We start from the raw sequence: 264,466 nt of genomic DNA, 5'->3' as shown, positions 1-264,466 counted from the left end.
CTGCAGACACAGTCCCACCCTTCCCTCTCTGCAGGCAGCACCCCCACCTGCATCTCAGACCACCTTCCTGCCCTGAGCCTGACCCCTGCCCCTCCCTGGGCTTGGCTCCCTTTGAGGTCCTGAGTCTCTGCAGAGCAGAGGCCGCCCTGGGGCAGGATCAGAAAGGAGAAGCCCCTTTTCCTTTCACCCATTTTGCCCAGAGCCTTCCTCTCCCACGTCTGCACGTGCCCCCCGGCTCCTGGCTGCTGGTCACCGCCCTGCACAGGCACTGCTTATTCTTCTGTCTCCTGTGTGACCCTCCCCACTGCCCCCAGGGGCCCCCTGTGTCCCCTGCTCCCTCTCCCCCTCCTCTCTGGACTGATTCTTTGTCTCTCCTATTCTCTGTCATATTTTAGGAGGCGAGTTTCTCTGAGCCTCTGACCCCTTCTTTCTCACTCTGTCCTGGCCAGTTCCGCTTATTTCATTTAATGTGTGGTTTTGTGGCTTCTGTGCTGCTAAGAGCTACCCAGAGGTGAACAGGGCCCAGCTCCCCAGGCTTGGCAAGTGTGCTGAGTGCCCCTGTGCTGTGTGTGTGTGTGTGTGTGTGTGTGTGTGTAAGCCCCACGTTGAAAGACTCCTCCTCGGTCACCATGAGATTCCACCACCAGGATCTGTGCCTTGAGATCCACTCCCAGGTACGCCCTCTGGTCATGACGAAAGGAGCTCATTTTCTTTTCTGCAGCAGGGGAGCCACTGTCTTCTAACGGGTGTTCGGACCTCTTCTGCCCACCCTGAGGGTTCAAGCACCTGGGCAGGTGGTGAAGAGCTTAAGTGCACTGGTCTCAGGGACTGTTTCCCTCCAGGAAATGTGTGTCCTGAATCACTGGTTGTGGCTGAGGATTTAACCCTGGCTGAAATCCCACTTCTCTTAAAAGTAGGTCCCGGTCATTTCTCCAAAGAAGACATCCCAATGTTCTATGTAGGCACATGAGAAGATGCTCAGCATCACCAATAAGTAGAGAAAGGCAAATAAAAACTCAGTGCGATATCACCTCACACTGGTCAGAATGGCCATCATTAGAAGGTCTACATTTAACAAATGCTGGAGAGAGAGTGGGAAAAAGGGAACCATCCTACCCTGTTAGTGACAATATAAGTTGGTGCAGAAACTATGGAAATTGAGTGGAGGTTCCTCAGTAAACTAAAAATAGAATTACAATAGGATCCACCACTCCCACACCTGGGAATATACCTGGACAACACTGTTTCAAAAAGATGCACACACCCCTATGTCCATAGCAGCGCTGTTCACAATAGCCAAGACATGGAAACAAGCTAAATGTCCGTGAACAGGTGATGGATGAGGAAGAGCTGGCGTGTATATATCCACATACATAAACACACTGGAATACTACTCAGCCATAAAAAAGAATGAATAATGCCACTTTCTGGAGAAGGAAATGGTAACCTACTCTAGTATTCTTGCCTGGAGAGTCCTATGGACAGAAGAACCTAGTGGGCTACAGTCCATGGGGGTTGCAAGACTCAGACACGACTGACTGTTTTCATCAACATGGGTGCAACTAGCGACTACCCTACTAAGTGCAGTAACTCAGAAAGTCAAAGACGAACACCATATGATATCACTTATATGTGGAATCTCAAATATGGCATAAATGAACATATCCACCAGACAGAAACAGGCTCACGGATATAGAGAACTGACTTGTCGTTGCCAAGGGGGAGGGAGGGAAGGAAAAGGCTCGGAGTCTGGGGTTAGCTGACGTAAGCTGTTACATGTGGATAGATAAACAGCAAGATTCTACTATATACCACGGGGGAGTATCTTCAATATCCTGTGATAAATCACAATGGAAACGAATATTTTAAAAAAGAACGTTTCTATACGTATAGCTGAGTCACTCTGCTGCACAGGAGAGGTTGGCACAACATTGTCAATCAACTCTACTTCAATTAGAGAAATAAAATGAAAAGACCCATTATAAAAATTAGGTCCTGACCTGATCTATACACGATTGTTTCTTCCGATAAAGAAAACAGGGTCCCTTTAAATGCTAAGAAGAAGGTATATAGATGTTCACCAAAGGCATGGGCCACAATGTCAGGGCAACACTCCTCATAACAGTCAAAACTTGATACGACTCAGACCACCAACAGAAAGCATCGGGACTTCCTGGTGGCTCAATGGGTCAGAATCCACCTACCTATGCAGGGGACGTGAGTTTGACCCCTGGTCCGGGAAGGTTCCACATGCTGTGGAGCAAGCAAACCTGTGTGCCAGGGCTACTGAGGCCTAGAGCCTGAGAACCGCAGCTTCCAAAGCCCCCCGCCCCCCGGAGGGCCCCGCCCCCCGGAGGGCCCCGCCCCCCGGAGGGCCCCGCCCCCCGGAGGGCCCCGCCCCCCGGAGGGCCCCGCCCCCCGGAGGGCCCCGCCCCCCGGAGGGCCCCGCCCCCCGGAGGGCCCCGCCCCCCGGAGGGCCCCGCCCCCCGGAGGGCCCCGCCCCCCGGAGGGCCCCGCCCCCCGGAGGGCCCCGCCCAGAGACAAGAGAAGCCACCACAATGAGAAGCCTGCCCCCTGCAACTAGAGAGTAGGCCCTGCTCACCACAAGTAGAGAAAGCCTGGGTGCAGCAACGACTCAGCCAAGCCAAAAAATAAATAAATAAATCTTTAAAAAATATATATAAGAAGAAGCATGGGGGCGGCTGGGCAGGGAAGCCAGTGCGTGTTTCTTCTCATGCTCCCTCTGCCGGGCCCTGGAGGCTGGCCCAAGCCAACAGGGAAGACAAAAGCCTCAGCTTTCCAACCACAGGACCAGGAAGCCGGGGGAAGGGGTCAGGGAGTTGAAGAAGAGGAAGCAGCTCCAGAAAGGGACCCTGGGCAGTCAGCTCACCCTCCAAGCTGTGCGAGCTGGCAGGACCCTGAGACAGTACCCCAGACGGAGAACTGGGGAAAGGTCACCCCTGTGTCACGGACTAGCCGCTGGGTGGCGCACACGGGCCAGGTCCGAAAGCACCTCAAAGCCTCTGAAAGCTGAACTCCATTGGAACAGCAGTCCTGGGAAGCCTTCAGCGCGTGAAACTCTCGACGGCCTGACATTAAAGAAGTAGAATCCACACTTAAAGACCCTGGAGAAAAGTGATGCAATTGTGCTGTATGTTTGCGGCGGTGTTTGCAAGAAACGATGCCTGCGTAAAAAATTCATCAAAGTATACATCACAAAAGAGTGAGTCACTCTGTGCAAAATTTGAAAAATAATAAAAAAGAAAAACAAAAGGAAAACAGATTTCAACTCGGCACTTTCAATGTACACAGTTTATTTTATCCCAATTATACCTCAATAAGGGGCTTCTTATTGATAAGAATACTTACCACCTAGTCACCTGAGATGGCCACCCACTCCAGTATTCCTGCCTGGAGAATCCCATGGACAGAGGAGCCTGGCAGGCTACAGTCCACGGGGTCACAAAGAGTCGGGCATGAGTTAGTGACTGAACAGTAGTACACCTCGATAAAACCACTGAGAACTGAAGGGAGGGAGACAGGGAGCTGGTGTTCCCTGCAGTCTTGCCCACCCCCATCCCTTCATGAGTTCTTGGCTGCAGGCAGAAGCATCTGGGCTCACTGGACTCCCTGCCCTGCCCTTGCCTCCTCCCAGAAGAACCCTCAGTCCTGGGACATAAACGCACTCAGAAGCGGCTCAGCCTCTTCCTCCTCAGGGCTCCCTTCCCAGAACCGGCTCACCACCCCTCTCCTGCTCCTGCAGACATGCCACTGCACCTCCAAGCCCCCCTCCCCTGCAAGGCCCTCGGAGGGTACAGGAGGCAGGAAGAAGACTCGGGGGGCTATGTCTTTGGAAGGCTAGTCCAGAGAGGGAAGCCTTAGCCACAAAGAGATCAGTCTGAGGACTGGAGTCACAAGGACTTTCAAGGAATTTCCTTCTGAGCATATCTGAACTCTGCAGAAGTGCATTGGCTTTGAAAGCCAAGAGCCGAGTTGAAATGGGGGCGGAGATGTGCGTGTGACGGCCCTGTGCGTGGAGGGGACGCTGGAGAGAGCGCTGGGGATGCTGCTCAGAGACGAGGGCAACAAGGACAGAGTCCGGGAGACGCCGGGATGAGGGTCACGAGAGCGAGAAGAGGGACTCGGCCAAGAGAGAGGAGACTTCCCTTGTGGCTCAGCGGTTAGGAACCCGCCTCCCAATGCAGGAGACACGGGTTTGATCCCTGACCCGGGAAGATCCCATGTGCTGTGGAGCAGCTAAGCCCATGCGCCTCAACTACTGGGCCTGAGCCCTGGAGCCCGGGAGCCACAACTACTGAGGCCTTGAGCAGCCTAGAGCCTGTGCCCTGTGACAAAGAGAAGCCACCAGGACGAGAAGCCCGTGATTAACAACCAGAGAGCAGCCCCCTGCTCTCCACAGCTAGAGAAAAGCCCGCACAGCAGCAAAGAGCCAGCACAATCATAAATAAATAAATGCATTTTTTTAGATAAAGGAGAGGGGGCAGGGCACAGAGGAGCAGGGCACCCCGCAAGGAAGTGGGGAGGGGAGTGCAGAGTCAGTGAAATAAGCAGCTCAGTGGTCAGCAGCCCAGAGCCAGGAGAAATATGCGAAGAGGTGGGAGCGGCAGCAGAATGAGGGGTGGGGAAGGCACCTCTCCTTCCTTCTAACTCCCCCGTGGCAGCCTCTGCTTCCCAGTGACTCTGGACCTTAGGAGGCCAACCTAAAAGAGGGCAGGCATGAGGCTCAGGAAGGGACCCTGGCCCAGGGCAGGAAGGTGATCTGAGATGCACAGTGGGTGGGGGGCGGGGCTGCTTGCAAGGAGGCTAAGATGGGGCTGTTTGTCCAGCGAGGCTGGGCCTGAACCCCGAGCGCTACATTCTTTCCAATCACAGACCAACGTCTCTCCATCACTCGTCTCCCCGGCTCTGCAGCACTCTCCTCCCAGCCCCGAAGCACACATCATGCTGTTCGACTGGCGGCCACCTCCTCAGGCCCTCACACACACTTGCAGGGAGATCTTGGGCAACTGGGATGCTCTGTGTGTCCCCAGCCATGGAGGACACATTATCACATCCATCACATGTTCTAAAGGACAACAATTCATGAAATGGGGAAGTAAGAGCAGAAAAACATAAGGGAAGTAGATGAGAAATACTAAAAACTAATGATTTCAACGCATAGAGGGCGCTTTGCCTATGGGTTCAGTTTGAGTCCCTGGAGAGCAGCTGGCATTGATCATCCACAGGGAGGGGACCGGGGCAGGACCATGTGGCTGCTCCCAGTCCTCCAGATGAGAGGGGCTGGGCTTCGGGAACTCGGACCTGCCAGACTGGGCTGGGACACAGAGAGGGTCTGTGCATGGGGTAAACAGCTTTCCTGAATGAAAGTGACATGGCTCAAAATAGCCTGGAGTTAAAACTCCCCTCCAAGTCCCCCCCACCATTCTATACAGAGTAAAGAACTTTCTCCCCATGAAGAACAGAATGGACGCTATGATGGATTACGTTCAGCTCCCAGCCGATCCCAGTCTCTGGACGGTCTCAGGAATTCCTTGCCCCAGTTGTTGAAAGCTAACTAATCAAAAGTAATCTTGAGGAAAAACAGATCCCCTCAAAACAATGTATCTCTCCATATATATGTTTTCCATATATACCTACTCTCTCCTTGACTTAGCGCAGCAGCCCACTAATCTGACTGCTGCCCCTACTTGCCTCATTAAAGGTGATCTGTTCCTGTAAAGTGCCGGTCTCATTCTTTTTCTGAACCTCGCCTTCTCTAGTTCCCTTGTCTTACATTTTTGGTGCCAAAACCCAGGAGGTTGAGGTTCCTTCTCATTCTCCATGGCCGGCTCTTCGGAGCATGGAAGCCTGCCAAGCTCACTTTCCTGCCCAGGCCTTCCAGACCTCCTCAAGAGGACGCCCTGCACCTTCATGAGTGGTACAAGCCCTGAATAAGGGCTTTATTGGTTTTCCACGTACCCCAGGGAATATTGGCCTCTCTCTCTTTCTCTCTCTTCCTCTTTTCTCTACACTCTCTTTTTCATGAGACCGACCAACTCCAGAGCAGAGGCCTTTTGCCATTCGACCTCCCTCCATCCACCATGAATTCTTGCCTGACCCAGTAGCCCAGGGGAGTTCAGACGGTACTCTAGGACGCCATAGACTATTGATTTCCGGGTTCCCTGGGAACCCTCCGGCCAAAAGACCCTCTGGGGAGGCACTTGGGGGAAGCCCCTCCCTCCTTCAGAGTCTCTCTCCCTTTGCCAGGTCGAAGGATTAGGGGATGACATTTTCTCTTGACTGGACCGTCGTTAGCCATTTGTTATGGGGTCAAGCCAATCCATCCTGCGGGACTCTCTCTTGGCCTGTGTAAAATGAAGCCTCAAACCTCTACTCTTGACCGATCTTAAGGTTCATAAGCTCGAGTCACTTTGCACTCAAATTTGGCCTCAGTACAAATTGGATAACCAAAACCACTGGCCTGAGTTCAGGACTTCTGATTTCAATATTTTATCAGATCTCACTAACTTCCTCAAACGGAAGAGCAAACGGTCGGAGGCCCCCTATATTCAAACCTTCTGGAACCTTCGAAGCCGTCCTTCTCTCTGCAAGGACTGTTCTACCTATCAAATCCTCCTCTGCTCTCTCTCCCCCTCCACTACAAAAGAATCTGACTCTAAAGCCCCTAAAAGGCCCCCTAAACCCTCAGCCCCCAATTTGGACCTGGCAGATGGACCTCCTCCCTACCACTCCAGAGGTGAGGTTTCCGGAGATGAGACCCCACCCTCTAGCCCTTCCTCCTCCAAATCAGGAAGCGATGACTCCAAAACCCCAAAAGAGATTTCCACTCCCCTCCTCCATTGACCAGGACCTGAAGCAAACACAGATTTCCTCCCAGAGAGGAAGGGACTGGAGGGGCCTGCACGGGTCCATGTGCCTTTCAATTTCTGATATGAACCAAATTGAAGAAAAAGTGGGATCTTTTTCAGAAAACCCTACTAGATACAGGAAGAAATTCCTCCGTCTTACACAAGCATATCATTTAACCTGGAATGATCTCTATTACATCCTAAATGCCGCTTTAACCCCTGATGAAAAGGAAGGGATATAGCGGGCAGCCCGAGCTCATGCTGATCAGCTCCATAACCAAGACAGGGCTAATCTGGTGGCTGACGATGCAGTCCCTTTAACTGAGCTATGGTGGACATATCAAGCCGGCAATGCCGGCATCCGGTACCTGCATCATATGATCACCTGTTTACTAGAAGGAATGCTAAAAAGCTCTCACATTCATGTGAACTACAATAAGATTAGGGAAGTGACTCAAGAAAAGGATGAAAACTCTGTCTTTTTTCTTCCATGGCTTACTGAGGCATTCCAGAAATACACTAACCTAGATATTTCCACCCCCGCCGGACTCTTGTACCTACACGTCCAGTTCATAAGCCAGTCAGTCCCCGATATTTGCTGAAGACTACATCAGTTACAAAAGGGCCCCGAAACCCCTCAGCGAGAGCTCCTAGAAATAGCCTTTAAAGTTTTCAGTAATAGGGAGGTAGAAGCAAAAAAGGAAAAAGAAAAGGAAAGAAAGGCCAAATATGCTTTCTTCGCTGCAGCTATCCAAGAAAAAACTTCAACCCGTTTGGCACGCCAACCTCGGCCCAGCCGTATGGGACCTAACCCTCTAGGCCCCTGCTTCAGAAGTAACCAAACGGGACACTGGGCGAAGGCCTGCCCCAACCCCCGGCCACCCACCAAACCCTGCCCCACCTGCAAACAAGGGGGCCACTGGAAAATGGATTGTCCTCAGACACTACCCACCAAATCTCAGGGTCCACCTCAGGCCCACAGCAATGGGCTGGAACCAGACTCTGGGGGGCCCTGGCACCCCAGACCATGGCTCTTCAAATGATAAGGGAATTGACCCAGTTGTGCCTGAATTATTCCAGTGACGGACCCCAAGCTTCAGACACCAAGTGCAATCCGTACAGATGGACTCGGAGCTTCGGGTAATTGGCACGGTGGCTGGACACAAAGTCTTATTCCTAATAGACACTGGGGCAACCTTTTCACTTTTAACCTCCTTTCAGGGCCCTCTCCAACCTTCAGAAGTGGCTATCAAAAGGGTCTCAGGTGTCCCTTTTTATCCCAAAATAACCCCTCCTCTCCTTTGTTCCTTTGGCAAAACAACACTAACACATTCTTTCATGTAGCTCCCAACGCCCAGTGGCATTGGCGGGATGCGATCTTCTGGCTAAGCTACAAACTTCCATAAACCTCCCATTCTTAGATCCCGTATCAATTCTTTGCCTCCAAATGCCACCCGAACCCTTGGCCAGCCCTCACGCCCAAAACTTGCCCCCTGATCTTCCCCCGATAGAGCCTCGGGTTTGGGACACCGAAGCCCCATCAGTAGCTTGACATCATTCCCCGGACAGGTTTTTCTTAAAAATCCCTCTCAGGTCATAACCCAAACTCAGTATACCCTGACCACAGAATCCCGACAAGGACTTAAACCAATAATCTCTCCCGACTGCTCAAAGCCAGCCTTTTGCAGCCTATCTGTTCTCCTCATAATAATAATAATACTCCTATACTGGCAGTCGAAAAGGGACCCCACTCCTGGCATCTAGTCCAAGATCTTCACAAGATCAATGAGGCCATAATACCTGCACACCCCGTGGTCACTAATCCCTACCCCCTTCTCTCACGTAGTCCCCCGACACACTCTACTTCAAGGTATTGGACCTCAAAGATGCCTTCTTTACTATTCCTCTACACCACTCTTCACAGTCCCTATTTGCCTTCACCTGGAGGGACCCAGATACATAGCAATCTCAACAATTAACTCGGACCGTTTTACCACAAGGGTTTAAAGATAGCCCTCATTTTTTTGGGCAAGCCCTCCAAAGAGAGCTACAAACTTCAGACCTAGGCTGTACTACCTCACTCCAATACATAGACAATTTACTGTTAGGTAGTTTCTCTCACCTAGTCCTAGTCCACACCGCAACAGATTAAATCCCCTAGGCAACGGGGGCTGCAGCGTCTCGCTTTCCAAAGCGCCGATTGCTTCCATCACTGTCAGTGACATGGGATTGCTTCTCACTCCCACATCCAAAATAATCCCAGCTCAGAGACTTCAAGCCTTGACACAGACCCCCAGGCCCCAAACAAGGAGGGGACTTCTTTCTCTATTAGGTCTATTAAACTTCTTCCGAATGTGGGTCCCAAATTTTCCCCTCCATGCAAAACCTCTCTACCAAGCTACTCGAGGAAATTTAGATGAACCCTTATAGGCCCCCACCTCTCTCCACACCCCAATACAGACTCTTATCACACATTTCCCACAGGCCCCTTCTCTTTACTTGCCTGATTACACCAGGCCTTTTTTCCTTTTTGTACATTCTCAACAAGGACATGCCTTAGGGATTCTGTGCCAGAAATTGGGGGACATATGGGGCCCTCTAGCTTACTTATCCAAACAACTCGATCTCATCACGTCGGATGGCCACCTTGTCTCCAGGCCTTAGCTGAAACTACCCTCTTAATACCTGAAGCCCAAAAACTAACCCGAAAGACTCCTCTAAATGTATGCTCACCTCCTTCCTTCAAAGATTTACTCTCTCATCAGGCTTTCCTTTCTCTGCCCACTGCTTGACTACAGATCCTCCACACACACCTCCTCGACCCATCCCTTTCTTTTATGCTTTGTAAACCTCTTAATCCTGCTGGCTTACTCCCTACACCAGATCCAGAAGCAGAACGCCTATGTCATGACTGTGTTCAGACCTTAGATATGATACTTAATCCTTTTGAATATATAACTGGTCATCCCCTTACTGGCCCCAAAGTCCCAGAATACTGGTTCATAGATGGCAGTGCCCAGACATAAGCCCCATTTGGGGCTGGATACACTATAGTGCAGGAACAGCCTGACAAAGTTATCCCCCTCGCCTCATCAAGTCAGCCACACTCCCAGCTCACACATCCTCACAGCAGGCTGAACTGATAGCTCCTACACAAGCTTTGACCCCAGCCAACGACCAGAAGGTAAACATTTACACTGACTCCAAGTATGTCTATAACATATTACATTCTAACATTATAATCTGGAGGGAGGAGGGATTCCTGACTCAGAAGGGCACGCCTATTCTCAATGCTTCTTTTATTTCTGAATCTCCTCCACATGGCTCAGCTCCCAAAACAAGCTGCAGCAATACGTTACCAGGGACATCAGTGACATGGTCCTATCTCCTTTTATAACAACATAGCAGATCACGAAGCAAAGCGGCAGGCCGCCTCGGTTAGTCCTGTCTTTACTATAGTCCAGATTGACAAGCTTAACATCCGCACATTGCTTTCATATTTACACTCCCTTTTCCACCCCTCTGCAAGAGTATTTAAGACTTTCCTTCAGAACTTTACTGGGCTGACTAAGGATGATGTGACTTATTTAAATAATCTGACCCAAACTTGTACCACCTGTCAGCAGACAAACCATAATTCTAACATTCACCCCCCCTCCTTTCCCCATCCACCAAATTCGCGGACATCTTCCCTCACAAGTAGATTTCACCCACAAGCCACCCGTAAAAAGGGGTAAATTTCTCCTAGTCTTCGTAGATACATTTTCTGGGTGGATTGAAGCTTTCCCGACTACTAACAAATGAGTCCCTCCTGTGGCTCGCCTTATTCTTACTGAAATCCTCCCCAGGTTTGGAACGCTTTCCTCCCTCCAGTCTGACATCAGGCCGAGTTCACATCCCAGATCACCCAAAATACTGCACGAACCCTTCAAATTCCTCGGAGGTTTCATATTCCTTATCGCCCCTGGTCCTCTGGTAAGGTTAAGAGAGCCCACCGCGTCCTAAAAGAAACTCTGACCAAATCAACAATCGAACTTCATCAGGATTGGACTAAACTCCTTCCTTTAGCCCTCTTAAAGGTCTGGGCCTTACCAAAAAAACCTCTAAACATCAGTCCGTTCGAGGCCACGTATGGGAGGCCCATAATAGCTTTAGGACTCCCCCACTCCCATGACGGTCCCAAACTGCCATCCCACCTTCCTTTTCCCTTACTTGCCCAGATTTGAGATGCCCTTTGAAGACATATGGATAACCTACTCCCTCGACCGCATCCCTGTCTCCCATACCCATCCCTCCAAATAGGAGACAAAGTCTGTATGACAGTTCAGCCCCACTCAGATCTAACCCCCAAATGGCAAGGACCCTACACAGTAATACTGCTGACCCCTACTGCTGCAAAATTAAAAGAAATCACCCCTTGGGTGCACGTTACTCAACTGAAAAAGGTGATGCAGCCCAATGATGAGAATGCTTACCAGACTAATACTTATCAAGTTTCTCACCCAGGCCCTACAACTCTAGAGTTCTCATGGCTTAAACAGGCCCCAACTGATGATGAATGAGCCTATCGGTTTCATGGCTACAATTATTTCCGGAACAACTCCTAGCAGATATCTGGGTCTCGAGTCCTCAAGGATCCACGTTCGAACACGTTGAAGATTACATCTCCACCCTGTGGCTGCAGGGAACCTTTTATAACTTTTACCCTTTTGAAATCCAATTCTTCTCCATAGTAGTTTATCTTATATTCACTTCCCCAAATGTTGGTTAACATCTTCTTCTTATCTTCTTTCTTTCCTCTGACCCAAGAACTCTTTCAAAACCCTAAACTCAACTATCTACTCCGGACCCTTAATTTAACCCATACTCTCCCCAATGCTTCTAAACCACAGTTGGCTAAAGACTGCTGGATATGTCTATCCAGTCCTCCGGGAGATTCAGCCCTCCCCACATCCATCCTAGACTGGACCACTGGTAACATATCCCTACACCACGCATACCATGGAGAGCCTTTATTCGTCTCATATCTTAAATCTTCACACTAGTGATCAAATCTGGAATTCGGACAAACTCTTAGAATCTTTACTCACTGACCTTCCCTCCGACAATGGAAAACCTCCAATAGGAGGCCCTGTCGCCCAGAGAGTAACACTATTACAGAATAAGTGAAGTGAAGTGAAGTGAAGTGAAATCGCTCAGTCATATCCCACTCCTTGCGACCCCATGGACTGTGCAGCCCACCAGGCTCCTCCGTCCATGGGATTCTCCAGGCAAGAGCACTGGAGTGGGTTGCCATTTCCTTCTTCTGGGGATCTTCCCAATCCAGGGATCGAACCCAGGTCTCCTGCATTGCAGGCAGAAGTTTTCCTTCTTCTGAGCCACCAGGGAAGCCCCATTATTACACTGTTACAACCAGCTCCTTTTTGCATATCTAAAAACAGTTCATATGACCAAGCCGTGGGCATAATCCCTAAACCCATGTGTAGCCATCCCTCCACTTTGCTCTTTGCCACTGGAGAGGCTATATATAATGTTCCTGGTCCTGCAGGACACTTTGCCTTCACAGCACGGCTTCCCTCAGCACACTCATCCGCTTCTCCCCTCACTGGGGCCACCTTAGTGGAGTCCCTGACCGTTCTTGAATGAGCGATCAACCCTGCCCACCCCCCCCCAAGACTCCTCTTTGCCATCAACTTTAGCTGTTGTATGGTGACACCTGGCCTGTTTTTCTTGTGTGGGAAGTCTACATACCTCTGTTTACCTACTAATTGGACCAGAACCTGCACCCTGGTATACTCCAGTCCAAACATTTTTAGAGCCCCCAGTGATCAACCCCTAACTATTCCTCTCATTCACAAACAAATGAAACGAGCCATTCGTCTCATCCCCCTCTTAGTGGGACTAGGAATAGCGGCTGGAATTAGAACAGAAACCACCCGGCCTAACCACCTCCATCCAAAACTACCCATCAGACAGCCTCCAGGAAATAGCCCAAGGTCTAGTAACTATCCAAAATTGACTCGATTCATTGGCAGCAGAGGTGTTACAAAATAGAAGAGGATTAGATCTACTAACTGCAGAAAAGGGAGGTTTGTGTCTCTTTCTGGACGAATCCTGCTGCTTCTATGCCAACTAGTCGGGTATTGTTCAGGAAGCTGAAAGATGCCTTCCAGATCGAGCCTCTCAAATCCGCCAGAGATTAAGCAACTCCTGGCAGTCACGGTTGACGGATTGGAACTGGATGCCTTGGGTTTTGCCCTCAAATCCTTCATATTCATTATCACCCTATTCACATTTGGACATTGTTGGTTTAATCTTTTCCAGGGATTCCTCCAGGACCGAATCCAAGCCATTTCTCAACATCAAGTCAAGACTGTTCTTCTGCTCGAGACCCTGGCAGCTAGAATAGAAAATCAACACTACGGGCCTTAGACTTCCTTCCACCCAGACCACAAACCCCCGACCCTCATTTACCAGCACGAAGAAGCCCTGAACATTGGCAACGCCCACCTCTCTTTCTCTTTGTATGTATTCCTTAGGGTCTGGAATGAAGGGAAGCTGCACAGCGCAAAGTAACCTAGAGTTAAAACTCCCCCCAGGTTCTCCCCACCACACCTTATAGAATAAAGAAACTTCTCCCCCGAAGAAAGGAACGGACGCTAAAGACTGATCACGTTCAGCTCCCAGTCGATCCCAGTCTCTGGCGGGTCTCAGGAATTCCTTGCCCCAGTTGTTGAAAGCTAACTAATCAAAAGTAATCTTGAGGGATTACTCAAGAAACAATGTATCTTCGCATATATATGTTTTCTATATATACCTACTCTCTTCTTGATTTAGCGCTGCTGCTGCTGCTGCTGCTAAGTCACAGCAGTCGTGTCCAACTCTGTGCGACCCCATAGATGGCAGCCCACCAGGCTCCTCCATCCCTGGGATTCTCCAGGCAAGAACACTGGAGCGGGTTGCCATTTCCTTCTCCGGTACCTGAAAGTGAAAAGTGAAAGTAAAGTCACTCAGTCATGTCCAACTCTTGGAAACTCCATGGACTGTAGCCCACCAGGCTCCTCCATCCATGGGTGCAGCAGCCTACTAATATGACTGCTGCGCCTTCTCACCTCATTAAAGAAGATCTGTTCCTGTAAAGTGCCAGTCTCATTCTTTTTTCAAACCTCACCTTCTCTAGTTCCTTTACCTTACAGGGCCTATTCATTCATCCATGCACTTAAAAGAAAGGTTAATAAGTTTATGTTCTCTGACATGTTCGAAGTTAGGTGTTGGGGGGAAAAATGAAAATGAATAAAATAAAGATCTGCTTTCTAGGGTACCGTTTCTCAAGGCTGCCAGATAGATGAGAAGACAGAAATATGGGTGGACAAATAGATAGAGGGAGGCATGCGTGTATGGATGTGTGCATGAATGTGTGAATCTAAGGAGCTTTCTTTATTCATCTGGCTGCATCAGGTCTTAGCTGTAGCACAAAGGATCTTCACTGAGTCATGCGAGATCTTTCACTACAGCCCATGGACTTTCTAGTTACGGCTTTCCAGATGGCCATGATCTCCCTCCCTCCTAGGCTCTGACACTGATGCCACTTTTCTTTATGCAGGAGTGTTTTTCTTATAATAAAGAAGCATTTCACTGTACCCTGAACCTTCCAGAAGTGAGAAAGTGAAAGAAAGAACAAGAAGAATATATAAGAAAATACTGTTTAATTCTATAATACCTGCCTTACTGCAAAGGTATAGTATTCAAGATAGTATGGACTGGCATAAGCACAGACAAATTGATCAATGGAAAAGAATGGAGCATCCATAAGAACTCACGTGTTTGCTTTTTGACAAATCATCTAAAGAAATTCAATGGGAAGAAATGGGATCTGGGTAATAAGAATTCCAGAACATGGGGAGACCGATTGGCATCACTGCTTTGGTCAATTTCAAAGGTTCTTCTACCAGGCTGCTTTACTGTAGATCCAGTAGAAACAGAATCATGAGGAACAGTTTCTCCAGAGCTGGGTGATGGGGTGGTTTCCCCTGGGCCTTCTGAGGTCGTCAGTACAAAGTCATCTTCTGTGCAAATAGGTCCTCTGCTCGTTCCTCCCCATCAGACCAGTATAACACAGTCAGTTCAGTTGCTCAGTCACGTCCGACTCTTTGCAACCCCATGAATCGCAGCACGCCAGGCCTCCCTGTCCCTCACCAACTCCCAGAGTTCACTCAAACTCACGACCATCGAGTCAGTGATGCCATCCAGCAATCTCATCCACTGTCTTCCTTTCTCCTCCTGCCCCCAATCCCTCCCAGCATCAGAGTTTTTTCCAATGAGTCAACTCTTCACATGAGGTGACCAAAGTATTGGAGTTTCAGCTTCAGCATCAGTCCTTCCAAAGAATACCCAGGACTGATCTCCTTCAGAATGGACTGGTTGGATCTCCTTGCAGTCCAAGGGACTCTCAAGAGTCTTCTCCAACACCACAGTTCAAAAGCATCCATTCTGCTCTCAGCTTTCTTCACAGTCCAACTCTCACATTCATACATGACTACTGGAAAAACCGTAGCCTTGACTAGACGGACCTTTGTTGGCAAAGTAATGTCTCTGCTTTTCAATATGCTATCTAGGTTGGTCATAACTTTCCTTCCAAGGAGTAAGCGCCTTTTAATTTCATGGCTGCAGTCACCACCTGCAGTGATTTTGAGCCCCCCAAGATAAAGTCTGACACTGTTTTCACTGTTTCCCCATCTATTTCCCATGAAGTGATGGGACCAGATGCCATGATCTTAGTTTTCTGAATGTTGAGCTTTAAGCCAACTTTTTCACTCTCCTCTTTCACTTTCATCAAGAGGCTCTTTAGTTCTTCTTTGCTTTCTGGCAAAAGGGTGGTGTCATCTGCATATCTAGGTTATTGATATTGATATTTCTCCAGGCAATCTTGATTCCAGCTTGTGCTTCTTCCAGCCCAGCGTTTCTCATGATGTACTCTACATATAAGTTAAATAAGCAGGGTGACAATATACAACCTTGACATACTCCTTTTCCTATTTGGAACCAGTCTGTTGTTCCATGTCCAGGTCTGTGGCTTCCTGACCTGCATACAGATTTCTCAACAGGCAGGTCAGGTGGTCTGGTATTCCCATCTCTTTCAGAATTTTCCACAGTTTATTGTGATCCACACAGTCAAAGGCTTTGGCATAGTCAATAAAGCAGAAATAGATGTTTTTCTGGAACTCTCTTGCTTTTTAGATAATCCAGTGGATGTTGGCAATTTGATCTCTGGTTCCTCTGCCTTTTCTAAAACCAGCTTGAACATCTGGAAGGTCACGGTTCACATATTGCCTGGCTTGGAGATGACTGCAAATAGACATGACTGGAAATGGAAAGACTTACTGGCTACAGACAGGGGAAGATGGGGTGAATGACAGGAAGCTACTATTGCTCTGGGTCAATGTTTTTACTTCTTTGGTCTGTAGTTGTGCTTTTGTGGAATTTTCCTTTTCTATTGGCTTTGACCCAGTAGAATTTTGAAGGACAAAAGGTCTGTCTTAGGGAAGGTGTATTCCTTCCTTGACTGTTATTCAAGGAGGCCCTTGGGTCTGGTTGAACTCTTCACAGTGCAGGAGGCTGTGGCCCTGCCCTCAGGGCGGGAGGTGATAGGTACACGGATTTGGGTTTTCCAGGCTCATCTGCCATCTCCAGGCCCAAAGAAATGAGCAGCCTGGAGCAGGGCTCACCGACTGTGCGGTGTCGATACAGCCCTGGGTGGGAGACCTACGTGAAGTGGTGGTCCCAAGGGGCTGACTGGGACAGCTGCCAGTTCGTTGTTAAAACCCTGATCAAAGAAGGAAGTACAAAAGGACCGCGTGTCCATCAAGGACAACTGGGAAGACCACTCAATCACCACGACCATGGAGAAAAGTGAAATGAAGGTGAAAATTGCTCATTTGTGTCTGACTCTTTGCAACCCCATGTACTATATAATCCATGGAATTCTCCAGGCTACAATACTGGAGTGGGTAGTCTTCCCCTTCTCCAGGGGATCTTCCCAACCCAGGGTTCAAACCCAGGTCTCCTGCATTGCAGGTGGATTATTTACCAGCTGAGCCACAAGGGAAGCCCAAGAATACTGGGGAGGGTAGCCTTACCATTCTCCAGGGGATCCTCCCAACCTAGGAACTGAACAGGGGTCTCCTGCATTGAAGGCAAATTCTTTACCAACTGAGCTATCAGGGAAGACCCACCCATGGAGAAGCCCAGGCTGGACGATTCAGACACTTACTGGTGTGGGATTGAGAGACCCGGACCTGACCTGGGGGACCACGTTGACGTGACCATTGACCCAGGTAAGAGTATGTATGTGTGTGGACGTGTCTCTTCAGGGCCTCCTCTGTCCAGGGACCCAACTGTCCCTCAGAGGGAATGTCCCAGGGCTGGCGGAGTCCTGAGGGTTCACGGAGCCTCTGCTGACCACCTGGGCTGGGAGGGGCTGGACTTCCCTCGATGCTCTCCTGGCTCCAGGGCCACCTCCGGCTGGGATCATGCTTTCCCAGCACCCTGTTTCCCTGCGCACAGTCAGTGCCCGAGTCTGCTCCCAAGGAGATGAAGGTGGTGGGACCAGTGTCAGCCCGCGGGCCAAGGGACCCTTCTCTGTGGGACCTGGAGACCCTGATTCCTGCCAGTGCTTTCCTGGGACCCCTCCTGCCCTGGAGGTGTTCCTACTCTTTCTAGAGTTTAAGTCAGACTTCAGAGCTGCCATGCCCAACCCCTGTTCCATATCCCATCTCGGGGGAAAGACCCAGCATAGTAAGAGTGCTGTTTTTATTATTTGGTCTGAAAAGGCCTCCACACTCAAAGGGCATTGAAATCCACCAAATTCATTTATCTGACAATCATATGATATTCTCTTTACTTCACGAATACGGTATATCACACTTACTGATTTTCTAATGTTCAAACAGTTTTGCTTGCTTGGCATAAACCCAAATTGGTCATGAGGCATGTTTTTTCTATTTCTGGATTCAGTTTGCCAATGTTTTGTTTCAGACTCTTGCATTTACACTCATGAGTGATAACTGCCTATCATATTTCTTCCTTTCGCTGCCTTGTCAGGTTGGCATCAAACCTATGCCAGTCTTATGGAATGGATTAGGAATTACATCTTTCCTCTGTTCCAGAATTTTTTTCAATATATAAGATAGGCATTATTTCTTCCTTAAATGCTTAGTAAATATTGACATTGAACTTCAATAAATAATCTAGCATTTTCCTTGGGGGATATTTTTAATAATGGAGTTGATTCATTTAAATAGTTGTAAGATTATTTCAGCTTTTCTAATTCTTTTTGTGCTAACTTTTGTATATTATTTTTCAAAGAATTTGTTATTTCATCAAAAGTTTCCAATTTACTGGCATAACTTTGTTTAGTGTCATTTTATTATTGTAGCCGCATATCATCTTATCCTTGTATTCAGTCCAGTCGCTCAGTCGTGTCCGACTCTTTGCAGCCACGTGGGCTGCTGCACTCCAGGCCTCCCTGTCCATCACCAACTCCAGGAGTTTACTCAAACTTGTGTCCATCGAGTTGGTGATGCCATCCAACTATCTCATCCTCTGTCGTCCCCTTCTCCTCCTGCCTTCAATCTTTCCCAGCATTAGGGTCTTTTCCAGTGAGTCAGTTGTTCACATCAGGTGACCAGAGTACTGGGGCTTCGGCTTCAGCATCAGTCCTTCCAGTAAACATTTAGGACTGGTTTCCTTTAGGGTGGACTGGTTGGAGCACGACCACTTATGCCAGTTCAAAAACATCAATTCTTTGGCTTCAGCGCTCAGCTTTCTTTATGGTCCAACTCTCGCATCCATACATGACTACTGGGAGAACCATTGCTTTGACTAGACAGACTTTTGTTGGCAAAGTAATGTCTCTGCTTTTAATATGCTGTCTAGGTTAACTTTTTAATATGTGCAGGATATATAGTGATGTCTCCCATCTCACAATTGATTATTCAGACCCCCAATCTTTCTATTGTAAATATCTTTCACGAGCTTTTTAAAAAGCAATCATTGACTTTGAGGATCTTCTCTATTTTTATCTTATTTTCTACTTCATTAACTTTTGCTCTTTTTTTTTCCAGTATTTTCTTCCTCCTACTTTTTCCTGAGCAAGTGACCACTGACTGTCATTACAGCCCAGGGTGGGAAGAAACATGTGAAGAGGTGGTGTTGAGACGTTGATCAGCAGAACTGTATCATCCTGATTTAAACCATGTCATGCAAGCAGAAGGAGACGGCGAGCCATGTGTGCTGCAATCAGAACAAACGCGTGATCACCATGACCACGTCTTTTGAGAAAAACACTTGTTTTTCTGACTTGCTACCTAGGCATGTTATAGATTATCTTCCTATAACCTACAGAGCTTGGATATTCAGATAAAGATCTGAGTTTAAGATTCCCACCAGAAGTTCCTGCTTTACTGCTCCCAGGGCACCTTTAAAAATAACCACTTAGGGACTTCCCTGGTGGTCCAGGGAAGACTCTGCACTCCCAAGGCAGGGGGCCCAGGTTTGATCCCTGGTCAGGGAACTAGATCCCACATGGTGCAACTAAGACCCAGAGCACCAAACACATTTTGAAAAATAACCGCTTCGAGTTAAGCCTGCTAAAAATTAGCGACCTCTGCTCTAACCACCTACTAAGTAACAGGTGCTTGCTACCGTGCTCTCTGTCTTCTCCTCTCTCATGACCTGGGACTGAGAAGCACCCCTTCCTTGGCTCATTGCCACCCCATCTCACCTCCCCAACCCTTCTTCTGAGATCTGTCAGTAATAAATCTTTTGACTCGACTTCCCTCGTGCAGGTGCAGTGACCCTTTGCCTTCAATCAAAGGCTTCCCTGGTGGCTCAGCGGTTAAGAATCCGCCTGCAATGCAGGAGATGCAGGTTCAATCCATGGATTGGGAAGATCGGCTGAAGAAGGAAATGGCAACCTACTCCAGTGTTCTTGCCTGGGAAAGCCCAAGGACAGAGGAGCCTGGTGGGCCACAGTTCATGGTGTCGCAAAGAGTTGGACACTATTTAGGGACTAAACACTTCAACCAAAAGGACCTCCTGGGTTTCACTTCCAAAGTGGGATATTTGGGTGCTGACAGTCAGCTACCTGCCGACCCTGGGTGAGTTGCTTGTACCTCTGCATTCAATGGGTTATCATCTGCATATTCTTTTTTTTATTTTATTTTGGGGATTTCAAACTCTTTTTTAAATGAATTTTTTATTGAAGTGTAGTTGATTTACAATGACGTGTTAATTTCAGGTGTATGGCAAAGTGATTCAGTTGTACATAATACGTATCTTTTCTCAGAATCTTTTCCCTTATAGATTATTAGTAATACAAAGCATGAGTTGAGTTCCCTGTGTTATAAGTAGGTCCTTGCTGGTTATCTATTTTATATATAGTAGTGCGTATGTTCATCACAAACTCTTAATTTATCCCTCCCCTTTCTTTCCCCTCTAGTAGCTATAAGTTTGTTTTTTTAGTCTCTTCGTCAGTTTCTGTTTTTTATATGTTCATTTGTATCATCTTTAGATTCCACATATGAGTGATGTCATATGATATTTGTCTTTCTCTGACTTACTTCACTTAGTATCATCATCTCTAGAGGTCCAGCCACGTTGCTGCAAAGGGCACCATTTCCTTCTATGATCTGCATGGTTTTCTTTCGACACCCTAGCTCCAGCTTCTCAACACAGCTGCAGGAGCTCAGGGCAAACAATGCAGACACTTACTGATGTGGGGCTGAGAGAACCAAAGCGGACCCTGGGGTCTAAGCTAAAGTGACCACTGACCCAGATAAGGAGTCTTCCTCCCTGTATCATGTTGCTGGGATTGAGGTTTCAGGATCCCCTCCATTCTTATTCAGGCTATAAAAATGAATTCCCGAACGCTTCCCTGAGACCGCGTGTGCGAGTGTGAGTGAGGGAAGGAGTGAGTGTGTGACATCAGAAGATGACTGTCTTAGCCTCTCAGAGCAGGTCATGCTCAGCTCAGGTAGGAGAATTTGAAAAAGAACTGTCCCCATTTTGATCACTGATGGCACCCACTCTGCCTTCCTTGGAGCTGGGCAAGCCTGACAGTCCTACTGCAATGGAACCTCCAATTTTTATTGTAAGGATTTTCCCAATATTTCATGGGATGTACTTATATTTTCAAAGTATTTGCTGTTTAGTCAAACTTCAATTATAATTGAGTGTCCTGTGGAGCTTTTTCCAAGACTTTTTTTTTAAATGTATACCACTTTAAAGTTTTATCAGTTTAAATTATTGCATCTGTTTTTTATATTTCTTGCTTTGTGGGCCACAAGGCATGTGTGATCTTAGCTCCCCAATCAGGGATCCAACCCACACCCCCTACACTGAAAAGTGCAGTCTTAACCACGAGGGAAGCCAGGGGAGCCCCACATATGCTACAATTTTATTTGTTAAACCTGATAACTCTATCCTCTGGGGTACTCAGGCTGGGGCCCCCACACATGGTCCCTCTGATGTTTCCTTGTGTCAGCAGAGTCTTTGGGAAGTCTGAGGTGGGCCTCCCCAACCTCATTTTGCCTTTGAATACAGTCAATTTCCCACCTGAGCTTTAGGTACATGGAGGCAAAAATCATCAGCTGGATGGCAGGACAGGAGGCTGAAACATTGATCTCTCTCCTACATGCCCCTCACCTCTCAGAGGGTAAGAGAATGTCTCAAGGTTTGGCCTCTAGCTTTAGAAGAAAACAGTTGACCTTTTCTAAACTAGCTCCCTGAGGCCCTGCCCACTTCCTTCCCAATGAACCAACAGGAAGAGCTTAATTCATATCCCAGGACTCTTAGTCTAGGGAATCTTCCTGAGAATGAAGAGTCTTCTCCAAGCCCCACCCTCCACAGCCCACCCTAGCTCATAGCTGCAGATCTGTGCTAACTCCAGGGTCTGACTGATGGATTACTCCACAGTCCCCAAAATGCATGGAGGATCTCCTTGCAGACCCCAAGTGAGAGTCACAGCCAGACTGAATACATTCAAGACAGGGAAGAAAATGGAGATATTAACGGGGCGGGAACTTATGGTGACAAGGAGAGGCTGTGAGGTCGTTCTCATCTTCAGGTGTGCCTAGGAGGTGAGGGATGGTGCTGGTACTAGAATCTCATTTCAAACACACAAAATACATCAGGGCAGGGATGCCAGAGTCTTCTGACCACTTTTTAAGAAAATATTTTCTTTATTTATTTGGCTGCATCACCTCCCCCCCCTCCCCCGCCCCCGGGATCTTCATGAGTCATGCAGAATCTTTGGTTGCACTGCACAGTCGTGGTTCCCCAACCAGGGATTGAACCCACAGCCCCTGCATTGCAAGCCAGATTCTTACCCACTGGACCACCAGCAAAGTCCCTCTGTCCACTTATACTTTCATATCTTCACATGCAGTTGGCATATTATCATCGTTTTGCACATTTTTCTACTTTCATGGGGTCTAGAATTTCCCAGGTGGCTCAGTCGTCCAGCTGCAAATGCGGAAGATGCAGGAGACACGGGATCAACACCTGGGTCGGGAAGATTCCCTGCAGGAGGAAATGGCAACCCACTCCAGTATTCGTGTCTGGGAAATCCCATGGAGAGAGGAGCCTTTCGGGCTACAGTCCACGGGGTCACAAAGAGTCGGACACGATCGAGCACACACACACAGAATCTCAAGCCCACGATTGGCTGACCCCTGCCCCGCACACAATGCAAGAATAAGTGCATTACGTTGTGTGTGACACAGACTTGAGATCATATATGTCCTCCAAGGAACTGGGCCCAGAAGAAGGCATCCGCTCTTCCATTCCTTCCTGTAGTTTCTCCTGTGTTGGAGGCCTCAGGATGAAGAAGGCCAGAGGCTGTGCAGGGAAGGGCGAAACTAGAGCCAGACTGGAGCATCAGAGCAGCAGGTTTCCAGGGACTAGGGGACTGATTCTTGAAGTGGGGGGCCATGCTGCCTCGAGAACCACAGTCGCCACTGACCACTGTCATTGCCTGAGAAAAATGCCTTTTTCTTCTGTTCGAGGGTCTTTTGCTCGGGGAATGTTGAAGAGCATGGGGGCTGCTGGTGTTCCTGGGGCTTCCCCCCAGAGCTCCTCAGAGGCCTGTTGACCCAGAGGACAGCACCGAGCATGCCCAGGAACAGGGGCACCTTCAGGAAGACCAGGAGCAGGAAGTGGACGCTGCCCAGCAGGGGCCTGTGGAGAACACGGGGACAGGAAGTGAGATGCCCGCCAGGCCCCCTCCTCCCAGCTCTCCCGGGTCCCAGGTTCCAATACCCTACACGAGGGCCAGCCTGGGACCCCAGGGTGACAACAGCCTTCTCCCCCCAGACTCTCCTTCTTCATGTCTCCCTGTTCTGACCCTTGCTGCTCTCCTGGGCAGGAAAGGATTAGTGTCCTCATCAGAAGGAGAAGAGCTTAGAACATAGACACACACAAAGGGGAAACCACGAGATGCACAGCGAGGAAGACGGCCGTCTACACAGCTAAGGAGGGAGCCCTTGGGAGAAAGGAGATACGCTGACACCTTGACCGCAGACTCTGGCCTCCAGAGCTGTGAAAAATGAACGTTGTCTAAGCTGCCTGGCCTGTGTTACTTTGCCATGGCAGCCAAACTAATACAAGAATCATCCCTTATTCTTCACTCTTCACAGAAATTTGTCAAATGAAGTCATTTATCAATTAATCACTTAACTCTGTTTGGAACGTTACTTATGTAATGTAAGTACCTGGAAGGCAGACAGCTGGATATTTGGATAGTCATCATATCCCCTCATATTTCTAAAACAGGGATGGGCAGGCTTCCCTGGTGGTCCAGTGATAAAGAATCCACGGCCAACGCAGGAATCATTAGAAAGCCCGTGCACAGCCATGAAGACCGAGCACATCCCCCCAAAAAATAAAATAAATAAAAAATTTTTTTGAAAAAAGGGATGGGCAGGAGTGGGTACCCACCCAGCGCTTATTTGTTGGATAAATGAATGTATCAGCCATCTCATGAAGATCAAAAGCCCTAATTGTTACTTACAGGTGTCCTTCCGGGGCAACTGGTGCCGTGAACATGTTGGCATTGGTGGTGGGGCGGGTGAAGATCGACCCTGCAGTTGCAAGACACACAGACCAGGTTACACAGCACTCTATCTGTTCACCCACCTGCAGACCGAAAAGTGCCTCTGAGTCTGGGGGATCTGGGTTTGGGAAGCATGGGCCTCCCTATCTTGAGTGTCTGGAGGAGGGCCAAGAGGCCAGACTGCTCATATCTCCCTGGCCTCCAGGAGACTCAAAGCCTCAAAGGCAGTGGGGCTGGCACAGGTCCAGGAAGGGTAAAGGGGCCCAGGGTCGCCTCAGGCCAAGGGCAGCTGGAGGACAGCGGAATTCAAATGCTCCAGCTGCTCGTGACAGGGCCACGGCCAGTGCCTCCTCCATCTACTTATCCACGAGGACAGGAGTAGAACGGGGGCTGCCAGGCAGCTGACACAGCCAAAATCTGCAACTTCAAAGGTCAGGGCCAGCCCTGACCTCAGTAAAATCCCGAGGTTCAGGAAGAGCCTGCACTTGGAGGATGTTATTAAGCTCCCGCGATGGGGATAGTTACTCTCAGGAGTGTTGTCAGGATTGACTGAGATGAACCTGCTCTGCTTTGCAAGTATAATGGGCCTCCAGGTTCAGGGTGTATGTGTAAGGGAGCCATTGACTGTGTGCCCACCCCTCTCTGCCAGAGGTGCCCAGTGAGCTGGGTCACCAGGTCCGAGGGTCAACAGAAGCAGAGACCAACAGACAAAATTGGTCAAACCAAGGTGCCTCCGCTAACATGCCCAGGAGTGTTTGCCTTCTAGAAGGATTGAGGAAGAGAGTGTTCTTCAACTCAGATGTATAAATGGCTCATGATGGGGTTTCATGCACCAGAAATGCAGCCTTCTGACTGTGGAGCCCTGTCCAGACCCCGAAATTAAGCACAGCATCCCCCACTGGGCTGGGACTTCCCCCTGAGATGGGATATGGAACACACGGTGGGCATGGCAGCTCTGAAGTCCCAACCCCGAATTCCAGAAAGAGCAGGAGCACCCCCAGGGCAGCAGGGGTCCCAGGAAAGTGCTGGCAGGAATCGGGGTCTCCAGGTCCCATAGAGGAGGGTCCTTTGGCCCACAGGCTGACCCTGGTCCCACCACCTTTATCTCCTTGGGAGCAGACTTGGGCACTGACTGTGCACAGGGAAACAGGGTGTTGGGAAAGCCTGATTCCAGCCTGGAGGCGGCCCTGGAGCCAGGAGAGTGTCGAGGGGAAGTCGGGCCCCTCCCAGCCCAGGTGGTCAGCAGAGGCTCCGTGAGCCCTCAGGACTCCCCCACCCCTGGGACATTCCCTCTGAGGGACAGTTGGGTCCTTGGACAGAGCAGGCCCTGAAGAGACACGTCCACACACACACATACTCTTACCTGGGCCAATGGTCACTTCTACTGGGTTCCCCAGGTCAGTTCCAGTTCTCTCAATCCCACACCAGTAAGTGTCTGAATCGTCCAGCCTGAGCTCCTCCATGGTCACGGTGAACGAGCGGTCTTTCTGGTTGTCCCTGATGGACACTCGGCCCTTCTTCACCTCCTTCTCTGATCCAGTGGTTTTAATAACGAAGGGACAGTTTTCCCAGGCAGCCCCCCGGCACCACCACTTCACGTAGCGCTCATACCCAGGGTCGTATCGACACCGCACAGTCAGTGAGCCCCGCTCCACACCTCTCACTGCTCTGGGACCCGAGATGGCAGATGAGCCTGGAAACACAAATCCACGTACCTGTTACCTCCCGTCCTGGGGGCAGGGCCACAGCCTCCTGCACTGTGAATAATTCAACCAGACCCAAGGGCCTCCTGAGCGGAGTAACAGTCAAGGAAGGGATACACTTTTGCCCTTCAAAATCCTAGTCAAAGCCACCAGGAAAATCCCATAAAAGCACAACTGCAGATCTCGAAGAAACACAAACACTGACACAGAGCAAGAGCAACTTCCTGAGATCATCCCCACTTCCCCTGTCTGCGGCCAGTGAGTCTTTCCATTCCAGCCACGTCCGTTTGCAGCCATCCCTGTGTTATTCTGCTCTGATGGGGAGGAAAGACCAGAGGACCCATTTCCACAGAAGACGACTCTGCACTGACGACCTCAGGAGGTCCAGCTGAAACACCCCCTTAACACGTCTGCGGGGAGGCTGTTCCCACTGGCTACGATGTAGTAAAGCGGTAAACTGGGTATGGTGGAGTGAATGTGCTGCAGGGGCCTCCTTGAAGCTGACCAAGGCAGTGGTTGCTACTGGGGCTCCATGTGCTGTGGACTCCATACAGGACACGTCCCATTATGTTCACTGAACTGTAAACTCCACTCCCAAATTCCTGGGAGAAGTGCTTTTGTAGGACAAAGGCAAGGACAGGTTAGGTATGGAACAGAGCAACACCTATGTGTGTCTTCAGGTGTCTTGTAAGGTTTTTATTAAATCTAATGGAAATGATTCTATTAAGAGATCAACACTGAGTAAACCAGAAAAAAAAAACTACTTCTCTCTGCTCTGCAACCACCTGCTCTAGGTCAGCGATCACTTGCTCATTATTTTCAGTCTAGGTCTGTCTAATCAAAGGTATGGTTTTTCCACTAGTCATGTATGGATGTGAGAGATGGCCTATAAAGAAAGCTCAGTGCTGAACAATTGATACTTTTGAACTGTGTTGTTGAAGAAGACTCTTGAGAGTCCCTTGGACTGCAAGGAGATCCAACCAGTCCATCCTAAAGGAGATCAGTCCTGGGTGTTCATCGGAAGGACTGATGTTGAAGCTGAAACTCCAATACTTTGGCCACCTGATGTGAGGAACTGACTCATTGGAAAAGACCCTGATGCTGGAAAAGATGCTGGGAGGACAATGGGATGACAGAGGATGAGATGGTTGGATGGCATCACCAACTCAATGGACATGAGTTTGAGTAAACTCCAGGAGTTGGTGATGGACAGGGAGGCCTGCCGCGCTGCAGTCCACGGGGTCACAAAGAATCAGACGTGACTGAGTGACTGAACTGAACTGAACTGAAACTTGCCTAAAGGCACTCAGAGCACTGGAAATCACTTAAATCAAATCTCCATTAAAAATTATTTAAATTTACTGAAGTCAACGCAAACCCGGAGCCCCCCAGTGGCTCAGGGGTAAAGAATCCGTCTGCAATTCAGGAGCCACAGGAAACAAGTTCCATCCCTGGGTCAAGAACATCCCCTGGAGGAGGGCTTGGAAACCCACTCCAGTATTCTTGCCTGGAGAATTCAATGGACAGAGGAGTCTGGCAGACTACAGTCCATGGAGTCACAAAGAGTCGGACACGATTTAGCAACTTAGCATGCATGCATGCAAATGTAAACCCACTCACAGAAACTCTGACCACTTCTTTAGAGTCAATAAACATTCAGCGTGATTGTTCAGCATGAGTTTGGGATGGAACTAGAAGCATGCGCAACATGATCTAACAACTTCAAACAACACGTTTTTTTAAATCACGTAGAGAACATTTACAAAAATTGACCATTAAAGAGACCTGCTGCAAAATAAGGAAATGGCAATCCACTACAGTGTTCTTGCCTGGAGAATCCCAGAGATGGGGGAGCCTCATGGGCTGCTGTCTATGGGGTCACACAGAGTCAGACACGACTGAAGTGACTTAGCAGCAGCAGCAGCAGCAGCAGCAGCTGCAAAATAGGCTATGAGAAGCCCACGCACCGCACCTAGAGAAAGATCCTGAGCACCCCGATGACCCAGTGCAACCAGAAATAAAGCTTTAAAAAGCTCTTCAGGAGTGGATTCCTTCATCACCCCCTGCAGCTGCACCCCCGTTTTCATTCATTCATCTGTGTGTCTAGAATGGCCAAGGTTGAAAAACACTGTCCTATGGTGGGGACACTTGGGTTTGGTTTGGTTTCTTGTTTCCCAGCACCTAACATAGAAGCTGTGAGGTGTTAACAGTAAACATGATATTTGATTCACAAATCAGTGTCTGGATGAACGAATGGACCCTGCCACGTTCCCCCAGGACAGACCCTCAGGATCTCCTGCCTCAGTCACTCCAGGGTCAGAAGCCCCACCCCACTCACCTGGGATGACAAGAAGAAACAGAGCCGGGAGCAGACACGTGGTCCTGCCTCCCATCCTCGGAGCTAACGAGCTCTCGGTCCCTTCAAGGACCGGCGCCAAGGTCAGAAGTGGACACGCCAGATGTCCCTCAAGCCTCGAGAGATGTTTCCTGAATCTCCTTTGCACTTGTCTCTGGTTCACTTCCCACGGTCAGCACCTACTTCTGCATTTTACAGATTAGGGGAAAAGGCTGTCACTCATTGAGAGGATGAATTGCAGCACGTGATGAGAGCTGTGTCCAGACCTCTGTGCCTCTGGGGAGAACAAGTGGTCCGGGTCCGGGCGGGTTGCCCATGAGGAGCCGAGACATCGCTGCTGGGGGAAGGGGGCAGAGCTGGTGGTGGGTGAATAGAGAGGACCCCAGAGCAGGGGTTGGACACAGGAATGGACTCAACTGGGTCTGCACTTGGGGAGAAGGCGGAGCTCGGAGCTCAGGTCCAGCCTCACTGCAGACACAGTCCCACCCTTCCCTCTCTGCAGGCAGCACCCCCACCTGCATCTCAGACCACCTTCCTGCCCTGAGCCTGACCCCTGCCCCTCCCTGGGCTTGGCTCCCTTTGAGGTCCTGAGTCTCTGCAGAGCAGAGGCCGCCCTGGGGCAGGATCAGAAAGGAGAAGCCCCTTTTCCTTTCACCCATTTTGCCCAGAGCCTTCCTCTCCCACGTCTGCACGTGCACCACCCCCCCCCGCCCCCCCCCCCCCCCCCCCCCCGGCTCCTGGCTGCTGGTCACCACCCTGCACAGGCACTGCTTATTCTTCTGTCTCCTGTGTGACCCTCCCCACTGCCCCCAGGGGCCCCCTGTGTCCCCTGCTCCCTCCCCCCCTCCTCTCTGGACTGATTCTTTGTCTCTCCTATTCTCTGTCATATTTTAGGAGGCGAGTTTCTCTGAGCTTCTGACCCCTTCTTTCTCACTCTGTCCTGGCCAGTTCCGCTTATTTCATTTAATGTGTGGTTTTGTGGCTTCTGTGCTGCTAAGAGCTACCCAGAGGTGAACAGGGCCCAGCTCCCCAGGCTTGGCAAGTGTGCTGAGTGCCCCATGCTGTATGTGTGTGTGTGTGTGTGTGTGTAAGCCCCAGATCGAAAGACTCCTCCTCGGTCACCATGAGATTCCACCACCAGGATCTGTGCCTTGAGATCCACTCCCAGGTACGCCCTCTGGTCATGATGAAAGGAGCTCATTTTCTTATCTGCAGCAGGGGAGCCACTGTCTTCTAACGGGTGTTTGGACCTCTTCTGCCCACCCTGAGGGTTCAAGCACCTGGGCAGGTGGTGAAGAGCTTAAGTGCACTGGTCTCAGGGACTCAGTTTCCCTCCAGGAAATGTGTGTCCTGAATCACTGGTTGTGGCTGAGGATTTAACCCTGGCTAAAATCCCACTTCTCTTAAAAGTAGGTCCCGGTCATTTCTCCAAAGAAGACATCCCAATGTTCTATGTAGGCACATGAGAAGATGCTCAGCATCACCAATAAGTAGAGAAATGCAAATAAAAACTCAGTGCGATATCACCTCACACTGGTCAGAATGGCCATCATTAGAAAGTCTAGATTTACCCAACGCTAGCGAGAGGGTGGAGAAAAGGGAACTGTCCTACCCTGTTAGTGAGAATATAAGTTGGTGCAGAAACTATGGAAATTGTGTGGAGGTTCCTCAGAAAACTAAAAATAGAATTATGATATAATCCAGCATTCCCACACCTGGGAATATACATGGACAAATCTCTAGTTCAAAAAGATGCATGTACCCCGATGTTCATAGCAGCGCTGTTCACAACAGCTGAGACATGGAAACAAGCTAAATGTCCATGAACAGATCATGGATGAGAGAAAGGTGATGTGTATATATGTACACATATATACACACACTGGAATACTGCTGCTGCTACTGCTGCTAAGTCACTTCAGTCGTGTCTGACTCTGTGCAACCCCATAGACGGCAGCCCACCAGGCTCCCCTGTCCCTGGGATTCTCCAGGCAAGAACACTGGAGTGGGTTGCCATTTCCTTCTCCAATGCATGAAAGTGAAAAGTGAAAAGTGAAAGTGAAGTCGCTCAGTCGTGTCCGACTCTTAGCAACCCTATGGACTGCAGCCTACCAGGCTCCTCCATCTATGGGATTTTCCAAGCAAGAGTAATGGAGTGGGGAGCCATTGCCTTCTCCACACTGGAATATTACTAAGCCATAAGATTAGATCTCAATTACAGGAGAAAAACTATTTAAAATTCCAACATATGGAGGCTGAACAACACGCTGCTGAATAACCAACAAATCACAGAAGAAATCAAAAAAGATATCAAAATATTTCATAGTAACGAATGAAAATGAAAACACAACAACCCAAAATCTGTCAGACACTGTAAAAGCAGTGCTAAGGGGAAGGTTCATAGCAATACAGGCATACCTCAAGAAACAAGAAAAAAGTCAAGCAAATAACCTAACTCTACACATAAAGCAACTAGAAAAGGAAGAAATGAAGAACCCCAGGGTTAGCAGAAGGAAAGAAATCTTTAAAATTAGGGTAGAAATAAATGCAAAAGAAACAAAAGAGACCATAGCAAAAATCAACAAAGCAAAAAAAGCTGGTTATTTGAGAGGATAAATAAAATTGACAAACCATTAGCCAAACTCATCAAGAAAAAAAGGGAGAAGAATCAAATCAATAAAATTAGAAATGAAAATGGAGAGATCACAACAGACAACACAGAAATACAAAGGATCATAAGAGACTTCTATTAACAAGTATATGCCAATAAAATGGACAATTTGGAAGAAATGGACAAATTCTTAGAAAAGTACAACTATCCAAAACTGAACCAGGAAGAAATGGAAAATCTTAACAGACCCATCACAAGCACGGAAATTGAAACTGTAATCAGAAATCTTCCAGCAAACAAAAGCCCAGGTCCAGACAGCTTCACAGCTGAATTCTACCAAAATTTTAGAGAATAGCTAACACCTATCCTACTCAAACTCTTCCAGAAAATTGCAGAGGAAGGTAAACTTCCAAACTCATTCTATGAGGCCACCATCACCCTAATACCAAAACCAGACAAAGATGCCACAAAAAAAGAAAACTACAGGCCAATATCACTGATGAACATAGATGCAAAAATCCTTAACAAAATTCTAGCAATCAGAATTCAACAACACATTAAAAAGATCATACATCATGACCAAGTGGGCTTTATCCCAGGGATGCAAGGATTCTTCAATATCTGCAAATCAATCAATGTAATACACCACATTAACAAATTGAAAAATAAAAGCCATATGATTATCTCAATAGATGCAGAGAAAGCCTTTGACAAAATTCAACATCCATTTATGATAAAAACCCTGCAGAAAGCAGGAATAGAAGGAACATACCTCAACATAATAAAAGCTATATATGACAAACCCACAGCAAACATTATCCTCAATGGTGAAAAATTGAAAGCATTTCCCCTAAAGTCAGGAACAAGACAAAGGTGCCCACTCTTACCACTACTATTCAACATAGTTTTGGAAGTTTTGGCCACAGCAATCAGAGCAGAAAAAAAAGTAAAAGGAATCCAAATTGGAAGAGAAGAAGTAAAACTCTCACTGTTTGCAGATGACATTATCCTCTACATAGAAAATCCTAAAGACTCTACCAGGAAATTACTAGAGCTAATCAATGAATATAGTAAAGTTGAAGGATATAAAAACAACACACAGAAATCCCTTGCATTCCTATACACTAATAATGAGAAAATAGAAAGAGAAATTAAGGAAACAATTCCATTCATCATTGCAACAAAAAGAATAAAATACTTAGGAATATATCTACCTAAAGAAACAAAAGACCTATATATAGAAAACTATAAAACACTGGTGAAAGAGATCAAAGAGGACACTAATAGATGGAGAAATATACCATGTTCATGGATCAGAAGAATCAATATAGTGAAAATGAGTATACTACCCAAAGCAATCTATAGATTCAATGCAATCCCTATTAAGCTACCAATGGTATTTTTCACAGAGCTAGAACAAATAATTTCACAATTTGTATGGAAATACAAAAAATCTTGAATAGCCAAAGCAATCTTGAGAAAGAAGAATGGAACTGGAGGAATTAACCTGCCTGACTTCAAGCTCTATTACAAAGCCACAGTCATCAAGACAGTATGGTACTGGCACAAAGACAGAAATATAAATCAATGGAACAAAATAGAAAGCCCAGAAATAAGTCCACGCATCTATGGACACCTTATCTTTGACAAAGGAGGCAAGAATATATAATGGAGAAAAGAAAATCTCTTTAATAAGTGGTGCTGGGAAAACTGGTCAACCACTTGTTAAAGAATGAAACTAGAACACTTTCTAACACCATACACAAAAATAAACTCAAAATGGATTAAAGATCTAAACATAAGACCAGAAACTATAAAACTCCTAGAGGAGAACATAGGCAAAACACTCTCCGACATACATCACAGCAGGATCCTCTATGACCCACCTCCCAGAATATTGGAAATAAAATAAAAAATAAACAAATGGGACCTAATTAAAATTAAAAGCTTCTGCACAACAAAGGAAACTATAAGCAAGGTGAAAAGACAGCCTTCAGAATGGGAGAAAATAATGGCAAATGAAGCAACTGACAAAGAATTAATCTCAAAAATATACAAGCAACTCCTGCAGCTCAATTCCAGAAAAATAAACGACCCAATCAAAAATGGGCCAAAGAACTAAACAGATATTTCTACAAAGAAGACAAACAGATGGCTAACAAACACATGAAAAGATGCTCAACATCACTCATTATCAGAGAAATGCAAATCAAAACCACTATGAGGTACCACTTCATGCCAGTCAGAATGGCTGCTATCCAAAAGTCTACAAGCAATAAATGCTGGAGAGGGTGTGGAGAAAAGGGAACCCTCTTACACTGTTGGTGGGAATGCAAACTAGTACAGCCACTATGGAGAACAGTGTGGAGATTCCTTTAAAAGCTGGAACTAGAACTGCCATATGACCCAGCAATCCCACTGCTGGGCATACACACCGAGGAAACCAGAATTGAAAGAGACACATGTACCCCAATGTTCATCACAGCACTGTTTATAATAGCCAGGACATGGAAGCAACCTAGATGTCCATCAGCAGATGAATGGATAAGAAAGCTGTGGTACATATACACAATGGAGTATTGCTCAGCCATTAAAAATAATACATTTGAATCAGTTCTAATGAGGTGGATGAAACTGGAGCCCTTATACAGAGTGAAGTAAGCCAGAAAGAAAAAACACCAATACAGTATAATATCACATATATATGGAATTTAGAAAGATGGTAATGATAACCCTGTATGTGAGACAGCATAAGAGACACAGATGTATAGAACAGTCTTTTGGACTCTGTGGGAGAGGGAGAGGGTGGGATGATTTGAGAGAATGCATTGAAACATGTATATTATCACATGTGAAAAAAAAAACGAATAATGCCATTTTCTGGGGAAGGAAATGGCAACCTACTCTAGTATTCTTGCCTAGAGAGTCCTATGGACTGAAGAACCTGGTGGGGTACAGTCCATGGGGCCACAAGAGTCAGACACAACTGAGCAACTAACACAATGCCATTTTCATCAACATGGGTGTAACTAGAGATTACCCTACTAAGTGCAGTAACTCAGAAAGTCAAAGATGAACACCATATGATATCACTTATATGTGGAATCTCAAATATGGCATAAATGAACATATCCACCATACAGAAACAGACTCACAGACGTAGAGAACTGACTTGTCGTTGCCAAGGAGGAGGGAGGGAAGGAAAAGGCTTGGAGTCTGGGATTAGCAGATGTAAGCTGTTACATGTGGATGGACAAGCAGCAAGATTCTACTGTATACCACGGGAGACAGTCTGCAATACCTGTGATAAATCACAATGGAGACGAATATTTTTAAAAAGAACGTTTCTATACGTATAGCTGAGTCACTCTGCTGTACAGGAGAGGTTGGTACAACATTGTCAATCAACTATACTTCAATTAGATAAATAAAATGAAAAGACCCATTATAAAAATTGGGTCCTGACCTGACCTATACATGATTGTTTCTTCCAATAAAGAAAACAAGAAAGTGAAGTTGCTCAGTCGTGTCCGACTCTTTGCGACCCCGTGGACTGTATCCCACCAGGCTCCTCCATCCATGGGATTCTCTAGGCAAGAGTACTGGAATGGATTGCCATTTCCTTCTCCAGGGGATCTTCCCGACCCAGGGATCGAACCCAGGTCTCCTGCATTGCAGGCAGATGCTTTGCTAAGAAGAAGGTATATAGATGTTCACCAAAGGCATGTGCCACAATATCAGGGCAACACTCCTCATAACAGTCAAAACTTGACACAACTCAGACACCCTCCACCAGAAAGGATCGGGACTTCCCTGGTGGCTCAGTGGGTAAGAATCCACCCACCCATCCAGGGGACAAGAGTTTGACCCCTGATCCGGGAAGGTTCCTCGTGCTGTCATAATCAGCCATCACGCAGTCACAATCATTCAGAGGCTATCATGATGCCTCCCTTCCTCTGGAGTCCCCAGATCTCCCTATCTGATGCTCCCTTCCTGGGAGCCCAAGGAGGTGATCAGTCTCCTCTTCTACCCATTGGGGTAGGTTCCTGCCTGGGGACCGGTCCCAGAGCCTTGCCTTATCCTGTGACCAGGATAAACCAGCCTATTAACAGCTAGTGTTGCCCACTACAGTCTGTCTATAAAAACTCTGTAATCCCTTTGTTCGGGGCTCAGGGCTTGGACTGTTAACTCTTCTGGGCCCGCCGGCATAATAAACCTGATTCTCCCACTCTCCGAATGTGGTGCTTGGTCTCTCGAGTACTGGTTCAGCAAGCAAACCTGTGTGCCAGAGCTACTGAAGCCTAGGGCCTGAGACCTGCAGCTGCCAAAGGTCCTTCCCCTGGAGATCCCAGCTCCTGGAGGCCCCGCTCCTGGAGCCCCCGCTCCTAGTGAAAAGGAAAAGTTAAAATTTTACATCACCTCCTTCTCCTTCTGCCTCTGTAACTCAGCTTGCCTCTTGCAAAATCTAGATCACATAGGTCATGTTGTCTCAGAAAGTGGGGACTTGCAATACTAGGAACTGGAGTTTATCTCACTCACCCTTGTCCTGCTGTTTGCAATCGCCCAGCCCCTGCAAACCTGCTTCATCATGCCTGTCCAGGCCAGGCATCCCCCTCCCCATCTTGACCGCTGTTCCTGCACATGCAAAACCCCTTAGTTTAAAACAGCCTATTAACAGCTAGTGTTGCCACTACAGTCTATTAAAACTCTGTAATCCCTTTGTTCGGGGATCAGAGCTTGGACTGTCAATTCCTCTGGGCCCGCCGGCATAATAAACCTGATTCTCCAACTCTCCAGGTGTGGTGCTTGGTTTCTCGAGTACTGGTTTCTGCAACATTTCTGGAGGCCCCAGCAAGATTCCAACCACACCAGTCCCTTGAGCCGCCAGACTGCGGGCTCTGCCATGCTGGAGTGAAGGAACCCGAAGATGAGCGAGGAGGCATGCCACCTGACAGTATTCCAGGTTCTCTTTTGGACCAGTGTTCCAGCACTCTGGACAGCCGAGCCCCAACTGGACTCATTGGAGTGACAGACCAACTCACCAGGAATGGTCACAGGATAAGGCAAGGCTCCGGGACCGGTCCCCAGGCAGGAGCTTACCCCAACAGGTAGAAGAGGAGACTGATCACCTCCTTGGGCTCCCCAGAAAGGAGCATCAGATGGGGAGAACTGGGGACTCCGGAGGAAGGGAGGCATCGTGATAGCCTCTGAATGATTGTGACTGCGTGATGGCTGATTATGACCAACCTATCTTGAGAAACCTATATGCAGGTCAGGAAGCAACAGTTAGAACTGGACATGGAACAACAGACTGGTTCCAAATAGGAAAAGGAGTACGTCAAGCCTGTATATTGTCACCCTGCTTATTTAACTTATGTGTAGAGTACATCGTGAGAAACGCTGGGCTGGAAGACGCACAAGCTGGAATCAAGATTGCCGGGAGAAATATCAATAACCTCAGATACGCAGATGACACCACCCTTATGGCAAAAAGTGAAGAGGAACTAAAAAGCCAGTTGGCTTAAAGCTCAACATTCAGAAAACTAAGATCATGGCACCTGGTCCCATCACTTAATGGCAAATAGATGGGGAAACAGTGGAAACAGTGTCAGACTTTATTTTGGGGGGCTCCAAAATCACTGCAGATGGTGACTGCAGCCATGAAATTAAAAGATGCTTACTCCTTGGAAGGAAAGTTATGACCAACCTAGATGGCATATTGAAAAGCAGAGACATTACTTTGCCAACGAAGGTCCATCTAGTCAAGGTTATGGTTTTTCCAGTGGTCATGTATGGATGTGAGAGTTGGACTGCAAAGAAGGCTGAGCGCCAAAAAATTGATGTTTTTGAACTGTGGTGTTGGAGAAGACTCTTGAGAGTCCCTTGGACTTCAAGGAGATCCAACCAGTCCATCCCAAAGGAGATCAGTTCTGGGTGTTCATTGGAAGGACTGATGCTGAAGCTGGAACTCCAGTACTTTGGCCACCTCATGTGAAGAGTTGACTCACTGGAAAAGACCCTGATGCTGGAAGGGACTGGGGGCAGGAGGAGAAGTGGACGACAGAGGATGAGATGGCTGGATGGCATCACCAACTCAATGAACATGAGTTTGAGTAAACTCCGGGAGTTGGTGATGAACAGGGAAGCCTGGTGTGCTGCGATTCATGGGATCGCAAAGAGTCAGACACAACTGAGCAACTGAACTGAAACAGCATATTAAAAAGCAGAGACATTAGTTTGTCAACAAAGGTCCATCTAGTCAAGGCTATGGTTTTTCCAGTAGTCATGTATGGGTGTGAGATTTGGACTATAAAGAAAGCTTACCACAGAAGAATTGATGCTTTTGAACTGTGGTGTTGGAGAAGACTCTTGAGAGTCCCTTGGACTGCAAGGAGATCCAACCAGTCTATCCTACAGGAGATCAGTCCTGGGTGTTCATTGGAAGGACTGATGTTGAAGCTGAAACTCCAATACTTTGGCCACCTGATGCGAAGAGCTGACTCACTTGAAAAGACCCTGATGCTGGGAAAGATTGAGGGCAAGAAGAGAAGGGGACGACAGAGGATGAGATGGTTAGATGGCATCACCAACTCAAAAGACATGAGTTTGAGTAAACTCCGGGAGTTGGTGATGGACAGGGAGGCCTGGCATGCTGCAGTTCATGGGGTCACAAACAGTCGGACATGACTGAGCGACTGAACTGAACTGATTGCTGATTGAACAGAGTGAGATAAATTTTTCTTTTTGGAAACTACAAAACCAATTCTTTTTGCACATACAATTAAAAACAACTAGCTTGTTAAAAAGAACTGCCCAGGGAAAAGCTTGAAGTTAACCCTTTCCATGTCCTTGAAATACAGCCAGCTTTGCCTGAGACCTCAGCCTTGGGCAAATTAGAATGTCAAGCAAAGAAAAAAAGGGGGTTGAAGAGATATTTTAAATCTCAAACAAAAAACTATAATATCTCTTCTGTCAGTCTGTCTGTCTGGATTTATGTATGTCTCAATATATGTCTTTTTTCTGATAATATTGTTGAAGTTGTAAATGAATTCTAATTTAATTGGCCTAAAGAAAAGTAATGGAGAAGGCAATGGCACCCCACTCCAGTACTCTTGCCTGGAAAATCCCATGGATGGAGGAGCCTGGAAGGCTGCAGTCCATGGGGTCGCTGAGGGTCGGACACAACTGAGCTACTTCACTTTCACTTTTCACTTTCATGCATTGGAGAAGGAAATGGCAACCCACTCCAGTGTTCTTGCCTGGAGAATCCCTGCTGTCTATGGGGTCGCACAGAATCGGACATGACTGAAGTGACTTAGCAGCAAAGAAAAGTAAGTACTTAAAATCAAACATTCTAAATACAAGAAAAATTAACCTCAATAAATTTCAGATTCAAGTGAAATATTCAATAGTAAATGTCTAGTATCAATGTTTGTTTGCTAATCTAATAAGAAAGTAGGGTATGTGTTTTTAATAAAGAAGATATAAAAAAATAAAATTGCATTTTATAAAGGGAAAGAAAGTATGTCTGACTTACAGACCTACAGACTGTTACAGAAAGTGATTAAAGGTTTGTGGAAGGTGGACCATGAAAAAGTTTTGTGCATGGTTAAGACTAAGTTGAAAATAAATTTAATTAAGTTTACCTAAATAAGTTTAAAGTAAGCTGGTGCAAAAACTTAAATTCAGCCTTTCTCTCTGTTAAGAGGACATACTTTCTTCAGATATTGAACTGCTTTTAATAATAGATTTAAGGTTTTTTTTTTTAACCTCTTAATTGATCTGTTCTATATTTACCTTTAAAATCTTTTGTTAACTTTGGCTAAGTGAATAACTATTATTTCGCAGTAACTTATGTGATCCTACCTGACTGAGTGTTATAAACCCTTTTAATATTTATCAATAAAACTTCCTAAATAACTTGACTTCTAGCTAACTTTGGGTTGCTTCAGAGGGCCCCTGAGACATCCCAAAGAGCTATTAAGCTACCTGGGTTCACTGGACATGTTAAATGACATGGGAAGTACCATTAAAGAGGTAAAAAATCTTTTCAGGTTATACTGTATGGTTGATGTTGCTAATATAGATATTCTAAAATTATGTGAAATTCATATAGATCTGATATGCCCTGATAAAATATAGTCAATTATAATTCTAGTTATCATACTAAAGTGTTATGACCAGGTTTCTTTGTCAATTGCAATAGAGTCAGATTTTAAACATGCCTTCTATGGTTTTATTCTCATGCCTTTAGAAGAATACTGCTAGTTCTTCAAGATTTATGTAAAAGACTTTCTACGATTAAACAGATAAACAAGTTTTGTTATTAACAGTAAGTTGGTATCAGGCTGGAATTTGGTCTTTTCTCTGTTTAGAGAACAAAGTTCTCTTAAAATGCAGTTTTCAATAATAGATTATGAATTTCTTTGCCTTTAAATGATTTATATTTGTTTTTAAAATCTTTTTGTTACTTTGGTAAAGTAAATAAACCTTATTTAAGATTATGCTACATGTAAACAAAGCTCATTCTGCTTCTACAAAAAAACCCTCATGGTTAGACTTTTGCTATCTTCATGTCCTTAAAACATGGCAATAGTCTGCTCTTAAATCAGGAAATTAAAAATGGATAAACAACAGCTGAAAATCAAAGAGCCAGGACTATGGGAAATCTAAGACGGCCGCTTGGCTTTTCCCGGCTCCCTGACAGACTGCATTTTTATTTGATGGGTTAAAGCCTTCCCTGGCTACAGTGTTAATGCCCTCACAGTGAGTTCTCAAATAAATAAATATGTTTCACTAAATATTAAGTTCTAGTTTTGTTAATTAAGGTCTGTGCTTACTAAGACTCACTTCTGAGATAGTTCCTTGTTATGTTATATTGCTAAAAGTTTTAATTAAGTTATTAAAAAGGACATTCTAAGATTGTTCTAAAGCTTATCTCAATAACCAGTCTTTGGATAAAGGTCAGATGCTCCATGATGTACAACCAGATTAACACTTGGTTATAATCATTTAACTGAGTCAGATGACCCGGGGTATACCGGGCTGTACCCAATGAAAGTTCTTGACTTAAATTCTTGTTTGTGACCTTACTAATAACTGGTAGCTATATTATTTTCTATGTAGCTTGCTTCAGAAGATTATTTCTTACGTTACCAAATGTGTGACTGAGCCTGTGATAAAATGCTGGTATGCAGTTCCATATGAGATCAATAATTGTAATAACATAACTCTAGGTATGGGAAGGCAATGGCACCCCACTCCAGTACTCTTGCCTGGAAAATCCCGTGGACAGAGGAGCCTGGTAGGCTGCAGTCCATGGGGTCGCTGAGTCAGACGTGACTGAGCGACTTCACTTTCACTTTTCACTTTCATGCATTGGAGGAGGAAATGGCAACCCACTCCAGTGTTCTTGCCTGGAGAATCCCAGGGATGCGGGAGCCTGGTGGGCTGCCGTCTATGGGGTCGCACAGAGTCGGACACGACTGAAGCAATGCAGCAGTAGCAGCAGCAGATATGGGAAGAAGCAACAAGAGGAAATATTTTCCTGGACCAAGAGGCTAGTAAGACAGGTATGGTCCAGAGACTTTTGCTCCTTACAAGGCCTGGTCTAGTGACTGTCAATGGAATCTTTGTTAGACCTGGGAATGAGCCTTCCCAGCACCGCGGGACACAATGACCGTGAAATGCCCCCAAAACATGGTCAAATATGGCTATGAAGGGGCCCTGCTGACTGGAAGCTGGCCCATGCCAGCTGCCTCTACACAGATTAAATCATGATCACTATAAGATGCTGACCTTCAACACCTTCCTTGAAAGGAGTGCAGGGTGGAGACAAAAAATAAGGCACTCTGTTCTGGGAAAACCCAGAAAAACAGGTCTTCAGATAGTTAGATGTTTTCGGGTAAAGATTTTTATGAGTCCAAATTCTTGCATCTTCTCATATCTAGAGAAGCACTAATGTCACGAACCAATGTCTGGACCTGGTAATCCTAGCTAGCACCTCAGCAGCTTTCCTACTTCTGTTAATCTTTGGACCGTATATCTCTAACTTTCTTGCGAAGTTTGTTTCTCCAAGTAGTAGTATGACAAGAATATCCCCCGGCTAATGCCCAGACGATGCTAGAACAAGCTGCCTTATTCTGCGGACTCTCATCGCCCTCCGTAAATGCACCCTGAGGTCCTCAGGCTATTCTCTCTTTGAGATCTTATACGGGAGACCATCAACAGTGATAGGAAAAAAAAAAGCTCAAGGGAGACCACCAACTAGCTGACCTGGAGATGTCCCGACACCTCCAGGCCCTGGGAAAGTCTTCTGCCATGTCGCCCGAGAAACCTGATAAAGGACAGGCATTCCACTGGGCAACTGGGTTCACCCCTATCAGCCAGGAGATGAGTTATAGGTGTTATCCCTTGGATCCACCCCACCAGACTCAAGAAGGCAGTGGCTTTCTGTAATGAAGACACCTGGAAAGCAGTTCGGGACACCAAACACCCACTCAAGGTCTGGTTCCAAAAACAACGACCCTCATCCACGAAGGAAGCTGAGCCCTGCTCTAGTCACTCTGGGAGCTGACTAGTCAACGCACAGCAGAAGCTTGAGGGTTCTTCAGCCTTGCTTCAGCCACAATCCGGTGGCTGGCTGGTCAATGCAAGGTGGAAGCTGGAGATCCGGCTATCAAAATATCAATGGATTTTCACTGTCAACCCTGGACTCTCTCCCTGATTGCTGTTATTTCTGTGCTCTTCACCACAGGACTAGCTTCAGTTGCACCCCAGGACTGGGATTTGGATCAGAAGCTGCCTTTCGCTGTCTGTTATATCACTTCTGATGCTTTTGAACTGTGGTATTGGAGAGTCCCTTGGACTGCAAGGAGATCCAACCAGTCCATCCTAAAGGAGATCAGTCCTGGGTGTTCATTGGAAGGACTGATGCTGAAGCTGAAACTCCAATACTTTGGCCACCTGATGTGAAGAGCTGACTCATTTGAAAAGACCCTGATACTAGGAAAGATTAACAGCAAGAAGAGAAGGGGACGACAGAAGATGAGATGGTTGGATGGTATCACCGACTTGATGGACATGGGTTTGGGTGGACTCCGGGAGTTGGTGATGGACAGGGAGGCCTGGCGTGCTGCAGTTCATGGGGTCATAAAGAGTCGGACATGACTGAGCAACGGAACTGAATTGAACTATCTCACTGTAGTGGGAAGCCTCATTCTTATTAAAAGTCTTTTATGATCGATTCTCCCTACTAACTACACTGCTGCATAGGATAGCTGACCCCCCCCTTAACGATAGGCTCAGCTGCTATAGCTGTGACAACCCAAATATGGGGAGGAACTTTTTGCCAGTGTTCAGTTATCTGTTACATGCAGTTTGCTTTGCAGCCTTTTGGGGTCCCTTGCCGTAACAGATGGTGCCGCCCCCATCGAGGCCTTTTCTTTCTTTGTGGGACAGATGCTTACTTATGTCTACCTGTCAATTAGATGGGTATCTTCACCTTAGCTTTCCTCACTCCCCAGATGAATATTGTCCCTAACAACCAGACTCTCACAGTACCTCTGGCAGCACATACATGGTCAAAAAGAGCGATCCAGTTTATACCCCTACTAGTTGGTCTGGGAATCACAGCTGGGATAGGTATGGGAATAGGAGGAATTGCTTCATCAACCACCTTCTGCCACACCCTATCCAAAGACTTCACTGATGACACTGAGAGAGTGGCCAAATCTTGAGTGGCCTTACAGGACAAACTTGACTCCCTGGCTGAGGTGGTTTTGCAGAATAGGAGAGGGCTAGACCTAGTGACAGCTGAAAAGGGAGGACTCTGCCTCTTCTTGAATGAAAAATGCTGCTTTTATGTAAACTAATCAGGAATAGTCAGGGACATGGCCCAACAGTGCCGGGGTCCAGCCCCGGTGGATCCAGGGAATTCGAAGCGGGGACGGCGTCGGCGAGGATCAGGAAACAATTGCTTAATTAAACGTTAATTAAGGATATAAAGAGTAATAGAATGAGGATAGCTCAGTGAGGAAATTTAGTGGAGAAAAGCGGCTGAAATAAGGATAGCTCAGTGAGGAAATTCAGTGGAGAAAAGAGGCTGAATAATTCAGCCAGAAGGTAAGAGAAAGAACGACATGGTGAGACCAAGTTTCGGTGAACAAGGCCCGCACTTTATTTTCCAAAGTAGTTTTTATACCTTAAGTTATGCATAGAGGATAATGGGGGAAGGGGTAGAGTCATGCAGTAAGCCAGGCTTTCTTCCTGCAAACTTATCATATGCAAAAGTTTAGGTGATTTGCATCATCTTCTGGCCTGGAGGCCTTTTTCTCTAAAGGTGATTATTCTAAAGTCAGGCACCAGCCTCCAAAAAGCATTAGATAAAGTTGCATTCCTACAGAGCAAAGGTGTGGTGGGCTATAACAAGAAAAAGAATTAACTCAAGGGTCCCAGGTTACAAACATTAAAGCTACTACTTACACCAATTATATTAATCAATACACTGCCAGGGACACAGCAGGTAAGGGATATGGAAACTTAGCAGCAAATATTGGCCCAACAAGTGAAATCCCTTCACCAATACAATTTCTAATCAATCTTTTGACTGCTCAAAGGAATCTGTATTTAGACAGTTTAGAACATCTCATGCCTCTCACAGTTTGGAGGCTCTGAGCAATCACATGTGGCCGGAAAAACCTATTCAGGCAGGCTAGAGGATTTCCAAAGGAGTTTGTAGGTTGAAACACTGTCACACCCAAGAATTATTAACTGGAGCTGTAAGCTAACTCTTTTTTCAGAGAAAGGTAGTGGGGGACAGCCCCCAGTAAAGTCAGAGGTGTAGGTGAAAGCACAAAGCAGAAAGTAGGCAGACTCTGGTTTTGGGGGTAGATTGCTCGAGAATTTCCAGGGAGACTCCTGAGGCTTGATCCCGCCTTTGCGTATGCCAAGCCTCCTTCCTCATGACCTTTGCCAGGGGCAGAGCTCGCTCCCCACACAACAGCTAAGGGGAAAAATCATAAACTGGAGAGAAAAACTAGCTAATTCCTGGGGTAATTGGAGCAATATCTGGAGGTGGGCATCGTGGCTTCTCCCTTTAACAGGTCCTCTCATCATGCTCTTTGCAGGGCTCTTGTTTGGCTCTTGTATTCTCAATGCTATTACCCAGTTCATAGACTCTTGGATTGAATCCATAAAGTTACAAATGGTAAAAACTCAGTATAGCCCCCTAAACGATGGGGAGCTCTGAATGTCCTACCGAAACATGAGATGATGCTTTCTACAATGAGAGATAGAAGCATCAAGGGGGAGAATGAAGAGGAAAAGTTAAAATTTTACATCACCTCCTTCTCCTTCTGCCTCTGTAACTCAGTTTGCCCCTTGCAAAATCTAGATCGAGTAGGTAATGTAGTCTCAGAAAGTGGGGACTTGCAATACTAGGAACTGGAGTTTATCTCACTCCCCCTTGTACTGCTCTTTGCAATCACCCAGCCACTGCAAACCTGCTTAATCATGCCTGTCTGGGTCAGACATCCTCCTCCCGATCTTGACCACTGTTCCCGCATGCGCAAAACCCCTTAGTTTAAACCAGCTTATTAACATCTAGAGTTGCCCACTACAGTCTGTCTAGAAAACTGTAATCCCTTTGTTCGGGTCTCAGAGCTTGGAGTGTTAACTCCTCTGGGCCCGCCGGCGTAATAAACCTGATTCTCCAGCTCTGCGAGTGTGGTGCTTGGTTTCTCGAGTACTGGTTTTTGCAATGCTAGAGCCCCCGCTCCGCAACAAGAGAAGCCACCACAGTGAGAAGCCTGCCCCCATAACCAGAGAGTGCCCCTGCTCACCGCCACTAGAGAAAGCCTGAGTGCAGCACTGAAGACCCAGCCAAGCCAAAAAATAAATAGGTAAATCTTTTTAAAAAATAGAAGAAGAAGCATGGGGGCGACTAGGCAGGGAAGCCAGGGTGTGTTTCTCCTCAGGCTCCCTCTGTCTGGCCCTGGAGGCTGACCCAAGCCAACAGGGAAGACAAAAGCCTCAGCTTTCCAACCACAGGACCAGGAAGCAGGGGGAAGGGGTCATGGAGTTGAAAATGGGAAGCAGCTCCAGAAAGGGACCCTGGGCAGTCAGCTCACCCTCCAAGCTGTGCGAGCTGGTGGGACCCTCAGACAGTACCCCAGACTGAGAACTAGGGAAAGGTCACCCCTGTGTCACGGACTAGCCGCTGGGTGGCGCACACGGTCCGGGTCCGAAAGCACCGCAAAGCCTCTGAAAGCTGAACTCCATTGGAACAGCAGTCCTGGGAAGCCTTCAGCAGTGAAGCTCTTGACGGCCTGACATTAAAGAAGCAGAATCCACAGTTGAAGACCCTGGAGGAAAGTGATGGAATTGTGCTGTATGTTTGCGGTGGTGTTTGCAAGAAATGATGCCTGCGTAAAAAATTCATCAAAGTATACATCACAAAAGAGTGAGTCTTACTCTATGCAAAATTTGAAAAATAATAAAAAAGAAAACAGTTTTCAACTTGGCACTTTCAATGTACACAGCTTATTTTATTGCAATTATAGCTCAATAAGGGGCTTCCCAGGTGACTAGATGGTAAGAATCGCATGTCAGTGCAGGACATGCAGTCCCCATCCTTGGGTCAGGAAAACCCCCTGGAGAAAGAAATGGCAACCCACTCCAGTATTCTGTACATGGGACTCTCCAGGCAAGAATACTTAACACCTAGTCACCTGAGATGGCCACCCACTCCAGCATTCCTGCCTGGAGAATCCCATGGACAGAGGAGCCTGGCGGGCTACAGTCCATGGGGTCACAAAGAGTCGGGCATGAGTTAGTGACTGAACAGTAGCACACCTCGATAAAACCGTTGAGAACTGAAGGGAGGGAGACAGGGAGCTGGTGTTCCCTGCGGGTCCTGCCCATCCCCATCCTTCATGAGTTCTTGGCTGCACGCAGAAGCATCTGGGCTCACTGGACTCCCTTCACCACCCCTGCCTCCTCCCAGGAGAACCCTCAGTCCTGGGACATAAACGCACACAGAAGCGGCTCAGCTTCCTCCTCCTCAGGGCTCCCTCCCCAGAACCGGCTCACCACCCCTCTCCTGCTCCTGCAGATTTGCCACTGCACCTCCAAGCCCCCTCCCCTGCGAGGCCCTTGGAGGGTGACAGGAGGCAGGAAGAAGACTCAGGGGGGCTATGTCTTTGGAAGGCTAATCCGGAGGGAGAAGCCTTAGCTGCAAAAAGATCAGTCTGAGGACTGGAGTCACAAGGACTTTCAAGGAATTTCATTCTGGGCATATCTGAACACCGAATGGGGCAGGTAACTCTGCAAAAGTGCATTGGCTTTGAAAGCCAAAAGCCGAGTTGAGATGGGGGCGGAGATGTGCGTGTGACGGCCTTGTTCGTGGAGGGGACACTGGAGAGAGTGCTGGGGATGCTGCTCAGAGATGAGGGCAACAAGGACAGAGTCCAGGAGACGCCGGGGTGAGGGGCATGAGAGCGAGAAGAGGAACTCGGCCAAGTGAGAGGAGACTTCCCTTGTGGCTCAGCGGTTAAGAACCTGCCTCCCAGTGCAGGAGACACGGGTTTGATCCCCGACCCGGGAAGATCCCACGTGCTGCGGAGCAGCTAAGCCCATGCACCTCAACTACTGGGCCTGAGCCCTGAGCGCTACATTCTTCCTGATCACAGACCACCATTGCTCCATCACTCGTCTCCCCGGCTCTGCAGCGCTCTCCTCCCAGCCCCGCCACACACATCATGCTGTTCAACTGGCCACCTCCTCAGACCCTCACACACACACTTGCAGGGAGATCTTGGGCAACTGGGATGCTCTGTGTCTCCCCAGCCACGGAGGACATGTAATCACACCCATCACACACTCTAAAGGACAGCAATTCATGAAATTGGGAAATAAGAGCAGAGAAACATGAGGGAAGTAAATGAGAGAAACTAAAAACTAATGATTTGGACACATAGAGGGCAGTTTGCCTGTGGGCTCAGGTCAAGTCTCTGGAGAGCAGCTGGTATTGATGATCCACAGGGCGGGGACCCAGGGGCAGGACATGTGGCTGCTCCCAGTCCTCCAGATGACAGGGGCTGGGCTTCAGGAACTGGGACCTGCCAGGCTGGGCTAGGACACAGAGAGGGTCTGTGCTGGGGTAAAGAGCAGGGCCTATCCATTCATCCATGCACTTATTTTTTTAAAGAAAGGTTAATACGTTTGTGTTCTCTGACAAGTTCTAAGGTAGGTGTTGGGGAAAAAGTGAAAATGAATAACATGAAGATCTGTTTTCTAGGGTACCGTTTCTCAATGCCGGCAGATAGATGGGTAAGAAGACAGAAGGGTGGGTGGACAGATAGGTAGATAGACAGAGGCATACGTGCATGCGTGTGTGCTTGAATGTGTACATCTCTGAGCTTTATTTTTTAATATTTATTTATTAATCTGGCTGCATCGGGTCTTAGCTGCAGCACAAAGGCTCTTCACTGCATCATCAGGATCTTTCTCGCGGCACAGGGGCTCCAGGGCACGCAGGCTCTGTAGTTGTGGCTCACGGGCTTAGTTGTCCCTCTGCATGTGAGATCTTAGTCCCCACCAGGGATCGAACTCTCATCCCCTGCATTGACAGGCGGATTCTTAACCACTGGACCACCAGGGAAGTCCTGAGGTGCTTTTAAAGAGCACAGATGCTCAGACTCGAGTAGTCAAGGTAAGGCTCAGCATCTGGGTCATTTCAAAGCCTCCACCGCTGGTCTGGACTTGGAGCCAGAGCTGAGAACCCTTCCTCTAAAAAGAGCTCGGAGGGCGGGGAGGAAGACAGGCAGCAAAACCAGGGCGGGGCCGGGTCTCGGGGTGTCCCTCAACCCCGCTCGTCAGCTGCCTGAGTTTCTGCTCCGGACGAGCCAAAGACCAGCCCATGGTCCAGAGGGGCGAGTGTGACAGACAAGACAGAACGAAGACGCCTGGCAGCCCCTGGAAGAGACCCAGTCGACTTCGGAACCAGAGAACCCTCAGAAGGGATGCTATCTGAGCCAAGCCTGGGGGGATGGGTGTTAGGGTCTGACTCCTTCAATTGGAGAAGAGAGAACGTTCCAGGTGTGGGAAACAGCTTGTGCAGAGATGTGGAGACACAAAAGAGCAGTGTTTAGTGTGGGGGTGTGTGTGTGTGTCTCGTTCATCAGAGGGTGTGTGTGGGTGTCGTGTGTCGGGGAGGCAGAGCTCTGGGAACTCAGCAGAACAACCTCCCCAGCTCTGGGCTTCAGGACTGAGCCTGTGGACTGCGGGCTGGAGGGGAAGGCGGTGTTGCCTGAGAGCGAAGGGTGGGAGAGTTTCTGAAACGAGGCTGTGGCTAGTGGTCTGTGGGATGAGGAGTCTGCAGATGCTTCTGTATTTGGGCAATTAGGACCCCAGAGCGGAGCTTGACGAGAGAGGTGACAGCAAAGGTAACACTGCAGGGGAGGAGGAAACAGGCAGGACGTGGGATCTGAGCACCCCGGGGGCAGAGGGCAGAGGCTCCTGGTCAGTCCCTGAGGAAGGTGCCGAAGCCTGGAGCAGCGCCCAGGCCCACCCTGGGCTGCAGGAAGGAGGAGATGCGAGTTGGGTTCCTGTTTTCCAGGCTGCTTCTGCATCCATGGTGTCGGTGAGCAGCCCCAAAGGTGGTCTGGTGACCATCGAGTGTCACTATGACCCTGGGTGGGAGATCTACATGAAGTGGGGATGCCGCGGAGAGAACTGGGGCTCCTGCCAGATCCTTGTGAAGACCACCGGCTCAGAGAAACCAGTGTGGAAGGGCCAAGTGTCCATCTGGGATGATCATAGCAGGCCCATGCCCACCATGACCATGGAAGGGCTCAGGAGAGATGACACTGACCCTACTGGTGCGCGATCCAGAGAACCAGGCCTGACCTGGGGCACCAAGTCTATGCGGCCGTCCACCCAGGTAGGAACTACGCTCCTGTCCTCCGAGGCCCTGGTACTGACCCGTGGAGGGTGCAGAGCTCTTCCTCTGTCTGCCTGAGGGGGTGGGGGGAGCCTTGAAACTCACCTGAGACTACATGTGTGCCCGTGGTGGTTTCGCGTGCCCGTGTGTGCACACACGTGCATGGAAGGGGGTGTGTAGATTTTCTGGAAAGCCTGAAAGAAAGTGTGAACCTGGCATCTCTGCACGTCTCCATCTGTTGTCATCAGGGGGAGGAGACTCAGACAGGCTTGTCCCGGGAAGGCAGGGGCTCTTTACCAGGTCATCAAGCAACGTGTCCACCCTCAGAGTAGCCCCAGCCTAATCGGGGGCCTTGTCATTGTGCAGAGAGGGGTGGGGGCCAGAAAGCCATAATCCTGGGTGTCTCAGCTGAACAAGTGAGCCCCACCCCCTCCTTCTCTGGCAACACGAGGGCGGGGAGGATGAGGGACTCTGAACGAGGACAAGGAAAGGCAGGACCCACCGTAATCTAGGAGCCTCCACCGGCCTCCTCTAGCTGCCTCCAATCCCTGGAGGAGATTCTCAACTCAGCCGTACGTGCCCCAGAGGCACGAGGGTCTCCTTCAGACAGAGGCCTGGAAAGACAGTCAGACTCAGCTCCCACCCTGAGCTCCTCCTCTAGAACCTTCACACCAAGGTCTTATCTCCACTTCCACACCAGGGTAACCCTTCCACAGCATCCACACAGACACACAGATACCAGGTAGGTAATATCTCTGTTATTCTTTTTTTTTAATGGCCAGTTTCTTTTTTTATATATATTTATTTATTTGGCTGTGCCAGGTCTTTGACTGTGTGGATCACAACAAACTCTGGGAAATTCTTAAAGAGATGGGAACACCTGACCACCTGACCTGCCTCCTAAGAAATCTACATGCAGGTCAGGAAGCAACAGTTAGAACTGGACATGGAACAACAGACTGGTTCCAAATCAGGAAAGGAGTTCGTCAAGCCTGTATATTGTCACCCTGCTTATTTAACTTATATGCAGAGTACATCATGAGAAACCCTGGGCTGGAAGAAGCACAAGCTGGAAACAAGATTGCCGGGAGAAATATCGATAACCTTAGATATGCAGATGACACCACTCTTATGGCAGAAAGCAAAGAAGAACTAAAGAGCCTCTTCATGAAAGTGAAAGAGGAGAGTGAAAAAGTTGGCTTAAAGCTCAACATTCAGAAAACTAAGATCATGGCACCGGGTCCCATTATTTCATGGCAAATAGATGGGGAAACAGTGGCAGACTTTATTTTTTGGGCTCCAAAATCACTGCAGACAGTGACTGCAGCCATGAAATTAAAAGACGTTTGCTCCTTGGAAGAAAAGTTATGACCAACCTAGACAGCATATTAAAAAGCAGAGACATTATTTTGCCAACAAAGGTCCATCTAGTCAAGGCTATGGTTTTTCCAGTGGTCATGTATGGATGTGAGAGTTGGACTATAAGCAAAGTTGCTGCTGCTGCTGCTAAGTCGCGTCAGTCGTGTCCGACTCTGTGCAACCCCATAGACGGCAGCCCACCAGGCTCCCCCGTCCCTGGGATCCTCCAGGCAAGAACACTGGAGTGGGTTGCCATTTCCTTCTCCAATGCATGAAAGTGAAAAGTGAAAGTGAAGTTCCTTAGTCGTGTCCGACTCTTCGTGACCCCTTGGACGGCAGCCTACCAGGCTCCTCCATCCATGGGATTTTCCAGGCAAGAGTACTAGAGTAGGGTGCCATCGCTTTCTCCTAAAGAAAGCTGAGTGCTGAAGAATTGATGCTTTTGAACTGTGGTGTTGGAGAAGACTCTTGAGAGTAGCTTGGACTGTAAGGAGATCCAACCAGTCCATCCTAAAGGAGATCAGTCCTAGGTGTTCATTGGAAGGACTGATGAAGCTGAAACTCCAATACTTTGGCCACCTGATGTGAAGAACTGACTCATTGGAACAGACCCTGATGCTGGGAAAGTTTGAAGGCGGGAGAAGGGGACAACAGAGGATGAGGTGGTTGGATGGCATCACCGACTCAATGGACATGAGTTTGAGTAAACTCTGGGAGTTGGCGATGGACAGGTAGGCCTGGAGTGGTGCGATCCATGGGGTCTCGAAGAGTCGGACACGACTGAGCGACTGAACTGAACTGAACTGAACTGTGCCAGGTCTTAGGTGCGGCATGCAGGATCTTCAGTCTTTGTTGCCGCACGCGAACTCTTGGTTGCAGCATGTGAGATCTAGCTCCCTGACCAGGGCTCAAACCCAGGCGGCTGCATTGGGAGCTTGGAGTCTTAGTCACTGGACCACCAGGAAAGTCCCTATCTGTGATTCTTGAGCCCACTTAGAAAGCAGAGAAGTCTTTCCAATTTTGGTAATATATGCAAATATGGTATATAGAGTGGGGAAGTATGCCGGTTCTAGAATGTTCCAGAAGTTAGCTGAAAAAAGGCAGCCAAGCTGGGGTGGATATGTGGAAGAGGAGTTGGCACTGGGACAATCGGAGGCTGAGACCCTCCAAGCCCAACAGTCCTCACGGGCAGGGTGGTGACATGGGAAGCCACTGGAGATGGAAAGACTCCAGGGGGACGAAGAGGCCACTGGTGCTCAGTCGGGTGCAGGGGAGGGATCTTGGGGTCACATGGCATCAGGGCAGGAGGCCCAGAGCCCGCTGCAGCCAAGGCCGAGACTCAGAGAAAAGCTGTCTTGGCCTGATTTAAAACCCCAAGGAGGGACTTCCCTGGTGATTGTGGTTAAGAATCAGCCTTCCCATGCAGAGGATGCAGGTTCCATCCCTGGTCAGGGAGCCAAGATCCCACGTGCTGTGGGGCAGCTAAGCCCCCATGCCACAACCTGAGACCTGCCTGCTGCAACTGCAACCTGATGCAGCCAAAGAAAAAAAGGAAAACAATCCCACGGGGGGGGAACTTGGTTCTGACACACTCAGCTATGTCAACAGGTCTCTGCGATGACTCGGAATATTTGTAAAATGCCCACCTGGCCCACCACCCTCAAATCCCTCACACGGTGGTAAATGGATTCTCTGTAAATGAAGGAAGGTCATGTTTTGAATAAAAATCAAAAAGATGCAGGAGAAGGCCAAGGTGGCTGATCAGTGGTGCTCAGACAGAAAGGTTCTTAATCCCCGGGGGCAGGGGGCAGGGGGCAGGGGTGGAGAAGGCCAAGGGGAGCCGCCTGGGTCACCCTGGGAGCCACGCTCTGCTCTGTGTGTTCAGCAGGAAAAGCAACACCCTCCCCGTCAACAACATTCACGACTGGACCTGTGACCACAGACACGGCTGAATCCATGACAACAGACTTGACTGAGCCTGTGACAGCAGACACCTCCAGCCCCCCAGAGTGTCAGCAGCAGCCAACCCACGGCCCTGAGCAGCGTCCCCACCAGGCAAGCAGAGACAGCCTCCTTCAGACCTTCCCCACGGCTGCCCAGTGGCTGCTTCCCAGGAGGCACTCAGTCAGGGACCCCCATGTGGCCCTTCTGATGTCTCCTATGCAGAGAGAAGAAACAGCCGTCTGTCCTGGGCTTCCCCTTCCCCGTTTATGCCTCCAAGGACTGACAGAGCTGCCCACTCCCTACGAGGAACCAGAACAAACCTCTCCAGCTGGGCTGCAGGAGGCAAGGCCGTGGTCTCCCTCTGACCTGCCCCCGCAAGCCCAGAGAAGCAAAAGGAGGTGTACTGGGGTTCAGCCTCAAGTGCGCCAGAAGGGAAGCACTCCGTGAGTTTCCTGTGGCTGCTGTAACATCGCCACAACATTGGTGGCTTCAGTTCAGTTCAGTTCAGTCACTCAGTCGTGTCCAACTCTTTGCGACCCCATGGACTGCAGCACGCCAGGCCTCCCTGTCCATCACCAACTCCCGGAGTTTACTCAAGCTCATGTCCATTGGTGGCTTAAAGTATCACAATTTTATTATCTCCTAGCTCTGGAGACCAGAAATCTGAAATAAGTCTCACTGGGCTACAATCAAGGGGCTGGCGGGACTGAGTTCCTTCAGGGGCTCTGGTGTAGCATCCACCTCCTTGCCTTTTCCAGCTTCTAGAGGCCACTGCGGGCTTGCCAAGGGGCTCAGCGGCAAAGAAGCCGCCTGCCAATGCAGGAGACACAGGTTCGATCCCTGGGTCGAGAAGATCCCCTAAAGGAAGAAATGGGCAACCCACTCCAGTATTCTTGGCGGGAGAACCCCGTGGACAGAGGAGCCTGCGGGCTATGGTCTATGGGGTTACAAAGAGTTGGACACAGCAAGGAGACTAAACAGCAGGAGGCCTCTGCATTCCTTGGCGTTTGGCCCCCTCCAGCTTCAAGGCCAGCTGTAGTGCCTCAAGTCTTCCCTGCATTGTGCTGCTTCCCTCTCAGAGTCAGTGGCTCACCAATCTTAAACCTGTCTGCACGATGAAGCCCCCCTTGCTGTGTAAAACAGCACATTCGCAGGTTCTGGGGGTCAGGACGTTTTGTGTGTGTGCGCGTGCTGAGTCGTGTCCCAGTCTCTGTGGCCCCATGGACTGTAGCCTGCCAGGGTCCTCTGTCCTTGGGATTTCCCAGGCAAGAATACTGGACTGGGTAGCCCTTTCCTGACCCAGGGAATCTTCCTGACCCAGCAATGGAGCCCTAGTCTGCTGCACTGGAAGGTGGATTGTGTACCACTGAGCCACCTGGGAAGGGGAGGGTCATTAATCTGCTCAGGACAGTCACAGGCATACGCTCTGGCCCTCCTCTCCCCAGGTGTTAGGACGTTCCAGGAGGGAGTGGGGAGCTAGGGTCCCTGCTTTCTCACATTCACAACATGGGAAAGAGGCATGACAGCAGCCTGAAGCCCACCCCCTTCAGAGGTCAGCTCTCTCATCAAAGGGGAGCCTCCCCCCCAACAGGCTGCCCCAGTTTCCTCCCAGCGCAGCCTGGTGCCCTCCAGCTCCCACGGTCAAGGTCCAGTTTCTCCCTGGGTCCTGCCTCCCAGAATCACCCTCCCTCATCTTCCTCCCCTGCTGTGGTCCAGCTTCCTTTCTCGAGGGTCCTGTTGCTTGGAACCTGGGCCCCTGGCTCTCATTTGTGCAGTAATGAGTCTGAACAGGACGAGATTATGGGAGATGCTTCACGCCCCACTTCTGCTTTGCTCGCTGCTGTGGGGGAGTTGTCCCTTGCAGCCACAGAACACAGGACTTTGAGAGAAGCTGGAGAAGCCAGGGGCAGTGGGCAGGGGGTGGAGGGAGAGGAGGGTGGGGCAGTCTCTGTGCTGGGACTGGTGAGAAGAGCGCAGTGGGTGAAGGGCTATTTTAAGGCTGGCATCGCAGCGTGCCCGCTCTCTCTCTCAGGAAAGCGGGTAGTGACAACATGACTCACCACGCTCAGGGCAGATGGAGGCAGAGACCAAGGCTGGCGTGCCCTGGGGTGGGTGGGTGGGGGGTGTTGCGGGGAGAGGGGGGTCCTTGCCCTGCTTGTGGGGGAGGGGATCAGACTCTCTTCTGTACCGGGAGGGGCTATCCGAGGAGCAGAGACAACCACAGGCCCAGCAGTGTGACTAGACCAAAGTGTCAAATATGTGTTATGCGTATATATGTAACACAAATATATTATTGTGTTAAATATTGTATATTATGCATATATATTGGAGAAGGCAATGGCACCCCACTCCAGTACTCTTGCTTGGAAAATCCCATGGATGGAAGAGCCTGGTAGGCTGCAGTCCATGGGGTTGCTAGGAATCGGACACGACTGAGCGACTTCACTTTATTTTTTCACTTTCATGCATTGGAGAAGGAAATGGCAACCCACTCCAGTGTTCTTGCCTGGAGAATCCCAGGGACGGGGGAGCCTGGTGGGCTGCCGTCTATGGGGTCGCACAGAGTCCGACACAACTGAAGCAACTTAGCAGCAGCAGTAGCAGCAGCATGCATATATATAGAATCTAGAAAAATGGTACAGCTGAACCTATTTGCAGGGCAGCAGTAGAGACACAGATACAGACAACAGACTTGTGGACACAGCAGGGGAAGCAGAGGGACAAACCGAGAGAGCAGCATGGGAACATTGTGCGTGTCAGTCGCTCAGTCGCGTCCAACTCTTTGCGACCCCGTGGACTGTAGCCCACCAGGCTCCTCTGTCCATGGGATATCCCAGGCAAGAATACTGGAGTGGGTTGCCATTTCCTTCTGCAGGGGATCTTCTTGACCCAGGGATCTAACCAGAACCCAGGTCTCCCACATTGCAGGCAGATTCTTTACCACCATCTGAGCCACAAGGGAAGCCCATTACCATATGTGAAACAGATAGCCAGTGAGCTCAGCCCAGTGCTCTGTGACAACCTAAGAGGGGCAGGATGGGGTGGGGGGTGGGAGGAAGGCTCAAGCGGGAGGGGACATATGTATATCTATGGCTGATTCAAGTTGCTGTATGGCAGAAACCAACACAACATTGTAAAGCAATTACCCTCCAATTTAAAAATTACATATGTGTTATGTGAGATATTCCTTCTTATACGCACTATCTGATGGGGGTCAGAGCAGGGACAGACCCCTCCCCAGGAGAACCGAACAGGTAAATAGCCAGGTTGATGGGGTTGAGGAAGCTTTCTCTGCTTCTAAGAGGCGATATTAGATCTGAGCTTGAAAGACAGGCAGAGTTTACCAAAGGCAGCACAAGGTGGCCGGGCAAGCTGAGGCCGAATCAGAAAGACAGGAGAGGGTCTAGACTGCGGGGGGTTTGAGGAGGATCGTGGGGGAGCAGTCACAAGGCAGGACGGTAACAGATGGCAAAGGGTGCCGTCCCCGGGCCGGGTCTGTAGGGAGGCTCTGAAGGCTTAGCCCTTGAGCAGAATGGCTGTGCCCCTTGAGGAGACTTCCCCAGCAGGGACGCAGGCTTGCCCCTCTGTCACCCAGGTCTGAGCTCAGGGAGGGGGCAGAGAGGCAGGGCCAGGGGCTCCCCTAAAGACACAGCTCACTCCTGTTACCTGTGCCTCGTAAGTGTCCTCCTCTGCAACATCCACATGGTGCTCTTGACCTTTGTGGAGGTGGCCTGCTGTGTGCTGCACCGTGGCTGAGCAGGAGTCTGGGGCAGCCCAGGGGGCGATGAGCTGGGCTGAGCGGGAGAACCACAGCGCACTCACCACCAACACCCTCCCGCCCTCCCGCCTGCCGAGCGGATGGAGAAGAAGCTCCCGACTTCTTATCAGAGAAGGAGCAGTGATTTCAGTCCCAAAGGAGATGAGCGTCCCTGCTGCGGTGAAGATTCCTTTCATCCTGGCCTCGGAAACCTGATGGGGCCTCTCTGCCTCCTGCAGCCTCCACCGCAGGCTCAAAGAGAGGAGAGGAGATGGCGTTCCCCTTATACACGGGGTCCTCGGAGGCCCCTGTGATCTCACCTGGAGTTGGGAGTGTCCTTCCAATGCCTCCGTCCCTGTGACTCTGGAGGGAGGGTGGCTCTTCCGAAGATAATTGACTAAGACCTTGTTCAGGGCTCCCGCCCAACAATGGGTTTCAAAATTCTAGACCCATCGGTTTACATAAAACTGGAATTAAACTAAAAAGATTTAGGACTTCCCTGGTGGTCCAGTAGTTGGGAATCCGCCTGCCAATGCAGGAGGACACAGGTTCAATCCCTGGCCCGAGAAGATCCCACATGCCTCAGGGATGTTAGGCCCGTGCACCACAACTCCTGAGCTCCAGAGCCTGAGCCCCACAGCAAGGCAAGCCACTGTGATGAGAAGCCCATGAGCTGCAACGGAGAGCAGCCCCCTTGCTCGCCACAACTAGAGAAAGCCCACACCCAGCAACAGAGACGTGTGCGGCCAAAAATAAATAAACAAATAAAAAATATTTTTTAAAAAGCTTTAAGGTGTGTCTAGATGGGCAAAGACCCCCCCACCATGGGCCGGGCGTCCAGGGGTCCACCAAGCCCACCTTCTGTTGCATCCATACCTCCTCGAGGAAGAGTGGCCTGAACACAGAGAATGAAGATGGGCTCGGTGCAGAGCCCAGCTCCTGTGTTTGTGAGCTGTGCATTTGTGCTGTATGTTTCCTATTAAAGTCTATGGATTTCCTGCGCTCCTCTGAGACTGTTTCATTGGGACACTAGTTTCATTTTTTATGTGTGAGAGGATGACCCATATATTCCAGAGGGTGTGAAGTGACCCTAAATCAAACACAAGAGTTAGACTATATCTGGCAGTGGTGAGTTGGCAGCAAATAGAGCGGGGAGACCTGGAAGATACCTTTTTATCCCCTCACAGAGGTCATGATCGGACTCCCTACATGTAGACGCCAACTGAAAGCGATGGTTGTACTGGTGGTTCAGTTGCTCAGTTGTGGCCGACTCTTTGCAGCCCCATGGACTATAGCCTGCCACGCTCCCCTGTCCATGGGATTTCCTAGGCAAGGATACTGGAGTGGGCTGCCATTTCCTCCCCCAGGGGATCTTTGGGAGGATGATAATGGGAGAAGCATTGAGAAACATTGCTCCAGTCTGTGACTGAGGCAGTCCTAGTGCCCCCAGACTCAAGGAGGGGAAGTAAGGCCCAAGCCTTGATAGGAGGAGCGTCAAGGAACTTTGAAGTCACACTTTAAAGCTGCCACACACAAGTCTTGATCCAGCATCTTCACATCACATATAAGAACAAGGAGATGTGAAGGGTGAAGGGTAAAGGCCCTGGGTGCCCAGTCACAGAGCCAAATAGCAGAGTCAAATCTGCCCTGGACCAGCATGCGTCTGGCTCACCCACTGTCCCCACAAATCCATCTGTGCTCTTGAGAAGGTCAGTTCCTAAGCCTGCTGAGGGCACCATATGGCCCCAGGCATAAATACCAGGCAGATACACAGTGTTCTGAAATTCTCTGCTTTTCTCAGAAATCAGACTGTATCCATAACTTGCATGGATTTACGGACATGTTTCGTTTTGATCATGGTATTTTATTAATGGAATCTCTTGCCCATACGTAAACATGAGAGATTTCACCTCCAGCTTCTCTCTCTTTATTTGCCATGCCATGCAGCCTGTGGGATCTTAATTCCCTGACCAGGGATCGAACGCACACCCCCTGCTTTGGAAGCATGGAGTCTCAACCACAGGACCCCAGGGAAGTCCCCCAGCTTCTCTTTTAAAAGTAGCAATGGCTGAAAGCAGTGGACCCACGATGCCACATCCTCTACATGGCATCAGAGTGTTTTAAACCTTCCCTGGGCTCCCCCGGGCCTCCAGGACACCACTAAAACTTAAAGATTGGAAAGGAAACATAAAAGTGTTCCTTTTCTCAGATGACATAATTGTCTATGTAGAAAATCCCGTGGAATCTACCAAAAAAACAAACAAACTGCTCAACCAATAAATGAGTTCAACCAGATCGCAGGATACAAGATCAATACACACACAAAAGAATCATATTTCTAGATATTAGCAACAAGTTGGTAGAAAATAAAACACTATTCGTAACTGCTTCCCCCCAAAGAAGAAATACCTGGGTAAAGATCTAATGGAACCTGCATAGCATCTGTGTGCTAAAAGTTGCAAAATGCTGATGACAGAGGTCAAAGAATATTTAAATTAATTGAGAGCTACACCTGATTTGTGGATGGAAGACTCAACGTGGTAAAAATGTCAATTTCCCCAATATTGATCTATGTAATTGCTTGTTTATTGTCTTGCATGTGTGCATGCTCAGTCAATTCATTGATGTCCGACTCTTTGCATCCCTGTGGATTGTAGCCTACCAGGCTCCCCTGTCCATGGGATTCTCCAGGCAAAAATACTGAAGTGGGTTGCCAGGCCCTTCCTCAGGGGATCTTCTCTGACCTGGGGATCTAACCTGCCTCTCTTACTGTCTCCTGCATTGGCAAGGAGGTTCTTTACCACTAGCACTTCCTGGGAAGCTCCCAGTCCCTCCTAACTGCAGGTGCTTCAAAGACCCTGTCCTTGGTCCTGAACTCTTCCCTTAACGATTCTCCCTCTCCCTGGGCTCCAGTTTACCACCCCACACATCTTCCCTGCAGCATGAATACCCTGCTAACCCACGTCTCTAGCTTCTGACTGTTTCTCTATGCCTGGTAATCCCAGTCTCATGGAGAAAACCAAGCTCTGTATCCCTCTAGCCTGCTCCCGACTTCCCTATTTCTCTCAATGATGCCCTACCCTTCTGGTCTTTCAGGCTTGACATCTCTGTACTTCCAGACTCTTCCTATCAGACTATCTTACTCATCAGCTGGGTAAACCTTCCTAAAACATATCCATGACTCCATGTTGATCTGCTCAAATTCATCCAAGCGTCTCAGTCAAAGCCTGAGTAGAAGTTGGAGTCCAAACCCCTTCAGCACACCCCCACCTTAGTTTTCCTGGGCCTTCCCAGGTTTTGCAGTTAAAACTGCACTGCCACAACTTCATCCCACCGGAATCTTAAACACACCTCCACCATGCAAAACTGTGTGTGAACCTCACACTCTGCTGATTGGTCTTCTCTGACTGACTATTACAATGAGTATTTTCTGCCTCCCTGTTTTCACTTCTGCTCTTGCTGCTCTGGATATGTTCCTTCTCCCGGCTCCCCAACCCCACCTTACCACCCCACTCAACTGAAAGTATATACCTTCTTGAAGGTCAGTCTCAAATATCACCTCCTCCCACTGATCCAGCCGGTGTGACATAATATTTTCCCCTCTGACATCATGGAGCATTTTGCCTATGACTACCCCGTGGAGCTTGCTAGCCCTGTCTGTGCTCTACTGACGTGTGAGTTTATCTTCCTTATGAGGTGCATTGCAAGCTCTTCTCTTGCCCATTATTATGCTTCCTATACCACCCTGTGTATATTTTACGGTCATGATTAATATGTGCCTCTTTAGAACGAGGTTTTCCTTCAGCCGAGTCTGGGGCCAGCCCCAGCTCTCCCTGAGATGCCACGAATGTACACACCCTTATGGGAGCCACATCAGAGCTCAGGTTCAGAGAACAGCAGCCCTGCCTGAGAACTCAGTGCTCGGAGGAGCTCTCAGAGGAAAAGGGTCACTATGGATGCAGAAAGGTGAGTGGAAATGTTGACAGACTGTGCAACTCTTGCCTGCATACTTCAGGGAGGGAGTATGGATATGCATCCAAGAACCAACTGAGCACTCCCCTGGGCTAAGGGTGCCTGTGGTTATGGTGGCGTCATACGATCCCAACGTGGTGAAGCATCTCCTTTCCTCTGGGTCCTGTACCCTGTATTTGAAGCTATGTCTGCCTCTTCTGCAAAAATGGTTGATTGTTGATGGATGGTCTCAACCAGACTTCCCCTAAACTGGATAAACCTGGACTCTCCATTGACTCTATGCACGGGAGACCCTCCAAGTTAGGGAATTCCCAGAGTGATATTAGAGGTACCCACTGCCTCCTTCTACCATTACTGCTCCAAAGAGAATTTTAACTCGAAGCTGCTCAGTTGTGGCTGAGCTAGACAGAGATGCACTCAGCCAAGTCACACACCGGTCACAAGGACACAAGAAGGTTTGAAGCCCAAGAGGCGTTGGAAAAGAGGAAATAACCCTGAGCTCACAGGACAGCTGCATGAGCAAACTCTGTCAGGACTAAACTCCCTTGGAATTGTCCCAGAGAAGCAGATGGAGCCCTGTGAGCCCAAGACTGAAGCTGGGAGGGGTGTGTCCCCAGGGAGCCTCCTGTCTGCAGGGAGGAGGTGGGCATTTCCCTGGCTATGCTGAACCCAGAAGCTTTTGTGCCAAGGAGAAGAGTAAAATGTCAGGCCCCTGAGCACGCAACTTCCAGAGAATTCTGGCCCTTGGGAGGTGGGTGTGAAGTCCAGGAATCAGGAGATCTGGGGAGGAGAAAAGAGAACCCCCAAGCAAGGGCAGGGGTGGCTGAGCCCTTCCTCACCTGAGGACTCAGAACAAGTGTCTTCTAAGATCCAGGACCCTCCCTGGACCAGCGCCCCCAGAAGACCTAAGTCCTTCCAGAATCTAGCAACTGCTGTCCCCCTGCCCTGGAGCCCAGAATCTGAAGGTCTCTCTTGTCCAGTCTGAAGAGCTGTATTCCTGGGCAGGGCATTCCTGGGGACAGCACACTGCACGGTGGACCTCCCTGGTCAAGCTGTCTCTTTCTTCCTCCAGGGCGCCTCTGAGGTCTGTTCACCCAGAGGACAGCCCCAACCATGCCCAGGAACAGGGGCAGCTTCAGGAAGACCAGGAGCAGGAAGTGGACATTGCTGAGCTCGGACCTGTGGGAGACACAGTGACTGGAAATGAGCTGCCTCCCCTGGAGGAGGTCCCAGGACCCTTCCCGTCCCACCTCTCTCTGCGCCCCAACACTAAAGCCTAGATAAAGTGAAGTCACTCAGTTGTCTCCAACTCTTTGCAACCCTGTGGACTGTAGCCCACCAGGCTTCTCCATCCACGGGATTTTCCAGGCAAGAGTACTAGAGTGGGTTGCCATTTCCTTCTCCAGGGGATCTTCCTGACCCAGGGATCAAACTTGTATCTCCTGGATTGTAGGCAGATGCTTTACCATCTGAGCCACAGGGAAGTTCCTAGATAACTCAGGATCAAACCCAGAAGAGACCCAAGTCAGGGCAGCCCCTCTCTGGGACTCCTGTCATCATTCCTGCCTCAGGAACTGCCCTTGGGACTCTCCTTAAGGGGAGGGGAGGGAGCAGAGGGAGGAGAGGGACCAGGCAGTCCCCCTTCCAGAAGCATGTGTCCAAACTCATCCTCTCCATCCCTTTCCTGCACACGTAGTCTTCCCTGTTATTGGCTGGCTTCTTAAAACCAGTCCTCACCCACACTTTAAAGCTCTCGCCCCCCATTCCCTTCAGGGTCTGACGGCAGCATCACAGCCCTTCTGGGTATCTTTGGAAGGAGGAGACAGACCCAAGTGTCAGCCTGGAACCAGCGCACCTCCCACAGACCCCACAGGCAGCTCCTGGAAGCAGAATCTCTGGTAGAGTAAAGAACTTTAGATGCGAGCCTGGGTTAGGGACGGCAGAATCAGGCCCCTGCATCCAGAGCCTGGTGAGAAGGGAGACGGGGAGGGTGGGGATGGGAGGAGGGGCTTCAAGTCCTCCAGAGGAGGAAACCAGCCTCCATCTGTGTCCCTGCAGCTGCCCCTCAGGGGAGAGGGTTCACAGAACGGGTGCTATCTTCCACTCTGCATGCAGCTTTGGAGAATATAAACATCAGAACCAGAGCTGGAGGGAAACCCAGCAGAGGGTGAGGTACAAAGGTCATGGAGTGCTGCCAGGCCCAGCCCCAGGCCCCGCCCCAGGGCCCCTAAGGCTGCTGACCCTCCTCCCCCATGGTCTCCAGGCCTGCGGCCCTTACCCTGGGCAGCCAGTCGATATCTCCTTGGCGCTGAGGTTCTGTCCGTCATTCACTGTCGGGGGGCTGGCCGGTACAGCCAGACAGGCGGTGCTCCCTGGGGTGGTACTTGGTGCTGGAGATCAAAGCATGGCTCAGGCATCACTCTTTCCCCAGTCCCACACTAAACACCCATGTGGCTCTGATGTCACGTAGAATCATCCAGTGACCACCACTTTGTACTGAAGCGAGTCATTGTGTTCAGGGGTCTCTGCCTCTCTGTAAGGACAAGGATGATGCCCTGTGTGGGGTACCTATGGCCTCCAGCGCATGCTAAAGCTGAAGAGTCAGCTGCCTTTCTCCCTGACCATACCCTAGGCTCCTCCCAACACTACTGAGACAGAGGACAAGACAAGACCCAGGACACTGTCCGTCCTTGTCCCCCATCCTTGTCCCCAAGCCCACTCTTTTCCCAGCAGCTCTACTGCTGGACCGAAGGCAGCTCTTACCTGGGGAAACAGACACCTCAACCTGGACCGAGGGGTCCCAGGACAACACGTCCAGGATCCAGACAGTCTGAATTCGACACCAGTAGGACCCAGCGTCGTTCGTGCTGAGGTTCTCCATGATCACTGTGAAGGTCAGGTTGTCCGCCTGGTCTCTGATGGACACGCGGCCGTTCCTCCTTTCTTTCTCTTCTCCTTTGGTCTCCACAATCTTGCGACACACTGTGCCATACTTTCCTCGGCACCAGTATTTGTTATGCCCCTTGTACGCCTTCTCATACTGACACCGGACATGCAGAGAGCTCCCCATGGTGCCCGCCACAGAGCTGGGGCCCGTCAGCGACCAACAGCCTGGAAAACACAAGTCAGATCCCAGGACTTGTCCCGAGAGGCCCCATCAGCAGCTGTGTGCTTGAAGCCCCAGGGGAAAGTTACTAGGGAGGCGTGGGCCATCCCAGGCTCAGGGCTGGGGACCTGGAGAGACACCTGGATTTAAGACCTAAGCCAGAGGGTCTGGAGACGGCGGTCAGCAGGGCCAGCTCAGACCCGTGCCCCACGAGCCCAGACACGCTGCCTGGCTGCACGGGCACCCTGTCCCTGGGAACAAGGGGAGTCAGGCCACGGTTGGAGGTGGGAGTAGAGAGGGCTGGCAGTCCTGCCCTGTTCTTTTTTGTTGTTTGCTTGATTTGTTTTAATTTAAACTTTTTATTTTCTACTGGGGTATAGCCGATTAACAACATCACGATAGGTGAACAGGAACAATTTGTTTCAGGTGAACAGGAAAGGGACCCAACTGTAAATACACAGGTATCCATTCTCCCCCAGACCCCCCTCCCATCCAGGCTGAGGTATCCATTCTCCCCCAAACTCCCCTCCCATCCAAGCTGAGGTATCCATTCTCCCCCAGACTCCCCTCCCATCCAGGCTGCCCCATAACGTTGAGCAGAGTTCCATGTGCTACACAGTGGGTCCTTGTTGGTTCTCCATTTTAAATACAGCAGTGTGTACATGTCCATCCCAAACTCCCCAAGTATCCTCTCCTCCCATCCGTCCCCTCCGGCAACCATAAGTTTGTTCTCGAAGCCTGTGAGTCTCTTTCTATTTTGTAAGTTTATTTGCATCATTTCTTTTTAGATTCCACATATAAGGGTTGTCATACAATATTTCTCCTTCTCTGACTTACCTCACTCAGGATGACACTCTTTAGATCCATCCATGCTGCTGCAAATGGCATTATTTCATTCTTTTTAATATCCCGCCCTGTCCTTAACCCTGCAACCTCTGCCAGGCATGAGGTTTGGGCGTGTAACCAAAACACTTTCCTTTGGAGTAAGATTTCTACATCCTGGGTGTTTTGTAATTCAAACTATTTCTTTAAGAGTATAATTTCTTGGGCTTTCCCTGGTCGTCCACTGGTTAAGAATCTGCCTTGTCATGCAGGGAACATGGGTTTGATCCTTGGTCAGGGAACTAATATCCCAAATGCTTTTAGCATTAGCATTGAAGAACCCACGCACTGCAACGAGAGACACATGAGACACAACAAAAGACACCACCTGACAACCAGAGACTTCACGCGCCACAACGAAGCCTGATGAAGAAATCAATGTTGTTAAGAGTATAACTTCTTGTTTACTCTGCTCTCCACATGTTCTCAAGGGAGAAAAGATAAATCTCTGGCTCTCATCACAGACCCTCAGATTTAGAAGGTGGATTATAATATCTCAGCCCAATTTTCTACCTCACCCACAAATATATCAAAAATGTTCGTGAAATATGTTGACAAACGCTACCAGGTTACTGGTGTTTGAATGAGGAAGCCGGATTGGATTGGGAAGGAGCTGGTAGGTCTAAGTTATAGGTAGCATCCCAATTCTTGGGTTGGCCAGTGAGCTCACAGAGGTTTGCTAAATTATATACGATTAACATAAAAGAGGGCCTTGTATGGACCAATGATGAGAAGGCATCTAGCCAAGACCAACCCAGTCTGGACACTGGAAGTTAAGGAAAAAAAAAAAGAAGATTCTAATTCCAAGAGAGTACTCTCCTCTGTCCTGCTAGAATGTGCCTGGATGCAAGATTAGCAGGTCTTACATGGGACCATATAAATTCGTGTGTGCATTTTTTAAGGAAAGTGTTTGCTGGTGGCTTGAAGTTCACAGGAGCTCAAGTCGGAGAGCAATGAGTTCATAATGGAAACACTAGGTGGTCAGCAGAGCAATCTGCAGGATGCACCTTGAGTGGTTTTGTGAATATCACAGGCTTTGCTTTGTTCTAGATACCCCTTGGGCGTCAGAAAGAGCCCTGGGGAGGAGGCTCATCTGGATTTAATTTTCAGTAATTTCACTTACTAGATATGTCACTAACCCCTTCACGGTCTTATCTGCAAAGTGAGGATGATACTAACTGCCCTGCATGAAGTTACTCAGAGGGGAACAGTAGGAAGTTTCCTTAAAAAACTAAAAATAGAGCTACCATGTGACCCAGCCATCCCACTGCTGGACATATGTCCAGAGGAAACCATAATTCATGCTGCTGTTGCTGCTGCTAAGTCGCTTCAGTCATGTCCAACTCTGTGCGACCCCAGATGCCAGTGTCCATTCCCCAATGCATGAAAGTGAAAAGTGAAAGTGAAGTCGCTCAGTTGTGTCCAACTCTCAGCGACCCCATGGACGGCAGCCCACCAGGCTCCTCCGTCCATGGGATTTTCCAGGCAAGAGTACTGGAGTGGGTTGCCATTGCCTTCTACTGTATATAAAATAGATAGCTAATAAGAACCTACTGTATAGCACAGGGAACCCTACTCAATACTCTGTAATGGCCTATATGGAAAAGAACCTAAAAAAAGGGGGATACCTGTATGTGTGTTGCAGGCAGATTCTTTACTGCTGACCACCAGGGAAGCAGCCTGCAAAGCAAGAGACCCAGGCTCGATCCCTAGGTTGGGAAGGTTCCTTGGAGAAGGGAAAGGCTACCCACGCCAATATTCTCGCCTAGAGAATTCCATTGACAGAGAAGCCTGGTGGGCTACAGTCCATGGGGTCGCAAAGAGTCACACACGACTGAGCGACTTTGACTTATATCCGTATGGCTGATTCACTTTGTTATACACCTGAATGCTGTACACAACATTGTCAACCAACTGCAATCCAATAAATTTTTTTGAAAAGTTGCTCAGGGGGCTGAATTGTGCCATAGATTTGAAAGTGTTTGTAGGTTGTAAAGGGCTTAATAAAGATAAGTTCTGTTCTTGCTCATTTTATATCGGAATCCACTTCCTCCGCCTTCTTTCTTTTCCTCTCTGCTCTGGAATCACCCTTGCCCTCTTTCTTTATATCCCTTACAACCCTCTTGGGTACCCTCCTTAAATTTAAAGTAATCACTTTTTTCCAGACCGTGGTTGTAACCCCAGACGGGTGCACAGGGTGGAGGAGGGAGCTGGGATGAAAAAGAAGAACTGAAATTTAAATCTTTACAAGTGACTTCAAAGTTCCAATCTGAGCCCACATGAAACATCAGCTGCAAATGTTCTTAAGATGGAAAAATGAGGCTGTGGGTCTGGAGGGTTCAGCCAGTTTCACAGAAAGGGGTGAGAAGAAGTTTCCATCTTCAGTTTAACTGCACTTAGGCTGGGGCACTTAGACATTTTATTAGATTTAAGTAAGAAGATTTAAACAAGCACTGATATGCTGGTAAACAAGCTCCCTAGGGGAGAAGCCTGATTTGTGGTGTTTGCCAGTTTCCAAGGTGTGAATACTCTAGCCCGTGACTGGTTTCTTTCTCCTTTTTTATTTTTTTTTAAACTTTTTATTTTATTTTGGAGCACAGTTGATGAACAATGTTGCATTCGTTTCAGGCTGTACAACAAAGTGATTTAGTTATACATGTGTAATACATTCTACACATATAGTATTTTCCTAATTACATTGTTACATATTGAACAGAACATTGAACAGAGTTCCCTGTGCTGTACAATCAGATCAGATCAGATCAGTCGCTCAGTCGTGTCCGATTCGTTGTGACCCCATGGACTGCAACATGCCAGGCCTCCCTGTCCATCACCAACTCCCAGAGTTCACTCAGACTCACGTCCATCGAGTCAGTGATGCCATCCAGCCATCTCATCCTTTGTCATCCCCTTCTCCTCTTGCCCCCAATTCTTCCCAGCATCAGAGTCTTTTCCAATGAGTCAACTCTTCCCATGAGGTGGACAAAGTACTGGAGTTTCAGCTTTAGCATCATTCCTTCCAAAGAAATCCCAGGGCTGATTTCCTTCAGAATGGACTGGTTGGATCTCCTTGCAGTCCAAGGGACTCTCAAGAGTCTCCTCCAACACCACAGTTCAACAGCATCAATTCTTCGGCGCTCAGCCTTCTTCACAGTCCAACTCTCACATCCATACATGACCACTGGAAAAACCATAGCCTTAACTAGACAGACCTTTGTTGGCAAAGTAATGTCTCTGCTTTTGAATATGCTATCTAGGTTGGTCATAACTTTCCTTCCAAGGAGTAAGTGCCTTTTAATTTCATGGCTGCAGTCACCATCTGCAGTGATTTTGGAGCCCAGAAAAATAAAGTCTGACACTGTTTCCCCTGTTTCCCCGTCTATTTCCCATGAAGTGATGGGACCGGATGCCATGATCTTCATTTTCTGAATGTTGAGCTTTAAGCCAACTTTTTCACTCTCATCTTTCACTTTCATCAAGAGGCTTTTGAGTTCCTCTTCACTTTCTGCCATAAGGGTGGTGTCATCTGCATATCTGAGGTTATTGATATTTCTCCCGGCAATCTTGATTCCAGCTTGTGTTTCTTCCAGTCCAGCATTTCTCACGATGTACTCTGCATATAAGTTAAATAAACAGGGTGACAATATACAGCCTTGACGAACTCCTTTTCCTATTTGGAACCAGTCTGTTGTTCCATGTCCAGTTCTAACTGTTGCTTCCTGACCTGCATACAAATTTCTCAAGAGGCAGATCAGGTGGTCTGGTATTCCCATCTCTTTCAGAATGTTCCACAGTTTATTGTGATCCACACAGTCAAAGGCTTTGGCATAGTCAATAAAGCAGAAATAGATGTTTTTCTGGAACTCTCTTGCTTTTTCCATGATCCAGCGGATATTGGTAATTTGATCTCTGGTTCCTCTGCCTTTTCTAAAACCAGCTTGAACATCAGGAAGTTCACGGTTCACGTATTGCTGAAGCCTGGCTTGGAGAATTTTGAGCATTACTTTACTAGCGTGTGAGATGAGTGCAATTGTGCGGTAGTTTGAGCATTCTTTGGCATTGCCTTTCTTTGGCATTGGAATGAAAACTGACCTTTTCCAGTCCTATGGCCACTGCTGAGTCTTCCAAATTTGCTGGTATATTGAGTGCAGCACTTTCACAGCATCATCTTTCAGGATTTGGAAGAGCTCAATAGATCCTTTAAATCTCCCCCTTTTCCACCCACTTTTCCAGAAGAGTCTGTCATTACATTGGGCAGGCTCTACATTTTGTGAGGGAACCTAACAAAAAAATTACTCTAAAAGCATGAAGAAAGCCCTCTAATTTTTATCCTAAACTTACAAATATCATATATTAATGTATATATTATGGAATCTAGGGAAAATGGTATAGACGATCTTATTTGCAAAGCAGAGCCGAAGATGCAAGGAACAAACATACGGACACCAAAGGTGGAAAGTGGGGAGAACGGGGCGAGTGGGGAGATGAGACAGTCGTGTTCACATCACTATGTGTAAAGTAGATGTGAGAACCTGCTGTGTGGCCAAGGAACTCTATTCAGGGCTCCATGGTGACCTGAATGGGAAGGAAACCCACAAAAGAGGGGGTATATGTGCACATACGCATGACTCACTCGACTGCACTGCAGAAGCTGACCGTCACTGTGAATCAGCTCTGCTCCAATAAAAATTAATGTTAAAATGTGTTCTCATGCACTTTGAATGTCTCTTTAAAGATTTTCTCTTCTGAAAGTTCAACCTTTAAGAAACAATTTGATCATGTTCTTCCAGGAGGGAGTTAACGTGGAAGCTGAGGTTGCCCTTCTAGACTCTTCGTTCATCCCTCCTGACAAATCTTTTGTACCCCTTTCAACTGAGCCCTGACCAAACAGAGCGGCTGTTCCTTCCTGAGCTTTCTATGGTCTCTAGTATCTCCATGCTTTTGCATCAGCTACTCCGATTTTCCACTCAGCTGACTCATTCATCCTTCCAGACTAACTCCCAGTGATGCTTTAGGGAGACCTGTATCCTTCCAGGAGCAGAACTAGGGGCCCTGTGTGCACGCTCATCACCATATGAGCAAACCTCTTCTATAGCAAGTTCCACACATGTCTGACTCTTTGCAACCCCATTGACTGTAGCCCTCCAGGCTCCTTGGTCCAGGGAATTCTCCAGGCAAGAATACTGGAGCGGGGGACTCCCCTGGTGGTCCAGTGGTTAAGAATCTGCCTGCTAAGACAGGGGACATGGATTCAGTCCTGGGCGGGGAAGATCCTACATGCTGCAGGGCAAGTACTGAGGCTGCACACCTCAAGCCTGTGCTCTGCACGAGAGAAGCCGCCGAAATGAGAAGCCATGCACCACACAGAGCAGCCCCTGCTCGCCACAACTAGAGAAAGTGGCAAAGACCCAGTGCAGCCATAAACAAATTCTTTTTTTAAAATTAAAAAGAATACTGGAGTAGGTTGCCATTCCCTTCTCTGGGGGAATCTTCCTAACCCAGGGATCGAATCCACATCTCCTGCATTATAGGCAGATTCTTTACTGTCTGAGCCACCAGGGAAGCCCGAGTTTCATGCAGCAGCATAGTAACTTGACACCTTCATTCAATCATGAGTCCCTGAGTGCAGAAATTGCTCTGAATTACCGCATCCAGAACAGTCCTGGCACATAGTTGGTGCTCAATAAGTGTGTGTAGGCACACAGTTGGTGCTCAACAAGTGTGTGTAGGATCATAAGATGAATGTTTGAATGTATCAGAGGATATACAGACAGATGAATTGATGTGTCCCTCCCATTTCTGCTGATGCTCTGCCCCTGGCTTGAACCCAGGACAGACCTTCTACCCTTCCAGGGTCCTGCCCTCTGCAGTACCAAGTTCCCAAAGGCCCCAGCCCCACTTACCTGGGAGGCAGAGAAGGAGAAGAGCTGAGGGCAGCCACATGATCCTATCTCCCTGGCAGGTGGCCCCAGAGGATCCAGGTCCCGGCCGAAGTCTAGGCGCCGACAACGGCGCCTGGGTCACCGGCCTTCCACTTGTTCAACATTCCTTTGTGTTACTTGCTCATCTACTTCCTTTATAATTTCTTAGCTACTTCCTAATTTGAAGCCTTACTTAGAAAAAGGGGAAGGGTGGCAAGAGACACTTCAGAGAACAGACAAATCAACGAGAGAAATCTACCAATTTTTTTGTCCATTCAGTGACACTATAAGGTTTGAGTCACACCTTGAGCCTTCATGATCTCTATCCCTAGATATAAAGCAACAGAGAAGCCCCCTGGTCCCTCGCCTCCCCCTTCTTCCCTCCTCTCTGGCTGCCTACTTTTGTTGTTGCTGTCGTTTTGTTTTGTTTCTGGACACACCACATCACATGTGGGATCTTAGTTCCCCGACCAGGGATCGATCCTGGGCCCCCCGCACTGGGAGTGCAGAGCCTTACCTGCTGGACCATCAGGGAAGGCCCTTCTCCCGTGTCATCCCTTCAACACTGATAACAGCGGGAGGGAGGCTATGGGTCTCACGTTATTTGATCCACCAAGAGGATCAAACAAATGTCCAGTCCCTTCAGTCTTGCTTTTCTGTTGTTTTCTTCTGCTTTCTTTTTTTTAATTCCTCAATATGATCCTGGAGTTGTTTATAAAGTAAAAGAAATTCGAGTAAGCAAAATCAAGGGCTGATGCCTTAAACTATATATAAAATATGACTAATGTGGTCACATTTCACTAAAATCCAATATGAAAGCGCACCCACTGTGATAGATGAGTCAATACAGAGACTTCCTCCTAGACCCAAATAGGAATTCTGTATAAAACACAACCCTGAAAGTTGTAATATATAACTGAGGTCAAAATCATGCAAAGAACATCCTCAAGTGCCAGAAATGTAAAGGGAATTGAAGGCCAAGACCAGGAGTGGGACCTGATACCGAACAGCTAATGGAAACTATTAGAAATGGATAGCTCTCTTTCAGGTGGAGAGAGGCTGGCATTTAAACAGCCCCTCGGGACCTGGACATCCAGTAGCATTCCCAGCGCAGGGGGTCTGGGTTCGACCACATGCCACAGCTAAGACACACACAGCCAAATAAATCAATAAATATCCAAATAAATGAAGAAACAGCCACTCAGGGCCAGAAGCCGATGTCTCAGGTCTATATTAGGCAGGAGCTGGAGCTCCCTGCCAAAATCTGGGATCCGTAAAGAGACCCTACAGCCTCAAATCAGAGTGAAGGGAAGCCTCGTGGAATCATGACACCATCCTGACCCCTTACAGCCACGTATTAAAGAGTCTCCCATAGAAACGGGGACCTAGGTTGGACCACATACAAATGTGAGCTTCAAAGTCCCAGTTTCTCATGACACGACACGTATAGACGTAATATAGATAAACCTCCCGGCGATCCGGTGGTTAGGACTCCATGGTTTTACTGCTGAGGGCCCAGGTTCAATTGCAGGTCAGGGAACTAAGATCCCACAAGCCACACAGTGCAACACCTACCCCCTCCCAAAAAAAATAAAAGAAAAAGAAAGAAATATAAAAGCACGCTGGCAATCGATGAGGCTTGTAGGGTTGTAAGAGATGAACACAAACCCACAGCCACACCTCCAGCCCTCCCTTTTTTTGCACAGCCCATGGGCTAAAGACAGTTTGACATTTACAAAGAGTTGAGGGGAAGATAGAAAGCAAAAATATTTCATGACGTGAAAATTTCATGGAAGTCAAATTTTAGCCTGCATAAATAAGTTGTGTGGGAACACAGCTACCCTGCTTCATTTACATGTTCTCTATGTGGCTTTTCGGCTCCAACAGCAGAGTGGAGTGGCTGTGGCAGAGACCACATGTCCACAAAGTCTAAGATGTGTACTGCCTGGTCCTGACAAAAAGAGCTTGCCGTCCTCTGCTCTCAGGATGGAACCCTCCCCACGTGTGCCTTAAGAATGACATAAGCAGTCATTCTTACCCGTAATTATCATAGAAGCGGAACTCTGGGAGCAGAACACCCTTGGGATAGTCGTCACGTGGGTAATAGGAGCTACATTAGGTGGTGCGATGGTTTTTCAGGGTCCAAACAACCCAGAAAGTGACCTCAGGCCAGAGAGAGGGTTCAGGCCAAGTCCAGGCCAGCTCAGTCCAGGCCAGTTAGAGACCTGGGTGCTTCTTCCTGGCCCCCACCGTCTTCCTTCGATGGCCCGAGATGTGGGCACTCTCTTCTGGGTTCCATTCACTTGGTACAACCCCACGTGGCTCTGGAGGAAGCAGGTGGTCTTAATCTACGGACAGCACCTGGCCCCCTAAGCAGCTGTAGTCACACCTGGCATTCCTGCCTGGTGTCTCGAGCCCCTCGCCCCAAGGGCCTAGCTGAGCCCCGTGACCTTGGGACGGCTCCATCCTGACTGCACTGGCATCTCCAGCTCAACACAACCAAAGTCTAGCCCTTCTCCCTCGCTCGCCCACCGCCACCACCACCAGCATCCTGTGTTTCCTCCTCCACCCCCTGGGGTCCCCTCTCCCGACCTTTCACTTCCTGTTTTTACATTTGTCGTTAAGTGCTGCTGCCCCAAACTGCCCTGAGCCCAGGAGACACCCTCTTTGATAGAAAAGGGAAATCAGCCAATGGAAAAAACCACTCTTACTAGCTTGAAGTTTACTTCTGATACAGATAGACTAATTGCAGGTAATCAAAAGAAAGAACATATAATGAGATGTAAAATATGCTTAGGGCTTCCCTGGTGGCTCAGAGGGTAAAGAATCCACCTGCAATGCAGGAGACACAGGTTCCATCCCTGGGTCCGAAAGATCCCCAGAAGGAAGGCATGGCAACCCATTCCAGTATTCTTGCCTGGAGAATCTCACGGACAAAGGAGACTGGCAGGCTACAATCCATAGGGTTGCAAAGAGTCGGACACGACTGAAGCGACTGAGCATATAATTATAAATACATTTAATATTAAAAGTAGTCTCCTTAATATATTTCATGCAAAAAATGTTGTGTATAATTAATGTTTTTAAAAGCTCCTGAATAGGCCAATTTATGGAGATTTAGAGTGTATTTCTGCCAAGAGTGGGGAAAGGACTCTATTTCCCAGGCACAGAGCTGGAGGAGCTGGTCCCCTCCAGGCCCCTCTGCCTGCAGGAAGGAGACTACTGTGTCCTGCAAGAATTACCCAGAGAAGCCGACGCCTGTGGGTGAGGAGAGGAGCAGGGGGTCAGGCGGGCAGGCAACAAGGAGCCTGGACATCCAAGGAGGAGGAGAAGGGACAAAGTCAAGGACGGGGTGGGCCCTGGGAACTCAAGGTTAGTGTCCCCTGGGCAGAGGGGACGTCCACCTGTGGAGTGAGAATTCCTAATAACGTGCTTTCACAGCCTTGAGAAATTTCACAGGAACAGCACTTGGAAGAACAGCATATGTTAAGAAACTGTGTTATGATTATTCTTCATGTTTTTCTTAGAATAGGAGCCTTGTTACAAACCCCAAGGCCAGACCCAGAAAAGAGTATGACTGGGATCCTGAAAGCATGGACCTTGGAACACCGGGTCAGCGTCAGGTATGAACACCGCCCACACACTTGCTGACTGTTCCCGAGACAATCAGGAACGGCCTGCGGCAAAAAACCAGGAGATCTGGACTATGTCAATGCAGTGTCTTGGGAAAGACAGATCAAAGAAAGTTTGGTAGTCTGCAATCAGGAATAAAAGCTGGACTCAGAATGGATGCTACACCTTCAGTCCAATAAAGGCTGAAGGTGCCCTGACCCATTGCACCAGATTTCATGTTCTGTTTGCATTCTCTTCGCTCCTGGACCTTTAAGGCAACACACCTGCTTGGCCCTAGAACAGTAAACAGCACCATGTGTGGCGAAGGAGCAGGTCCCGAGCTGGGTGTCCAGAGCTGCAGAGCCGAGCAGGAACCAAGCCAGACTCGAGTCAGGGCTTTGCTTCCTCAAAACCAGCAGCTCTGCCACCGCCCTGTGAAGCCCGTGCACCTCCACCAAGGGCACCCCGCCCCCGCGCTCTGCACCCAGAGGAAGCCTGCTCACAGCAACCAAAATACAATTTAAAACTAAATGAAAAATAAAGAGCTATGGTAGTGGGTTTCAGCGGAGGGATTTCTGCCCCCAGGGGACATTTGGCAAAGCCTGGAGACAGTGGTGGTTGTCACAGTCGGGGTGGGGGGCGTGTTACCCCCACCCCGTGGGCAGGGGTCAAGGATGCTGTGTTCACAGCAGTGTGCGGGATGGCCCCACCACCAGGAGGTACCCAGCCCAGAGTGTAGGCGGGGCCAGGGCTAAGGGAGAAGCATTCCAGGCTGAGGGAAGAGCAGACGCGAAGGGCCTGAGATGAGAAACCACTGGATGAATTCAAAGAACAGGAAGGAAACCAGGAGAGCCTGGCACAGCATGGGGAAGAGAGACGCAAGGGTCTGAGAGGGGCCCTTGTCAAGCGCGGTAAAGAGCTGGAATGTTCAGGGACAGCCATGGGAAACCTCCGCAGGGCTCGGGGCAGTGTGGGCTCTGGTTTATGTATTAAAACAACCACTCTGCTGTGCAGACGTGGGAAAAGGAGAAGCAGGGAGGAGTCAGGCTCTGCTGTCACCCGGGAGGGCAGTGACGGCGGCCTGACGCAGTGATGCACCCAAGTCTGCGGTCCCGGGGGTTCCGGGAAGCAGAAGCATCAGGATTTGTGACGAACTAGGTGCAAACTGAGGGGGCGGGGTAGGAGGAATCCAGAGTGACTCCCAGGTTTGCTCCGGCGAAACTGGGTCACGGTCAGTGTTCTTCGTTTGCTGGACCTGCCATAACAAAGGTCTTTATCTTCTCCTAATTCTGGAGGCTGGAAGTCCAAGAGCAAGGTGCGGCCAGGCTGTTTTCTCCGAAGGCCTCAGTTTGTAGATGACCATCTTCTCTCTGTGTCCACATGGTCTTCCCTCTACACGCGTCTGTGTCCGAATTTCTTCTTATAAAGACGCCAGTCATGTTGGGTGAGGACCCACAACAACAACCCCATTTCAACTTACTTCTTTAAGGACCTGATCACCAGATTCAGTCACATTCTGAGTCGCGGGGAGTTAGGACTTATTTCTTTTCATTTATTTTTTTTGGCTGCACGGGGTCTTTGTTGCTGCGCAGGGGCTTTCTCTGGTTGCAGCGAGCAGAGGCTCCTCTTCACTGGAGGGTGTGAGCCTCTCATTGCAGTGGCTTCTCCTGCCCTGGAGCACAAGTAGCTGTGGCTCGCAGGCTTAGTTGCTCCACGGCATGTAGGATTTTCCTGGACCAGGGACCAAAACCGTGTCCACGCACTGGCAGGCAGATGCTTAACCCTTGGACCGCCAAGGAAGTCCGGGGGTTAGGACTTTAATGTAAGTTTTCGGGGGACACAACTCAGCCCATTAAACTGGTGACACTTCCTAAGATGGGAGAAGGGCTTTGATGGTGAGGATGGATCTAGAACCCCACAAGGACGTAGTAAGCTCCCAAAGTCCATTAGACGTCAGGTGGAGATGTTAAGCGGGGAACTGAATATGCAGTGAGGGATCTGGGTGAAAGACACCCATTTGGAAGACCACAGTAGTTACTGGTACTTCAAACCGTGAGACTGCGTGAGGTACCCAAAGGACTGCGTGAGGTACCCAAAAGATGAGCAGTCCAAGAGCTGAGTCCAAGGGCTGAGCCGCCAAGCTCGCAAATATCTTCTAAATCAAGAAGGGGAGAAAGTGATAAAGTAAATTAAGGAGGAGGAAAGCAAAGCAGGAGGTAAACCAGGGGAGTCTGAAAGCTAAGAAAGGAGCCAGTTTCCTCCAGGGAAAAGTGATTAACTGAGTCAAATGTTGCTGAGGAGCCAAGGACGATGCGAACAGAGATGGTGCCTTTGGGCTGGTCAAGAGCATCTCTATAGACTGCTGGGAAGACAGATGAAAAGCACAGCAGACTGAATAAGCAAAGAGGAGACCAACAGCTGGAGAGGCTGGGGGCTAAGGGGCGTGTCCTTCTCAAAAGGAGGAAGCTTTCCCTGTGCTGCTCGGCTGTAAATTACCAAAATGTGACGCTGAACCTTCAATTTATTAAAAACCCACACTATCTGTGAAGGGCAATAAAATAAGGTGTGCCAGTAGATGACAGATGGGTGGGTAGACAGCGAGATGAAGGCCAAGGAGAGGACCGAAGGACGGACAGGCAAGTGACTGATAACCTGTTCTTCTTCTTAACCTCATTGGAGTTATTTAAACATCACTTTAAGGGCTTCCCTGGTGGCCCAGGGGTCAGGACTCTGAGTTTCCACTGCAGGGGGCACAGGTTCGATGCCTGTTTGAAGAAATAAGATCCCGCATGCCACAAGGCACAGCCAAAAAAATAAATAAACATTGCTTTAAAATTATTCTGCAAACTACACATATATGTTTTATACAGGCTTCTCTAAGCATGATATACATTTAAATGTACACGTATGACTACATATATATATAATTAAATATACATATATACGTAATGAAGCGATTTCCATGGATTTTGAGAGAGAAAATCAATGCTAGACTTCATAGAGAAAAACAAAAACCAAAAAACATGGTTTTGAAATACAAGGACTCCACATGTATTTGTAGTCTTTAAAAGTAAGAAACAGAAAAAAGAATTCAAAGCACTCCACCCAACCAAGAAATGAACCCAAATAATTTTAGTTTGAGGAAGAAGCGATACAAAGGAAATAACAGTGGAAAACAAGTTAAGCTTTAGAATTTAGGTCTAAATCATCATTATTAATATGGTTATATTTATTGAAAATGCTAAAGTTAATTCTTGGAAAAAGATATATCATTTTTTTAAATTAATAAACATTAAGCAGCCAGGTCTCAGAGCTCCTATCACCACAGACACCTCTCACTTCCTTCGAAGATTCCGGGGAAAAGAAGGGTACCTAGGTCAGTGGGTCCTGCTCAGCCATGGACGGGGGTGTGGGCCTTTCTTCCTGGGCAGCACTCTGTGGTGGAAAATCAAATGTTCTGGTGGAAAGCTGAGTGGGAAGCTGGCTATAGGGTGATGGGAGCCAGAGTTTCTGGAAAAGACCAAGAGCATCTCAGGGGAGCAGTAAGTGGAGGTGCAGCCGTCGGAGGAGGCCAGACAGGGCTCCTAGTTACAGCAACTGCTGTCCTGCCTCGAGCCCAGTGCTGGGGGCTTTGCTCAAATTATTTCTAAGACGTGCATGCATGTCTGCTCAGTCATGTCCAACTCTTTGAGACTCCAAGGATTGTAGCCAGCAGGCTCCTCTGTCCGTGAAATTCTCCAGGTAAGACTACTGGAGTGGGTTGCCATTTCCTGCTCCAGGAGATCTTCCCGACCCAGGGATCCAATCCAGGTCTCCCGCATTGCAGGTGGATTCTTTACCACCTGAGCCACCAGGGAAGTCCAGTTATTTCTAAAGCTCACAACAAAGCTGTCAGATGGGTACCATCATCCCCAGGTTACAGATAAGAAGACGGAAGCCCAGAAAGGCCCTGAAACCAGGCATCATCTCATCAGGCTCACAAGTCCCAGTTCCGCTTGGTGTCCTTTGGGATGGTTGGGGAAAGCCAGGCGAGGGAGCAGGAGACATACTTGTAGAGGAGACCGAGGGCTCGGTGGCCAGGAAGTAGGCAGATTCCTTTCCCAAGGAATCACAGCCTCGTCCCCAGCCCTGCTGGCCCCCTGCCCCCCTGAGCTGGGTGTCGCAGGCTGCATAGAACACAGGAGACAGGAGAGCTGCCGTCTGGGCCTCTCCCCACTGCCCGACCTGCACCCGCCGTAACCGCCCAGAACATGTGCATTTGGGGGAAGCCGCCACACGGAAGAGGCTAAGAATCCAGAAGAGAAGCTTCTCTTCTCTTCACCAAAATCACATATATCCTCACCTGCCCCCTCACCTCTCCTGAGCAGGTGCTCAGAGTTCTCTGAGAGGCTGTGTCCCAGGAGCTAGCCTTTTGCTGTTCAGTCACTAGGTCATGTCTAACTCTTTGCGACCCCACGGACCGCAGCACGCCAGGCTTCCCTGTCCTTCACTCCCTCCTGGAGTTTACTCAATCTCATGTCCATCGTGTCCATGATGCCATCCCACCATTTCATCCTCTGTTGCCCCTTCTCCTCCTGCCCTCAACTTTTCCCAGCATCGGGGGAAAAAATTAAAATGAGTATTTTCTGTTCATCAAAGGACACAGTGTAGAAAATGAAACGGCAGGACAGAGACTGAGGGAAAGTGTCTTCAGTGCATCGTGGACATCTGAACACTGGACAGCTAGAATATATAAAGGACTCATAAATCAGCAATAAAAAGGGGGAGCAACTGAAGTTTTTAAATAAGCCTAGGATGTATTTGAATGGAAACTTCACTGAGGAAGATACGTGAAGAGCTAATGCACACATGAAAAGGTATTCAGTCACATCAGTTTTCAGAGAAACACACCTTAAAACCACAGTGAGAACTGGGTGGATGGTTGGGCAAAAGAAGTGAATATATACTTAACGCCACTGAACCATGCACTTTGAAATGGTTTAACTGGCCAGTTTTATGGTATCAATATGTATATCTCACCACAATTTTTTTTTTTTTAAAAGAACAGGAAATGGGCCTTCCCTGGAGGTCCCTGGTGGTTAAGACTTCGCCTTTCAAAGCAGGGAGTGCAGTTTCAATGCCGAGGTTCAATCCACCAGGTTCAATCCCACGTGCCTGGTGGCCAAAAAACCAACACATGAAAAAAAAAAAAAAAAAAGAACAAATTCAATAAAGATGATAAAATGGTCCACATCAAAAAAAACTTTTAAAGAAGCACATTAAAAAAATCATAAACCTGAGCTTGTGACCTTTAGGTCCCCACGTGTGCCCTGTTCATCTTTTATTGTAGTTTTGCTTGTCATCTTCTAACTCCTCACCCATCCCTTGCACCCACCCAAACACCGTCTCTTGAGTATTTCTATTACACAACATTTGAGCTGAGCAGCATCTCCTTCATCTGCTTTCTCATCTGAACATCTAAGTTCTGAGATGCATCCGGGAAGCTGCTGGTTGTCCCTCCTGATGGATGGAGACTCTCCCACCCCTTCCAGCTGCCATACTGCATCGGCTCTTTATCTGTACACATTTCTGACCAGGTGCCTTCACAGTGCATCCTGGGGTCACCCTCACGCTCATCTCCTGTGTGTCTGTGGCCAAGGGCACCCCAGGGAACTTCCCTGGGCAGAGCCTCAGTCCCCAGGAAGAAGAAAAAAAACAGAGGGTAAGTGTCTGCCTGAGTTGTAATGCTAATTAATGCTTGGTAGGGTCGGGATTCAGAGAAGGCAATGGTACCCCACTCCAGTACTTTTGCCTGGAGGATCCCATGGATGGAGGAGCCTGGTGGGCTGCAGTCCATGGGGTCGATAGAGTCGGACACGACTGAGCGACTTCACTCTCACTTTTCACTTTCATGCATTGGAGAAGGAAATGGCAACCCACTCCAGTGTTCTTGCCTGGAGAATCCCAGGGACCGGGGAGCCTGATGGGCTGCCGTCTATGGGGTCGCACAGAGTCAGCCACGACTGAAGCAACTTAGCAGCAGCAGCAGCAGCAGAGTCGGGATTAAAATGCCAGCCACCAGATTCCAGAACCCATGTGTGTCTCTGGGCCAGGAGGCTGGAGTTGGCAGGACACACGTGTCTGACAACCAGGAAAGAACCAAACGAATAAATAGCTGAGCATCACAACGTGTTGGGTCTTTCCAACAGCGGCTAACAGCCTGTCTCTGAGAGAAGCATTGTCATTGTTCAATTGCTCGGTCGTGTCCGACTCTTTGTGACCCATAGACAGCAGCACGCCAGGCTTCCCTGTCATTCACCATTTCCCAGAGTTGGCTCAAACACATGTCCATTGAGCCAGTGATGCCATCCAACCATCTCATCCTCTGTCACCCCCTTCTCCTTCCACCCTCAGTCTTTCCCACCTTTAGAGTCTTTTCCAAGGAGTCGGCACTTCACATCAGGTGGTCAAAGTTTTAGAGCTTCAGCATCAGAACTTCCAATGAATATTCAGGGTTGATGTCTTTTAGGATTGACTGGTTGGATCTCCTTGCTCTCCAAAGGACTCTCAAGAATCTTCTCCAGCGCCACAGTTTGAGAGAAGCATAACACACAATTAAAAATAAAAACAAAACAGCAATCTGGATCAGCTCAACATAGGTGACCTCCGACAATACTCATTCCGGATGACTGATTCTTATTTTCATCAAGCAACGTTCAGACCGGTCATTTGGTCTCCAGAACAAACCTCGACACAACCCCGCCATTCTGAACTCTACCTGAGCCCATCCGGCGGAGAGTAAGGATTACACTCTCCTACTTCCGTTTTCATGTCTGTCTCGTCACTGTGGCTTTCATTCACAATCACAGCCATTGTTTATTCTGCTGCTTTTTTTTTTTTTTAAGGAAGAAACTGAAAAGAAAACCTATAAGTGTCTGGCAGACAAGCACTAGAGAAAACAGCAGTGTCACCTCCTCCTGTGCTCACAGCCTGGAAACCCCAGCGGTACTGCGGCCATGGAGAGAAAGTCCACGCACCGAAGGCCTCGAGTGTTCGTGGGAGGGTCTCCTCGGAGTGTCAGCAGAGAGCCTTGGACACAGATGCTCCTGAAGGCTTTATTCACAACTGTCAAATCTTGAGGCAACAGAGCTGTCCTTCCAAACATGTCCTTCCAAGATGTTTGGTGACTGGCCAAACAAACTGTGCTACATCCCACAAAGGAAGGTTATTCAGTGCTAAAAAGAAATGAGCTGGGACTTCCCTAGTGATTCAGTGGTTAAGACTCGGAGCTCCCAGTGCTGGGGGCCAGGGTCTGACCCTTGGACAGGAACTAGCTCCTACATGCCACAACTAAAGTTCCTGCATGCTGTAACTAAGACCCGGGACAGCCAAATAAATAAATAAATATATATATATTATTTTTTAAAGGAGACACAGACATAGGGAACAAACTTGTGGACACAGTGCATGAAGAAGAAGGTGGAATGAATAAAGAGAGTAACATTGAAACATATACATTACCATGTGTAAAACAGGTAGCTGATGGGCGTTTGCTGTATGACTCACGAGCTCAAACCCGGTGCTCTGTGACAACCTAGAGAGGAGGGATGGGGTGGCAGGTGGGAGGCAAATTCAAGAGGGAGGGGACATATGTATGCCTATGACTGATTCATGTTGAATAATGCAGAAACCAATGCAATACTGTAAAACAATTCTCCTCCAATTAAAAATAAATAAACTTTATTTTTTTAGAAAAGAAAAATTACAGGTTGATATAATACATAAGGCAAAATTACAAATGAAAACCAGTAAGTGTCTGGCAGACAAGTACTAAAGACAAGGACTTTATTGAATTAAAAATTCAGTAAAATACTTACAAGAAAGAAAAGAAACGAGCTAAAGCATCACAGTGGCAAAACACATCCCTGTTTTTCAGTCAGTTCAGCCACTCAGTCGTGTCCGACTCTTTGAGACCCCATGGACTGCAGCACACCAGGCTTCCCTGTCCATCACCAACTCCTGGAGTTCATTCAAACATGTCCATCAAGTCGGGGATGCCATCCAACCATCTCATCCTCTATCATTCCTTTCTCCTTTTGCTTTCAATCTTTCCCAGCATCAGGGTCTTGTCCAGTGAGTCAGTTCTTCACATCAGCTGGCCAAAGTATTGGAGTTTCAGCTTCAACATCAGTCCTTCCAATGAACACCCAGGACTGATCTCCTTTAGGATGGACTGGTTGGATCTCCTTGCAGTCCAAGGGACTCTCAAGAGTCTTCTCCAACACCACAGTTCAAAAGCATTCAATTCTTCCGTGCTCAGCTTTTTTTATAGTCCAACTCTCACTTCCATACATGACCACTGGAAAAAACATAGCTTTGACTAGACGGACCTTGGTTGGCAAAGTAATGTCTCTGCTTTTTAATATGCTGTCTACATTCGTTGGTCATAACTTTTCTTCCAAGGAGCAAGCATCACAGTGGCAAAACACATCCCTCCTTTTTAAGCCCCCTTTTAGGAACTAAAAGTCAGCATTCGCAAGCAAAGATGCCTCTGTGGGAGCTATGGGATCCAGCACCATACACCAAGGGACCCGGGAGGGGTCTCACTCACTTGTGCATTGAGTAACAGACACAGATCTTGCAAGGGGCTGCAGAACCAGCGGAAGCCAGGGGACTGGTCCCAGCCCTTCTCAGCCACAGCTGGGGAAACCTGGTGAAGCCTGACCTGGGCAGACACACCCATACAAGAGAGTCTCTGAAGAAGCCCAGGCTTCCCAGGGCAGATGCCAGCACTGCCCTGGACCAAAATGCACTGGAGAAGGGAATGGCAACCCAGTCCAGTATTCCCTGGAGAATCCCATGGACAGAGGAGCCTGGGGGGCTACAGTCCATGGGGTCACAAAGGGTCAGACAGGGCTGAGCCACTGAGCGAGGAGGGAAGACAGTCATGCAGGATGATGCTGGAGGATCCTGTTTCTCTCCTGCAGAATCCAAAGTACTGAGGCGAGACCACCGTGTGACTCAGGGGAGGGAGGCGCTGCGAAAGAAGCAGATCAGAACGTCAGAGGGCACCTAAGGGATGTGGTCCGCACTGGCTGCGCTCAGGAGCCCGGCAGGAAGCATGCCCAACAGCCACTGGGAAAACGTCACCGGAGGATCGATCGCCCCCCGGGGCCCCCAGGCACGCCCAGCTCGCTGAGGGTTAAACCCACTCTTCCTCTACTCTGCAGAGAGTACCTCCGAGCCCCGGGAGACAGGGAGGGAGGGCACTCGGAAAACAGGCTGGGCTCTGCGGGGAACGAAAAACAAACTTGAGCGGTAGCGCCACCTGCTGGAAAATAAGAGTTTTCCAACAGCCAGCCTGGTGAGTTGTAGTCTAGAGAAGACATAGCAGCCTAAGAATACTGCCACAAGGGACTTCTCTGGTGGTTCAGTGGTTAGGAATCTGCCCTTCAATACAGGGGACCTGGGTTCAATCCTTGGTTGGGAAGATCCCCTGTAGGAGGAAATGGCAACTCACTCCAGGATTCTCGCCTGGAAAACCCCCTGGAGAGAGGAGCCTGGCGGGCTACAATCCATGGGGTCGCACAATTGCACACAACTGAGAACACACACGTGGCTCACGCACTAGAGCATCGAGAGTCTTAAGGGGGGATAAAAAACAAACTGGAAGGAAACTGGAAGGAAAAGACAGTATATGGGGGCGGGGGACCGGTAAGAAGTGGCAAGTGCAGAGTCTATTCCGTTTCTGCCATTCCCCCCAGGCCTAAGGGTTCCCAGCTGCAGAAGGAGGAAACCAGACCCATGAGGGCACCGGACCCCAGAGCGCCCTCCTGAGGTCCTGGCCCGCCTCCGCCGTGTCTAGGTCTTGGAGGGCAGGACAGAAGGAGCCAGCCCCCAGGGAGCTTCCTGCTCCAATTGAGGTATCTTACAGATGAAATTTTATTTAAATAAGAGGTTCTGCAACCTACAAAAATATTTGTGTTGTGTGTTCCCCACACAGCTTAAGAAAATTTCTTTAGTGTGTTTTTTTTTCTATTTTTAATTTTTGTTCCCTGATTTAAATGTAATATACTCACTATAGGAATTTTATAAGATGCAGAATACTGAGAAAATAAAAATCACCAATATCTCATTATCTTACTGCTAATGGTCTGGTAACAATGTTGCTGTTTAGCTGCTCAGTTGTGTCCAATTCTTTGTGAGCCCATGAACTATAATCTGCCTGGCTCCTCTATCCATGGGACTTCCCAGGCAAGAATACAGGAGTGAGTTGCCATTTCCTTCTCCAGGGGATCTTCCTGACCCAGGGATGGAGCCTGTGTCTCTTGGGTTGACAGGTGGGCTCTTTACCCTGAGCCACCAGGAAAGTCGTTTCTGGTAACAGGACTTCCCTGTTCAGTCTGAATGTACTATTTTTCTGAACTTGAGATCTTTTTATACAAATTGTCCCTTTTATACATCATGACCACTTTCCTTTGACAGCTAATTTTGTATCCCTTCATCTCCAAAATTCCAAGAAAATGACCCCCAAATACCCTTATTTTTTTCTTTGACTGCTTGTTTGGCTTTTTTTTTTTTTTTTTTACATTTTATTTTTTTAATTTTATTTTATTTTTAAACTTTACAATATTGTGTTAGTTTTGCCAAATATCAAAATGAATCCGCCACAGGTATACATGTGTTCCCCATCCTGAACCCTCCTCTCTCCTCCCTCCCCATTTTTGAACAGAGAGTTGGTTTTCCAAAAAGCAGCAGAAGCAGGAACTAGTGGATAGGGAAAATCTTTCTTGTTGGGCTTCCACCTGACACAGAAACTAAATTGAGAGGTTGATAAAGTGGCTTCTGTCGCCCGGCACAGGGCAGTGTCTGATGAGTAAATGTTGATTGATGATTGCTTCTCACGTGCCTGAAAGCATCTCGAGATAAGAGGGAAAACAGAAGCCAGTGCTTTCGTGATAAACAAAGATGCCCAAAACGCCTTCTCTTAAACCCAAGCCAATTTCTGAGTCCAGGGTGGAGTCTCCACACAGACCAAGCGTGCTTATTGTCTGTGCTTTGTCATTGCATGTTTATTTAATCACTATTTGTCCAGGGAGTAGGACACAGCATTGGGTGCTTTGAAGGAGGCAATGAAGAAGCCAACACGGGCGTATGGAGTGGATATCCTTTGATGCTAAACCCTTTGCGTGCAGCTTCCCATTAAGCAGTCAGCCATTGCATCAAACACCTATGCTGTGCAATATAATAAATTATTTCTAATAATAATAGCTAATATATATTGTCACAAATTGCACAGATCTGACCCAAAGCTCATATTCTCACCCATTCTTTCTACTACCTTCCCACTAGCGGACGCAGTATAAAGATGTCAATTACCCAGAAGGAGATAATAGGTGACAGAGACCAGCCCCCCTCAGCCAGCCCCTTTCTTAGGACCTTCCACAAAGAAAATCTCTGCTTCTGCGTCTACCACCATCTGCCTCCATTCCCACCGAGACTCTTCCCCACTTCTCCTAAGGAAACAAAGTCCTAATTGAATCGTGTTTTCAGGCGCAGCCATTGCTTGGATCAAGCATCAGTTCCAGACAGCTGCAACATTCAGTTGGCTGCCCCCTTGTCCCCAGGACTCCTCCCTGAAATCTGGATTGCTCCTTCAATGGGAAAAGCACAGGGCTGGCAATGAGGTCATGTAATGACTTGATATATAACAGAAAGAGACGGTGCCAGACTCTGGGAAATTATTCAGAGTGACTTTATTTAGTGTGTCTCACAGCCAGTGATCACCTGGCAGACTGCGATGCAGCAGCTGGTAAGACAGGACAAGACAGCTCTGACACCTACCCTGACCTCCCGGAGATGAGATGAGCCTGAGACCAAAGTCCCACCCTCAGAGCTCGTCTTGCATGTAGGTGGCACCTCGAGTCTAGCCACAGGCAGTGCTGTGACCTCACTTCTCATGTGGCCGGGAGGTGTCAGGCCGCTGACATGCACCTGACTGTCCTGCCCTGTGTCATGAGCTCCCCGTTGAGGGAAGTATTTTTGTCCCTGTCCCTGCCTGGATTTTAGAGCAAGTAGTTGAAATAAGACCTCCCATCTGTTCCCACTTCTGAAATATCAGGTGGAAAGGCATAGTCTCTCTGAATCAAGGACTTTCCACGTTGAACCATTAATTTGAGAGTTACTCTTTACTCTCCTTTTCCCTTTCCTCTCTTCCTTTCTTCTCCCTTAATTTCTCTCTACCCAACTCTATTCAGTAGCTCCTAAACTTGTCCTCATGTATGAGTCATCTTTTTTTGTTGTTTGGTTTGTTTAGTCTCTAAGTTGTGTCCAGCTCTCTGCAACTCCGTGAACTGCAGCCTGTCAGGTTTTTCCATCCATGGGATTTCCCAGGCAAGAATACTGGAGTGGGTTGCCGTTTCCTTCTCCATAGAGTCATCATAGAACTTTATAATAACAAATTCCCAAGCCTTACTTCCAAGAGATCCTGATTCAGAAAGTCTGGGGAAATCTGCATTTTTGATAAGGGCACCCAATCCGCCCCCCCAATTCTAAGGAAACTCACCTGAAGTCTGTATGAAAACTATTAGTAGACACCCTCCTTCCAAATCCAGAATTTGAAACTCAGTCTATGTAAGGAGCTAACACTACAGCCCAGGTTAATAATAGCAGTGCCTACTGTGCGCCAAAAACCAGCACTGGGATTTATGGATTATCTCAACCACACAAAAGCCTCAGAGCTCAGTATGATTACCAGAGCCCACAGGGAAACTGAGACCTCAAGAGCCAAGTCAGTTTGTTGATGTTGTTCAGTCGTGTCCAATTCTTTGCAACCCCATGGACTGCCGCACACCCGTCTTCCCTGTCCTTCACTATCTCCCAGAGTTTGCTCAAATTCATGTCCATTGAGTCTGTGATGCCATCCAACCATCTCATCCTCTGTCGCCCCCTTCTCCTCCTGCCCTCAGTCTTTCCCAGCATCAGGGTCTTTTCCAGTGAGTCAGTTCTTCACATCAGGTGGCCAAAGTACTGGAGTTTCGGCTTCAGCCTCAGTCCTTCCAGTGAATATTCAGGACTCATTTCCTTTCTGGTTGACTGGTTTGATCTCCTTACAGTCCAGGGGGCTCTCAAGAGTCTTCTCCAGCACCACAGTTCGAAAGCATCAATTCTTTGGTGCTTACCCTTCTGTATGGTCCAACTCTCACACCCGTGCCTGCTACTGGAAAAACCATAGCTTTGACTATACAGATGTGATGTCTCTGCTTTTTAATCACTTCCTTCAATGGAAGGGATGAAAAAAACATGTGGGCTCTTCATTCAATCAAACACACAGAGCAATCAAAACAATGAACCACAGCAACAAGCAAAATATAGAAGAATCTTAGCAATATAATCTTAAGTCAAAAGAAACTAAAATTTTAACAATGTACTTTGAGAAATGCATATAGATACAATGGGACTGTCTGAAAAAGGAAAGAAGGGAGTGATGGACACAGGAATCAGGATCATCATAACCTCAGATGCAGGAGACGAAATTATGGGTGGGCTGGGGGAAAGGGAATATGATTGCATATAGATCATTGTCAAGGTCCTAGCCTTTGGTTTGGGTTTGCATGTTCTTATTGCATTATAATAAAAGAAGGAAAGAGGGAAGGAAGAGAGGGTGGGAATCATTCATGGATGAATGTGCTAGAACACATTGCTTTGATTATCCCAATTCTGTGCAGCCTGAAGTTCAACTGAAAGGAAAAATAGGTTACTAGATGAATAAATAGTTGGAGATCCTTGCATCATCAGCTCTTGGAAGGGGGGGCTGAATTTTCCTCTTCCCAGTTCTGATGTTCAGTTTTGTGCCTTGAGGAGAAAAATCACAAAGGAGAGACAGCACCTAGGGGCCCAGAGTACCTTCTGCCTCTTCTGAAAAATACCTGAAATTGAATCTGCTGATCCCTGCAAGCAGGTGGCAGACTGCATAAGAGGGCCTGCTGGCATAGGATCGTGGCCAGGTGGTGTGTGATTTCAGCAAAGAAAGACCCTCAAAATATTATGCCTCCTACAAAGAGGTGTACAACACACACCTGCTACTAACTATGGATAAGACCACTTGTTAATCCTCACAGCCAAGTTGTTGTTTGTTGCTAAGTTGTGTCCGACTCTTTGGCAAACCCGTGGACTATATAGCACACCAGGCTCCTCTGTCCATAGGATTTTCCAGGCAAGACTACTGGAGTGGGTTGCCTTTCCATTCTCCTGGGGATCTTCCTGAACCAGGGATCAAACCCAGGTCTCCTGCATTGCAGGTGGATTCTTCACCATCTAAGCCACTGATGGGTAAGGACACTGCAGGTCTGACATCTGTTCCTGCTCTGCAAGAATGTCCCCAGAATGTGTTTCCACCTGTGAGTGTTGCCAGAGTAATGAGACCCAGATATGAGGCTAGAGTCGTAAGGGGGCCCATCGACTTCGTCAGGGGTCCTTACCTTCCTGGCTGTCCCCGCTAGGGACAAATGTCCACAAGGAGGAGACAGTGAGTTAGAGAGCTTTGAGCTCAGTAGAGGAGCCTGCCCAGATGCTCCTTGAGTCTCTTGGTCTGTGCAGCTGGCCTGTGCACGAGACAGAAGAGCGCTCCAGTGTGGATGACTGATAGAAAGACCCCCAGCTTATGGATCCTGGCCATAGGGGCTGTCACACTTACCCAGATTCCAGGGAACAGAGGCACTGGGACTCTACCCAGCGCTTGGCGGCAGTCCCCTGTATGTGCCCGGAATGGGGGTGCTGGAACAGAAGTGGCAAGACCACCAGCTGTCTGTAGCCCCGGAAGGGCAAACCCTCTTAGCTTTTCCTCCCTGAACCCGACGGAGTGGCAGGAAAGGTTGGAACTTAGAAAAAGCCCTGCATGTCAGAGAGTTTTTACAGCAAAGGAGCTTAAAGTGCTGAGTGAGTCACCCGCTCCCTTTCTGAACCACAACTCTTGACTGATGATTCTATGCAAATGAGGCAGCTGCAGGATGTGGGATGCATATCAGCTTGGGGCCACTCTGCAGGACTGAATCTGGTTCTGTCCGCTATCTGCAAGATCTCAGTGATTAAGTTAACATCCCTGAACCAGCTCACTCCCACCATCTATAAAACCAGAAGAAGAGCCTCCTCCAAAGGATTATTGGGTTAGATTAAATTAGACAGTACCTGCAAAGGAGACTGACAGATGGTGGCCATAAGACAGACGCATTCATTATTCATCCCTGTATCTCCCAGAGAACATCCAGTAGAGAAGCTAAGAGAAGCCAAGGCAGCAAAACTATGGTTTTGAGATAAGTTACCGCGATGGCTTTAGAGTGAATTTCCCTTATTGGAAGCTCTTGTCAGTTGTCAAAGGTGTGATTCCTTGGTGTGCTGGGAGAGGGGAAGATACCAGTTGGGGGCCTTTCTCAGAAAGGAAGAGTCGATGCTTGGAGATCCCTTCCTGGGTGAAATCCTTCCCGCCTCCCTCATCTCCAGGCAGAGAGAATTGATCACCATCTTCTCCAGACCTGCAGCACTCATTCTCAGTATTATTATTCTCAATATATATCAGGTCATGGGATGAGCATTTCCTGTGCCTTATTTCATTTCATCCTCATGACAATCGCATGAAGGAGGGAAGTGAAGTTTAGCAAAAGTGAAATATGGGTTGGCTAAAAAGTTTGTTTCAGGTTTTCCATACCAGCTTACAGGAAAACCCAAACAAACTTTTTTTTGGCCAACCCAATAATAGTGTCATCCAGATTTTAAAAAAAAAAAAAAAATGGCAGAGCTGGGATTCAGCTCCGGGTCTGCCGGTTCCAGCGCTACACTACCTCCCTGACAGCCCATCATGGCCCTTCTCACCTGCTGTGCTATCTCTGCATCTGTTAGTCACTAGTAGACTGTCAACTCTTCACAGGCAGGAAGCCAGAGGGTCTTCAATCTATTTATCTCCAGCACTTGGTACAGCACCTGGCCAAGAATGAATGAATGAGAGATATTCTCCAAAGCCCCAAGGGAGGAGACAGCCCCATTGTTCCTCCCAGGTCGGTATGATTCATAACCTCCATCCTCACCCAGCTTGCTGGGGGGAGGGGGAGATTTGGGGGGAAGGACAGGTGGCTGTGTATACCATATACAGGGAGATTTGGGGGGAAGGACAGGTGGCTGCGTATACCATATACAGGGAGATTTGGGGGGAAGGACAGATGGCTGCGTATACCATATACAGGGAGATTTGGGGGGAAGAACAGGTGGCTGCGTACACCATACACAAGGAGATTTGGGGGGAAGGACAGGTGGCTGCGTACACCATACACAGGTGGCTCTTTCCTATAGTGAATTTCTCACTCGCTCCAAGAGCCCAGAGCTTGATCACGGGAGCTGTGCCAAGCGCTTCACGAGAGGACCGGTGTTGCTGCATCCTTTATGCTAGAAAGGCCATCCTGTCTCCTCCTTTCACAACTTTATGCAACATTAAATCATCATGGAGTTTTATTGGGAATGTTTCTTTCAAATCCACCTGTCTCAGAATCCTCCTGTTTCACTTTTATTACTGTGGCTTATAGATTATTTCCTTCGAGACCCAAAATGGAGCTGCCATTTAATCCCCACCTGAGGTTCAGCTCAGCCAAATAAATAAATAAATATATAAAAAAAAAGAAAGATCCTAAGAGTTGCCAAAGAAAAACAAGTAATAAAACAGGCCATTTCCATAGCTGAGGAATTAGTCTGGCAACACTTGCAGTTAGCAATACTAACTCCCATTAGTGAACTGGAAAACGATGTAGTAATGTCTTCAAACTTGGGGGAAATAGACCTCACCTGGAATTCCAAATTGAGCTGAGATTGAGTAAGGTTAGAACAAACACTTTTTCAGATACGTCAAGACTCAGGAAGTTCACCTCCCATGCCCCCTTTCTTAAGAAGTTATTTGAGTACATTCTCAAGAAACTTCCTCAAGAAAAGCAAACCAAGTTCTCGAAGGAGTAAGCTGACAAAGAGGAAAGTATGACTCATGGGAAATACTGAGTCCACATAGAAATAAAACTAAAACACCAGAGTTACAGCTACGCAGCAGGCCCAGAAAGCAACCAGCTCAGCTTGGAACGGGAAAATAAAGTCCTAAAGCACAGACGTTATGAGATAACACAGAAGAGAACTCGGAAAACAAGCCTTGAGCCCACGATGAAGGCCTGGAATTCCGCCAATTTATTTCTGGGCTGCGCTGTGTCTTCGCCGCGCACGTGGGCTTTCCCTAGCTGCAGAGCGGGGTTACACTAGTTGCGGCGAGCTGGCCTCCCTGTCCGTGGAGCACAGGTTCCAGGTGTGAAGGCTTCAGTAGTTGCGGCTCAGGGCTTAGCTGCCCCAAGGCATGTGGAATCTTTCCAGACGAGGTATCAAACCCATGTCCCCTGCGTTGGCAGGCAGATTCCTAACGGCTGGACCACCAGGGAAGTCCCAGAATCCAATTTTTAAAAGCAATTAGACACACTCAAGGAAAAGGAAATATGAGAAAGTCGTTATCTAAATACAAAGGAAGCAGCACGTATCAGACCAGGAAGTCACTGAGATTCAAGAAAGAAATGGAATGAATACCACAGAAAAAGAGAAGTAAAAAGATGGAAGATCTGGGAGGTATAATAAAGATAGTGAAAGTCGCTCGGTCAGGTCCAACTCTTTGAGACCCCATAAACTATACAGTCCATGGAATTCTCCAGGCCAGAATACTGCAGTGGGTAGCCTTTCCCTTCTCCAGGGGATCTTCCCAACCCAGGGATTGAACTCAGATCTCCCACCTTGCAGCAGGATTCTTTACCAGCTGAGCCACAAGGGCCCCTCTTTCAAAAAGCAAAAAGAAAAGCAATCACAAACATCAGAGAAAATAACAAATACACAAAGAGACAAGGGACAGATTAAAACAATGCACGATTTTGAGCAATGGGGGTATATAAGAACAATCTTTCTGAGCGTGGTGATGTAAACCTTTGGAAATGAAATGAAAACATAATAGTAATATATTATCTGGCTCTGCAAGTAAACTGTATTGCCTAAATATAGCAGTTTAAATGGGCTTCCTTGGTGGCTAAGTGGTAAAAAAATCCACGGTTTGGAAAAGGATTCAAATTTCAGAATAAGTCTATAAAGAGTCAAAAACATTATAATATATTTACATATTATATAAGTATGATTACATAAAATACATTCCTTCTGTCAGTTGAGAAACTTTACAAGCAACAGTACATCTGATAATATCCCAGTAGCAATGAACATATCAAGCACCCAAATCTTGGTCCAAATATTTTCTCCAACAAAATGGACCAGGGGTTCTTGGAGAAATGACTGATTCTAAGTCTGGGCAGAAATGTATATGATAACCGTAATTAATAAACACACACTGCTGACTATAAAATAGATGAACAACAAGGTCCTACTGTATAGCACAGAGAACTATATTTAATATCTTGTAATAATAATGTACAATGGAGAAGACTCTGACTTTGATTGTGTGTGTGTGTGTGTGTGTGTGTGTGTAATCACTTTGCTGTACACTTGAAACAAGCGTAGCTTTGTAAATCAACTATACTTCAATAAAAAGAGGGGGAAAGAAATACACAAGACAACTCTAGAGCTAGGATACTTGAATCCTAGGAATTTCCAGAAAGAAGGAAGTGCTCCAAAAAGAAGAAGAAGAATGTCAAAGAGGAGATAAACATCAGTGGGTAAAGCTGTCAAAGACAACCTCAGTCGGATGATCCGGGTTTACGCCATCAATAAGTCATACTGATAATACATTCTTTGGATGTGATGCATTGATAATGACATAATCCCATTCGAACCATGAGAAAAATGTCAGACAAATCCAAATTGAAAGACATTTCACCAAATACCTGACCAATAACTCCTCAAAAGGTCATCAAAAATAAAGCAAGTTTGAGAAACTCTCACAGTCCGAAGAAGCCTAAGGAAGCACAACGGTTCAGTGCAATGAAATGTCCTGGATTGGATACTAGAACAGAATGAGGACTTTAGGTTAAAAAAAAACAAAAACAAAAAAGGATATACAAATAAAGTATGCTGCTAAGCTGCTAAGTCGCTTCAGTCGTCTCTGACTCTGTGCGACCCCATAGACGGCAGGCAGCCCACCAGGCTCTGCCATCCCTGGGATTCTCCAGGCAAGAACACTGGAGTGGGTTGCCATTTCCTTCTCCAATGCATGAAAGTGAAAAGTGAAAGTGAAGTCACTCAGTCGTGTCTGACTCTTCGAGACCCCATGGACTACAGCCTACCAGGCTCCTCTGTCCATGGGATTTTTCAGGCAAGAGAACTGGAGTGGGGTGCCATTGCCTTCTCCAAAATAAAGTATGCGTTGTAGTTAAAGACAATACATCAATGAGAGACAGAGACAGTGCACTAAGTCGTGTCCGACTCTTTGTGACCCCATGGGCTGTAGCCTGCTAGGCTCCTCTGTCCATGGGATTCTCCAGGCAAGAAGACTGGAGTGGGCTGCCATACTGGTTCATAATTGTGACAGATATGCAACTGTGAATAGTAAAGGAAACTGGGCATGGCATATACAAGAACTCTACACTCTGTGCAAGCTCCTATCAGCATAAAATAATCTAAAATAAAGGGATTTATAAAAGTATATCTGATACAGTTTGGGAAATGTAAGGGGAAGCAAGGCAAAAGGAAAGATAGGGGTGCTAATTCTTCATCTTACATCTTGGGGACTAAAAAGATACAATCTATGGCTAATGAGGCAAGAAATGGAGGTTTCGGTCTGTTGTACGAAACGGTAGCGAAAGAACGGAAGACAGTGACATAACTATATGAAGAAGGATGAGCAGAGGAAATATCGGGGCACAAGCCAACACAAAGTGTTTGTGGTTGATAAACATAAAATTGGCATCGAAGGAGCTAAAATGGGAAAGAGCTAAAAATAAGGTTTGCCTGAGAGGAGAGAGATTGGAAGTTGAGAGAAGAGCCCTTTCATACCATTATATTTTCCTTTTTATTTTTTTAATTGAATATATCATTCTGTATTTTGAGTTACAGGCATTTATTGCTTTGTTTACAATTTTTGAGATGAAATGAAAAAAATAAAAATTCTTAAACTTCGTTCGGTCATGATAGACATGGAAAGGGAACCCACCAAAAGTAATTGCTGTTCCCAGACAAAGGACCAAAAGTTCCCTATTAAAATGTAAATGAGGGAGTTCCCCGGTTGTCCAGTGGTCAGGAGTCTTGCCTTCACTACTGTGAACCCAGGTTCTATCCCTGGTCAGGGAAGAAGATCCCACAAGCCATGAGGCACAGCCAAAACAAAAAAAATTTTAATAAAATAGATAAAATGTAAATGAGTGTTCTTAAGAATCCCATCTAACAGGGAGATGCTGATAGAGACAAATTTCTCAGAGTGGGCATAACCTGCCATTGATATAAAAATGTGGATTGTAAACCGTGAAAGCAAAGGGGAAGCTGACCACTGAACTCACATATCTCAGCACTGCTGATCACTGAAGTTTTGCACAGATAAAGCAAGAGAACTGAGCATAGAGAATGCAACAGATCCTGAAATCAAGGGCTGAAAGAAGAAACTCGGAACCACATGCCCTAGCAGAATTCAAACACCATTTCCCAGCAGAGGGGGTCTGGACCAAGAGGCAAACCCCAGAAAGGGGAATAAGCAGTTGGCTGGATGTGTACGGCAGTTGCCCCTCTGGCCTCAGAGTCCCTGAGCAAATAAATACTTCCTCAGCATATGGAGACAGCTGTCCGCAAAAAACCTAATAGTTGATCTAAGAAAGAAACAGATATTTGTATTTATTTATTTACTGAAGGATAATTGCTTTACAGAATTTTGTTGTTTTCTGTCTAGCATCAACAAGAATCAGCCATAGGTACATCCATGTCCCCTCCCTCCCATTTCCCTCCCCATTTCACCCTTCTAGATTGCTACAGAGCCCCTGTTTGAGATACTTTTATTCAAGACAATCTAAGGGGATTTCCTGGGTGGTCCAGTAGGCTAAGACTCTATGTTCCCAATGGAGGACGCCTGGGTTCAATCCCTGGTTGGGGAACTAGATCCCACATGCTGTAACTAAGACTCAATGCAACCAAATAAAATAAATGAAATATGTATTTTTTTTTTAAAAAGACAATCTAAGGATTTAAACCCAGGAGTCAGTCTTTCAGAAAGCTCTAAGAACTGATATATATGTTTTTGAGACAAAGGGCTGTACCTCAGATTATGTATTTGATGGCTCAGACAATCCAGATTTGCACGCACGAAGCAAGCTGTGGGTCATCATGACCCCTTACAAAATTACAAGGAATGCTATCTTCTAAGGAGGTCGTTGCAAATGCGTGACACACACTGAAGGGGAGGGAGGAGACCAAACAAGCGGACAAATATGTCATTTTTTTTCCTTACCTCATCATAAAGTGAGTTTTATTTCATTGCAGTGTAAGAAAATGTCACCTCTAAAAAATTTAGACCAGAGAGCCCCATAAAATGGATCACTCTTCTGAGATAGGTCTGCAGATATGTAAGCAGATAGGATTGGTGGGGGTCCCCAGAGGAAGAGAACCAGACAAAGCTTTCTTGATATAAAAAGAAATCATTTTGAAAAAGACACATGTACCCCAATGTTCATTGCAGCACTGTTTACAATAGCTAGGACGTGGAAGCAACCTAGATGTCCATCGGCAGACGAATGGATAAGAAAGTTGTAGTACATATACACAATGGAATACTACTCAGCTATTAAAAAGAATGCATTTGAATCAGTTCTAATGAGGTGGCTGAAACTGGAGCCTATTATACAGAGTGAAGTAAGTCAGAAAGAAAAGCACCAATATAGTATATGAATGCATATATATGGAATTTAGAAAGATGGCAATGATGACACTATATGTGAGACAGCAAAAGAGACACAGATATAAAGAACAGTCTTTTGGATTCTGTGGGAGAGGGCGAGGGTGCGATGTTTGAGAGAAAAGCATTGAAACTTGTATATTACCATATGTGAAACAGATCGCCAGTCCAAGTTCGAAGTATGAAACAGGGCACTCAAAGCCGGTGCACTGGGACAACCCAGAAGGATGGGATGGGGAGGAAGGCGGGAGGAGGGTTCGGGATGGGGGAAGCATGTACACCCGTGGCTTATTCATGTCAGTGTATGGCAAAAACCACCACAACATTGTAAAGTAATTAGCCTCTAATTAAAATAAATTAATTAATTTTTTAAGAAATAAAAAAAAGGCATTCTAATCCTAAGCCATTTTGTGATCTAAGCCTGGCCACAGTCAGTACCCTAGCAGAATGAGTCTCATTAGTAGGTAGTGATTTCAAGGGGAAAAAAGAATGTAAGAAACATTAGCTAATACCAGCCCAGGGAGATAACTTAACTGTATCAGAGACACTATCAGTTACGAAGACCCGCCAGTTCTGTTTTGAAGGTAAGGTTAGCCTAAAGCATGTTCTTGAGCTATTTTGCAAGATCCAAACCCCCTAAAGCAATCAACCACCAGACCAACCGGAACCTAAGGAATAATGATGCTGATCTTTGCTGACCATTATGTCTTCAGTCAGCTAGAGCCTGGCCAGTACTCTTGCCTGGAAAATCCCATGGACAGAGGAGCCTGGTGGGCTGCCGTCTATGGAGTCACACAGAGTCAGACATGACTGAAGTGACTTAGCAGCAGCAGCAGCAGAGCTTGGACCCTGTCTATGCCCCAATTCTATGCTGCATTCTCCTCTACTCAAGCCCCTTCATGAATATAAATGTACCCTTGCTGTGCTGTGCTGTGCTGTGCTGTGCTCAGTTGCTAAGTCATGTCTGACTCTTTTATGACCCCATGGATTGTAGCCTGCCAGGCTCCTCTGTCCATGGGATTTCCCAGACAAGAATACTGGAGTGGGTTGCCATTTCCTCTTCCAGGGCAGTTTCCCAACCCAGAGATAGAACCCAACCCAGAAATCCAACTCACATCTCCTATGTCTCCTGCATCAGCAAGTAGATTCTTGACCACTGAGCCATCTGGGAAGCCCAAGCACCCTTAGCTTAAAACTCCCAATTTTGCTGTTTGGGGAGACACTGCTTTGGGAAAGACCCCTGGTGTTCTCCTTACTTACTGCAAGTAATTAACCCTTCTTTCTCCCACCCTTTGGCTTGGTTGTGTCTTTGGTTAGACACTCCCCCAAGAGGTAAACCCAGTTTTCAGGTAACAAAGGTACTTGCCAATGGCATTTGAGCAGCTCCAAATATTAAAAACATACCAATCCAAAATGTAATTTCTGTGAGAACAAGATGTTTTCAAAAATTATTATGTTAATGTTACAAAAAGGTCCAGAAGGCATGAAGCCCAGAAAAATAGGTCGGAAATCAAATTTCTGTTTCTTTGGTTGGTTTTACAGTTTACAAAGAAAGAAATATTTTCACGTAGTTGTCTCATTTACTCCTCACAAAAGCCCAATGAGATAGATACAAACTGTTCCACCTATTTTACAGATGAGAAAACATAAGCTATCCCAGAAGACTTGTGTGGTTTGGTTAAAGCCACCTAGCCAAAAAAGGAATTGAAACCTAGAAGTAAAATGCACCCTTTTAATCTTAGGCCTGGCCCTTTCCTTCCATATTATATTGACTCTAGAAGCTGGTGGTGATAGAATTTGTGTCTAATGAAGTAGTTGCTTGCTGAATGCCCAAGTCATCATATGAGGATAACCTCTGAGACCACATCTCAGCTCCCAGTACCCATAGGGGTCAACTTCATGTTCACTTTTTCAGGTGGTAACAAAAGTCTGCAAATTGCTGGTCCCAGCAGCAGGACTTTCCCAGTGTTTAGGAGAGGTAGACAGAGTTCTCATCCCCTTGTCCTGAAAACACAATAGCTAACATTTTTTGAGTTCCTAATACATGTCAGGCACCGTTCTAGGCTCTTTATTTGAATAAACTTATTAAAACCTCAGAACAACACCATGACGTAGGTACAATTATTATTTCCACTTCATGGATGCTTAGGGGAAGTTAAGTAACTTGCCGAGGTTATACAGCTTATCGTTTTCAGAGTTATGATTTGAACTCTGGAGCCCATACCCTTAACCAAACAACCCTTCTGCCTTACCCAAGCCAATTGTTCTAAAGTCGGTCAGCCATGTCTAACTCTTTTCGACCCCATGGACTATATGGAATTCTCCAGGCCTGAATGAATACTGGAGTGGGGAGACTTTCCCTTCTCCAGGGGATCTTCCCAACCCAGGGATCGAACCCAGGTCTCCTCCATTGCAGACGGGTTCTTTACCAGCTGAGCCACCAGGGAAGCCCATCATTTTCAGAGTTATGATTCGAATTCTGGAGCCCGACTCCAAAAAACCCTTCTGCCTTCCCCAAGCCAAGTGTTCTTAAGTTTGGGGGAGGGGGACATATGCATCCTAGAGAGTGTAATTTAAGCTCTGGACCCTCTCTGTAGGGAAATGCAGGTAAGCAGAATTGTGCAAATTATTTCAGAAACTTCAGGGACCCCTCTGGGCCCTCATCTGTCGACCTCATACATTCTGTAGGGAACTGTCTAGAGATCAAAGAGAAGTGGCTCCAGCGCCGCTGGGCTTCGCCTCTGCAACCACAGGAGGAGAGCTGAGCTGCGTGGTGTGACAGGGATGCTCCGTCACTAAAAATCAGGAACGGTGAGCTCCCGGGACCACAATGCCCTGAGAACGCAGCCGGGACGCTGGGACCCGGGGATCCGGTAGCTGAATGAGATTCGCACGGACTGCCGGCTAGTCTGAAATCTTGCATCCCTCCCAACAGCCTGGAGTCACGAGACAGGGGACGGGATCTCAGAACTCTGGCCCTGGGCGCGCAGGGACGGTATCGCTGTTCCTGGTGCTGAAACGCTGCGGTCCTGGAAGGGAGAGGCCGCCTCCTCCCAGGGTACCGCGCCGCAGCGGCTGCGGGAGCTGTCCAGTGCTGAACCGGATGCGGCCGGCCCGCGGGGGTTAGACCCGAGCCTGCTGCACCCCTAGGAGACCGGACGGAGCTGACGCAGAGCGCTGGGAGAGCGGGGAACAGCGGGCTCCAAGCCGGGCATGGACCTGCAGAGACTCGACTCCTACCAAGGGGGAGCCGGCCCTGACTTCCATGAGCACGTCCTGCATAAGGTAAGGATCTCCTCGGGTCACCCCCACCCCCCACCCCGGCTCCCATCTCAATCCTGGGCGAGGGCGCCGTCATCAGTTCTCTCTTCCCTTCGCTTGGCTTTGGAACTTAAAGAGAAACTAGACCGTTTCTGTGAGCCTGGGGAATCCTTTCTGCTTGATGCTGTTTGTTACTTAAAACAGATGCGTGTACACGGGGGAGGGGCCGCCGCGAGAGGTTCAGATCGTCAGGGGCTACATTCATTCATTTAAATCACTTGGGTCCCTTTCTCACATCCTCTCTCCTGACTCTCAACCCTGTGACCCTCAAGAACTTTTGCCTTCCATAACCCTTGTGGAAGGATACATTTGTTCTTCCACCCTTGCCTCCCAAACTCCAGTTCCATTAAGTCTGGTAGTTGCAGTCAAATACCCGAATTCCTGGCCAGCTTGGCTGAAATTAAACTTCGAAGTGGTCTGCAGCAAAAATAAACTGTTTTTTTCAAACCAGACTCCCTTGCACCTCCGGAAACCTGCCCTCCAGCCAGGACTCACTCATGGCTTCCTGAAAGTGCTTATTTCATAGCTCACACTCACCCCTTGCTTCTCTCATTCAAGATTTTTTATAACTAAGTTATCAGTAACATAACTAAATTATCAGTAATGTAAATTATCAATAACATCCTCTTGAAGTGGATTGTTGGGGAAAAGTAGCAGCCTCTCTCTAGGCAACACTTTTCAATTCAAACCCATCAGTCAGGACTTCCCTGGTGGTCCAGTGGCTAATACTCTACACTTCCAATGCAGGGGGCCTGGCTTCGATCCCTGGTCAGGGAACTAGATCCCACAAGCTGTAACTAAAGTTCCCTGCATCCCCAACTAAGACCCGATGCAGCCAAATAAATAAATATTTGTTTAAATCACTGTACATAAGCAGAATATGTATTTTGCCATAAGAAGTCACCATTGCTCCTCATCTCTTTCTCTGCCTTCTTCGTTCAGCCCTTTTATTTCCTGCTTTGTTAACACCAGTTTATCTATTAGTCCCTGAAAGGCAGTACATAGTCCTATACATGGAGATTTTTTTTACTCAAGGTATCACTCTGAAAATTCCATGAATGTAAGCTTTGAAGTAATCTCGTCCACTTTTGTCCCCTACTATACATTTGTTGGCCTTCCCAGGTGGTGTTCGTGGTAAAGAACCCACCTGCCAATGCAGGAAACATAAGAGATGCGGGTTTGATCCCTGGGTCAGGAAGATCCCCTGGAAGAGGGCATGGCAACCCACTCCAGTATTCTTGCCTGGAGAATCCCGTGGACAGGAGCCTGGTGGGCTACAGTCCTTAGGGTCACACAGAGTTAAACACGACTGAAGCTACTAGCATCCATGCACGCCTACAGTTGATATTTGAGGAAACGCAAACCTGGAGCGGTAAAGTGACTTGTCCAAGAAAACAAGGTAATGAATGAAAAAGTGCTAAAAGCCAGGAATTATGATTCAAAGTCTAATATTCTTTTCTCTCTATAAGTGTAGTTCACGGACCTGCAGCATTGACGTTACCTTAGAGCTTGTTAGAAATGTGACATCTCAGGCTCCACCCCAGACCTGCTGAATCTGAATATGTATTTTAACATGATCTCTAGAAAATAAACATGCACATTAAACTTTCAGAAACTGCCGGTGCCACACTGGCTATTTCTGACCAAATTGTAGAAAGCCAACTACAAAGAGAAGAGGGCCTATAGATTTGATGAGCCCAGTGACTTCTCCCTTTAGGCCCCTGAACCTCTAGGGTATAGAGAAGAAGAAAAATGCTTAACTTCCCGAGTCAGGAAGTTTAAAAACCACCACTGTTTGAAATAAACTAGAATAAGGTCTGTGTTCTTAGAGGTGGTGAATCTAGCCTCAGTCAAAAATGCAAGCAAACAAAAGGGAACATAATTACAAATCAATTACAAAAGCATCCTAGTGACTAGATATATGGGTCTCTCCAAGTTTAAACCCTCCTATAAAGATATAAATATCCATTTAAAAAGCTTTAAGACTTGGTGATCCAAGTTTCTAAATTATTGATCACGTATGGTCTTTCCCACCTCAGTTACCCACACAGGAAATCTAGGCTATAGCCCATGAGAACGTTCACTTCCTTTGGGTTTATTGATTACCAAATTGGAAGGGAGCCTATTCCTACAAGTTCTAATACATTTGAAGAGAGGTGTGTACTTACCACTAGTAAATGCTCAGTATCTTCAACTTGGTTGTGAGCATCTTGAGGGTAGAAGCCAACCTTCTGTGATAGCAAACAGGGTAACATATGTGGGTAGCAATTTTCCTTTTCCTATAATACTGGTCACCTCCTCCTAGTATCATTTCATTATTGTACATGACTTTTTATTGTGATCCACTTAGAAACCTTTTTGTAAAGGGACAGGGTATCAACATACTTGTATTATTTTAAACTTGACTATGTAACAGAGTCCGAGGAATTCCTGTTGGTTCATTATAACAAATTGACCATAGGAGGGAGGGCTCCCTTCCAACATTAATTGCTATGGAGGATTCTTTTTAAATAAACATTTTATTGAAGAATAACACATACAAGAAAAGCTCAAATCATATGTCTGTACCCTGATGGGTGAGCACTTCTGTGCAACCACTACCAAAATGAAGACAGAACATTACTGGGACTTCCTTGGAGATCCAGTGGTTAAGAATCTGCACTTCCTGGTTTCCCTGGTGGCTCAGGAGTAGGGAATCTGCCTGCCAGGGCAGGAGACAAGGGTTTGATCCCTGATCCAGGAAAATCCCACATGCCTTGGAGTAACTAAGCCTGTGCACCGCAACCACTAAGCCTGTGCTCTAGAGCCCTCCAGCCACAACTACCGAGCCCACACACCACAGCGAGTGCAGCCCATACACCACAGAGCCTGTGCTCTAGCAGGAGAAGCCACCGCGTGAGAAGCCTGAACACCGCAACTAGACAGTAGCCCCCACTCACAGCAACAGGAGAAAAGCCTGCACAGCAGCGAAGACCTGGCACAGTCAAAAAGAAATAAATAAGTTTTAAGAAAAAGGAGTCTGCACTTCCATTGCAGGGGCACGCGTTCAATCCCTCGGCAGGGAGCTAAGATTTCACATGTCATGCGATGCAGCCAAAAAACAAATTAAAAACAAAAAGAACCTTACCAGCTTCCCAGAAACCACCCCCAACATTTTTCCCACACACTGCCCCCGTCCTCCTCCCCAGAGATCACCTTTTCAGAGGGTGCAGTATTATTTAATGTTTTGACAGAGCTGCTAAATTTCATGTAGGATAGTCCTAGAAACCTGCCAGAGAAAAGATACTGCTGTTTGGTGGAAAGAAACCCCAGACTTGGAATCAGACCGGACCTTGATTTGATTCTGAAAGACATCTGTGAGCCTTATTTTTCTTATCTATAAAACAGAGATAATCATACCTGGCTTGCTGAGGGTTTTTTTGTGTTTTTTGTTTTTTTGAGTGAAAATGTTAGATAACATAATGTAATATCTTTATTTATTTATCAGGTGTATAAGAAACATTCAATAAATGGTTGTTATTAGGACACCCATCTTGAGGTCCAGAACAACTTCAGTAGGTGTCACGTTGGGTCTCACCTAACATGATGAAGCTTCATGAGAAAAGCAGCAGCCTCGTACACAGAAACACACACACACACATTTCACAGACACGATCCCAAGGGACTGAGCTCCCACAGCCACCTACACAAAGCTCCTGACTTCTGTGTGAATATCGCAACCCTGATTTCCTAAGGCGAGCATCTCTTTTCTCTGGGAGGTGAGGTATGGGGCACTGTTTCACCAAAAGTTTTACTTTCACTTTTAGGTTTGAAGGATTTGTTAACAAAAGAAACTGCTTGTTACACACACATAAACAATTCCAATATTTAATAGAGCGTCATTTGACTTAATTTCAATATGCTGTCATTAAAAGAAAAGAAATAGAAACAACAGACAAAGGTAACAGTCTATTCATCCCCAAATCAGGCCCACAGCCTTCAACCAGACGTGAACAGCACTGGCAAGTCCCTCACTGACAGCAACCTGGAATCCCAGCTGGGAAAGGGGCTTCCCAGGTGGCGCTCGTGGATGAACCTGCCTGCCAATGCGGGAGACATAAGAGATGCGGATTCCATCCCCGGGTCCCTGGAGGAGGGCATGGCAACCCACTCCAGTACTCTTGCCTGGAGAACCCTGTGGACAGAGGAGCCTGGCGGGCTACAGTCCACGGGGTCACAAAGCGCTGGACACGACTGAAGCGACTTAGCACGCACAGCACCCAGGTGCTGCGTCCAGCCCATGGGTAAGACATCAAACTGCAGTTTGGGGGGCTCTTGTTTATAATCCCAGATCCCAAACTGATCTCATCATCAGTTTGTATGCAAAAATGCATCTCTGGTTTAACTTTAACTTTTACAATGCTGTTTATTTCACCTGGCGAGTCATAAGACTTCTTAGATAGGGGGAGAAGTGGGGGAGTTCTGGCCAGGTCCTCAGGGACTTAAGAGATTCCAAGACTCACTCCCTTTCTTATCTAAAGTGTCACCTGACTTGCTGTGCCCGCAGGCGGGCCAGGAATCTAGGTAGTGTGTCCAGGTGGGTCAGAGGCCTGCTCCCCTGCTTCTGAAGCCTGAAGTCCTCCATTTTAATTTCCCTAACAGATGCAATGAGACCTCTCATTAAAATTCACTTATCTGAAACACATTCGCCAAGGATCATCAGCCTTGGATGGCCCCCACACTCAACTCATCCCAAGAGGTGAAGGCTGAACCAAATGAGCCTGAGAAACTCTCAGAATATTCCTTGAGTCTGGGCTGGAAGCTGGGAACTGCCTGGAAGCAGAGTTCATCCATCATATGCTTGGAGATTTTAAATAGAGTTGCTGTTGTTCTCACAAATCTGAATACTTGATGCAGCTAAATAATTTAAAACATGTAAACAACCCTGCTGCCCTTTCCATCAGAGAACTCTCAGCCCTCTCTTGCTACCAGTACAATCTCAGGAGCCACCAAAGGCAGCAATGTGAGTTAGGGGCTCAGAAACCCTCCACGCTGGGTTCTTGCTGTGCCAGGGCCTGACTGTGAAGTCTGGGGAAAGAGTAGGGGGCAGCTTTTGCCCCAGATGCTGGTGAATCAGGACAAAGAGACTTCAGTTCAAGAGCTCGCTTCCTAACTCGCCATCCCCAGTGCTACGATGAACACCTGCAAGCCAGTTTTGTTTCAAGAGGAGCAAATATTTAACACGCTAAAGTCAGTCTCCTCTATAGCACCTCAGCAAAACCAGCAACCAGGGAGGGGGAGGTGGGGCATAAAGACATAGACTGTCCATCCATTCATGCAGGGCTGGTCCTCATCGGGGAAAAATGGAATTACTAGGGAAATAAAATCAAAAGGTCCCTGTCCTACAGGATCCCCATTCCTTCTAACTCTGCCCCCGACACCTCTCCTTCGTGAGTGGGACACGGAAGCAGGTCACCTCTCCTCCTCTCCCTCCTCTCTCGGCTGAACTTTCACATCCCTCTTGTACGTTCATCTCCCTCAGCAGTCCACGTGCCTCATCTAGTCATTCAGCAAACATTTATGGATCGTTTCCAAAGGGTAAGAAACTATGACGCGCGTGATAAAGGATGCACACACACAGGCACACACACACAGGCACACACGCGCCACAACTAGTCCCCACCTTCAGTGAGCCCCTGGCCTGTGAAACGTGCGCACAGATTGCTAGAAGAGCCTCAGAGGTGCCCCAGTAAAGGTCTGGGAAGAGAACAGGGAGGTAACTCAGAAAGAAATGTTCACTTCTAATCTCAATGTGCGGCGTCTCGCTCATGGCCTCTGCTTGAGAATTAATATCTAAGAAAGGCAGAGCTCTATACACCAGCCAGCCTCCCTCCCACAGGCCGCCACCCATTCACCCTAGACAGCAGTCTGGGTTCAGTGGTATTTTCCTTCCCTATCAGAAAATTTTATCAGAGGAAGACAAATCAATCAGCAAAAAAAACCATACCAGCTAATCTGTCTCCTTCTAACCATTCCTTATCCCTTGGGGACATTTTTTTCCCATCAAACAAAGTTAGTGAAACACAAATTGGTGGTCAAAGAATCTGATTTCACAGAAAAATCCATGCCCTGTAGGTGAAGAGATTTCACTTTTAAAGTTCCTCATCTCAATAAAGTGGTTTTAAGAAAAGAGAGGGGAAAGGAGAAGGAAGAGAAGGGAGGAAGAGATGGAAAAGGAAAACGCAAAAGAAAAAAATATATAAAAAAACGAAAGCGCAAGAAGACTAGGTCCAGCTCTTGACTGATTTCCAGTCTCAGCTCGGAAACAAACAAGAAAGCCTAGAAAGATCAGCTGTTCCGCTCCTTGTAGAATATTTCCATTTGCTTGTTTTCCTCTCTTGCTCACTCTGGAGACCTTCCAATAAACAAATGATGTGTGTGTTACATCATTAACAATCTCTGACCATCTGGGACTCCTTGGGCTAATCTGTCAGTCCCACCCAGATCCCAGCCCAGCCAGCTGGCTTGGGGAGGGATGCTGGCTGGTTCTCCTGGATAAGCTTAGCAGGAAATGATCATGACTCTGCCCAACCTCTCCAAGTCATTTTCCAAAGTCTCAGGCTTCCCACTCCAAACACTTCTCCCCTCTAATTTAGAGTTCCTGGCACTGTTTGTGAGGAAACATCTGAAACTCACTAGTGTTGCTCTGCTAGTGATCCTCTCGTGAGCTGCTCTGGGAAAGGACTGCCCTTCATCTTCAGGGCAGGAAATCCAGCTTTGCTGAAAGTAAACAGCCAGAGGTGAGCAGCAGGGTAGAGGATTGTGGAACTAGACATGTGAAGTGGCTCTAAGTGTCTCCCAGAATGCTCCTTGTTTCCAGCCTCCTCCCAGACAAGAGGAACAATGCCCGGAGATTGCAAGCAGGATGGAGATCACAGCTTCTTTGCTACCTGGCAGAGAGCTCAGGTAATGCACCTCCCCAACTAGAACAGCCCTGGACCACCCTCCCATCTGCCAGGAGAGGAAGCTTTCTGGGGGACAGCTAAGAGAGCTCCAAGACAGCAGCAAACAACAGATCTGGACACCTTAACCCCTGACTGCACCCGTCAAGGCCTTCCAGACCTTGTGCCACTCATGACATTATCGAGGTCCTGAGTGCTGCTTGCTCAGTCCCTTCAGTTGTATCTGACTCTTTGCAACCCTATGGACTGTAACCTGCCAGACTCCTCTGTCCATGGGATTCTCTGGGCAAGAATACTGGAGTGGGTTGCCATGACCTCCTGCAGGGGATCTTCCTGACCCTGGAATCGAACCTGTGTCCCCTGCATCTCCTGCATTGCAGGCGGATTCTTTACCCACTGGGCCACCTGGGAAGCCCCTAAGTGATGCCATGAAAATAATGTAACTGTTGAAACAAGCAGAGCTCAGACTTCCCCAAGCAAATGATCCTTGTTTCCCTGACCTTGATGCCAAAGTCTATGCCCTCCCTTCTTATTTGCATTTCTGCTTTTAGCAATGTTTACCCATTAACATAAAGGTATCTTTTTGATAACTGGTGCTTATGTAAGCCCCGTAGATATGCTTTTCTGTGTCTTGAACCAAGTTCTGCTTACGTTCATGTTTCCTTTGGCTTTCTAGCCGTCTACCTACCCCCAGTTACCACCAGCAGAGACACCCACCCTACACACACACTCACAAGGCTCGGGCAGGACCAGTGACGAGGCGTTCTTATTTTTTGTTCTTATCTTTTATTGCCTCTCAAAGGCAAAGCAAACCTTTCCCCTCCTCCTCCCTCTGCCATTTGAATTTGCAACCTCATCACTAACAGCAACTCTGCTTTTTAAAAAGCAGCTCTGCCCTGTATCAGAGCAACACCCTCAGGGGACAGTCAGGAACTGGCACCAACTTCTTCCAGCCTCTCCCAGCTTCACACAGAGAAGCCTCTTAACCTCTGGGAGGGAGTGAAGCTGCTGGTACAGACTCAGAGCCTCCTGCAGCCCCTGAGGTACCCCCCTCTTCTGTGGGGAGCGGTACCAAAGCTCCTCTTTACGCACGTTCTTCCCTCCTCTCTGGTCCCCTTCTCAGGTTTCACTAGGCTAGGAACTAAGTATTAAAATCATCTGCACTGTCAACTTAAAAAGCACAACATGACTGTTACGAGTTAAGTTTATTGGGGACAAAATGAGGACTCCACCCAGGAGACAGCACCTCAGATAGCTCTGAGAAGCTGCTCCAAAGAGGCAGGAGAGGAAAGGTCAGTGTATATGTGATTTTTGGGGAAGCGACTGTTCAGTCACTCAGTCATGTCTGACTCTTTGCAATCCCATGGACTGCAGCATGCCAGGCTTCCCAGTCCTTCACTGTCTTCAAACTCGTGCCCATTAAGTTGGTGATGCCACCCAAACATCTTATCCTCTATCGCCCCCTTCTCTGCTTGTCCTCAATATTTCCCAGCATCAGGGTCTTTTCCAATGAGTCGACTCTTTGAATCAGGTGACCAAAGCAGCTTCGGCTTCAGCATCAGTCCTTGCAAAGAATATTCAGGATTGATTTCCTTTAGGATTGACTGGTTTGATCTCCTTGCTGTCTTCTCTGACACCACATTTCGAAAGCATCAATTCTTCGGCGCTCAGCCTTCTTTATGTCACATCCATACATGACTACTGGAAAAACAGTAGCTTTGACAATATGGGCCTTTGTTGGCAAAGGGGGAACACATGAAATCAAGCACATATTTTTCCAAAAGGTTTCTACTAGTCTCATGAGGCCTTCACTAGTCACGAGGAACAGTCATCACGATGAAGGATTTTAGTGCTTTTCTGGATATGAGGACATACAAGAATTGGGCTCATAAAATCGGCTTCTGATAATATCTGAAGACCTGTCTAGCCAGTTTTCGCAGAGCACAGAGTGCCTCATTCCTGCTCTCCACCCTGAACTCCTTCAGGGGATGTTAAAGGTCAGCAGCTGCAGCAGCTCTTGATTTCATCTTTGTGGAGGTAGACGGCAAGCAGGCATGGCAAGGGCCAGTCTGTAGCTGACAGCGTATAGTCCAGAGGGACCCCATGAGACTAATAATTGTTCATTATAAATGATAAACATAAACCCCCGGTTCATTTGTGGAGCATGGTAGTTAAAAAAAAAAAACTTATAATACATTCTATGACACTTTACTTTGCCCCACGCTTTTTCCAGTAGGTTGTATTATTAGTTCCATGTGATAAATAAGGAAACAAAAGCCAGATGAAAAAAAAAGTTACTTGTTCAAGGTCACAGCAGGTAGGCATTACGGAAATTCAAACAGCAACAGCAGAGCCTTACAAAGCACAGATGAACCAGGCCCTGTGCTAAGCTCTTAACAGCCTTCAACCCTAAACAAACCTATTTTAATCTCATTTTACAGATGAGGAAACTGAAGCACAGAGACATTAAGGAACTTGCCTAAGGTCACACAGCTAATCAGTAGCAAAGCCTAGATTCAAACCCCAGCAAGCTGGAAATGCAAATGGATGGATTCAGCAGAGGGCAAAGGACTCCACCGAGGGGATCACAGATTGTCATCACTTTCGGGTGCTGACAGGGTCCCCCGTGTATGGCCCCAGCTCTGTAGGATCAGAGACCCAGTTTTGCTCACTCAGTCAAGAGTGGATCCATCTCAAAAAAAAAAAAAAAAAAAAGCATTAAAAATAAAAGCCAAAACATGCACACACACAAACAAAAAAACCCAATGGATCCATCTCTCCAGGCAGGCTTGTGTTAATCAAACTCACGAAACTGATGTATTGTCCTGGATGTCAAGCCATCTTATAATCAGGGGATGGTTTGCTAAGCATGAAATTCAGGGAAGATAAGAGAGAGGGCGACTTGGAGAACTCAGATGCTGAACGATGTCAGGATGATGCGGTTTGCTGGCTGAAAGGATGGCCTCAATCTACGCTCCCTCGGCCCTTTCTACCCTCAGGCCCTCTCCTCTCTGATCTCTCCCTCCCTCGGCTGTGTTTAACTGTTACCTAGGCCAGGCAGGCACTCTATTCTCCCCAGATACCCAGTTTCCTGCACCCCCTTAGGGACCACGTGCCTCTGAGCTGGAGCATGCCCTGCACTGGAGCTGGTTGTGGGGAGAGAGGAAGGTGGCCAGGGCGGGGGTGCGGGATGCTTCCTCTTCAGGAGTCTTCATCATCCCCATGACACTCACAGGTGTGGACCACAGCTCTGCCTCCGTCCTGCTCAGGGCTCATGTCAGGGCCTTAGGGATCTGGGTTTTAAGGGTGAGACCAAGAAAGAGACAAAAGGGGATTGGGGTCATTTCCTTATACCCCACCACTGTCCCATTCCACATGCCCCCCTTGAAACTGGATATGCTTGATTAAGAATCTTGAGAAGCGATTCAGCGAACATTTGCTGGGTGCCACTTGTGCCCGAGAGCCCAGGAACAAGATCCATTCCCCACCCCAAGGAGCTGAGTCAGGCAGGCTGGGTGGCTCAGCGGGCTGGCTTAGAAGACTCAGGCCATATCTGACTTCAGCCCAACATGGACACACTGATATTGGTGCCCATGAAGACATCCTGAATTTGGGGACCTCTCGTCTCACATGATGGGAAAATCAGAGGACCAGGTCAAATGCTTGTGGCAATCTCGGGGTGCCAAGTTTGGGGTCCTGATTCAGTGACTGATCTGAGGGGCTGTAATATCCACAGCTCCAGGAACGAGCCCACCTGTGAAGCTCAGAATGGCTTCAGGCACGCAAGACAGGAATCTCTTCAAGTCCAATATCCAAGAAAGGAGGTGGTTTCTTCCAAGATGTGCCCAGAGCAAAGATGCATGGTCCAAGCACAGCAGAGTCAGACTCAGAGAAGCAAAACTGGTGCCCCTCCGTCAGCATCTCTAAAGATCCAAGTCAAAAAAACATCCAAACTCAGAAGTGCCAAGGCCCTGGACTTCCCTGGTGGCTCAGTGGTTAGGAATCCGCCTGCCAGTGCGGGGCACGTGGGTCCAGCCCCTGGTCCAGAAGTTCAGATGCTGCAGAGCAACTAAGCCTGGAGCCAAACCATGGAGCACTCGCTCCAGAGTCCACGAGCCACAACTACGGAAGCCCGCGAGCAACTCCTGAGCCAGCGCGGGAGCCTGGAGCCTGTGCTCGGCAACAAGAGAAGCCACTTGTTACAGTGAGAAGCCCGGGCACCGCAATGAAGTGCAGCCCCTGCTGGCTGCAACTAGAGAAAGCCCATGCAAAAACAACGAAGACAGTGCAGGCAAAAGTAAATAAGTGAAAAGTCCTAGAGCTAACGCTCATTGGGCTGAGATGGGTCGATGTCACCCATGAGGTGGGGTCAGTCCCACCCAAGCCCTAGGGATGGAGGGTGGAAGAGAGCATTTTCCCGGGAGAGTGGGGGTGACATTAGCTGTGGGCTTGTCAAGCAACGACAGATGCCCCTATGGTAATCCCAGCTGGACCACAGGAGCTTTTCAGTGTTTTAGCAAGAAGGGACTGAAAAAGAAATGAGCTGAACTTGTCACTCTCCCACCTAACTGGGCTAGTTGTGTCTCATCCTTGCTGTTGCTGAAGACTAAATAGTCCAGCTCAGTTTCTTAATGACCAGACTCAGGAAATGAACTGACGTCACCCTCTAAAGGGACTGGTTTATTGGGGCTGTGGAGCCAGACCTCACCCTGGGGGTGGGAGTAGGTTTTCCAGTGGAGGAGGATGACCCAACTTCCAACCTTCCAGGAAGGAGGCTGATAGAGGGGTGCGGGGGCAGGGGGAGGCAGGGGATGAGGATGCAGGAGGTGACGCTCAGGCTGGAATGGAGGGAAGCTCTTCCTTCTCATTTTGGAGTCAGAGTCAGGTGGTGTGAAGAAGCCTGGATTTTTCAGGGGGGAGGAGGTGCGGCGGGGTAAGCTGTGAACAGCCTATGGATTCACAAAACAGGTGAAAAGTGAGCCAAATGAGGCCAGCTTCACGGGCATGCCACCTGGGCCATCACACCAGCCCCACCTGGAAGGGCCCTATGATGGGCTCAATACTCTGCTGGTTTAGTATTGGTTTAATACTCTCCCCATCTCGAGACTCAATTTTTGTACAAGGAGCCCCATATTCTTATTTTGTGCTGAGACCCACAACATCCGTAACCATTGCTGCTGTCAAATAGGGCCGCCTGCAGGGTCTGAGCCTAGGTCTCTGCAGTAGTCCTGAGCTGTTCTCTGGATGTGCCCTCCTTTCTTTTGGCCTCACCCCATGCCTGGCTTCAGATGAGCTGTGAGGAGCCAGAGAAAGGTGACCTTACGCTCTGGGCAAAGTGGCCAGGAGGTGAGCCCTATTCCTCCCCAGGGCCAGCTTTTTAAAGAAATAAAAAGCCTTGAAGGAGCCTTCCACTGGGCCTGTGCAGCAGCTCCTGGGGGACCTCTCAGAGAGAGCTGGGGTTGGCTGGACAGACGTCAGCGAGGCCCAAGCTATCACACACTGGGAACCAGAAGGTCACTTCGGCCGCTCTGAGATCACAGGCTAGAGGGCCTGTGGCCCTTTGGTTAAAAACCATCTGGCAGAGGGATGAACAGACCCCAGGAGACATTCTGTGATTGTGCAAGGCCACCCCGCAAAGAAGTAAGAAACAGACAGAACCCTGGGGCTTCCCTGGTGGTCCAGTGGTTCAGTAAGACTCTGTGCTCCCACCACATGGGGTGATCTCTGCCTGGGGAGTTAAGATCCCACATGCCACGTGGTACAGCCACAAAAAGAAAGAAAAAGACAGAACCCCAACGTCGGGGCTACCCGGACACCATTGAAAAGTAGGCCTGGTGCAATGAGTCCTCTTCACTGGGACCCAGGAGCAACGATATCCCCTGGGGATTTGCCTCCATAAAAACACAACTGCGAAAGATAAACAGGTCCTACCATACAGCGCAGGGAACTATATTCAATATCTTGTAATAATCCATAAAGGCTTCCCTGGTGGCTCAGACTGTAAAGAATCTACCTGCAATGCAGGAGACCCAGGTTCAATCCCTGGGTCAGGAAGATCCCCTGGGGAAGGAAATGGCAACCCACTCCACTATTCTTGCCTGGAGAATTCCATGGACAGAGAAGGAGCCTGGTGGGCTACAGTCCATGGAGTCGCAAAGAGTCAGAATAATCTATAATGATAAAGAACCTGAAAAAGAATATATATATATAACTAAATCACACCTGAAAGTAACACAGCACTGTAAGCCAACTGTACTTCAACAATTTTTTTTTTCAATTTAAATAGCCAGCTGGAGGATAATAGCCACAGGAAAGCACACCAAGATTTACTGACACCAGGATGGCTCCAGGGAAGCAGCTCCTTCACTCGCCTTCACTTTCACTTCTGTTCTCACGTCTCAGCTATTTTTCGGTGGGTTATCTCTCCGCTGGCCCTACTTTCGTTTGCCATGCGACAAGCATCAGGGTGTTTCAGTGGGAGGACAAGGGCCTCTGGCGTTCAGTCCTTCTGCTTTCGTGGCCTATTACTAATCTTGCAAAGGCAATGCGAAATTTTGAAATGACTACATCGTCTGAACTTTGCAACTCCTTCCAGTGACCAGTGGGCTGGCACCGGGCACCGTGGGTGAGACCTGGGGTTGTGACCTGCTGCTTCTTTGTCACAGAAACCCTCACCGTCTCTGACAGAGGGCAGCATTCTGCATGGGGATGCTGGAAGGAAACGATGAGGCTGCCCTCCCAGCATCACCAGATCCTTAAAGAGGATAAAGGCACAGTCAGGCGTTGGCTTGCAGCTTTATTGAGGGAGAAAAGTCGTATTAAGATAGGAAGGGTTGTGCGTAGATTTGTTAATTTAGTACAGAATGCTGCATAATGAAGACCAGCTCCTCCGATGGCTTTGGTAATTAACATGAAGGCACGGAGAGTGGGTCAGGGGCTGTGACAGAAGCTTACAGCCACCTCAGGCAAGCACAGTCTTCCTTGGAAGAAGCAAAAGACAATGAGCTGGGTGGTTTCAGTGGGAACACTCCATTTCTTCCCTAGGATGGTGAATAGGGAGTATTTGCTTCCCTATCCTTTAAAACAAATACACGTCTTATGTAGACATATAGTCTGCACCAAATCTGTCATTAAAACTTGTTGTTCAGTCACTAAGTTGTGTCCAACTTTGCAACGCCATGGACTGCAGCACGCCAGGCTTCTCTTTCCTTCACTATCTCCCGGAGTTTGCTCAAATTCATGTCCACTGAGTCGGTGATGCCATCCAATCATCTCATCCTCTGCCCAATAAAACTTAAACAATTGATGGAGGTAAGGATTTCCCTGGCAGTCCAGTGGTTAAGATTCCAAGCTCTGATCGCAGGGGGCACAGGTGTGATCTCTGGCTGGGGACATAAGATCCCACATGCTCTGTGTCATGGCCAAAGATAATGATAATAATAAGGTAATAAACAGTGGAACTGGGGGTATCTGGGTTTGTGACTGAAGATGGAAAGGGTGATGGGGAGGAAGTGGGAGGTTTCAGAAAGTGCCCAGGGTGGAGTTTTTATTTTGGAACATAAGATAAGACATCCCTCCTTTCTGCTAAGAGCAGCTTTTCTATCATACAAGAGTTCAGAATGTCTCTTCTCTATTTCTGATCCTTAGGAACAATCTTGAAAGTGAAAGCGTTAGTCATTTCAGTCGTATCCAACTCTTTGTGACCCCAAAGACCGTAGCCCACCAGGCTCCTCTGTCCATGGGATTCTCCAGGCAAGAATACTGGAGTGGTTAGCCATTGCCTTCTCCAGGGGATCTTCCTGACCCAGGGATCAAACCCAGATCTCCCGCATTGCAGGTAGATTCTTTACAGTCTGAGCCATCAGAGAAGCCCCAGGAACAGTCTTAGCCCGTCCCTAACTCTGAACCCGTCCTTAGAGGTTCTTCAGTAAAACCAGTGAGCCGGTCACCTTTCATTGGTGCTGGCACTGCACGCACTCAGGAAGTTTGTTATCCCAGTGGATTATTCAGGGAAGGGCTTATGCTGGGCAGGGGAATCTGAGGGACTGGAGCGGCCCTTTTCCCTACTGATGTAAGGTCACAGGGCCCTCATGAGTGACAACCTTAGTGTTCAGATAAATAAGTTACTAGGAGGTTTTAGGGGGATGCTGAGCTCCCCAGGTGGCGCTAGTGGTAAAGAGCCCGCCTGCCAGTGCCGGAGACATAAGAGACGCAGGTTTGATCCCTGGGTCGGGAAGATCCCCTGGAGAAGGGCATGGCAACACACTGCCTGGAGTGTTCTTGCCTGGAGAACCCCATGGACAGAGGAGCATTGTGGACTACAGTCCACGGGGACGCAGAGAGTCAGACACGACTGAAGCGATTTAGCACACTGCACAGACCACACTAGAACCTGAAGGAGAGAATCCGTGTCTAGAGAATAACATGGACAAAATCAGTGGCTGACAATTCTTAGTCCATATGTGAGCACCAGCCCTTGACAAAGCATTAGTCCATTCATCGGAGATTATATACAGACAGAGCATAAATCCATGTTGGCCCAAAGTCACCAATTGTCCTCGTGGGAAGCACCGCCTACTGTTCTGATTTGGGGCATTCACATGTCCTTTCTTTTATGAAACTATGGTCATAACAGATGGTTTAATAGAAACTGTCTTAACTAATTCTTTTTTTTTTTTTTGGCCGTGCCCTAAGGCATGTGAATATTAGTTCCCCTCCCAGGGACTGAATCCTGCAGTGGAAGTGCAAAGTCTTAACCACTAGACCACTAGGGAAGTTCCAAACCAATCCCTTTCTTAACCAACTTGTTACAGCAACCAACACCTTTCAATCTCCTGGTGAAAATACTGTCTTTGTGCCTGTGGCAACGGGTAGATTCTCTTGAAGGCTCTCTTGCTTCTGCTCGTCACGCATCACCCATTGAGATACGTGTTTAACAAGAGTCAGCTGCATCCAGCCCAAACCTGTTTAGGCCGGTCATACCTGTGAATTATAATTATGCAATTTGATGAATTCATCCATGAACAAACAAATTAAGAGTATAAACAGAAACAATATTGACCAATGGCAGGGAGTGTAAACAAAAAAAGTTATTTCTACAAAATTGAGGGGACTTCCCTGGCAATCCAGTGGTTAAGACCCCAAGCTTCCACTGCAGTGGCGTGGTTGGTTCAATAACCCTGCAGGCTGTGTGGTGCGACCAAAAAAGTTTTTTTTAATTTTATAAATAAATAAACAATAGAGTGTTTTAGAAAGACTCAATTAAAGCATATCACTTTTTAACAGCAAATTAGAAATGAGGGAGAAGACTGTAAAATATTCATAATGAAAGCATAAAAATGAAAAAGGATTTTGCAATCAGATTGCTTCATCAGTATCCACAATGTCTTGCTCCATGTCCGGGAAACTGAAACTCGAAACGCCAGGACCAGACAACGTGTGTAGTTTGTGCAGAAAAGGCGATGAATCCCTTTTTCTTTTTCAGGAGATTCATCAGCAAAGAAAAGGCTTAGATCTACATCCTGATACTGTTAATAGCCAATGATGACACATTTAGATATTTTGAGCCAAAGAAAGCATTTAGAGAAAGAATATATCTTTTGTGTGATTCCTTGATAGAACCAACTTTTCTAGTAAACAGACCGTTAACAATTCCAGTTACACTGGGTAAGAATACACCTACTTGGTAAGATAAAAGCCTGACTGCTATATCAGTGCCTCCTGGTCTAAAAAGTTCTTATATGTGAGGGACCACCCTGGTGGCCCAGTGTTTAATTCTTCCCCTTCCAAGGCAGGGGGTGGGGGTTCCATCCCTGGTCAGGAAGCTAAGATCCCACAGGGCCCATGGCCAAAAAACATAGAAAACAGAAGAAAAGAGAAGACATAACAAAGAACAAAACATAGAAAAGAGAAGCAATATCGTAACAAAGTCAATAAAGACATTAAAAATATAGTATGCTTCTTAACAAGTCTTGCCCTTCTTTAAAAAATAAAATTAAATAAAAAATCACTGATGCATGAAATCAACTGATTTTAGCTGCCTGGTCCTTCCAAGATCCAGTGGCTATGAACTCTGTTTTCAAAGTATCCAACAAAGGTAGTCTTCAGCATCACTTCAGTCTAACATATATATATATATTTTTAACTTTTTTTTTCGTTTCCCTCAGCTTTATTGAGGCATAACTGACATGTAGCATTAAGTTTAAGGTGTACAATGTGATGATTTGATTCAGATTATCTGTTTATTCAGTGATTAACAGGATAGGTTTAGTTAACAACTCCATTGCCTCACATATTCATCTGTTGTTTTAAAGTGAGAGTACTTAAGACCGAACTGAACTGATTTAAGATCTTAAATGAGCAGCTTTCAAGTGTACAATACAATATTAACTATGCTGTACATTGAATCCCCAGAACTTATTCCTCTTATAACTGGCAGTTTATACCCTTTGACCAACATCTTCCCATTTCCCCCACTGCCCAGCCCCAGGCAGCCACCAGTCTACAACTGCATTATCTGTTTAGATCATGCACTATTTGTCTTTCTCTGTTTTACTTATTTCACTTAGCATAATGCTCTCAAGGTCCATTCGTGTTCTTGTAAATGACAGGATTTCCTTCTTTCTTATGGGTGAATTTATATATATATATATATATTTTTTTTTTTTTTTCATATCTTCTTTATCCATTCATCCAGTGGTGGACACTTAAGTTGTTTCCATGTCTTGGCCATTGTGAACAATGCCATGAATTTCAGAGTGTAGACATCTCTTCAGTGTCCTATTTTCATTTCCTTTGGATATCTACCCAGAAGTTAAATTGCTGAATCATATGTCAGCTCCATTTTTAATATATTGAGCCTCCATACTGTTTTCCATTGTGGCCATACCAATTTACTTCCCCACCCACAGTGCACAAGGATTCCCTTTTCTTCATATCCCCACCAACACTTGTAATTTGTTGTCTTTTTGATAACAGCCATTCCTTTTTTTTTTAATTATGAAAGTATGATAACACATTTACAGGAGACTTGGGAAATAGAGAACAAGGTTACATATAGTTCCACTATCTATATATACAATTATTTTTTAAGTAGGTAAGATTTTTAGTTAGAGTTTCAATATCAACCATTCAAAAATTAATAGAATGAATATACAGGGAGGTAGAAGGATATAGTAGACCTGAACAACACAGTGAACCAATTTAACATAATTAAGGTTTATACAATGTGTTTAAAATGTATAAAATGCATTTATACATGCATTTCACACAGTGCGTGCATGCATGCTAAGTCGCTTCAGTCGTGTCTGACTCTGTGCGACCCTATGGACAGCAGCCCACCAGGCTCCTCTGTCTATGGGATTCTCCAGGCAAGAATACTGGAGTGGGTTGCCATTTCCTTCTCCAGTGCATGCAAGCATGCTAAGTCGCTTCAGTCGTGTCTGACTCTGTGAGACCCTATGGACAGCAGCCCACCAGGCTCCTCTGTCCATGGAATTCTCTAGGCAAGAATACTGGAGTGGGTTGCCATTTCCTTCTCCATTTCACACAATACTGCTGCTGCTGCTGCTGCTGCTGCTGCTAAGTCGTTTCAGTCGTGTCCGACTCTGTGTGACCCCATAGACGGCAGCCCACGAGGCTCCCCCGTCCCTGGGATTCTCCAGGCAAGAACACTGGAGTGGGTTGCCATTTCCTTCTCCAGTTTTTTTTAACTTTTTGAACATGCTATACAGCATGTGAGGTCTTAATTCCCCAACCAGAGATCAAACCTGCATTGGAAGCACAGAGTCAGACCGCTGGGCAAGTCCCAATCCAATGTATATATATTAATGGTATATGACTCTCAGTTGACCCTCAGAAGGGCTCGGTCCATTCAGAACAGACCTGTGGTTGCCAAGGAGGACGGAGGGCAGGAGAGGGATGGACTGGGGTCTGGGGTTAATGCAAACTCCCACAGGATGGGCACACAATGAGGTCGTGCTGAACGGTGCAGGGAGCTGCATTCACTATCCTGCAATAAACCATAGAGAAAAGGATATTTTAAAAGAATATATATGTATAACTGAATCGCTTTGTTGTACAATGGAAATTAACATAACATTGTAAATCAGCTATACTTCACCTTAAAAAAAACAGTGGGGGGAGGGGCTCTGTCTTCTGAAAGCCAGAAATACACACGTATTCTCAAAAGGAGACTATCCAAACCCTCCAATGTTTTATAAAGTGGAATCTTTAAATATTAATGATTCAAAAACCAAAGGAGGGAAACTCTGGCTCCGTTGTCAGGCTATAAATAACTGGGCACTCAACCGGAATTGAGTGGTTAAACATCTTGGAGTTTGTCCTAACAGACTGTGTTTTCCTGGGAAATGGTAACTGCCACCCTCACTCAGGCCAAATGAACCTTATCTGAATTTTCTCTCCCTTGCAACCAAGGTGCTAGTCCAGAACCCAAAGTCTACCATAGCAAAGTCTCTATGGAGAAGCTGAATATGGCTGAGACAACACCAAGATGGTAATCTCTAAACATTAAGAAACAGTTTCCTTCGGCCCTCTTGCATATGTTTGCCTCCCTTCCCCCACCCTGACCATTTGCCCAGCGCTCTCAGGCTTGAACAAATTAGGCTGGATTCAAGAGAGATTCCTGCAGTCATGACCCAACACCGGAAGAACTTAAGTGCCTCCTGTGAGGACCACCACTCAGAAGTCCTCTACCTGGCTAGCTATAGAATGGACTGGACAAAGTTTACAAATACCAGGGCCTAGTCAACTCCATCTCTAAGGACATGAAAAGGTCGCTTTTCAGAATGCCATCCATCCAGATGACTGGAATCTGGGATTAAAAAAACTTTATATCCAGCGAAACATCTGGTAGGTGCCTATTTTAAAGGCTGACTGAGGTAAATAAAAGTTAGATGGACAGGAGAAAGGCCAGCATGGACAGAGCAGGGCAAGTCAGGGGAAGAGTAGCCAGAAAGAAGGTCCTGGGGCAAACAGGGAGCCGTGGCTGCTGGGAGGAGAATGGACTCAGGGGCAGAGAACAAGAGGGACTCCCGGCCAGGGACTGGACTAATTTGGCAACCATGGAGATGACAAGCTAAAGCAGGAGTCAGAATTCCAGAGAGAGTGGGGTCGGGACCCTAGGAAAAAGTCAGTAAGTCCAGCATCTATAATATACATTTTTTTAATTTGGCTGTGCTGGGTCTTAGTTACGGCATGCAGATCTTTGCTGTTTAACTGTGGTGTCTGAACTCCTAGCTGTGGCATGTGGGATTTCATTCACTGACCGGGGACCAAACCCAGACCCCCCCGCACTGGGAGCTCAGAATCTTAGCTACCAGACCACCAGGGAAGTCCCAGTCCAGCATCTATAGATACTCACTGACTATCCCTGTGTGAGTAAATGTGTAAGCGTGCGCACACACACACACACACAAACACACACACACTGTCCTCCTATACAGAGTCCAGGTGGTGGCCCAGACTCTGGACTCTGGACTCTGGAGCCAAATGCCCAAGTTCAAATTTCAGTTCATCCACTTGCTAGGGGTAAAACTTGGTAAGTCACTGACCGTCTCTGTGCCCAGATTCCTCATCTGTAAGGTGGAGACAGTAATGAAGGCATCTTCTTAGGGTTGTAACAAGGAGTAAATTAGTTACTGCAGGTAAAGCATTTCGGGACGAGTGCCTGTCACAATAGTATATTTTTCCTATTGCTCCTGTAACAAATGACCACAAACACAGTGGCTTCGTGAAAATAATAATTTATTCTCCTGTAATTGTGGAGGCCAGAAGTAGGAAATCAGTCTCACTGGGCTAAAGTCAAGGTGTCGGACGGGCTGACTCTTCTGGGCGCCCCAGGGAAGGCTCTGTTCCTGCCTTTTCCAGCTCCTGGAGGCTGTGGCATTCCCTGGGTCCTGCCCATATCGTGCTGACCTCTGCTCCTACCACCATCACCGTCTTCTTCTCTGTGACCCTCTCACTTCCCTCTTATAAGGACCCTTGGGCTTATATTTAGGGTCCAGCTGGATAACCCAGAATAATCTCCCCATCCCCAGATCCTTGACTCCATTACATCTACACAGTCCCCTTTGCCGCAGAAGGTAATGTTCCCAGGTTCTGGGGATTTGGATGCAAATAACTTCAAGGACCATTATTCAGTCCACCATTCATGATAAAGTGAAAGTGTGAGTCACTCAGTCGTGTCCACCTCTTTGTGACCCTGTGGACTGTAGCCTGTCCACGGGACTCTTCAGGCAAGAGTACTGAAGTGGGTTGCCATTCCTTTCTCCAAGGGATCTTCCCAATCCAGGGATCAAACCAGAGTCTCCCACATTGCGGGCAGATTCTTTACCGTCTGAGCTACCAGGGAAGCCCACCACCCGTGATAAGCAATAAATAGAGCTGAATTACTGTTATTACCATTATCATCCTGCTTACTCCCTCAGCAGCTCCAGATTGTATCCTCAACCCTGTCTCAAGCTGTGTGGGAGAGAACGGGATGTGGAAAGACCCCTGTCTAACTCTCAGAAGCTCCCTGAGACCAGACCCCATGCCATCAGACCAGAGCTGGCCATGATGCCAGCTTCATCAGTCAGAGACCTCAGTCACTGGCTGGTCCCCTGAGGGGACAGAGGGGGCAGAAAGCAGACAAATGGAGCAGGAAGGTACTCAGAGGTCTCGAGGGGGCTCAGAGAGGGGCCTCTGGGGCTGAGGCTAAGGCTTTCTGATGGTGCTGTACACTGTGGACTTCTCAAGGATCCTGCTGGGAGGGGGGTTGTTGAGATGCTCCCTGTTGCTGTAGGTTGGCTGTTCATCCGAGGTGTCCAAAGACAGAGCTGCGTAGGTGATGCTGTCCCTGGAAACCTCAGCCTGCAGTGAAGATGTCTTCGGGGTTAGAGGGGTGTAGGGGATGTTGTCCCTGAAAACGTCAGCCTGCAGTGAAGATGTCCTCGGGGTTAGAGGTGCTGGCCAGAGGCTGCCCACATGTGGAGGAGGCCTTGGAGGACCCCAGGGAGACAGACCCTCCAGGACTTCTGGAGGCTTCTCCCAGGCCCTCCAGCCCCTCCTCCCTCCATTCAGCCAGGCACCCTGAGCTCCAGTTGTAGCAGAAGGTGCTCTCCCTCAATTCTGTGCCAGGGCAGCACATTTTGCACAGAATACCAGGTCACTCGGCCGCACCCAGCATATGGACCGTGTCTGACCGGACTCTGAGTCTCCAGTGCTGAGGTCTGGTACGGAGGTGATGCCAAAGGCCAAAAGCCCGCAAGGGCTCTGCCAGCCAGTCTTTCGACGGCTGCATCTTTGCTCAGCGCCCACCTTCCCACGTGGGCGAGAGAAAACCCAGCCTCAAAGGAGGAGGCAAAAGTGGGTCTGGTCCGAGCCCCACAGCAGCCCCAGCGAGCACATACCGTGTTGGCATAGTCCCCGTCCCCTGAGTAGGCCTGCGGGGAGGAGGGGGCCCTCCCAGAGGCCTTCTTCCGGGAGGAGTCAGAGGGCTTTTCAATCTGCTGCAGGTTCAGGTCTGCGTAGCAGATGTCGCTCCCCAGGGGCTGAAGCACCTAGGAGACGAGACTCAGGTTCCTCTTCCATGGAGGGACATGTGGCTCCCAGCTTCCTCTGCAACCTCCACTTCCTCTCAGCCTCCCACGCCTGCCCCCTCCCAAGCCCCCTCCCTTCTTGCTGATTCCAGCATCTTCCCGGGCCCCTTCCCAGCCCTTGCAGCTGGGTCGTGAGCATACGGGCACTTAGACACAGGGATTGTCTGAGGCACTTGGGCCTCGGTGCTCCTGGGAGATGGAAAACAAGATGGGCAAGGTGTCCAGTGTTTCTGCTCTGACCTCAGGGACTCTCTTACCTGCACTGGGGATGTCCCAGAAGCTAAAAGACAAAAACAAGCAGAGTTAGAAAGCCCATTCAGAGATTCCCCCGTGCCCCCAGGTCTGGGGAAGAAATGAAGTGAATTAGGCTTCAGGCTCAGAGAAGAGAGTGAGTGAGTGAGTGAGTGCGTGTGTGTGTGTGTGTGCGCGCACGCGTGCGTGCACGCGTGCGTGCAAACTCAGTCTCTCAGTTGCATCCAACTCCTTGCAATCTCGTGAACTGTCGCCCCACCAGGGCCCTCAGTCCATGGAACTCCCCAGGCAAGGATACTGGAGCGGTTTGCCATTTCCTACTCCAGAGGATCTTCCTGACTCAGGGATCAAACCCGCATCTCCCGAATTGCAGGCAGATTCTTTACTGCTGAGCCACCTGAGAAGACACCTGGTTCTAATTCTCATCGTTCAGATGACAAATAAGGAGACCTCGGTCCATCTGTTCCCCACATCACAGAACTGTGTGATCAGTCAGCTATCAACTCCTCTGGGATTAGGCTCAGCCTAAAACTTCTGGAATTCTGCCCGTAACTCCACCATTTCTTGACCTGCCTGTCATCTTTCAGGGGTCAACTCAAGTCACACATACTTTCCACATCTACACAGGCTGTCAAATCCCTCCCTTGCCAGCTCCCAGGGTATTTGATTTATGTCTGTCTCATCACCCTTCTGTGGTTAAAGAACCCACCTGCCAGTGCAGAAGACCCAGGTTCGATCCCTGGGTCGGGAAGACCCCTTGGAGAAGGAAATGCCAACCCACTCCAGTACTCTTGCCTGGAAAATCCCATGCACTGAGGAGGCTGGTGGGCTACAGTCCCTGGGGTCACACAAGAGTCAGACACGACTGAGCGACTAAACAATGAAACAACAACACCCTTGTCCCATTGAGTTCTGGTTAGCCTTCAGGTGGGATGTGGGCTGCTAGGTGGCCGAGCCTGTTCTGTGCTTTCCCGGTGCTGGCTGGACCAGGCACACAAGGGCTCTGGCAGCACAGCTTGCTCATGAGACAGGATTGTTCTAAGCTGCTCTCCAAGTGAAGCACTTGAGCTGAGTCAACACTCTATGGACCAGCGTTCAGCTGGTTCTTATTTCTTTATCTCCCTGCCATCTCCTGCACCTAGTTTTGGAGACTACAAAGAAATAATATAACCCCCACCCCCACCCCGGTTTTTAGGTGGGACAGAATGTATTTAGGTCACAGACAATACATTTGGGAGAAAATATGATGAGCCAAGAGTCAGGGCCCCGTGAGAGCTCGGGTCCCGCTGGATTCTGAGAAGGAGAAGGCGCAATCATTGTAAGAATGTGGAAGTGGAGCCAGACAGGAAAAGGGTTGGTTGAGCCCAAACCTCATGACTGACAAGTGCAGACTCGTGAGCAGGGGCCCTTCCCTAAAGGGTAAATTTACATAGAACAGGAGGATAGCTTGAGAAAAGGCTGGAGAAGAGGAAGAGCAAAAATAGGCCTGGGGTCGTCCCTGGTAGCTCAGTGATAAAGAATCCGCCTGCCAATGCAAAGCCACATGAGTTCGATCCCTGGTCCCGGAAGATCCCACATGCCTTGGGGCAACTAAGCCCATGCATGACAACTCTTGAGCCTATTCTCTGGAGCCCAGGAGCCACAACTACTGAAGTCCTCATGCCCTGGAGCCCGTTCTCTGCAACAGGAGAAGCCACTGCAATAAGAAGCCTGCAGCTAGAGAGTAGCCTCTGCTCGCCGCAACTAGAGAAAAGCCTGAGCAGCAACAAAGACCCAGCATGGCCAAAAATAAATAAAAATGGGAGTGGCCACCAACCTTTCTGAGGAAACCCAGAGGACTGTATGTGTGTGTCCGAGCACGCGTGTGCATTCACGTGTGGGCGGTGTTTGCACATGCATGCGTGTCCATGGGTTCGTGCACCTGTGTGTCCATTCGCTCATGTGTGCACACCTTCCTGTGGGTATCTCCCCTGCCCCCACGTCAACTCAGTCCCTCACGTCAAAACTCTAAAGGGTGTGGGTACCCTACAAGGGCTGCCTGCCTAAGGCCATCGTCACCTCTGCCATCGAGAGCCAAATCAGGAAAGGGACAGGGAGGCAGAGCCAAGAGGCAAGAAGAACAAGGAGGGACGTTCAAGGCAGACTGACGCTGAAAGCTCCTGGGCTCACCTCCAAGCTCCAGCCCCTCAAACCACCAGCTGCTGAGGCCTTCGGGACAGCGACCCTTCCGGAATCTGCAGGCCATCCGTGGGTCCGAAGGCTCCGGGATGACCACGTGGGCCATCAACTCCACGCGCTGCTACTCAGCCCAGCCCAGCCCAGCCCAGCATCAGCCCGATCCCCTCACCTTTCTTCGGTCGCTTCGCCATTCTCCAAGCCACGAGCGAGGCCACCATGAAGAGAAGCAGCAACACGGCAAAGATGAGAGGAAGGAGGACGCTGAGCTTCAGGCCGTCGCTGATGGAAACGACAGAGGAGGCCCCCGTGGCTGACCTCCCCCCTTGACCTTATCCCACCCACCCGGGGACAGAGATGGCCACACACCTTTAGACCTTCTGACTGCAGGGCTGTGGTTTCCAGCCTAGGAAACCCCTACTCCTGGGGGCCCTCAAAGATTTTTTTTTTCCCCTTTTCTTGGCCGCACCGCAGGGCTTATGGGATTATAGTCCCCTGACCAGGGATTGAACCTGCTCCCTCCACAGTGAAATCATGGAATCCTAACCACTGAACCATCAGGGAGTTCTCCAAAGATGTTTTTTTAATATTTCATTTATTCGCGCTGAGTCTTAGCTGCAGCAGGCAAACTCTTAATTGCAGCACATGGGATCTAGCTGGGATCAAACCCAAGCCCTCCGCATTGGGAGCACAATGTTCTAGCCACTGGACCACCAGGGAAGTCCTGGTTTTAAAAAAAAAAAGAAAAGATGGAGAGGCGTGTTCCACACAGGGCTGTGGGTCTGCAGGCCGAACAGAAATTGCGTGGCAAAGGCTCTGGGAAGGCTTTCCTATTTCTCTGCTCGCCCCCTGTGCAGGCTGAACAGCATCCTTCACCCAGTAGTTCACTCAGAACCTGAGATCCGTTTGGAAGCAAGATCTTTGCAGAGGTCGTCAAGTTAAGACGAGGTCACGCTGGATCAGGATGGGCCCAAGGCAAGTGACTGGTGTCCTTATAAAGGATAAATTAGTGGTCCAGTGGCTAAGACTCCTCGCTCCCAATACAGGGGGGCCAGGTTCAATTCCTGGTCAGGGAACTAGATCCCACAGCTGGCAACTAAGAGTTTACATACCACAACTAAGACTCAGTGCAGTCAAATAAATAAATTTAAAAAGGGGAGGGGCGGAAATTGGGGCACACAGACACACAGGGAGAAGGCCATGTGATATCAGAGGCCAAGGTTGGCGTGATGCTGCCACAAGCCAAGGAATGCTCAGCTTACCGGCAGCCCCCAAAAGTGAGGAGACTGGCCTGGGACAGACTCTTTACTTTAGAGTCCCAAGAAGGAGCCAACCTGCCCACACCTTGGTTTCATTTCTGGCCTCCTGAGCTGTGAGAGCAAGTGAGAGGGGGCGCTAGCATCCTTGAGCCCAAGAGTGCAGAGACAAGCTCTGGCTGGGACCTGGGACTACGAAGGGTGCCCCCTTCCGCGGAGTTTGGGCCCCATGGTCCATGAGGAATGGCAGCCTCGGAGCTGGCTTACCTGTCGTTGGAGTGGTGGCCGGTCGCAGCTGAGAAGCGAATATTATCTTTTGTGTTGACGGTGGAGGCGGTGGGAGGGGTGGTCGGCACTGTAGTTGGTGCTTGGCACAGAGACCAGGTTACACACCACTTTGCCTGCTCACCCGCCCGCGACCCTACACGTGGCTCTGAGTCTGGGGGATGGGGGTTTGGGGAGCATGGGCCTCCCTAACCTGAGTGTCTGGAGCAGGGCCAAGGGAGGGGCCGACAGCTCAGACTGCTCATATCTCCCTGGCCTCCAGGAGACTCAGAGCCTCAGAGGCAGTGAGGCTGGCACAGGTCCAGGGAGGTTAGACGGGGCCAGGGTCGCCTCAGGCCAAGGGCAGCTGGAGGGCAGCAGAATTCAAATGCTCCAGCTGCTCGGGACGGGAACGCGGCCAGTGCCTCCCCCATCTACTTATCCACGAGGACAGGAGTAGAATGGGGGCTCCCAGGCAGCTGACACAGCCAAGATCTGTGACTTCAAAGGTCAGGACAAGCCCTGAGCAAAATCCCGAAGTTCAGGAAGAGCCTGCACTTGGAGGACGTTATTAAGCTCCCACTATGGGGACAGTTCTTAGGAATGTTGTCAGGATTGAATGAGATGATGTACATGTTGTACTTTACAAGTATAATGAGCCTCACAGGTTCCAGGTGTGAGCGTGGGGGGGCAGGGCAGGGCGGTGACTGTTGACTGTGTACCCAGCCCCCCTGCCACACAGGTGCCCCGTGAGCTGGTGCCGTCTATCTGAGGATCAGCAGAAGCAGAGCCCAATAGATAAATTATGTCAAACCAAGATTGCTGAGCTAACATGCCCAGGAGTGTTTGCCTTCTAGAAGGCTTGAGGAAGAGAGTGTTCTTCAACTCAGATGTATAAATGGCTCATGATGGGGTTTCATGCACCAGAAATGCAGCCTTCTGACTGTGAAGCCCTTTCCAGACCCCAGAATTAAGCACAGCATCCCCACTGGGCTAGGACTTCCCCCTGAGATGGGATATGGAACATGCGGTGGGCATGGCAGCTCTGAAGTCCCAACCCTGAATTCCAGAAAGAGCATGAACACCCCCAGGGCAGCAGGGGTCCCAGGAAAGCACTGGCAGGAATCGGAGTCTCCAGGTCCCACAGAGGAGGGTCCCTTGGCCCACAGACTGACATGGGGACCACCACCTTCATCTCCTTGGGAGGAGACTCGGGCACTGACTGTGCACAGGGAAACAGGGTGTTGGGAAAGCCTGATCCCGGCCCGGAGGCGGCCCTGGAGCCAGGAGAGCGTCGAGGGGAAGCCCGGCCCCTCCCAGCCCAGGTGGTCAGTGGGGGCTCCGTGAGCCCTCAGGACTCCCCCACCCCTGGGACATTCCCTCTGGGGGACAGTTGGGTCCCTGGACAGAGCAGGCCCTGAAGAGACACGTCCACACACACACATACTCTTACCTGGGTCAATGGTCACTTCTACTTTGTTCCCCAGGTCAATTCCAGTTCTCTCAATCCCACACCAGTAAGTGTCTGAATCGTCCAGCCTGAGCTCCTCCATGGTCACGGTGAAAGAGCGGTCTTTTTGGTTGTCCCTGATGGACACGCGGCCCTCCTTCACCTCCTTCTCTGATCCAGTGGTTTTAACAACGAAGCGACAGTTGTTCCAGGCAGCCCCCCGGCACCACCACTTCACGTAGCGCTCATACCCAGGGTCATATTGACACTGCACAGTCAGTGAGCCCTGCTCCACACCTCTCACTGCTCTGGGACCCGAGATGGCAGATGAGCCTGGAAACACAAATCCATGTACCTGTCACCTCCCACCCTGGGGCAGGGCCACAGCCTCCTGTACTGTGAATAATTTAACCAGACCCAAGGGCCTCCTGAGCGGAGTAACAGTCAAGGAAAACAGATCAAGACAGACTTTTTGTCCTTCAAAATTCTAGCCAAAGTCACCAAGAAAATCCCATGAAAGCAGAACTACAGATCTCAATGAAACAAAAACATTGACACAGAGCAAGAGTACTTTCCTATAATTAACCCCTCTTCCCCTGTCTGGTGGGCTGCCATCTATGGGGTCGCACAGAGTCGGACACGACTGAAGCAACTTAGCAGCAGCAGCCCCTGTCTGTAGCCAGTAAGTCTTTCCATTTCCAGCAACGTCCGTTTGCAGCCATCCCTGTGTTATTCTGGTCTGATGGGGAGGAAAGAACAAAGGACCTATTTGCACAGAAGATGACTCTGTACTGTCGACCTCAGGAGCCCCAGGGGAAACATCCCCATCACCCAGCTCTGGAGAAACTGTTCCTAATGGTTCTAATTATGTCTACTGGTTCTGTAGTAAACCAGCCTGGTAGGAAAGTGAAAAAGCGAAAGTGAAGTCGTTCAGTCCTGTCCAACTCTTTGCGACCCCATGGACTGTAGCCTACGGGATCCTCCATCCATGGGATCTTCCAGGCAAGAATACCCTTGTGGGTTGCCATTTCCTTCTCCAGGGGATCTTCCCAACCCACCTTTGAAATTGACCAAAAGAGTAATGCCGATCAGTTTCCCAGTGCTCTGGAATTTTTATTACCCAGATCCCATTTCTTCCCACTGAATTGCTTTGGCTGCTTTGTCAAAAAGCAAATATGTGAGTTCTTTATGGATGTTCCATTCTGTTCCATTGATCTATCCTTATGAAGTTCCAATACTCTGGCTCCTTGATGTGAAGAGCTACCTCATTAGAAAACACTCTGATGCGGGGAAAGTTTGAAGGCAAACAGAGAAGGTATCAGCATAGGTTAGATAGCATCACCAACTCAATGGACATGAATTTGAGTGAATTCCAGGAGATGGTGGAGGACCAAGGAGCCTGGTGTGCTGCAGTCCATGGGGTCACAAAGAGTTGGACACGATTTAGCCACTGAACAAAAACAACAGCAATGCGAATCCATACTGTCGTGAACACTACAGCCCTGAGGGAAGGCAAGTATTATAGAGAAAAGCAGAAGCATTTTCTGATATATATGATTTTCTTGCTCTTTCTTCCGTTTCCTCCTCTTTGAAAGATTGGAGATACAGGGAAATATTTCTTTACTGTAAGGAAACAACACGTCAAGCGCCATGAAGCACGGCAGCCGTCACTAGCACTCCGTGTCCGAAGCTGGGAAGTGGTGAGGAGCTCGCAGTCTGGAGAGCAGACGCCCCTGGGTGGGGTTGGGGGCAACTTGTCCCATTGTCCTCATGCAAGAAGCAGGCGATGGGATTTCAGATCTTTATACTTTTGAGGAGTAGCTCAAATCTGGGTGAAATCTCTCTTTGAAACACCAGCTTAAATAGAAACAATAGCAATCTAGCCTGGGCCTCCCAGACCCATCTGCTGGCAGACCAGTTGTGTTCTGCTTAGGGATATTTTAGAGCACTAAATGCATGTATTAGAAAAGTAAAGAGGACTTGAATATATCAAACATTTATTTAAAAAGTTAAAACAAAACACAGAAGGAGGAGTAGAAAGAAAGAAAAAACTAGAAGAAAGGAAATAATGAAGGTAATAAAAATTAACGAAGTAGAGAGGCTTCCCTGGTGGCTCAGTGGTAAAGAATCTGCCTGCCAAAGCAGGGGACCCAGGTTCGATCCCTGACCACATGCCACATGGTCAACACACATTTGATTTTCTAAAAACTCTTAGCAAATTAAGAGTAGAACTTCCTATATCTGATAAAGATTATCGAGTAAAAGCCTCAGCAAATACCACAATGATTGTGAGATATTGGTGTATACTTTATAATCGTCAACCTGGACACTGATTCTGTACCCACTTTTCTGTATGTGTTTTCCATCTGTACATGTTATTTTCTGAAATTCTGACCAACGAAGTGAGACACAGAAAAATATAAAATATATCATTTTGAGGGAAAATAATAACATTTAGGGAAAATATTTAAATCTTCAATTTAAAAGGATTTTCATTTTTAATGGAATTCAGTAGAGTGGCTAAAAACACAATAAATGTATTAAAAATCAGTGGCTTTCCTGTAAACCACTAACAAGTAATTGGAAAACAAAATGGAAAAGTGCTCATTTACAATAGCAATAAAAGTGTACTAAACACCAAGGAATAGCTTGAACAGAAACAATTAGGACTTATAGAAAAAAATCATATACAAACACTTTGAAATTTTCTTGACTGACATAAAGGTTTACGCATAAAAGAGCTATATTATAATTCTGAATGAAAATGCTACATATTGCAAAAATTTTCTTCCTTCCCAAATACATTTAAAGATTTAACTCAAAAACCCCCAGAACATTTTTAGAACATGTACATTTTTTTCTGATAATCTCTGTCTATACATAGGTGTAGTATATATGTGTGTGTGTGTATATATGTCTATGCATGCATGTGTAATAAATATTATATGTAATGTATGCTAGAGGTTATCTGAATAAATGAAGAGACAAGAATTTTTAACATCTGAAAGTTGAGCAATGAGTAAGGACTTGCCTGCCAAATATTAAAATGGTACCAGGCCTAATAAAGAAGCCAGCTTGGAAATCTAACAAGACTAGATGAGCACCTCAATCGAACACAGTTAAGAGACTAAAAACAGACCTAGTCTATTTAAGAATTTTATATGCCATAGAAAACTATGGCGAAAGTGAAGAAAAAATTAAGAATCTCTTGATAAGGGTGAAAAAGGAGAGTGAAAAAGCTGGCTTAAAACTCAACATTCAAAAAACTAAGATCATGATATCCGGTCCCATCATTTCATGGCAAGTAGATGGGGAAACAGTGAAATCAGTGGCAGATCTTATTTTCTTGGGCTCCAAAATACTGCAGACAGTGACTGCAGCCACAAAGTTAAAAGATGCTTGCTCCTTGAAAGAAAAGCTTTGACAGTGTATTAAAAAGCAGAGACATCACTTTGCTGACAAAGGTCCAGATAGTCAAAGCTATGGCTTTTCCAGTAGTCATGTACAGATGTGAGAGCTGGACCTTTAAGAAGGCTGAGTGCCAAAGAATTGATGCTTTTGAATTTTGGTGCTGGAGAAGACTCTTGAGAGTCCCTTGGATAGCAAGAAGATCAAACCAGTCAATCCTAAAGGAAATCAGTCCTGAATATTCATTGGAAGGACTGACGCTGAGGCTTCGATACTTGGACCACCTGATGCAAAGAGCAGACTCATTGTAAAAGACCCTGATGCTGGGAAAGATTGAAGGCAGGAGGAGAGGGGAATGGCAGAGGATGAGATGGTTGGATAGCATCATCGACACAATGGACATGAGTCTGAGCAAACTCCAGGAGAGAGTGAAGGACAGGGAAGCCTGGGCATGCTGCAGTCCATGGGGTCGCAAAGAGTCGGACACGACTGAGCAACTAAACAGAAACAATATAGAAAACTAAAACAGGGAAAACTAAAACGGTAAACAGGAAAGGGAAGGGTGAGGGCATAACCCTCTCCTGCAGCCTCTCGGTGCACTCCATTAGGTAAATACAGAGAGATTAAGGAGGTCAGCCTGTTGATGAAAGCGAAAGAGGAGAGTGAAAAAGTTGGCTTAAAGCTCAACCTTCAGAAAACGAAGATCATGGCATCTGTTCCCATCACTTAATGGAAAATAAATGGGGAAATAGTGGAAACAGTGTCAGACTTTATTTTTGGGGGGCTCCAAAATCACTGCAGAGGGTGACTGCAGCCATGAAATTAAAAGACGCTTATTCCTTGGAAGGAAAGTTATGACCAACCTAGATAGCATATTCAAAAGCAGAGATATTACTTTGCCAACCAAAGTCCATCTAGTCAAGGCTATGGTTTTTCCAGTGGTCATGTATGGATGTGAGAGTTGGACTGTGAAGAAAGCTGAGCGCTGAAGGATTGATGCTTTTGAACTGTGGTGTTGGAGAAGACTCTTGAGAGTCCCTTGGACTGCAAGGAGATCCAACCAGTCCATTCTAAAGGAAATCAGTCCTGGGTGTTCTATGGAAGGAATGATGCTAAAGCTGAAACTCCAATACTTTGTCCACCTCATGCGAAGAGTTGACTCATTGGAAAAGACTCTGATGTTGGGAGGGATTGGGGGCAGGAGGAGAAGGGGACGACAGAGGATGAGATGGCTGGATGGCATCACCGACTCGAGGGACGTGAGTTGGAGTGAACTCCGGGAGTTGGTGATGGACAGGGAGGCCTGGCGTGCTGCGATTCATGTGGTTGCTAAGAGTCAGACACGACTGAGTGACTGAACTGAACTGAACTGAACTGAAGGAGGTCAGCATAAAACAGGAAAGCATTTTTAAAACTGGAAGAAAATAGAAATGAATATTTATAAAATTTCTAGATGACAGGGAGCAGTTTTGAAAATTAAAATTAACGAATGACAGGAAACAAAGAGTCAGTAGGGAATCTGACTACATGCAAAGACAGCACTTGGACAAACCAATTAAAAAAGACTGAAAAGACAAAGAACAGACTGAGAGACGTATTTAGAACAACTAACCTAGAAAAGGATTAATAGTGTTTCTCTCTTTTTTAAGATTTTTTTATGTGGACCATTTTTAAAGTCTTTATTGCATTTGTTACAATATTGCTTCTGTTTTATGTTTTGACTTTTTGACCAAGGGGCATGCTCCCCAGCCAGGGATCGAACCTGCACTTGCTGCCTTGGAAGTCAGAGTCTTAACCACTGGGTCCCCAGGGAAGATACTATTCCCAATAGTGTCTCTCTTGATTAAGAATGTATAGAAGAAAAACATTTAAGACTCCATTTGGAAAACTGATGAGACGTAAGAGGCAAGTCACAAAGAAGACATTTAGTGGCTAATAAAATTCAAGTGTTCAATTTAAACAACATAACAAACAAGAAATGTGGAAGACAACACCGCTTGTCATATATCAATTCAACCAAGTCTTGATGACTCACGTTTTGCTGACCAAGGCCAAGTGGTCCAGGCACTAGGAAAAGATGCTGGAAGGACGGTAACTGGTTCAAACACACAGAAAGCCATAAGGCAGTTTCATGTGTCAAACACAGGCATGCCCTTTGGTCCAGTAATGATACTTCTAGGATTTAGTCCTCAGGAAACAATCAGAGAGGCACACAAAAAGGATGTGCACAAAGATTCATTACATAGTTAGCAAAAATAAAGGAAACAAAACCCACTTCCATCAATTGGGGAAATACGTACATAATGAAATAATGCAAACACTGATAATGAGGCTTAGAAATATTTTTAATTATGTGGAAAATTCTCATATGAAGTGAAAATTAGGGTTTTTTTAAATCATATACAGTATAATATCAACTAACTTTTTAAAATGCATAAAAAAGATCAAAAATAAGCTAGAATGTTAACAACTGGTTGCCTTGAGCATGAAGACAGACATGAGGTTTTTTATTTTTCCTAATTCTTCATTTTTTTTCTGTACTTCACTTTTTTTTTTCCTGTACTTTTCCAAGTATCAATAATAAGAACTTATTACTTTCAAAATCATAGAAAAACAAATGTCTGGACAGGGCTGTTTAATAGTGTGGTGGGCCGAGTAACAGCCCCTAAAGATGTCCTAACCTCCAAAACCTGTGAACACAATCAGCCTTACATGGCAAAAAAGGTCTGTGCAGATATGATTGAATTAAGGAAAGTCCTTATCAGAGGGAGGCAGGAGAGTCAGGGTCAGAGAAGGAGAGATAACCATGGAGCCGGGGCTGCGGTGATGTAGGGCCACATCCCAAGGAGATCGGGCAGCTTCTGGAAGTTAGAAGACTCAAGGGGTTGAATTCTCCCCCTAGAGCCACCAGGAGAAATGTTGTCCTGTTGACTCATTTTAGACTTCTGATCTCTAGACTGTAATATAAATTTGCGTTCTTCTAATCCCCTATGTTTGTGGTTGTTTGTCCCAGAGCCCTAGGACTCTAACATAGACGGCCACCTCATCTTTAGTTGCCACGACTCTAATGGCTTGTAGAGCATTTAGTTTTGGGCTTCCTTGGTAGCGCAGTGGTAAAGAACCCGCCTTCCAATGCAGGAGACGTGGGTTCAATTCCTCGGTCAGGAAGATCCTCTGGAGTAGGAAATGGCAACCTGCTCCAGTATCCTAGCCTGCAGAATTCCATGAACAGAGGAGCCTGGTGGGCTACAGTCCATGGGGTCCCAGAGAGTCAGACACAACTGAGAGACTGAGCATGCCCGCACTGACCCTTGAACCATCTGTCCACTCCCTTCTCAGACCCCTCTTCGGGGTGCCCACTCCCCATCAACCTTGGCAGAGCACTGGCTCTGCTTTGGGGAACCGTCCTGGCCCAGAGGCAGCCCGGAGCTCCAAGAAGCAGCACCTTCCCTGGGCATGGCTACTCACAGCCTGGATGATGGAGAATAATCCTAGATCAGGTGGAAAGTGAGCCACAGGAGGGAGGTGACTGACTCAGTGTCAGTAAGCAACAGGCGGGACTAGAGCCTCCAGCTCAACAGGGGACATCAGCTAGTCTCCGCTCTGGGTCAACACATCTGGGGTCTGGCCCACCTCTGCCACCACTTACGGTGAGGCCAAGTGGGACAAGGCAGCTAATTTTTCTCTGAAAAAAAAGTTTATTATTGCTGCTTAGTCGCTAAGCCGTGTCCAACATTTTTGCGACCCCATGGACTGTAGCCCAATAGGCTCCTTGGTCCGTGGGATTTCCCAGGCAAGAATATCGCAGTGGGTTGCCATTTCCTTCTCCAGGGGATCTTCCCGACTCAGGGATCCAACCTGCGTCTCCTGCATTGGCAGGCAGATTCTTTATCACTGAGCCACAAAAGAGAGTTATTAAAAGTCTTGCTTCTCACAGAAAATGAATTGCTATAAAGCCCCGTGGAAAGTTCTGGGTTGTTTTCTGCGTACTTTTGCAACAGTGAGCTCTCGAGAAGAAGGAAGCAGTGTTGGTTAAATGTGTTGCTTGTGATCGGAAGTCCTATGGTTAAGGCTGATCACAGGTTGGCCCCAAGGTCCACGCTGGCGACTAGGTTCTTATCAGCACACAGCTGTGCCGGTTCTGCTTCAGACAAACATTCCTGCTCTGTCCTAATCCCTCCCAAACCGTGGACATACACGCAGGCACTACTCTCACATCTGCTAGCCATCAAGTTCCCCTGTTCCAGATGTCAGGGGGAAGAACAAAACCCTCTATGTGCCTTCCCCACCTTGCTTGTCAATTTGTCCCCTAACTTCTCACCCCAGATCTACCTCCTCTGTTTCCACACTGAAACTCAAGGCTGAGCATCCACAAGCCATCTCCAGCCGCCCACGAGCCACACGTCTCTCTCCTCCTCTAAGACCTTTTCCCCTAACAGATAAAAGCAACCTCCCCACCAGTGGCTCAGTGGGTAAAGAATCAGCCTGTAACGCAGGAGACAGAGGACGTGGGTTCAATCCCTGGGTCAGGAAGATCCCTTGGAGGAAAAAATGGCAACCCACTCCAGTATTCTTGCCTGGAGAATTCCCTGGACAGAGGAGCCTGGTGGGCTACAGTCCATGGGGTCGAAAAGAGCACACAGCAGAGAACCTCCCAATCAGCCCCAACAGGAGCATATAGGGCCTTAACAAAGGCCTTCTGTTCCTCAGACGTACAAAGGTCAAGCTCATTTCCATATGAGAGCCTTGCTGTCCCCTGTGCCTGAGAAACTTCCTCCATCTGAAGTACCTGCTCCTTCTTGTCCTCCAGGTCTCAGCGAAGGTGGCTCCCCTCAGAGGGCTCCTTCTAAGCCCACCTCATCGAAAGCACTCCCCCCGCCCCCTGAGTCGGGGCATGGCGCTTAGCTTTGCTCACAGCATGCATCGTTTTCATTTCTACGCCCGATGGACTGAATGATCAAAGCAGACCATGGGAGACAGTCACAGGTCACCAAGGGCTGTCCAGGTGTCGTGCCTTCTGGAGCCTCAGATCCAAAGGTGACCACAGAAAGTTTTCTCAGGAGACCATAACTGCTCCTAACTGTTCTCTCTGCTCTTTGATTATTTTCTTATTGAGATATAATTCACACATCACACAATTCACTGTCTTAAGTTGTACAGTTCAGCGGTTTTGTGAGATGCTCACGAAGCTGTACAAATATCACCACTAATTCCAGAACGTAGTCATCTAAGAGAGAGGGGTCTCTCTCAGAGACCCCGTATGAAGGAGTCCCTCCCCCTGACTCGCTCCCCAGCCCCTGGGGACGACTAATCTGTCTCTATGAAGTTACATATTCTAAACATTTCGTATGCATGGAATACAACATATACCCTTTTGTGTTTGGATTCTTTACCAAGCTTAACGTTTTCCAGATTTATCCAGATTGTAGCACGTGTCAGTACCTCCTTCATTTTTATGACTAGTGTACCATGGTATGAGTACACCAAGTTTTAATTTATCTATCCATCAGTTGACAAGCACTTAGACTGTTTCCGCTATTTACCTCCCATGAACTACGTTGCCGTGAACATTTGCATACACATTTTTTACATGAACGTATGTCCTTCATTGTCTTGGATATATACCTAGGAGTGGAATTGCTGGCTCATGTGGTAACCACATGTTTAATATTTTCATGAATGTCAAATTGCTTTCCAAAGTGGCTGCACCATTTCAGAATCCCATGAGCAATGTCCTCTCCAGGTAATGTTAACAGCCTCAATTGTTTGATTCTATAAAGTAGAAGGACAAAGATTCGGGGGGGGGGGGGGTGGGTGGGATGGGCATTATAGCAATCGCTGTTCCCTGTCCATTAGATGCATTCACTCATTCAACCAATACTCACTATTTGTCTCAACTGCACCTGCCGTGGTTGTAGGCACAAAAATCCTGGCCCTCCTGAAGTTTATATTCTATCAAAGTGAGGGAAGGGAGAGGATAAAGCATGGAGAAACATAATGCAAGGGAATTGCTTTTTCTTCTTCTTCTTCTTTTTGGCCACATCGCGTGGCATGTGGAACTTCCCCAACCAGGAGTCAAACACAAGCCCCCTGCAGTGGAAGTGCAAAATCTTAACCACTGGACCATCAGGGAAGTCCAGAGAATGGCTATTTTCATTAGGGTCATCAATGATGGCTTCAATGAGAAGCAAAGATGGGAAGGAAGTGAGGACCAGAGCCTTGGCTCTCTGAAGAAGAGCACTGTGCAGACTGAACATCAAGGGCCGAGGGCCTGTGGTGAGACCATGCCTGGCATGGTCAAAGAACATCGAAGAGGCTGGGATGGCTGGCGTGGGTTGAGCCAGAGGGAGCAGAGTGCAAGAGGAGACCGGGAAATGGTGTGGAGACCCAGATGGTATCACCTGGTAGCCTCTGTAAGGACTTTGGATTTGTACTCTAGGAGGGAGGTCATTGGACAGTTTTGACCAGAGAAGAGACAGGATCTGGCTTACATTTCAAAGGCTCACTATGAGATATGAGAGAAGTGATGGATGCCCCTGGGGTTCTGCCTGAGCACCTGAAAAGATGGAATTGCCAAACACAAAGATGGGAGAGAAAGGAATTTGACGGAGGAGATGTGGTCAGGCCACATTTGAAATGTCAACATCTGGGACTTCCCTGGCGATCCAGTGGTTGAGGTTCTGCGGGGACCCAGGTTCCTTCCCTGGTCCAGGAACTGAGACCCCACAGCTCAGGGCGTGGACAAAAAAAAAAAAAAACAAAGAAGTGTCAACATCTGAGTGAAGAAGTCGAATGGAGAGCTGGATAGAAGATTCTTGAGCGCAGGGAGATGTCCAGGCTAGGGATACAAAAACAGGAGCCATCTCAGAGAGGAGGTGAGATCAACAAGAGGCTGATTCTAGAGACAGAAGGTGCTCAGACACTGAGCTCTGCGGTCCCCCAACCTGTCCAAGCCAAGAAGACCCCCTTGACTTTTAATCACAATGAGATCCATGGGACTTCCCTGGATGTCCAGTGGTTAAGACTCACACTTCTAACAAGTCTTAACCATGGGATCAATCCTAGGTTGGGTGACTAAGATCCCTTGTCCTGCGTGGCATGGCCAAAAAAACAAAAAGGTCTCCATCAACTTCAAGCTGACTTCAACCCTCTGTCTCTGCTCACATCCTAGCCCCCTTTTCCTCCTCATCCTACCATGCTTAGCTTCTCTCGACCTTTCCATTCTATTTCCTTCTTCCCCGAAAGCCTAGAACCATCTCTTCCTCTCCATCAGGCAAATCCCCTGCTTCCCTTCCTTCCAGGTCCCCTTCACCCTCACCCCTTCTCCAGAGGCTTCCCTTGCTCATAACACTTTCTGGAAGGTGAGAGCAGGGGTGCGTACTCCCCACTTCTCCTGAGCACCCAGGGCGCCTCTGCTTCTCCCCCACCAGTGGTGGCCACCAGTCTGTCCATTCTGAAGGATCAGCCCCCAGAGGTCAGGAGTTATGCCTGGTGCTGGCTTCATCGTGAAGACCACGCTCCACCTTCCGCGTTGGCCGTGTGGGCCCTGAAACACTGAGCGCAGGGTTGAGTGGATGAAACACACACGCTCACAACTGGAGGAACTGCTTAGAAACAGAGCTGGTGCCTCAGCAGGACGCCTTGCTGAGCCCACTCTCTCCTCTGCCAGGCACTTCCTCCCGCCCCCATCAACTTTCCCTGGGCGAACAGACCCGCAGCCCGCTCACCTGAAAGCCGGAGGAAGAGGCAGAAGAGCAGCGGCAGGTGCATCTTATCTTCGCACGGCTTCAGGTGCAGCGTGTCAGGGAGAACCAGCTGCAGCCTCTGCTTCCAGCCCTTCTGCTTTCGCTTACTCTCACTCTCGCACTTCCTCCTTTGGTCCTTTCCCACTGGCAAATGAGATGAAAAGCGGAAGGAGGCAGGATGGGTGAAATTTCAAGGCCATGCAAGAAGCGATCATGAATAAGCTTTTGAGAAATACCTCCCTGGCCGGAGCCTCGATGGGTTCTCTAAAAGGAGAACTCTGCTCCTTCTCAGCCTTGAAGGTTGCAGACCCGCTGGGTCTGAGCAGCTTTTACTCAGTCCTTCTCCCCTGGTGGGAGGATTGGGATAGGGGGAGCCTGGTACCACTGGAGAAGTTGTGGAGAGCTGAGACTGATGGACACAATGGCCTACACGTGGGATTTCAAGCATAGCTGAATCTCAGGAGCCCGGAAGCTCAGGAATTCTACTTAATCACAGTGGCACTTGGGCCAAAGTCACAGGAGAGATTCTAGATTCCAGGCTAGCCCAGAGATGGGAAGCAGAGGATGAGGAAGTATCAAAACCCACATGACTGGGACTTCCCTGGTGGTGCAGGCTCCAGTACAGGGGGCAAGGCTTCAATCTCTGGTTAGGAAACTAAGATCCCAGGCGGCTCATGGGGCAGCCGAAAAAAATTTTTAATAAATACATTAATTCATTAAAAAAAAAAAAACCAGAGTACCTACTAAAAGAAAAGGGCTCAAAGAGTAGGAATATGTGATCAGGGAACTCCTGGTCCAGTGGGCAAGAGGGGCCTCTGTCCTGAGAACATACCAGAAACTCTTATCACTGTGCCCAGCTTACAAGGTGAGCATCTGTGAATATCGATTCTAGCCTGAATCCTCCAGAAACGTGTCAGTTATACCTTCCTGAAGAAACCAGCTCACTGTTCATGGCTATTCCCCCCCAGCACCTCACCCCTCAACACACACTGCAATAGCTGCTTCTTACAGTGGACATAAAGGATGCACCCATCAGCGTCCCCCGTCTGACTCCCTTTCTGTGTTGTCAGAGTTGTCATCCTTCCCTCCCCTTCCGCTATCAGAGTCCCAGCAAGACCTGGGATGAAGCCCAGAAATTAGGAAAGGACCAGACCTTTCTCAGCTTTTGTTCCTGGAGGCATGTTTGCCGTGTGCCCCGCATACCTGGTGATGTCTCGGGGAGCGAGCGAGTCCCAAGGAGAGATCTGAGCCCCTCGTGTCCTTATCAGGAGTGACTAGGTGTCAGAAGGTTATTTGCACAGGAAAATGCAGCAGCTGATAAGCAAGGGTTTTCCAGGATGTGGCCAGAATTGGCTTCTCACATTACATCCTTCCAGGCGGTCAAGTCAGGTCAATGATACAGAGTGAGAACTCAGTCAGCCCTCCGTCCCTACCCTGCTGCTCGGCAGAACCATCCTCGGCCTGTGACCCTGAATAGCTATCATGAGAGACATCTGGCCTCAGCAAACAGAGACATCATTTGGCTTCCAGGGGAAATGACCAATGAGTTAAGTAAGATGGGGCACCCTGGAAAGCAAGGGGCACATGTTTTGAGGGGTGTGGGATGATCTTTCCTTTCTCAGGCACAGTCAGTAAGAAGCGAACAGTCTCTGAGCTGCTCCAAATTTCAGCCTGTGTCCTGACCCTCTGATCCTGGGCTTTCCTGGGTCAAAAACAGAGATTCTGCTTGGAATCAACCAAAGAGAATTCTCTGGGGACATCCCTGGTGATCCAGAGGTTAAGACACCTTGCACACTTCCAGGGAAAATGCCAATTTCTTTGTATCTTGATTGGGGTAGTGATTACATTGGTATATACATTTGTTAAAACTCTTTCACTTATACCCGACAATGTGCGGCTTTTATTGTACATAAATTATACCTCGGTAAAGTTTATTAAAAAGAAAGAAAGACTTCACCTTCCAATGCAGCCTGTGCTGGCTTAATCCCTGCTCAAGGAGCTAAGACCCCACATACCTCGTGGCTATAAAACAGAAACAAAATTATAACAAATTCAATAAAGACTTTAAAAGTGGTCCACATCAAAAAAAGAATTCTCTGAATGTCTCTAAGTGACAGCGAGTCTATTCCTCTACACAAATGCCTCTGGGGACTAGAGGAATGTCAGGCTCTTCTGGGAGCCCTGTGTCTTCAATGACCCTTTTGAGGCTCTCCTCCTGGCTCGGCCATCGACATCTGCACGAGTCTGTTACCTCGCTGGGCTCCCACATCTCCATGTGTGAAGGAGGGGATTGGACGGATCATCTGAGATTCCCCTGCTCTGAAGCACCTGTGTGTGTGACTGTGTCACACGTGCATGTATGTATGAGCACATGTGTGGTGTGTCCATGTTTGTGCCTGGGCCCGTGTGTGGGAGCTGTGTTACGAGTGTGTATTGTTCTGTGTGTGCTAGTGCTGTGTGTGCACAGGCGTTGTGGTTCAGTTGCTATGACTCTCTGCAACCCCAGGGACTGCGGTACACCAGGCTCCTCTGCCCTCCACTATCTCCCAGAGTTTGCTCAAATAATTCATGTCCACATGTGCAGCGTGTGTGTGTTGATGCAATCGTTGGGTTGTCCTGATGACTAGGAACAGAAACGCACTCAAGCTGCCTCTCTAGGTCACATCGGGCTTACAAACTACAATCTTTTTTTGGACTCAATCTTTTCAGGAGCTTCCCAGGTGGCGCTAGTGGTAAAGAACCCACCTGCCAGGTAGGAGACCTCAGAGATACAGGTTTGATCCCTGGGTCAGAAAGATCCCCTGGAGGAGGGCACGGCAACCCACTGCAGTATTCTTGCCTGGAGAATCCCATGGACAGAGGAGCCTGGCGGGCCCTAGTCCATGGGTCGCAGAGAGACATGACTGAAGTGACGGCATGCAGGCAGGGGGAGGAGCCCCTGTATGGAAAAGGCCGGTTTCACTGGGTCTCTCCCACTCTAGAATGGAAGGTCCACGAGATGGCAGTTGCCAGGCCCACTGGGGAATTACAAAACCAAAGTCTAAACCAGGTGGACCTGAAGGAACTAATACTCTCAGTGGAGGAGCAAATGCAAACAGTGCTTAGCCAGACATCATGGGACCAGAGCAGACAGCTGCCCAGAATCCAGGTGCCAACGCTGGGCTGAACCGGTCTCCCTCTGGGCTCTGCCACCAGCAAGACGACGGCTCCCCTCACTGGGGCTTCGAGCTTCTTTGTGAAAGTGAGGAAGAGGCCACGGATCTGATGGAACTTAAATGTCAGCACCCCTCACTTGCCCAGGCCCCTATATCAAATTCTGTATTCATATTTAAGGATTCTTTTCCCCCCCTTTTGTGTGTGTGTGTGTGTGTTATTTATTTATTTGTCTGTGCCGGGTCTTGGTTATTGCACCTGAGATCTTTAGTTATGGCAGGGATGTGGGATCTAGTTCCCTGACCTGGGATCGAACCCTGGGCCCCTGGGTTGGGAGCGCAGACCCTTAGCCACTGGACCAGCAGGAAGTCCCAGGATTCTTTTAAAAAGGGCCTCCAACGTTATATGAGCTTCAGGCCTGGGATAAATGGTCCCACCCTGGGTATCCACCCCTTGACCCCAGAGCTCTTCTCACAAAAAGGAAGAGTCTCTTGCCCTCTGTTTGAGTCTGGACCAGACTCGGGACTTACTTTGCCCAAGAAAATGCAGCAGAAGCGATGGTGTGCCATTTCCCAGCCCCAGCCCACGGGCCCTCCTGCATTTGCTTTCTTCTCCTGCTTCTCTACTTCCTCCTTGAGAATGCACCAGGCTAACCAGCAGATCAAGAGCCACGCTGCTCTGGCCAACAGCCTGCTGACTCCCAGACACGCAAGGGAGCCCAGCTGAGACCACAAAGACCACCCAGACTAAACCGCCCATTCACAAACTTGCTACACGCCACTGAGCTTCGGACAGCTCACTGCAGCATTATTGTAATCGAAAACTAAAAGACGACCCCACGAAATCCAGGCCCACCCACCAGCGGCTGCCTCATTCTCCACTCCGCGGCTTTAGCTGCCCCGTGGTTTCTGTTCACCCCAGTCCCCTCTGCCCTCTGACTTTTCCATGCAGCTCTTCACAGATGGCCTGTACTGCCCCTGCTATCTCAACACCTCACCTCACCTCTCCCTCTAATGTGGTTCAGATCAGAAGGGTCCTTGGACCGCTAGTCATCCGTGGCTTGTGATTCAAAACTAGAAGTTGCTCTAAGCTAAGAAAGCAATACATGTTCATTTCAAGAAAATAAATTGTGAAATACAGATAAGGTTGAAAAAAAAAAAAAACAAGGATATAATTGCCTTCATCTCATCACCCTGAGATAATCACTTTTAACTTTCAGGTTTATACTTCACCTGTCTTTGATCTCTTCCTGCAGAAAAGCAAAGTTATTCCAGAAATCAGGAGGAGACACTAATGTGTGAGTTCATATCACTCACTTCTCAACAGATTTCCATCACAAACAACACCATCTTCTTTGAGAAAAGACGTCCTATAAAACAAATACCATCAAGAAGTTTGGTTTTAGGGAATTCCCTTGCAGTCCAGTGGTTAGGACTTGGAGCTTTCACTTCCAAAAGCCTGGGTTCAAATCCTGGTCAGGGAACTAAGATCCGGCAAGATACGTGGCACAGCGGAAAAAAAAAAAAGGACGGTTTTAAAGCTTTGGAGAGCAGAACCAACTCATGTTTCTTTTTGGTAGAAATGCCTCCAGGGACTAAAATCAAAAACTCCTCTTGGTCACATTGGACTTGCAGACTACAGTCTTCTTCAGATTCCAAAATAATGTGTATTCATTGTTGAAGAATAATGAAATACAGAGGAACCCAAACAGTGCATGGTAAATCAGTTCTAATCCCACCCCAGAGACAACCACTGTTGAATATAAGTATATGTTTCTATTACCAATTTTGTGTTCTTTTCTTTAGAAAAGCAGTTTATTTCAGGTTAAGTAAAGGATCACTCCTGTATGACTTTACTTCCTCAATTAGTTTATTACATTTATTAGGGATCTTTAATACAGAAAAATTCAAAAAGTAAACAAAGCCAATAATGCCCTCTTTGAAATAATCCCAGTTAACATTTCTTTAAAAGGTAATGCAAACAGAGTTTTTTTAAGTGTGGGAGAGATAAAAGGAAAAAGAAAATTCTCCTTTCCGACCCCACTTCACTATGTCCAGAAACTCAAAAGTAACCATTGTCAGACTCTATTGCCTCTTTTTAAAAAAGCTTATGCCCGGACTTCCCTGGTGGCCCAGTAGTTAAGACTCCAAGCTTCCAGTGCAGGAGGCATAGGTCCGATCCTTCACTGGGGAATTAAGATCCCATATGTCACTTGGTGTGGCCAAAAAAATTTAAGAAGTAGACTTTAAAGCTTATGCATAACTAGAATATGCATCTCAGTGAAGCACATGTAAGTCATCATACAAGCAGACCTCTCTGCACCTTCATCTTTTGGTTAATAATCAAGTTTTTTCCAAATAGCACATACAGATTTTCCTCATTCTTTTATCATTCACAATATTGCATTACATGTAAATTCTAGAGTTCACTTCACCAGTCCCAACTACTGGATTATCTGCCCCTACAAACACTACAGTGAGCAGTCCTGTACATATATCTTGGTGCACTTTTGCAAGCAAAGCCCTAGAACTGCTGAGTGGAAAAAAATTTGCATTTGTAACTTTGATCAGTTCAGTTCACCTCAATTGCTCAGTCATGTCTGACTCTTTGCAACCCCATTGACTGCAGCACACCAGGCTTTCCTGTCCATCACCAACTCCCGGAGCTTGCTCAAACTCATGTCCACCGTGTGAGTGATGCCATCCAACCATCTCATCCTCTGTCATCCCCTTCTCCTGCCCTCAATCATTCCCAGCATCAGGGTCTTTTCCAATGAGTCAGTTCTTCACATCAGGTGGCCAAAATACTGGAGCTTCAGCATCAGTCCTTCCAATGAATATTCAGTACTGATTTCCTTTAGGATGGACTGGTTGGATCTCCTTGCATTCCAAGGGACTCTCAAGAGTATTCTTCAACACCACAGTTCAAAAGCATCAGTTCTTCGGTGCTCAGCTTTCTTTATAGTCCAACCCTCACATCAATACGTGACTACTGGAAAAACCATAGCTTTGACTACACAGACCTTTGTCGGCAAAGTAATGCCTCTGCTTTTTAGTATGCTGTGGTGATGGACAGGGAGGCCTGGCGTGCTGCGATTCATGGGGTCGCAAAGAGTTGGACACGACTGAGCGACTGATCTGATCTGATGGGTTTGTCATAGCTTTTCTTTCCAAGAGCAAACATCTTTTAATTTCACGGCTGCAGTCACCATCTACAGTGTAACTTTGATAGTTGTTGTCAATTGTTCTCCAAAAGGCCCTAGTGTAGACTCCCACCAATGCTATATGTATATGTGCCTGCTTCCCCAAGTCTCACCCAATGTTGACCATAATCAAAGTTTTAACAAAGCATTCCATATTATATTTCATCAGTCAGGGTTCCCCAGAACAACAGGACTAGTAGGAGATCTATCTATAAAGACAGATTTCGTCTAAGGAATTGGCTTATGCAACAGTGGGAACCAGCAAGTCCAACATCTGTCGGGCGGGCCAGCAGATTGGAAATTCTCGGGCAGGAGCTGATGCTACAATCTTGAGACAGAACTTCTTTCTCAGGGAAAGCTCGACGTTGCTCTTAAGATCTTTCAATTAACTGGATAAGGCAAATGTGGATTATTGAAGACTTACAAGTCACCAGTCCCAACTGCAGAATTACTTGCTCCTACAAATGCTACAATGAGTGGCCTTGTACACCTATCTTGGTGTACCTCTGCAAGCGGAAGTTGGTTGTAGATGTTAGTCACATCTAAAATATGCCTTCATAGCAATATCTAGATTAGTGTTTAATTGAATAACAGGAACTATAGCCTAGCCATTTTGACACCTGGAACAAACATACCTACCCAAGAGAAATGAAAACATATGTTCACACAGAAATGTGTAATAGATGTTCATAGCAGCATTATTTATTAGTAGCCAAAAGAGTGGGAACATCCCAAATACCCACCAACTGATAAATGGAAAAACAAAATGTGGTATAGCCATATAATGGAATATTATTCTATAATAGAAAGGAATTAATTACTGGTACAAGCTGTAACCTACTGCTGCATGCTCTCACCCTGATGAACCTTAAAAACAGGACGCTAAGTAAAAGAACCAGTCACAAAACATCATATATGGCATGTTTCTGTTTATATGAAATGCTCATCAAGTCTCTCTATCCATAACCCTTGCCCATTTTTCTATTGAGAGCTTCTTTTGAGAGCTCTTGATATTACTCGGTGTTTAACCCTTTACCTGGCACGGGCTGTGCGGTGTTAGTCGCTTCAGTCGTGTCCGACTCCTTGCGACCCCCAAGACCTCAGCCCACCAGGCTCCTCTGTCCATCTGGCCAATATTTTCCCCCTGTCATTTCTCATTTGATTTTCTTGCTGTATCTTCTAATGACCAGAGTATTTTTTTTTCTATACAATCGGATCTATCGATCTTTTTCTTTATGGCATCTGTATTTCCTGTCTTGTTAAAAAAAAAAAAAAGGGTTGCTAAGAACCACTGTAAGAGTCACAGTAACCACTCCATTCATCTTGGTTTTCTAAATGTTCCCCTGAATCATGAAATCACAGGAAAGCAATGTATTTAGACACCATTAGCCCGGCTCCATTGAGAGGCCTCTACGGAAGTGCGAGGAGATGTCAGGCCCCGGCTTTTAGCAAAGATCGATACAAAAGCTGGAGGAAAAGCTTTGCATCTTCTGCAAAATTACAAAAGCCCATCTTGTCATTCAGGCCTCTTGTGTGAGGATCCATACAAGAGATTCCTCTCAGCAGCTCATGCCAAGAGAAAAAATACTCGCTGATTGAAAGGACTCAGGCATTTTTCCTGGCAATAAAGTACCACACACTCCATCTGGCTTCCCATTTCATCTTGACTGCCAGGAAATCCAGAATCAAATGTAAGCTCAGACGCAGGAAAAACCCAACCTCACTTTGGGGAATTTTTGCCAGGCATAATCAGGCAGCATCGTTAACTGCCCTTTGGTATAGAGGTGTGCGTGCCCACATGCTTAGTCGTGTCCAACTCTTTGTGATCCCGTGGACTGAAGCCCACGAGGCTTCTCCATCCATGGGATGAATGGGTTGCCATGTTCGCCTCCAGGGCATCTTCTCGATCCAGGGATTGAACCCACATCTCCTGCACTGGCTGGCGGGTTCTTTACCCCCTCTGGTGGGTTTTGCTGTAAATCACTTCAGATCGCTTTTGGATGAGACACAAACAGGGACATAAACAAAATGACAAGAAGAGAGAACAAAGACACTTGTCTAAATGGTGGCGACGCTGACGCAGAGGTTTCTGTCACAACCACGATTAATTAACCTTTCCATACGTGCTCCCAAAAGTGGAGGTGCCCTGGAAAATCTAGATCTGAGGCTTCTCTGAGCAGTGAAATTTGGAGCACACCCAGCGTAACTTCAGGAAAATCCTGGCAGCTGTTGCGTGGAGACACTCCTTTGTGCTTCTAAGATAATAGATTAGCCAGACCCCTCCCTAACATTTGGGAGACCAGGGCTAGCATACAAACGGTGGCCCATATACCACGTGTCTCGTTTTTAACAGGCTAAAGCAAGCTAAGAAGAGAATCTATCAAATCAGGGTTTCCCTGATGGTTTAGTGGTTAAGAATCCACCTTATAATGCGGGGGACTCGAGTTCAATCCCTGATAGGGGAACTAAAGATCCCACATGCCTCGGAGCTACTAAATTTGTGGGCTACAATTACTGAGCCTGTAAGCCACAGCTAGAGAGTCCCTGTACCGCAAGGAAAGATCCCGGGAGCCACAACTAAGACCCAGGGTAGCCAAATAAATAAACACATATTTTCTTTAAATCTATCTAATCAAATGCATCTGGACTTCCCTGGTGGCCCAGCGGTTAAGACTCCATGCTTCCACTGCAGGGGACACAGGTTCGATCCCTGATCTGGTAACGAAGGGGCTTCCCAGGTGGCACTAGAATCCACCTGCCAGTGCAAGAGATGCAGGAGATGTGGGTTCAGTCCCTGGGTTGGGAAGATCCCCTGGAGGAGGGCATGGCAGCCCACTCCAGTATTCTTGCCCGGGAAATCCCATGGACAGAGCTGCCTGGCAGACTACGGTCCATAGGGTCACAAAGAGTCAGACACGACTGAAGCGACTTAGCACACATGCATGCTGGTAACTGAGATCCCACAGGCCACATAGTATGGCAAAAAAAAAAAAAAAATGCATCTGACCTTCCTACCTTGACAAAAATACCTGCCTACCAACGCAGAAGCCAGAGTTAAATGTATCATTCTCAGAAGTTCTGCACCGAGACATAGCAGCCTAGTGACAGACGTCTTCCTGTCCTCAGCCTGCAGTCCACAGACGTTCCCCTGCCGTCCCCAATCCCACACACTCTACACGCCAAGGTCCTCAGGAGAGTGTGTGCGTGAACACCCAGCCTTCACACCCAAGCTCTGTCCACATCCCAGCAAACAGCCACACCTTGGCCACTACTCAGGCAACACTAGCAGTTAGCTTGGAGCAAACTATAGTCTAAGCAGGGACACAAGTCTTTGAGCTCCATGGACCACTTATTTCAAAGGGAGGGGCACAGGCAGATAAAGACCAGGCATAAAGGTGGCCCTGGATTTCAGGGGCAATCATTCAATTTCTAAATTGATCAGCTCTGAGCTCTCCATGGTGACCCAGAAAAAAAGTTTGCCCCCATCATCAACTGACACCTGACGTGATCATCTTCACAGAGTTGCTGTTTTTAAAAAGACCAGCCCAAGCGCATCATCCCGCCCTTGCCTCCGGACAGAATTCTGCTGGATCTGAAATACTGAACCCCATCACCCTGGACTGTGTCCTCACTGAATCAGAAAAGGGAAGAGGGAACTGTTTTCACAGGAGAGAAGAAGGTGATGGTAACTCTTCATCCTGGAGAGGACAAGGATAAGGGCAGAAAGAACGAGAATCTGTCCTATCTTTTAGTAAAAGTGGTGGATGCAGATGGACAGACTGACCCCTCACATTCTGGAATATTCTCTCTAGGAAGCACTTCTTCCAGTTTGAGGAAGTTAGATTTGAGATGTAAATTATTACAGCCACTGCATACAACAAACAATGGAGACTTTTCACCAGGAGGAAATAAAGGAAAAGAAAGAGAAGCCGCTCAGCCGTGTCCGACTCTCTGTGACCCCATGGACGGTAGCCCAGCAGGCTGCTCCATCCATGGGATTTTCCAGGCAAGAGTACTGGAGTGGGTTGCCATTTCCTTCTCCAGGAGGAAATAGGAACTGAATAGAATTTGGTTCGGGAAGTGGGACTGAGGGACCGTGGTCAAAGAGCATCCAAAGGCTACATCGTGTGTGACCCCTGCTAGTGATTCATGCCATGGTCAGAGCAAACAGTGTGGGCGCCACGGTCTGACCCAAGGAGGCCCTGTCAGTCTTTACGGTTTTTCACGTTTGTTTTTTTGTATTTTTACGGTTTTGTAAGTTGAGCTAAAGCTGGCATCTCCCAAGTCTTTCCAGTGACCCTGAATGCTTGCCTTTGGACAGTGGCTACTGTCCACTTTGAAACGAATGCATTTACCCAGCCATTCATGCATCGAGGATCCACTGGCTATGAGCCTCTGAGCACATGTTGATTTCCTCCCTATCGCTTGTGATTTTCTTTCAGGCATTGCACCTGAACTTCCAGGTGGTTCTCCCCACTACTTCCTGCAAGTAGAAAGTAACCAGACCCTTCTTTCCCAGACTCTTTCCCTTTAATATGTTATCCTCTCCAAGGCCAAGTGCAAATTCTTCCCAATGTATAGATCCAGACATCCTCATTTTTTTCATTCTACAGACTTTCCCATAAGGGAGACGCCCAGACACAGGTATTCCAAGAAGCAGATGCCAGAAGGGTTAGGAAATGTTCAGGGATTTTGGACTTCCCTACTAGTCTAGCGGTTAAGACTCCGAGCCTCCAATGAGAGTTTGATCCCTGGTAGGGGAAGTAAGATCCCCTGTGCCCCGTAGTGTGGTCACAAAAAAAACAGCGCAAGGATATTATTGAGGGAAACACCTATGAGAGCAATGGGGTGGGAGAGGCAGGGAAAGCGGCCAGACTGTGATGAAGGCGTTGACTCTAAAAAGATGCACAATGTGAGAGTTGTGAGTTAAGTTTTATTTGGGGCAAAATGGCTGCAGCCCGGGAGACAGCACCCCAGCTAGCTCTGAGAGACTGCTCCGAGGAGGTAGTGGAGGAGGTCAATATGTGTGATTTTGGTGAAGGGGGAGTTCATGCAATTGAGCACCTATTTTACAAAAGGTATTTTTCTGCTAGTTACGAGCAGCCGATGTCACCATGAAGAGATTTAGTGCTTTCCTAGATATGAAGAGATGCGAGGATTGGGGTCATGAAATCAAGTTCTGAAAGTATCTAACTATCTACAGACCTGTTCCACCAGTTTTTCTGGAGCACATAGTGCCCCATTCTTCACCCCGAACTCCCTTCCAGGCATCTCGAAGGTCAACAGCTGCAGCAACACCGGATTCAGTTTCTGCAGAAGCAGATGTCAGATGCCCTTGCACGCGTGCGTGCTAAGTCGCTCCAGTGGTGTCTGACTCTATGCGGCTCTACGGATTGTAGCCTATGTCCATAGGATTCTCCAGGCAACAATACTGGAGTGGGTCGCCATGCCGTCCATCAGGGGCTCTTCCTGATCCAGGGATCGAACCCAAGACTCTAATGTCTCCTGCATTGGCAGGTGGATTCTTTACCACTGGCGGTAAAGAATCCACCTGCAACATGGGATCCCTGAGTCAGGAAGATCCCCTGATGGAAGGCATGGCGATCCACTCCAGTATTCTTGCCTGGAGAATCCCATGGACAGAGGAGTCTGGCGGGCTGCAGTCCATGGGCTCGAAAAGAGTCGGACATGACTGAGTGACTGAGCCCAGCATAGCACCACCTGGGAACCCAGCAGATGCCCTTGGCAATCACCAACTCGTAGTTGACCCAGGTCTGTCCCCAGGTGAAGGAGAAAGAGCAGGAAGGTGGGGTAGACATGTGTGAGGCTGCTGTGAAGTCTCTGGAAGTTTCTGCAAAACTGCAAGAGACTCCAGGAGCCAGAGTTGGCTTTTAGGGAAGTCTTGCTTCTCCCAGGAACAGACCAATGATGGTCTGCAGAGCGCAGCAGCGGGACCTCAGTCAGCGATGCCCCGGGGGCTGGAAGTCTGAGAGGCACATTCTCAAGGTCACCCGAGAGACTGATTAACTTGGGTTGAAACAAGATTTCCTTCATGTTTTCATGCCATGTTCAGTGGTTTCACTAAGAAATCCAGAGCTTGGGGTGTGTGTGTGTGTGTGTGTGTGTGTGTGAACATGTGTATGTGTGTTTAGAAGGAGCCCACTCCCACAGCTCCAGAACCTCTCAGCCCCCTTTGTTGCTCCCTTTCAGACCATCCTGGTGGGGGACAGCGGCGTGGGGAAGACCTCCCTGCTGGTTCAGTTCGACCAGGGCAAGTTCGTCCCGGGCTCCTTCTCGGCCACCGTGGGCATCGGATTCACAGTAAGCACTCCTGGGCTTGGGGGCCCTGCTGGGCCTCTGACAGGGTCCTGGCAGGAGACAGGTGGACTCTCACACTGGGTCATTCAGGAGGTTTAATAAAACAGCTATTGGCTGAGGTGCAGGCAGGGGGTGGGGAAACCAGGAGGGATGTGGCAGGGCCCTTGGGCAGTTTCAGGGCGTCCATCCCACCCGAGGTCTGAAGAAAGAGAAGAGGGAACTGTCAGCAGAACCAGGAACAAAGAGGGCTGTGTGCAGAGGGCTGCCCTGACCCCAGCGGTGGAACACAGCCACCATCGGAGCCCACCCAGGAGGCAGCCAGGGCAGGAAACTGTCCCCTGTTCCACACTGCTCCCCTCCTGCTCCCCGTCCACCTCCCTCTGGGGCTCCCCATGACCGAAGACAGCTAGAAGGCAAGGGAGCATCCTGACGTAGATACAGGGAAAGAAGCAGCCCAGAGAGGCAAAGAGGTAGCTTAAAAGTTGCACGTAAGTCCATGGGACTTCCCTGGCGGCCCAGTGGTTAAGACTTCGCCTTCCCATGCAGGGGGTGTGGGTTCGATCCCTGGTCTGGGAGCTAGGGTCCCGCGTGCCTTGCGCCAAGAAACCAGAACAAAACAGAAGCAATATTGTATAAAATTCTTTATGTTGCTGTTCAGTCGCCCAGGTGTATCCAGCTCTTCATCACGTTATGGACTGTAGCCCACCAGGCTCCTCTGTCCGTGGGATTCTTCAGGCAGGAATACTGGAGTGGGTTGCCATTTCCTCCTCCAGGGGATCTTCCTGACCCAGGGATCGAATCTGCATCTCTTAATCTCCTGCATTGGCAGGCGGGTTCTTTACCACTAGCGCCACCTGAGAAGCTCTTTATAAGACTTTAAACTATTTATAAAACTTTTAAAAATGGTCCACATCAAAAAAAAAAATGTTATACACATGTGCAAACTTGGCATTGTCTTGTGGGTCTTAGGGCACCTGCAAGTCAAGGGTTAAAGTTCAGGTTTCTCACACTCTGTCTCTCCCTGGATACACCATGGGGGAGAAGCTCAGATTAAGGAAGCATCCTCAGGTTTTGTCTATTCTTAGCACCGCTGCAGGCCACAAAGCGCTTCCTCTAGCCCACATCCTTATTTCTCTCCACTTCCACTATGCCTGCCAGCGGCTGGCAGCGACCTTGAATCCTGGGGAAGCCTTTGGAAAGCTTTTTGGCCCTCTCTTGGATGGTGGCAGGCACAAAAGGGCCTTCTTCAGGGGTCCCCAGAATTCTAGTATCTGGAGATGCGGAAGGACAAATGTCATTTCTTGGGCAGCACAGGTGTTTGAAAGACCAGCCTCCCGGACCAAACAAAGCACCAGGCCTGGGAGGTGCTGGGACACAGCAGAATCATGCTGGTGGGACCCCCCAGAATCTGGACTTGACCACTGGGTCACCGTGCAGAAGGCAAGGGAGCATGATGGAGCAGAAACGAGAGACTGGCCAGGGTATGCGCCAGGGCCCGAAGTTCAGCCTGAAAAACCAGCACCCAAGGCTCCTAGTGCTGCGAGCGGCGAGGCTGAGTCCAGGAGGGGCGGGGCCACACTGGCAGTCCCAGGCTTCGGACCGGGGTGCCAGGAAGCCGACCAGGATGGGGGTGCCAGGCGTCCTCCACCGCGGGCCCGCGTCACCTGCCCCTCAGCATGCAGGGCACACGTGTGCCCACAGTCACCCTCCTCACTCACTCCATCCCCATCCTCCCGTGTGACAGAGGGTGAGCGGCAGAGAGGGGGTGAGGGTGGGGGAAACTGAGTCACGCTCCTCAGAGGCACAGGGGTGGGACCTCCAACGTTTGCCACCAGCCTGGTGAGAAAAGCGAGGCGACTGCCCGTGTGAGAAGGAAGAAAGCGAGTGGCCAGCAGCGCATGGGCCGGGCCCGCCCTCCCTCCTGGGCCTTGGCTGTGTGCTTGGCCCCGGTTCGCACCTCAGGACAAACCCACGGGCAGCTTATGCTGCGTGAGGGCCTGGGGGCCCGACTCAGCCCTGAGTCTGGGGTCTCCTGGGTCCAGTAGGTGGCCTGGGAGCAGACCGGGCACACACCCTACCCCTCAGCCCACACTGGCCATAGAAGGTGGTGACGACAGCCTATGATAGGAGCCGCAGTGAGGACACGTGACTAACCCTGGGCCAGGCACCACGGCCCAGCTCCACACAAAGAGGCCTGCAGCGGTCACTGGGAAAACATCGGTCTCCTCCACAAGCCCCCTCCCCACTCCTCCGGCTAGCTCCAGGGACCTTCCACTCGTTTCCTTCCCAGAGACGGGTCTCCTTCCAACCCTCTGCTCAGACCAGCTGGACTTTTGCCCAGCAGCTGAAGTCTCCCATGTCCTCTGACACAGGGGCTGGAGGACACAGGCATCTCCTCCCAATATCAGTGGTCTGGGGGGCCCCAGAGAGCTGGGCTGCCGGACACTTGCTTGTCCACCTGTCGTTTGCACATTAACTTGAAACACTGCTGACAGCTCATTGTTGTTAAGTCATTAAGTCATGTCTGAGTCTTTGGGACCCCATGGACTGCAGCACGCCAGGCTTCCCTGTTCTTCACTGTCTCCCTGAGTTTGCTCAAACTTGTATCCATTGAGTCAGTGATACCATCTGACCGTCTCATCCTCTGTTGCTCCCTTCTCCTCTTGCCCTCAATCTTTCCCAGCATCAAGATCTTTTCCAATGAGCTGGCCATGTGCAAATGTCCTGTGGCCAGCCCTGGCTATGGTCAGAATTCCTGGTAGCCAGTGGGGGTGGGAGGGTGTCCTGTTGACCCAGCTCATTAGGCTGAGTGGAGCCTGGGCAGCAGGAGAGAGGAGGAGTCCTTGACCTTCACTTTAAAGGAGACAGAGGTAGGGAATTCCCTGGTGGTCCAGTGATTGGATACTGTACTTCCACTGTGGGAGACATGAATTCAATCCCCGGTTGGGGAAATAAGATCCCACTTGCCACGTGGCCAAAAAAAAAGTAATAATAACAATAAATACAGGAGACAGAGGTGAGTGGGGGGACCACTGGGATCTGCCCCCAGACCCCCTCCAGAACCTCTGAGCTCATTGCTTCCAGAAGGGGGATCTGCCCATGTCCTGGGTAGATGGCTCTCAAAGCAAGGTCTTCGCCAACTCCTCTGTCATCAACTCCACCAAACTGGCGGCATAGTCCCGTGGATGAGTTTACTGGAGTGCTGACACCCATAGGGTTCACACAGCAGTCTCCCTCCCCCCGAGTCAGGTCCTCCTGGCTCTGTCTTGTCTCAGTGTCCCCTAAACTCTCCAGTCTTGCCTGAACACAGCTGTAACGTTCATCTTCCTAAAGCCTCGTCCCTGGTCCCCACCACCTAGCACCATCAGTGGCTCATCTACCGCCTTCCAATAAAGTTGGAATCCGTCCTCTGCCTGCCAAGGTCTGGCGCAGTTCAGCCGGGTGGTTTCCAAACACGCAGGTAATGCACGTAAAAACCTCCAGTTTGCCTGCAGTCATGGATCCCGAGATCACCCACGCACACGTGGGGACCTGTGGTCAGGCACTTAGACTCTGATGTAGGTATTCCCCCAGCTCTGGGGGTTTCTTGCCGCCCCCTCTGCTCACTCCCCCATCTCCTGACTGCACACAAAGGCCCTCCTCTGAACAACCATGAGGCTTCACGCAGCATCATCACTTCCGTACTGGGAGGTTGTGTGGGGGTGTGGGGTGTGACTTGTGTACTGGAGGAGGGCAGGGAGATCGGTTAGGGGTGAAGTGTGGGGTGTGTGCCTTCTGCAATTGGGGGTGATGAGAGGGACTGGGGTCATTGAGAGACACTGCATTCAGAGGGTAATCTCTACCTCTAGGGAAGGTGTGAGATGCGGGGGTCAGTGAGGAGGGTGTTTGTGCAGTGATGTGGTGTGTGTGTTGGGGAGTGGTGTTGAGTCATGTCTGTGACCGTGAAGTGGTGACACATGTTTGGGGGATGTGAAATGTGTGTGTTTGCAGAGGGGGTAAGGCATTGTGTGTTTATGGTATGATATGAAGTGCACCTGTGCTCACTGATAAAAACGGTGCATGTGGAATGATTTGAGGTACTTACGTGACTTGAATTGAGGTGTGTGTGCATGACGTGAGTGGTGTGTGTTTCTGTGGCCTGGGTGGTATGTATGATTTGAGGTGTGTGCGTGAGGTGTGTGCATGATGTAAGGTGTGTATTTGTGGTGTGAGCCGTTGTGTGTCTGTGCTGTGAGTTGTCTGGTGTCTGTGATGGGGTGTGAGGTATGTGTGTGCCTGGGTGTGAGGTGTCTGTGTGTGTGTGTCACGTGAGGTGTGCATGCATGGGTGTGAGGTGTCTGTGATGGGGTGCGACGTGTCTCTGTGTCTGTGTCATGTGAGGTGTATGTGTGTGTGTCCATGGTAAGGTACTAGGAGTGGGTGGGGTGACGTGTGCCCAGTGTGAGTACTTGGGGAGATGCAGGCTGCCCCGGCGTGCACACAACACTAGAGAGGCCGTCAGGAAGTCTGGACTCCCCAGAGGCTGTGTCCTCCGTCCACTCTCTCCGCCACCCCTCCTGTCTAAAGACACTCCCCATCTCTGAGTGGGCCCTGCGTCCCCCCTTTGGGGCAACACCTGCCTCCCTGGCACCCCCCAGCTCTGAACATCCCTGACCCCCTCTCACTTTCGACTCCCTGAAGGCTGCCCTTGAACACCCCGCCTGACGCTGCAGTGTCCCAGAGGACAGCGTGTAACATACTCTGCTCATGACACCGCCCATGGGCCCCAGACCCGGCAGGCCAGACAGACATGGCCCAGAGGGGTCCAGCCGGGCCTCTCTGCCATGTTAGTGGGCTCCATGCCCCCCTGCTTCCAGCCCGCCCAGAGTGGAGATGCAGCAACACAGCACTTGAATTTCTCCACCATTTCTAGAGCATCCACACCAATGGGCAACTTTCTCCATCCCAAACCTGTCACAGGACAAAGACAGTCTTACGGAAGGCGACACAAACCACAGCTGGAGGCCAGAAATCAAGGCATGGGCAGGGCCACACTCCCTCTGAAGGCTCAAGGGAAGGACCCTTCCTTGCCTCTTCCAGCTTCCGGTGGCTCCCGGAAACTCTTGGCATTCCTTGACTGGTAGCTGCAACACTCCCAGTTTTACATCTGTCTCCACATGGCCGTTTTCTCCTTGCGTCCTCTTCTTAAAAGGACACCATTCACATTTGATTGAGGTCCCACCCCCTCCTCCCTAGACAGCGAATAAAAAAACAGAGACATGACTTTGCCAACAAAGGTTCGTCTAGTCAAAGCTATGGTTTTTCCAGTGGTCATGTATGGATGTGAGAATTGGACCATAAAGAAGGCTGAGCACTGAAGAATGGATGCTTTTGAACTGTGTTGTTGGAGAAGACTCTTGAGAGTCCCTTGGACTGCAAGGAGAGCAAACCAGTCAATCCTAAAGGAAATCAACCCTGAATATTCATTGGAAGGACTGCTGCTGAAGCTGAAGCTCCAATACTTTGGCCACCTGATGCAAAGAACTGAGTCATCAGAAAAGACCCTGATACTGGGAAAGATTGAAGGCAGGAGGAGAACGGGAAGACAAGAGGATGAGATAACTGGATGGCATCACTGACTCAACGGACACGAGTTTGAGCAGACTCCGGGTGATAGTGAAAGATAAGGAAGCCTGGCGTGCTGCAGTCCACAGGGTTGCAAAGAATCGGACACGACTTAGCAACCGAACAACAACAACCTCTCCTCTAAGGCCTCATCTTAAATAATTATACCCGCAACGACCCTACTTCCAAATAAGGTCACATTCTGAGTTACTAGAGCTTAGGACTTGAGTTTCTCTCTGGGGAGGGGGAACCACAATGCAACCCACATCAGCCTGGTTGGCAGAGGAAAGCCAGAGAGGACCAGACCACATCCCCTCTCCTTCCTCCTCAGTCATCACCCTCTCGCCTGCAGGGTTCCTGTGTGAGCCCTCGGGACACTGAATGGACTGGGGCATTATTTGCGACCAGAGCCTGTGACGCCCAAATAGCAGGCAAGAGGGGACTTCGGCAGGGCTCTGTGTCCTCCCTTTTCGCGCCCCTCCCTATGTGGCACGAGGTTGTGGCACACCCACTTCTGGAAAACGGCTCCTGAGGCTTCCCTGGTGGTGCAGTGGTTAAAGCTCCGCACTTCTAAAGCAAGGGGCATGGGTTCGATCCCTGGTCAGGGAACTAAGATCCCACATGCCGCACTTTGAGGCCAAAAAAATAAGTAAATAAATAACAATGCTCCATGGAAAATAGCTCCAAGTGATGCCTAAAGTTTCAGGGCAGGAGGCAGGTGTACATGTACAAGTACATGTATAGTCCCCATGAGGCTTATGGTCGCCCATAAGCCAGGCCTGCCCCTTGCCCCTCACCCCCAATACCTCGGTAAAGAGGTGCAGGGCCCCTGCCCCTCTACGTGCCCCTCACCCAGTCCCTCTGTAAAGTACCCAACCTGTTCCCGTGGGAATCTGACTGCACTTATGTAGGATTGGGGATCAAGTACTGAATGGTGGGATGGCATCACCGACTTGATGGACATGAGTTTGAGTAAGCTCCGGGAGTTGATGATGGACAGGGAAGCCTGGCGTGCTGCAGTCCATGGGGTTGCAAAGAGCTGGACACGACTGAGTGACTGAACTGAACTGAATTGAATGGTTAGCCCAGGCCAGGGCCCCTGAACTCTGCTCTGGACCACCCCTAGACACACTCTTCGTCTCTGTCAACAGGAGCAGTGGGGTTCCTGGGAGGTCCTAGAGACTCAGCTCAAACTGATTCACAACTTCATGAATTCATTTGGTACCAGATTTTAAGACCTACTAGGTGCCAGAGGGGAGGGCCACACGTGGATAAGGCTAGACCTGCCTTGAGGAGCACCTGGATTGGGAAGTGTGCGGGGAAGCCCGCCTGGGAAAGCTCTCCCGGTAGGGGACACCTCTGGGCACACCCCAAGAGGTCAGGGGGGAACAGGGGAAGTGTCAGAGTCCAAACACCGGCAGGGGGGCCCAAGCAAGTGTGGTGAAGAGTGAATACCCATCGGTCGGTAAACACAATTACATTCGGATGACGTCGAGCTAGGGCGCACTGCTGCTGCTGCTGAATCACTACAGCCGCGTCCGACTCTGTGTGACTCCATAGAGGGCAGCCCACCAGGCTCCCCCGTCCCTGGGATTGTCCAGGCAAGAACACTGGAGTAGGTTGCCATTTCCTTCTCCAATGCATGAAAGTGAAAAGTGAAAGTGAAGCCGCTCAGTCGTGTCCGACTCTTCGCGACCCCGTGGGCGCACTAGCAAAAGCGAAACTGGCTGTGAGCTGCGCTCAGAACGCAGGCGTGCTCTCGAGCCCCGCGCCGCGCGGCCCAGGGGCGTTTCCATGCTCCCGGACCCGCCCCCAGCCCCCTCACCCCAGCCACCTGTGGACCGCAGCCCGAATGGAGCTTGGGCGTCGCCTGCTGGCCGCACTGGGCAGCCGCAACCCCGGCGCCAGCCCGCGGGTCCCAGTGATGCCAGACCTTCCCCAGAAGGCGGGGTCCCCAGGGACAGCTCCCCGTGGAACCCTAACCCCGGCAGCTGGCGGCCTTGGGGAGCTGTCCTAGGCTGGATTTGGCTTACGCCCTCCGATCGGTGCGGCTCTAGGGGCCTGCCTGCCCCCTCGAGAGCTGACTCTGCGGTCCTGCGCGCCCCCGCGGGACAGCCAGCTCCCCGCCAGCGTCGGCGGTTCAGGTGGCGAAACGGAGGGAGGAGCCTGTCGGGGTCCCGGCCCGGGGCGGTGGAGGGGAGAAGGAGCGGGCGGAGCTTCAGGCGAGGCGGTTCCTGCCTGTCCCTCGGCCGCCGCGGGCCCCAGCTCACCTCTGGTCCAGGGACATGACGGGAACGCCTGGCACCGCGGCCACCCGGGATGGCGAGGCCCCCGAGCGCTCCCCACCCTGCGGGCCGAGCCACGATCTCACGGGCAAGGTGGGTGGGCTCCGCGCCCAGCGCTGGGGACTCTGGTGCCAGCTCTGGGGGCCACCCCTTCCCCCCCCCCCCCCAGCCCCTCTCTGGCTGCCTCTGCGCTGGACTCATCCCATCCCCCCCAGGCAGCCAGGTCTTCCCAGAGTAAGTGGGGGAGGGTCGAGACAGCCCCCGGAGCCCATACCAACGGCCAGGGATCTGGGAGAGGAGAGAGGAGCGTAGGAAGTACTGAATGACTCCCCACCCCCTGAGGACCCCAGCCCCATTTCCCTCTGCCTCACTTCGGCCAGTGCGAACCCCGGGGAACCCCGGGCTTCTCGCTAGCCCCTGAGCCCACAACTCTCCCAGGGCACAGGCTTCCCAAGCGCTGGGAAAGGCACTCCGAAGGGATGCCCCCTGAGGCGGGGGAATTTGCTCTTTAATGCCCTTCTCCCAGGGTGGACTAGGATCCCAGCTGCCCCCAGGTGCGACCCCTTCCCCTCCCACCCCTGCAGCCAGCTGCCCACACCTTCTTCTGGGAGGATGTTGCTAGCCAGAACAGTAGACTCACCTGGGAATTTTTTAGACCCTGAGAATGATGGGAGCGGTTAGGCACTAGTACCCCACCTGGGAGAGTTTAAGTCAGCTCTCTGGGCCTGGTTCCCGATGCGGGTGGCCCTGATTGAAGGAGGTGAGGTTGCTGGTGGACACTGAGCAGTCTGCCCTTCCTCTGCACCCTGGGAGCTGACAGGAACTGGGATCTCTGAAAGAGGGAGCCCAGAGCCTCCACTCTTCCTCCAGGTCGGGGAGAGATGAGGAGGAGGCTGGCCCAGTCTCCTGCGGCATGACCTTGAAGGAGACCTGCCTTTCTCGGTGCCTTGCTTTCCTCCCTCCACGGCCCCCACCACCTTCTTTTAGGGGAAGCTAGTCTGCAAGTCACCCGCCCAGAGCCGTTGTTGAGATAGGCGTCCCGGTGTGGGCTGCAGGCAGGAAATGGGCCCCCAGTGTGTTCAGGGGAGGGGGAGCCACTGAGAACCAGTCCTGGGCCATGGGGCACTGCCTGACCTCCTTGCTTGACAAGCCAGCTGGGTGTTTGCCTAGGAGGTGGCGAGGCTGGGCAACTGTTTGTGTTTGGTGGACTTGCCTGGCTGGGTGGGTGGCTGGCATCGCTTGCTCAAGGCAGCTGTGATCTCTAAAGTACACAGCTGCTTGCCTTCCCTCCCTCTCTCCCTCCTGCCCCATCGGGTACTGGTACCCAGGAACCAGGGAGCCATGCAGGCTCCAGAGAGCTCCCCAGCCCCCAGCCCACCATCTGTCCAAGAAGTCATCCATCCTTCCTTCTAACCCTGTGGGAACTGCCACAGAAAGGTTAAGGAATCTTCCCAAAGTCCCCCAGTCACCCACGTAGAAGCCAGGACCCCAGCCTTCACGCACCTTTTGCTCAACTGCCCATCTAATCCCATGCCCCATGGTCACAGCAGGAAAGCCTTTGGGCTCCATGGTCAAGGTCAAGGCCCCCAAAAGAACTCAAACCTTAGTCCCTGCTCCACCCATTAAGCATCTATTCAGCCAGTTGGAAAAAATTCCAACTTTAGGTCTCAACCCCTATTCTCTGATAGTTTGAGGAATGTCAGGACAGAGGGGTCCCCTCCCCAGCCCCACCCTATCCCATCCCCAGAGGAGAGGAGCAGAGACTGGCCAGACAGTAAAGGGACAAACACATGCCCACACACACTCCCTCCCCCCACCCCCCTACCCCCCCATGCCAGTTTGCAAGCCATTTTGTCCCACTTGGGAGGTTACTGCGGAAAGCATTTCAGGCTAAATGTCTCTCTGCTTTAGTATAAATTTCAGCCTTCCCTAATTCACGCAAGGCTTTTACAAACATAAGATGTCATTAGGAAATTCCAAATAAAGGTGACCAAAAATAAAACACCGGAACACGAGCAATTTTAGAACATGCCTTGGCAACTGACAGAGGCCTACCCGCCTCAGATCCTGATACCCTCCCTTGGGTGGGAATCCCTGGCTGAAATATTAATGCTTCTCTTTCTGGTGCGGCGGCCCCACCCGTGTGTGCACACAGGCGTGGAACACACAGCAAAGAACACACAGCATGGCGTGGCGGGGGGCCAAGGGGGCCAGAGTCTAGACGCATGAAAAGTGGTTGTTCTCGGGGCCACAGAGCACATTTGGGGACCTCTTGGCTCTGGGGTCTCAACTCGGGCGTCCCGGAAGCCAGATGAGGACAGGAGGGCCCAAGGGAGCGGCTGGGAGGCCAGCGGCAGCCCGGGAGAGTGGAGAAGAGCAGGAGGCGGCAGGTTTTCCAGAAGCAGGTGCCCGCTTGGGGCTCAGCATCCTTTCCCGGCCCTCCCTGAGAGCCCAGAGTCTCGCCCCAGCGCCCCATTAACTGCCTCTGCCCCCATCTCCTAGGTGATGCTTCTGGGAGACTCGGGCGTCGGCAAAACCTGTTTCCTCATCCGATTCAGAGACGGGGCCTTCCTGTCCGGGACCTTCATAGCCACCGTCGGCATAGACTTCAGGGTGAGGTGGCTGCAGGCTCCTCCTCCCAGCGGTGAACCAGGGGTCACGGCTTCAGGCACGGGGGGCTGTCCTCTGCTCAGACCTGCACTGACCCCTCACATCTACAGTGGCTCACCCTAGAGGTGGCCAGCTTAGAGGAGTCTGGGCTTGTGGGGCTCCCTGCCCCCCTACAGAATGAGAAATAAGAGACTACATCTTAAAATCCTGCCACTGAGCAGGGCAGACACACCCCCACGGTGTGAGCCGGCCCCTCGGGCAAGACGTGAGGTCAGCCGGTCTTTCTGGAACTCAGGGAAGCACCGCAGGGCATGAGGCTGAGGAGCTGGACAGGGCACGAGGTTGAGGAGCTGGACTGATCCTGTGGGGAGAGAGCAGCAGCCAGCATCCCGCCCCCTCACCGGGATGAACCCATCTTGGGTTGGCATCAACAGATTGGCATCGGGGTTGCTGAGCACTCTGAGCACCACACAGCCCCAGGGGCCAGGAGGATTCAGGCCTAACCCTGGCAGCGGGGCTCTCAGAGGCCGAGTGCCTCCTCCCAGTAGAAGGGGAAGCTTCACCTAACGGTAGAACCAGTGGGCGACCAGGGCAAAGACAGCCCTGCAGATCCGCCCACTGAGGTCTCCGAGATGCTGGTGGGCACCTCATCTCGAAGAGCTACTTTGCAGTGCTGAGACTGAGCCCCAGGAGAGGCAGACAGAAGCAGGGAAGAGGCAGGACTCCCCCCAGCCCGGTCCCCCAGGGCTCGGCCTGTGTGCCCTGCTGAGCCCTGGGGGGCGGGGGCAGGCACGTTCTCAGGCTCCCTTGCCTTGGTGTGTTGTGAGGAGAGATGGCGTCCACAGAAGAGAGGACTCTGAAGTCAGGCTGCCTGGGGACGGAGTCCCCCCAAACCCTGATGGGGCGATCTGGCTGGAGATATCTCCGGGGCTCGTCAGACGCCCTGGCACCCACCCTGGGGGAGCGGCCAGACAGGATGCCTGCTGTTGTGCAGGATTCAGCAGGATGCAGAAGCCAAGCCACCTCCCCCGCCCTGCACACCCACCTCTCCCTCTGCCCTTCTCTCTTTCAGAACAAAGTGGTGACCGTGGATGGTGTGAGAGTGAAACTGCAGGTGAGATCAGCGGCTGGGAGGGCTGGGGTGGAGGGGGGCGGCGGTTCAAGGATAGGGGCGCCTGCCCAGGCTCTTCACCCACTCACACGAGGCCTGCGGCCCTGCCCTCAGCCTGGGGTAATTTCCTGTGGGGCCCAGGAGAGGAAACGGCTTTTGTTTGTTTGATGTCTGCAGAGAAAGCCGTTCCCAGGCCCTCTCTTCTGTCAAAGGCAGCAGCTCCAAGTGCCTTCAGACAAGCTTAGGCTTGCTGCAAATCCTCCCCAGTGTCACGGGCCTCACATGCTCTAGGAGGCTAGACACCCCTAATCCCTGGACTTCACCACTTAGGGCAACAGCACCAGATGAGAACAGAACTCATTAACTCGTTAACTACCACCATCTGGCACGTCACCAGGCCCTCACAGGCCCAGGCCCCTGAGAAACCAAAGAAAGAAGCCTCTCACTTCCCACCCCTCGTACCACAAGGATTTTCTCTGCCCAGCACAGTGCCTGCCCGCTTCTGACTGTCTGTCCTCCCCTCCCTAGATCTGGGACACGGCAGGGCAGGAGCGGTTCCGCAGTGTGACCCATGCTTATTACCGAGACGCCCAGGGTAAGGGCCTCCGGCACGGCGCCGCTCCCCCAGCCCACCTGTAACAGTCACCCTACTGCCCCAAGTCCCCCCGCCCCGTGTGACCTCTCTCTCCCCCTCCAGCCTTGCTCCTGCTGTACGACATCACCAACAAATCTTCCTTTGACAACATCCGGGTAGGTTCTCCCTGACCCACCACTCGCCACTCTCGGGATCCAGCAGGGCAGGACCGCTTCCTGCTTTGTGGGAATGGGTGGAGCCTGGAATACTGCTGCCTCGCTAAAAACACCCGAGCTGTGACTCAGAAGTAATAAACTCCTCGTGGGCAGCTGATTGGCATGTGGGCAGGAAGGCCAAGCAGGCTGTGTGCCACTTGCTCGCCCCTGCCTGTGATTTATAAGTGCACTTCATGACAGAGTGTTCAGAAGGTCCCCAGCTCCACCCTGGACAAGAGCTCACGGGGAGAGCCCAAGCAGAAAACGTCTACCATATATGCAGCCCAAGTTTCTAGAAAGTGACTTAGGCAGACAAAATGAGTGGCTCTGTCCTCACAAGCAAACTATCCAGTAGTCGAGGCAATAATTCAATACATATAAGCACCGACTCTGTGCACAAGTACGGTGAAGGTTGCACATGCTCCCCGACCTCAAGAGGCTGGCAAGCAAACCAGGGAAACCAGACACATAGAGATAAAACAGCTTACCAACTGGATGGAACCCATGGCATCCCTACTGCCTCCCCCAACCCCACGGGCATGTCAGACATCTCTAATCGATCACAGTATTTTTGATCACCGAGCCCTTACGTGGCCTTAGAACCCTCTACGGGGTTCAAGGAGAGTGCTGGTGACTAGAGCCGATCTAGAACATAAAGCCTGTGCCTCCTCTAACTTCCATAAAACTGAGAGTTACACTGTAAGGGGTTTAGAGCTATTCAGGACTGGAGAGAGGCCTGAGCGAAGATGCAGGAGAGAGAAGGCCCAAGGTGTTCAGTGATCGGGGGCAGTGAGTAGCCCAGGAGGATCCAGAGGGGAGAAGCAGGGAAGGCCGGGGGAAGGAGGAGAATGGCTGGGGCTCAGGGCGCCCTCTCCCACAGGCTTGGCTCACTGAGATTCACGAGTACGCCCAGAGGGATGTGGTGATCATGCTTCTGGGCAACAAGGTGAGTGGCTCCAGGGCAGGGTCAGCCCACCCTCCCCCACAGCCACCAGAGTAATTGCTGGACATCCTGCCACTAAAGAACCCTTTCCAGCCTCCAGTTCAGAGGTCAGACCTATCTGCAAGCTTCTGCCCATCTCATCTGCCCTCTTAAAGCTTTGGAATTGGCCCCCTGCAGGGAAAGGTCAGGCTGTTTCCTGAGAAGTCCAGGAATGCCCAGCTACTCTGTTAGATCCTAGGGACTAGGTACATGGATGAAGATCTGCGATGGGAGAGGGTTAACCTCAACTACCGCCATCCCTTCGAGGCTGGTCACCACCCCTTTGCCAAGCGGAGTTACCCACCATCTCCCTAAGTTGGGGTGAGATCCTCCTGCTGGGAGCTAAGAACCTGAGGAGGTGGTCCTGGCCTCGGGTGGATCAGACCACCTGCAGTCCTGCAGGCCACCAGCAGAGGGCGGGAGGTCCTGCTCCCAGGGCAGAGAGAGAGGCCTTGGGGGTCAAGGCATCCTTCCCCCAGAGTGACCCACCTGGCTTGACAGGCAGATGTGAGCACTGAAAGGGTGATCCGCTCAGAGGACGGAGAGATGCTGGCCAGGGTAAGTGACTGGCCTGGGGGTGGGAGGGGAGGGATGGGGGCAGCCCGAGACTGGCCATGGAGCACGCTCTCACCCTGGCAGGAATATGGAGTTCCCTTCATGGAGACCAGCGCCAAGACGGGCATGAATGTGGAGCTAGCCTTTCTGGCCATTGCCAAGTGAGTACTGAGCTGGGAAGGGAGCGTGCAGGGCAGAGTGGCGCCATCTGGGACCCAGTGGGGCCTGGCCCCTCGCCCAGTCCCAGGGCCCATCTACAGCCTGCGTTCGGAGGCCGTGGGACTGGGGCAAGGCTCAGCTCCCCACCGACTGCCCAGCCCACTTCTCCTTCTTCTTCAAGGGAGCTGAAATACAGAGCCAGGCGGCAGGCCGATGAGCCCAGCTTCCAGATCCGAGACTACGTGGAATCCCAGAAGAAGCGGCCCAGCTGCTGCTCCTTCCTGTGAATCCCAAGGGTCTGAGAGGAAGCTCCAGAGGCCCCCGAGGATGCAGCCGTCCTCCCCCCACTCCCCCAGACCTGGCTTCTTCTGAGCGGCTGAACCAGCAGGGAGAGAGCTTGGGGACCCACTGCACAGCCCCTTCGGACTCCTGCCCCTCCCCTAACTCCTGGAGCTTCCCTGCGTCCGCAGGGGAGGGCAAAATATTTATCTTTCATTTTAATGATACATAACTTAATCAAAATGGGACCAGAAAAACCGAGCCAGAGAGCTGGTGGTGGTCCTTTGGCCTTCTATTACTAGGACTTAGGAGCCCTCCTGACCACCATGAGGGTGGTATTGCTCCAGCTCAGCACCAGGGGGCACTGATGCACTTCTGGGGCATAAGAGCAAGTAGTGACACCCCCACCCCACCCCAATCCTTCAGCTGGCAAGCGGCTGAGCAAACCCAGGCCTTCATTTCCTCCAGCTCCCCAGAGAGCAATCTTCTCCAATAAAACAGAGCCCTTGTGCTGGGAGTCAGACCAAAGCCTCTGGAAGATAAGAGATGTGGAGATTAGGCCAGGGACCTGGCTCCCTGTGGGGAGATCGGAGAGGAGCAGCAGAGATTACGTCTATCTGTTTGGCTATCTCTGGGCTTACTGGCCCCCCTTCTGGGAGGTGTACCCCTTTTCCTCCAGCCCACAAATACATGAAAGCACCTGGAAACACCTGGTTCCTGTTCTCTGAACTTCAGATCCCAGAGGAGCCCCTCCTCCCTGAATGCCTGGCCTTATCTTTCTACCTTTCCATCTGTGTCTCCAGACACCTAAGGTTATAGACAGGAAAAGGTTATTCTGGTCCCAACTCTTTGGCAGGTAGGCAGCCCACAGGCTACTTCTTCAAGCAGCTCTGGTGCTTCTACTGGACAAAAGAGAAAACTCTGATCCTGGCGTAGGCAGCAGGCAGAAGTGAGCAAACCTCAGGCCATTGTGTAACCCCCAAACCCAAGTGCTGCCTCCTCCCTGACCTCCCTCATTCCCTCTCAGACAGACAGACTAACCGACCGACCTTAGAGCCCAAACTGCTTTATCTCCCTTCTCTCTGACCCTGGTTAGGGAGTGAGAGGTCATCCATTTCTGGGTAAATCAACACATTGTATGCAAAACAATGTCTGCCTGGTAAGAGCTGGGTGGGGAAAGGGGCCCGCAAGGAGTTTCTGTGTAGCCAAGGTCACAGGTCTCCCCAAGCCCTGACCTCAGCCCTAGGAAGAGGTCAGGAGCTGTGCAGATTATGATCTAGAGACACCTTTACTCTGGCTCTGTACACTCGGGGCCAGGAGAGGGGTATGTAAGGTATGCACTGCCCATTTCTCAGGCTGCTGCATTTGCTTTCAAAGCAGAAATCTTGCTCTTTGAGCAGAGTCAGCAGCTCCAACTCAGGCCGATAAGGAAGCTCTCCAGGCAGAGCAGGGAGGAGCCTGACCTTGCAGGGTTCTTCTGGTGCCCAAGGCAGGTTGCAGGCGATCCAGTCACATGGGCTGCTCTGGGCCTCTAGCTTTTGTGTTTTTCAGCATTAAATGGCAGTATTTTGGAAAGTACACCCTGTCCACTGTTTCTTTGAGGTGGACCTGATGCGGGGGTGGGGGAAAGGCGGGGGCAGTTCATGCTGAAAAGATCGTTGTTGCTTGTCACTGACTGCCAAAATCATTTGATCCTCATCCTTCAATGCCCAACCCCCCCACCCCCAAACTGGTCACCTCACCCTTAACAGACTGCCCCCAGCCTCTGTGACCAGCCTCTCATCTGAAAGTAGGAGCTGAAAGGTTTATTATCTCACGGTCCTAATCATTTTAACTTTCTCTGTTGAAACACGCCAGGGCTCCTTTTCCCCAGAGATCGGCTACCTGACTGTGACCTGCCTCTCCCCTCCCCCACCTCCCTAGCTAAAGGCTGACGCCGATACACAGTTGCCCCTGGGTGGCCTGTCTTCGCTGGGCAGTCCCGCTGAAGCCTTGGGCGCTCCAATGGACCTTCACATTGTCCCAGCGAAGATCGGAGCCCGCACCCCTATTAACAGGTCCTGCGCCAAGCGCCCCGCAGACACGAAAAGACTGTTATTTGAACCACTCTCTTAGGTCCGAGGTGTGCCTGGACCACAATAAAACCGCGGGGACCTCGCAGCCCCGGAGCCGGATTGGTTTTCCTAGCAACAGTCGCCCCCACCGTCACCCCCCAACTGGAGATGCACACTGGTTGAAGGCTGTTAAAGCCTCAAGGTCCTTTACCCGAGGGTTGGCGCGCTCAATCCTTGACGCAGGTGGTGGTGGTGGCGCGGGTGTGGGGGTGGGAGGGAATCAGAACCGATCTTGCGAGCCACTCAGCCCGGTACCAGGAACCCGCCCCGCACCCAGCGCCCCTCCCCGGGCCTGCACTCCGGCCACTCAGTAACAAACACTTCCACTTCCTGAGCGCTCTTTCTTCTCCCGCCGCGGGGCGCCGAGCGGTGCCCGGGGCCCCGCCCCCGAGTGTTCCCATTGGCCAGCGTCCTTCACCCGGCCAGAGCGCCTCCCGGGAAAGACCTCTGATTGGCCTGCGGCGGTCCACACCCTCCGCGCGGCCCCGCCCCCGGGGTATGCGGCCCGGGCGGTTTCTGGAACGCTCAGTCGCCGCGCGGGGCGGGGATCGGTGTTTGAGCCCCGGCTTCGGCTCCTCGCTGTTCGCCGCCGCGGCTCCCGGGACACCTGCTCGCTTGTTGGCCCGTCCGGCCTCGCTGGGCTGCCCTGCCGCTCTCGCCCTCGTCTCCCGGCTCGCAGGGTGGGACGCGGAGCTGGACCGGCCCGTCTCCGGACCCCGACCGGACACCGCTGAGCGCCACTGAGCCGTTGCCAGGCGAGATGAGCGCGGACGCGGGGGCCGGGGCACCACTGCCCCGGCTCTGCTGCCTGGAGAAGGGTCCGAACGGCTACGGCTTCCACCTGCACGGGGAAAAGGGCAAAGTAGGCCAGTACATCCGGCTGGTGGAGCCCGGCTCGCCGGCCGAGAAGTCAGGACTGCTGGCCGGAGACCGGCTAGTGGAGGTGAACGGCGAGAACGTAGAGAAGGAGACCCACCAGCAGGTGGTGAACCGCATCCGTGCCGCCCTCAACTCCGTGCGCCTGCTGGTGGTCGACCCGGAGACCGACGAGCGGCTGCAGAAGTTGGGCGTCCAGGTCCGGGAGGAGATGCTGCGTGCCCAGGAAGGGCCCGGGCAGGCCGAACCGCCGGCCGCCGCCGCCGAGGAGCGAGGGGCTGGCGGCGAAAATGAGCCGCCGGCCGCCGCGCCAGAGCCTCGCGAGGCCGAGCAGAGCCCTCAAGAGCGGGTAAGTGCGGGCCCGGGCCTCGCGGCGAGGCTGGATGGAACCGGGTGGGAAGGATAAGAGTAGTGGGGAGACCCAGGCGCCCCGGATGCCCAGCCCTGCTCCCCGCCTTGTCTTTCTGAAACTCGATCTTCGGAGGCGAGACTGCTTCCGCCCGCCGACTGGGCCAACTGGCAGTTACAGGCTTGAGGCTGCGTCCCACGACCCCTACGTCCCATCCCCAGGCTGGGCTGGGACCCTGAGCGCCTTAGGGAGTGAGGGTGAAGGAGGGCGGCTCAAGGAAGCCCAGTCTCCCTTTCCTCCACTCTGTTGGTGGCTGTCTGCTCCGATCCTTTGGGACCCCTAATTCCACGCCTCCTCCGAGTGGCCAGCTCCCTCCACAGGCCCCTGGGGGTGGCAAATGAAGCGGCCGGACTTCGAAAAGCCGGAGGAATAACCACCCTCTTTCTGTGTGGAGCTGCGGCGGTGGGAGGAGAGGGGAGGGGAGGGGGCCCTTTCCCCCCTTCCCCACAGCCCGCTGGCCTGTGTATCATTAACTTCAGCCTGGTGGACTTCATCCTCCTGAAGTCCAGCGTGACTTCTAAGAAAGAAGCTCCACCATCTGCCGGAGATGTGTGGGGGCGGGGCTGAGGGAGGAGGTGCAGGGGCGTCTGGTCCCGGGGTGGTGGCAGCTCTGCCCCCAGGAGGATTTATGATTCTCAGGAATGTGAGGAGTAAGCTAGCTCGTATCTGGGAGCAGGAGGGAAGACCTTGAAGAAGTGGCTGGCTGTGGGGGTGGGGGGCGGGACAGCAGCCAGGAGGTCACCACGGGCAGGTGGTCTTGCCTGGCACCGGCTGTCCCACTCCAGGCCCTGGACAGCAAGCAGGCTGGTTGCTTTCTGCCCACGCTGGGTGTTTATAACCCCAGTCTGGATCAGCTGCAGGAAGGACTTGTACTGAGCCTTCCTTGCCCAGAGAGTGGGGGAGGCCTTAAGGTGAGACTGGAGGGAGGAGGGCCGGGGCCTCCCCTGGGCCTCTTCGGCTTCACCAGCTCTCCACCTGCTGTCAGGGGTGTCCGTGGTACCGGTAGGAGCCTCCTGTGACACAGAAAGGGCACACTTTAGCCTTTCAGTTTGAAGGTGGAGCCTGAGAGGACCAACTGGTTTGGTAGAAGTGAGGTCACCAGGAGCCCTGTCCAGCCGGAGCTGGGTGCTGGGAATGCCAGGGCCACTGGTTGCCCACTTCCTGCCGCTGCCAAGCTGGCCTTGGCAAGGGTGGGGGTGGGGTCAGAGCACCCCGGCAGGGGGTTGACCCCAGGGAGTTGGAACTCACGATCTCTGGTCCCAGACAAATCCAGTTTGAACTTTGTGCCAAGGGCACCTACTTAGCATTCCCGTTTTTTTTTTTGTTTGTTTGTTTTTTAATGGACTTTAGCACTTGCACAAGTAACCCACACCCCCCCCTCCCCCAAGTTGCAGTCATGTTCGGCTCCTCCCACTGCCCTTCCGGTTTTGCTGCTAGGGGTGGGGGACGCGGAGGCCAGGATGGAGGCTTGACCTTCCATGTGCGCTCCCCTGCCAGGCCGTCTGAGAAGCAGCAGAGGTTGACTCCCGCTCTCTGGGAGACCACAGAATGGGGTTTCCCCCAGGTGGGGGTGTGACCCCTGCCTCCGTGTGTATGCTTCATCCGGCCAGTTCCTCCAGCCATTCCCTGGGACAGCATCACCAGGCCTCTTGGGATTTTGGGTCAACAAGCAAGTCAGAACTTCTCTGAGCCTTGGTTCTGCCATCGATAAAATGGGAGCACTGGATTCCAGTGACACCTGCCTTCTCTAGGATTTTACGAATCATAATACGCTTGAGCCCCTAGTGGGTGCTGGACTGAGCTCCTTGTGCGCCCAGGCATTTGAATCCCAGCCACGAGCTGGGATCTCCCTTAGCCTCTGTGTAGCCACTCAGCAGTGTTAATCCCCTCTGGTAGGAAATTCCTGTGAAATTGGTATGGTGGGCATGCAGGTGACTCACCCTGTCTTCAAAAAAAAAAAAGCTAATAGACACAAGAGTTCATTGTTCCCCAAGAAGACAAGGGGCAGGGTCTGTATAAGGGATACATACAGCGTTCGCATGTTATTGATTACTTTGAATCTGAATTTATTTGTGGGGGCTGTCATGACATCTCCGTTAGTTCTCAGAAGTGGAAAAGGTTTTGGTGGGGAGTTGTCAAGCAGAGAGGGTGGCAGGTGACATCTCATTGGGAGGAGCGGCCTGGGTCAACAACAGTTCAGGACAGAAGGCAAAGGGGTGCTCGTAGCACTGGTCTCGGAGAAAGGAGTGGGGTGCTTCCAGCCCAGCCCACATCCACCCCAGGGAGGGAGGAGCCGCAGCACCTCTGCTCAGCTGTACTCACTGGGCCACCTTGAGCCAAGTTTCTCTGAGCTTCCATTTCCTCTCGTTTAATTCAGGAGTGACAGCAGCGGCCTCGTGGGGTTGGTGGGTTACATGAGGATGTCTGTTAAGCCAGTAGCTCAGAGCCTCCACTAAGTAAGCACTCAGTGAACATTGGTGGCCAGGCTCTGGGTTAATAAACATTTCACAGTGATGATTACACGCTCACCCAAGGGGGCAGCCGGGCCTGGATCTGCCCCTCCCGTTGGGCACGGGCAGCTGTGGCCAAGCCTGGCATCCCTAGATGCTCAGTCTGGGATCACTACTGTTGAATAATCAGCCCTTCACAATCTGGTCGCCTCCCTCCCGCATTGCCCCTCTCGGACACCCCCAGCCCACGGAGCCACACCAAGGCCGGATTCCCTCCCAGAGTGCCATGCGCTTTGAGCCTCTGCACCTGGTATTCGCACTCGCGGAGCCACCTCGGGCCAAGTTTCTCTGAGCTTCCATTTCCTCTTGTTTAATCTGGGGGTGACAGCAAACCCTTGGGAACCCTCGGCTCCCCAAGACCACTCAGCTCCCAGGTGGCCTTTCCTCTACCCCGCAGGCAACATGAGCCATCTTGCCTCACCTCTGCCTGCTCCCTGTCCTTCCACTTTTCTCACCCTCCAACGCCCAGTATCTGAATCATCTGTTCACCTCTCCCCCCACCTCGTTCAGAGTCCCAAGGGCAACAGCTGTAGCTTATTTATGTTTATCGCCCCCAAGCTGTCCAGGCTCAGGGCAGGGAGGGACTCAATAAATAATTTTTGCATGAATGAATGAGTGCTAAACAGCCTTGGGGGACCTTTGTCCTAGGTCATCTCAGCCCAGCCCACCTGGGCCTGCTTGTGCCTAGAGAGCACACCCAGAAATCGGAATTCCAGATAGAACTTATTGGCTTTTTCTTGTCTACTAGCAGCTTCCATTTTAAAGCCAGAAGTCTGGGAATGCCAGCCCTGCTGGCATCGTTCCCTGCAAGCCTCAGCTTCTTCCTCTGTGAAATGGGGAGAGAGGCTCCCAGCCTGCAGGGTTGTGGGGGAGATTTGATGAAATGATGGGGAGGAAGGGGAGTGTAAGTGCCCAGCTGGGGGGTGGGTTCCCGCCACACCTGACGCTGATCCCAGAGGCAGAGACCGGGTAGGCACCCTGGGTGGCACAGTGCGGGGTGGGCACAATTCCCTGGCAGCCTCCAACCTTTTCCCAGGTTTCATCTCACACAGAGTTGGAGCCAGCGAGGGCAGAGGGGGATTTGAGCTGCAGGGTGTTTGGATTTGAAAGGGACAGGGTGGGACGGTTCCTGTGTCCATTGGTTCCTCTTCTTAAACTGTTCCTCTTCTTAAACCGCATACTTGGGATTTCTCACTCCCCAGGGATCACCGCCCCCCGCCCCCCCTTATCTTTGGTTCCTGTTCAATCCTGGAGACATTCTCCTGGAGAGAGGAAAGGGGCTTCCTTCTCAAGGAACCCTGTCATGTCTCCATGGGGGCTCTTCTCTGCCTTCGTAGGCTTCCCATCCACCAGCCCCCAAGAAAGTGGAGGGGTTAGGAATTAGGAGAAGAAGGGGCCTCACCAAGGTTATGTGGACGCTGCAAGCCTCTTAGAGAAAGCAGAGCTCTGGTAATGGGAGCTCAAGGCAGAGAAGGAAACCCACATTTCTCCTGAGTCTGCTAATTGCCCGGCCCTGTGCCCTAAAGATAATGATACAAATTCCATTGTTCTTTTTTTTTCCCCCCACTACAACCCTGCAAATTAGGTATTATTTTCTCCATTTGTAAACTGATAAATAATAAATGGTAGCTATTATCTGTGTCTGGCACTGCTCTGTACTAAACACGCCTTACTTATCTCAGTGAATCCCCACGACCACCCTGTGAGACAGAGATTGGCCCTATTGTCTGCTTGTGGAGGCTGAGGCCCCATCAGTTCATGGGGTGGCCCCTGGCTTCTGAGCTAGTGAGCCCTCACCTTGCAGCAGGGCGGTGTCTGAGAACCCCTCTCACTCCGACTCTGCCCATCACATTCTGAGCCACACCAGGGCCATCACATAGGCATAAGTTCAGGCTGCTGGAACCAGCTCCCTGTAAGGGTTCAGGGTTCCCAGGTGCTTCTGTCTCCAGGGGACATGGTCAGGAAAGGTGTCAGCCCTGATGGAAGGTGTTGGCCCAGAAGGGGCAGGCTCCATGGCCCACCCATCCTTCTCATGTGATGGGCCTGGATGAGAGTGACCCAGTCTGTACCTTCATCTCCAGGGCCTGAGAGCTGCCCTTGCTGGCTCTGGGGCTCCCCTGTAGCACAAAGGACCCCCCCGCCTCCCACCCGCGTAGGCCTACCTTGACTGTTGGGTTAGATCTGGGTTCTAGTATCACTCACGGCCGTGGGACTGAGGGCAGAGCTCTGACTTCCCAGGGACAAAGGCTCCAGCCTCTCTCTCTGCTTGTTATAAGGCCGTGATGCCCAAATGAAATAGCAAAGGCCGTAGGGACGTAGAAATAGTTGAGAGTGAGACCTCTGGGGTCTGTAGAATGGGCCTTTCGGCAGCCACTGGCCACACGTGGCTCCTAGCGCTTGGAATGTGCTAGTCGAAATTGAGATGTGCAGTAAAGGATGTACAGACCAAAGGATGTAAAATATCCCGTTACTAACTTTTCACTAGATTACCTGTTGGGATGATATTTTGGATATGTTGTGTTAAATAAGGTTAAAATTGATTACTTGTGTTTCTGTTTTACTCTTTAATATGGCTGCTGGAACCTTCTAAGTTACCAACATGACTGGCTTCTGTTTCTGTGAGACAAGCTGCTTTAGTTGTTAAGTTGTGCCCAGCTCTTTGCAACCCCGTGGACTGTACCCGCCAGGCTCCTCTGTCCAGGGGATTCTCCAGGCAAGAATACTGGAGTGGGTCGCCATTCCCTTCTCCAGGGATTGAAGGCTTGTCTCCTGCTTGGCAGGAAGATTCTTTACCTTGCCGCTCTAGATCTGAGCTCAGAGTCTACCCTCTTCTCCCATCAGCTGCGTGTACTTGAGCAATTTATGCCGTCTATTTGAACCCAGCTTTCCTCCACTGTGAAGTGAGGGTGGTAATACCTTCCTCGAAGAGTTATAGTTGGGTCTTAGTGAGAAAATACACTTAAAAGCCCCAGTGTGGCGCTTGGCACGTAGCAAGTGCTCATTAAAGGCCAGCTGCTCTTTGTTATTTCAGTAGAGTCCCAATTTCACAATCTCCAAGAAGGTCCTTATAGAGCCTCTTGGGACCGCCCACGGGAGTTAAATCCAGTGACTTCTGGGAGGAGGGAGAGGGATGAGAAGGGTGACGGGCAGGCAGGCATGGGGCGGCCAGCCTGGACGGTGTCCAGCCAGGCAGAAGCCCAGGTACCAGCCTGCTCCATCCCAGGCTTGCCCAGCCCTGGGGAGACCTGAGCCAAACACTCCATCGCGTGTCTCTGGCCAGCACCAGGAGGGAAGAGCCAGGGAGGACCTGGCTCAGGGCCCTTGGGGGGCAGTGTCAGAGCGGTAGCCAGCCCCCTGCCCCTTATCATCTGGATCCCACCCTGCGAGGCTCCAGAAAGAGGCCTTCCTGCTGAGAAGCAGCGGGATCAAGGGCCAGAGTCCCTTCTTTTTCCACAGAGGGAGGTTGTCTGGGATGCCTCAGTGTGTGCAGACCCTGGGTGGGGGTCTTCTAGGGTGAAATACATGAAGGCACATTGGGGTCAGAGGTCATGGCTCAGTGGCAGCCAAGCCCTTGGTCATCCCTCCCTTTGGGTGAGGAGAGGATGCTTTCAGCCCAGAGCCCTGGACCCTGGCCTGCGATCTGAGCTCCCGGTCACTCCACAGCCTGCCCTAAAAGACAGTGCCCGCACGCTGCCCGGTTACACACACCCCCCAGGCAGAGCCGCCTCCTCCACCCTGGTTTCCTTGAAGAGCTGGCGCCAGACGCAGACCTGTCTCCAGAGCAGCCCTGGCCCCTTCCCCCCAGTATCCCCACCCCTCCCCCCACCAGAAGGACCGGGTCTCCCTGTCTCTACCACCCACTCCCCCCGCGCCCCCCCCCCCCCCCCCCCCGAACCCCGACCAATCCCCCCTTGCTGAGGCTGATTCCCTGGCTGGGGGCAGGAGGTACCATTCTTATCTTATTTGCATAAAGCCTGGGCTGGGGGAGGGGCAGTGACCAGTCACCTCTGTCCATTCTCCTGGCCACCCTGGTGGTCTTCTGCTCCTCCAGCCCCACCTTTTGGGACCCAGAGCCGGCAAGCCTGTGGGATGTTTTCTATAAGGCTCATCACCATGGCATTGGCCAGGGAGGGGATGGCCCAGTGGGGCGTTGGCCCCCAGCCTCCCCTCGCCGGGGAGGAGCAGGGAGCGGCCCTGGCCTGCTCGCTCCCCAGAGACGGTCACCAGGATTAGGTATCGACTTTCCCCAGCCTCCCAGGTGGCTGCTGATGGTGCCTATTGAATTCCGTGCCCGACGCCCGCTCCCTGGGCCGTGTGGGTGGAGGTGACTGGGCGGCCACTCAGGGGTGGGGCTGGGCTCCCTGGGAGTGGTGAGGAGGTGGTGGAGGAGCAGCCACCAGGCCTGTGCAGGGTTTGGGACCTCCTGAGACCTGGAGAGTGGGAGAAGCCCGCAGGAGAAGAATCTGGAGGCAGCGTTCCTGGAGGGGTCTTTTCCAGAAATCGCTTCTGGTATTGTCCCGGGAGTGAGAGATTCGTCCAGCCCCAGCCGCCCCAGCCCATTTGCACAGCCCCTCAGTCACCACTGCCTCACGGACCCTCTTCTAACTTCTCTGCCAGCCTCCTCACTGAGCAGATCCTGATTTTTTACTTCCAAGCTGCCATTGTCACCCACCTGAGTCTCTGAACACTCTGTGGCCATATTCCCCTCGAAGTCACCCCACCTCCAGTGCAGACCCCTCTGGAGCTGCAACCACAGCTCAAGGCCACTTGTGAGCTCCTGGGGGCCCCATACCAGGCCCAGGATATCCTGGAGGGCTCAGGTATCCCCTTGCCCCAGCTCCAGGGGCCCAGGCCCAGAGCAGCGGTGGCCAAACTCTGGCCAGCGCCTGAGTTCTCCGCATCTTCTCAGTGCGGGGCCTCAGGGAGCTGCCCCAGGACTCCAGACAGCACCAGCCTCCGCCAGGCCGGGCTAGGTTCCTTTGATGACTGACTCAGCAGCTGGCAATGACAGTTCTGGAGGCAGCTGGAGGAGGGGTGGAGAGAGACACGAGAAGGAAGGGGACCCCCCCCTGCCCAGTCTGGGGGGGGCAGGTTGGGAAGGTAGGAGCTGGGTGGGGTTCTATAGTAGCCTGAGTGCCTCAGAAAATGCCTGGGGTTTCCTGGGCCCCTGGAGGGGGATCTACCACTTCCTGAGATCCTTATGGCCTGGCAGAGGGGCGTGAGGTGCAAAGGACGGGTCCCCAGGCAAGGGTCCCCAGGGTGCCAGGTGCTCCGGATCAGTAAGGGAAGCCACCGGGCCTGCCTGCTCCCAGCTGAGCCGCCCTCCCCGGAAGGAAGCCTGTGGTTTCATCATCTCCCCGCCCCTCGCAGCAGAGGCTGCAGCCTGAGTTTGCAGCTCTTGCCCAAGTGGGCCTCCTCCTGGTCTAGGCTTTGGGTCCTGCTGTGGATGGTGGCAGGGCACACGGGTTTCCAAGTCAGAGCCCAGGGTGGAGTCCTGGTTCCTCTGCCGTGGCACTCGGGCTATGGGCTTCACGTCTGGGGTCTCACTTTTACCATATCCAGGATGGGGGTTAGGGTTAGGGTCCTAACCCATGGGAGAGAGGCTCTTTGGAGTCAGGGGCGGCGGGAGGGGCAGGAGACAGCAGGCCACCCTCTGGCTTCCCGTGATTCACCCTCCCCGCTTTCTCAGGGTGACAGAGGAGTGCTGCCCACAGAAAGCCGAGCCTCCCCGTGGTGGCAACTGGTCGGACCTGTTCCTGCTCCCCCCAGGCCTGGGGGAGGGCTTAGCTTGAGGGGAGAAGAGCCTCACTTACTCCCGGAACTAGATGGGGGGGTGGCAACCAGCAGGGGGTGGGCATGGGGAGTCCCTGGGGAGTGGGCCCCCCTCCCCTTTTTCATGCTCACGTAAGTGCCTTTGCCCCTGTCTGGGATGCCCAGATCGGGTAAAGCCAAGCCTAACTGTCACCTCGCCCTCCTTCCGGTCTGGGCCTCTCTACACCCCCAATCAACATCCTGAAGCTGAAAGGCCCGCCCAGGCCTCTGAAGGAAAGCAGAGTCACCCTCCCCACCCCACACTCCCCCATCCTCCGGGGAGCTGAGGGGTGGGGACTGAGTCCACCGCAGGTGGCAGCTGCCCCTGGGCCCGGCAGGTTGGGGCAGGAGGCCTGTGGGTCCTCCCCGCCCTGCCCCTCCCTTGCCTTCTCTCCCAGCTGGGCAGTGAGGTTTCAGAGCGACCAGCACCCCACCCTCGGAATCTCACCTCTCCGCTTCCTGTGACTGTCCGTATTAGCAACGACAGGGCGTCCCCACGTGCACAGGGGCTCCCACGTATGTTAACTGGACCTCCTAGCACCCCTGGGAGGCAGGTGGCACAAAGAACGGTCTATAAACAAGGAACCCAAGGCTCTAAGAAGGAAATGACTTGCTCCGGGTCACCGAGCCGGGAAGCTGGAAGCTGGGCCAGGGCCCTGACTTTGGCTTTTGCTCTTTGCCTGGCATCCGGGTGATAATCCCAAACTGGCAGGCCTGGGGGCTGGGGGAGAGAGAACCCATGTCCGTCTGTGGGCTCCGAGCTCAGGCCGCCTCAGCTCCCTCCACCATGTAAACGTGCCCTTGGGCCGCAGGTGCTTAAGCTGGGCCGAGGATGGTGGGAGCTGAGGGTCTCAGTGTTTGTGCACAGCCTGTCTGTGGGCTCTCGGCAGGTCCTCCCCAGGTCACAGCCGCACGGGGCTCCCCACAGTCCAGCCCTGCTCTCCACCGCCCCCTCCCCATTCAGGCTCCCTGGGATCCAGCAGGCTCTTTGGGGTCTGTCACTATCTTTGTCCTCGGCCTTGCTTCTGCTGGTGGGACGTCCGGGACCCCTGGCTGTACCTCCCTCAGCCCCGTGGTCATCTGGCTCCCAGCTCCCTTTAGGTGGGCCGTTTGGCTTGGTGGGGGCAAGCTGGGAGTCCATGTAGGCGAGGGAAGGCTTTACTGTAAATATGTAAACCAGCTTTGAGTAACCACCTGCCCTTGCTTCCCCCTGCAGAGAGGAGGGTACAAAAGGGCAGGGGGTCCCCAGTCACTGTCCCGGGTACTCAGGCTGGCGGGGATGCTACCAGGGGAGAAGCAGACCAAGCCATTATCTGGGAGGGATGAGGTAGCCATCAAAACACCATGACAAAGGGACTTCCCTAGCGCTCCAGTGGTTGACTTGACACGTCTCATGCAGGGGGCATATGTTCCATCCCTGGTTGGGTAACTCAGATTTCACGTGCCTCTTGGTGTGGCCAAAAAAATAACATGATTAACCTTAGAATGTCAGAAAGGCAGAGACCTGAGCTAGTCTGCTCCCACCCCTCACTTGCCGAAAGAGGGAACAGTGGCATGGACTCAGGGGCAGCTCTGTGCCCAGGGGCACCCAGGCAGGTTGTAGCAGGGCAGGGTCCCTGGCCAGCATTCTCTCTGGCTGCTGGAGGATCTGAGGAGCCTCCCTCGGTCAGAGGGGATGGGGTCAGGCACAGAGCGGGGAGGGCGGCACCCCAGGCCGGTGTGGAAGGACCACGGCCCCTCCTTTCTCTCCACAGCGCGAGCTTCGGCCTCGGCTCTGTGCCATGAAGAAGGGCCCCAATGGTTACGGCTTCAACCTGCACAGCGACAAGTCCAAGCCAGGCCAGTTCATCCGGGCCGTGGACCCAGACTCTCCTGCCGAGGCCTCGGGGCTCCGGGCCCAAGACCGCATCGTGGAGGTAATGTGAGGCTTCCTGCCCCCTTCCCAGGCTCCTCCTTCCTAACAGCCTCCTCCACGGCAGCCAACATACCACCTGCTCCTTGGTTAGCCCGTGAGGCCTGGACAGCCCATAGATGCTAGAGAAAGGGCAGGAGGGAAAGGGAGAATGGTGGGTGAGTGGGCAAGAGGGAAGGAAGGAAAGATGGGGGATTCCCTGGTGTTCCAGTGGTTAGGATGCCACACTTCCACTCCTGGGTCCTTGGTCAGGGAACTAAGATCTCACGAGCTGCGAGGTGTGGCCAAGAAAAAGATTTTTAAAGAAGGAAGGAGTGCTCGCTTCGGCAGCACATATACTAAAATTGGAACGATACAGAGAAGATTAGCATGGCCCCTGCGCAAGGATGACACGCAAAGTCGTGAAGCGTTCCATATTTTTTTCCAACTTAAAAAAAAAAAAAAAAATAAGAAGGAAGGAAAGATGGGTGAACGGATGGATGGACAGATAGAGAGGTGAATTGACTTCTTTCCTGCTTGCACCTCCTGTGGGCTCTTCTTCGCCGAGCAGACACGCTCAGCGGCCCACGGATCCCGCATCCGTCCAGGGAGCTGCCTGGGCCATGGCCAGTTGCCCGCTCTCTGAGGCCTCCATGCCAGCACGGGGACGGGGCGGGGCTGGGGGCCATGAAATCCGTCCCCCGAGTGAGGCTGGCAGGCACGCTCTTGCACCCTTGCGCTCTGCCGGTCAGAAGAGGAAACGTGAACCCAGGGCCTGGGGCAGGGCCCAGAATCTCAGCCTTAGAGCCTCAGAGCTGGAAGATCAGCTCTCCCAAGACGTCTCAGTTTACAGGCAAGCAAACCAAGGCCCAGGCAGGGAAGTACCTAGAAACGCTGGGGCCCAACCCAGGCCTCCCAGACCCTTCCCAAACCGTCCTTCACAGCTGTGTTTGTTCAGCCTCGGCCGGGTATTTTCTTTGGCTTTTCCCACGTGTCCTGCCTCCCCATCCGACCGTCAAGTGGGAGGACCACTCGGCCTGCTTCAGGGCTCTACAGGCGGGGGTAGGGGGCTGGGGTGGGCATTGTGTGTTCCCCGATTGCCAACCAGCTCAGCCTTCACCTGCCCCCCGCCCAGAGCTGAGACCTATGCGGGTAACCTCTGCCCCCACCCACAGGTGAACGGGGTCTGCGTGGAGGGCAAGCCGCACGGGGAGGTGGTGTCCGCCATCAAGGCTGGCGGGGACGAGGCCAAGCTGCTGGTGGTGGACAGGGAGACGGACGAGTTCTTCAAGAAATGCAAAGTGATCCCTTCGCAGGAGCACCTGCAAGGTGAGCTGGGCTTGGCAGCCTGAGGCCCCCCCAGGTCAGGAATGTGCTCTGGACTTTATTGGGTCCCACGTGAGGGGAGGCAGGCAGTGTGGGTTGGGGGAGAGGGTAAGGGAGAGAAAGCCGGCGTAGGCAGTGGGTTTCTGCGGATGGAGTATGGCTGGGGGGTGGGGGGTGGGGACCCACACAAGGGATGGTGAGATGGAATGCGCTACTGATTCCGCAGAGGGAGGGGACCCCGCCCACCCAACTCTACCCGCGGTAAGCGCTCAGGGCAGGGCCGATGCAAGGAAACAGTTAACTCTGGGGCGGCTTCCAGCCTTGGCTTGGTCAGATCAGAGTCCAGTGACAGGGGCCCAGTGCCTCCCCTTCCCTTCTCTCAGGTTGTCTTGGAAACCCAGGCTTGCTGGCTCCAGAGAGCGGTGGGTCCCTGGGCCCCTGCCCTCCCCCTCCCCTCCATCACCCTGCCAAGCCTGGCACCTCCCCCGTCCTGGCCCGAGCCAGGACAAGGAGGAGCTGAGCCGCGCTGTGCTGCCTGGTCTGGACCTTCTCCCTGGGAAGATGAAGATAGCTCCCGGGGGGAGGGGGGGGCGGCGCTGGGTGGAACTTCTTTGGACTGTGCAGTGGGTGGGGCTTCCTTGAGGGTCAGATGTGGAGCACAGGGGTCCACACAGAGGTCTTGCCACAAATTCAGATCGCCAGCTTGGAGGGGCCCAGTGGGTCCTGGGGGTATCCTGGAGGTCACTAGCAGACTCCGGTCATGGGAGGTGGGGACCACTGTGCCCTTGTCTCCCAAGTTCATGGAAAGCAGGTAGGTCCGATAATCCCCACCCTCATTAGGGGGAGAGCTGAGGCCCTGCGAAGCCCCCAGCCTTGCTCTTGGCAGCGAGGCATGGGAAAGGCAAAGGGCTGGTGGCTCAGTCCCGCCTGGCTCTCTGCAGTCCCGTGGTCTGTGGCCCACCAGGCTCGTCTGTCTGTGGAGTTCTCCTAGGCCAGAATACTGGAGTGGGTCACCATGCCCTTCAGGGGATCTTCCTGACCCAGGGATGGAAGCCAGGTCTCCTGAATTGGCAGGCGGATTCTCTACCACTGAGCCACCAGGGAGGCCCCGGTGTGGGAAGACACAGCTGAAATCTGGACTCCCCTTGGCTGCTCCTATACCTTCCCCTGCCCCGCCAGCATCCTTTTCCCCCAACTCCCAAGTCATCAACCCTCTCTCTTCCCCCTGGCTGGGCAGGAAGGGCCCTGGGAACCTCCATGACTGCAGCCTCTGATCAGAGGACCTGCAGAGGGAGGCTTGGGGGCGGGTCCCCTGCCCAGGTGTCCCCTCCCAAGTGGATGTAACTCTGCACGTCCCCAGCTGCTGCCCCCTGCCCACAGCTGGGCAGCCCACAGCTCAAGGGTGAGCGGGGTGCAGTGGAGGGTGAGTCAGGGTCCCTGTGTCCCGCAGTCCCCTGCCCAGCCACTGTGGGAGGGCTGGATGAGAGGTGTGCCTGCCCCGGTCCAGGGCAAGGAGAAAGACGTACCCTGACCTTAAGCTAAGAGTTCAGAAGAAACCCACCCAGGCTGACCTGAGATGGAGCAGCCCCTTTGCGGCCAGGTGGGGCGTCTACCCTGAGTGAGGCCTGGGAGGGTGACCCCAGGCCGTGTCCCCGCCCTCTGACCCCACCTGCCACCACCAGGCTCCCCCCTGGCTGGGGGACGGCACGCCCAGGACTCTGCCCTGAGCCCTGGGCCCCCCTCCATCCCCACACGGGCCAGGAGGAGCTGGGGTTCTTTCACAGCTGATGCAGGTGATGGTCATAACCAGGGCGTGGTCCCAGTTATGTTGACACAACCGTCACCTAGGAAGCATTCGAAAAATACTGATTCCTAGGCCTGTCCCAGACCCACTTAGATAAACACCCTGGTGTCAAAGCCCAGGGATCTGTATTTCTAACCAGCTTCCTGGGTGGTTGGGAGGCAGCTGCCTGGAATTTCAACCCCGTCTACAACAGTGCTTTTTTCAAACAGCTCCTTACTCATCAGTGGTTCTTGGGATTAATTAAGTAGGCACCTTTTTTCTTTTTTTTAACTTTTCATTTTGTATTGGAATATAGCCGATTAACAATGTTATGACAGTTTCAGGTGAACAGCTTAGGGACTCAGCCGTACATATACATGTATCCATTCTCTCCCAAACTCCCCTCTCATCCAGGCTGCCACTTAACATTGAGCAGAGTTCCCTGCGCTATACAGTAAGTTCTTGTTGGCTGTCCACTTTAAATATAGCAGTGTGTACGTGTCCCTCCCTCGTCTTTTTAATCAGACTGAATAGGAAATATCAAAGAGCCTTGTGATGTAGTAAAGGCAAGTTGTTTTGTTAAATGCTACATAGTCTGCGGCTGCTGGGTTGTCGAAATGTCCAGTGTACTGTAGTGGGTGGCAGTCAAGAGACTTAAACGCTGACCTTGGGGAACAAGGTCAAGTGGTCTACCCAAACCCACGGCCCCTGCCTCCGCTTCCTGCTCCATCCACAGCTTCGGACTCACCTGCGCTCTTCTCTTCCCCATCCAGGTCCCTTGCCTGAGCCCATTACCAATGGGGAGATCGAGAAGGTAAAAGCAGAGCCTTGATGCTTCTCGGGCTCAGTCCTGGGGCTGCGGGAGGCAGGGGAGGGGGTGTGGTGAGGAGGAGGACATGGTCTGGTTCAGGTGGAAACTTCATGTCTCCTGGCAGATCCCTCCCGAGCCCCAGGCCGTGTAAGGGCCCCAGCCTGGGGCCGAGGCAGAGGGGACGGGCCGCCTGGCCAGGCCCTCCGCAGCCACCATCCTGGGTGACAGGCCCCGCCTCCAGCTCCCCACCACACAGGAGGCCATTCTTCCCCCCAAGAACAGAGCGGCAGTGTCTGCCCGCGGGCTGCCCAGGCCCTGCTACTTCCAGTCTGGGTTGGGAGAACAAAGCCCCTCCTACCCGGGCCGAAGGGAAGAGGAGGCAGTGGGGACTGGGGGAGAGATGGTGCGGCCCTGTGCCAGCTGGGGCCACAGGAACCCGGGCAGAAGCGGAGTGCCCAGCTGCAGCCCGAGGCCTGGGCTCTGGGACAGCCCCCTCGGGGTCAGACCACAGGGCGCGAGGGCTCCTCGGAGTCTGCTCCAAGGTTTCCTTTCCCTAGGGTCTCCTGCCGGGGTTGGGGGGTTGTGCAGCAAGAAGGCCCTGAATCACCTGAGCCTTCAGTCACTTCCTCTGTGGGTCTCACCCTCCCCCACCTTATTCCCTCGAAGCCCTTTTTGGCTGCTTGGGGGTTAAGATTTCAAGAATCAGGGGTCAAGTCCAAGTAAACAAGTCAGATGGGCTGCAGGAGACTCAGGGGGCATCACGGGTGTTCCCCACACCAAGCAGAGTCTCCCGGCGCCCCACACCCCAGGAGGCCCCTCCGTGGTCACTGTGCCAAGGAGGAGTCAACCCCAGAGGCTGCCTGGGAGGACGGGGGCGGGCTGAGCCATCCAGCTAATCCCACGAGGGATGGTCCCGCTGCCCTGGATGGTGGAACCCGGCTGCCCTCTGATCCTTGTAAGAATGTGAAAATGTAAATTCTCGCGGGTCCCTGGCAGGCTCAGGCAGCGGGGCTCTGGGGTGGATGGCAGGGCTCAAACTGAGGCCCCATCTTCCTCTGGAATGCCCTTCATAGCTCAGGACTGCCCACCCACATGCCTCCTCTCCTCTCTGCACCAGGAGAACAGTCCTGAAGCCCTGGCCGAGACGGCCTCCGAGAGCCCCATGCCACCCCTGGCAAGAACCGCCTCCAGTGACACCAGTGAGGAGGTAAGGCCAGCCGGCTGGGCAGGCGGGGGGTGGCACTGGGTGACAGCAAGTCAATTCCCAGGCCTCGCTCACTCCTGGCACACCAGCCTGCCGTGGAGGTCACACACTGAGCCACGTTCTGTTCTCGTGACCTGGCTTCCCAGCGCACAGCCTCAAGGGAGCACCTCGCCAAGGCACTGAGGCCTGCTCTCTTGCTCCTCTTTGCAGCTGAATTCCCAAGACAGCCCCAAGAAACAGGACTCCACGGCACCCTCGTCTACCTCCTCCTCCTCCTCCGACCCCGTGCTGGACTTCAGCATCTCCCTGGCCGTGGCCAAAGAGAGGGCTCACCAGAAGCGCGTTAGCAAACGGGCCCCGCAGATGGACTGGAGCAAGAAGAACGAACTCTTCAGCAACCTCTGAGCCGCACCCCGCACCAGCAAAGCCCAGCCCCACACCCAGCCAACTCCCTCTCCCCCTTACCCCAGATCAACACACAAATCAGCACCAGCATCTCCTCTCTCGGCAAATCTCATCTTTCTAGAGAACTATGTTCTTCCCTTACCTCCGACAAGGTGACTGTTTTTCTGTCCTGCCCCAGTCAAAAAGTAGACTCTGTGCCCTTCCTTGTTGGGTGCTTCAGCCCACCCGCAGTCCCCCTGCCACCCTCCTGGGACATCACTGGGACCTCCATCAAGCCAAGATCCTGAGACTGGGCAAGAGGTCACCTTCCCTCCTGACCCCAAGTGATGACCAGGTCTGGGATCCACCAAGGAAGAGCAACATCCCGGAGTGGGCTGGGGCCACCATCCTCAGAGCTGTGACTTGGGCATCTTATTTTTAATTTTTTAAGTGCAGTGCTACAGAGTTTAGGACTTTTGGTTCTTGATTAACATGATTTCCCAGGTTGTTGCATCCGGGACGTAGCAGTGGCCTTACCCTTCCTTCAACTTTTTTTTTTCTGCTCCCACACCCCAGAGACCTGGGCAACATGGGGAGGGTTTGGCCACCCCCTGCCCAACCCTGAGCCAGACACAATTGTAAGGAAATTCTTACCCGAAATTCAACTAGTTTCTCCAAACCACCTTGGCCTCTGTGTGTTCCTTTGCAGCTCTTTCCATGTGTCCCCAGAGTGGCCTCTGGCTGAGAGGATTGTCCAGGGCTCCCTGGGACCTCAAGCCCGGAGCCAGAAGTGGGGTGGCTTTAACCAGAGGGCCTCGAGCCTGTAGCCACTGGGTGGCTACGCCATGCGTGGGTCCTGTGGGAGGACCCGCCGGGGCTCCCGTGTGCTTGGCTCACCGAGGCTGCCCTACACGGATGGGCATCAAAGAAACGAGGAAACAGGGAGCTTAGAGCCCACGTGCGCAGAGGGAGGGCTCTAAGAGCCACCTCGGATCCCAGGAGTGTTCAAAGGGCGAATCCACCATGGAGCCAGATGGTTCGGCTGTAATCTTTCTGCCCGCAGCCAGAGAGGCACAGATTCCAAGGCATGACCCAAGCTGGTGTCCCTGCCCCCCCAGATACTCTTATCTTACCTGACCATGGACCTGACTGTGGGGATGGGGAGGACAGACCTGGCCCGCTGGGCCCTGGAACATGCTTGTGGCAGGTGGGGTGGAGGGGACTTTGCAAGGGTAAAAGGCCCTGCTCCTCCACGGGAGGTCCGGGTCTCTATGCTGCTGACCCGAGGGCATCCTGGACAGCTGTCAGCATGGCCTGCAGGGCCCAGTTCATGGGCAGGCCGGAGGAAGGGAAGCGGGCCCTGGGCTGTCCTCCACCCCACCCGGAGGCCACTCAAGCCAGGCTCCTGGGACTGAGGAGAACAAGCAGGGAAGGTCACTATCTGATCATCACTAGAGCTGTTAAGGTTAGAATTCCACCACTGGTAAAAAACCTTCCCAAACCCTTACCACAGCACCACCTGCAGCAGTTAGCCTGGGCCTGGCCTGACCCCACTCACCCTTGCCCCCATCCTGTGCCCTACCAGGCTGGGGAGGGGCCCTCCCTACCTCACCTGCTGGGTGGGGATGCCCTAAGGACTTCTGACTCTGATTAAGCTGGCACAGGTGGAAGGAACAGGTGGCTCAGAGGCAACTGTCACTGAGGGACCTGGGACCTCAGCAAGCAGTTTGTGTGTTAGATTCAGGCATGTTTTTTAATGATTTTATTTACGGTTGTGCACGGTCTTCATGCTTCGTGGGCTTTTCTCTAGCTGTGGCTCCTCTTGTTGCAGAGCATGGGATCTGGTGCCCACAGACCTCAGTTCTGCGGCTCCCGGCTCGAGAGCCCTGGCCCAGTGGCTGTGATGCATGGGCTCAGCTGCTCTGCCACGTGTGGCCTTCCCAGACCAGGGGTGGAACTCACGTCCCCTGCTTTGGCAGGGGGGTGATTCTTTACCACTGAGCCGCCAGGAAAGCCCTCAGGCGTATTTTAGACTAGTTTTCCACGCTCCTATCTGGTGAGAGAGGCCTGGGAGCCAGGAGTCCTCAGCCACAGTGCTGGCTCTGCCATCAAAAGCTCTGGGGCCTCTAGCAAGCGCCTGCCCCTCCCTCAGTGTCTGACTCTTTGCCCACCAGGTTCCTCTGTCCATGGGATTTCCCAGGCAAGATTACTGGAGTGGGTTGCCATTTCCTTCTCCACGAAAATACCCTAGGTGCCCTCAAAGGTCTTTTTTCCAATTGTGTTTTGAAAGCATGCCACCGGGTTATGACAGGGCGTGATGAGAGACAGACGTCAAAGGCTGTCCCGCTGGCTCTGAGGTGCCCAGCTGCCAGTTAAGCGCTCGCTGGTTGCCACGCAGCCTGGCCATCTCAGGTCTGTGCCGCGGGCGCCCCCTCGTGGCCTTGGCATGAGGCTGGGAGAGCGAGGTGCCTTCAGGAGGCCACGGGCTGGGGGCCTCCGCTTCCTCCCACAGCCCACACAGCTGAGCAGGAGGCCCGAGCTTCATCGGGGGCGGAGGGTGCTCCAGCCACATGGAGCTGCGTCCAGAACTAACTTACCCTGCCCTCAAAACTGGCTTCAAAGACCAGAACACCCACCACTTTCCCTCCTTCCTTTCCAAACCTCCCGGGGTCACACCCTCCTGCTTCTGCAGGACAACTGAGCACCTAGCTCCCCGCACCGTCGGCCCAGTGAGGAACAGGGCCAGCTGCATGTAGTGTGCTATACTCCCGGCCGGAGCCTGGGCGGCCCCTCCGGGGAAAAGGGAGGCCCTGCCGGGTCATAGGCCGCTCTGGTCCCCAGTGCCGCCTCTACCTGCCTCCTCCGCCTGTGGACTCAGGCCGTCCACTCCAGTCTGAGTCCAGGTTTGGCAGGACAGGCTGACCCTGGAGTAGCCCAGCCACAGCGGCCAGCCAGAGGCACGTCAAGGCCGAGTCCAGCCCAGAGTCTGAAGGGCCCCACAAGGAGATTCCCAGCCTGGAGTGGGCCAGCGCACCCCACACCCCAGGCTCCAACTGTTCACCTGTGGCAGGGCTCCGGGCTTCCACGCCCATCCGCACGGGGAGGCCTGTCCACGCGGTGGCTATCAGCAGGGCTCCAGGCTTCCACGCCCATCTGCACAGAGAGGCCTGTCCACACAGCAGCTGTCAGCAGGGCTCCAGGCTTCCACGCCCATCTGCACAGGGAGGCCTGTCCACACAGAGCCGTCAGCAGGGCTACAGGCTTCCACGCCCATTTGCACGGGGCAGTCTGTCCACGCGGCGGCTGTCAGCAGGGCTCCAGGTTCCACGCCCATCTGCCCAGAGAGGCCTGTCCACGCAGCAGCTGTCAGCAGGGCTCCGGGCTTCCACACCTATCCGCACGGGGAGGCCTGTCCACGCAGCGACTGTCAGCAGGGCTCTGACGCCCCATCTCTGTAGGGCTTCTCTTGTACGTGGCTGGTCTGCTCTAGAAGCCACTGCCGCTCCAGCTCACTCATCATCAGTCTGAGCGTCACCTCCTGGAAGACACTGCTCACAGCCACCTACGTGTGCCAGGGACAGAGCAGGGCCGGGCTGGCTAAGTTACAGACCCAGGTCCGAGCACCACTGGGCCCCCCGCCCAGACCCAAGCCTCACCCTCTCACCAGCACCAGCCTCACCTGCTCAAAGTGAAGCTTTCGGAACATCCGGATGCTCGGTTCATTTCCTTGCCCAATTTTAGCCTCAAACTTCGTCAGACCTAGCCTGGTCACTCCTTTGGAAGGGATCAGAGAGGGTAAGCTGCACCATGAATCCCCCCGCCCCTCCTCCAAGGACTCTCCACCCCACCTGCCCCCACCCCTGGGCCTGAAGGTTCACCCCCACCCCTCTCCTTCCCCTGGGACCGCCTGCCCGGCGTCCTCACCATAAAGCATCATCATGAGGACGGCCTCCGTGCCCAGGCCCTGGCCCCTGCAGCTGGGCTCTAGGAGGAATGACAAGAGTCACTGACATTGCATGCCTAGCTCACCACCCTAGGAAGCTTGCAAATACAGGTACCATTCTGCAGATGAAGAGACAGAGGCCCAGAGAAGTTAAACGACTCGCCCAAGGTCTCACAGATTAACAACACTCAGCAACCTGACCCCAAAACTGACCCCTTCAGCTCAGTGTGCTGCCTGCACGAGCACGTGCGCACAGCCCTTTAAAAAGATGCTGAGGACCACGATGGACACAGAAATGGGGGGCTCCTCACACAGCACAGGAAGATGCTCCAGGGAAGAGCACTAATTTTGGGGGGTCCCCAGTCCACCCCAAAGATGGGGCAGACTGCAGCCTGCAGATCCTAAAACCAAAGATTAAGTTCACACCCACACGTGAGACGGGAATAAAAGGAACCACCGAGGGTGAGCCGCGTGGCTAACAGGGTGCCAAGTGGTGGTCTGCCAGGCCAGGTGCTGGGCTCACCAAGGCCAGGGCCTTGCACTGAGCTCTTTCGGCAGCTTTAGGTTCAGTGGATCTGAGGACCAGAGGGGAAGGAAGGCAGGGCCAGGTGGAACGAACCTGCAATCATGACCTCAATCTCCCCCAAGGAGGGGTCCCCGAGATCTGTGAGGAAGAGGTTCACATCTCCCGCCATGCAGCTCTCTTCGCTGGTGCCCGACTGGGCCAGCCACTTCTCTGCATCCAGCACAATGAAGGTACACTCTGAGGAGGGGGGACGGGGTCGTCACCTTCTCCCCATAGGAGGGCAGAGGCCAGTCTTCCTACCTGAGCCAGAGAACCAGCCCTGTCTCTGAGTCTGGCAGAAAAGGGGAGCTGGCGCTTCTTCTCGCTGATTACAAAGCATGAAAGTGGCCTCCTGCAGGAAACGGTGGCCTTCTGCAAACAGCGACTGCATTCTCAGAGGTGTATGCGACACAAAGACCGCACTGGGCTTGCAGCAAGGGGTGCAAGGGGGTGCGGCCTGATTTACAGCCAGAGCCCCACAAGCTTTCCTTTCTCTAAATCCCTCCAGGCCCGGTGCAGTGAGTGGGGAAGAGAGCAGAAGCATCAGCCCCCACCCTCAGGGTCTGGCTTCAGGGAGTGTCACAGTCTCAGGGTTTCAGGCACCTCCCCAGCTTTCCAAAAAGTGCTTTTTTTGGCAACCTTTCTGGGGGCCCAGAGGGGAATGGGAAAGGGAGGGAACCCAGGACGGCCTCTGGAATCAGCCCTCCCACAACCAGCCCAGCCCAGGCCTCCTCCGCTGCTCACTGTCTGCATCTTCCCGCCAGCTGCGCTGCATTGCGTACTCCTGCTCCAGGGTCAGCGGCTCCGAGGCCGTCAAACGCTGCAGCTCCTCTGATTTCATCCACTCGTGGTACCTACAGGGGCAGAGGGGCAGCCTTCAGCAAGCAGGACCCATTCAGAAGCCTAAGTCTTGATGTTTTATGAGATGAAGAAACGGATGCTTGAGAGGCAAACCCCTAGGGCTAACAGAGGGCCAGATAAGACCCAAGAAAGGGTTATAATGGCTCCTATGGCAGAAGGCCGCAGGCCCAGTAGCCAGAGACAGCAGGAGCCAGTCCTATCTGTCCAGCCTCCTCTCCTGTCTCAGGGGTCAGTGCGGGGAAGCAGTCGGAAGCTAAACATTCCTCAAATTCCTGAGGAGATGTAATGGCAAGCCAAACTCAGCAAAGAAGGCTGGACAGATTATCACAAAGGCGGAGCACCAGAAACCCCACCAAAGGAAAACTACAAGCAGGGAATACATGCCCACAGCACCAGCAGCCCCCTCTTCCAGACATTCGCCAACTGCCTCCACAAGAGCCCCACCCTGAGACTCATTCCTGGCTGTCCCGAACAACAGATCTCACAACAGCCCGGCGGCTCAGTTTTACAATAGGTTAGCATTCAGTCTCCAAGAACTGAGCCTATTTACAGGCACCAGGGGTGTGGTACTCTTTTACAACCAGGAGAGAAGACACTACCTTTTCTTCCTTACGCACATGTAGTTTACAGAAAGGAATTCCCTGTTGAAAGGTCAAAAGGAAGCTAGCTGAGGGGTGGGGTGAAAGGGAGAAATAGGGGGACCGGTGACTTCCTCCAGGGAGGTCACTGCACTCTGCTTCAGTTTTCACTTTTTCCTATCTGCAATGACTTCTCGCACCAATGTTTCTCCTCCTCAGAGAAAAACAGCCTCTGAGATTTGGGCTAAGACAGGCTGACCCTCCTCGCCGCACCTTGGAGAGCTGGCTTGCAGCCCATGTCCGGTAAGTGGTTACCTGGGCACATGCTCTGAGGTGTAGGGGACCAGCACCACCTTCTTCCCCAGCAGCAAGGTGTTCTGATTCAGCCTCATGGTAGCAGCCTGCAGCCAGCGGGGAGGGCAAAGATTTCAGCACCTGAGTTTCCTCCCACTTAGTGTGGGAGCCTGGGCTCTCAATTCGCTAAACGCCTCCTGGGGATAAGATGTCAGAAGAGAGAGCCGCCACCCTTCTTCCTTTCCAGACCCTTCAGAGAACACGGCCTTTAAACTCCTTGCAAGGAGAGGAACCGGGCTGGTAAAAAATAATTAAACAATCCTGGACTCGCGTCTCAAGGAACCTTCAAGCATGGGCTGTCCCTTCCATCCCATCACCCAGAAGGCCTCACACCCAAGCACCAAGATTTATCACCGAAACTCCCATCACTTGTCCCAGTCCTAAGACGCCGCCCCATACGGTTAATTTTCTGCCGCGTCTTAAACCTGTTTCCAACCCCTTTTCCCAACGAACGACCCCGGGGCTCTAGCGAGCCATCCGGGCCCCATCCCGGGCCACTTTCGAGGGAGGCGGGCTGAAGGCCTCGATCGCCTGCCCTTCGTGAGGGGCCACAGGCTACGCTTCTCGAACCCCACGGCCACTGGGGTCCCCGGGACGGCTAAATCCACAGGCGCGCTTCGGCCGGGAGAGGCGCCCACCTCTCGCACCCGGCCCCAGCTTCCTCCCCCTGGCCGACGGCCGCCCTCGCTCACGCGCGTAGGCGCGCGCCCCGCCCATTTCCGCCCCGCAGAAGGCGGCCGCCGAGGAGCGCGCAGCCCCGCCCCCGCCAGGAGCCCAATCCTCGCCGTGCGCCCCGCTCACTTCCGCTTTGTAGACGACGGCCACCGAGGCGCGCGCAGCCCCGTAAGCCCCGCCTACTTCCGCCCCGCAGACGGTGGCCGCGGAGGCGTGCGCGCAGCCCCGCCCCCGCGAGGCGCCCAATCCGCGCCGTGCGCCCCGCCCGCGGCGCGCGCGGAAAAGGTGGGCTCCCGGCGCGGGCGCATGCGCGCTGCGGGAGCTGGTGCGGGACAGCTGGCGCCGGTCGCAGCCCCGGGGATCGCAGGAGGCGGCCGCGGCGGCCCAGAGCTGGCTTCGCTGCAGGTGTCGGGGCGAGAGGCTGGGGTGGGCTGGGGTCGTGTCCGACTCGGGGCTCCTTCAGGAGAGGGGAGGAAAATGGGGAAGAGGATCGGAGAGGAGCGAGAGCCCCAGGGCAGGTTGGGGGACGTGGAGCGGAGGCCCTCTACGGGGCTCTGGGACAAGGAGTTGGGTTGCGGGGGTGAGCTCGGAAAGCCCCCAGCCCCTTGCAAGCCCCAGGCGGAGGAGGCAGTTATTTGGCTGCCCTGTTGCGATCGTGAGCTCGCTGTTGCTGGCATTGAATGGGGATAACCAGAGTGTGTTGATGAGACCCTTGTGCTGGGTGAGACTTAGTGGCATCCGAGGACCCTTAAATCACTTGCAGTCTGAGCAGCAATGAGTACATGCCCTGCACAGTCAGGGAAAGGTAGAAAGAGACCACCCAGGTGTCATTATCATACAGGGAGATACTTCTCTCCCAGCTGTCTGGTGCCAGATGTTGAGGCCATGAAGTGTCAGTGGCTCAGTTGTGCCGATTCTTTACGACTCCACGGACTGTACCCTGCCAGGCTCCTCTGTCCATAGGATTTTCCAGGCAACAATCCTGGAGTGGGTTGCCATTCTCTTCTCCAGGGGATCTTCCCAGCCCAGGGATTGAACCCATGTCTCTTGCATTGTAGGCACATTCTTTACTGTCTGAGCCACCCAGGAAGCCCCTGAGGCCTTAAGCGTCTGATTAAAGGATGGGGAGGGGGTGGCCCTGCAGACATCCCCAACCGCTGTCTAGGTCCATGAGAAAGCTGAAGTCTGTTCTTTTTCCAGGGAGCCGCAGCAGCTGCCACCCCAGCGAGGAAGAAACGTTGACCGCCGAGGGACCCTTCCTCACTTTGGGAAATGGCAGGCGAAATCACAGAGACCGGCGAGCTCTATTCTCCCTACGTGAGTTTCACTTTTGGGGCCTAATTTGACCACATCGGTGCCCTTGGCTTCTAGAGAAGCGCACTGCTTCCTGTGGACTGTGCTTGTCAGCCCAGCGGCTTTCACCGCTGGGGTCTGGGAACCCAAGTCAGCAGCAAGCCATGGTGAACAGAGGATGAGAGTCAGATTTGTTAACTCTTTACATGTTGATCAGAGAGCAGTCAGTAACACAAAATGGACTTTCTTGCCCCTTATTTTTATCTCAGGGCTGCTGTCTCTTGCAAACTGTGAGGTCAGTTCATATGCATGAGGGCCGCTGACTCTGGGTTTTGCTCCACTCAGCAGTTTGAAACCACTTCACTTCTTAGCTGAACTTTATGTTGCACAACTTTTATAGTCTTGGATGGTGTAAGAGGCAGAGAACGCACGCGGAGACCTCCACTTGTGGTTTGCTGGAGCCTATAATTAGAGCAATTACAATGATAGATTTCTCACTGTTGTGGGTCTGTGATACCCTCACACATACACTCAGTTTATCTTCTTTGTGTTATAGAAGATTGGTCATGGTTCCATCACGGAGTCCTCTTGCCTGGGTGAATAGTTGAAGGACTGGAGGATTGGAATAATCAAATGATTGATTCATGTTTCTACCAAGTATCCCAGTGCTGCTAAGTATCCCAGGAAAAGGCAGCACTGCCTTAAGTAGCAAAGTCCTCTTTCCTGAAAGTCCCTGACCTTAAACAACTGCCCTGCTTTGCAGTTCCCTGGGGATCCACGCTCCCCTGTCTCTCCTGAGTTGTGATGTGATGGATAAGAAAGCACCTCTGAGAAGAGCTGACTAAAACCCTCACACCAAGGTCCTGTGCCATTCGTGTGTGACTCCAAGGACCCCTTCTTCACCTCGTAATTTTTTTTTTTTTTTTTTGGTGTGTTGGATCTTCGTTTCTACACGGGCTTTTCTCTAGTTGTGACCAGCAAGGGGCTACTCGCTAACTGTGGTGCTTGGACTTCTCATTGCAGTGACTTCTCTTGCTGCAGTGGAGTGCAGGCTCTAGGATGCGCGGGCTTCAGTAGTTGCGGCTCATGGGATCTAGAGCTCAGTAGCTGTGGGTCACTGGCTTAGCTGCTCCAGGGCATGTGGGATCTTCCCAGATCAGGGATCAAACCCTCGTCTCCTACATCGGCAGGCAGATTCTTTACCCCTCAGCCACCAGGGAAGCCCCTTCCCCTCATGATTGATCAGGTTAGTCCTTGAACCTTGAAATGGTTCGGATCATGTTCCTTTCATCTGTGGAATTATGTAACAGCCACAGCCTCCTCTGGGTATCCGCAATGACATGTCCACACTGTCTATAAACGTCACCAGGGCTCCTGTGTCATCTTCCAACATCTGTAAGCTTAGAGGTGAGGAAATGAGTTATTTCTGTAGCTGAGCCTTGGGAAGGAGAGCCTTTGATGTGCCCACTTTTCTTGGGCCTCCAGCTGTTCAGTAATCATTTCACACGTCAGCGTGTGCCCCCAGGAAATGGGGCAGTGAGACCTAACGGCCTCCGCAAATTCCGCTTTTTAAAACTCTTTCCCTCCATCTCCTCTGTGTTGGGTGTTGTTCAAGGTCTGCGTTCAAGGGCCTCCTCTGGGTATTGACCATAAACAGCAGCTCGTGTTCCCTAATCGTGCTGGTGAAGGGAGAGGTGGGGGAAGGTGGATGGTACCAAGGGTGAGGTGGCAGTAAGCAGGAGTTAGCGGTCAGGATTCGAGCGGAGAACACGCCTCCTGCCTGAGGTTTCTGTAACTCTGCCATCCTGCGAGAATGGTTCTTAATCCCTTGGGAGACCAGGAGGGTTGGAGATGCACCCCCCACCTCCCCGCACTGAGCCCAGAGGGACTGCAGAACAGACTTGACTGCAGGCGCTGCTTTCCTCTGCAGCTGAATTCCCCTGCTCAGCAGAGCACAGGCAGAAGCGCGCTGCCTGCCTTGGGAGAGCCTGACGCTGAGCGGTGCGTTCCCAGCCCCAAGCTGCTCCCTATCTTTTTGTGCCCTGTTGTGATTTCCTGCCACTCGTGGGCGTCAGGGGTGTTTGCCTTCGCCTGCATTCTTCTGCATAACCAATGTGTGATGAGCCTCGCAGGGGGCTCAGATGACGAGCCCTCTTGAGGATAGTGGGGGTCACAGGAGCATGGTCAGGCCTGTGCACCTCGCCCTCATAGGTGATCTCAGAACTGGCTTGTCTGTGTCCCCATGTATGGGAACCACAAGTGGCACGGGACTGAAGGGATCCTGTGGTCGAAATAGAGGAAGAAGGGGGTCCCCACCCACAGAGAGGCAGCTGCTAAGGTCGCCCCCCGCCAGCCTGTCTTGCTGAAGATGGGTCACGGTGCTTTCGAAGGAAAGAGGGCTTGTTTCGCTGCTTGAAACCCAAGTTGTTGCTTCCCCATCTCCACCACCTTCTGTTTCCTGTGACAACTGTCATTGGGGAAGCCGTTGAAAGATGCCGGTGCCGCCGACCTCGTGTGCACCCTTAGGTGGGACCACAGGAACGCTGCACCGAACCCCTAGAGCATGGTGGGGGGCGGCGGGTCCCCGGGGTCAGGCACAGGGAAGAGTCGAGAATGGGAGGAAGCTCAGTTTGCAGGGCCGCTCTACTGAGACTGCGCCCTACTCGTCTGCTTTCTGTCTTGCCTCCCTGGAGGCTGTCCCCACAGAACAGTCACCAACCAGCAGAAGAGGGGACCCCACACACACACCGGCTTCCTCCTGCCTTGCAACTGCCTTCCACCCGACCAAGGGCTCAGCTCAGGTTTGCTCCCTGCCTGTTTGTTCTGCTCCTTGAGATCAGTCCTTTCTGATCCCCTTGACAGAAAGTAAAGAGGGTTTAACTCTGGCCAGGAAGGTGGAGACATCATGCATTTTCCTATAGGGTTCCCCCTGTCCGCCACCCCCAAGCCCAGAATACTAGCCTCAGACTGAAAAATAGCAACATCCCAAGACAAATGGGATTACCCATTTATGCTAACTGCCAACAGTCGATCACTAATTAACTTCTTTGTCAGGAGAAGGCAATGGCACCCCACTCCAGTACTTTTGCCTAGAAAATCCCATGGACGGAGGAGTCTGATAGGCTGCAGTCCATGGGGTCGCTAGAGTCGGACACGACTGAGCGACTTCACTTTCACTTTTCACTTTCATGCATTGGAGAAGGAAATGGCAACCCACTCCAGTGTTCTTGCCTGGAGAATCCCAGGGACAGGGAAGCCTGGTGGGCTTCCGTCTATGGGGTCGCACAGAGTCGGACACGACTGAAGTCACTTAGCAGCAGCAGCAGCAAGGTCTTATAGGGTCTGAGATCTATTTGAAGCTTCTGTTGGGAGTGTGTTTATTTCACTATGCATTTATTGGCAGTGGTTCTCAGCTAGTGGCTATCTTGCCTACCAGGGGACATCTGGCAGTGTCTGGAGATCCCATGACTGTCACAACACAGGGGCGAGGTGGGGGCTACTGGAGTCTAGTAGCTAAAGGCCAGGGATGCTGCTAAACACCCTGACAACGCACAGAACAAGCCCCCACAACAAGGAATAATCTGGCGCCAAGTATCAGCAATGCTCTGAGAAACCCTGCTTGACAATAGACCCTTGACTTTTACATCCCAACACCTTCAGCCATCCTTGAATTCACAAATGCCTCTTGTACTTCTTAATTTACCCATGAAAGTTTTTTTGGGGGGAGAGGGGAAGGGAGGGCTGTGTCGTGGCTTGCTGGATCTTAGTTTTCCAGCCAGGGATTGAACCTGTGCCCCCTGCATTGGAAATGTGGTGTCCTAGGTATGACCTAAATCAAATCCCTTATGATTATACAGTGGAAGTGAGAAATAGATTTAAGGAACTAGATCTGATAGACAGAGTACCTGATGAACTATGGATGGAGGTTCGTGACATTGTACAGGAGACAGGAATCAAGACCATCCCCAAGAAAAAGAAATGCAAAAAAGCAAAATGGCTGTCTGAGGAGGCCTTACAAATAGCTGTGAAAAGAAGGGAAGCGAAAAGCAAAGGAGAAAAGATATATCCATTTGAATGGAGAGTTCCAAAGAATAGCAAGGAGAGGTAAGAAAGCCTTCCTCAGCGATCAATGCAAATAAATAGAGGAAAACAACAGAATGGGAAACTAGAGATCTCTTCAAGAAAATTAGAGATACCAAGGGAACATTTCATGCAAAGATGGGCTCAATAAAGGACAGAAATGGTATGGACCTAACAGAAGCAGAAGATATTAAGAAGAGGTGGCAAGAATACACAGAAGAACTGTACAAAAAAGAGCTTCACGACCCAGATAATCATGATGGTGTGATCACTCACCTAGAGCCAGACATCCTGGAATGTGAAGTCAAATGGGCCTTAGGAAGCATCACTACGAACAAAGCTAGTGGAGGTGATGGAATTCCAGTTGAGCTCTTTCAAATCCTAAAAGATGATGCTGTGAAAGTGCTGCACTCAATATGCCAGCAAATTTGGAAAACTCAGCAGTGGCCACAGGACTGGAAAAGGTCAGTTTTCATTCCAATCCCAAAGAAAGGCAATGCCAAAGAATGCTCAAACTACCGCACAATTGCACTCATCTCACATGCTAGTAAAGTAATGCTCAAAATTCTCCAAGCCAGGCTTCAGCAATATGTGAACCCTGAACTTCCCGATGTTCAAGCTGGTTTTAGAAAAAGCAGAGGAACCAGAGATCAAATTGCCAACATCCACTGGATCATGGAAAAAGCAAGAGAGTTCCAGAAAAACATCTACTTCTGCTTTATCGACTATGCCAAAGCCTTTGATTGTGTGGATCACAATAAACTGTGGAAAATTCTGAAAGAGATGGGAATACCAGACCACCTGACCTGCTTCTTGAGAAACCTGTATGCAGATCAGGAAGCAACAGTTAGAACTGGACATGGAACAACAGACTGGTTCCAAATAGGAAAAGGAGTACGTCAAGCCTGTATATTGTCACCCTGCTTATTTAACTTATATGCAGAATACATCATGAGAAACGCTGGGCTGGAAGAAGCACAAGCTGGAATCAAGATTGCCGGGAGAAATATCAATAGCCTTAGATATGCAGATGACACCACCCTTATGGCAGAAAGTGAAGAGGAACTAAAAAGCCTCTTGATGAAAGGGAAAGAGGAGAGTGAAAAAGTTGGCTTAAAGCTCAACATTCAGAAAACAAAGATTATGGCATCTGGTCCCATCACTTCTTCGGAAATAGATGGGGAAACGGGAAACACTGTCAGACTTTACATTTTTGGGCTCCAAAATCACTGCAGATGGGGAATGCAGCCATGAAATTAAAAGACGCTTAGTCCTTGGAAGGAAAGTTATGACCAACCTAGACAGCATATTAAAAAGCAGAGACACTACTTTGCCAACATAGGTCCGTCTAGTCAAGGCTATGGTTTTTCCAGTGGTCATGTATGGATGTCAGAGTTGGACTGTGAAGAAAGCTGAGCGCTGAAGGATTGATGCTTTTGAACTGTGGTGTTGGAGAAGAGTCTTGAGAGTCCCTTGGACTGCAAGGAGATCCAACCAGTCCACTCTAAAGGAGATCAGTCCTGGGTGTTCATTGGAAGGACTGGTGCTGAAGCTGAAACTCCAGTACTTTGGCCACCTGATGCGAAGAGCTGACTCATTTGAAGTGGTCCTGATGCTGGGAAAGATTGAGGTCAGGAGGAAAAGGGGATGACAGAGGATGAGATGGTTGGATGGCATCTCAACTTGATGGACATGGGTTTGGGTGGACTCCGGGAGTTGGTAATGGACAGGGAGGCCTGGCGTGCTGCGGTTCATGGGGTCGCAAAGAGTCAGACACGACTGAGCGACTGAACTGAATTGAACTGAATCACTGGACTACCAGGGAATTCACATTCCTATAAAACTTCTGGCTCAGAACCATCACTCTCTTAGGTCTCTTTGCCTTCTCTTAAGTTCTATCATGAGAACCATCACCAGAGCCATTTTCCATAAAGAAATAAGGTTCTGCTCTTCATAAGTGTTACGACTTATAAAAGTGATATTCAGGGGACATCCTTGGTGGTCCAGTGGTTAAGACTCCATGCTTCCGCTGCAGGGGTCACAGGTTCGATCCCTGATTGGGGAATTAGAAGTGGCACAATCCACCTGCCAGTGTAGGAGATGCCAGAGATGCGAGTTCAATCCCTGGGTCTGGAACCCTTGGAGAATGAAATGACAAGCCACTCCAGTATTCTTGCCTGGTAAATACCATGGACAGAGGAGCCTGGCAGGCTATAGTCCATGGGTCGCAAAGAGTCAGACACGACTGAGTGTGCACAAACGCATGTACTGTGCTGCAGTGTGGCAAAAAAAGCGCGACATTCGAGGAATGAAGCTGCTGGAAGACCAGACGCTAGGTCCTCACCCGGGCCTGGTCTCTCAGTGCCCTGCATAGACTCCTGCAGTGGCATCGGACTCCCTGTCCCGTGCACCAGGGCCGGGGAGTCTGTCTGCAGCCTTGCTGGCCGTGCTCCAGCCACACTGGCCTCAGACCTCCCGGAACACCCCTCCGCTTCTCCCACCTTCGGCCTTCATCCCTGCCAGTCTCTTCCCTGGCCCTTTGCCTGGATGGCTCCCGCTCAGCCTTCAGGTCCTGGCTGGAATGTCACCACAAGGCCGCCCTCTCCCGGAAATGCTGCCCCATTATTCTTTGTCACTGAGCCCTGGTTCTTTCCTTCCAAACACTTCTCCAAAGTGGCGACTGTTGTTTGTTTTCTTGTCTGTGTCCTCTTGCCTGTCTTGCTCCCTGTCGTCCCCCAGGTTCTGAGCACAGGGCTAGGATCACTGGACGCTCTCAGTAGCTATTGAGTAAGTGAGCAAACGAGCAGACCTGGGCGAGCTCACTGACCCACACCCACCCCCGCCCACACCTGGAGGTACTCCCCTCCAAGTCCCGGTGATTCAAATTAACCCCAGCAAAAGTCAAAGTTGGGGTTTCCCGGCTGGCGTAGCAGTAAAAAATCCACTTAGTTTCGATCCGTGGGTCAGGAAGATTCCCCTGGAGTAGGAAGTGGCAACCCACTCCAGTATTCTTGCCTAGGAAATCCCATGGACAGAGGAGCCTGGCAGACAGCAGTTCATGGGGTTGCAAAAAGTCAGACATGCCTGAGTGACTAACACACACAAAGTCAAAGTGAGCCTAAGGACACTCACATCTTTGAAAAGTCAATTCAGAAGGTTAGCCGTCACCTTCACATTCATTCTTGCAACGTCTCCCTGGGCCAGGACTCTCAGCAGGGGAAGCACCTCGTGCTGGTCGTGTGATCCCATCGAGAGCCAGAGGAAGACAGCTCAACTTCTCTTGATCTTTCTGGGATCCGTCTAGGGATCGAAATGAGACTGGGACGTTTAACATGGGACTTGGATCTGCCTCCGGGATCAAAGTGAGACTGGGATGCAGACCGTCAGATTCACCGCAGAGGGAACTGAGCCGGAGCCCCCGAGGGTTCCCGTCTTGAGGCCGTGTGCCAGGCACCCCGAGAAATGCAGAGAGACGCAGTGAGACAGAGCAAGCCTCAGACTTAGTAACAGGAAAGAGAAACACATCAACACCAGAAACCCCGACTAGGGCATCAGAAGTGCTCTCAATCCAGGGCTCTGAGACTGGGAGCAAGATGGACTTGGGAGGCTGGGACGGGCTTTGTAATGGGCGCGGCATTGGAGTGGGCACCACCTCCCCCCCGCCCCCTGCCCCATCCCGTGGTGGGTGGGAGATAAGGGGCTGGGTGGGAGGCGCAGGAGCTCGGTGCCCTGGGCAGAGCTGTGTCCTCTCTAGAGGACGCCCTCCCGTTTGTCCAGCACTCCGACGGCCAATCAACCCCTACCCCGAGGCCGTGACCGACACTCCCTACTTCTCTTCTTCCTTTTAAATCCAACTGAGGCTCATCTGAGAGTGGGTCCTGATTTAGTGTTTCTGATTTAGAATGCAGCACACGGTTTAGTGGGGTGTAGGGAGATCAGTTAGGAACCTGCTGTTGTAGTTCAGGCCAGAAGTGATTCATTTGAGTTATAAAGAGAGCAGTACCCACTGCAGACTCTGTGCCGCATGGTAGGTGCTTGTTGACTCTTTTATGGGTAGTTATGTGTGTGTGTTCAGCCCGACCTCCTAAGTGGGCCGCCCGCTCCCGCCTTCCCCAGCCAATCCTCTTTTAGTCAAGAAGTCACACCCTTGAGCATCCTACTCTCAGTTCATCCAGCCCCACGGAAGTCATTCGTGCTCTTGGAATCCAGTTTTTCCATCTGTTCTGTACACCTCGCCTAATGATGGAGGGAAGAGGGACGGTTCCAAAGAATTTTGCAAGTGCTTTTGTGAAGGCTTCTAGGAATAAAATCGCCAGCACTGAGATATGGAGGGAAAGGAGTTCTAGGGCTATTCTGGGGTGTTTAGGTGGAGGGGACTCGCAGGCAGAAAGGTTCGCACTAAGAGAAGCACCTTCCTCTTCTGTCCCCCGTGATAATTAAAGCCGTAGGCTCGAGTGACGCTGCTGAGGACGAGATACGCAGAGAGAAAGAGACTGCCAATGTCAGAACTGGAAGAGAGGTTAAAGACTAGCAGCCGTTGGGTCAGGAGGTCATTGGTGATTATATTTTTCTTTTTGGTTTGTTTTTTTGGTCCTTGGTGATTTTTTAAGAACGCAGTTTCAAGAGAGTTCTAGGGATGGAAACCACAAACTACGGGAAATGAAAGCAGACGATATAGCTGCTGCTGCTTTTTTTAATCTCATTTCTTGGCTGTGCTGGGTCTTCATTGCTGTGTGGGCTTTTCTCCAGTTTTGGGGAGCGGGGGCTACTCTAGTTGCTCAGGCTTCTCATTTCGGTGGTTAAGGAGGGGAGGGAGGAGGCACCGATTTTTGAGTTTGAAAGGGGCAAGGCTTGGGAAGTCCCTGGAGTTGCAGCTTCACTGCCGTAGGCCCAGGGGTCGCTCCCTGCTTGGGGAACTGAGATCCTGCAAGCTGCTCGGTACTGGGAGATGAGAAAGGGAGGAGTGAGGCTTGGGGAGTGTGCATCGGATGGTCTCCGTTACCTCTGTAGCATCGCTAGACGTACAGCCTTCACTTGAGAGAGACGGGTGCCCCGGTCTGGGTTTTGGAGACTGAGGTTTGGAGCCTTTACGTGGGATGTGCTCGCAAGTCCACCACGAGGAGGAAAGAAAATCTGATGCCGCCAACCACAGTGGAAGGGACCCTCATCTGTCAGAGGACTCAGCGTTAGAATTGCTTTTTTAATTTTTAAAAAAGCTATTTATTATTTATTTGTTTGTTTGGCTGCACCGGATATTAGTTATGGCGTCCGGAATCTTGAGTTGCAGCCTTTGAACCTTAGTTGCAGCAGGTGGGAGCTAGTTCCCTGGCCAGGAATGCACTCTGGGCCCCTGCCTTGGGAATGAGGAGTCTTAGCGACTGGACCACCAGGGAAGTGCCCTCATCGTGAGGATTTTTTTTTAATTCCAGGAGCCTTTAGCAGCTTCATATTAGGGAACTGAGGAAGCAGATGCTGATTCATCTCCGAGGCCCGGGGTCAGAAAGGTTAGAACAGGGAAGATGTGGGGAGCTGGCGGGGTAGTGCCAGCTTTCAGGAACCAGCCGACTGTCAGTGAGGCCACGGCGGAGTGGGAGGCCTGGGGAGGGAGGGTGGGGACTGGGCAACACACGGAGCACAAAGGCAGATGGGTGAGGATGGACGGGGTGTGGGAGCCGAGGCTTCGGGTCAGAGAAAAGAATTTCATGGTGGAGATCTTGAAAAGGGAATCACTGGAATTAGCTGAGCTGGAGTCCAGTTGGTGTGAACTCAAACCTGAAGTCAGTGACTCAGCAGTTCCACTGGGAGGTGGGTTGCCAGGGGTGACAGGAAGTTAGGAGTGGCTCCCAGTGAGTAGGGGGTTTCTTTGGGGGGTAATGAAATGGAATTAGATGGTGGTGCTGACTGCAGAACTTGTGAATATACTGAAAACCTGTGTACTTTAAACGGCTGAATTTTTACGGCACATGAATTAGTATATCTCAATTTTTTTTTTTTTTTTTAAATTTTGGCCCTGCCACAAGGCTTGCAGGAGGATCTTAGTTCAACCAGGGATTGAACCTGAGTCCCAGCAGGGGAAGCACCGAGTCCTAACCGCTGGACCGCTGGGGAATTTCCTCTCAAATTTAAAAAACAAGGGCGGGCAAAGGGAACCAGCATGAATGTTGATGTCCCAAAGGGCAGTTGCAAGGATGGGTGGAGGAGGACTGGGTTGCATGCTCAGTGGCCTTGGAAAAGTAGGATTTTTTTGGAGGGTCAGCAGTGTGGGTTGGTTTTTGTGCCAGGTCACCCCAGACGTGCTGGCCCATCCTCGGGAAACCTGCAAGCCGGGTTGAGCAGAGAGCTACCATCTAAGATGCAGCTCCAAACAATACGCACTGATGAAGTGATGGGGGTGATGACGCGAAAGAGGAGGGTAAAACCGAGCCCCAGAGACATTTTGAAAAGACGGATGGACCACGGGCTTTGGTTGCCCAGCGTCCAGCTGCAGATCCCGCCTCCCTGGAACCCGAGAGGAGCCCTGCCTTCTTACGTGCCCTCCTGGCTAAGGCCTCCTGGTCTCCACGGGTTTTGTCATCGCCACCCTTGGGAGCCATTGGGGGTGGTGAGGCTTGTCAATTTCTGGGCTCAGATGTTGACTCTCTCGGTTCCAGGTCGGACTGGTGTATATGTTCAACCTCATCGTGGGCACCGGTGCGCTCACCATGCCCAAGGCCTTTGCCACAGCCGGGTGGCTAGTCAGCCTGGTGCTGCTGGTATTCCTGGGCTTCATGAGGTAAGAAGCCATCCTGGAGTGGAGATGCTGGGGGTAAAACTGGGGCACCTCCCCGGGGAGCCCGAGCTCTCTCCATCCGTCTGACAGAGACATCTGGTAACAGGTTCGCAGAGCAAGGAGAGGAGGCCCAAAGGTCTTGGGGCGGGGGTGGTTCACGCTGATGGAGTAGTTGCCCACCCCCGATCACTGGAAAGTTAAGACCTCCAGGGACTTCCCTTGCAGTCCAGCGTGGTTAAGACTCTGAGATTCCACTGCAGGGGGAACAGGTTCCATCCCTGGTCAGGGAACTAAGATCCCACATACCCCGAGGCACAGCAAGACATTAGCAGAATTAAAAAAAAACAGGCGAAGACCTCCAGTTAGGCTCCAGGATGTCTCATGTGGGGCTCACGTGTTTCTTCCCCGGCTGGCTTTCCTCCTCTGCCGTGCCCATAATTTCTGAACGTGACCATCAACGTTCGTTCCCTGAGAAATTCCCACCCAGCCACAGAAGAGATGCCGACTAACGTTTCAGGTGATCCAGGCAATCAGCTCGGAATTTAGAGTTTGTTTAAGGTAGTTTCACCGAGCAGCGATAAGCAGGCAGGTGCAGTCACATTCAGGTGTTAATCTCACGTGGCTTCGTGCCCAGCAGCAAACAGGAGGCCCAGCCCTCGGGGCGCCCGCACCGTGAGCAGGTGTGCGTGGTTCACCCGGGATGCGGCAGCTGCTGCGTCTACAGGCCACTCCTCGGGGAACTCACAGGCAGGGCCCCAGGCCAGAGAGGGATTTTGTTGTTCTTGTTTAGTCACTAAACAAGTCATTTGTGTAGTTGCTCTTTTGCAACCCCATGGGCTGTAGCCCGCCAGGCTTCCCTGTCTGTGGAATTTTCCAGGCAAGAATACTGGAGGAGCTTGCCATTTCCTCCTCCAGGGCCTCTTCCTGACCCAGGGATTGACTCCACGTCTCCTGCCCTGGCAGGCGGATTCTTGACCACTGAGCCACCCAGGAATCCCCACAGAATTTAGTAGCTGAAGTCAACTAAGACCTAGAGGAGGCTGCACGGGGTGGGAAAATGTCCCTGTTTTCCCCTTTCTTCCCATGTTTTCCTCTCGGGGGGTTGTATGTGGCCTCAAGGTGCTGTGGGCTCATTATGTCCTGCAAGCTCTGTGGCCAGGAGCCCTAGACGTCCTTGTCCTCCTGTGACTCCACTGTCCCCTTCAAAGGACCTTCAGCGCAGGCAGCCGTCTGAAAGGGAAGTGGTTATTGGGGGCACCCAGGCAGGGGCCGCCACGCCCCTCCAACCCATTATATTTCGGCATGATCCATGAGCTGGCTTAGCGCAGCCACGAGAGCCTCTTTATGCCTTAATTAAGATGGATTTTAGTTTTACTTCCCAAAAGAAGAGGCAATGGAAAGCCCTTAAAATGGTCACTTAGGCAAGATAATGAGAAGCCTTTCTAGGAGGAGCTGCGGTGGCTGGAGTTTCAGGGCTGGCTGCCCCACCCCCACTGGGTGTGGGTTAACTCCTGGGCAACCACACCCCGCCCCTGTGCCCACCGCCTGACTGCCAGCCTGCGGCAGGTGCCAGCACCCGAGGTGAGCCAGGGGGGCCTGCGGCAAGCCCGCCTGCCCAGCAGCTTCAAGAAAGAGGGAGGTGCATGTTCCTGAATGTTCCACCCGCTCTGTTTCAGCAGGGGTGGGGTCACTCAGGTTTTAGCAGCAGGAACCCGGCCCTGCCCCGTAACGTCTGCTCACAGAGCATTCTTGCTGTCACCCCGGTCTCTCCGGTTTCCTTAAAAAGAGTAGATTCTCTTCGCTCTAGTCTCACTTCTCACAAAGGTCCGACGCCACCTCCCAATCTCCGTTTTGATTCGGGCCAGATTATTAGGCTGTTAAAATATTAACATATTTTTGTCTGTTTATATGTTTTAATTTATCAATTAAATATGTTGATTTATTGTATTCTTTTTTCATTTACTTTAATAGCTGACATTAAAATAACAATTATTTTAATATAGCCATCTTATTAGGAAAGTAATTAAAAGTACCCCCCCGACGAAGCAAAATGAGGAGGGCGGTGATTCCAGAGCCAAGCACACTTTCAGTTGTCCACACCCGTGCTCCGTTCATCAGCATGTTGGCCGCTTGCCCAGCGAGGAGAAGTGAGAGCTGCCCGCCGCCCTTCCCTGAAGCCCCGGGCGGCCCCCTTGTGGACAGCCGCCTCCTCCCAGTGTAGAGTCTCATCTGCTGTCTCTCTACCCCCATCTCTCCCACCTCTGCCCCCAGCAGGCCCCTCCTGGGGTGCTGTATCACCTTGCCCCCGAGTCACCTCTCCCCCAAGGTCACACGCTGTCCTTCCCATCAGCTTGATTCACACCCTGGTCTCCTGTGCACTGAAATACGTTCTAAATATAAACAGACATCAGGGCGAGCCCGCGAGGCACCGTGGAGGCACGCACCCCTTCTTACAGGGTCAAACCCATCCTGGAACTTGGGGTTCCTTCCTCAGCAGAGAGAATGCTTTGGGCTGGCTGGTTGGTCGGGTCCGGTTTTCAACGACTTTTCCTTTTATTTTGTATCTCCTCCAACCTCCTCCCTGCCTTTGGCGATTAACCCATGGCCTTTGCCTGCAGCTTCGTGACGACTACCTTTGTGGTGGAGGCCATGGGGGCAGCCAACGCTCAGCTCCGCTGGAAGAGGATGGAAACCCGCCAGGTGTGTGGGCCACCCCAGGCTCCGTCACAGGGCCGCCGAGTGCAGAGAGTGGGCCAGGGCTCTCCCCGCACCCCACTCCTGACCGTGGGCAGCTCTGGGACCCGGAAACGTTAAAGAGAGTTACTCAGTCGTGTCCGACTCTGCGACCCCATGGACTACAGCCCACCAGGCTCCTCTGTCCAAGGAATTCTCTAGGCAAGAATTCTGAAAGGGGTTGCCATTTCCTTCTCCAGAACCTGGACCCCCTCTGGACCTTAGCGAGGAGCTGAAGTTCGCAGCCATGTCAGCTTCCAGAATATGCACAGCCTCTGCTGTTGCTCCCTCCTCCCCCGGTGCTCCCTGGCATCCCCTCCTTGCTCCCTGCTCCCCTGGTGCTCTTCGGCATTCCCTCCTTGCTCCCTTCTCCCTCTGACCTGGGAAACTTCATCCCAGGACCCATGCTGCACCTCTCCCTCTGAGCACCTCTGACCCTCTGATGGGACAGCCTGGAAATATGGAAAGCCCCCTGCTCAGATACCTTCTAGGAAGAGAGAACAGAGCAAGCAGGCTCTCCCTTGGGTGTCCCCTTTTCTTTCCTGTCTTCCTCACCCTCTGCATCCCGCCCCCTCCCAGGAGGAGGAAGACGACGACGACTCCTCCTCGGCCTCTGACAGTGACGTTCTCGCCCAGGACACCTACGAGCGGGCAGAGAAGCGGCCCATCCTGTCTGTGCGTAAGTCTTGGGGTTCTGGGCTGGGCTGCACTCCCCTCTGGTCCACGGGGTTCCCCTTCCTCATGGAGACGGCTCAGGGTGGGGGCAGGGGTTCTCCCTGCAGAGACCCTCTGAGAGCACTTCCCATCTGAGGGCTGATCCCAGGAAGGCAGCAGGGAACATACAGCGGAGCCGGGCCAGGATCCCTGCTACTGGATCTGCCGCCAACTGTTATCTGCGGCTTGGGGAGGGCCCTTGACCTCGGCCCCTGGAAGCCCGAGTCCGTGTCACGTCTCTAACTCCCCTCCTTCCCGGCCCCCGGGACAGACACACACCCAGAGCCCAGCTGAGCCAGGGAGGCATCCCCGCCTTCCCACTCACCCCACAGTGAGCATCCCTGGCTCCCTTTCTATAGACATTTTGTCTTTTCCTTTATTTATTTATTTTTTGGCTACACTTGGAGGCACGTGGGATCTTCGTTTCCCAACCAGGGATCAAACCTGTGACCCCTGCAATGGAAGCTCAGAGTCCTGACCACCAGGGAGCCTCCTCTGTGGGTGTTTTTAAAAATGTTTCAAGCAGGAAACAGAAGGAAAAGTTTTCTTAAGAGTTTGAGCCCCTTGGGATTTCATTATTCTGGAGGATTCAGCGAACCCAGCACCCCTCCTAGGAGCTTGTCCTCATGGGAAAAAATAACACCCCCTCTTTCCTCTTGGCTCCACAGAGAGACGCGGATCAAACCTTTTCGAGATCACAGACCGGGTGGAGATGGGACAGATGGCCTCCATGTTCTTCAATAAAGGTGAGGGTGCTTTCTCTGCGTGGGGAGCAGGCGGAGAAAGCTGGTGCCTTCCCGCGGGCCGGGGTACCCGGGTCGGGGGTTCCACCTCGCCTGGTGACGGGGCACGGGAGAGAGAGGAACAGATTCTTGGCCTGAGAAGCCACCTTGCTGGGAGGCCTGAAGCCCTTCAAGGTGTTCTCTTGGTTCCCTCCCTGTTCAGTGTATCAGGAGTAAAAAAGCAGCTAGTGGTAAAGGATCCGCCTGCCAATGCAGGAAACGTGGGTTCAATCCTTGGGTCGGGAAGATCCCCCAGAGAAGGAAGTAGCAACCCACTCCACTATTCTTGCTTGGAGAATCCCATGGACAGAGGAGCCTGGTGGGCTACAGTCCATGGGGTTGCAAAGAGTCAGACACTAAAAACAACTTAGCAACTAGGGGGGCTTCCCTTGTGGCTCAGCTGGTAAAGAATTCGCCTGTAATGCAGGAGACCCCGGTTCAATTCCTGGGTCAGGAAGATCCCCTGGAGAAGGGATAGGCTACCCACTCCAGTATTCTGGCCTGGAGAATTCCATGGACTGTATAGTCCATGGGGTCACAAAGAGTCGGACACGACTGAGCGTCTTTGACTTTCACTACCAACTATGGCTCATAGAGTTTGGGTCCCAAACAGCTTTCCAGTGGAGGCGGCTGGTGGTTCTCTGCCTCTTTCTTGATTGCCTGTGCCTTGTCTCTTTTCTTCTGGACTCTTGTGTCTAGGACAGCTCAGAGCACCCCCCTGCAGTGATGGCAGGGTGGTGTGTGGCTGTGTGTGGGGAGGGTGCCTTCACAGTGGCCAGCAGAGGGCGCCAGGAGCCTGTGCTCGGGGCTGCCGTCTGGACTCTGCAGGCTGATCGTGACCTCCCGGCGTGCTCCACCTGCTGCCTGGTGGGATCGCAAGGACAGCAGCCAGCTCAGATGCTGCCGTCCGTGTCGGTTGTTCCGGCAACATCTTAGGCCTCCATTCCAAATCTTCTTCTTCTGAGAGATGATCTGTTAAAGGGTTTAGTTTTTGTAATGCCCGAACCTTCACAGAGAGTCGGACACATTTCGGGAAATGCTTGACCTTGCAGTTACCTTGGGAGATTTTTCTGCCCCTTCGTCCAAGCCCCGCTCTGTGCAGAGGGGAGCGTCTCCACCGGCTGTTTCCGGTCTTGAATGTGGCTGTGCTGAGCTGGAGCTGAGGCAGGGACTGTGGAAACTAGAATCTTCTTGGCTATTTCTTAGGACATCAAGCATCCACTTATCACTGTGGTGGGATGTGACGGGCGATGGTGATCGAGGTCATCCCAGAGCCTGCCTCCACCCTTCCCCACCGGACCAGCCTCAGCGAGAACTCTCGGAACTCATCAGAACGAGACGGCTGTGTCTGGGCCCTCTGTGCTCTGCTTTCGTCCTGCCTCTCTTTCCCTGTCTCATTATAAGAGACTGCCACTGCACAGCCTCCTGCCAAACGCAAGCTTCTGAAACAGAATGCACATCGAAGCGAGGGCATACACCTCTTAAACCTCCTTCCTAACCTTCGTGATTTACGGTCCACTCTGATTTCTTTATAAGAATTCTGGGAACTTGAAGTTTCAGGTTTTTTTATATCGTTGCGTGTGTGTGCCCCGCAGCCTAGACTTCTAGGTTACCCGAAACTGATAGAAAATGAACATACTCGTTCGAGAGCAGCTCAGATGTGCAGGACTCCCTCCCCTCGTCTGCTCCGGGGTTTCTCCAGCTTGGCCCTTCTTCACCGTGTGGCCTGCCCTGCGTGTTGTAGGACTTTGAGTAGCACCCTTGACTTGTCCCCACTAGCGGTCAGTAGCACTTGCCCAGTCCTGACAATCAAAAATGTCCTCAGACTTTGCCAAATGTCCCCAGCAGGAGGTGGGGGCACAGTCGCCACCCCCTTCCCCAAACTGGAACCACTGCTCAACTCAATCCTAATTCACCTATCGTCCCCTTACTTTTGGAAGGGCTGCCACCCTCCACACAAGGCTCCCTGGGGTCCAGACTCAGTCCTGTAGTTAGAAATGCCAGGCCTGGCCGCTGCGGTCTTCAAGGAAGTGCATGGATCTTCCTACCTTGTGTCTGGTAATGAAATTTATTGATCAGGGAGGGCCAGTGGCAGTTTATAAACAGCTGACAGGAGTGCAGTGCGGGTGGAGGAAAGGCAGGGAGCAGGGAGGGGCGGTGACCCCCACCCCCCACAGGACTTGAGGGGGAGCCGGACTCAGAGCCGGGGTGAGCAGTGGTGACCACCCCCAGGGGCCGCTGAGCTTGGCCGTTGGTGCTCTCTGAAGCCCTCCAGGGTTCTTCCAAGAACAGTGTCTTCTGAGTCTTTCCCTCCCTAGACTCCTAGGAGCAGAGATAATCTCAAATAGCCCAGGAGGAACTTGTCCCTGACTTTCCCCTCCCACCGCCCCTGGGGACCCAGAGGCTCTTTGGAGCCAGCAGGATTAGAAGGGAACTGTCACTTCATTTTTCTTTCTGTTCTCAGCAACACCAGCAGCTTGAGATCAGTGACACCGAAAACAAGCCATCAGTTTGAACAGGAGTTTGAGGCTGGCTGTCTGGGGCCGTGACCCTGAGGTCATAGGGCCCAGATGCTTTTTTAAAGCACTTTTACACCTGGCCCTTAGACCCAGAATCACGTGTGGAATTTAACCCGGGCTGAATTCTTCTCACTGGACAGGATTAGAGGCGCTCAGGGACTTGCCAGGGTCGGGAAATGAGGCTGCAAGATCATGACCAGAGCCAAGCTCCCGGGTCCTAGTCCAGGCCCCTCCCTGGGGGAGAGAGCCAAGGTTGGCCTCTGCAGAGGGACCTCCTTGTCAGCATGCTCCCCGCAGGTGATTCTAGTAAGAAGGAAAGTGAGCCGCTCCCTGCCCCGCGCATACCAGGCCAGCCTCGCCCATGGGTGCTTGGTGATGGGCCACGTTCAGGAGGAAGCACTCAGTGTTTGGGAATCCAGGGCTCTTTACTCTCTTGTTTTTAGCTTCCAGGCTTCCCTGGTGGCTCAGCTGGTAAAGAATCCGCCTGCAATGCGGGAGACCTGGGTTCGATCCCTGGGTCGGGAAGATCCCCTGGAGAAGGGAATGGCTACCCACTCCAGTATTCCAGCCTGGAGAATCCCATGGACTGTATAGTCCACAGGGTCACAAAGAGTCAGACACGACTGAGTGACTTTCAGCTTCTGGGGCTGGGCCACTCCCTGTTATCTTCTTGCTTTTCAGTCCCTCAGTCTTCTCTCTTGGAGCCCTGCATGTGGCTGCAAAGGAGCCCTGGCCCAGGCCTGCCCTGGGGTTCAGGCCCCTGCCTCGGGCCATGCCCCCTCCTCCCCGCCTGCCCTCACTGGGCAGCCTGTCCCGAGCGCAGACGCCTCCAGGTCCTCCGCGGCCGGTGTGTGCCCCACGCTCGCTCTGCAGCCGGTCTGGGTTCAGAACCTCTGATCCAGCCTGGCCCCCCCAACCCTCAGGTGACAGTCACGAGCAGACACGTCCCCTGCCAGCATCACAGTGTAGGCAGCCAGAATGAGAGGCAGGGCTTGGGGGAGGCCTTCCCCACGCCGCTCGGAGAGCGAGCCGCCGTCGTGAGAAAAGCAGGCAGGCGGCTGGCTCCCTGACCGACGGCTCTGTTGCTTCCAGTGGGGGTCAATCTGTTCTACTTCTGCATCATCATCTACCTGTACGGGGACCTGGCTATCTACGCCGCAGCCGTGCCCTTCTCCCTCATGCAGGTGACCTGGTGAGTGTTCCCTCCCCACCAGCTGCAGCCAGGCGGGCTCCCTCGGGCAGTCAGGATGGTGTTTTCTCCGGGCGGAAGCCCAGCACTGAGCTACTCCATCAGCGTCCCCAGCAGGTCGGTGTCCAAGGCCCTTCTCTGCACGTGCCCCGGCCAGCCGTGCGTCCTGGCCTGCGGAGACACTGTCCCTCCCCAGCCCCGTTGGGAAGGGGACCGGGCTTCCCACCGGGGACTCCCGAGTGGCCGAGAAACGGTGCAGCGGAATTAGGGGACGGTGCCTGCCCCCAGAAACGGGAAAGCCTGCAGGGTCAGATCGTGGGACCCAAAGCTACAGTGCGGGGCAGGACCTGGGGGTCGGCGAGTGCCCGCAGTTGACAAAGGCAGGTTCTGTCGGCTTCCGGACAAGCAGGGAGGCCCACACAGAGCCACCGTTCTCTTCATCAGCAGCGCCCTGGGCAACGACTCATGCGGCGTGGAGTCCGACAGCAAGTACAACGACACGGACCGGTGCTGGGGGCCTCTGCGCCGCGTGGACGCCTACCGCATCTACCTGGTGAGTGGCCGGCCGGGGGGTACCCGGGCCTGTGAGTCGCCTTCACTCTCAGCTGGAGCTCTCCCCAGAGAGGAGCGTCGACACAGCTCCACACCCCGGCTGGTTCCCGGCTCTTGGTCCTGGTCGGAAGGTGGATCGTGTCACTACAGCGCCAGCCTCAGGGTGTCCAGGCCACCAGGTCTCTGTCGTATGTGGTCTGGAGTTGGCATTCAGGTCGGTGCCAGCTCCAGGGTGACGAACGCTCATAAACTTAGCTCAGGGTTTCAGGGCACCCTCAGCAAAGCCCCGTTAAGAGGCCCCGGGCTGGTTTTCTGGAAGCTTTTCCTGTTTTGACCTTCCACCCTCCCAACCCACGAGCATGTGAGTGGATCCCAGGATTCCTGGCTGGGCAGGTGGGACTGAGCTGTCTTATGGAGACCCTGATTACGGACAGCTTCGCACACGAGGAGGGATCAGCCCCGCTTGCTCTCTGTCTCCCCTGCTCCCTGTACACAAGGGAAGATGAATCTCCAGGCTCCGTCAGTCTTGATTGCTTTGTGCCATTGCGGAGAGGTTGGGGGTTGGAGAGGGGTGGAGCTGAGTGACACGCCCCATGAGTCTCGGGTAGTAAACCAGAGGCGGGTATCTGTCTCTGCCTGGTTTGCAGGCGGGACTCAGAACTGGTTCCTTCTTGCGTGTGCAGCGTCTGTTAAGACTCTCCAATTCCTCTTAGTGCTCCTCAGCCCTGACACAGATTTAGGGGCGTTAGGTGACACACAGCTTGACACGTGGCCGCCTGGCTGAGGGGGAGCGTGAGGCAGAGCTGCGAGAGAGGCAGGGGGCCGGCCCCTTAATTGTCTGCATCCTGCCAGCCATTCCGCAGCTCTGCCGAGGCTGTGCTGTTCAGCTCTGAATTCGGCTAACCCCTAGGACTGGTTCCACCTTCCTAGCCCCACCCTCTAGACCTGCCCCCAGGGTAGTCCTGTGGTCCGGGAGACACTCATTTTCCTCTGTTTCTGGAACAGTCTGACTGACTGCTTCAGCCAGGAGTCTGTCTTCTCGGAGAACTATATCTCACCCGAGGTCCAGTGGGACCTGGGTGGCAGGTTTTCCCAGCCGCACCCTCACCTCCATTCCCCAGCCTTGGGGGCAGGCAGAGGACTCCGCAGGGCCCCCAGAAGACTGGAGGCCTGTTAGCCTCTTAGCATCTCAACAAACCATGATTGATAGAATAAGCAAAAGCGTCGGTGAGTGTGAGGACCCATCTGGATCTCTGACCGACGTTGCAGAAAGAGAAGGTTGAGGAAAGGGTCCGAGAGGCTCAGCACAGACCTGGGGGCAGGTCCAAGACTGAGGGTCAGCGGGGGAGCCCCTCAGGTGGGTCCTTCTCTGGTGGGGCTGTTGGAGGCTGTGCAGGGTCTATCCAGCACGTCCCCCCGCCCATCCGCAAAACAGACGTGGAGCATGGGGAGTGCCGGCTGCTGCCACGGGCCCGGTGAATTATTTAGCACCATTATTATTGCCTTATTAAATCGTTCTTTCTCTTAGTCCTGTAAACCTTCCACATGATGGAAGCCTCCCTTCCTGAATCTCAATAACTCTCTGGGCAAACAGAAGGAATCCTTCAGGGAAGCAGACAGGCATTAATTACAGCCTTCATCTCCCAGATATTACACTTATAACTCATGACGCTAATTGCCACCAGGCCCCCACAATCCACACAACACAGGCTGGGACGGCGGGGGGGCGAGGCCGAGCAGAACCAGAGCCCTTCCCCTGCGGGGTGTTGACACCCTCCCATCTCCCCCAGCCATTGCCGATGGGGGCTTCTGTTCGCTCAGGATTTCAGTTCAGACTCGCTCTTCTGCCTGGTTTGGAGAAACTCCAAGCAGGCGGACTTCGGCGCCGTCTCAGAAGTTATTTCACAACTTCGCGTGTGGCTCCCGGGGTCCACAGCCTCCGCAGCACTGAGCCTTCTGACCCTAAACACTGGGGGCTCCGTCCCCGTGCCGGCCGCCCCCTGTTAGTGTGTCGGAAGCGGCCCAGTGACTGGAGGACGGGGTCAGCCGACCTGGGCTTCCTTCCTCGGTCCTGGGCGCTCTGTGCTAACGGCGCCTTCCCTCCCAAGTCTGGCCTGAAGGGCTCACCCCTGTGTCCTTGCTCCATCAGGTGGGCCCTTAGGTCGTGGGAGACGAGGGGCATCCTTTTCCCTCGCCTTCCTGCCCCCCACCCACCGCCGCAGTCATTCATGTTTGGAAGATTGTCCCTCCAGGCTAGAGATTCCCACCACAGCTCGCTCTTTCTTTCCTTTCTTAAATATTTATTTGGCTACAGTGGGTCCCAGTTGGAGCATGCGGGTTTCTTTTAGTAACAGCATGTGTACTCTCAGATGCGGCAGGTGGGATCTAGTCCCCTGACCAGGGATGGAACCCAGGCCGCCTGCATTGGAAGTGCGGAGTCTTGGTCACTGAACCACCAGGGAAGCCCCACCCCTGCCCCTGTGGTGGTTCTCTCTGCCGGCTGTTCTGCTGCCATGTTGAGCAAGACAGCAGGTGGGTTTAAGGTCCCTTTCCCACTCCAGACACAGTCACTTCTTTGTCTCAGGGAAACCGTGCGTCTGCCCGGCCTGCCTGTTTCAAAGGATCTCTGATAGCCACTTTTTGTCTTTTCCAGGCCAGTATAGTCTGGCTTCTACTTTATGATTTAGCTTTTAGAAAGTCCTTGGAAATCATCTCTTCTGTGCCTCCCTGGGAATGCTGCTGAGATGCACACACAGGACGAGAACACTTAGGATATTAACTGCCTTCGGAGGCCAGCCCGTGTGTGCATCGTGAGTGCTTGTGAGAAGGGAGCTTCCTCTGCCCGCAGCCACCAGTGGCCTCCCTGAAGCCCTTGACCTTAACGAACGGAAAATTCCTCCTCCCCTCCCTTGGCCCGCGAGCTCCATCCACATCCTGTGATTCCAGTGCAGCTGATCTGAATCAGTTTCTCCGTCTCCTCCCTCCTTGGAGTAGCCACAGGGTGCTGTAAAGTCGGGGGTGGTCCCGCAAGTCACTTGTGCCCCCCAGGCATCCCAGCAAGATGCCACAGCTGGGGCCAGAGGTGACCTGGGCCCCGTCTGGAGGGCCCACTCAAGTTAACATCTGGATCTGATCCTCAGATCCCCGCCTCATCCCCAGTCCCACCACCCCACCCCACCCCACTCCTCTGAAGGATCAAATGGGAAAGTGTTGATGCCCCAGCGCTTTCAAACCCGAAACCTTGCCTGCAGGCTGGGGAGCATCCTGGGATTCTTTCTGCTCAGTGTCTCCGACTTGGGTAGGAAACAAAGTCAGGATTTAGCATTTCATTCTCCTGCACGGTGAGGGGGAGTCAGGGGCCACTGTTGAATGACAGGGTCGTATGGAAACGAGTCCCGTTCAGGAATCAGACTGTCCCGAGTGTCTTGGAAGCAGGACGGACGTGTGTTGCTTGTCCCCTCGAGTCAAGGGCACTGCCTGGCTGTCTTGTCCTTGTTCCTGCGGTCCTGTCCAGCCTCACTTGCACCCCACGCCCTGGGCCCCATCGGCGTCAGCTCCTCGAGAGTGTCAGAGGGCAGTCCTGGGGGGGCAGTGGGACTCCCCAAGCGCTGAGGGCTCCTAGCCAGCTGTAGGAGCGACCTCCACTGCTGCTGGGGTACCGGCCGCCCAGCAGGCCAGGTCGGGCAGAACCGGGCACGCAGATGGCAGAGCGGAGCTCATCCTGGCTGGAGACCCGGCCACAAACTGGTAGCATCAGGCGGGGGGCCCCTTGCGGGCCACTTTGGACCAGGACAAGGTCACCCTGGCTTGCCTTGAATGCAGGAGCTGGGAGATCCACCTTGAGGGTCCGGGTGACCCGGGAGGGTAGTGCAGTCACCCTCTGCCAGACAGAGGGGCCTCTCCCGCCAGACACCCCTTGAAGAAGCAGGGTGTGTGTTGGGGTCTGCAGGGGGATGGGGGGTTCTGCCTGCTGGACTCTTCTTCCTAAAGGAGCTGCTGCTGCTGCTAAGTCGCTTCAGTCGTATCCGACTCTGTGACCCCATAGACGGCAGCCCACCAGGCTCCCCCGTCCCCAGGATTCTCCAGGCAAGAACACTGGAGTGGGTTGCCATTTCCTTCTCCAGTGCATGAAAGTGAAAAGTGAAAGTGAAGTCGCTCAGTCGTGCCCGACTCTTAGCAACCCCATGGACTGCAGCCCACCAGGCTCCTCCGCCCATGGGATTCTCCAGGCAAGAGTACTGGAGTGGGGTGCCATTGCACCCCATCTCCTCCTGAAGGAGCAGGTCAGTCTGATTCGGACTCAGATTAGCGCTGAAGGTCCTTCTGGGCCTGAGCTCAGGCAGAGATGAGGGCACAGATACGAAGGGACCCGCTGACCAGTCCTGGAGCCTAATGGTTGCAGAGGTCAGGGCGGGGCTGCCCAGGATGGGGCCTGCTTGGTGATCCATGTTGGCACGTCCCACCGTCCGCCTGACAGACCCACCATCTTCCTGCTGCCCCTCAGTCCTTGGTGGCCAGGAGGGCTTCTCCCGTTCTCGTGAATAGCTGGAGCTCTACACATCTGCCCAAGGACGTCTCCCCTCCCTGCCACAGCCTCTCGCTCTGTTATTTCAGCAGCAGCCCCGATGCCCTGGGGCTGTGGCATCTGCTAATAAATGGGTCACCGCTGTCAACCCTTGCACGTTTATTCTCACCGGTTCTGGGGCAGGAGGTGGCCCAGAGGCTCTGGGACCAGCAAGGAGGGAAAGTCAGGGTGAGACGACAAGTTTCAGCGGCAGCAGTGACTTTATAGGACCTGGGGATTCTCGGGAACCATCCCAGGAGACCAGCCTGCACCCCCAGAGCACAACTCCAACGAAGACAGCGTGAGCGCTGTGCCCAGATTTGCACAGGGTGGGGGACCCAGAAGGAAGCAGGGGCCATCGAGACCAGAGGCGTGGCCCCAGAGGGCGAGCACCATGCTGGCAGGATGAGCCGTCTCCACGGAGGAGTCAGGGGTTGGCTCCATCCACAAATCCAGAGCTGAGCCCTCAGCACAGTAAACAGCCCGGTAGTCCCTTGTTTGGGGACATCACCCTGTCTGAGTCCCATGGGTCGGGACTCAGCCCAACACCAAACCAGAACAAGCTGGGCGAGGTTCCTGGCCACCTGGGGCAAGGAGGGGGTTGCCAATGGGGCCTCACAGGGTCTGGGACATCCAGGCACCTCCCTTGTAGGAGGGGGACTGTTTGGGGACCTGCCTAGGCTACCAGGGACGCTGTCTTCTTTCTTTTCCTTTTCCTCTCCCAGTGTCTGCGCCTCATCCCGTTCTGGAGGCTCCAGGAAGGTCGGTTTGTTTCGTTCTAATTTTTGTGGCTGCATCTGGTCCTTTGCCTCCTGCAGTGCGTGGACTCTCTAGTTGTGGCGTGCGGGCTCAGTCACCCCGAGGCACCTGGGGCCTTAGTTCCCCGACCAGGGGTCACTCCTGTGTCCCCCGCGTTGCAGGGTGGTTTCTTAATCATCGGACCACCAGGGACGTCCTGGAAGTCTGGTTTTGTTGCACCTCACCCGTCCCTCCCCTTTCGCCAGTCATGCTGGGCAACCCCCTGAAGGTGTGGCCCGTGGAGTAGCTCCCCCAACCCCAGGCTGGGCCCACCCTGAGTTGGTGGGGGTCTGTGGTCATCCGCCAGCTCCTCTGGGCCCCCGGGAACACTTGTGCCCCAGGGTGTGGACCCCCCCCCCAAGTGCCCAATCTCTGCTTCCAGCCTGCAATCCTGGGTCTCTAGGAAGAAAACATTTATGCCTCACACCCCAAGACCACGTGTACGCACTCCCCAGACAGACGCTGATGTTGAGCAAATTCTAACTTCAAACAGTGGCCAGCGCTCAGGTTGAAATGACTGACTTTAAAGGATTAGCTTGTCTCTTCTTTTTCAGGGAAATCGATAACACAGGGGCGGGCCTGCATTTTTCTCCCTTCCTTTTCCTGGGGAGCTGCCACTCCGGCTCATCCGGGAGCGGCCGCTGGTGTTTTGCTGTGCTTTCCTCCACCACGCCAGCCCCCGCCCTTTCTAAATGAAATTCAGATTACACTGTCACTCACTCCAACACTATGGCTTATCTCTGGAGCTCCTGTCAGGGCACCCCAGGGCCCGCAGCCGTCACCCCCCATTGGTGCCTGTGCCCAATGCCAGCCCAGCGCTGCCCAGCGTTGCTCCAGACCAGCCCTCACCTTTCCGAGGAGACCTGGGTAGCGCCCCTCGCTGGACCACAGCGACCGCCCCCCGCCCCCGCCCCCTCGCTGGATCACAGTGATCCCCCACCCGCCCCCTCCCCAGCCCTAACCTGGTGCCCTGCGTTGTTTGGCCCCAGCTTCCTCCAGCGCAGTGAGAAGCTGCTTGTTTTTGTTCTTAATGCGGTTCTCAGGGACATGGGTTCTGTCCGCTGGCGTTAAGCTCGCCATCCATCACGCCCCACGTCCTGCCTCTGTGATGGCTGATGCCTGACCCGCCAGCTTAGAGGACGGAGCTGACTCCCCTGTGCCGCCAGCTCCCAGCTCCCAGTAAAAACACCAAGTGGCGGGAGTCAGGATCACAGACAGTCCTCACCGCCCCCTCCCCCAGCCTCAGAAGCCGCTCCCCGGGTGAGCTGGGACCCTCTGCCTTCCTTCCATCCTGCTGGGCTAAGGGAGCTCAGTTCCAGATCCCGAGACCCCCTTCTGACGACCGCTTCAGTGTCTCCCTGACCCTGTTGGAACGTCCCCCGCTCTGTCGCCTGGAAAGTAACCAGTGCGTCCTTACAAACAGGACTCGCCCTGGGCACCGGCCGCTTATACCCCGGGCCTGTGGGGAGCTGTCGGTTTGGCTTGTCTGGTGTCTCGTCCTTTCTCCCTGCCCCCGGTTCCCCAGGCCCAGAGACAGGCACTGACAGGAAAGTCATCTGTGAGCCGCAGCCGGTCGCGGGCGCTGCCGGCAGACTCGGCTTCTAAGCAGCCCCGTCGTATGAAAACCCCAACGTAAAAGACAAACTCCGAGGGGTAATTACTTGTTACAGAACAGTTTGTTATTTTACAGAAGGACTCACGGCAGGTTTCTCTTGAGTTCTTGGTTTCCCTAGTGTGTGTAAAACACTGTTCTGTGAAAATTAAGTATTTATAAATAGAACCTTTAGAAGCCTATCTCTTGGGTAAATTCTAGTATCCGCGTGTTCGTGTGTAAGTGGGAATCCAGAGCCGGGCTTGTATAGAAACAGGCCAATGTGGATTTGGCGTGGGCATCAGAGACACACACACACACACACACAGCCCCAAGCCAGGAAAGCTTCATGGAGCATATTAAGAATATATCCACGGCCCACGCTCATGCACAGGCCAATTTGGTTGGGAAACTTCCAAATAGGTCTCTGTGGGGAGTGTTCATCCCCGCTGGGGACCTTCTGCACTGTCCTCTTCCTGGACCATTTTTATCCACGCTTCACACTGATCTCAGGCACACCCTGAGTGCCAGGCTTCTCTATTTGTGCTCAGCGAGATCAGAGGGTAAGAAAGCTGGTTCTCCTTGCTTCACGAGCGCCTCGGGTGGGTCCTGGCCACTGACCCGTGTGTGTGTGTGGTGTGTTTTCAGGCAGTCGTCTCAAGAAGCTGCTCCAGGGGCTTCCCTGGTGGTCCAGTGGTTAAGACTCCAAGCTCCCGATGCAGGGGGCCAGGCTTCAGTCCCTGGTCAGGGAACTGGATCCTACGTGCATGCTGCACCTAAGAGTTCACATGTCACATTAGGGGCCAGCACAACCGAATTAATTCATTTTGAAAAAAAGAAGACGCCTCTCCGGGAAAGCTCCCAAAATCCTCCAGCTCTAGTCATCTCTGTATCCCCTCTGCTCCAAAACCTCCCATTTCTGGGCAAACAGCTTAAAAAAAAAAGATTCTGTATTCTTTAAGGAAATGCCCCAGCTGTCAATTTCAGATCTCTACTCTCCCTTGCTCTTTTTTTTGGCTTCATTTCCCAAAAAGTCTGGGAATGAATTGTGGTCAAGGAAGCATCGCAGCCTCTCAGGAGTTCTAAGGATAATATGAGTTGTTCTTAAATACTCTGTGCTGACTAGGATCAGAGCTGTATATGCCGAACCGTGTTCCTCCTCCTGCTCTGGTCTCTCCGCTGCTTCGGGGCACAGATGAGTCCATAGTCCTTGCAACAGCCCTGCTGACTTGGGAGGCCGTGCCCCTCCCTGAGCAATGTTTTCTCTGTTACAGGGTGTCTATTCTAAGCAGAATCTGCTGTCTTTCTAAACAGTGCCCCAGGGCCCTGGCAGTAATGGTTTAATTAAATAAAGCACTCCTTCTAAAGTAATAACTGCGCTCCTCCGTGTGGCTGGTGTGCCAGCCAGTGGTGCTGGCCCTGCAAACCGGGCAGGGGCTGAAGGTACCTGAGGGCGCGTCCCCCAGCCCGCAGGCCGGCCCCTAGGAGAACGCAGGAGCCGGAGAACCCCAGAGGAAGTGCAGGCAGCAGAGAGGTGCCTGGGACTCGGGCGCGATGACACGGGGCTGAGCAGTTAGGGTGCAGATCAGTGATGACATTTGATTAATTAGCACGTGGGCGGGCTCTCTCATGGGTTAGAGTAGACCAAGGCACGTTTTAATCAGGCTCGCAGTGCCGAGAGGGGTGCTGCAGAGGGCGTCGCCGAGCAGATGCTGCATGAAGGCGGAAGGACAGGTCACAGGGCACTGCAGGGCCTCTGAGTTGAGCTCCGGGAAGAACTTGCGGATTGAGATGTTCTCTGGAAACCTTGACAGGAGGAGGGACGTGATCGGTGGGCCAGGTTGGGTGCTGATCATGGCTGGAAGCCTCACCGACTGCCCCCTCCCCGACCAAGTTGTGACATCTGAGCAGTTCTGGCAGAACTGCTCACTGCCCTTCAGGAGGCTGCCCTCCACCCCAGGGACAGGTCACCGGCCTCCAGGAACGCTGCTCAGCCCTCCCTCTCCCCGGGTCAGGACACAGGTCTCACTCCACTGGGTCTCAGAGCTTGGTTCCAGGATCACTGGCACGTATGAAAAATATAGATTCCTAGACTTCCCTGATGGTACAGTGGGTCAGAGTCCGCCTGCCAACGCAGGGGACATGGGTTCGATCCCTGGTCCGGGAAGAGTCCTCATGCCATGGAGTGGCTAAGCCCACGCGCCACAATTACTGAGGCCGGGAGTGGCAACTGCTGAGGTTGGTGCACCTGGAGCCCACGCTTTGAAGAGGAGTAGCCCCACTCACCGCAGCTAGAGAAAGCCTGCAACGAAGGCCCCGTGCAACCAGAAATAAATTTAAATTATTAAAAAAAAAAACATTGCTAGGTGACACCCCAGACCTACTGTAGCAGCATCTCAGACTGCAAGGCCCAGGAATCGGCACTTTGCTCCGGTTCCAAGGGTGACTCTGGGTCCTCTCCCCCTTGAGAAAGTCGGCTGGCTGAGGCCCTCTCGCAGCGGTACGTGGTCTTGCCGACACCCAGCCTCCCTGGGAGAGGCCTGCCCTGGTCTCCCATGGATCTGCTTCCCGAGGTTCGGCCAGGGAGGTGGGGGTCAGGGCCCTCCCGAACCGAGCCTCCCCCAGGAACGAACGGACAGGCGTCACAGGCCTCCGGGCTGGCGTCACGAGTCACAGACTGAAGGTGACGCCTCCTCCGTGCTCGGGCGTCAGGAGTGGCAGCACACAGGCTCAGTGGTTGTGGGGCGTGGGCTTAGCTGCTCCATGGCATCCGGACTCTTCCCCGACAGGGACGCAGCCGCTCTGCTGCCCTCATCAGGCCGCTTTCAGACTCTCAGCATCCCCAAGACAGGGGGCCCTCCGGCGGTATCCCTCTGCCGCCTTGGCCATCAGGCCCCTGCGGGTGGTGCTTCCTCCCGGAGCCACAGCGTGCCAGCCCCATGGAGAGGCCTCTGGGCTCTGACCATCCACCAGGGAGGAAGCCAGGGGTCTTCAGCCAGATTTCTCATACCCAACTCGACAGAGCTCCTTGATCAGCCAGCTCCCCTCCCCACGTCCAAGGTTACTGGGCACCCAGCAAAGAGTCCTGCCCTTTCCTGACTGTTTGGAGGTCAGTGATCTGCAGGGCAGGGGTGGAGCCAGCCGCCCGTGCTTGCTTGCTGCAGGGCTCCTGTGTCCAGGCACCCAACTTCCTCCATTCCAGCCCCCATGAAGAGCCCAGTTCCCAGCACCCGCTCTCCCTGTGCAGAGATTGGGGGAGGGGAGAGTTACGTGGGGTGCCCACACATCCGGCCGAGGTGCCAGCAGCAATGGCTCTGCCACCTCCTGTCCCTGGGCGGGCGGGGGTTGAAGCAGAAGCAGTCAGATGCCAGCCGGTTCCTGGAGGCACCAACAGCCGTGCGGGTCCTGAGGTCCACGGGGCTCACTGCCCATCCAGCCCAGGGTTGCATGGCTGGGGATATGGGTGCTTTCTCCCAAGAGAGCCGAGTGGCAGGACTGACGGCCCAGAGGGTCCCCACCTTCTGTTAACACAGTCCACGATGCAGAGTGATACCCGCCCGCCTGTTCCCCTCAAGGCCTCCCGTTCTGAGGACCCGTAAGGCCCAGTGGATCCCAGCCTGGCCCCGACAACTGTTCCCCAGCTCCAGGATCACACGGCCAGTGCCTCCAGCTTCCTCGCGTCTGTGAGGCAGTGTGTATTAAGTTGGCCAGGCCCAGGGGTGGGAGGACTGCCAAGTGCCCCCTCCTCTCTTGTTCCTTGACATCTAGCAGAAATAGACCAGGACCCAGAGCTGTTTCCAGTTCTCCGCAGACAGATTTCAGTAGCTGAAGAGTGGGACGTGGTGAACCAGGCCCACAGTGCCTGAGAAGTTCTCTCTGTGCCTCGGTTCGCTGAGCCTGGGGAGCGATGTTGCCATCCTTTCCTGCAGCTTTTCAAACCCTGCTGCCCGTTAGAAAAACCCTGCCTCCCTCTACGAGACCTGGCGGCATGTTCCCCGACCAGGGATCGGACCCCCAGTGGGAGTTTGGCGTCTTATCCACTGGACCCCCAGGGAAGTCCTGAGGCCTGTTTTCTTGCCTGGGAGCCTGCCCTGGGCTCACGTGCCTCCCTGGCTCCACGGGGCTCCCCGCCAGGGCCAGCTCAGCGTTTTCCCGCGGCTGTCACCGCGCCCAGCTGGACGGGGACATCCCCACCCTGCCCTCTCTTCTCCAGCTCCCAGGACTCCCAATTCTAGTGTTTCGAGTCCTTTTCGGATCTCATCCCATGAAAAAAGGGAGGGCTCCCACCGGGGGATTCGGTGGCTCACCTTGGAGCCCTGGGCGCCTGGACCACTTGTCCACGGAGAGGTGCCCCTCACCAGCCCCCTCCCCACCATCCAGCCCGGCCGCCTCCCAACATGAGGCTCGCCCCAAGGTCATGAGGCTTTTCTGTCTTTGACTCTTTCAGTCTGGTTTAAGGTTAACCTGACTGCCATTTCCCAGCTCAGGACCCTTTAGGAATGCCTCTCTCTGTGTGAGGCAGCTCTAAACTCCTCCACGAAATATGGTCTGCTCTAATCTCCCTTCTGGAACTTTCTCTGTCACCACTGCCTCACCCTCACTGGCCACTGACCCCCGCAGACGCTGGGCACTTTTCACAGCTCTGCACCCCTCACGTGCCTTCCCCTTGCTGCAGAGTCTGACAGGCACTCACTTACTCCAGGCTGAATCAGGGGCTCCCCCCATGACACCCCGTGCCGTGGCGTTAATCAGACTCATCCGCATGCAGTTCCCTGGCTTCACTGGGAGCTCCTCAAGGCTCGGAGCTGAGCCTTGTCCACCTTTGGGTCCAGAGCCAGCGTGAGGCCGGCCACAAAGGGGGAGGGGGCGCTCTGTGAGCGTCCGAGTGGACGAGACCCCTCAGGTGGGCAGCCGCTGTTCCAGCCTCAAAACCTCCTCTTCCAACCAGCCCTCCCCTTCCCAGAGACCTGGGCCGTCCTCCGCTCCTCACTGCCGGGACGGAAGCTGCCCCTCACTGAGGGCTTAGGGGCCCCCTGTCTTTGCGGGGGGCAGGCGCTGCAGATCACGGGGAGCAGTCAGAAGCCATCCAGTCTCCAGGAGGCGGGCTCACCACCCATGTCTGTCTCTGCCGCCCCTTGTCACCTGGAACGTGAGCAGTGGAGTGTTAACGTTAGGACGGGTGCCGGCTCCAAAGTCAGGTCTCTTCCCCCCACAGGGCCCCCAGCCTTCCACCTGTTTCACCCCACCTCCCTCGTCCTCCCACAGCCCCGACCCTCCGCAGCTCCTTGTCATCATGTTCTTAAAGCCCACCTCGTGCAAGGTCAGGCCCCTCAGTCTTTCACCTGGCATTGTGGGTGTGCACCACCGCCACCGCCCCATCTCTCTTTTCACACTTGTAAGGAGCCAAGCTGTCCTTTATAAACCCCGGGGCTTATCATCATTGAGTGAGTGACTGCGTGGGTTTTCCACAATATTTATCTCCCTCTCTAACACACACACCCAAACCACAAGGGTTGAGGCTCTGGCATCAAATCCTTGGAACCCTGCCCACCACCGGGTACCATCTGGTTTTTCATCTGAGAAAGAGACAACACAGGCGCGCAGGCTTGTCCTCCAATCAGAGGGCGAGGGAGGCGGCAGCCGTGCCAGGCTAATGCCACTGGGCCGGCCCAGCCCTCCTGCCCGCGGCCCTCCGGGAGCCAGCCTTGGAGCGGGTCCTGGAGAGACTCTTTCTCTGGGGCGTAATCAAGGCAGGGGGTCAAGTGCTGTGCAGAGAGAATGAGCCTTGGATACAGACAGCCTCTGGTCTCAGCTGTCTTGGTTGTTACGAGATCGTGGACAAGTTAATTAGTCCTCTTCAGCCTCAGTTGTTTTTTTTTTTGTTTTTTGTTTTCAAAATGAAGACAATAGCTAGTGTGTAGGGTATCAGGATTAAAAAGCAATCTTATATGGAAGATGTTGTCGTGTTTGGGCGCTCAGTAGGTGCCTGGTAATGTTGGTTCGGGCTTCTCTGGGGGCTCAGGGGTAAAGAACCCGCCTGCCAATACAAGAGACGCAGGTCCGATGGGAGCGCTGCCCCCAGGGGCCTGGACTGCCTGTGTCCCGCCCTCCCCTCTCGGATGGCACACGCGGTCCCAGGAGCCCTCATCTCGGGCAGTTGCCGCATCGGCTCCATCCAGGGCCTTTTGGGTGTTCTCTTCCAGGCCGCCCCCTCCCCACCCCAAACCAACGGAACTCACATCCTCTGGGCTTGGACAGGCAGAGTTGAATGCGCGTGCAGGGTTGGGAGCAGCCACCCCTTCCGTGGCTCCTCCCTGAAATCACTCTCCCAGGCTCCCCCGTCTCAGAGACAAATAGCGTTTTCACCCGTCTTCTGGCAGAGGTGTTTCAGGTCCCCCCTCCCTGGCCGGTCTGCATTGCTGCCCGGAAGCCACCCCTGGAGTTGCCTCCTCTTCAGAGTTAATCAGGCGTGAGGACAGGTCTTTTCTCCCCAATTCCCAGGTCTGATGGGCAGTCGAGGTCCCACCATGTGGGTTTGGTTTCTTGCCTCTGTTCTGTAGCCCAGTGGCTGTTTAAGAACTCCCTGGGGGACCTGTAACTTTTGGCTCCTTGTTGGCTCTGTGCCCTTCTCTCCTGGGCTCTGCCTCCTCAGCAAGCATGCACTCGCCTTTTGACGGGAGCCACAGGTGTTAACATGTCTCAGCTCTCGCTCAGTCCAAATGGGACTGAATTGTTTGACATGAGCCAACTTGGCTTTCTGCTGCAGATGTCGTGAGATGATAGCGGGTTTCTAGAGCTGACTTCTGTGCTCCAGAAGCCTTTTTAGAGTGTCTGGGCCTCAAGTCTCCACTCTTATCTTCAGGCATCACCTGAATCTTTCATTCTATTCAGCAAGCATCTCCCAGGTACCTCCTGGGTGAGGTTTGAGGGGAATCCAGGGAGGGACCCAGGGACCCTAAGCCATGGCGACCTGCTCTAATCAGCTCATTCGGCGGCTGGAGAGGCATCTGGCCTCTGTCTGACTCCATCACCCCTTCTCCAGCAGCCGAACGTATTTGAAGGATCAGTGAGTAAGAGCTTGGCAGCACTCGCATCGTGGCCGGACTGGTCGTCTGAAGGCCGGCAGCCTCTCCTGGCAGGGGCCCTGTTGTTCCCACAGCAGGGCTCCTCATGCTGTCGGGATCAGCCGCCCCCGCCCATCCTCTGGGGGAGAGTGTCATTCTGAAACCTCAGCCTCCGTTTCCTGCGAGAGTGCTGTTCCGCTGCAGCGTCCCGGTGGCCTCCTCTCAGCGGTGCTGCCTCTCCTTGCAGGGTTTTGGCTGATGAGCTGTGCTCGGGCTCCACCGAGCGCCGTGCACGGGCCTCTGCTCTCCTTCCCACACGTTCATCCTTCGCTCGATGGGGATGAACGTGAACTTGCCCTGCAGAGCGCTCGGGCTGCAGGTCATGCAACAGGAAGAGTCCTGACCTAACGTTGTGTGGCAGGAGCTCCTCACTTGGCTTCAGTTGTATCGCATTCCCCGGTCCCAGCACATTGGGAGGACAGGTGGAATTCACACCACCCTCCCACGAGGGAGTGCTGCTCCTTGCTGGGGCGATGCGGCCAGGGCTGATGTTCACCGACTACCTTCTCTGCACACACGATGCGCTCTGGGACCTTCACGAGCACTCTGGGGTCTCGCCGTTAGCTGGGGCACCCTCAGGACACAGGGCCCCACCCTAAGCATGTGGCCCCAAAGCCTCTGGCCCCCACTCTGCCCCTCGCTGCCCCAGGGCACACCTCCTCCTCATTGCCGCGTCATCAGACGTTGTAATTCAAGTTGGGAAGATGTAAACTTCCAAACCAAAACGTTCACAGCCACTTGAGAAGTAAAAATAGACTCCTTGAGCATGTCTTCACTGCACTTCAAGGACACGTTGAAAGTTCAGTTCCCATTTAGGGATGGGTTCGTGCTGAGTTGCCATTAATCCCAATTAACTCTTAACCCCAACAAGGCCGGCCCTGTGATCGAGGCATCTGTGTCCTTTGTCACTTGAAATGACCTCCAGGATCAGTCCAGAGAGCTCAGCTGTGCCCTTGGTATGTGTGAACTGGCTCCCCAGGGCCCAGTGTCCTCCATAGCCCGCCCAAGGGTCTCTGTGTGTTTAGGTAGATCAGGCAGCATTCACCCTTCCAGAACTTGTTGCTCCATCACCCCTGCTGGATTAACAGAGAAGTCTGAGTGCCCCCTCCAGTCCTAGAGCATGGAGATGCCAAGTGGCTCTGCTGGCCTTTCATGTTGAAACTCCAGGGACTTCCCTGGTGGTCCAGCGGTTAAGAATCCGCCTTGCAATGCTGGGGACATGGATTCAATCCCTGGCCCAAGAGGATCCCACGTGCCCCAGAGCAACTAAACCCATGCCACAATTAAGATCTGAGGCAGCCGAATAAATATTTAAAAAAAAAAAACAGGGAACCTACAAGAATTTAAGTGGTGTGGTACCCAACGTGCGTTTGGTGATTCAGTCAGGAGCCCCCCAAGTGAAGATACAAATGTTTGGCAAATCGGGCGGGGGAGACTGGCACCTGAGTGGGGCTTGAGAGGTGACAGAGAGAAGGAAGGTGGAGGGGAAAGGGCAGTCACGAGGGGAGAGGCGTGAGGGTGAGAACCAGCTGGAAGTGGGGAGAGGAGGTGTCGTGGCGGGGAAGCAGCCTCACACAGCGGGGAGCGTGTGCATCACAGGGTCGGCGGGGTGGGGCAGGGCCGGAAGACACCCAGTCCCGTCCACTGCTTCCTGGGTCACCCGGCCTCTCCAGACCCCCTGCCCCTTCATCAGCAAAGGAGGCCCCGGCCCCTGCCTGGTGACCATTCTGCTGCTCGTCTAGGGTGTTCTCTCGCTGCCGCCTGTTGCAGGAGGTATAGCTGGTGTGGCGCTACAGATGGCCCTGAAACCGTGCGTGCGTGCGTGTCGAGCATGAGCAGGTGTGCTTGGGGCTGAGTGTGGGGAGGGGACATGGGTGCCAGCGAGCTCGGGCCCGGGAGGGATCACGACAGGGACACGGGGCTCCAGACGTCTCCCCAGTCCCAACCTGCCGCCAGCCCTCTGCCCACCTGTGTCCTCTTACATTATGCATTGTTAACACTGTGACCCCCCCCCCAACACACACACACCTCTGACTCCTCCCAGGCTCCCTGTGTCCCTTCCAAGACTGTAAAAAAGCACACTCCTGTGGTTTTAAGCCACCAGGTTACAGCAGCTGCCAGACATGAGCACAGTGAGGAAGGACTCGGGGGTCGTGGGAGCAGCCGGAGGTGGGTGGCACCCTTAACCTGCCTGGGGACACAGGTGGAGAGGCAGCCTGTCGAGTGCTGAGACTCCCAGTCAAGTTCACCGAGCCCCCCCGGGACATCGCGAGAGCCATGGCCAAGCGTGCCAGGGACGTGAGCCACCTCCTGTCCACCAGGACCCCCCCGGGACTCCGTGCCTTCGGTGGGCGTCTCGACTCACCAGCTGGACAAGAGAGACCCACACGCAGCCCCATCTGCACCCTCCCGGGTCTCGGACTTTGTTCCCGTGACCGATTCAAAGGTTTCATTTAGAGACCAAAGAATTCGTTCTTTTTGTTTGTTTGTTTTTTTAAAGAAACACATTTGGCCACAGCAGTTGGTGTCCCTGCCTCCTGTAATGAGTCTGACTTGGAGAGTCCTTGAACAGATCCCGAACTTGAACTGATCAATGGCGTTTGGGTGTCTGGAAATGGCTCGGGGAGCCAGCTAATTTATAATGTCACACAGGCTGGACAGGAAAACCCAGGAGGACAGACTGTCACCTGCCTTTTCATTCCTTCTTTGGGTAAAAAGAGAAGGGAAGACAGGCAGTGCCACGCGTGGCTGTTCAGCATCTAGCAGTGAGCTCGGGCCGGCAGGACCCCCGGGACCCTGGGGCCGTTCCCCCGCCCAGACCTCGCAGCTGCACCGGGGTGAGGCCACGCACCCTGGACGCCAAGTCTGGCTGAACCAATTTGCAGAGAACACCTGTTCCTGAATTAGCCCCAGCTTGCGCCGTGTCTCGGTCTGGGCTCCCAGTGCTGCGTGAGCTCCGCCCCGCATGGGGGCTGCTGTTTGCCCATTGGCCCTACATCTTCCCTGACCCTGCGGTTGGTCTATGGTCCCGACTTGGGGGGATAAAGAAAGCACATTCTAGCTGCTGTCCAGCCACAGATGTCACAGCTGTTGACTTCATCTCCCCAAAGAGCCCTTCACCACCTGCCCCCAGCCTGGGGACAGACCTGTTGTCACACACGTGGACCCCAAAGAGCCCGGCAGGGCTGGACCCCCGTTCCCAGCCTGACTCATGCTTCCTGGCACTCGGTGGGCACCTCGCGTACACTTCCAGACTCTGCCCTGGGAGGTGTGTCTGTGTGCTCCGTCCCTTTGAACGAAGGGTCTCTCGGCAGAGTCCCGTCTACAGGGGGGTATGCAATGGGGCCACGTGTGTAAAAGGATATTGACGTATTTCCTGAGGAGGAGGATGAAGACAGGGTCCCTCCTGGAGAGGAGACCTAGGGCGGCCCACAGCAGCAGAATTCCCCGCCTGCCTGCAGGGTGGGTTCTGTGATCTCCTTGTTTTTACATAGTAGAACCTTCTAAAACCCAGTCTTTAGGCCTCCAAGATAAGCTCTGACCCCCACCATAAGCCACCCACCACGAATATGTCCGGCACCCACAGCTGGAGGTATCGTAGGTCAGAAGTGAAACACCCCAGCTCCTGGCCCGGGCACACCACAGTCTAGTTTCAAGCAGCCCAGGGTCATTGGAGAACGTTTATGGCAGGTGGCTCGGTCCATGTTTTTCCACGTGATTGTCCCACCCCCATCCTTCAAAAGAGAAATTCATCAGTGGAAAGTTTCCCTGAGGTGGTAATTTTCCTAAATGACTTGCTGATGGCACTGCAGACAGACTGGCTCAGCTGGCCGGGAGCTGTTGATCCCACACCTCTCGTGTCCCCAGGCCATGCCTGCCATGCAGGAGACCAGAGTTCGATTCCTGGCTTGGGAAAATCCCCTGGAGGAGGGCATGGCAACCCATATCCTTGCCTGGAGAATCCCATGGACAGAGGAGCCTGGCAGGCTATAGTCCATGAGGTGGCAAAGAATCGGACACGACTGGGTGACTGTCACCTCCCTGTGTCCCCAGGCCACAGGGGGACCGGCAAGGACTGCTCGGGAGCCCTTGTCCTCTGCCTCCCCCATCACCCCACCTGCTGAAACCGCTGCTTCTTCCAGAGCGGAAGCAGGGCTGGTTGTCGGCCCCCCGGAAGGAAGCTCCTTCCAGAAGTCTCCCAGCCCCGGGGGACTGCCAGGAGGCCGTACCCACCCCAGCTAATTAGAGGCCTTGCTTAAGCGGCGCTTCAGTCTTTCCTGTCATTCTCACAGTGATAATGGACTTGGATGAGCGGTCACAGCCTCTCCCACATCCTGCTCCCCTTCCAGGCGGGGCGGAGTCGGGGTCGGGGAACGGGCTCACCCCCACCCCCGTCGGGGGAGCCAGGGACTGGCCACCAGGCCAAGCAGCTAGGATGTGTTCACCGGGATCCCAGGGCCAGCCCCGACTCCCCCAAAGCGAACCCTGCATCTCTGGCAAGCGTCATTAGCATTAACGTGATAAAATGGCTCACTGTAAATGTTAATAAGGTCTGCCGCCTCCGCCGCTTTGCCACTTCCGAGTGGCAGACTGGAAATGGTGCCATCCTGTAACTCCACCCAGCAGCTTCTAATCGCTCCGCTCTCGGAGCAGCCGGCTTGGCATGGAGAGCCTCAGCTTCCCTCCGTCCCCAGCCCCAGTCTCCATGGGGCCACATTTATCCGCCTCCCTGTTCTCTTTTGTAGAGGGGGTTCAGTTTCCGCAGATCCCAGTTCTCTAAGGCCGGGTGTGAATTCTCTTCTGTTTTCCCCCTAAGGAAGCACTCGCTCTCCCTGTTCCCCAGAGAGGAAGGGCAGAGGGGGGGCCAGTGCCAGCAGCCCCACGGCTCCCACCCCCAACACCTGTCCACTCAGGGCTTCCTGCTCTTCCTGGTCCAGGATGTTTCTCTGTGGCTCTGCCCTGGGAGACACTGGCTCCGATTCTCCAGGCTTCACCTTCTCTCAGAATTCAAGAGGTTGCTGATTACCAACATCCTGATTAATCCTGTCCTCTGAACCATTCAGGATGGTGTCCTTCCCACTGCGCCGGGTCATCGGGGCCCCTGCGTCCCCACTCCACCATCCTTTCTTCCCAGTAAACCGTGAGAACCCAGGATGTACCTGGGGTTTGTTTCGGAGCCTCACCTTCCTAACCAGTGCTCATGCCAGCCTGCTGCCGGGCCCGTGACCCCCTCGGTCAGCACTTACTGAGAAGAGAAGCAAGCAGGGCCATGTCCCCAAGAGATAACCTGCGATTTGCCTAGAAAGTCGCCTCAGGACCACAAGTGTGAGGCACAGCAGACACGCACGGGTCTCAGTTTCTCTTGCAGCCCTGGTCCCCGGAACTCGCCAGGCGATGCTGCCTGACCCCAGGGAGCCTCTACCGCTCCCGGCGCACACCTGGGTTAGGAGCGGCCCTGGGGATGGCTGGAGGCTGCGTGAACAGTGTGCCGTCCCCACACGCACGGGGTGCCACGCGCCTGGCCTCTGCACCTCCTCACTCTCGTTTTTGTCACCAGGCCGTCTTCACGCTCCTCCTCGGACCCTTCACCTTCTTTGACGTCCAGAAGACCAAGTACCTGCAGATCCTCACGTCCCTGATGAGATGGATCGGTGAGTCTGACAAGCATCTCGAGGTCTGCCTCGCTCTCCTCATTCCCAGTCTTCCTGAGACGGCCACGCGGGCTCGCAGCCAGCGCTGGGAGGTGGAGGGGGCTCCCGTGGACTCCGGAGAGCAGGGAGGAGGCAGGCACTCTGTGCCTTTTTACTGGTGGGCAAATTTTGTCCCAAAAAAAGACAAGTCATTTCGAGGTAATGTGGGCAAAAGCGGGGCTCAGCCCAGGACCACTTGTTCCAATTGTACTGGGTCCCCACCACCCAGAGGAGTGCTCCAGGGCTCCTAGAGGCCTGGATGGGGCTGGGCCCCTTCAGGGCAGGAGAGCAGCTGCTCTTTGTTCTCACAGACCTGCCACGCGACACAACCTTAAAACTCAGCGGGCCATGGTGGCCACCTCTTGAGTCCCCGGCCACTAGAGCATAAAAAAACACCATAGTACCTTCCAACTGACGCTGCAAAGAGCAAGACCCCCACTGTCCTTGGGGAAGCTCGGGGGTCTCCCCAACACCAGGTCGGCAGCTGGGAGTTCATTCACTTCCGACACCGTCCTGCCAGCCACCCGGAAGGGCCGGGACCCACTTGGGCCCACGACCGGAGGGCATGCAGTCACCGTCACCCCCGTCCCTGGCAGGTGCTCTGGGATCAGTTGCACACTGGTTTTGGTCTCAAAGATGCTGTTGCTGTTCTGGTTGATGGGCCTGGCAGAGGGGTCTCCCCAGCACCCCAGGATCCCCGGGGGGCACGTGTAGTGTGAGGTCCTGTCTGTGTGTGGTGAGCGGTGCCTGTGTCAGAGGAGAGAGGTTGTAGGAGGGAGAGAGGAGGCTGACGGTAAATAAAGGGTGGGTGTCTGGCACGGACACCAGGCGGCCCCAAGCTCGGGTCAGACCCGCCTCCACCCGCAGAGGCTGCGCTGAGCTCCCAGCGCTAGCTGGGCCCCGGGGTGCCTGGGCATCTCCCGCAGCTCCTGCCCCTCCCAGTCCTGCTCTTGGGGTCCTCGCCTTCCTCCAGGACGGGGCTCACGGAGTGGAGCCCACGGCTCAGCTGCTTTAGAAAACAGGCTGCTCTTTTCCCCAGCGTGGGCCTCCGCGGCCCGCTGTGACCCCGCTCTGTTTCTCCTCCTCCCGGCCGGAGCCTCTCCCTTTAGGGCAGCGAGGGGACCGCAGGGGGCCTCCGCCAGTCTCCACCTGCAGCCCCTGGGCTCTCGGAGGCAGCCCCTGGCAGGGCGGCGGGGCGAAGTGGCCGTGGCCTTGAGAGAGGGCGCAAGGCGGTGACACGGCTGTCGCTGCAAGTCCCTTGCCCCTCTTCTCCCTCTGATCCGAGAGAGAATCAATCGGCCGCAGCCTCTCCACCAACCGTGGGTGACAGCTCAGGCCTGTCATTTGTCTCCCTGAGAGAGTCAGGCCTCTGGGCTCGAAAAGGAAAGCCGTCTCTGACACGAAGCCCTCTCGGGTGGAAGCCCAACCACCCAGTGATGTCAGCCCTCTGACAGGTAGCTGAGCCTGGGGTTCAGTTCCCGCTGGAGCCACCTGGGCATTTTCCTTTGCAGACCTGCTCAAAGGGGTCTCCCTGGTCCTGACCCCAGAGCACAAGACAGAGCAGGATCGGGGGGACAGGGAGCAGAAATTGTTTACCCAGGGAACCGCCAGGCAACCCCGCCACAGGAGGGAGCAAGTCACCCCTGCCCGTGGGATATCGCGGTGGGTGTGGGGCGTCTCGATTCTGGCCCCAAATGACCCCAGGTAATTTTTCTAGAACTCCTGCAGAGGCAGTGAATGCCCTGGCCCTGTTTGTCCTCTCGAGTGTGTGCCAAGTTGTCAGTTTGTGATGAGCCCCCTCTTCATTTTGCTGCTGAATGGCAGCTCTGTGGCCAGATCCCCCCTGCCTTCCCACTTCCCGCGCACCCTGTCGCTCCCCACCGCCCAGATTAGGGCCCAGGATGTCTGGGGGAGCCAAGCGGGGAGGGGAGATAGGGTGGCAATCAGCTGGCTTGGGTTCTTGGAAGGCACAGGGAAGAAGGAACACCGAAGGGACCGGAAAATCATAAATAGATGTGCTGAGCCGGAAGCTTTCTCGTGCGTAATTAGGAGTTTGTTCTGCCATCTGTTGAGGCCAGGGCAGACTGCAGGGACCCCGCCTGAGCACAGCCGTCCCCCACCCCCCACCCCAGAGCTCCAGACGAGCTGAGAAGCCTGCGGGCCGGTCCCTCCACCAGAAGCCCCTGGTTGCGATCTAAAGGGCTGATGGCCTTTGCAAATAACCACGTGTCAGGAAAACGTCAGAACATGTCTGACAAGCGCCACCATTGATTTCTTTTGCTGCTCAAATAAGTTCTGGGGGGGACCAGGTGGCTGAGTTTGGGAGACCCGGAAGATACAATGAGACCGTGTAGAAAGCGCTGTCTGCACAGCGCTCAGCGTCCAGACACCAGCCCCGCGCACACCCTCACCATCGTCATCTCTGGCCACCATGTCCCAGGAGTGGCCCCAGAGTGAGCCTCTTTTGGGGCTGGCCAGGAGGTCAGGGACGTGGCCCGAATCACTCCAGAAAGAGCTGTGTCCCTGGGTATCCCCGCCGAGATCTGAGAGCATTGCCGGCTGCCACTGTCTGACCTCCCCGCCCCACCCCCCGCCCAGCGCTGGGCCCCAGGCCCACCAGATGGGATGCCTCCCTGCTCTCCACCAACGTCACCCCCACGTCTTCAAGGAAAGCCCGAGCCTCCCAGTAATGAGACGCAGGCCGGCCTCACAGAGAGGCCGGGCTTCCTCCTAACTCCTAGTTCTCACCGTCAGCCACGCGTCCACCAGGGACACTTAGGGGACGCAGACGACAGTGCTGTCCTTCAGGCCCACAGTCCCAGCAGCTGTGACCCCAGAGCTGGAGCCTTCAGCTGCTTAACCGACCGCTGCGGACCGTGGCCCCTGGGGCGCCTAGGGCGTGGGCCAGGGGGGCGGCTCTCAGGCTGGAAGGGGCCACAGCAGCAGCATCCCTTCACCCCCATTACCGACATCCCCTGCAACACACCCCACCCCCAGCAGACACCTCCCGCTCTGGGACACAGCTGGCTCGGCTGTGGGCGCCCCGTTCAGTGTTATTAAAAAACCGCTTCTCTCTAATAAAGGCAGCTCTGGCGTGGCAGCCCTCCTCGGGCTGGGCTGTGAGGGACCCACAGGGCTGCCTTCCCTCTGATCGTGTATTCAGAGCAGCACCACGCGCGTTATTCCTGTCTCTGTGCTCCCCTCAAAGTGGGTCAGGCACCATCCCCCTCAGCGGTCTGTGCATACGCTGGAGCCGCGTGGATTTCCTCGGCCCCCGCACACCCCACCTCCCCCTGGCAGGTGCCCCAGATTTGTCCTCCAGGCTGAGCCAGCAGGGAGAGGTGGGACCCAGGGCTGGTGGCCCGAGTGGCAGAAGGTCCCCAGGAGGGGACGTCACCCGGGAACACGAGGGGTCCGATTTTGCCTGTCCCCAGAACTATCTGTGGCCGAGTGGCCAACTCCCCCCATGGATCCATGACTGATCTCAGCTGAGCGTCTCCTGCTGGGACTGCTCTGATCCGTCACCACCAGCAGTCCGGGGTCATCCGTGCCTGGGCCATCTGTTCCCCACATCCTGTTGGCTCGACAGACCAGCTCGGTGTTTGAATTCCTTCACGGCCACTCAGTGCTGTCCCCTCATGCAACTGGTGCTTCTTGGAAGGCCAGGAAGGAACCCCCCCAAATAAAAGTAGCACATGGACCCCCATCTGCTCTCCCAGCCAGGCTTCGTCCTGAGCCATTGCTGCTGCCCCCAACCCCGACATGCCCCACCTCGGGCCACTGTCCAGGGCTCTCCTTGTGTCCACACAGCCAGTGGAGGGGATCCAGGAAAACCTTTCTATGTATGTTTTACTCTGGTCTTAATTTTATTCTTGGTTTTCCAAAAGTTTTCTCTGCAGATGCAGAGATTAGTTGAAAGAAGAACCGGAGGATGCTGTCTTAAGGCTCTTAGGGTAGAGAAGACACTTAATTAAAGCTTGCTGAAGGGCGAGCCGCTTGTCACCAAATGACCCCTTTCATTAGCAGCAGGGCTGACCTCAGAGCCCGGCTCGGCCCCAAGCAAAGACCCTGGCTGGCTCTCCTCTCTGAGCGGCCTCTGTTGTCGGCAGCTCTGCCCTGCACATGGCTGACACTTGTGCTGACCTGGCCTTCAGGCAGGGACTCCTGCTTGTCCAGGAGATCGGCAGGTCAGCTTCCTGGACTCTAGCAGAGAGAGTGGGGTGAGGCCCAGACAGGCGAGGTGCCCGACGGACTTACACGTGCTCCTCCGCTCAGAACCGGGCTGCCTGCGAGCCAGGGTGAACGCCAGCCAGGTAGCTGGGTCAGGAGGCCGTGTCGGAGGAGCTGTGGCCCCGAGCAGCCCCGGAATCTGCCTTCAGACCCCGGGGAGCCCCATGCCCTTGTCACAGCTCTGCCTCCCCTCTTTCTGGCTTTCCTGGTTTCTCTCTGCATCCAGCCGCTGCTCATCAGCTGCCTTAGTGGGCTCAGGCTGTCGTAACGATACCATGAACCAGTGCCTTAAACAGCAGAGGTCTATTTTCTCAGTTCTGGAGCTGGATGCGCAGGATCAAGGAGCCTTCAGGGCTGGTTTCTGGTGAGACCTCCCTCCCTCGCTTGTAGGTGACCACCTGCTCACCGTACCGTCACATGGCTTTTCCTCTGTGTGTGCAGACAGCGTGTGCTCTGTCTCCCCTCTCTCTTTTTAGAAGAGCACGTGGGACTCCCATAGTGGTCCAGTGGCTAAGAGTCCACCTTGCAGTGCAGGGGACACGGGTTCGAAACCTGGTCTGGGAACGTCCCACATGCCACGGAGCAGCTTAAGCCCGCGTGCCCTAGAGCCGGTGCTCCGCAACAAGAGAAGCCCGAGCACCGCAGCAGAGAGTAACCCCTGCTTGTCCCAACTAGAGAAAGCCCACGTGTAGTAATGAAGACCCAAAGCAGCCAAAAATAACTAAATAAAAATTTTTTTAATTTCTTAAAAAAAAAAAAAAGCACATATCCCATCAGATTAGGGTCCACCCTTCTGATCTCATTTGACCTGTAACAGCTCTTTAGCGGCCCCATCCCTAGCTGCACTGGCCGGCAGATTCTTCCCAGCACCCCCTGGGAAGCACAGTCACCCCATGTGCGGTCACATCAGGGGTTAGGGCTTAGACATCCGAATCCGAGGGGGAAGGAGTAAGAAGAAAAGGTTTAGAAAGGACTGAGCCGCCTTGGGGAAAAGTGACGGTGTGGAAGTTTTATGTTTCTGATCTCCCCAAAGATTAGTCTGCCTGCCAGCCAGAGGCCCCTGGGCTGCGCTCTCCCAGAGATTACAAACAGAGCCGGCTCAGACAGCTTAAGAAAAACTGAGAGCCCGCCCTCCCAGCCGCCACTTGCCATGCCTTGAGGGTGTGGAAAGTCGAAGGATGAAAAGGCCAGAGCTCTTGATTTTGTACTTAAGGCTTGATTGCTTTAGAGACTCAAATACCTGCCCTTGATCAACGACCCGCTCCTCCTGAGACACTTGAGGCTCTGCCCTGAGTCCTTCTGGAGGAGAACCTCCATCCCCTAAGTTGATTACTTAAACGCCCTTCTTTCCTGCCTCTGAGATGATAATGATGCCCACCAAGCTCGAATCCTCTGGAAACCTCAGGGGCTGATCCAGCAGGGAAGGCGGTCAGATCCAAAGTCCCTTCCTTCATCAAAACCCAGGGGACTTGTGCGAGTTACGCAGGCAAGGCCAGAGACCACAGAATGTCTTGTGGGCCTGGCACAAAATCTGACCCAGGGCCACGGTGCTTCTGGAGCCGAGTGCATCTGCTCAGGGAGCTTCCCTTCTCCCCCGAGGGCGCCCCTCCCCACCAGAGAGCGAGTGTGTCCTTGTGTCCTGTCCCCTCTGAGTGTGAAAGGAGCCTCTGCCCCGACCACAGCCTGAACTCAGGCGGGAGGGCGATGACCCGAAGGATGGGCTGAAATGGGCGCTGAAGAGCCCAAACAGTTCCCTTCTGGTTCCCACCCAGCCTCGTACAGAAAGCAGACGCTGAGTCCCTACAGCCAACCTGGTGTTGGGGACAGCTTGCCCTCGTATGACCTTCAGCGGAGCAGGAAGAGGTGGCTCTGGTTCACAGAGCAGGTGTGAGCGGCCTGCCCCAGCTCCTCCTCGTCCCCCAGAGATTAGCTGACACCTCGGCCAGAGACGCTCAGCAGGGAAGGGTCATGACTGTGACTCGACCTGAGCGGGGTCACGGGTTGACCCCAGGACCCTCCTTGCACAGAAGGAGAATTGGGTGAGGACTTGGGATTTACAGGTTTTCTTGCTGGCCTGGGCTATCAGGATAGGAAATAAGGTTTCTGTGATGATAAAAGAGACGGACACGTTTTTGAGTGATTGCTGCGGGACAGACCCTGCCCTGTGCTTATTCAGTTCAGTTCAGTTGCTCACTCGTGTCTGACTCTTTGTGACCCCATGGACTAAAGCACACCAGGCTTCACTGTCCATCACCAACTCCCAAAGCTTGCTCAAACTCATGTCCATCGAGTCAGTGATACCATCCAACCATCTCATCCTCGGTCGTTCCCTTCTCCCGCCTTCAATCTTTCCCAGCATCAGGGTCTTTTCCAACGAGTCAGCTCTTCGCATCAGGTGGCCAAAGTATTGGAGTTTCACCTTCAGCATCAGTCCTTCCAAAAAATATTCAGGACTGATTTCCTTTAGGATGGACTGGTTGGATCTCCTTGCAGTCCAAGGGACTCTCAAGAGTCTTCTCCAACACCACACTTTAAAAATATCAATTCTTCTTCACTCGGCTTTCTTCATGGTCCAACTCCCACATCCATACCTGACTACTGGAAAAACCATAGCTTTGACTAGACGGACCTTTGTCGCCTTTTTAAATAACATCTTATTCCATGTCCCCAGGCCCACGAGCGTCTCCGTTTTTTAAAGGTGATGAAACAGAGGCACTAAGAAGCTAAGTAACCACCGCAGGCTCACCCAGTTCAGGACAGGGCCAGGAGCTGAGCCCAGTGCAACTCAAGGACTGAAGCTCTTTCAGAAGGAAAGCAGCGGCCCCCTCCCTCTCCTGTTCTCTCCGAGGGGTTAGAGCTTTGCAGGCTGAGCTGCCACTCCCAGCCCTGACCTGCGTGTCCTGGGAACCTGCCCTGTGGCTCTCTGTTCCCAGCCAGTCCTATTCTATAAGGAACGATAGCCCAGCCACTTGTTCCTGCTTTTAGGGCCGAGAAACTGCCTGATCTTCAGTGTTCTCAGCTCAGGCTGACGTTACCCCATCAGCTCCTCCCAGGCCTCCTGAATCTCAGGGTTGGGGGCTGGGGGCAGCCCAGCTCTGATGACCCAACCTCTAAGGGCACTGGGGGTTGAAGGAGGAAGCTGGAATCTCTTGGGACCCAGCTCCCTGCCTGGAGCGCCAGTGCCCGAGCTGGGATGGGCACGCAGGGCCATTCGTAATCATCAGCCATGGCACACTGATTCCCCGCTTGGGGAGGAGGGCACCGTGCCCCTGACAGCCGCCTTGATGGACGGCCTGCGCCTCGCAAGTGAGGGAACAGGGCCACTCGCGGGGCCCTGAGAGCAGCAGGGTGTTGGGGGGGCATCTGGAGCCAGGCCCAGAGCTCAGGGAGGGAGGTGGCACCAGGCCCCTCCCGGGCAGTGCACAGCACAGCGCTGGCTGCGGGCCAGGGGCTGGGCTGCCGGCACAGCCCCCGCCCAGGGCACCACTGGAAGGAGTCCACCAGCTTCACCCTTGGCTCTCAGTCGTGGCTGCTCGTGTTTGTGTGCTCCGGGGCCCTCGGGGATCAAGGATGAGGGATCTGGCCTTAGTGGACACGTGTCCCCTCTCCTCCCGTGACAGCTGTGTTCCTCTCAGGGCCCGCAGAGGAGACAGCAGGGGTCAGGGCTGGGCTCAGGCCGGTGGGCAGAGTCCCCCCACCTTCCAGAGGAGCTCTGTTCTAGCTCAAACTTCTACCGAAAGGACTGACTGACTGACCCAGGACCAGAAGCCACTTCCGAAATGCCCCCAGCAGTGCATCCCCTCCCCTCTGCAGGGCAGGCCACCCAGGTGGTCACAGCCCCGGGCAACTGAGAGCTCTCGTTTCCTTGGGCTTTTTAAAGACAACCCAGTTTCACACCTCAGTCCTGTGTCTCTTAAGTGTCATGTGCAAATCAGGGCAGGTGACCAAGGGGCGTTTCTTGGCGGAGCACTCTAGGGGCCTCACTGATGACTTGTTATCTGTCCTGAGCCTGCGTCTTGGTATAAGAGTTTACTTTGACCCCCATACTTGAGGCCTCTGATGTCCCCGGGAGTGAAAGCTGGCAATGACGTGACCCCACTGACCTGAGGCTGCCAACTGGACGTGCCTGAGCCGGAGGCCCGTCCTGGTGTGGACTTTACTTTCAACCTGACCTCCTCAGAAAAGGAATCAGGGAGATGTCTCCTCCAAGCTGTACGCTCAGGGTTCAGGAACAGAGATTCGGACTTGCCTTCCGCTCCTGTCTGTCTCTCTGCCTTGTCTCTCTCCCTCTCTCTGTCTCTCCCTGCTGAGGCAGTGCAGGAGCAGCTCAAGGTGGATCAATACTCTGAGGGTGGAACAGGGCATGGCAGCGAGTGCGACCAGGGGCCCTGACCCTGTCCCGCCCACTTTGGGCTGACCCTCCCCTCCTGCACCGCGACAGGGACAGCCCTACTGGTTCTTCCAAAGCGACTCTGGCGCCTGGCTCCCTTCTGTGAGCCCCAGGTGGTCTTCTCTCCTGGCTTGGACCTCCTGAGACTCGGCTCTCCCCATCGCCCCACCATAGCTCACATGGCTGTTAGCCAGTCATTTCTTTCGCTGTCATTTCTCCCCTATAAGTTCCACCAGCTGGGCCCCCTGGACTGTAGGCTCTAGAAGGACTAGGACTGTTCCTATTGGCACAGGACACCATCCACAGATGCTCAGAGTAGTTACCAGCACAGGGGACCCTCAGGACATCACCGCTAAATGAATGAATGAATGGTCCTGGTGAGCCCCCTGATTCACACAAAACAGGCCCGGTTGTTTTTCCCCCGGGCTGGTGCCGCCAATATTAAAAGAGAAGCCTCCTGACCCCGCTTGTTACCCTGCAGCTGCCCCTTCCGAGGCCGACAGCCGCTCCTCGGGCGACGTGTGACGGGCCCCTAGCTGCTCTCCCACCCCCAGGGCTGCCTCCCCAGCAGCCTGGTGTGGGACGCAGGTGGAAGTGGATGGATGTGGACTGCAACCCCAGCCATCACACAGGCTGTCTGAACGCAGCCTGTGAGGCTCGGAGAGAAGCCCGCCGTGTGTGCCCTGGGGAACTGCAGGTTCTGCCTGCCCAGACGTCAGGATGCTCACTGCCCTGTCCCCTCTCCCACGCGGCTGCAACCCGGGGGCGCGAGCTGTCCGTGGTGGCGCCCGAGCCCTGGGCGTCCGGTGTGCACTCAGAGCCCTGCTCTCCTGGCCGCATCTGTCGCTCACACCCTGTCACCCTCGTTTCATCTTGATTTACGATCAGACCCAATGAGTTTTTGGAGCAGCCATCTCCTGGGGACGGGACAATCAATCTAGTTCAACAGCTGAACTCTGCTCCCCTGGCCACCCCAGGGGAGGGAAGGGCCCGGAGGGAAGGCGTGTGGTGCCCAGGGCAGGACCGGGTGGCTCTGGGGAAGTTGGACCTCGAGCCCCCAGTGCCATGACCCCTCAAGGTCAGAGCCACCCGTCAGGACCGAGCAGGTAGCTCGTTCTGAAGCCAGCAAGCCAGTTTCTGCCTATGTTTCTTACTACGACTTGGCGATTTAGAGCTGAGGAGGACGATGAGTAGAGACGCGCCAGCCAGCCTCCTAGCTGGAGGGAGCAGGGATAGGCTCACGTCCAAACAGCCAGCTTCTCCTGCCTCCTGCACGCCCACCAGACCCAGAGCCCCTCGGCCAAGTTCAGCAGAGCTCTGGAGGGTTTACCACGTGCCTCTTTCACAGCACGCGCCAGCCTCGGCCTGGGCCGGGGTAGTGCCAGTTCTCCACCAGACACTCGGGTGGTGGCAGGGTAGGGCTGAGCTCCTGCCTTGTAGCAGCTGCCCTCTTGGCCTTGGCCCTGCCTCAGGTGGCCGACCTCTGCTACCAGAACTGTCAGCTGCAGCCTCTTGACTAGCTAACCACCAGGTGGGCCCGGGGCCAGCTGTAGCCACCCCACCCGCTCAGCTCTGTTCTGTAACCCTCTCTGGCCCAGGGCAGACTCCCTGCCTAGTCGCTTCAGTCGCTTCCAACTCTTTGTGACCCCATGGACTGTGGCCCACCAGGCTCCGCTGTCCATGGAATTCTCTAGGCAAGAATGCTGGAGTGGGTTAGCATGCCCTCCAACAGGGGAACCTTCCCAAACCAGGGATCGAACCCATGTCTCCTGTGGCTCTTGCATTGCAGGAGGATTCTTTACCACTCAGCCACCAGGGAAGCCCGAGACTCCCTGGCACGTGGGGGACTCCACCACCACCCTGTCCGGCCTTTCCCCTGGGTCCCCCCCACCCCCCGCCATCATATCCTGCCCCAGTGCACTTTCTGGATGCGGCTCTCCTACACAGATCTCTGACCCGCCCCCCCAACCCTGCACCCACCCCCCCAACCCTGCACCCACCCCGAGAAAACAGACGAGCCAGACCACCGGGGTCTCGGGTGTCCCCGAGGGGCGAACTGGGTTGCCACTTCCCCTTGACTGACCAGTACTGGCAGGACCTGTGATGCCTTCGGTCATGGGGCCCCCGCAATCAGGAGCAGCAGGGATGGGTGCATCTGAGAGCCTCAGAAACAAATCATCGTCTTTATTGGCAATTTCCACGGCCTGTTTCCTGGCTCCCCTCCTCCCGACTAGTGCCTGGCAGCGTCGGCAGCTCCGATTAAAAGTAATAGATGACAGTTCCATCCGTCCTGCTCCCAAGTGTCACTGTGGGCAGACGGCAGTCTGGCTTCCCGGGCGTCCTCGGAGAAAGGGCTCCCTTCCGGGGAGCGGACGGTGTGACCTGGCCTGAAGGGCACAGTGGGGAGACCCCCAGCCTCCTACCTGGGAGGAGCCCCAAGCCTGCGACAGCCTGGCAGGCAGGAGCCACGTGGCCGGCAGCCAGGCTCTTCAGCCACTGTCCCTTCACCTCGCTTGCATCACTGCCCAAGAAATGTCAGGTGTCACGGTGGGCTTTACCTGAGCCGTGGGGGCCCAGGCTGGAGGGGCTGTCGGGTCTGGTCTGAGCAGAGACAGCAGGGGTGTGTGGACCCTGGCACTGGAGACAGGAATGCCCAGGGTCTCTGGGTGTGCGGAGTGCCTAACAGTGGCCGTTCTGGGAACTCTGAATAACAGATTCGGGAAGCCAGAGACTCGGCGTCCACAGGATCAGCAAGGGCGTCTGTCTTCCAGGCGCTGATGTTCAGGAGCGCCGGCTGGGGGTGTGAGGGCCGCTGTAAGAGTGCAGCCAGCCCAGAGCTCTGTCTGCTCTCAACAGTCCCCGATCCCCTTCCCTTTCTGCAGCATACCCGGGGCAGAGTGGCTTCCTGTCCAGGAGAACAGAGCCACACAGCCTCGGCCTCTAGCCTTGGCCTCAGCTCCCCCAGCATTGGCCCCCAGTGCTGTTTCTTGCCTCAAGTGACTCTGGGTCCCGTCCTCCACCCAAGGCTGCCACCCTCCGTCCCCCCTGCCCAGGAGGACAGCTCCTCCCAAGGGCTCCGTGCCCTCCACCCCCGCCCCGCAACCCCGATCCTCAGACAACCCAGTCTTTCAAACCAAACAAAGAAGAGCGACCAGCACCCTGCTCCAGGCCTCCCCCTGCCAGGAAGCTGGTGGGAAACCCCTACCCCTGGGGCCCGTAGGGAGCCTGCACTCCTCCGAGGGGACTGATCGCCCTCCTGCCGTGCCCAGCAACTCCCCCAACACGCACCTTCCTATACCTGTGGGTGGGGGGAGTGGGCAGGATGTCCCCAACAGCAGCAGCCACTGCCGGCCTGCACCCAAGGACGACTCTCCCAACCTTGGGAATCTTAATGTGCTTTCTCTCGGGGCTCAGGTCCTGTGGTCGCCGCCCCCAGACCCGAGACAGGCCCTGGGTGGGGCTGCCCCTCCTCCCTGCCTGCCTGACCCCCGTCCTGTCTTGCAGCTTTTGCCATCATGATCGTGCTGGCCCTGGTGCGCATTGCGCACGGGCGCGGGGAGGGGCACCCTCCGCTGGCAGACCTCTCGGGCGTCCGGAACCTGCTGGGCGTGTGCGTCTACTCCTTCATGTGCCAGCACTCCCTGCCGTCGCTCCTCACCCCCGTCTCCTCCAAGCGCCACCTCACGCGCCTGGTCTTCCTGGACTACGTGCTCATCCTGGCGTTCTACGGGCTCCTCTCCTTCACTGCCATCTTCTGCTTCCGTGGCGACAGCCTGCTGGACATGTACACCCTCAACTTTGCACGCTGCGACGTGGTGGGCCTGGCTGCCGTGCGCTTCTTCCTCGGCCTCTTCCCCGTCTTCACCATCAGCACCAACTTCCCCATCATCGCCGTGACCCTCCGCAACAACTGGAAGACACTCTTCCACCGCGAGGGGGGCACATACCCCTGGGTGGTGGACCGCGTGGTGTTCCCCACCATCACCCTGCTGCCCCCCGTGCTGGTGGCCTTCTGCACCCACGACCTGGAGTCCCTGGTGGGCATCACAGGGGCCTACGCGGGCACGGGCATCCAGTACGTCATCCCGGCCTTCCTGGTGTACCTCTGCCGCAAGGACACCCAGCTGGCCTTCGGCTACGGGACCGTCAACAAGCACAGGTCCCCCTTTCGCCACACCTTCTGGGTGGGCTTTGTGCTGCTCTGGGCTTTCTCCTGCTTCTTCTTTGTCACCGCCAACATTGTCCTCAGCGAGACTAAGCTCTGACGCCAGGACGTGTCTGGTGACGAGAGGGATAGGAGCCCCCCACCGGCAGAGCCCAGAGCTCGTTGCCTCCCTGGGCGCAGCGGGGCAGGCAAGACCCAGGCTCTTGGAGGGGACCTCCTCCCCACCCAGGATTCGACACAGCCTGCACCTCACCGAGGTCGCTGTCCTCCAGGTCCTCTTGCCTGGGGCTGCCCCCGCCAGCCGAGTCCCACAGCAGGGCCACGCAGCTGCTCCGAGGCTCTCGTCTGGTTACTGGACTCGAGTCCTCTGCTTCGGAACTGTGGAAGCGCAGTGCTGGCACACTGCCATTATTTATACCAGACACGTGTCCCCCAGCCTCTCTCCCAGCCCCTCCTGCATCTCTGGGAAATCCGCTCCACCAGGGTGAGCCCAGAGCCCTCCTGTCCTCCCCACTGGGCCTGGCAGGGCTCACCTTTCCACCAGGCCTGGAGGTGCCAAGCACCTCTCCTAGGGGAGTGCCAGGCCAGCCGGTGACAAGGACCGGATGTGCTAATTGGTCCCAGGGGCCCCAGACCAAAGCAGTGAAGGCCACGCGGAGGGCACCAACATCTGTCCCGGGCTCCTGAGTCCATGATGACTCTGGAGCAGCGGGCGGAAGCAGCCCTTTCCTCGCAGACACAGCAGCCCACACATCCCTGGAAGGGATCCTTGGGCCTCCTGCAGTGCCAGGGTTGGGGGGGCACAGGCCAGCATACAAGGGGCACTGGAGTGGCCCCCCGGCTGTCACCACTGTGGCTGGGACCACCCCAGGCATGTAGCCCATGGTTCCCACCCCGTAAGAGAGGTCACGCCTGCCCCCACTCCATCACTAACAGGGGCTCCCTTTCAAGCCAGACTGTGGGTACAACCCTGATGTCCATGCTCTCCATGTCCCTTGGGTGCCGTGGGGTGAGATAGGGCCCTGCTCACCCTTCCCATGGAAGGAGGGCCAGGTTCCCGGGCACCTCACCAGCTCCACGTGGTAACCCCCACCCCCACAATCATGCATGCACCTGCTGGGCCAGCCTCCCTGGGAGACACAGGTGACTCGAATGAACTGCATTTTCAACGTGCCTTCTGCTTCAGGACCCGGGGGCTCCTCCTGGCCCTCCCTGGCGAGCCCCCGGCCCTGGGCCTAATCCTCCTGTCCTGGAGCCCAGAGCAGTGGACAGGAGCAGCCTCTGGGGTGGGGTCCCTGCCCCTCCGTCCTTTGATCTCAGTGCCTTGCTCGGCTCTCCAGGGAATCCCGGCAGCCTGCTCCCCGCCCCCTCCACCCCCGCGCATCTCAACTGTCTTCAAACTTTGGACAGAGCATGGACGCCAGGTCTTCTGAGGCCCACGGGTGGTTTCGCGGAGGGGAACACGGGCTTTGCAAGAACACGGGGAGTCCGTGGGCAGTCCCAGCCCTCCCCGGAGCAGCCCCCGGCCTGTGAGAGTCCAGTGTCTCAATCGGCCGCGACCTGCTTTCTCACTCTTGTCGCGCATCTTCCGTCCTCACAGCTCGTCCAATGTACTGTTCTCTTGCATCCTCCCGGAAAGATGCCCCTTCCCCGTTTGCCTCCCAGGAGGCCTTGCGGGGTGGGCGGGGCCGGGACCCTCCCTGGGGCTGTCCAGCTGTTTTGCTGAAAAGTCAATTAAAACGTCTGTGCTTACCCTTCTCCAATTACATTTTCCTCTTGCTTAAGGACAAAGCGAATCAAACCATCCTGCCGCCTCAGGCTCCAAACCAAATTTTGGACACAAATTTATTAGCGTCGTAAAGCCAGGTTGATTTATGTGGCAATCTGGAGCTGACAGCCGCGGAGTCGGGCAGCCGCGTTCCGCTCCGCCTCCCAGCCGAGCAGCCACAGTCCCGGAAATAAGTGGCCGGAGGTGTCCACACCACTGATGGCAAACCAGGGCGCCTCACCCCTGCCGGTCTGGGCTCCTTTGCTCCTTGCTGTTTGCCTAACGTCTGTCCTGCTGGAGGTCAGATGGGGTCAGCGTCTTCTCTGCTGCTGATGGCCCCGGAGGACAGGGGCTGAGGTCCTGACAGCTGGCCGGTCCCCAGGTGCTCACCTTGCCCGTCCAGCACGTTCGGCTGTATTGACACCCGCTTAGGGAGGTGGGCAAGTGGGGTGATGGCTTCTAGTCTACAGAGGGCCCTGGGGTCAGTGGTGGGGAAGCTAGAAAAGGATGCCAGCCTGACCTGGCTCGGGTCCAAGTTGTTGCGGAGGAGGCCCCAACCCGATGCCATTCACCTGCCCTGACTGCCCCAGACTGGCCCTGAGGGCAGGCCAGGTCAAGGTGGGAGTCAGCCTACTCTGTCTGTTCCCCGCAAAAGTACTGAGCCTCGTGCCAGCAGCTCCTGGCTGTGCCCTCACCTGAGGCCAGAGAGGCGGCTGCAGGCTTACAGATGGGGCATATGGCGGATGACAGGCCAGGAGGCACTGCCAAGTAGTGGGAGGTGGGCAGCAGGCACCTTGCCAGGCCCTCAGCCACACAGCTGTTCTTGCCAAAATGGGGGTGGGAGCAGCCTCAGCAACAGGCAGAGGCCAAAGGCAGGTTGAGGGAGGGCAGGAGCAGCCCCCCACCTCCCCGGGGAGAGAGCTGTCCCAGGGGGAGAGCCGGCAGTGTGTATGGCACTGGGCCAGTGAAGGCTGAAACCACGCCTCTTAAGAGACCCCACCCCTGATCGGGGCTGACACCTGGCTCTTCTGCAACCAGGATCCAGAGCTGCAGGTGGGAGCTGTAGGATCCCGCCTCCCCAGGGCCTGGGGCTCATGGTGTAGAGGGCAGAAAGGGGGAAGTGACATCTCCTGAGTGCCTGGTGTGTTCCAGGCATGGCACTGGGCACTCTCCATCTGGACCTTAGCGGCATAACTTGCAGGTTAAGAGTGGAGACCAAGAAATCGGACCTGCCACTTGCAGGCAGCAGCCCCCAAGGTCTCTCCTCCTGTCTTTTGTACCTGCATCCCTGACCTGTATGGGAGCTCAAGTCCAGTGTACTGACGCCCAGTTCCCTTGTCCTCACCAGACATACTGCACGTATAGCCATGTCCCTCTAGACTTATCAAAGACCCCTGGTCTGGGTCCTCAGGCACCTAGTTGGTTTCATAGCCGCCTAGTGAGTCAAGTGTCTTCTTGTTGGCAGTTGCCTGCCACGATTCACAAACAGGAAATGCACTTGAATTCTTTAGGGCTTTGGGGAGGGGGGAATCTGGCTCCCCAATTTCCCCTGCAAACTGAAGGGCAGCCTTCCCCCTTCACAGCCCCAGACTCAGCACAAGCTAGGGAGTTCTGGAGCCAAGACGGAACCGAAGCTCAGGTATCCTGGCCAAAGCCCTCTTGCCCACCCCTGTCTAAGCTCTGTGCCCCCTTCCCCACACCTGGGCCCCAGGAAAGAGGAGGTGTAGAGGATGAGCCCCTCAGCAAAGACAGAGGAAGAAACGCAGTGACCAGGGCAGCAGGAGGGAGCAGAGTGAGACAGCAGGAAACGTCTGCAGCTGAGATGCAACCAACTGCCCCTCCTCATGTGTCCCGTCAAAAGAAAAACACAGCATTTGGGTGTCTGGGTTCAGCCGGCTGTTTGCTCCCCAGTCACGCCCTGCTTTACGATGACTGACCATAACCATGGCCTCGCTGCGCTCACTCACACAGCCGGCTCCCTGAGCCCCTACCAGGCTTTCTGCCCTCCCGTTGATCAGGCAGAACCTTCTCTAGTCCTCCCACAGAGGGGCAGCAGGCATCTGAACCTGCAGAAGGCACCCTTCCTGCCCCCGCTCCCCTCTAAGACTCGCTTCTCCCCAGAATACATTCCTAGAGAAGGAGCCAGGCGTCCAGGAACCCAGCCCTGGGCGCGGGACGGGCCCCTCCTTGGAGCCAGCCAGCAGCAGGCTCAGCCCCACATGTGGTTCTTAATTATCTTTCCAGTTCTTGGTTATTAATGATATTGGGCAGGGAGCAGAGAGCAGCTTGGACCTCACAACCCCTCCCAGCCTCACCTACTGCAGCCTGCTCAGATCCAGAGGCTGGTGCTCAGATCCAGGGGCTGGTGGCCAATGGTTAACCCTCTCACCTCCAGAGGCTGTGCCCTAGCACTCACTCAGACCCACACTCACCACCTGTTGTGGAACTCCCAGATTCTGGATCTGAATCTGAAAATCCATGGGGCAGAGAAAGTGAAACTGACTTTGGATGGGGGCCCCCTAAACTGGTGGTGGTCAGGCACTCCAGCTGGGAATGGAGGGGTATTAGAAATTTCCCCCACTCTACTATTTCAGCTGCTCTTACCCCTAAAGCCAAACAAACAAACAAAAATTTCCAGTTTTTGTGGCTCCAGTCCCAGGTGGTGGACTATTTGGAGACTCGTGAGGGAACCCAGCCTCCTGGAAGCCAGCAAGGAGGAGTGGTGAGGGTAAGAACACGGGGCAGCGGCTGCACATGGCGCTGCCGGCCTCCTCCCTACGACATGGAGTTAGTTTCTGCCCTGCTTCACCCTAATTGTCAGGACAGAAAGGCCTCAGGCTTCACATGCTCAGTCAGAAAAGCTCTGCTGGCACCACTGTTTGCAGAATGGATGGAAGAAGAATTCTGGCTTCAGTCATTGTGGGGCTAAATGTAATCACAGATGTGAAAGCAGAGTAAACGGCACTCAAGAGCCATCTTTTTAGATGGTTCACAGCCAATGACATGAGGCAGAGGAAGGAGGTGGGGCTGGGAGCCCCGGAGCGGGGACAAAGAACTGAGATGTGGGACAGATTCTCTGACCTGGGGGTCCTCCCAGCCCCAGGAGTCCTGGCACCAGCAAAGCTGAGCTGTGCCTGACCCCAGAAGCCCACCCGGGCCAGGCTTCCAGAACCGGCAGGCAGTCTGAGCCCAGCACAGCCACCGTGGAGTGAATACCGCTGGCCAGGAAAGCCCCGCAGACCTCCCTCCACCATCTGCACCATGACATTGTCGGGCTCCCATCGGGGCCCCTGGCAGAGCAGGGCACCCACAGCCCCCTGGCGTGAGCCCTTGTTTTCAAGGACACTGAAGGATGAACGCCATCCATCAACCACCAGAGCCCCCTGCTGAGCACATTTGTCACTTCTGGCACCAGGGTGGGAGGGAGCTGACACTGAAAACCAAGTGGCTTCTGCACGGAGTCTTCGCTCAGCCTCACTTCCTGGGTACTCCCACCAAGGGAGCTGCCCACCTGCTGTAGGCAGGCACCTCACCTGGGATACTCCCATGATGCTCCTGTCACCTAAAGGCTGCCGTGTGCCCCACTCTGGGGATGCAGAATGAGGCAGTCAGGGCCAGTGGGTTGTAAAAGGTTGGTTTAATGTCCCAGCACTTGGAGAAAAAAAAACTCCAGCCAGATGGAACAAGAACCACGACAGCCCTGCCCCAACCCCAAGTTCCAGTCTACATGCCTCCCACACCAAGCCCCCGGCAGCCACGACCAGGGACCAGCTCACAGCAGGGAAGGGAGACACCACTGCTCCCCTTATGACTCCAGGCCAGGCGGGAAGGGATTTGCATAAGAAGATAGCAGAAGCCCAACCTGCAACAGGACTGCGGCCGCTGAGGTCACCGAGCTGACCATGAAGATACCATCGGTCACTCGGTTGGATTTCAAGACAGAAGCCAAGAAAGCCAGAGACCACCTGCCCTCTAACTGCTGGCAGTGCCAGGCAGAGGATCCAGCTGAACAGGAACCAGAGGACCTGAGCCCTCACACTTCTGACTCCAAGCTGGAGATCCGCCTCCAGGTGCAAGGCCGTGGAAAGCCGTGCGTCCCAGAGGCCGCCCTGCTGACCCTTTCCAGTTCCCCACTGTTGCTGTATTCTGGGCTCAGCCCCAGGGTCCTGTCCCTGTGCCCCGGAGGCCCCCAGGCCCCGGGGAGCCAGGGGCCGTGGGCGGCACAGGGTGGGAGGTGAGAGCAGACAACCCCCCAGCAGAGCGGCAGGTGGGCATGGGCGTGGAGGCAGGTGTGCTGTCCGTGCGGCCAGGCGGGGGGCCCGGCCCACAGCCCCTCCTGGCAGGCCTCGCGGTAAGACGGCAGCCGCATGGACTGCGCCGGTATCAAGCGCCCGCAGGCCGGGCGGGCACACCGGGCGGGCCCAGAACTGGGCCGAGTGAAGGCTTCGGCCACCGAGCTGGGCAGAGACGCGTGACGCGGGCGTGACCCCCGGGCCCAGGCCGCGCGCAGGAGGGCCTCCCGCCGAGCCAGCTGCTCCGGCCCGAGCAGCGGCAGGTCCTCGGGCTCCGGGGGCTCCGGGAAAAGCGGCAGGAAGGGGCGTCCGGACCGGTCGGCGCGAGGGAAGGAGCTGTAGTGGCCGCGCTCGGGCGACAGGGGACGCTCCGGGCGCGCACGCCGCTCGGAGGCCGAGAAGCGCCGCCCGCGGCGCCCGGGCCGCAGCGGCCACCGCGCCTCCCAGGCCCGCCGGCTCGCCTCCCGGGAGACGTCGGGGAGGGCGGGCCGGGGCGTCGGGGGGCTGCCCGAGGGCTGCGCGGCCCTGCGCCCCAGCGCCGCGCGGCCGCCGCCTGGCGGCCTCCAACCCGTGGGGCTCGGCTCGCGAGGAGGAGCCGGGGTGGGCGGCCGCGGGCCGGGGCAGGCGGGCGGCGGCGCGGGTGCAGGGCGGCCGCAGCCCCAGCTCTCGATGGTTCGCGTGGCGCGGTCCAGGGAGCTGCTCACCCCTGCCGTGGTCACCATGTCGCGCGCCGCCTGCAGCATCTTGAGCACGCTGGCCTGGGCCGAGCCGGCGGTGAGGTCGGGGCTGGGCGGGCGCGCGGGGCTTGCCAGGCTCTGCACGCCGCTGAAGCAGCTGTAGATGCCCTGGGCGGAGGGAGGGAGGGGACAGACCCGCCTTGAGCCGCGCCCTGCCCTCCCGGACCGCCCCTACGCAGAACGCCCCTCGCCCAGGTGGGATCCATCAACTCAGGCATCTCTCAGTCCCAGGAAGAAACGAACATTTGTTAGGCGCCTCTTATGTCCCGCTGGGAGCATTTACAGAGGAGCTCTGAGGGGCCAAGAGATGAACTCCTTCTCCTAAACTCACACAGCTTGTAAATGGCAGGTCAGCCTGGCTCCAGAGTCCTGCCCTGCCTGTTGGAGAAGGGCTCTGCTTCTCATCTGCTGCGTGATGCCGGCAGGCCATGCCACCTCTCCAGACCTCAGTTTTTACATCTGTAAATGGGGCCAGGGGCCAGCTGGGCTGGTGCCCCTACAGCTGGGGCCTGGCTAGGGCGGGGTGGGCACCCACCCTGCTGAAGGCCAGCAGGAAGTCCAGCCGGGACGTGTTGGGCACAGAGTGGCGCAGCTTCCAGTAGACCAGGTGCTCCCAGGCGAAGACCAGCAGGGCCAGCCCCATGGCCACAAGCAGCATGTAGAAGACACCCGCCATGTTGTCGATGTCCAGCTTGCTGCTCATCACCTCGTTCTTCTCATTCTGGCAGATCCCGGAGAGCCACACCGTCTCCAGCTTCTGGGTCTCCCCTGGGGTGGGGGTGGGGGTGCACACCTGGCTCAGGGAGGACACTTCCAGCGCTCACCTACGCCTGGAGTGAGGAGGGGTCTGGGGCCAGGGTACCACCCACCTGTAGGACTACACAGGGATCCAGCCTTACAGGGGCGGATGGGGGGAGGGGAGTCAATAAAGAGGAGGGAAGAGAGCAGAGTGGGAGCTGGGGGGGGGGGGGGCAGTGCCAGCCTCTGACACACTCACCTCCCACATGCCCAGTAAAGGCTTGTTGACTGGGTAAATGTTATCATTCATTTATTCGTCAAAGACTTATTGATCACCTGCATGCCAGGCATGGAGCTGGGCACACAGAGACAAAAGAGCTAGGCCCCCAGGGAGGCTGCAAGCACTTCACTGTTATCGCTCACATTATTCTGCGGCACTGATGGAAAACCAGTTCATCTAACTGGGACTCTAAATTCAAAGCTCTCTCTGGGTCTCAGAGCAGCCCAGCTGGGCCGCTCACAGGTGTGAGCTCTCGGTACCAAGGCCAGCCTGGGCCGGGGCTCTGGGATTAGGCTGGCTCTTGGCACCATTCCCAGGGCCTCTCAAGATGGAAATGGAGAGAATTCCCTGACTGTCCAGTGCTTAGGACTCCATGCTTCCACTGCAAGGGGCACAGGTTCAGTCCCTGGTCAGGAAACTAAGATCATGCATGTCCCAAGGTGCAGCCAAAATAAATTATTAAATAAAAGATAGCTGTTGTAAAAAAAAAAAAAGATGGAAATGGAGGGGAGGGGTCTTGGGAAAAAGTAAAGAGTTCAGACACCCCACCCCACCCCCCACTGTGGCCTGAGCTCCCTCCTTCAAGGACTCCCCAAATATTTCCTGCTCCCTCCTGGCCAACTCATCCCTCCCCAGTCTCCCTCCAGTGTTCCTAATGCCCCCACCCAACTACTGTGCCAACCTCCCACCCCCAGAGCCTCTCTCCCTGCCCGCAGGCGCTGGGCACTCAGAGAACAGCAGTGGAAATGCTAACCAGCCCCCAGGCAGCTATCCCAGCCATGGGCTTTGTCAACCACATGGGACCCACCCAGGGCCCCCTCAGAGGCTGCACCCACCGTCTCCCAGGAACTGAAGGAGCGCCAGGTCTATGGCCCGCTTCCAGTGGGAGTCCTTCTGCATGGCGATGCCATAGCCGGTGGTGGCAAAGACCTTGCCAGAGCCGATGGTGACCAGCTTGCAGCCCTCGTCCTTGCCCGCCATGTAGTTGAGGACAGCGGCGTCATAGATGAAGGCGTCCAGCTTCCTGGGGGACAGGCTGAGCCCTCAGGCCGGCAATCAAGCAAGGCACGGGGCACCGAACCCGGGGCCTCATGGGGATCTGGGCCATGAGAGCCCGCGGGCCACTACCTGGGGGTGGGGGCGATGGGCAGAGCCTTCTCCTCCCTGGGGTCCTGGATGCAAAGAAGCCCCCTCCCACGGCTTGGGAACCCCACCTCCCTCCTCTTCAGAGAGGCCAGGGGGGCTCTCTGCCCCCGGAGGACACGTCCTGTCTGCCCTCCTGGCCCCTAAAGACCCTAAGAAGGTCATAACCAATGCTTGGGGCAAGGCTGAGCCCTGGTCAGTACCATAGCTGCGCCCCTGGGCCCTGGTGCGTGTCCATTTTTGTCTCACTCTGCCCCTCCCCGGGAGTCCTACCGGGCAGCCCAGCCTCACCATCCCCACCTTGGGTCTCTCGGGGAGACACGTGGGTAGAGACAGTCAGAGGGTGGGAGCAGGACTGCAGACCCACCCCATCTTGAGGCTGGTCAGCGCGTCCTCCACCGAGCGCTGGTTGAACTTGACCATGTGGGTGTGCATGTCGCGGTAGTTGCTGCGGATGTTCCGCTCCGTGCTGCCGTTGGGCACCGTGCCAAAGCGGAAGGGCGGGTACTGATCCTGTGGCCGCTGGAACTGCGGGCCGAGGGCACTGTCGGCATTCCTAACCCTTCCTCCGACCTTCCAGGCACCAACACCCCCAACCCCATTCCTGCAGCCTGGACTCCGCACAGGAATGGCAGAACTGTCATAGAGACTGACTGCACCAGGCCTGTGTCTTAAAAACAAAGACACGGAGGCCAGGACAAGGAAAGATGCACTCAAAACATACTAAGTGGACTTAAACCATTTCTCTCCTCCCCAGGCTCCCCGGCTTCTTCCTGCTCCCGCCTCCAGTTCAGATTCCGCTGACTCCATCTGTCCTGTGTCCCACCCAAGGCCTGCCCCTGCCTGCCTGCGGCATCCCCTTCCCCACCACCCTCCAACAGCAGGGGCTGCAGAACCTTCTTATCACTGAGTCCGGACACGGTGTCGATGTATTGCTCCTGGATCATGAAGGCGGCCAGGTTGGCAGTGTAGCTGGCGAGGAAGATGACAGCGAAGAAGGCCCACACCAGCACCATGATCTTGCTGGTGGTGCCCCGGGGGTTCTCAATGGGCACCGAGTTGTTGAAGACCAGCGCCCAGAGCAGCCACACGGACTTGCCGATGGTGAAGGATGGGCCCCCAGACCCTGGGGGCGAGAGGGCAGACGCTGGGGTTCCTCTTGCCCGGCACAGAGGGCATCAGGTCCAGCCTACCTGAGTCCATGGCTCCTGTCTCCACTAACCCCATCCCTGGCCATCCCCACCCCAGAGCACATCAACTCACTTTGCTTCTCCCTCTCATGTATCTGATGGGTCCCCCTGCATGTTGTCTGAAGGCCAGGAACCCCCACTAGGGGGCATTCTCTGAAAGGCTCCCCCCACCCCACTCCCCCATCCTCTCACTCTCTAACCTCCCCCACCCCCTCCACCGGAAGCCCTGAGCCCACCCCTCCGGGAAGCTCCAAGCCTGCTCCCTCCTCCCAAGCCCAAGTGGGAGCTTACTCTTGCCGCTGGTGAGGTTCTGGTTGTAGCTGACGGGGCTGAAGTACTCGAACATGAAGACAGTGATGGCCACGACCGTGAGGCACATGACGAACATCATGACCCACACGGCAGGGCTGTAGGGCTCTGGGAACAGAGGGAGGCGGCTCAGAGGAGGCCTGGGTGCAGGCAGGTGGGTCCACGTGGTCACCAGCCCCTTGGACAGAGCAGAGGGGTCTCTGACTCTCAGAGCAGTGGAGCCCCAGGGGAGATGCCCCTAGGGAGACCAGGCTCCCCAGCAAGCCTTGGTCTCCCCTCTCCATCTGCTCTGGGACAGGGTCCTATCACAACAGTGCTTGCCCTCCATGGGCCCACCCCAGGCTCCACACATCCACTTGGGGGTCCCTCCGCACCACCCTCACCACCCCGACCATGGCCCTGAGCCGCACCCAGAAAGGCCGAGGGGGAGACGGTGCCGTTGCTGCGGGCCACCATCACACTGATGCCCGTCTCCACGAAGGGCACGGAGAAATCCACAATCTCAGAGCGCTCCTCGTTGATTGTGAGGGAGCCGATGGCCATGTCCGCCCGCTTGTAGTACACCTGAGGGTCAGGCCCAGATCGGAGGAGGGACTCCCGCTCCCCTCCTGGCCCCCCTGCCAGCACCCTCCACCCGAGTCCTCAGAGCTCCACCCCCGGAGTCATCACTGGTGCCAATACAATCCCTGTGCCAGCTCGGAGACCTGTGGGAGCTGGGCCTGGGTCTCACCCCGACGGAGCCCCAGCACAGGAGGAAACACCTAAGGGACCATCTGGGGGTGGTTGACGGATGTTGGGGCGGGGCGGGGAGGCAGGCAGGGGGGCTCGGGCGGCCTGGGGCCAGGCCTACCTCCCCGATCATGCCGTTCCACACACCACGCACTCTCTTGCCATGCTTGCCGTTGGTCACCAGGTACAGGTCGTAGGAGAACCTGACCACCCTGGCCAGCTTCTTGAGGATGTCGATGCAGAAGCCCTTACAGCAAAGCTTGGTGTAGGGGGCCGCGTCACCGCTGCTGCCGCCGAGAAGACCACTGGGGTCAGAGCCAGTGGCTCTCAGCCTGACGTGCGGACCCTGCCCCCATTCCCGAGCGTAAGACACACACTCGCCCGCCATCACTCAGCGGTGCACAGTTCACATCACACCCCCCCCACCCCCATGTGTTCTGGCGGACCTGAAGGTGTGGTTGCTCTGCCGGCGGCAGGGCACAGTGTTGGGCACGCAGCCGCCTGTGCCAGGGTCGGGGCTCTCCACGATGACAAAGGGTCGCTCCTCCAGCGTGGCCACCGTCAGGTGCCGGCTGTCCACCACGGGCTGCAGGGAGGCACTGTAGCGAGGCCACACGGGGTACTTCATGTGCAGGATGCCGTGGTCCCAGCGCCCCACCTGCAGAGGGTGACCGGCCTCAGCCTGGGACCTTCAGCCCTACTATGCCCATCCTGTAGGTATGGCTTCTATCAGGGGGGCATGCCAAGGCCAAGAATCCCCCACCACTCCTAGGATCACATGGGACAGGCCAGAGCAGGGCCTGGGGCGAGAGAGTTTGGAGAACAGGAGAGTCAGGGCAAAGGGCTGGGCACGCCCAGAAGAGAAGACCTTCCTGCAGCCTCCGCGGCCTCTGTTCCCCACACTCTCCAGTCCAGCTTCCACACTTCCCTGCTGCTGGGCCAGGGTGTCTTCCTCAAGCCCAGACCTGAGCCTGTCTCTCTACACTCATTCCCTGGACCCTCACACAAAGTCCTTAGCCCAGCACTCAATACCCTTCACGTTCAGGTTCAATTCTCTCCATCACCCCTTCCTTCTTCCCCAGTCTCCACACCCCTGAATACATCGATTAAAAATGCTTCACATCCTTCTTCCCCTTGGTCTATGAGACTAGTATCTCTTCTGGGTGGGCTCCTACTCAACCGTCTATAGCCCGCAGGCCAAATGTCCCAACTTCTGAGAAGACTTCTCCAGTTTCCTCCTTTGAAGGCAGAATCAATTTCTGCCCCTCCTCTCTACTCCCATAATGCTTTGCAAACCTTCTTTCATAAGCAAGGATCTCCCCAAAGTCTATTTGTTTCCATCCATCTAGCCAACACAGCTGTGAGTTACTCCTCCAAGGGCAGGACTGTGTAATAAGAGTGCTTAATAAGTTCTATGGTGGCAGGAGGCCGGGGTGGTGTGGGAGCCCAGAGCAGAGGTGCCTCACCCACCCTGGAGGACCTGGAGATGTTTCAGCTGAGATCTGAAGGATGAGGGGCCGGATAAGGGGCAGATGGGACTCTCTGCTCAGCTGTGGGGCAAGGAGGGGGGACACAATGAAAGGATACCGAGGGCCCTTGGGCTCACCCCCTTCTCACCATCTCCCAAAGGCGGTGCCGGTTGAGGGCAATCACCACCATGGTGGGCTGGACCAGGTACCCACCAGGGCCGAAGGAAAAGTCCCGGCCCTCCCAGGTGACATTCAGCAGGTGCCTGCGAGGAGGGGAGAAGCCAGTGTCCCCTGAGTCCTGCCTGCAGCCCAGCCCAGACCCGGAAGTACCCTCCCACCTCCTGCCTCATCACCACCACCAGCAGGCCGCATTTGTGTATTTACTGCTCTGTTTCCTTACGTTGACCCCCGAGGTCCTCACCACACTCTCACACCCCGCTCTTTTCTCAGATGAAGAAACTAAGGCCCAGGGAGGTGAGGTCACTCGGCCCCAGGTCACACAGCTAGAGCGAGGTGTCACAGGCAAGCCCAAACTCCCTGCCACCACGGGCCTTGAAGCACCCCCCTCACGCCCATGCCCTGGGCAGGTGCCTACCTGTAGAAGGCCTCCCGGGCAGGGCTGAGGGGCCCAGGGTGGGCGCGGCAGTCCCCAGCTGGGGCGGGCAGGGCACCGTGCTGGCGCCGGTAGCCATGGGCGCCCAGGGCCAGGATAGCCACGCCGTCTCGGACCTTCTGGCGCAGGCTGAGGCGCCAGCTCTCGGTGACGACGCTGATGAGGCCCACGGGGAAGGCGGCAGGGGGCGTGTCGGTGCTGCCCAGCGCCAGGCTAGGCACCAGCCACACGTGCCCGGGCCCTACCAAGCCAGCCTGCGCCGCCTCGGCGAAGAGCACCTCGGCCTCCTCGCGCGAGCAGTAGGCCACCAGCACCGGGGCGTCGAGCTGGCGCAGCAGGCGCTGGGTGTGCTGGCGCGCCCCGCCGGGGCCCAGCTCCAGCGTGAGCACGTCCAGCAGCCGCCAGCTCAGGTAGCTGGCGTCGGTGACGGCGCGCACGCCCTCGAGGAAGAGAGCGTGGCCGGGGTGCAGGCTGGTGATCACGGCGAAGGCGCTCCAGTCGTACTCCTCCAGCACCTTGAACAGCACCTGCAGCTGCTGCTCCAGGGACACGCCCAGCTGCAGGAAGGCGGAGCCCGACTCCTGCGGGGCGGGGGCGGGGCCTGAGTGGGGCGTGGCCTGACTGCCCCGCCCCTTGGTTAACCCCCCTCACGCCTCTGCATTGGAAGATGCTGGGCGTCCCAGGGACCCCTGTCCCTACTATGCCCTTCATCCCTACCCCCGGTCCCGCGCGTGGTTCCCAGCCCCTGCTGCCCATGAAAATCTCCTGGAGAGCATTTTTTAAACCTTGCTGCCTGATCAAGTCTGGACCGCAGACTGGCAGGAGCAGCGTCACCTGGGCGCTTGTAGGAAATGTAAATTCTCTGGGCCAATGCACACCTGCTAGGTCAGATTCTCTGAGGATGGCGCCCAGGGATCTGTATTTCAACAAACGCTTCAGATGACTCGAGCCCACCAGTCCCGGCCAGCTGAATGGGCCTCTCAGAAACGGTGCAGTGGGCGTCTGTAATTTGCTACAGCACTGTGAGAGTGGAGAGTTACCCGTGCTGAGAGATAATGTCAGGCCCAGAAGCAACTGGGAAAGCTCCATCCTCTACGGAGCCCTGGCGATGAGAAAGTTCCTCCCCTCCCCTGCGTTGGCCACCACAAAGTGCCCTGGACCTGCCAAATCTAGCCTGGACTAGGGCAGTCCTCTCCAAGCTGTGGGTTCCCTGCTGCCACTCCACCCCACCACGATTTCACCACACTGCGACTGTCCCAATCTTTTTAAAAAGTAACTCCATGAAAACCCTATAAGACAAGCAAACCAGTTCCTTCAACAAACAAATTTACAAGGAAAAGAGAGAGAGATGGAAGAGGAGACTTCAGACAGAGACTTGAAAGTCATACCAACCAATCGCCACGTGGGACACTAGTTTGGCTCCTGCTTCAAGTCAACAGATTTTAACATACACATTTATGACATTTATGAGACAATGGGGGAAGATTTGAACACTGCCTGGATGTGTTTTGCTGTTAAGGGATTTTTATTGTTTTTTAGACAGGATAATGTATGGTGGTTTTATTATTTTGTAAAGTCCTATCGTCTAGAGTTGTGTACTGAGGTATTTATGGACGAGATAAATATTGCATCTGGGTTTTGCTTCAAAATAATACAGAAGAAGGGAAAGTGAGTGGGGGTAAGGATAAGGCATGGTCGGCCTGGATGGGATAGCGGTTGCTGCTGCTGCTGCTGCTGCTAAGTCGCTTCAGTCGTGTCAGACTGTGCGACCCCATAGATGGCAGCCCACCAGGCTCACCCGTCCCTGGGATTCTCCAGGCAAGAACACTGGAGTGGGCTGCCATTTCCTTCTCCAATGCATGAAAGTGAAAAGTGAAAGTGAAGTCGGTCAGTCGTGTCTGACTCTTAGCGACCCCATGGACTGCAGCCCACCAGGCTCCTCCATCCATGGGATTTTCCAGGCAAGAGTACTGGAGTTGGGTGCCACTGCCTTCTCCTGGGATAGGGGTTACCTGGGATCATTAAACTCTTCTATTTTTATGTATGCTCAAAATTCCCCATAATAAAAATATAAGCATAAAAGAAGGGCAAATAGATCAGTCTCTCCCGTCAACACCTTCAGCTCCTCGCTTTCTTAGGGTGAAACCCAGAAGTCTTCCCATGTGGTCGGGACCTCACCTCCCTCCCCAGGCTTCTCTCTGTTCCTAAACACTCTGCTCCTCCTCACCTCCGAGCAGCCGCACTACTGTGAACTGCCTGGAACTGCTCCCTTGGCCTGGGACACTCACTCCCACTCCACCCCCACACACACAACTTGTCAACCCCCCTCGCCCTCCAGGTCTCAGTTTCGGTGTCACTTCTTAAGAGACCTTCTCTGACCAGCCCGGACCCAGAAGGGAGTCCTACTGGACTCCCATGTGGCATCCGTGTTTGTTCTTCCAGACGCTGATCCCAGCTGTGATTGCAGGTGAATGCATATTTAGAACTTTCTCCCCCCAAGACAGACAGCGAGGGCTTGCCTCCCCCAGGTCTCAGACAGTGAGACCCCACAAGTTCTAGCCTGCAGGCCAGCTACTTCAGATCCCATGCCCAGCCTGGCCTTCGAGCTGGGGTCTGGAGCCTGACCAAGGAAGTCCAGAAAAACAGGGAGAAGGCGAGCCAGGGCTGTCTCAGAACCAGAGGTGGGTTTTCCACCTGCCTACCCCTCATCCAGTCATAAATGTGAAAGCAGCTCAGAAAGTTTATCTTCTAGAACATAGAATCATCATTCCCACAGCTTTCCCCTCCCTCACCCATGTCTCTCCCAGTCCCAACATTCTTGCTGGGCCCACCCCAATTCCACCTTCCTAGGACCCAAGCATCTCCCTGGCCCAGACTCAGCCCACACTCCCAGCCCCAGCCTGGCTCCAAGCTCAAGGGATGGGAAGACATGACTTTGAACGGGCACCTTGGGGGTGAGGACCACAGCAGAGCCCCCACTGATGCTGAGGATTGGCACGTGGGTCTGGGAGGAGATGAAGTCCAGGATCTGGGCCACGGCCTCAGTGCCCACGTTGTCCTCAAAGACGATGCCATGGACGCGGGCAGCCCCCAGGAGCCCGCAGATCTGGGTGAGGAGACTGCTTGGGTTGGTGTTGTTGATGCCCACGCTCAGCGGCTGGATCTCCAGGGGCAAGTCCAGGAAGCTCTGGGGGGTGAGGCGGGTACGGGCCTGGGCCTGCGGGGACCCCGAGCTGCCAAATACCACGGCCACCGTCACAGTCTGCTCTCCCTGCCCAGGGCCCAGCCCTGCCCAGGCCCCAAGGAGTGAGGTAAGCAGCAGGGCCGGGCCCAGGGCCACCCCCATGTCCACCGGAGAGTCCTGCGGAGAGAGCAGGGTAGGCACAGGCAGGGAGACAGAGGCATGGAGAAAAAACAAGGACAGAGAGGAGGCGAAAGCCAGAGTCAGAGGGACAGACATCCAGAGGATGAAAGAGAAGAGGGAGGAGCCTCCCTCCACAGAGAGAGGTGGACAGACACAGACAGACACAGAGAAAGAGGCAGAGAGGTTAGCTGAGGGTCCACATGCAGCCTGGAGACCGGGGTCTGGGCAGAATGTGGCCTGGACAGGCATTCATGACTTCCCTCCTGCTGTTGAACAGCATGCTTGGCTAGAAAGGCCAGACCTTTGAAACTTATCTATCTGGGCTCTGCCCCAGGGAGGTACACATCAAATGCTAATCTGGTACCAAGTGCATGGATTTGAGTCAGGGAGATCTGAGTTCAAGTCCCAGTTCTGCCACTCACTGACTGTGTGATCTTGGGGAAGTTGCTTGGCCTCTCCGAGCCATGATTTCTTGCCAGCAATAATCACAGGACTACTTCACAGCAGTGAGAGGGCTACCCACTGTTATCAGCATCCTTATTTTCTAGGTGACAGCTCCATAGCAGGTGAACGAAGGCAGCTCTTGAAACACACACACATACACACACACAGACCTTTTGCATCCTAAGTTGAATCTAACATCCCTGAGGACCCTGCTCTGTGTAACCCTGCCTGGCACAAAGCCCCCTCCTCCTGGGCTCTGGGCATCCCTACCCTTCCCTCCATGGCCTCAATTAGTAGCAGCTCTTCCACAGCAGGAGTGTGACCCCACTGAGTGTTTCAGGGCTTGGGGTCACCTGCAATCCTCACGGTATCTCACACGTGAGTTGCCTCCCTGGGCCATCGCTGGTGTGAGGGATTTTTTAAACCTACCCCAAGGGCCTGATGTGTATCCTCATGAAATAAGCATCACTGCTTTGGGTTGGGACCAACAGCCACACTGTGAGTGGTGCCCAGGGAGGCAGCTCTCCCTCCCAGCTGGCTGTCAGCCACAGCTTTGCCACCCACTCCATTTCCATCACTTCCCCGATGAAACTTCTGAACGGGAGAGGGCCAAAGGGTGACCAGGCTGGGCCAGATTTCATTTCAGAATGAGAAGAGAGGATTTTTGGCAGGGGAGGGAATACTGTATTTGCTTTTGTGCCCTTGAAATCTCCCCCTGTGTAGGGTTTCCCAGTACACTGAGAGTGTCAGCCGGGAGGGACTTCCCTTGTGGTCCAGTAGCTAAGGTTCTACGCTCCCAATGTAGGGGGCCCGGGTTCAATCCCTGGTGGGGGAACTAGATCCCACATGCCACGATTAGTTCTCATGCCGCAACTAAAGATCCTGAACTCTGCAACAAAGATCAAAGACCCCAAGTGTCACAACAAAGACCCAGCACGGCCGAATAAATAAATAAAAAGCATGTCAGTGTGAGTCTAGGGTAGGGACAGAAGCCCGCTGTGTCCACAGCTACCTTCAACCAGGGATTTCGCATCACACCAGCAAAGGACACTGTCACGCTCCTTTCTCCTCCTGCAAGCTCTCTGTGCTCAGCTGCCCATCCCTGGGAAGCCTGAAGCCTCCCCCACTTCTGCCTCCCAGCTCTGAGTGCCGGACCTGTGCTGTCAAATATAGCAGCCACCAGTCATGTGTGATTATCAGGCCCTTAAATGAGGCCCATCCCAACGGAGGGATGCCGTAGGTGTAAAATACACACTGAATAACAAAAACTCCACATTACAAAACGAAAATATCTTGTTAATATTTTTGTATTGATCACATGTTGAAGAAATATTTTAGATACATTGATTCAGACACAATATAGTGTTATAATTCATTTCACTTCTTTTTCCTTTTGTCTAATGTGCCTACATGTGGCTCCCATTTTGTTTCTTTCTGGCTACATGACTGTAGATGAAGGACCCAGGTCCTCCCTCAGCTCCTAGGGGACACTGCCCCCAGAGACTCTCTCAGATGGGAAGGAGTCCTTCAGGGCTGGAATTGGCAAGGAGAGGAAGCTGGGGCAGGTCTTGCCTCTCCCTAGGAGTGACCACAGAATGCCTGTGGATGGAGGGACCCCAGTCAAGGCAGTCCCCAAGCTTCAAAGAGCAATGGGAAAGGCTTCCCAATTGGCTCAGTGGTCAAGAATCTCCCTGCCAGTGCAGGAGACACAAGAGACACGGGTTTGATCTCTGGGTCAGGAAAATCCCCTGGAGGAGGAAATGGCAACTCACTCCAGTATTCTTGCCTAGAGAATCCCATGGCCAGAGGAGCCTGGTGGGCTACAGTCCATGGGGTCGCAAAGAGCCAGACACGACTGAGCAATTGAGCGCACATGAAGGCTGATTCCCTTCGGAGTACAGCAGAAACTAACACAACACTGTAAAGCAATTATCTCCTAATTAAAAATAAATTTAAGAAACTTTTTTTTTTTTTTTTTTAAAGAGCAATGGGCAGATTCCAAGAGTCTCAGGCTCCACAGTCTCAGCACCACGGGGCATCCAGCCTCTGCAGCAAGTCAGGAAGGTCAGACCTGAGCCCCAGCCTGACCCCATCTCCCATGTGTCTCCCCCTGGCCTCCCACTTCTCCACCTCCCATCCAGCCACACCCCACCTGCTGCCCCCTTGGCCAAAAAGAGCCCTCTGGCCACTGCACCCCTCCTCAAACAGCACGGCTGCTCCCTGGTGCCTGCACATGAAGCCCGGACACCCTGGTCCCATGGACAGAGCCTGGCACACCCTGGCTGCCCTCCCCTCCGTGGGCCTCCTCCTCCCTCCCGTCTGGTGGCCAGATGGCCCCACTGCCCTCACCTCCAGGCTTGCTCTGCTGCTCTCTTGGGCTGCAATGGTCTCTTCCCTTTGCCTCTCTCGTCTCCACGACAAACTCCAGAACTTTCAGAGCCCCAGGTAAATCCCTCTCCCACAGAGCCCCTGCCTCAGTACCTCGCAGCTGCGGACGCACAGGTGGGGACAAAGAGGGTCTGGGTCTGGTCCCAGGCCAGCTGCCCTTCCCCACCACCACCTCCGGTCGGGGAGCTCCGGCTATGCCTCTGGGATGGCTCCTGTCACTTCGCCCTGTGGCAGGAACGTGCCCACTTCAGGATGCCCCCACCCCAGGCGCTGGACTGTTGTCTTCCAGACCTCTGCCCACCCACTTGCGGGTCCACACATTTCGCAAAGGGGCTGTTAATATTTGAGGAACACTCGGACCTCCCCAAGAAAGCCCGGGGGAGGGAGGCAATTGTCGGTCTTCTGAGACACTCAGCATCACCTTGAACGGCCCAAACACCTCCGCCTGCTTAGAGCTCTTCTCTCTCTTCCCCTGCTCCCCCAATCCCAGGCAGGCTCCCCGCACACAGACGTGCACACACTCTCCCACGCCAGACATCTGAGGGCCGTCCCCCACCCCAGGCCGGGAGCCTGGGTCCCCGGAGTCAGCCCCACCCACCAACCGCGCCGCTTCCCGCTTCCCGGAGGAGCCGAGGGACCCCAGCCGCGCGGCCCGTCTGGATTCGCCGCCCACCGGGTGAGCGACCTTCGCTCTGCCGTCGGGTTTCCCTGCCTCCCTTCTGCCGAGTGCCAGGGGAGAACCCGGGCGCCAGGGGAGAAGACCACCGCTCCACCTTGCCCCCACTGTCGCGGACACCGAGGTCTCCCTCCTGTAAGACTAACTCCCCGCCCCCCACCCTCGCCGCTGATTCCACTCGGACCCTCAGGGGAATCTCTTACACTCGGGCTGTGAAATTCGGGGTATTTTTAGGCCAGCGATAAATAATTCATAGGGAACGTAGCATCAGGCTCCCCCCGCGGGAGGAGGGGGCGCGAGCGGCGAGAGACACCGTCACCCGCGGCTCAAGGACACTTGCGATGCGGCGGCGGCGACTCCGGACGCCGGGACCCGCGCCACGCCTCCTGGCGGCCAAACTGGGCACCACGCACCCCGCGCCCCCAGCCTCGCCGCTGCACTCTGCAGACCTCCTCGGCTCCTAGGTCCCCATCCCCGCTGCCCCCAAGCTGGATCATGCCCCAAGCCCCGCGAGTGGGGAGCGCCGAGCTCACCTGGCAAGTGGGGCCAGGCGAGCCGGTGTGGGCGCCGTACCAGCTCAGTCCT

General features: G+C 52.4%; 7 protein-coding genes and 1 non-coding gene across 21 annotated transcripts; 4 read left to right on the top strand and 4 right to left on the bottom strand.

Moving 5' to 3' along the window:
• Positions 1 to 57,493: 57,493 nt before the first annotated feature.
• On the bottom strand, positions 57,494 to 69,813 carry CD300E (CD300e molecule). Its single transcript, XM_019982606.2, has 4 exons — positions 69,514 to 69,813; positions 62,386 to 62,733; positions 61,901 to 62,012; positions 57,494 to 60,801 (listed from the first exon to the last, which is right to left on the bottom strand). The coding sequence occupies exons 1-4, from the start codon at positions 69,551 to 69,553 to the stop codon at positions 60,528 to 60,530; spliced, it is 774 nt and encodes a 257-aa protein (XP_019838165.2). The 5' UTR covers positions 69,554 to 69,813; the 3' UTR covers positions 57,494 to 60,527.
• A 27,954-nt stretch (positions 69,814 to 97,767) lies between these two features.
• Positions 97,768 to 166,041, top strand: RAB37 (RAB37, member RAS oncogene family). Of its 6 annotated transcripts, XM_070774126.1 has the most exons (10): positions 97,789 to 98,290; positions 149,982 to 150,092; positions 160,481 to 160,591; positions 161,661 to 161,702; positions 162,228 to 162,294; positions 162,397 to 162,449; positions 163,369 to 163,434; positions 163,972 to 164,028; positions 164,110 to 164,186; positions 164,366 to 166,041. In XM_070774126.1, the coding sequence occupies exons 1-10, from the start codon at positions 98,219 to 98,221 to the stop codon at positions 164,469 to 164,471; spliced, it is 762 nt and encodes a 253-aa protein (XP_070630227.1). In that variant the 5' UTR covers positions 97,789 to 98,218; the 3' UTR covers positions 164,472 to 166,041. The 6 variants fall into 6 exon arrangements, with proteins under 6 accessions (XP_070630229.1, XP_070630228.1, XP_019837146.1 ...); XM_070774127.1 differs by lacking the exon at positions 163,369 to 163,434 and having other exon boundaries at positions 97,784 to 98,290; XM_019981587.2 differs by lacking the exon at positions 160,481 to 160,591 and having other exon boundaries at positions 97,788 to 98,290.
• Positions 119,015 to 138,865, bottom strand: CD300LF (CD300 molecule like family member f). Of its 4 annotated transcripts, none has more exons than XM_070774123.1 (8): positions 138,620 to 138,865; positions 137,399 to 137,560; positions 126,267 to 126,596; positions 124,817 to 124,916; positions 123,466 to 123,575; positions 121,124 to 121,146; positions 120,678 to 120,827; positions 119,015 to 120,138 (listed from the first exon to the last, which is right to left on the bottom strand). In XM_070774123.1, exons 2-8 carry the CDS (start codon positions 137,439 to 137,441, stop codon positions 119,983 to 119,985), a joined length of 912 nt encoding a protein of 303 aa, XP_070630224.1. In that variant the 5' UTR covers positions 137,442 to 137,560; positions 138,620 to 138,865; the 3' UTR covers positions 119,015 to 119,982. The 4 variants fall into 4 exon arrangements, with proteins under 4 accessions (XP_070630224.1, XP_070630222.1, XP_070630223.1 ...); XM_070774121.1 differs by having other exon boundaries at positions 119,015 to 120,201; positions 138,620 to 138,852; XM_070774122.1 differs by having other exon boundaries at positions 119,015 to 120,201; positions 124,817 to 124,862; positions 138,620 to 138,852.
• A 1,051-nt stretch (positions 166,042 to 167,092) lies between the features above and the next one.
• NHERF1 (NHERF family PDZ scaffold protein 1) lies at positions 167,093 to 184,264 on the top strand. The gene is made up of 6 exons (XM_019981581.2): positions 167,093 to 167,802; positions 177,938 to 178,099; positions 179,250 to 179,403; positions 181,957 to 181,997; positions 183,112 to 183,201; positions 183,409 to 184,264. Exons 1-6 carry the CDS (start codon positions 167,338 to 167,340, stop codon positions 183,601 to 183,603), a joined length of 1,107 nt encoding a protein of 368 aa, XP_019837140.2. The 5' UTR covers positions 167,093 to 167,337; the 3' UTR covers positions 183,604 to 184,264.
• LOC139177914 (U6 spliceosomal RNA) lies at positions 178,410 to 178,516 on the top strand. The gene has a single exon (XR_011562373.1). It is a non-coding gene; the product is annotated as a U6 spliceosomal RNA (small nuclear RNA).
• A 1,065-nt stretch (positions 184,265 to 185,329) lies between the features above and the next one.
• Positions 185,330 to 190,582, bottom strand: NAT9 (N-acetyltransferase 9). Of its 3 annotated transcripts, XM_019981582.2 has the most exons (8): positions 190,522 to 190,582; positions 189,845 to 189,930; positions 188,835 to 188,944; positions 188,352 to 188,462; positions 188,145 to 188,261; positions 187,507 to 187,566; positions 187,262 to 187,356; positions 185,330 to 187,144 (listed from the first exon to the last, which is right to left on the bottom strand). In XM_019981582.2, exons 2-8 carry the CDS (start codon positions 189,919 to 189,921, stop codon positions 187,010 to 187,012), a joined length of 705 nt encoding a protein of 234 aa, XP_019837141.1. In that variant the 5' UTR covers positions 189,922 to 189,930; positions 190,522 to 190,582; the 3' UTR covers positions 185,330 to 187,009. The 3 variants fall into 3 exon arrangements, with proteins under 3 accessions (XP_019837141.1, XP_019837144.1, XP_019837142.1); XM_019981585.2 differs by lacking the exon at positions 188,352 to 188,462 and having other exon boundaries at positions 188,145 to 188,288; XM_019981583.2 differs by lacking the exons at positions 189,845 to 189,930; positions 190,522 to 190,582 and having other exon boundaries at positions 188,352 to 188,442.
• A 270-nt stretch (positions 190,583 to 190,852) lies between these two features.
• TMEM104 (transmembrane protein 104) lies at positions 190,853 to 245,504 on the top strand. Of its 3 annotated transcripts, none has more exons than XM_019982056.2 (10): positions 190,853 to 190,963; positions 191,759 to 191,875; positions 202,582 to 202,703; positions 205,319 to 205,400; positions 206,013 to 206,112; positions 206,816 to 206,893; positions 210,541 to 210,640; positions 211,082 to 211,190; positions 230,824 to 230,917; positions 243,081 to 245,504. In XM_019982056.2, the coding sequence occupies exons 2-10, from the start codon at positions 191,831 to 191,833 to the stop codon at positions 243,839 to 243,841; spliced, it is 1,491 nt and encodes a 496-aa protein (XP_019837615.2). In that variant the 5' UTR covers positions 190,853 to 190,963; positions 191,759 to 191,830; the 3' UTR covers positions 243,842 to 245,504. The 3 variants fall into 3 exon arrangements, with proteins under 3 accessions (XP_019837615.2, XP_070630221.1, XP_070630220.1); XM_070774120.1 differs by having other exon boundaries at positions 190,857 to 190,963; positions 191,763 to 191,875; XM_070774119.1 differs by lacking the exon at positions 202,582 to 202,703 and having other exon boundaries at positions 190,863 to 190,963; positions 191,763 to 191,875.
• A 3,627-nt stretch (positions 245,505 to 249,131) lies between these two features.
• On the bottom strand, positions 249,132 to 262,862 carry GRIN2C (glutamate ionotropic receptor NMDA type subunit 2C). Of its 2 annotated transcripts, none has more exons than XM_070774116.1 (12): positions 259,957 to 262,862; positions 256,992 to 257,590; positions 256,545 to 256,659; positions 255,374 to 255,585; positions 255,049 to 255,214; positions 254,609 to 254,762; positions 254,181 to 254,306; positions 253,596 to 253,825; positions 253,067 to 253,227; positions 252,393 to 252,580; positions 251,074 to 251,306; positions 249,132 to 250,646 (listed from the first exon to the last, which is right to left on the bottom strand). In XM_070774116.1, exons 1-12 carry the CDS (start codon positions 260,620 to 260,622, stop codon positions 249,543 to 249,545), a joined length of 3,954 nt encoding a protein of 1,317 aa, XP_070630217.1. In that variant the 5' UTR covers positions 260,623 to 262,862; the 3' UTR covers positions 249,132 to 249,542. The 2 variants fall into 2 exon arrangements, with proteins under 2 accessions (XP_070630217.1, XP_070630218.1); XM_070774117.1 differs by having other exon boundaries at positions 255,049 to 255,211.
• Positions 262,863 to 264,466: the final 1,604 nt, after the last annotated feature.

The sequence above is a fragment of the Bos indicus genome, chromosome 19 (genome assembly GCF_029378745.1).
Source record: "Bos indicus isolate NIAB-ARS_2022 breed Sahiwal x Tharparkar chromosome 19, NIAB-ARS_B.indTharparkar_mat_pri_1.0, whole genome shotgun sequence".
In the NCBI taxonomy this organism is placed as follows: domain Eukaryota; kingdom Metazoa; phylum Chordata; class Mammalia; order Artiodactyla; family Bovidae; genus Bos; species Bos indicus.
The sequence above is the reverse complement of the archived record's forward strand: the minus strand, read 5'-3'. Positions and strand labels throughout refer to the sequence as shown.

Coding starts and splice junctions, on each gene's coding strand:
- CD300E (XM_019982606.2), bottom strand. CDS start 69,553: ATGTGGCTGCCCTCAGCTCTTCTCCTTCTCTGCCTCCCAG. Junction 62,013..62,385: donor TGAGGTGTCTGTTTCCCCAG/GTAAGAGCTGCC, acceptor TTTGATCTCCAG/CACCAAGTACCACCCCAGGG. Junction 60,802..61,900: donor ATATCGACTGGCTGCCCAGG/GTAAGGGCCGCA, acceptor TGTCTCCCACAG/GTCCGAGCTCAGCAATGTCC.
- RAB37 (XM_070774126.1), top strand. CDS start 98,219: ATGGACCTGCAGAGACTCGACTCCTACCAAGGGGGAGCCGGCCCTGAC. Junction 98,291..149,981: donor ATGAGCACGTCCTGCATAAG/GTAAGGATCTCC, acceptor GCTCCCTTTCAG/ACCATCCTGGTGGGGGACAG. Junction 163,435..163,971: donor TCATGCTTCTGGGCAACAAG/GTGAGTGGCTCC, acceptor CTGGCTTGACAG/GCAGATGTGAGCACTGAAAG.
- CD300LF (XM_070774121.1), bottom strand. CDS start 137,441: ATGCACCTGCCGCTGCTCTTCTGCCTCTTCCTCCGGCTTTCAG. Junction 123,576..124,816: donor GGCCACCACTCCAACGACAG/GTAAGCCAGCTC, acceptor CGTTTCCATCAG/CGACGGCCTGAAGCTCAGCG. Junction 120,202..120,677: donor ACGGGGACTATGCCAACACG/GTATGTGCTCGC, acceptor TCTTCACTGCAG/GCTGACGTTTTCAGGGACAA.
- NHERF1 (XM_019981581.2), top strand. CDS start 167,338: ATGAGCGCGGACGCGGGGGCCGGGGCACCACTGCCCCGGCTCTGCTGC. Junction 167,803..177,937: donor AGCAGAGCCCTCAAGAGCGG/GTAAGTGCGGGC, acceptor TTCTCTCCACAG/CGCGAGCTTCGGCCTCGGCT. Junction 181,998..183,111: donor CCAATGGGGAGATCGAGAAG/GTAAAAGCAGAG, acceptor TCTCTGCACCAG/GAGAACAGTCCTGAAGCCCT.
- NAT9 (XM_019981582.2), bottom strand. CDS start 189,921: ATGAGGCTGAATCAGAACACCTTGCTGCTGGGGAAGAAGGTGGTGCTG. Junction 188,945..189,844: donor ACCTCAGAGCATGTGCCCAG/GTAACCACTTAC, acceptor CTGCCCCTGTAG/GTACCACGAGTGGATGAAAT. Junction 188,262..188,351: donor GGGCTGGTTCTCTGGCTCAG/GTAGGAAGACTG, acceptor TGCTGGATGCAG/AGAAGTGGCTGGCCCAGTCG.
- TMEM104 (XM_070774119.1), top strand. CDS start 190,865: ATGCGCGCTGCGGGAGCTGGTGCGGGACAGCTGGCGCCGGTCGCAGCC. Junction 206,113..206,815: donor GCGGCCCATCCTGTCTGTGC/GTAAGTCTTGGG, acceptor TTGGCTCCACAG/AGAGACGCGGATCAAACCTT. Junction 210,641..211,081: donor TCCCTCATGCAGGTGACCTG/GTGAGTGTTCCC, acceptor TCTCTTCATCAG/CAGCGCCCTGGGCAACGACT.
- GRIN2C (XM_070774116.1), bottom strand. CDS start 260,622: ATGCCTGTCCAGGCCACATTCTGCCCAGACCCCGGTCTCCAGGCTGCA. Junction 255,215..255,373: donor CAGAGCAACCACACCTTCAG/GTCCGCCAGAAC, acceptor TCTCGGCGGCAG/CAGCGGTGACGCGGCCCCCT. Junction 254,307..254,608: donor CTCCCCCTCGGCCTTTCTGG/GTGCGGCTCAGG, acceptor CTCTGTTCCCAG/AGCCCTACAGCCCTGCCGTG.